This window comes from Lynx rufus, unplaced genomic scaffold, assembly GCF_022079265.1.
Source record: "Lynx rufus isolate CCGP_SWC_20201006 ecotype Redwood Valley unplaced genomic scaffold, mLynRuf1.p SCAF_16, whole genome shotgun sequence".
NCBI lineage: Eukaryota > Metazoa > Chordata > Mammalia > Carnivora > Felidae > Lynx > Lynx rufus.
The window spans coordinates 55724139-56006954 of NW_025814830.1; the positions used below are offsets into that span (position 1 = coordinate 55724139).

At 54.9% G+C, this 282816-nt stretch overlaps 5 protein-coding genes, 1 long non-coding RNA gene and 1 other non-coding gene across 9 annotated transcripts in view; 4 read left to right on the forward strand and 3 right to left on the reverse strand.

Annotated features, from left to right (window-relative positions):
* CUNH16orf95 (chromosome unknown C16orf95 homolog) overlaps positions 1 to 10800 on the reverse strand; it is a 15395-nt gene extending 4595 nt beyond the window's left edge. The window contains exons 1-5 of the mRNA XM_047077420.1: positions 10756 to 10800; positions 10110 to 10247; positions 4190 to 4336; positions 3136 to 3172; positions 1 to 46 (exon numbers count right to left, since the gene is read on the reverse strand). The exon at positions 1 to 46 is cut by the window's left edge and continues 165 nt beyond it. Of these exons, the coding sequence (XP_046933376.1) occupies positions 1 to 46; positions 3136 to 3172; positions 4190 to 4336; positions 10110 to 10247 (368 nt within the window). The 5' untranslated portion in view covers positions 10756 to 10800. The remainder of the gene's footprint in view (positions 47 to 3135; positions 3173 to 4189; positions 4337 to 10109; positions 10248 to 10755) is intronic.
* An 8864-nt stretch (positions 10801 to 19664) lies between these two features.
* Positions 19665 to 65445, reverse strand: FBXO31 (F-box protein 31). 2 transcript variants are annotated; one of them, XM_047078885.1, is made up of 10 exons: positions 65089 to 65445; positions 52804 to 52875; positions 49627 to 49713; positions 42758 to 42834; positions 37460 to 37627; positions 36722 to 36796; positions 29864 to 29973; positions 28576 to 28729; positions 26882 to 27285; positions 19665 to 24063 (listed from the first exon to the last, which is right to left on the reverse strand). In XM_047078885.1, the coding sequence occupies exons 1-10, from the start codon at positions 65435 to 65437 to the stop codon at positions 23841 to 23843; spliced, it is 1719 nt and encodes a 572-aa protein (XP_046934841.1). In that variant the 5' UTR covers positions 65438 to 65445; the 3' UTR covers positions 19665 to 23840. The 2 variants fall into 2 exon arrangements, with proteins under 2 accessions (XP_046934841.1, XP_046934842.1); XM_047078886.1 differs by lacking the exon at positions 49627 to 49713.
* Positions 65446 to 71370: 5925 nt separating this feature from the next.
* On the forward strand, positions 71371 to 83925 carry MAP1LC3B (microtubule associated protein 1 light chain 3 beta). Its single transcript, XM_047078887.1, has 4 exons — positions 71371 to 71500; positions 77708 to 77763; positions 81361 to 81467; positions 82110 to 83925. Exons 1-4 carry the CDS (start codon positions 71461 to 71463, stop codon positions 82282 to 82284), a joined length of 378 nt encoding a protein of 125 aa, XP_046934843.1. The 5' UTR covers positions 71371 to 71460; the 3' UTR covers positions 82285 to 83925.
* A 1649-nt stretch (positions 83926 to 85574) lies between these two features.
* Positions 85575 to 144076, reverse strand: ZCCHC14 (zinc finger CCHC-type containing 14). Of its 2 annotated transcripts, XR_006961931.1 has the most exons (14): positions 143504 to 144076; positions 120254 to 120377; positions 108818 to 108891; positions 100359 to 100430; positions 97557 to 97666; positions 96814 to 96908; positions 96680 to 96734; positions 95391 to 95670; positions 93619 to 93710; positions 92790 to 92917; positions 91820 to 91960; positions 90260 to 91735; positions 89198 to 89643; positions 85575 to 89107 (listed from the first exon to the last, which is right to left on the reverse strand). XR_006961931.1 is itself a non-coding variant. In XM_047078888.1 (13 exons), the coding sequence occupies exons 1-13, from the start codon at positions 144074 to 144076 to the stop codon at positions 89588 to 89590; spliced, it is 3276 nt and encodes a 1091-aa protein (XP_046934844.1). In that variant the 3' UTR covers positions 85575 to 89587. The 2 variants fall into 2 exon arrangements, 1 of the variants encoding a protein (XP_046934844.1); XM_047078888.1 differs by having other exon boundaries at positions 85575 to 89643.
* A 1067-nt stretch (positions 144077 to 145143) lies between these two features.
* Positions 145144 to 156354, forward strand: LOC124511885 (uncharacterized). Its single transcript, XR_006961982.1, has 3 exons — positions 145144 to 145319; positions 148252 to 148361; positions 155663 to 156354. It is a non-coding gene; the product is annotated as an uncharacterized LOC124511885 (long non-coding RNA).
* A 51423-nt stretch (positions 156355 to 207777) lies between these two features.
* Positions 207778 to 207862, forward strand: TRNAW-CCA (transfer RNA tryptophan (anticodon CCA)). Its single transcript has one exon. It is a non-coding gene; the product is annotated as a tRNA-Trp (tRNA).
* Positions 207863 to 227204: 19342 nt separating this feature from the next.
* JPH3 (junctophilin 3) overlaps positions 227205 to 282816 on the forward strand; it is a 75791-nt gene continuing 20179 nt past the window's right edge. The window contains exons 1-2 of the mRNA XM_047078889.1: positions 227205 to 227586; positions 260341 to 261118. Coding sequence (XP_046934845.1) covers positions 227205 to 227586; positions 260341 to 261118 — 1160 coding nt within the window. The remainder of the gene's footprint in view (positions 227587 to 260340; positions 261119 to 282816) is intronic.

Below are 282816 nucleotides of genomic sequence, written 5' to 3' on the forward strand. Positions count from 1 at the left end.
CAGACCCGCCAGCGGTGGTACCGGGAGCGCAAGTCCAGCGGGGATTCTAGGAGAGAAAGTGAGTCAGGCCCAGGGCAGCGTGAAGATGGCCCGCCGCGTCTGCACACCGCTTGTAGGAGAACCCTCTGGAACCGAGGGCGGGGACTCCAGGTGTCCCAGCAAGGCTGGTCCCAGCCCCATGAGTGTGGACGCCGACCGACGCTCATGGAGGTGAAGGGGACCGTGCCGTTCACTTCTTTCGGGGCTGACCGTGGGGCTCCTGTCGGCGTTTCTGGAGTCTTTACCCCTCACGGCCACGTGAGGGCACGGTTATGGTTATGAACGAAAGGAGACAGAATCCAGGTGGCATGTGCTTCACGTTAATCTTTGTTTTCAGAGGAAAACAAGTGGTGAGGCCCAGACGAAACCAGACTGGCAAGAGGCTGATAATGACTGCAACTTAGCAATGGAAACATGGGCTGTGTCTGAGTGTCTGAATCCATGACCCCAGGTAGGGCTCCTGGGCTGCTGTTGCTCCAACGTGAGCTTCTCTGAGACCTGCTTTGGTCATCCTGTGACCCTTCTGATGTCACATCTTGTTTACGGTTTATCACACTACTGACATGCTACTACAAATTACACTTTATTTATATGCTATACTGTACTATATACACTACATTACTACTGTAACTATACTAAAACGTAAAAGCATGATTAATATAAAATACAATAAATGTGTTTTCTTTGTTAAAAAATCCTACCGCAAAAGCATGGAGAAGAACACCAGAGGAGCCCCCTCTTTACAAGGAAAACACAAGAAGAGAAAGGCAGACTTTCTCTTTAAAATGGAAATAATCCGGATTTGACGCCAAGGGAAATACTTTTAAATCACTGTATATGAAGCTCAAGGGGCAACAGATCCCGCCTGTCCCGGCACCGGTGGGACCCAGGCCCTCAATCCTGTCCTGGGACCGGTGGGACCCGGGCTCTCAATCCTGTCCTGGGAACACCCTCTGGCCTGAATGGGTTTAAGGCTTGGCACAAGATCCCTATAAACTGCCTGAACTGTCAACAATGACTGGACTAAAATACTGGTTTTTGAAAACATATCAAATTGATGCATGATTCAACAATAAACAGCTTTTAGCTACTCTTGAAGATGCCAAGTATTCACAGCCAAAAACAACCAATAAGAATAAACCCATAAACATGTGATTATACAGTTAAAAGAGCACTTTCTCAAACTGTTCTTGTCCTGCTACTGTGGGTTTTCTTTCATAAAGTGATTTCTGGCTCTTCTCCCTGAAACTTGAGCCAATGTATCGCTTGCTCTTGGTTCTTTACCTGTATTCCTGCCCCCCACCCCCCACCCCCGCCGTGTGTTACACGCAACTCAGCCTAGACACACACCACCTAACCCTTGTCCTCACCCAAACAGGGCTTTAGCTTTTCAAATGCACACACTTGGGGTCCTACAGCGTGGACTGCAGCAACTTAGTTTCTCCACACAGCCACGTGCCCGGGGGCCCCTCCCATCATGCCACAGGCTCTCCGTGACAGGTGCCACATTTCAAATATACCCCCTGCTTTTATGTCCATCCTCCTACTGAGAGACACTTCAGCTGCTTTGGATACCTTGCCGAGGACAGACATGCAGTGGGGGTGTCTACGAGACATCACCCAGACGTGGGCTAGCTGGACTAGAGAACATGTGCATCACAAAGCTGACGGATGGGAGGAATGGGGAGTCAAAAAGTATGAACTTCTAGTAATAACATAAGTAAGTCCTGGGGATCCAATCTACAGCATCATGAGTACAGTTGGTAATACTTCACTGCATATTTGTAAGTTGCTAAGAAAATAGATCTTAAAAGTTCTCATCACAAGGAAAGAAATCTGTAACTGTGTGAGGTGACAGATGTTAACTAGACTTCTTGTGTTGGCTATTTCACAATATATTTAAATACCAAATTGTTACGCTGCGCTCCTGAAGTGAATATAATGTTATGTGTCAATTATACCTCAGTAAAAAATAATTTGATAGAGGCCCACACAAAGGCTGTGTAGATTTGTGCCGCTCCTAATCGTGTTACTTTTATTACCAGGGAAGACATGTATTTCTGTAGCATTAAGAGGTGGGTGTGCTGGCTGGTGGCCACTCATCCTGGCACTCTCCCGGCCAGACCTGTGCCCCTGGGCTCTGGCAGGCTGCTCAGATCGCCTGCCCATCCCAAGAACCCAGCCCCAGCCCAGCATCCATCCATTCCCTCCTGCACAGATTGTGGCCAGGGTGCTCCCACGCAGAGCAAAGCAGGGGCACATCTGGGCACGGGGAGGACTTGATACAAGCCACAAAGCGTGCCTGCTGCTTCGGTCCCGGGCAACACGGAGGAGGCATACATGTTAGCCGTCAGCACCGGAAAACGCCTTCCAGAACAATACAGCCCACTTGTTTGAGGGACAAAGAATGTACCGGTGGGGATGGAGATGCCGTCTCCTCGTGTGCTGAAGGGAATGAATGACACAGCGGGTCACAAACACACAAATATATGCACACGCCCCGTTGCGAGTATCTACTGCATCATGAACAGATGAGTACGTGGCACGTACTACAGCCTCCATAAATGTGTGACGATACACGCACTAGGTCTCAAATATGCAAATGTATAAACACACCGCAAGAGGAATACGTGTCTAAATATCACGTCATGAGCATATGGTGTGTCCTGCACATGGAAATGGAGGTACAGGCGCCACGTCGTTAATAAATACGTATAGTAGTCGTGCGTACACATATGTATGTGTGTATATACCCACCCGCCCCCCACACACTATGTCATGAACACAGAAGGTTAGAGCTTAAAAGAAAATACGCTTCAGATACCATCTAACTCCAGGCCGCAAACTGGCTGCATCTTGAGAGCCACTGCAGATGGACTGATAAGAGTCTAAGGCTCTCTGGGTTCAGTGGGAAATGGGGGGTGACTAGCGATGTCTGGCAAGAGAAGGGGGGAAGGGGGCGAAAAGGCGGAGTGTATGCCACACAGCCATGTCTGTTTTACAGACGTGGGGAGGAGAAAGTCTCCCCATCCCCACCATAAGACCCCGCCTCCCTTGGGGAGCGGGAGGGGATGAGACGCACGTACGCGCTGTTACCTTGCATGCCTTTAAAACTCTGCTGCCTTTTCACCACCTAAAAGAAAAGAATGTGGGCAAATGTATCAGCCCTGGCCTGGTGATCTACCAGAAGGGTGGGCCCAGTGATGTGGCCTAGAAACCAGGAAAGGGCTGTGAGCAGCTCAGGACGCAAGCCAGCTCAGGACACAGCTTCAGGACCAAGCTCAGGTCCCCTTTTAAAAGGCCTTTGAGGGGCGCCTGGGTGGCGCAGTCGGTTAAGCGTCCGACTTCAGCCAGGTCACGATCTCGCGGTCCGTGAGTTCGAGCCCCGCGTCGGGCTCTGGGCTGATGGCTCAGAGCCTGGAGCCTGTTTCAGATTCTGTGTCTCCCTCTCTCTCTGCCCCTCCCCCGTTCATGCTCTGTCTCTCTCTGTCCCAAAAATAAATAAACGTTGAAAAAAAAAAAAATCTTTAAAAAAAAAAAAAAAAAAGGCCTTTGAGTCTGAATTCTAGGGACAGTGTGTTATTTGATGACAGCAAACCAGCAACTGGAAAGTGGGTGGAGGCAGAAAGGAAGCTTCTACTGACCACCCAGGGCACCTGAAATGCCGTGGGGCTGAGGAAGACTGGGCCTGGCCAACCACCCCAGCGGGGGCTGGCCTGGAACCCAGAGCCCCGGAGAGGGCCAGATAGAGCTGAAGAGTGAGGACAGCAACTCAGAACAATGGTCCTTCCCCGCTCCTCCATCCGCCTGCTGGGATGCCCACAGAGCTGGAGCAGGAGGTGAGGCCAGGTGAGGGAGGGGGAGGAGGGGCAAGAGAGGAGGAGGGCAGGAGAGGTGGCAGGAAAGATGGCAGCAGCAATGCTGTCCCCTTCAGAGGGCAGCGTGACCCGCCCTCCGGGCACCCCCCGAGGACACGGAGCCTGCCCCTCCCCTGCACACACACCCCCTCCCCCGCCTGCACTCTGCTGCCTTTGTGGTGCCTTCCAGGAGACCCTGGATGAATGGAGGCCACTGTGGGGAGAGAACCCGGTACCCTCCACCCCATCTCCGGGTCCCTCTCGGGCCTCGCTGCCATGAGCCTCCCTCTTACCTTCGTGTGAGGCCTCAGGACCTGGGGCACCCAGTAGGGCATCACAGCCTGATCCCTAGGCATCGGGAGGCGGCCCCCAAAACGGTGGCATGGGCAGGGGCATGCCTTGGTGGTTTTGGGGGTATAAAACTGGACCATCTTTGGGATCTAACAGAGAGGAAGGGAAGACAAGGTCCAAAGGGATAGTGCCCCAGAAAGCTTCACGCTGGAACAGGGCCCTGGGAAGTTCTTCTTCTGTACCCCCACACAAGCACACCCCAACCACCCAGCCGAGGGAGCACAGTCCCAGGGGACCGCCTGCATCTCTGCAGTGCCACGACGCAGGGTGCCACGGCGGGACATGTGGGCTGCAGTCAGGAGGCATGGCTCTGCCCTGAGCTCGGAGGCCACCAGGAGTGGCCCCTGGGCACAACATTTAGCCCCTCGGAGCGTCAGTGGTCTTGGCTCTAAAGGGGGCTCTGCCAGATTTCTTAAAACAGAGGTCAGAGTCCAAAACGGGACAGTGTCTGATTCAGCAATTCCACTCTCGGACACACGTGCGTCTGCAAAACGACGCTCTTAAAGGCGGCCGGCATCAGCCATGGCTGTTGGGGCCCAACAGCACGAATGCCATCTGTAAGGGACGATAAAGGTGGGACACGGGGACAGCAGGGAATGGGGCAGCCTTTGGAAAGAGCGAGGCGGACCTTCCCGTCCTGACGTGAACGAGTGCAGAGAGGGGACGGTGAGTGAGAAATGCAGCGTGCAGGCACAGCAGCTGCCGTGCGTGGTTTCCACGGAGAACCTACGTGCCCTGCTGCCTGTGCCTGAGTTGTGGGGGGCCATGCCCTCACTGCGTTCTGCACCCTCCCACAGCCCTGCCCTTTGCCCTGCGACCCCAGTTCCTTGCAGCAGGGGGACAGCGTGGAGACCAGCCCTGGACCTCGGTCAGGCCCAGAGAACAAGAAGTGACAGCAGCCAGGGCCCGCACGCCAGCCCCAAGATCAGGGACAGGTGGGGCTGTGGTTCCCAGCAGAGCCCCTCGGACTCCTGTGCAATGACAATGACTGCTGTTTCAAACCAGGCATTTGGGCATCGGTGACATGTCGCCTGTGAAGGAGCACACTCACAGCTCATCTGCAGGCCACGTGGGGAAGCCTCGGAGAGGCACGGGCAGGGGGGATGATCTTCACTGTACCCCTTTGTACCTCTGGAAGTCCCCACCATGTGCTCATGTCGCACATTATAAAAGACACTAAAACCTACCTCTGAGTGGACCCTGCCAACTTCCTGAGGCCACGGAGGGCCCCACAGAGCACGTGTGCGACGTGAGGCAAAGCACAGAGGACCCCGCAGGGGAGGGCTGAGGGGTCGCAGGCTCATCCAAAGGAGGAGATGGAACAGGTTCTGGAGAACCCCTCCCGCTTGCCACCAGGGTGCTGCCCAGCAGGACGAGCACACTCGGGACACTTGTGTCCACCCACCCCCCAGCATGCACCTGAGAGCCCTCCAGATGTGGACAGCACAAACTCCCTGGGCAGACCCTGTGGGTGGCCCCTGCCACGGTTATTCCGCACCACCCACCCCTTGTTAAAAGAACCCAACTTTGCTCAAGGGACCAAGTGCCCAGTCCCAAGGGACCAGCCTCAGCCAGGCAGGGCTTTGCCAGCAATGTGTCTGGGGGTGAGAACAAAGAGATCAAAGACAAGTTGGCTGGGGCTTCTGGGAATTTTTTACCCTGGATAAGAAAAGGGAACAAGAGAGTAAGCCTTCCATGCACCCTCCCCACCCCCTCCCCCCCCCCGAGAAAAGGAGGACATCATAAAGGCTTCCTTTGTGCCACATGTATCATGGTGTAAGGAGGAGACCCATGGCCGCCATCTCAAAACACGCAAGCTGGAAGTACCAACACTAGGAGTAAAGGGTAAAAAGAATCTGGATCTTTAAACACATTATCCAGCCATAAAACCAATCCTAGAAGAATCCTCTCTCTACCAAAGACCCTGGTTGAACCCACTGTGCGTCAGCTCTCTGTTACTTGCACCTAACACCTCCCCCTGCCGGAACAGGAGCCTGCTGGGTGCATGGAAAGGAGGCTGGAGCCTAGGGGGGTGGGGGGTGGGCAGCAAGGTCAGGAAGGACCCCAGGAACTCCATCAGGGACTTTGGTCCATACTCAGAAATGAGGGGCTATGGGGGAGCGACAGGACCAGATGTACAGTTTTCAAAGCTCTTAGGGGGTGGGGGTGCCAGGGTGCCTCAGTCCGCTGAGCATCTAACTCTTGATTTCAATGGGGTCATGATCTCACAGTTTGTGGGATCAACTCTTGTGTCTGGCTCCACACTGACAGCACGGAGTCTGCTTAGGATTCTCTCTCTCTCTCTCTCTCTCTCTCTCTCTCTCTCTGTCTCCACCCCTCCATTTTCTCTCTCTCTCAAAATAAATTTAAAAACTTAGGAAAGTTTTTAATAATTTATATAATTTAATAATTTAATAATTTATATAATATATAATTTATATAATATATATATTATATAATAAATAATAAATAATTTATATAATATATAATTTATATAATATATATATTATATAATAAATAATAAATATATAATATATAATTTATATAATAAAATAATTTAATAATTTAATAATTTATAATAAATTATAAAAGCTCATGGGGCTTCAGATCAGAAAATGGACAGCCAGAGCTAGAACGGATGGAGGCAGGGAGACGAGCTGGAAGACAGGAGACAGGCTGGGCACCTTGGCCTCTGCACTCCTTCCACCCTGCTTAGGGCCACCTCCTCCCCGACGCCCAGCAGCATAACTCAGTGGAGAGAGTCATGGACTCTAATCCCTCATCGGCTGTGGACTGGCCCTGTGACCTTAGAAAAACCCCTGTCCCTCTCTGGACCTCAGTTTTCCCATCCTTTAAAGGAGTACAATCATACCTACCCTGCCCAACTTTCAAATGATACAATGGCCAGCAGGAGGGACTGAGGCCATCATCACTGCCTAGAACAATGTGACTCAGTGACCTTGAGGCCACTGACCTGTTTAAGAATCTACTAAAAAACAAGAAATGAGAGATGGCCTCACTACAGATTCTACTGATATTACAAGGGTAATTAGAGAATATTATGAATAACATTATGCCAGTAAATTTGACAAGGATATAATGGACAGAATCCTTGAAGCTCACTAAGCAAGAGACAAATAACATAAATAACTCTATATCCATGAAAGAAATTGTTTGCAGTTAAAAACCCTCCCACAAAGAAACTTCTAGCCCCATGTGGCTTCACTGGTAAATCCCACCAAACCCTAAAGGAAGAAATAATACCAATTCCACACAGAGTCTTCCAGAAATTTGAAATGAGAGACTACGTCTCAACTTATTCTACATGGCCAGCATTACCGTAGTACAAAGGCAAACAAGGAAAAGGCAGATCAATATTCTAATCAAATTCTAACCAAATACATCAGGAGAACAATACATCATGATTACATGGGGTTTCTCCTAGGAAACAGTTTAACTTTTGAAAGTCCATCAATGTAACAATATTAACAACCCCCCCCCAAAATTATCATTTCGATAGACATAGATAATACCCAACATTCATTCTGGATACAAACTCTGAGCAAATTAGGAATAGACAGGAACTTCCTCAGCCTGACACAGGACATCTAAACCAACAGCTAACATCACACTTAATGGTGAAAACCCGAATGCTGTTCCCCTAAGATGAGGAAGAAAACAAGGGTGTCTTGTCTCCCCACTGCGTTCATCAATGTACTAGAAGTTCTTTCTAGTCAGGGGATAAGGCAACAAAAAGAAATAAAAGACATCCAAACTGGACAGGAAGGAAGGAAATCCTCTCTCTCTGCAGATGGCATGATCTTCTACGTAGAAAATCTGAATCTACAAAAAGATCCACTAGAATAAAGGAGGTAATGCAATATTGTGGGATACAAGATCAAAACACAAAAGTCAGTAGTATCCTTAAAAAGTAGCAATGAGGCGGGGTGCCTGGGTGGCTCAGTCAGTTAAGCATCCGACTTCAGCTCAGGTCATGATCTCATGGACTGTGAGTTCGAGCCCCACGTCGGGCTCTGTGCTGACAGCTTAGAGCCTGGAGCCTGCTTTGGACTCTGTGTATCCCTCTCTCTCTGCTCCTCCCCTGCTCATTCTCTCTCTCTCTTTCTCTCTCTCTCAAAAATAAACATTAAAAAAAAATTTTGTAATAAATAAGTAAAAAATGACCTTCAAGCCATAGGAAAAAAAATCAACTTAAAATGGATCACAAACCTAAACACAAACTATAAACTATAAAACTTCTAGAAAAAAAACACAGGAGAAACCTTTCCAATCTTGGCTTAGGCAAAGATTTCTTAGAAATGCTTAGAATGCATGTGCCACTGCTGTGCTGGCAGGGATGGAGGGGGAGAGGGCGCTGGGGTAGAGGGGGGAGGGGTAGAGGGGGGAGGGTGCACCTAAACAAGATCCAGAAAAGATCAAACTGACAAACTGCACTTCGTCAAAATTTAAAACTTATGCTCTGTGAAAGATACTGAGAAGAGAATAAAAGGACAAGTCAAGAAGACGGAGCAAATATTTGCAAATTAACTATTTCATAAAGAAAGTATATATCCAGAATACATAAAGAATTCTCACAACTCAATAGTAAAAAAAAAAAAAAAAAAAAAAAAAAAAAAAAAAAGCAAACAACCCAATTTTTGTAAACGGGCAAAATATCTGGAGAGACATCTACGTATCAAGTAAGATGCGCAGATGGCAGGGGCGCCTGGGTGGCTCCATCAGTTAAGCGTCCGACTTCGGCTCAGGCCATGATCTCACAGGTCGTGGATTCGAGCCCCATGTCGGACTCTGTGCTGACAGCTCGGAGCTCAGAGCCTGGAGCCTGCTTTGGATTCTATGTCTCCCTCTCTCTCTGCCCCACCCCTGCTTATGCTCTCTCTCTGTCTCTCAAAAACGAATAAACATTAAAAAAAAAAAAAAGTTTTTTTTAAAGTAAGATGTGCAGATGACGAAAGCATATGGAGGAGACCCTTGGCATCACTAGTTACTATGGAATTAAGTAGTGGAATTTAGCCACCTATTAAGATGGCTAAAATTTAAAAGACTGACCAAACCGCATGTCAGTGAAAACGTGGAGGGACTGGAACTTTATACAATGCTGGTGGGAATGTCAAATGACACAACCATTTTCGGAAAACAGTTGCCGGTTTCTTAAAAAGTTACACGTACCCCTACGGCATGATCCAACAACTCGCCCAAGAGAAATGAAGGCACGTTCACACAAAGACTTGTACACAAACGTTCACAGCAGCCTTACTGCTAAGAGACAAAACTGCTGGAAATGATGCCAATGTCCTTAAGGGGGCGAGAGGCTACACTGTGGCTGATTCAGATGACAGAGCACTCTCCAGTACTCCTCAGCGACCACGTGGATGAAACTCAAAAATAATTACGCTAAGGGAAGGAAGCCAGAGTACCCACCACACGACTCCATTTATATAAAATCCAAGGAAACACAGACTGGCCGCCAGCAACAGAAACAGACCAGCAGTTGCCAGGGATGGTGGGGCGGGGAAGGCTGGGTGCAGTTGCAAAGGGCACAAGGAAACCCTTCAGGGTTGTGTGTATATGTACATTAACTCAACGACGGGGGTGGTTCCACAGTGTGTATCTATGTAGAGATTTAGCAAACTGCCCACTTCACACATGTGTGGTTATCGCATGTCAATCTTAACTCCATAAATCTGGTTTAAAATAAAAATCCCGATTTAAAGAAAAACACCAACTGTCTCCCAGAAATTGTAAAACATCACTCATGTAATATCTATGATGCCGAGATGTGACTGGTCCCCTTAAGTTCACCCTGGACTCCGGTGAAGAAACCTGGCTCAAGTCACCTACCTGCTTTCGGGGTCTCAGGGACAACGGGACCCAGTAAGGCAGGGCAGCCTTGACCCTGGGCACGGGCAGGCAGCCCCCGAACCTGGCCTGGCACTCACAGCAGATGGGCTCTCGAAAAGCGCTGGGGACGGGATACATCTGAGCATGAGCCAGAAAAGACAGAATTAAACACGCTGTTACATTTAGCGATGTGAGCCGAGGAACTCTCTGGAATAGTCCATCAACGCTCAGAGAGAGCCAGGGTTGAGGCAGGGTGTCCAAGGGCAGGGAACAGGGGCCTCAGCTCCTCCTGCAGCTCAAAAAGAGGCAGGCTACCACGGCTCACCCTCCAGAGTCATCTAGACAGAGACCAGCAGAGCTTGCAGACCAGGTCATGAGGATCCCCGGCCATTTACGGTCACATTGCCGTGTGCATGGCTGGGGAAGTACAATCAACTACACTGGGGGCTGCTCTTTTTGTGGTATGTCAGGGGTGGGGGAGGCAGTGGGTGACCCTACATGGAGATACTAGGGGCCGGGTGATGGGCCCCATGTCTGACACAGCCTCATGAGGTGTGGCTTTTGGATGCACCCACATTCTCCACTCTCCCCAACCCACGGGCATGTCGGAGTTGGGGCAAAGACCCTGAGTGTTTGCTTTCCTTACCGAATAATCTATGAGGCACACTTCTTTCCCAAAGATTTGAAATGTGCTCTTCCTAGAAAACAAGAACAGGAAGGCTTAGAAAGTTCTGGGCTTTGGTACATTGGGAGACAGGGCTGTTGGGCGACGACCTGGGCCAGATTTCTTGAAACTGACTCGTGTCACTAAACCCCAGGGAGGGAGGGGTCATCCTTCTGAGACTCAGAGGGTGTAGGGGCTGACAACAGAGTCAGGTGTATGCACGCTCACATGCTGACATCTAGGGGGTCCCTGAATGCCGGGCTCGTGTAAAATCCCGTGTTCCCAAACCTAGTTGCTTCACGCACGCTCCAGCTAAACTTGTGCTAAGCCCTTCAGGAAAGAAAGCAAGCTCCAACCTGCTGAGAACTTCCCAAGCCCTGGAGCTGCCAACCACCACACCCAGGACATCCCCAAGCTTCTACTTGGGGAAAAGACAGTCAAACCTGTCCATTAAATGAAAGTCCTTCCAGCATAACCTGAATGCTCTGTCTCTGGGATGACAAAAGCATTTGGGGCTACACAGACCGTGTTACCCTTCCCCATTGTCCCCCCTACCCCTGCAACAAACTGCTAGAATGCCATATGGGGTCTCCAGTGGGCATGAATGGAACACACAGCAAAGCAACTTTTCCCTGACAGTGATGGGCCCGCCGGGGGGGGGGGGGCGGTTCTGTAGCATGGAAACCGTAGGAGTGACACGGTGTTTTGGGGTTTCATTTTTACCGTGATCACCACCACTACTGCTATCTTATTACAACAGCTTCGGGTCATTGAGCTCTCTCAGCACACCCAGCTGCCGCCAGAAAACACGGGATGCGGCCCCTGCGCGCATCCTCCCCCTGCTGGTAATGACTGCATCGCTAGTTCCTTAAGGGGCCACCCCTGTCTCCGCCCCCACCGCTCAGCCCCCCAGCCCAGAGGCTGAGGCCCAGTTCTCTGAGGACGTTGGCTCAGAAGGGGGACATTACCCAAGTCAGCCCAGAGAAACTCATTTGGGGACTGGGGGCCAAAATTTAGGGGAAAAAGAATGTCCTTTTGTGTGGAGGTTGGAAGCCTCAGGTCTCGGCTCCAGGAGGGAAGCCGGCCCGCAAGCAAGCGGAGCTGACAGATGGACAAAGCAGTGTCCGACCACAGTCCCTGAGCATCTGGATACACCCGTGTCTGAAGAGCTGCCCTCCGTTCTCAGCCGGTGGAACAGTAACCCGCCCCCCGGAGCTCCCGTCAGCGCAGACGTGCCCTCTGCCCTGCCTACGGGACACAAGCTACCGCTGGGCCGGGGTGACGTGGGGCCCGGGCGCCTGGCGGCGGGGCTGGGTCTGCCCCGGGTGCGGTGTCCGCGGCCCGGCGTGAGGGACTCAGGCACGCACCTGCCTGCCGCGACGCGCTCCGGGGAGTGCGTGCTGACAGACCCAACGGACACCCGGGGCGCCCGGAAGTGCCCGCCGCGGCTGTGACAGGGTGACGGGGTGGGAGGGAGCGGTGACCATCGTGAGGCGGCTGACGACACCACGGCCGGCTCCCACGCGTGCGGCTCCTCCCTGCAGCCAACGAGCACACGCACGCCGCGCACGGGCCCGCCCACCCCCAGGTCCCGCCCCTTCCGCCCGCCGCCCCCTCCAGGTCCCGCTCTTCCGGCCCGACGGCGCCGCTGACTGGCCGAAGCTCAGCCAATCACACGCCGTCTTCTAGGTATGTGCCCTCATCTGACGGCTGATTGGTCCCTGGCGGCACGGGCTCGAGGACGTAGGGTCGGCAGGTCGGACCGAGGCGGAGCGTAGCTGGATTCCCGGGCTGGAGCGGGGCTCAGAATCTCTGCCCGGGTCTCGGGCGCTGGGTGGTGAAAAGGCAGAGGCCGCCGGCCGGGCGTAACTCGTGGCGCCCTCAGGCCGCCGGTTGCCTCTCTCAAGTTCCGACGGAGCGGTGCGCACTGCATCTCACGTGGTGGCCGCCTAGCCGGCCCAGGCCTGGACGCTGCGGTCCCGACGGTGCCGGCCTGCGTGGCCCCGAGTCCCCGCGCTATGCGCGGTCGCTGGACGCGAGACTGGCCGCGCGTCTTTACAGACCGGATGAGGTCTGCCTCTCCGTGTTGTTCTGCTTTATCCCAGACTCCAGTTTCCAACTCTTGGCAAACGAGTTTACCCCCACCTTTTAGTATTTTCATGCCGACTATAATATTCTCCGTTAATCCAGTGTTTGCCCAAACCAACATGAGTAACTAACCCTGATGGGCGGCACCCCGATGGGCTGCCTCCTAGCCGTGGAGCGAACAGGATGCGCCCGGGCACTGCACAGGTTTCTTGGCTCCGCTGCTGAAGTGTTAGGGTCAGAACCTATGAACAGAGCTGAACTTCCAGCCAGGGCTCACATGTATGCTGTTTGGCCGGCATCCAAGCTCACTGGGCAGTGCCCCTGCCATATTAGCTGCCACATAGTTCAAACATCACCCCTGCGTGTTGTGTAAGTAATGTCACTAGTCTCTTTATTAATAGCTCATGACAAAATTGTCCAGGAATCTCACTACTAAACCAGCACTTTATTTACAGCTCTCTTGTCTCTGCCCGCCTGCCTTGGAGTCTCCATTCTGAGCCGACAGGAATATCACTGCAGCATAGAAGGCAGGCTCATGCCTTCTGGAAGCTCTGGCACACTGTCTTGCTGTTTCATGTCAAGAATAGCTCATCCCTGCCCCCATCACCTCCCCCTCCCCAGGAGTGGCTAGAAGGTCTAACAAACGCCAGCTTTATTGAGGATGTGGCAGGTGGAACCCTCATACATTGCTCACAAAATTGAAATAACTATTGGCAAACCGTTTGGCAATATTTACAAAACCTAAACATCTGAATGAATAGCCTGTAACCAAACAGTGCCTTGCCCAGGTATACACTCCAAAGAAATAAGAACTTAGTCCACCAGAAGGCACACACAAACCCAGCCAAAGCAACTTTTAACAGCTTCAAACCAGAAATGCACAGATGTCCACTCGCAGGAGAAAAGATGAAAGAAACCAGAACACTACACAATGACGAATACTACACAACCACAACCCACAACAGTGTAGAAGAAGCCAGACCCCACAGCATGCAGTGGGTGCACTGCATGTGTCACTGTAGTGACTGCACACGGACGACTGCAATCCAGGAAAGCAAATCCATCACCACACAGCGATCCAAAGCAGTCCTTGCCCACTCTGCCCTGAGTGCTCAGTCACAGGAGCTTGTTCCCAACTCTGGCCCTGCCTGTGTGTTATCAGGCGGCTCGCCTCACTTCTCCAAGCCTGGGTGTCATCTGTAAAATAGTGAGAGCCATAGAACCAATCCACAGGACGTTGGAGAAGATGAGATTTAAGACCAGACACGGTGTAAGCCTCCCGGGCAGGTCAGCCTGTCCTTACACAAGTATGGCAGCTCCCTGTATTTTCCCTTTCCCCACCCACTTAAGGCAGAGCTTGACTCATTGCCACTGCCTCAGAGGAGAGAAGTCAGACCAGAGAAGCCTGCGGCCATTAAACATTTCTCGGTTTGGCTTTTGTTTCCAAAACCCCCAGGTAGGAGGAGGAGGAGGAACAGAGAGAGACCTCTATGTCCCAGAATCATGGGGTAGTTGTGCAGTGCGGTCACCAACCGAGAATCCCTGGCTGAGAGCATGATGAGTGGGCCTGTGTTCCACCTGCACTGTCCCCTGGGCCCGTCCCCACTCCCGACCTTATATGACCTGCATAGGAGCACACCGTAGAGCTAGCAGGAGCCACCAGACCAGAGGGAACAGTCTAGCCTGGCTTGAAGGGGATGGAGAAGTGCTGGGCCACTGAGGCAGCCATGGCCAGCATCTGTGTGTCTCTTCCTCCCCATCCCCATAGCACCCACGTGTCCATGGCTGTCAGCTCCTGTAACTGCCCGGAAATGACACCCAGCCACCAGAGAGTCTCCAGACCCCCGTCTGGAGGCAGGCCAGGAGTGTCAGGATTAATGCCCCTGGGAGCAGCCCTCAGCAATGACAGGGAACGTGGATAAGTATCTGAGCTTTCGTGCCCGCAGGTGGCATGTTGCATACTGCCCCCCAGCTTCCCTGCAGGACCGAACCCCAGCTGCCCACATTGCTGCCCCCCTCCCTTGATGATGCCCTTTGCAATGCCCCTTGCTTCTCACCTCCCCATACCCTATCCCAGGTCATCTCCCCAATAATATACCTGCAGGTCTTAGCTCAGGACTGGCTTTTAGGGAAATCAGCCAGGACAGGCCCCTCCTGCCACCCCTGTGACCATCCCTTGCAGCCTGGAGGGGCTCTTTCAGATGGTCACGAAGCCTCGTGCCGCCTGCATCTGGCACAGAGCCTCGGTCCAGGGCCAGCTGTGCCCTCAGAGAGCTGGTGGCAGAGGGGACTCTCCCCAGCCACTCCTGCATGTGTGGAGGTGGGGGGGGGGGGGCAGGCTGCAACAGCACGGGGCTAAGTGAGCACCAACAAAGCTTTTCAAACCGACAAGCCCTGGGCAGGTGTAGAACAAGTGAAGGAGGGCGACCACAGCCTTGCCGGGGCTCAGGCAAGAGGAGTGACGCATCTCCAAACACCAGCAGGCACGGTCCACGTTCTTGCACGGTCCCTTGTTCCAAACCGGGTTTCCCAAAGATATGGACCTCCTCTAGTAGTCAGAGAAAAGGGCCTGTCCTCTACTCCAGACGAGGACCTGACCCACAGTTACAAGCAGGGGTGGGGCCAAGTGGGGATGCCCGTGTGACATGACAGAGCTGGCTGCCAAGACAGAGGGCCCAAAGGGGCAGGTCACACGCCCACCCCTGTGGGCAGACAGAACAAGGGAGAGGCCACCAGCAGGAAGGACACTGTCCTCAGGACCACCAGAGCGCTGCCACCAGGGCTGTGGCTGGGGTACTGCCACCTCCCACTCCTCTTGGCTTGTCCACGTCCGTATCTTTGAGAACCTTGTGACTACAAAAGCCTGTATTGTTGCTAACCCAGAAGTTGTGATTTTGTTTTGAAGTTTGCTATCACAGGATAACCTTGCCTGACTGACCCATGACAGGCTCAGGAAAGGGGTTCTACAAAGCTAAGCCCGTGGGTTGGGTAAAAACAAGATTTAAAAATATTTTTTTCAAACTTTTTAAGTAGGCTTCGCGTCCAGCGCAGAACCCAACACAGGGCTTGCACTCAGGACCCTGAGATCAAGATTCGGACGCTTAACCGACTGAGCTACCCAGCTACCCCTAAACTTTTTTTTTCTTTTTTAAGTAATCTCTACACCCAAAGTGGGGCTCAAATTCACAACTCCAAGATCAAGAGTCACACGCTCACGTCCCTCATTAGGAACACTTTGGGGTCTCTTGAAGTAACCCTTCTCAGCCTAGTCTGGGTCAAGGTCATGCCAGGTGCCACAGACTCTTGCAGTATGTTGTGTTAATGGCTCCCTGGAGGCAGAACTCACTTTTTCGCTCAGATTGGGGCCCTGCATTTGACCGGCCCCACTGGTGGGCATCATTCTGTACAAGTCTGCTGCCCCACATCCTTACCCTTCCTTGTGGGGTCGCAGGCTCCATTGTCACCCCTTACTGTCCCTGCCTCTCCAACCACACCATTCTGGAGCTCTCTCTTCAGTGAGCTGTGTACCCTCAGCACCTTGGTCTCCCTTTCCTTCTCCCTCACCGTGTCCTGCACTCTGCTGAGATGCCACCACCACCACCCTTACCATCATCAGAGTGCCATAGGAGGGACGCAGCCCAAGCCAGACAACCAGGCTCACAGAGAGTTTGTTCATTTCCAGATGCTTGTCACTGTCTCAGGCCAGCACCAAGGACCCATGTCCTAGTGCTTTCCATGAGATCAGAGCGTCCTCTGGGATGGGCTCCACACCAGGTCTCCCCATGCCCATGGCGCTCTGGAAGCCTGCGTCCCAACAGAACTATGGGATGTTGGCAGCAGGGCAGAGAAGCTCCATGGTGATAAGGGCCATCTACCTGGGCTCCGTAGCCTCTGTCCCCATCCCAGGTCTTGGAAGGAGCCTGAGGAGACAACAGGAATTGGGTCTAGGTACTCACTGGCCTCTGGTCCACAGGGGTGCCCAGCAGCAGCTCTCTGAATGACAATCTGCAGAGGGGCTGACCTGCCCATCCCCTGCAGGCTTAGGGCTCCCTGGCGGAGATGACAGCATCCCTGAGCCAGTGTCTGGGCACCTGCTGTCCACAGAGTGGTCTCAGCGCTCTGCTGAAGTGGGCCCCAGGGCTGAGTCACTAACAGCTGGGACTCCCGAGACCGCATTCGGCCCAGCAGCACACCCAGATGACAAATCAGATCTACTTCCCAGGCCAGGCCTGTTCTAACCCAAATCCCCACGGCAGCCTCCTGCGCAATGCCTCCCACCTCCACCAGCGGTCCCTTCTCAGCTTGGCAGCCAGGGCTCCTGGGGGCTCTGAGTGCAAGACCCAGGCCTCCCTCTGTCCCTGGGACACCACGTGACCTGTGCCTGTGTGAATGCAAGCACACGCACGTGCATAGAGACACAGACCCACACATAATGCACACGGTGTTATCTATGGTATTCAAAGGTCACGGGGAGTATTAGAAAAGAGTCTAAGAAGGCTCCTTGGAGGGAGATGGTGACTGGCACGCTGCGTGCTGTGGCTCTATTCTGGAAACTTGACGTTCTGAGAAAGGCAGAGCCACGGGATGCAGGCCAACCAGCGACCGCGGCTCGGAAAGGGGAGTAGGACTCTATCCCGATCGTGGTGCTTGTTCACAGCTGCGTGCACACGCTAAACATTCACATAAATCACAACGAACCTAACCAAGAAAAGGAAAAAGGACAGCTCAACCATCTGTCACCAAAGAGCGAGGGACAGCTGTTTGTTAAAAACACGTTCCTCTGAGCCCTCTTCCCAAAAGATACTGGGAAAGGAGATAGTTGTTACACAGCATGGAGGACAGCCACGGAAGAGGTGTGCTGCACGCAGCACCAGAACCCTTAGCGGGGTTGGGAAGCTATGGATGCTCAAACCCTCTCCCCAGAGGCCGTGGTTCAGCATCCCGGGGCTGGGCAGGCATCTCCCTCCCTAAACTCCTGGTGATGCTGAGCTGCACACCCGGCCACCCCACGGGCCCAACGGCAGGCAGCACTAGTGCCGACAATGGCCCTCGCCTTCTCCTGACCACCAGGGGCCAGGACAAGGGTGCCAGGGACGGTAGCACCGGTACCGGGAGAAGCCAAAACTACGGAGCACCAGAGACCCAGCTCCCGAGCCCCTACCGAAGGTCCGGGAGTGACGTCCCTCCTGGGTCGAGGGAGACGGGTGAGGACACAGCACTTCACCCACAGACTACGCCCTATAGGTACTGGGCCAGGCACCACCCAAGCCAGGCACCACAGTCCATATGCCTGCTTCCGTGTTGGCCTTGACACTCCACCGCACAGGGGATAGACCACACTCTGATAGGGTACCCCCGAGTGTCCAAGGGAGGCCCCTGGGCCCATTTGGGGGACCATCTTGTGCTGTGACCTGTGCAGGCCTGAGACCCCGCCTCTTGTTCACTGCTGTGTCTACAACGTTCAGCACCACGTGTGGAGCATGGAGGTGCAGGTACTAACCCCATGGTTCCCCACAAGGTGACCACCCACAGGAGACACCGGCCATGTCTGCAGGCATTTGGGGTTGCCATGATGGGGAGATCAGGGAGGATGTTCAATGCCCTACAGCATCGGATGGCTCCAGCACAGAACCCCATGCCCCCACACATGGAAGACTGAGCACCCAGCCAGCTCCAAACAAGCAGCTAGGGCTTGGGGACAGAGCAGCCCTAGGAGTCAGGAGGTGCTGAGCCAGAAGTGGGACTGGTCCCCATAAAGATCTTGGGTCTGTGGCTGGGTCACTGCAGGACAGCAAGACAGTCTGGGAAGGGAAGGCTGGGTCTGCTTCTGAGACCTCCCTCTAGGGCCCCCCAACACATGAGGGCAGTCCACTACCTCCTTCCCTCTGATTCTGCTCCCCAAGAAACACCTGTTCCTCCCAGAGCTGGACATCCACACAAGGGCCTATGGGTGGAGGAAGGGGCTGCAGGCGCTGCCCTCCACGTGTGCAGAGCATCTGGCCCCTGCAGCCCTGTTTCCAAAAACCAGGTGCTGGCAGACAGCCTTCCAGCACTCATGGATTTTCAAGTCATGCTGGCTGGTGTCACACGTGCATGCAGCCACCCTAAATCCCCCAGCAGAGGCCAGGCTACAGAGGGCCCCAGGAGGGAGCACAGGGAGATACAGGACGCACACACGGTGCTTGGCCAGGGCCCTGCCAGCCACAGCCTCCTGCGGGGGAAGGACCAGCCAGCCCTCCTCCAGGGGACCAGTGGGCCTAAGCCAGTGCCCAGATAGAGGAGGGGAGTGCTCCTGCCCGAGTGGGAACAGAAAGTTCTTGTACTCCTGTATTAAATTCTTGCACTGTTCACAAGATAACTTTCACAAACAGAAAAAAACAAACCCGAAAATGAGCTGTGTGCCCTCAGCTGTGTGCCCACCACAGAGCACAGCCCCAGCCCTCTTCTATTCAGCCAATCTTATCCTGTTCTCAGAAAAACCAAACTCTTTTTGAATTTAGTCTAAGAAAATGCCACAGTGGCCCCCACTCCTTCTGGGCCACCGCTCGGGGATGGGGCCATATATCAAGCCAAGGTCAAGAGCGATCCAGAGACCTACCGTGGTCTGGGTTCCAAGGGATCACTTACCGCTTCATTCCACGACAGAGAAACCAAAACTCAGTCAAGTCCTCATGTGAGAGGCTCCCAGAGGGCCCCCCAACCCCGCCAGGATCCAGCCCCCTCCTTTGGCTGTCAGCCCCCCACCTCGTATTGTTTATGGCTCTGGATCACATCCCAAAAGAAACAATTACAAAGCACACAACGAGGTTTCAAAAACTGGTTTATGGAGAAACAGCCCCACAAGGTCCCATCCGGTGACAACGCTGGGCACAGGCTCACAGCAGTGGCTCCTCGGGGCGTGGCCCTGCATGGCCCCTGCTCCAGCCCACCCTACACCAGAGCAGATGCCTGGGGGCGGACAGCGACTCCCCACGCCTCACCTGTGGCTGTCAGGGCGTGGGACTTCAAGATCAAGCAGCATAAATGTGCTTCTTCTCCAAGTAGGCTATGTGATCTCAAATAACAACCAAAAGTAAAATCAGACTAAAAAAGCACGGGTTCGGAGCCCTTCCTGGGTTTGGTTGGTCTCCCTGTGAGCACACAAAGGACCAAGCCTCGGTGCTGCCGCTGGTCGCCCACGCCACCGAGCACTCGGTACTTTGGCACTGTTTCGTCCCTGTGCACAGCTTCGGGCAAACCAACAGCGTCATGGCTTTCTCTACTCACTCAATGCTTCTGAGAACGTGTAGCCAGGTGACATTCCAGATCTCCCAAACATAAAGACAGGGACGTCAGCGTATGTGAGCACTGGGATTGGCCACGGACTGGGGCACGCTAGCCTCAAGCCAGGGAGGGCTGCACGAGAACATTCCCATAAGCATTCCTAGCACTTGGAGCACGAAGGCAGAAGACGGGGTGAAAGGTTCTCACACTGCAGGACAGCCTCCTCAAAGCACTGAGTCTACACGGGGCGCTCGTCCTCAACACAGCAGACACCGTGGGCACGAGGGGCTCAGAAATCCCAGGAATCCCGTGACTGAGTTGCCAAGTAAAGGGACTGGACAGGGTCTTCTGCATCACCGCTCACGAGCACTACAAGGTGACCACACCTCAGCAGGGCGAGACACCCGGACACCCCACAGATAGAAATCCAGCCCCGAACATGGCAACCGTCGAGCACAGAGGATCAGCTGGCTGACGGAGGGGCCTTGCCCGACTGGGACCCAGCAGTAAACCACGCCAGGTTCTCAGGGAAAGAGGAAGTCTGCCATGGCGGCTCCGGCTCGAAGTCTGTTCCACATGAAGTGGGAAAGCAGGCCCGGCCTGCTCCTAACCGTAGGCCACCGTGGCAGCCCTCCCGCCCTCTGCCTTGGCCAGAAGGAAGGCCGGGGGTACAGGCACCCACCCAAGCCGCCTGGATCAGGACAAGAGGGGAGGGAGGGAAGGAGGGAGCGGCGGGTGGCTGTGACCCTGAGCAACAGCCACAGGGAGCCAGCTGCCCAGACAGAGGGCCTGAGGGGTGAGGCCAGGAAGCGAGGCCCCGTCTGGAGCGTGGGAGGGAGGATTCTGGAACTCCCGCCTCACAAGGCCTCCAAACCTGCTCCCCAGCAGCAGACACTGCAGGTCTAAGCTGGGCGGGCCAGCATAACCAGAGAGACCGCCAGGCCCGATTCGCACAGGGAAGAAATCAAGGCCATTTGCAGCAGCCTTATGCAGGGAACCTTCAGCCCCAACACAGAGGAACCCAAAGACTCACATCTGAAACCTCTAATCACGTGCTTCCGGGTCAAGTCCAGAACAGCACATGCCCAGGTGTGCACAGACACAACTGAGGCTCCTGCCACCATAAAGCACAACAGACGTCCCCGGTGTCACGGCAGCTCGGTGGCGAGTAAAGGTGACATCAACCGGCGGAAAACATCCAAAGACCAACCTGGATCCACCTGCCACCTTCCCCCAGTCAAGCTCCACAAGGGCGCAGACAGCCCCTGAACTGGGCCATTCAGGTTCCTTTTTGGGACCTGCTTTATCAAAACCCCAGCTGCCTTTAGGCTTCCAACCACAACTTCAGCCTTGTTGAATCCTCACCTGCAACAAATTAACGGGCTGGAAGCCGCCCTGACGAGTGGGGTGCGCACTCTGCCGGAAGGGGCGCCTGCTGGGACTGGTTTGCACGGACCCTGCACACTCACCTACAAACTGGAAACCAGAACCGGCCACGGATAGGCCAAGTGGGAAACAACACGTACTCTGGGCCCCCGGCTGCGCAGGTGACACACTCTCACCATCCACCGCCACGGACCCCACCTGGCATTACCCAGGCCGCTGCCCACCCTTCGGCCCCACAGGCCCCCGTCTGACACCAGAGACGGGATGGTGCGAATGCAGCCAACAGCCACTGCCAGTGGAAACCACGTAAAAAGGCCCACGCTCCAGAGGCAGGTCCCACAGTCTGGGTTTGAGACTGGTTTTTCATCAGAAAGGTTCATTTTCGATCCAAATGGGTTTCAAGGATGAGGGGAGGCCCAGGTGGAAAAGCCTCAGAATGAGCCTCCGAGCGAGCCCCAGGCTCGGGCAAAGTGGGACACACAGCGGCCACACACCCAGCCGGCCCTGCCCCGTCCTGCCCGAGGCTTCGCGGACGTGGTTACTGCCATGCGGGAGCAGCCACAAGGGGCAGGGATGGGAACGCTTGGAGGCTTGCTTGGTCCTGCGAAGACACGAACACAGACCACGCCTCAGCCTGACTCCAGGTCCTACCAGAAGCAAGTGAGGGGCGAGCTCGGCATCTCCGACAGCCGGCCAGGAGGGACCTCCCCCCCGCCTTCTCCACTTGCCTCCTTCCCGCGTCAGAGTCTGGACAGAACCTCCTAGAAAGTCTGCCTTTTAGGGGCCGTGCCCCAGAGCTTATCAATTCTATGATTCTGGGAAGCAAAGGAAGTTCAAAGTTGCCAAATGTACTGAAGCTACAGCAATAGGGATTTTTATTTAAAAAAAAAAAAACAAAAAAAAACAAAAAAAACAAGGCCAGTCAGGGAGAAATTCGTCAGGAAAACAGGACATGTTTCATGGGACATCTCAGGTTGGTCTCTACATGAAGGCACCACAAAGCTGCCCCCTTCCCTGGGGTCCCTTGCCCCCAGCACAAGGGCTCAGCACAGTCCACCCAGCAGGGGCGAGCCACAGACAGGGGGACGAAGTCTGCCCCCTGCCCCGGTGGAGCGCCTGCCATGGAAGGGGAGCATGGTGACAGCTCTCTGCAGGCTGGAAGCGGAGCAGGAGCTAATTCTTGGGGGGTCTACGTGCATTCAGGGCTCTGTTCTTCAGGAGACACTAAGATCAGCAGAGACCTTACAACAGCGGGTCCCCAAACGCAGGTGTCCATGGGACACGGGCACACCACCGGCAGAAGCGTCCGTGCTCAGGGTCTCCACACTGGAGGAGCCCGAGATGCCCTGGTCTCCAAAGTGCATTCCACATGTATGGGGTGACTTTTCTAGAAAGCTGCCCTGTTACCCACAAAGGGGCTCCAAAGTCATCTTGTGCAACCACTCTGCTGCTTTAACACTTCCGAGAACAGCACCTGTGTATACTAAGCAAATGGGAAAAGGCAGGGCTGGTTCAGATGTGGCCCTGCAGAATTCTGAAGAAGGTTCTGGGATAAGTGGCTCAGCTCAGGGTTCTGACACCAGAGCATGTGCAGGAGGTGGATGGGGGGGTGTGCAAACAAATGCCCTGCCTCGAATTGGCTGCAGCAAAGGTCTTGATTCTAAAGCTGGAGAGAGGCCAGGGCCTCCAAGCTGCCCAAAGGCCCACCATGACGTTTCCTACTGACCCGTATCACTAACCCCACTGCGCTGATTCACAAGCCCATCAGAGGTGAAATGCTTCTGTCCAAAATCCAAGCAGGTTAGTAAAGACACAGGAATTCAGTCCAGGGTCCTGGCCTGATACACCCGACCCCCTGGAGCTCCCTCACTGCACACACTGTGCCCCACCCAGGCTGTAGAACGCTCACCTCACAGAGGCCCTCGCCCCAGACCCTTGCCAGACCGCAGCCACGGTCACTCGCCTCACACATGATCCCGATCGTTAGCCCCCAGGGTCGCTCTGCCTGACCCAAAAAACGTTCAGCAGGCCAAGGACAAACCCAGTTTCTCCAGCTGAGTTGTTCACAAAACTGTGCAGCCAGCCCTCTCCATCAGTTCTGTCCTGGGTCATTCTTTCTGTGAGACAAGCTCAGTCAGCCTTCCCATGAGCTACTGACGAGGACACGGGCATACGTCGCACACTCTGTACAGAGTTTTGGGGTGGCTGGGCCGAGACTCCTACGAGATGGGTGTTCTGGTCAGAAGGCCGAATCTCCAAAGTGCATGCTGCTTCCTGTCCCGGGCGGCAGGGTCCGGGGCCCCGGGAGCCGCCCCACAGGAAGTGGCCCGTCAGGAGGTCAGGGACTGGATGTTCTTCAGCATCTCCTCGAAAGCCTGTGGGGACGGCGCCTCTGCGTTCCGGAAGGTGGCCCGCACCCTGCTGTACAGGCTGAAGGATTTCAGCTCGAGCCAGATGAACCCGAAGCGGTCCTCGTCGAACAGGATAAAGACTCCAGGAGTGCGCTCAGGGCTGGTGAAGCCATGGCCGGCGATGAGGCCCGTGCCGTAAAAACTGAACAAAGACAAGAGGAAAAGTGCATGGGGAGGGAATGAGAGGGACCCAGAAGGAGTGCACCGGGCCCCAGTCCGGCCCTGTCCGCCTGGGCTGTTGCAACGCCCGCCCCCCGCGCCCCTGCCAGCCCCTCCTCCCGCCAGCAGGAAGCCGCAGGCCTCAAGGCCCACGAGAGCCCGTCTTGCCCGGATCACCTAGCAACCCTAACTGCCCAATGCACCAAACCACGGGCCGACGGTTGGGCTCACCCGGCTAAAGGAAGAGGGTCTCCAGCAGCCCCAACCACGTACCGCTGTCCCAAAGGACACCTTCACAAAGCTGGCCTAGGTAACCAGCCTTAATTCCAGGGATGCTTATGTTAGCACGTCAACGACTCAAATACAATCAATAAAGACTTACTGTCACGAACCCAGCAGGCAGAACTTCCAGATTTCCATAAGGCCAAGTTTCAAGTTTCAAGACCAGGGTCAGACTAAGCTACGTTTATGTCTTTCTTGCCAAGAATTTGGGGCTCCTACAAATAGGTAATAGGGATGGGGGCTGGGCCCATCTCCTGGGACCCCCACCTCCAGCCACCACACCAAGGCTCCCCTGGGCGGGAGAGGAGAGCAGGCCTGTGCCTGAGGGTGTGCACAGGAGGGTGTTTGGGGAAAACCTAACGTGGGAAAGCAGCACCAGAGGCCACAGGGAGGCCAGGTCCTGAATTGGTGTGGTGGCAAGGCCTCGCAGACACAAGAACCGAACAGGAGGGACCGCAGCACGCCCCTCCCAGGTCACAGAGCCCAATATTCAGCAGGTCCTGCGTGTCCACCGCAGGGCTGGCCTCAGAGCGCCCTGGGGAGCCACGGCTGAGCCACAAAACACTACGAGTTTTCCATTTCCTAAGGACAGCAGAGCCCTATTTCATGACCTCTGATAAATTCACATCAGTCTAAATCCTACCGGAACGCGATTTGCATGTCTCCTCCAGGAAAACCCAAATTCAGCCACTTTGGTGACAACTGAGCAGCATGAAGAAATGGAACTGATTTTCCCAGTGGGAGACAACAGAACACACGCTGATCTCTGCTCAGGTTCCTGGAGCTGGGCTCCTGAAACCCACATAAATTCCGAGGGGATGGGGCGCCTGGGTGGCGCAGTCGGTTGAGCGTCCGACTTCAGCCAGGTCACGCTCTGTCTCTCTCTGTCTCAAAAATAAATAAACGTTGAAAAAAAAAAAAAAAATTCCGAGGGGATAAGAACACCAGGAGGTGACTCAGGTGGCCCCCGGATGGCAGGTGGATCAGAAGCCTGGAATCCTCGGCTGCTCCGCGATCCCCCAGAGAGGGGAGAGGGCTACAAACGGAGCTAATGACCGACCAGGCCTACGCGAGGAAACCTCCAGAACAACCCACAGTATGGGGTTCAGGGAGCTCCCAGGTGGGGGAACACGTCCACCCCAGTCCCAGGGCGGGTCAGGGTCCCACGCATCTCGTCGTGTGGCTGTCCATCTATGTCCTTTGTCACCGCCTTCAGCAAGATGGTGAATGTAGTGTTTCTCTGACTTCCGTGAGCCGCCCCAGCACATTCATTGAACATGAGGAGGGGGTCGCGGAATCCCCGACCTACAGCTGGCTGGTCGGAAGCACGGAGACAAACTGGACTGGTAACAGGCGGCTGAGGGGGCAGGGCAGTCTTGCAGGGTCTGACATCATCCTGGGTGCACAGTGTCAGGACCCAGTCGAGTGGCAGACACCGGTTGGCATCATGGAGAATTGCTTGCAGGTGTGGGGCACTGGGCGCTCAGAGCCAATTTAGCCGCCCAGCCCATGCAGACACTTCAGTCCTCCTCGGGGAGCTCAGTGCCCTGCCCACACTCTAGTGGGCATGTGAAGTGCCAGTCACAGGGCCCAGGGGTCAAGGCAACAGACAGACCTCTGCACATAACTGGACACACGTGGAAGCCAAGCGGCTATGATGCCACGAGACGGGTCATTCCCTCAACACGTCCCCTAGGGCGACGGTCCAGGAGAACTTCCTGCAATGATGGAACATTCTAGACCTGCAGAGCCCAACACACCCGAGGCTGCCGGCTGGGGATGCGGCCAATGTGACTGAGGACCCGAGTCTGTCCTTTTAGGTCATCTCAGCTCCAGCAGCCCTGGAGGTTAGGGCTGGGGCGAGGGTCTCCTCATGGGTCCTCCAGGGCTGGGTCCGGGGCAGATGAAGGGAGAGGCCTGAGACAAAACCCTAAGAACATGAGTCAAGAAGCAGGAAGCTGGCCCTGCGTCAGGGAACCTCCCAGCCTCTGTGGGGAGGACAGTGCACCACCAGCCCTTTACACATGCTTTCTGAGTTGGGAGGGAATCCACAGGAAGAAATGAAGGACTGACGCTGGAGTATGTCCAGCAGGAGATGGAGGGAGACCCCCAACAGGCCTCACCGGCAAGGACACCAGATGAACTCAAGCCGGCTTCTAGGGACACAGGTTGGGAGGGCCCCCTCCTCACCGGCTACCTTCGCCACCGCCGGTAGACTCAGCTGTCTACCCTTCCCCTGACTGTGCAATGGCAGGCATCTGAGAGGAGGCCTCACGCCCGGCGGTTCTAATAAGCCCCCTTTGAGGCTCCCCAGGGGTGAGAGCTCAGGAGCCCCCGAAGTCTGAGATGTGGCCGTGCAGCCCAGGGAAGGACGCTGCCCACTCGGGCCCGAGCTGGAACCCAGAGAGAGTTCCCCGCCCAATGCAGCGAGCCCTGCGCTGGCCCCACAGCCCGCGTCCACGCTGGCTGGGCAGGGGGGCTCTCCGGAAGGCCTGTCGCGGCCGCCCTGGCATCCTTACCACATCCTGCAGGTGCGGGGGTAGTCCTCGTTCCGCGAGCTCACGCCCACAGGCAACACGAACGGCTGCCCCTGCCCGGACTGGGCCGGCTGCTCGGGTGCAGGCGCCGCTGCGGCCGCGGCCTCTCCGTCCGCAGGCCCCCCGCCCTTCTCGGCAGGCAGCTCCACGCTGGGCTGGGCAGGGCCCCGCTGGGGCTCGCGGGGGCTCTGCGGGGCGCGGCCCTCGCCGTCCTCGGCCCCGTCCTCCTGCTGCTGCTGCTGCTCCTGGCGCACCTGCTCCCGAACCTCCAGGACGATGCGGGACAGCTCGTTGAAGCTGCGGAGGCTCTCCACATCAGGCAGCTGGATGCGGTGCATGAGGTCAATCTCCACCGTCTGCTGCCCAGCAGGGATGTTGGGGTCACCCTGAGGAGCGAGCGGGCGGCCGTCAGCGGGGCTCGGAGACCGGCACAGACACGCTGCACGGTTTCCAGCTCAGAGCACGGCACACCTCTGGCCAAAGGAGCTCACTCCAGCATTCCCACTGACTTAGCAGCAACTCCTTACGAAGTAAGAACGTCTTAGATGCCCGTAAAAACTAAGTGCCTACGGCAGGCAACCCATCTGTGAAGGGGTCTTTGAAAACACGGACCTGACAGCATCCGAGTGACCTTGTGAGGTGCACAGGCCCCTGGCACAGTGGCTCATGTGTGCTTGAGACCTCCAGGTGTAAAAACCTTCCCAGTCTGGAGGGGCTAAGACTGGGGCTTAGATGGGGCACCTGGGTGGCTCAGTTGGTTAAGCGTCTCTTGATTTCTGCTCGAGTCATAATCTCACGGTCGTGAGATCAAGCCCCACATTGGGCACCATGCTCAGAGTGGAGCCTGCTTAAGAGTCTCCTTTCTCTGCCTCTGACCATCTCCCTCTCTAAATAGAAGAAAATAAGATAAGATAAAAAAAAAACTGGGGCTTAGAGAAGTGCACAGACCCTCCTGGCCTGAGCGCCAGCCCAGATCTGTCTGTCCGGGACGCAAACGCTCCTGAGCCTGAACCCAGGAGCTCCTCCAGGCCCTGCAGCTCCGCACGGGACCCCAGGGCTGCGCTCTGCTCACAAGGAGCCTTCCCAGAGCACGGGGGCCCTGGCCGACCAGGATTCAAGAAGAAGGCTTTGTGAGAACTAGGAAGAGGCATTCCTCCCCGGGACGCTTCAGTGCACCTGCCAGAAAGGCGCCCTGGCTATGCAAATGACAGGTGAGCACGGTGTGACCGGTGTCGATGAGGCAGGGACAGAGGGCTGATTTGTTTAAGACCCGCCCCCCGCCACCTTCAGCTCAACAATCCTCCGACTGTGTGCACCAGCTGCTGAGGTCAGGACGGGCAGTGGGAGCCCGTGTAATAACGCAGGGGGCTCCGATGTGGCAGCGCCCTACCGTCACCTGGGGAACTCCTGGAGCCACGCACCCAGGTCGCCCTCCATGGATCAGAGTCTCTAGGGCCCGACATCAGTGTTTTCTCAACATCTCCAGGGACTCTGGCGTGTGGCCAGGACCAGGTGCCATGGGGTTAGGCCACCTGAGAAACGCTCCCGATCCCCTAGAGGTCTTGTGAAATGCAAATCCTGCTTCAGTGGGTCTGGCTAGGCCTGACAATCTGCATCCCCGGCAAAGCCACGGCTCCAGGGCCCACTGTGAGTAGCCAGGGTGGCGCCAGACTCACCGTGATCTTCGTGCCCCTGGCCCGCTTCCCGTGGAAGCTGAGCATGACGATCTCTAGGCCGTGGCTGCCATAGGTGCCTTTGAAGAGGCCGGGTCTGATGAGGTCGTCCGGGTGGCTGGGCGGGAGGTAGATGCGGCGGTACGTCAGGCAGTTGCTGTGGGGGGAACAGGTGGCTTGAAAGCAGCTCGGGTGGGGGGACGGGGAGGCAGAGTACAGAGCTCACGCACCTCCCTGCCGGGTGACGGAGGGCCGGCAGGGCAGGGCGGCCCGGTACAGCCCGGTTGGGGTCCTCCCAGGCCAGTGGGGGGCAGGAGGCACGCCGCGTTACTGAGCCTCAGTCGTCGCCCCCTCAAAACACACGCAGGGCACACGTCACACCTCATCGGATTCTACCAGGGCTTATGCTCTACCGGGCACCGCGGGGCAGCTGTGGCGGGTAGAGCTCTCTGCAGAGGGGGAGGGGATGCCACTCCTGCTCTGTCATCCCGGCACAGGGACCCGAGACTGCGGAGGGGGCGTTCGCTGCACCAGGGGTTGTTTACGTGGGACCCGGGGACAGGGCCCAGGGGCAGAGGCCAAGGCAGGGAGAGCAGCTAAGAGAGGCGGAGGCCTCCCCCAGCAGACGTGGGGAAACGCCCTGAGGCTTTGGCACACGGGCCAGGCTTGTCAGAGCACACCGCTGCTGGATGCTGGCGACAAAGCAGGCAGAAAACAGACACCAAGGTAAGGCACGGTGGGGAGGATAGAAACTGTACTCACAGTACTCCGGGAGAGACTATGCTCACAGTACCTACCAAGAGAGGGTCTGTATTCACACCACCCACAGAGGGAGCTGCGCTCAGTAACCGTGAAGGGGGACTAGGCTCACAGTACCCACAAAGGGAGCTGCACTCAGTGTGCACAGGGACGGAGTGTGCTCAGTACCCACGGAGAGGGACTGTGCTTAGTACCCACAGAGGGGGACTGCATTCAGTACCCACAGAGGGACTGTGCTCAGTACCCACAGAGCAGGGCTGTACTCACAGTACCCACAGAGAGGGACTGAGCTCAGTACCCACAGAAGGGGACTGCACTCTGTACCCACAGAGAGGGACTGTAACCAGTACCCACAGAAGGGGACTGCACTCAGTACCCAGAGAGAGGGACTGTACCCAGTACCCACAGAGCAAGGATGCGCTCACAGTGCCCACGGAGAGGGACCGCGCTCAGTACCCACAGAGAGGGACTGTACCCAGTACCCACACAGCAGGGCTGCGCTCACAATGCCCACGGAGGAGGATGCACTTACTCGTACTGACTAGTGTAGATAAACTTCATCAGGATGAGCTCCTGCATGTGCTCGTGGAAAATGTCCTCCAGTGTCCGCCCCCATTCTTCCCTCAGCCACGTGCGGAATTCCTTCCAAGAGAACACGGTCATGAAAACCACCATGACTCACACGTAAGGCCATTCCCTGTGGCATTGAGCGGACACATGCAGCATCTTACAGCTTGGGCACGCCTGCACCACAGTCCCCCTGGGGTGGACGGGATGGAGATTCGGCTGGCCAGAGACAGGGGCTGCCATACTGTGGTCTCCCGGGACCTGGCCTCCCTCCTGGGGGGTGAGTCACCAATGAAAAGTAAGGGGCTCTGGCCCCCACTTTCCCAAACTTCAGGAAACAAGAGGGACCGTGGGGTCCCTTCAGGCAAGGCTGGGGCCACAGCCCACTTCCGGAGCTCCCAGGCAGCAGCCACATAAGCCTCGCTTCCGTGGCCGCCATGGGATATGGTGTCTAACCCAAGCCTAGTCCTCAGGCTTCTGGGCTGCAGGACTCTTGTCGATAAACCCCGTGCTGGTCACACTGGCTCGAGCTGCTTTCACCAGCTGCCGATGAAGAATGAGATAGGTGTGGCCGGAGGAGAATGGAGGTGCCTTCATAGCTACGTTATATGTTCAAAAAGTTTATTTGCAAGAAGGGAGGTTCTATAAACATGTGTCCTCAAAACTCAGTAATTCATTGTGGAATCAAACCATGTGAAGGATATTTAGTGCTTAATAACTTCATGGTGTGTATTTAACCTAATCCCCAGCTCTGAGTTCTGAACTCAATGTAGCATTTTTAATGACCGTCTAAAATTAGCTTTACAAACAGAAGCAAGAGAGATTTAACAACAACAACAACAACAAAGTACAGAAGAGCTATAATCCGTCAGTTGCTTTAACACATCACTGCCTAACCTCGAGCCACAGTGACTGAAGCACATGGCTACTAAACCACAAGCTCGGGGCGCCTGGGTGGCTCAGTCGGTTAAGCGGCCGACTTCGGCCCAGGTCACGATCTCGCAGTCAGTGAGTTTGAGCCCCGCGTCGGGCTCTGTGCTGACAGCTCAGAGCCTGGAGCCTGTTTCAGATTCTGTGTCTCCCTCTCTCTGACCCTCCCCCTTCATGCTTTGTCTCTCTCTGTCTCAAAAATAAATAAACGTTAAAAAAAAAAAATTAAAATTTGTTTAAAAATAAATAAATAAATAAATAAACCACAAGCTCAGTATATACAAATCAACTGGAAGTATCTATATCAGGAGCACAAAACTGGAAAACGAACTTTTACATCCTATTTGCAGCAGCCTCAAACAACACAACACCTGGGATCACATGTTAGGAAACACGTGTGTGGCCCCTGCTCCGACAACCACAGCACCGAGAGGGTGCAAATGAGCCTCCGTGACAGGGGTGCCTGCAGCTGGGAGGACTCAGACCAAGCCAGCAATTATCTCCGAATCCATCTGTAGACTCAGCGCCATGACAGTCACAGTCCCACCAGGATTTCTGTAGAAAATGACAAGCCAATTCTGAAATTCATATGGAAATGAAAAGAACCTACAACATCCAAAGCCATCTTTCAAAACAACAAAGTTGGAGGACCTCCACCAGCTCACATTATGACTTAAAGAGAAAACCACAGTGACCAAAATGGTGGTAGGAGCATCGGGACTGACAAAAACATCGATGAAATGAAATGGAGAGCCCAGAAACAGACCCATTTAGCTGGTCAGCTGATTTTTGACATATATGTCCAAGCCACACAATAGGAAAAAAAAAGTCTCTTTCACAAATGATGCTCAAACAACTGGACAGCCATGTGGAGAAAAGGAACCATGATCCCGGCCTCACACCACACACAAGAAATAATTGTGGATGGGCCACAGACCCAAACATAGCATGAAGCTACCATGCTTCTGAAAAGAGCGAGAATCTTTGTAACTTAGGGATAGGCAATGTTTTTTGTTTTTTGTTTTTTTTTAAGTTTGTTTTTGAGTAAAAGAGAGCATGCGCACACATGCACACAAGCGGGGGAGGGGCAGAGAGAGAGAGAAGGAGATACAGAATCTGAAGCAGGCTCCAGACTCTGAGCCTTCAATGCAGAGTCCGAAGCAGGGCTTGAACACACGAACCTCAAGATCATGACCTGAGCCGAAGTTGGACACATAACCGGCTGAGCCACCCAGGTGCCCCTAATTTGTGAAGGTTTTCTTTTACGGTTATTTTTCTGTATCTTAATAAACACTGCCTGTCCCAGGGTGCCTGGTTGGCTCAGTCACTTAAGAGTCCAACTCCGGCTCATGATCCCACAGTTTGTGAGTTCAAGCCCCACACCAGGATCACTGGTGTCAGTGCTGAGACTGCTTCGAACCCTCTGTCCCCCTCTCTTTCTGCCCCTCCCCCACTCATTTTCTCTTCTCTCAAAATAAACAAACATTAAAAAAAAAGAAAACTGGGGCACCTGGGTGGCTCAGTCGGTTGGGCATCCAACTTTTTGGCTCAGGTCAAGATCTCACAGCTTGTGGGTTTGAGCCCCACATCGGGCTCTGTGCTGACAGTTCAGAGTCTTGAGTCTGCTTGGGAATCTGTGTCCCCCTCTTTCTGCCCCTCCCCGTACTCACACACTGTCTTGCTCTCTCTCTTACTCTCAAATATAAATAAATATGGGGGGAAGAAAAAACCCTTGACAAATTATACTTTACCAAAGTCAAAAGCTTCCACTCAAATGGCTGAACTCATGGAGGAAAGGCCCTCAAAAACTCAAACCGATAAGCAACAGATAAAAATGGAATTGAAGTATAAATGAGCAAGGACTTTGATGTTACCATGGTGAATAATCGGACTTGAACTAAATACCACGGAAGATGGCTTGTGAGGAGTCGTCGTAATCTTATTTACTTTGCACGAAAAGGTCAGAGTCATTAGAAATAGCAACCAGGCCCAATTACTCAGAACAAAGGCCTTTGAAATATGTTTATTATGCAATTATCTCATGAGAGGTGCATGCACAAGGAAAACATAGGAGCCCGGAACACAGAAGACAAGAACAATATTTCCCAGAGCTTGCTCACCACGTGCTGGCGCCATATAACCATCGTGTTAATCTTCACAGCAGCCCGGGAGACAGGTGCTAGCGTCTTCCCCATCCTACAGAGGTGTGGGCCTTCGGAAACCCTTCCTATGTCACCAGGAGTAGGTGGCAGAATCAGACCTCATCCAAAGTCCACGTGCTCCCTGGCCTTGCTTCCACCAGGGCCACCGTCAAGGCCGGGAGGAGCACAGGAAGCAGGGGGCTCACCCGCCCTGGTGGGTTGTGAATATGAACCAGCAAACTTACGACACATAACAAGAATCTGGAACATCTTCAGGGCCTTTTACCTGGCAATCCCACAACTGTATGGTCCAAAAACCAGGTAAGGTTTTTGCACAGAGTTCAGGCAGTTCAGTTCCAGGAAGAAGCCTGGCGTCTCTCCCAGGCGGCCGTGGCCAGGCCTGGTGCTAAGACTTTCACATGCTGTGCCCTACTCAGCCCTCCAACTCATGTGGGTTCTGCGGGTAACTGCATGTCCCTGTTAAACAGGTAAGGACTGAGGCTCTCAGAGAGCAAGTCACTTGAGCACATGGTCAGGAGGGCAGTGGGGAAACACAAACACCTGAGCACAGACCCCACGCCCGACTGCAAGAGAGAGGATCACACTCATAGAGTCAAAGACCTCAGGTGACAGATGGGATGTTGCGGTCAAACTGAAGTTTGTAAACAATTCTAATGAGACTGGGAAGTATTTCTGGAACAGCTAAACAGCTTTAAAAAAAAAAAAAAAAGACCCAAATTAGATAGAGTTAGATTGTAATTACATAAAAAAACAATTTGGAAAACATGAAGGGATAACACAGGACAAGCACAGGGGCTGACCCTGCGTGGGGCTCCAATGAATTCGTGTTTGATGATCAGAAGGTGACATTTCAATGCTCAGGTGAAAAAGTACAAAAGACAAAAAAAAAAAAAAAAAAAAAAAAAAAGCAAAACAAAAGCATCTTGCGTCCCGTTCAGGAATGTAGGGCGAGAACCTCTCCACACGACAGAGCGCCAGGAGCGAGGCCTGGTCGGGAAGGATGACGGACACCCACAGCATCTCAGGGGTGGGGCCTGCCCATCCTGCCTCCCTCCTCTCTTCCCCATCTCTGCTCCTCCTCGCAGCCCCGATTTCCAGAAACCTCAGGCTGGGGGCTGGACAGGCAGAGGGTGGGCAGGGAAGACGGCAGCTGGGCCTGGCTGTCATCTAGTGACGGAGGCCAGAGGAGGCAAGTCTGCGTGGGCCCAGGAGCCTGCCCTGCTCACAGAACCCAGGAGAGGGGCTGCGGTTTGTGGAGCACGCACAGGTCCCCCGGGGCATGCCATGAGGAGCAGGCTGAGGGCATCGCGGCCTGACTCGCGTCTGAACTTGGCATTCAGAGGTGCACACGGCGGGCAGAAACCCCGGGCCCGGAGCTGGGTGGGAGAAGCGGAAGGGCTGGTGAGCAAGACTCGGTGTATGAGCCAGAGACCCACGGGGCACCTGGAGTCAGCACTTCTCAGACAGCCCAGCCGCCCGGCATCCCTCACGGGCTCTTGTGGTGCCACAGAGAACGAAGGAGAGCAGGGTGCCAGGCCGGCCCCTGGGGGCGTGAGGACTCCCCCGTCCCCGGGGAAGACTGCACTTGCTGCCATGGTCCCCTGCTAGCCCTCTTGGCTGCCAGGAGCTCTCAATCCCCTGGGAAGTGCCCTCTGGGCCCAGAATTTTATTTTATTTTTCATATGTTTATTTAATATTTTTTAGAGAGAGAGAGAGAGAGAGAGAGAGACACAGCACAAGCAGGGGAGGGGCAGAGAGAGAGGAAGACACAGAATCTGAAGCAGGCTCCAGGCTCCAAGCTGTCAGCACAGAGCCTGATGCGGGGCTCGAACCCACGAACTGTGAGATCATAACCTGAGCCGAAGCCGACACTCAACTGACAGAGCTACCCAAGCGCCCCAGGGCCCAGATTTTTAAATGACCGTCAGCCATTAGAGCACAGGGCAGCCAGAGTCCGGGGCTCAGCCCTTCGCCTCTGTGCTCAGAGCTATCAGGACACATGGCGATGTCCCCCCCACGGCCTGTCCTCTCTCCCTGGAGCCTGGAGCCATCCTCTGGGTCCAAAAGACTGAACGAGAAAGGGAAGACATCACCGGCTGACACACAGATCCACAGGAGAACCCCATCCCCACACAGCTGAGGGGAGACAGAGACAAGCAGTAGACAGCACAGCACCTAAGATGGACAAAGTGACCACAGGGCCAGACGGCAAGCTCTCCCACCACAGCAACTCCAGGCTGGCTCACTGGGGACCTTGAGGTCCCGCCGCTCTGCCCGGGGACGGTCTGCCTGGGGACAGGGCGCGGCCCTCTGCTCTGCACGGGGGACGGTCTGCCCATCCTCTCGGATGGGCCAGGCAGGGGAAAGAGAGATGCCTCTGACTACATAAAAGTTAAAAACACATAAACATTAAAAAAACTCCTGGAGAAAAACACACTATAAATCAAACCAAAAGACAAAATAACGAATAAGAAATGACTCGCAACTCACACCTTGAAGGATTCATTTCCCCAGACGATAAGCTGCTACGAGTCAATTAGAAACATCAAGCAGAAAAAGAAGCAAGGATGTTTCCTAACGTTCAGAGAAGGAGCCACGGGGAGCCCTTGCTCATGCCCCTCACCTCAGCCTCGGCTGAGGTCGCGGTAAGGGAAACGCAAAAGGACCCCAGGGCCAGGAGACCAGCAAGGCCGTGCTCCTGCCTCACACGCACTCGTTCCTAGTTTCCATCCACAAAGGACTGGTGTCACTGCTTTTACAATCGAAGTTATACCATTCCACTTCCCAATCGGCGAGCCCACACACAGAAGGCGGCAGCCAAGAACTTTTCCTGATCCCAGCATATGTCCTTCCAGAAACACACAGCACGGTCCCTTTACAGTCTCGACAACTGAGGAGTGTCTACTCTCGGGAAAAAAGCGGACGTCTTCTGCTGAAACGTGAACTACAGCAACACCTGAGTGTTGTGCGTGCGATGTACGTGCAATCGTCGCTGACACTGTTGTGAAAGAATAGAGCATTTCCATCACGTGCCACATATTTGAGGAAACAGGGACCTCCTCCGCCTTCAAGGGATTCCAGTGAGCGTGTGCATGCACTCTTTACACGAAGACGCGCGTACGTGTGCGCTTACGTTCAATCTCCCTGCACCTCTCTGGCTGACAGGGAAGCGACCGGACTCAGAACCTGACCGAGAAATGCAGGCCCAACCAATAACCATCAGTTCAGGGAGCATCCGACACTTTCAAAATTCAAGTTTTCCTTAGGATGTTTTGAAATGGCAGTGTGACCTAGGTCCTCAGAACACAGAAACTCAAAGGCAATATGAAATTACTTGTGCAAATAAAAGGAAGTCCAAAGAAACTCACGAGTGAAGCTCGGAGACAGGCCTCCCCTCTGTGTGGCCATGACGTGGAAATGTCAGCCACGAGGCCCGTCTGCCGGGAGAACACAGAGGCTCCAGAAAAGCCGTCTGGTCTCCCCACGCACGCACACACGAGAAGAATCTGCAACGGCACCTGGACTCTCTCGCCAAAGGGGCAAAGGGGAGCCGCTCAGAGAAAACTACTTCTCTTCGCTCCGCCTGTTCTCAGGGGTGGCGGGTAACGAAAGCCCATGGCCGTGCACCCGCACACACGGTGCCCTTTCCGACGGACGGGGCAGGGGAGACGACCCTCTCAGAGGGGGCACGCTGGCGACGTCAAACCGCGAACGGAGGGGTTCAGGCTCACCTCCTGCCTCCCGCCAGACATCCTGTGGTGGTCCGTCTGGTTGCACTTGGTGGAGAACTCGTCCTTCTTCACAATCTTGAGGGTTCACGACAAAGGAGAGGGGAACAGGTCAGTCACGGCACGCCGGGCAGGCAGCCGGGGCAGCACGATCAGCCTCTCCGGCACGGACACCCCCCGCACGCGTACAGAAGCCCAAGAGCCGCCGAATCGTGGCCAGTCCCAAGAAGGGAGCTCAGGGCTGCCTGGACGCGTACCTCCTCCTCAGAGGACAGTGCATCTGGGAGGCTTTTCCAAGGCGACACGTCACAGCACAGCTAAGGGGCTGCTGTTTCACACGGGCTCACTGGGGTGGCGGTTCGCCAAACCATTATCAGAGAGCAGAGTGTTTTATTCCAAGTTGATACTCTTTCAAAGAGGAAACCTGGGGAGCAGTGAGGAATCATGGCAAAAAGGACGGTTCCGACCGAACACAGAATCCCTGGCAGGTCCCAGCGAGTGAGTCTCTGAGGGGCTACATCACAGCACCATCACGTCGGGAACACACCCCAGGGGCGGGGCTGAGCCCTCCCCTTCCTCCCCTGTCTGCTGCTCTGTGTGCACACGGGCCTGCAGGTGGGAACCCCACGGCCAGCTCAGCCAACACTGCACCCCTGCTGCCACTGGGACCGGGGGCGACAGAGGAGCCCAGCCCCTTGCCTGCACTCGGCGACCGTATGTAAGGGAGCCCCGGGCGCTCACCTGGATGTGGCCATTGTGGGGCCCTCTGTGGCCATACATGCACTCCACCGTGGCAGACTTTCTCTCCATCAGGTGGACCCTGAACAAGGGCTTGAATCGCATGGGGTCGTCCACATGAGGGTCATGGGGAGGCAGGTACATCCAGCCAATGATGAACAAGCCGTCCACCTGTGGTGAGGAGGAAGGGCACAAGTCCACACGAGATTTAGGCTGAGGGGCTGAGGCAGGAGGTCTCCACCCCACATTGCCCTCGAGGACCACCCTCGTCCCCACACCGCAGCCCCGCCCAGAATCTTGGGGCCAGGGAACATACAGTCTAGCGCACCGGGACCCAGCGCATCAGGATAAGCATGGCCCACCTACCAAGTGCTTGTTGTTTCAAAAGTAGTTACTTTTCATAAACATGGTGACTGAAATCTTCTAAAAGAGTAGAACTTAAGTGTTCTCACTCAGAAAAGAACGGATAGAAATGGGAAGTGGAGGACGTACTCGTCACTAGATGGCAGGAATCCTTGCACAAAGAACACAAATATCACCAAGATGTATTCCTCACGTAGCCCACAACTTTGTCAATTACACCTCAACGAGGCTGAAAATAAACACATACCTGCACCATTATCTACAGTAGCCAAGATATGGAAACAGCCTAACTGTCCGTCAACAGATGAATGGATAAAGACGTAGTGGGTACACAGTGGAATACTACTCAGCTGTAAAAAAGAATGAAATCTTGGGGCGCCCAGGTGGCTCAGTCGGTTAAGCGTCCGACTCTTGGTTTCGGCTCAGGTCACGATCTCACGGTTCATGGGTTCGAGCTCCCCATCAGGCTCTGCACTGACAGCACAGAACCTGCTTGGAATTCTCTCTCTCCCTCTCTCTGCCCCTCCCCCGTTCACGCACACGCACTCTTTCTCAAAATAAACTTTAAAAAGCTAAAAGTAAAAAAATAAAATGCCTGAAAATCAGAAACAAACTGAGAAGACAGATGCCGTGGCTGTACAACATGCATGATAACTGTGGGTGTGCACGCTGCCGTGGCTCTTTGGTGCGTGCAAAGCGGTGGCAGACAGACAGGGACTGGACTGGGGGCGGGGGAGGGGTGTCCCGGGCAAGGAGCTTGGGTGCGCTCCCATCATTCCTGTGGCAAACCGGTCTGACAAGGGCAAGCCAACACTCTTTTGTCATGGCTCCATTCTCCCCTAATTACCCCCTCCTTTCAGAAGCTGCAATTTCTTTTTTACTCTATTACTCACTGCCAGGAAGAAAAACAATTATCACCCTCCCCGCCTAAAGAAAGGAAAGCAGTCTGCCCACGCTGGGGAGCAGACTGGCTTGTCCTGGAAGGAACGTTCTAAATGCAAGGCTTTCCCCAGTGATGTTGAACATAAATATAAAGCATGTTTCTTAATGGATGTTTCCACTGCATCGTAAAGAATATGAAGCAATATTTATCCCTGTCCAACCCCCACCTGGTGAGCAAACCACAGAGTGACAGAGCTCTTGGGGCCCCCAGGTGACTCAGCTGAGCCAGGCTCTGAAGAGCCCACGCCGAGGCTACGCAGGGCCCCAATGTGCCGTCTGTTACTACCACGCGCTTGTGGCCGGGCCCGTGGACTCACCAAGAGCGTGTGCAAGCAGAGGGGGAAGCAAGATCAGAACACGGGCACTCCCCAAAGGGCACCAGACTCCATTCACACTGGAGCACCAGCGGCAGTGACACGGGGGTCAGGCACGTGCACACCCCCAGCCCTGGGGCTTCTGCTAAGAGCACATGGCGAGCCCGAGGAGGGAGGGGGTCTCCACGCTGGAGACCCAGCAAAGCGCCGCACCCCACGATACAGATGCCTGTAAAGCACTAGAACTGAGCAGCTACTATTCAAAACAGGACAGGCAAGCGACGGAGCAGCACGTAAAAATGAAGCTACAAGACTTTCCTCCTGGGGCGCCTGGGTGGCTCAGTCGGCTGAGCGTCCAACTTCGGCTCAGGTCATGATCTCACGGTTTGTGAGTTCGAACCCCGCGTTGGGCTCTGTGCTGACAGCTGGGAGCCTGGAGCCTGCTTCGGGTTCTGTGTCTCCCTCTCCCTCTGGCCTTTCCCCATTCATGTTCTGTCTCTCCCTCTCTCTCAAAAATAAATAAACATTTAGAGGCGCCTGGGTGGCCCCAGTTAAATTAAGTGTCTGACTTCAGCTCAGATCATGATTTCACGGTTCACGAGTTCGAGCCCTGCGTCGGACTCTGTGATGATAGCTCAGAGCCTGAGGCCTGCTTCAGATTCTGTGTCTCCCTCTTTCTCTGCCCCTCCCCCACTCACACTCTGTCTGTCTGGCTGTCTCTCTCACAAATAAACACTAAAAAAAATTTTTTTTAATAAATAAGTAAATAAACATTTTTTTTAAAAAAATAAAAAGACTTTCCTCCTGCTTAGGAACAGGGTGCTTACAACAAACAGCCCCTCCTGCAGACACCAGCTGGGAAGTCTGCACACACAGCAGTTCGAATGCTGCCTGAAGACACCAGGGGCCCCAAGACAAGGACCCAGGGCCTGAAAAGAAGGGACAGGTGAGCCAAAGGGGGCAGGGCCTCCCACCCCTGGGTCCCAGGCCCCTGACCACTCCTGGCAGAGGGTGGTGGGGTGGTGGAGCCCCCAAGGCTGCCTCGGAAGCCACGGCTCTAGGGCAGGATCCCAAAGTGTGCAGAGCTCTGCCCTTGAGGCACCTTCCAGATCCTAACCCGTGAGGCCGGGAGATGGAGAAGTCAAGCAGAAAGTGGCTGCTGAGAGGCCAACCAGCCAGGAGAGGCTTCAGCGGTATCTGTGCCCTGCTGGGAATACAGGCCCTGGAGAGGAGGTGCCTAGGCTCTCTCAGGTGACAACCTGGTCAGAGCCAAGTGCTCTGCTGGCTATGAACCCAGGCCAGAGGCCAGGGACCCTCCTGGGGAGAGCAGCAGCCACGGCCACGGGTGCGGGCAACGCCAGGCCATGCCTGAAAATCCAGAGGAAAAAGTCTGTAAAGTGAACTGGAGGTCACAGACTTTAAAGTAACTTTGCCTCCTCATGTATTCTACAAGACAAGGAAGAGGGAAAAACCTCACCAGAAGCACAAGAAACAAAGCCAGACTCTCGCATCCTGGCCACGGTGGAGTAACGGGGGCTGCTGTGAACACAAATGCGACCACAGCCAACACGCAGCGAGGGGCTGTAACCCCTGGCCACGCTCTGGATTCCTGCCAGAGGCACCTGCCAGACCCCAGAGCAGAGAGGGGCCCAGGCAAACAGAGAAAACAGAGACTGGACTTCGAGGTGGCTGGCGTGCTGGAGCACGGGGGTCAGAGTCCCAGAAAGGAGGGAGCTGTGTGGAGAAAGACCCCCGGGATCTGCCGAGGGGCCCGCGCTCCGGCTGAACACCGAGCCCGGGACAGGCTGGGCACACGCTGGACACCCCCCGGGTCGGCCAGGTCTCGAGACGTCCCAGCTGCAAGCAGCAGAGATGGGGGCCTCCAGGAACCCCCGGGGCACGGACAGGGGTGCCCCAGCACCGGGACTTAGACACAGAGCTAAAGCACGCCTCTACGAGACCCCCCGACCGCCTGACCTGCCTGACCACGTTTGAGGGAAGAGAACCACCCAGCTCCTCAGTATTGAGCGACAGTGTCTGCCTCCACAGGGAAAAGAACCGGCCTGCAGGAGACGGAAAAAAGGCGGACAGACAGAATCAGGAAGTCTAGGCGGCTGAAACAAGAAACACTATGGTCTGGCGGGGAGAAGCTCTCAGGAGACAGGATCAGGCTACTGGCACAACCAAGCACCTGCACACACCCCCACTGGGCAAGCTGTCCCCTTTGGTCCTCTTCTGCCGGCCCTGGTCCCCTTTGTCCCCAGGAGCACAGGCCTCAGCTCATCATCCCTTCCTGCCTACGGTGAGCCGGGCACTCAGCAGGCAGAAGGCAGTTCTTCTGGGGCATGGCCCCCAGGAGGGTCTGTGTGAAGGGGTGCCCACGATCACATTCAGGTTGTGTATTTTTGGCAAGGATCCACAGAAGGGAGGCTAAGTCCATCAAGTGAAACCAGGAGGGGCCTGAGGTCAGAGTCCCACTGCCAGTTAGCTAACGGGGATCACCGCGATGGGTGCTGTTGGCCACATCTCCCCCCCGTAAAGGCCTCTTCCTCCTTGTAATCATGACCGCTAAACAGTAGCTCCCAAAGAAGTCCTCGGAATCCATGAATGTCACCACCCTATACTGCAAAACGAGGATTTTACAAACATGAAGTTGAAGATCTTAAGAAGAGATGGCTGGGGCTCACCCGGGCCCTCAATGCAATCACTGCATTCCCGAGAGAGGGAGGCAGACTAGGTCTGAGACACACAGAGGGGAGAGGCCGTGTGGGGTCAGGGGCAGAGGCTGCAGGGGTGCAGCCACAGTCAAGGGACACCTGGGCCTCGCAGCTGGGAAGAGGCAGGGAGGACCCTCCCCCAGAGCCTTCAGAGGGAGAGCGGCGACCCCACGACACCCTGGTCTCAGCCTGGTTAATACTGAGGACGTCAGGCTTCCAGATGAGTGACAGAATCCACTGGGGGTAGTTTGGTAATTTGGCCCCCGGAAGCTAAGACAGCGAGTAATACAGGATTTGTGGGGAGAGGCTCGCATATTGTGGAAATACAGTTTCCCCCAAAGTGCCCACCGCTGGTTTTCCCATCCATCAAGGACCCTGGCCTGACCCCAGTGTTACTATGGTGGGTGAACCCCACTTTCCGACTCCGCTGAGGCTTCCGGTCAGCACCAGGCCCGCCTGGTCCCAGGGCCACCGTGCCTCCCAGGTGACTCACCAGGACACTGCACCCCAGCCCGCCGTCCTGGCCACTGAACTGCGTCTTATTCGTGGGACAGGCACTCGCGAGCATTAGTGGAACGATAAAAAGTCCGCATGACGGGTCACAGCTGGGGCACGCCTCGGGGCACAGAGACGGGGCCGCCAGGGTCAGAGGGTGACTGTTTACGGCTCCAAGGGGCCCCTGATTTAGGACAAGAAGTGAGTGCACAACCCAAAACTAGCGTGTCCTGCTGGCGTGAACACAATGGCCGAGATGTCCGCAGGCGGGGACCAGGATGAGGGAGGGAGGACACCCTGTGGCTCCTCACCACGAAGTCCAAGGTCGCAGTGAGAACCTTTGGTCATTTACAAAATCGCAAGTCACCTAAGGGGGCTCCCTGTGACCACCGGGCGGCGCCTGGGGGAGAAGACCACTAGGGCCTCAGTCCCACCCGCACCAGGGCCCAGTGCCGCGGGCTCGGACTCACCACCACGTTCAGCAGTCCTCCGTAGGGCCCGATGTCTGGCTGCCACAGCCCCAGGATGTGTCTGTAGCGGTGGAGCACTGCGGGAAGAGAGAGAGCTGTCACGCCAGAGCCGGCCAGGCTGTGCTTCACAGTCACCGGGGAGGAAGCGCCTGATGCTGGTAACTAACAGAGCCTCGTGCGCAAATGTGGACCCAAGCAGATCTTTGCAAAGGTTTCTAGAGAATTCTAAGAATGAAATGTCTTTCGAACCCTTAACAAAACAGACAACTGGACCATTCTGAAACCTAGCCTCTAAGTGATCAGTGCCGGTGACTGCTGCCTTGAAAGACACAGAGGGAGCACCCCTGTAAAGTGGGGAGCCTCCCATCAGCGGGGGAGTCAAAGACTGGGACACCTCCCTCCTGGGGACACGGCAGAGGGGACACTGGCATCTGTACGCGAGACGTGTCCATAAAGCAGTTAGGCTAAAATTCCCACCAGAGTCAACTGCACGCTGTCTTGTCTGGGCAACAGGTGACTACGTGTGACCCACGACAACACATTTACAGCAGGTGCATCTGAGAGGGTGTTTCCAGACAAGGTTAGCATTTGAATCCTCACACTGAGTAAAACCAACCGCCGTCCCCAACTGGGTGGGCCTCATCCAATCAGTGGACAGCCTGGAAAGAAAGGCTTTTCCCCAAGGAGGAGACACCTGCCTGACCCCGTGAACTGGGACATCAGTCTTTCTAACTTGGGACATGAAAGGAAACATGGGCTCCTCCAAGGTCTCGAGCCGGCCAGATTTCAGACTTCAACTACACCCTCAGCTCCTCTGGGAGCTGGTCCCAGGGCCACCATGCCTCCTAGGTGACTCACTGATGGCAGACCTTGGGACTTCTCAACCTACATTCACTGTGGGACCCAATTCCTTACAACAACTTTCTTCACATAAAGGAATGGCTCTGTTTGTCTGGAGAACCCAGGCTGATGCACAGCGGGAGGCAGGGATGGGCTGGACGGCACGATCACATCATTCTGCGGGAAGCAAGACCCAGCCAGCAGAGCCAGCGGGACCTGGAGACGGGCTGGCAGCTCTCAGGTCTCCACTGTGTCTGGAGTGCAGGGAGGAGGAGAGTGAGGCCAGAAGCAGCCCAGGCCTTTGAAGTATGCAGACAGCTGGCGGGCAGCTACCCGCTGTCACCCGAGGTTCCAGCCTGTTAACACAGGTTTCTAAATGAGCCTTTACTGTCTCCCAGACACCTGCCATTCATCCCGTGTGCAGTCTTCTGAGTCGGTTTACAAGACGCACAGTAAAGTTGGTCTGGCTAATTTACAGTCACACCCGGATAGGTTTTGTGTTTAACACACAAGCAATAATCAGCAGGACCAGGAACCATAAACAAATGAGCTGCAGACTGACGTACATACTCAAGGGTTCAGGGGTGAAATACGACAGCATCTGCCACTTACTCTGAAATGCATCAATCGAGCAGGATGATGGAGAGATGGGTGGATGGAAAGCTGTGAGATAATAAAGCATCACAGACGGTTGTAGAATCAGGTGATGGCAAGCGGGTGTTTGCTCTATGACCCTTTTTGTAGACTTTTTAATTTTCATGATAAAACACGGGAGAATAAAGTCAATGGGCCCATTCAGCATGACCCTCTCCTCTCGTGTCCCCCTCCCCTAGTCCCCAACTTGACTACAAGCAACAGTCTGTTCTTTCCAAATCAGTCTATGACCACACAGCTCCTGGACCACTCAAAGACCACACAAGACTCTTAGCAACTTTGAAAGGAGACCTCCCTCTTTTCCTTTAAAAGCCGCAGCTCTGGGGGCACCTGGGGGGCTCGGTCGGTTGAGTGTCGGATTCTTGTTTCGGCTCAGGTCGTGATCAGGGTGGTGAGATCGAGCTCTACATCAGGCTCCACACTGAGCACGGGGCCTGTTTGAGGTTCTCTCTCTCCCTCCCTCTGCCCCTTCCACACACACACTCTCTCTCTCTCTAAAAAAAATAAATAATAAAAAATGACAGCTACAGCTCTCTGAAATTAAAACACTGCCTCCCAGCTGTCTGCCTGGAGTGGCAGAACCCTCGTATAAGCTCTGCACGTGTGAGAAAAATCATTGTTCTCCTTGTGGCTTCTGCTGACACAACACTGGCTCACGGGCCTGGGATGGCCCCCAAGATGGTCCAAGAGAGAGACAAGACCAACACCCTCAGCCCAACTGCGAGCACGCTAACTTCTAAGCAGGCAAGCCATTTCACAACGTAAAGTCTGTGTTTTATGTTATGCGCTTAAAAAAGTGGAGCCACCAGAACAGAGTCTAGCAGAGGTGACCCGAAAGCCTCAATGAGCCCAGGGTGCCCCCAGGAGGGGAGCCACGTTCGGAGCTAGCCTCTAACTAACGCCCAGGGCCGCCATACAAGGAGCGGGCACTGGCTCGCCCACTTCCCCGCACGTTTCCACGCGGCCCTCACCCTGACCCTGTGTGGGCAGAAGGAGGGTCTGGGCCGAGACGTCCTGCCCCAGGGCACTGAGCAGACCTCGGGGCTTCTCACCCGGAAGACCCCCAGCTCACAGAGCCCTCCCCAGCGTTTCCAAACAGCCGGTGGCCACTGGTCAGGAGAGGTGGGCGGGATCAGGTTACAGAGACTGGCGTAGCCCCAGCAGCGGGCGTGAGACCCGAGAGTCCAGCGGACTGTTCTAGACACTTCGGGTGCTTTACTGTCACGAGCACCAGGCCACAGCCTCAGTTCGTGGGTAGAGAGCCTCGACACGAGAGAACTACACTATTCGGGATGACGGAGGAAACGCCGCTGCTCCAGCCCCACGAGGCAGGACTCAGGCCTGTCAGAACACTGGTATTCAGCCAAATGAGGCAGCTCAGAGGCTGTTCCAACCGCTGGTCCCCGAGGTCAGTGCGGCTGTGTTCAGAAAAACATTCCCGGCTCTGAGACACCCCACCCCCTGAAATGGAAATGAGTGAGATAATCTGAGGTGAAGGGACCTCTCGGCTAAGCACTAACGGGAAAATGCCCCGTGCTAGTCCGTGCCCGCTAACTCTCATCCTCCAACAGAAAGGCCACTTAACAGGCCCAGCAGGAAACTCTTGGCACACGAGGCCCAAAAGATCCGGCTCTCCTCAGCACAGCGTGAGCTGGGAGCTGGCTGTCCCGGGTGCAGCCGCGATGGCCCTCCACCAGCCAGGCCATAAAGCTGCTCTGGAACCATCACGTCTGCTGCTGCAGAACAGGGGTTTCAGGCAGTGGGTGGTCCTCAGACTCAGACTTGTGAAAAGATGAGCATAAATGCAACTGATGTAACCGCTGCCACTTGCTGGTAGCTTCTGGTTATTAAAACAAAATCAGAGGAGGGGACACGTCCAAACTCATTCCCCCCCCCAAGGCCAGCATGACCCTGATACCAAATCTAGACGAGGAGGCCACGAGAAAACTATAGGCCAACATCCGTGATGAACCGAGATGCAAAAACCCTCAACAAAATACTAGCAAATCACATTCAACAACACATTAAAAGGACCATTAACCATAATCAAGTGGGATTTATTTCAGGGATGCAGAGATGGTTCAACATCCACAAATCACTGTGGTAACAATCACATTAACTAAATGAAATCATATGTCATCTCAATAAACGCGGAAAGAGCATCTGTTAAAATTCAACATGTACCGATGATTAAAAAAAAACAAAAACCTCTCAACGAGATGGGTATAAAGTGAACACAGCTCGACATGATAAAGGCCACATACAAGAACACCCCAGCTGGGGCGCCTGGGTGGCGCAGTCGGTTAAGCGTCCGACTTCAGCCAGGTCACGATCTCGCGGTCCGGGAGTTCGAGCCCCGCGTCAGGCTCTGGGCTGATGGCTCAGAGCCTGGAGCCTGCTTCGGATTCTGTGTCTCCCTCTCTCTCTGCCCCTCCCCCGTTCATGCTCTGTCTCTCTCTGTCCCAAAAGTAAATAAACGTTGAAAAAAAAAATTAAAAAAAAAAAAAAAGAACACCCCAGCTGCATCATCTTCAGTGGGGAAAAGCTGAGAGCTTTTCCTCTGAGATCAGGAACAAGGCAGGGACGCTCACTCCCGCCACCCGTATTCGACACAGTCCTGGAAGTCCCGGCTGCAGCCGTCGGGCAAGAAAAAGAAAGAACAGGCGTCCAAATTGGAAAAGAAGAAGAACCGTCACTGTCTGCAGATGACACGGCAGAGCATATAGAAATCCCCAAAGGCTGCGTCAAAAACACGTCAGAATAAAGGAACCGAGCGAAGCTGCAGGATACGCACTCAGCATGCAGAACGAGACGAGGCTCTCAGAATCCGGCCGGGCGACGGGCAGGCTGCCTCCCTCCCTCAGACCCACTTCTCACCGGGGCCTCCCTGCCCTTTCTAGGAGCACCTTCCGTCTTTATACTGCCAGGGTCTCCCCCTCCTCGGGAACCCCACGTGTTCTTGGCTCCACCAGGCAGAGGGGACTCTGGAGGAACCTTCCCATCAGGTGCACCTGTGCGGCCAAACACCGTGTCATCTACGTCGAGGGTTAAAAGCGACTCGTGCACCTCGTCCCGGAGGAGTGCGTGACACTCCGCCAGAGCCCCTGTACCTACCAGAGCCGTGGAGCATCGCTGGGACTCCAGACGGACGCCTCACAACCCTGAGTCCTCTGGTCACTGGTCACCATCAATTCACACATAGAGACATGCGTCAGCTACGTCGTTAACGATGCGTCCCCCACGATGCCGCCAACGCCTCACGGACACAGACCACCAAGAGTCTCAGGCGATGACAATAACATGCGGCCTGACAGACAAACAAGCACAACCGACACGGCCCAAGCCGCTCGTGGGGGCCACAGAGGCCCTCGACGCCCAGCACCATGAGGTGGGCTGACGTGCGCCTCCCCAGGACAGCGTCTTACGCGGAGGCTGCTGACCGTTTCCGGCCCGGCAGAACCTGGCCCAGAGAACTTCAAGGGACCAGGGAACACCGGGTGCCAAGAGCTCCAGGAACAGGGCAAACTGGTGAGAGAGAAAGAAACAGTGCCGGGTCCCAAGGTCCTCACAAGCCAGTCGCCACGCAGACATTTCCAGAGGATCTGGCCAACGTCAAAAATGTTGCATCCTGAGTTGCCCTCTACAAGAACGCACCAGGAGCCCTGGAATACCGACGGCCTGGGCATACAGGCCTCAAATTCGGGTTGAAACTGGTTTCCTTTCTTCACGCACGTGAACTTCTTTCCTGATGTTCTAACAGACCGTGGAGACAAGAGTGCTCGCAGTGTAAGTATGTCCCCAGAAAAATGCAAAACCAATACTCACAAGTGGTTGTTGTCGTTGTATTTTCTGGGTCGTCCAAGGTTTCTATAATGCCCACTGTATTTTTAAACAATACCCAAACCTTAGAGAGGACAGCAGTGGGTGGTGTCTGATTAGAACAGGCCTGTTACAAAGCTGTCAGCTACGAGCTTGGGGGGGGGAGGGAGGAGGGAGGGGAGAGCACAGCTTGTGGGTGAAAAGCCTAGATGGACTGTGACACATCCCGACAGTCACAGAACACTCCTGCCCACCACGGGGGACAAAAGGACACACTCTAGGTACTGCCCACAGTGGGTCAGAATTCCATCCTAGCCCTACGGTATAAGCCCAGATGGACTGTGATTCCGGAAGGATCCGTGACAGACATATGACGTGATGAAGCTCTATGGTCCTGCGCACAGGCGGTTCCTGTCAGCACAGCTCAACGTTCTACCTTTGCTCACTGACCACTAAGCGGGAGGGTGGGTCACTCCACAGCACACTGTTCTAGAGGAACCTTCCAAGAGGGCAAGAGGGTTCAGAGAACACAATTCACGCCTTTGGACTTCAGACTTGACCCACTGGACCCCCCAGGTGGCCCACCCGGCTCCTCGTGCCTGCTCACACGCACTCCTGACAAGCCCCCTTGTCACAGGAGCTGAGCACGAGCTCACACGTACCCTGAGGCACACTAACTAGACCCAGGATGGTCCCTAAGCACCACAGGACCAGCGGGCACGTGTCAGCTGCGTGTCCAGTCTGACGGGATGAGGCGCAGTCCCAGAAGCAACACTTCTCCCTCTGCTCCCATAGGGTCTGTTAGACACGAGATTCCAGAGGGGGCCTGATCCAGGCACGAGACACAGACACGCGGAGGCTCAGAAGGGTGGGCGTAACAGGACGGAGCGGTGCCCTGTGCTTCTAGGAACGTGAAGACACCTTTTAGCGCAAGCAGGTACGTTTAATGTCTTCTCGACAACAGACACTCACCCTGCATCTCAGCTCAACCTTACGAAGAGCTGAGGTGGCATTAATCACCTGGAACAGGGCTTATGGAAATTTCCAGACTCGAGTGATGCTAATCAAGAGAGGAATCAGATTCTAATTAACCAACTGTTTCTACACACTTCTGTCCAGCATGGGTACGTCGTAGGATTTCTTTTTAATTCACGCAAGCTATTACAACGTGACTAATGAAGTCTCAGAGCAAACCATTTACATTTAATTTTGGAACAGAAGTGTTTCAAGGCTTCTACCCTGTCCTCTCTCTTCAGCCTCAATAAATAAAAAATATGAAAACGTGCATCAACAGAGTGGTCTTGCTGCTACAACCCAAAAACCCCAAAGCTGCTGCAGAATCCCAGCCCGTGTGTGCAGCTGACACGGGCCACGGCTCAGGTGTGGCCTCGGCTGTGGTCAAGCCACGGAGAACAGCAAGAAAACAGCAAAAGCCAAGGAGGGCAGCTCGCTGTTAAGACCCAAGCAGTCCTCGTGCCCAGAGTTAGAGGTCCCTCTCCATGCAGCTTTTCGGCCGTGCTTGCCCGCAAAAGCCAGAGGCAGCAGGAGGTACGTACGGCAGGTGTAAACATCTCTGTACTCCATGTGCTCGTAATCGGGAAGAATTTTCATGAAACGTCCCGACTTGACGCGAGGGTTTATACCTGAACAGACACAGCAGGGAAAGGGTAAAGATGGTTCTGCTCCCACGAGGGTATGAACACTTTTCATGACAACACCCTCTCCCGCAATGGCCACGGACATTTCCTGTTACACACTCGGCCCCCAGAACCTCAGGAGGCCAGCATCTGCCAGGGGTGACCTATCTTCCTTCAACCAAAGGAGTCACACCAGAAACTCCTGATGGTGGAAAAGCTCGGGACCCTCCTCTCTCGACCACCACAGATCAAGGGAGCACGGAGGTGGGAGAGCCAGGGCCGGGGCTGGGGGACCTTAGGGAGACCGTTTAGGGAACCCCTGTGCTCAAGTCAGATCTCTCCCTTGCCTGGTGCACACCTGGTGTTTCCCTTGACCTTTGCCGCGTGTGTTTTGTTTCTGACTAAGGGCAATGTCTGCCAGCCTCCTAACTCAGACCTCCTCCCTTCTGAATCACGGCTGCAGACTCTACCATCTACACCAGGAACCAGCATCCATTTTCTTCCAGCACCCATTCCAGAAGCTAAGCGATTCCCTCCTGGGTAAGGCTCTCAGAGCAAGTTCACAAAGACAGTTCCCGCACCATGTATATGAAGACCGAAGCTGGCTTTGACAGGAGCAGATTCAACACTTCGGGACCCTGAATAAGGGACTATGAATCATTCCCCGGATTTTGCAACCATTTACGGGTCAAGACTCAGCAGTGAAAAGAAATCTCCAGATGTCCGCGTGTGCCTGTCCACACCCCCAGCACTCCAGACGTGCACAGGAGCACGTTCCCCTTACCCTGTCCCCTCTCAGTCTCCCACCCCTGGCTTACCCCAGCCGTACCACCCACTGCTCAGTCACTGCCCACCTGTGCTCCACAGGACAGCAGGGCCGAGTCGAGCTCTAAGGAGGCCTTAATTCCCACATCTGCAGCCACCCCCGGTGGGCAGAGGAACCTGCCTTCCTCCAGATGCTATTTTGAATGCCTACACTCCCGAGGACAAGTTTGAGTGCTTACTTGAAGGCAAACTTCTCCCTTCAAGCTGCTTTCAGATAACACTGTCAAACGACCTAACAAACTCGAGCAGTCAGATGATAAAAACTTGACGTAGTGGACACTCCTAGAAACCAGCTGATGGTCCAGAAAAGCCAGGACATCTCTGTCCTCTGTGCACGCACATGGAGACCATTGTGGGGCATGTGCCCCTGCTTCAACGACAATCTGACATCCACGCTCTGGCTAGATTTAAGACACGAGCTCTGGGAAACCACGGAGGAACCAGAGTGAAGCCAGGGCCACGTGCACACCCACCGAACGGAGCGGGGGCAGGGAGGGGGGCAGAAGTGGCTTTCTGCCTCTGGAGTCTGGGCTTTGCAGGATGCAAAGCAGCACTGTTCTGGCCGCTGAGAGGAGAGGACAGGAAGGAATCCAGCATTCAGGACGCTTGACCACTTGGGTCCCCCAGACCCACGTCCCCCGGAGAGATGGCAGAACGTGGAGCAGAGGCATGAGCAGAAAGCAGAGTCTGAGCGCACAAGGAGAAGCCCAGGGAAGGGGGAGCTGGCGGGTCCCAAGCAGCCGGCCTTGCACGGGGTCTAGGGGCAAAGACGGGGAGCAGGGGCAGCTGCCGACCTGGGTGCAGCAGCAGAGGGTGAAGGGGAAGCCCAAGGCCCTGAGGAAGGCGGCGGGGGGGGGGGGGGCAGGAAGCGGGGTGCTGGGCGCGGCAGGGCAGAGGCCCCCAGAGGTGCGCGGCAGGTGGGAGGGCACGCTGAGCCCCCACAAGCTGCGTGTGTCGTGAGCACGCTGGCTCCTCAGGGGAAGGTCCGTGAAGAACCCCAGCCTCCGACAGGAGGGCTCCCCGGTGTGAGCAAGCCCGCATCAGAACACGCGCCACGTGTGGGGACAGAGCCTCTGATGGGCGAGGCACCCGCCGGACGACGAAATCAGCCTGCAGGGACAGAGCCCCACCAGGGTCTCCCTCAGAGCCCGTCCTACGTGGCGACCCCACACTCCCCGTGAGGAGGGGCATCCCAGAGAGAGACCCCGAGTGACAGACCTGCTAACAGGAAGGACAGGGAAAGAGGCAGGAGCCTGCGCGGCCCGGAGCCTGGAGGGGCTGCCAGGGCTTCGGTGGCTCTCCGCGACCGGCCTCCTTCTCTGACCAGAGTCGGAGGTGTCCCCGCACAGAGTGCGGCCCCAGCTGGCAGGCAAGGCATTAAGGGAGGAGAGCACCTGCCGTGCTTTCAATGGAGAACATTTCAAAAGAAGGAAAACCCAAATCTACCAAGATGGTTAGAGATGAAAACTTAAGGTCCTTTTCACAGCAGTGAACAAGTCAACTTTAGGCCAAAGAGAACTGGGTCACCATCGTCCCTGCGCTCTCCGATCCCCAGCTCCAGGCGGCGGCCGGGCAGTGGACCTGCGGGCTGCCCTCTGCGGGTCGGCGCTGACCCGCGGCTCCCAGGCCGTGACGGTGTGAACACAGGCCTTCGCACACCAAGAGGCCCGAGGAAAGGTATTGGGGCTGGGGGGACTGTGAACACACAGATGGGGAGTGTCACTGATGACTCTGGAAAGCAAGGGAGCAGACAACAAGAAATGGGGGGGCCCGGGGGGTTCATCATGGCGACAGGAGACTGCAAGGCAGAAGGAGCCCGAGAAGGGGGAGCCTGGGTGGGGCTGGAGGACGGTGCGCTCCAAGGCAGCCCAGCCCCACCGGCCGAGGGAGCCTGCGGGAGCGGCCACACCTCACCACGGAGCTGCTGTCCACCTGTTCCCTCAGGCTGCGGGCCCAGGATCCAGAGGAAGGGACACTTCTGGAAACACCCAGAGTTTCCAGGGCAGCCACGTTTCTCAGCGCTAACGGCCCTTGACACCTAATAAAAGACACCATTCTCCTTGACGGGCTGAAAAGTAAGGGTGAGACGCCCAGAAACAGAGAAAAGAGCCCCTTGGTTTTAGCGCTACCACGCCAGCTACAACCCTGAGGAGGTGTCTGAGAAGGGCCCCGTGGGCTGTGGGTCAAATTCTTCGTGTTCCTATCATGGGTGCTCACTCTGCGTCTGGCTCTGGAACTAAGGTGACAGTGGGTGGCAACAGGTTAACTTACGCTTGGCATAGACGTCTCTACAAGACACGCCCGTGATGTCCAGCTTCCGCAGGTTCTCGCAAACGCCATACTCTGCAACAAGAAATATTTGTGGAGATCATGGTCAAGAAATCATGAAACGACAGAAACAGATTGATGGAGGGCGGGGGACGGAGTATGGGGAGGTGCGCTGAAACCTTGGCCCCGTCTTCCAAGTGTGTGTCTGTCCCCTGCTGGGGAGGTTTTGTGGGACTTCTGCACACAGCGCCCGCACTCACCAGTGAAGCCTTTATCCTGGGTTCAGACCACACCTGACGAAAGGACAACCCGCACCGTCCACTCCGATGAGCTCCAGAAGCCTCACGGCACAAACCCAAAATCGGACAACGCCCAGCTCGTGACGGGGTGCGGCACAAGCTCAGTGGTCAGGAAACAACACGTTCCCAGGAAATGAGATGGTCCTTGGTGTCAGGGTTCCACCAAGGCCCCCTGAACCCCTGCTGTGGCTCGCCACACTGCTGGTTCTATTAAACAAAGCCACAGGCCTGTGATCAGAGTCCTGGGCGAGATCCTGGAAGGAAGAGCTGCACACGCATGTCCCTTTGGCACCAGGCCACCTAGACCCCAGCCAGCGACAGGGATCCTTGGAACCCTCCTGCTTCCTTCTCCCTTTCCTTGCCCTGCCCCGCCACAGCCCGGCTTTTCCAAGTCACGCCCCAGCACTTCCCAGCTGAAACCTCAGGTGACCGCGTCCCAGCAGGGCTTTGAAAGGAAAGCACGGTCCTGAGCCAGTCACCACGGATCCAGACCTGCCCACTGGCCAAGCTAACAATAACCACACCTGCCCGGTACCAACCGTTGCTCGGGCCAGGCGTCAGTGTGGCCGACCCTGCCGGCAGGCCCGAGACTGCTGCTGCTACTACCCCGTCCACATCAGTGCGGAGGAAACACACGCAGAGAGGCCTAGGCTGCCACAGCGGAGCAGAGCTCGCGCTGCGGGACCTGGAACTGCAGCCTGGATGGGGCGCCTCAGGGTGGCAAGCACGGCCCCCCGCCCAGGCCCTCACGCATCACCACAGCACTCTCCCCGTGCTCACACTCGGTGCAAGCGCCCAGCTGGGGCTTCACGGCACGGCCGCCTCTGGGACTGTGCCCCTGGCACAGGAAGGCAAGTCAAGGCTGGGCAAGGCTGGCGTCTCAGCAGGCCGTCTGGAACGTGGATCGACACAGTGGGACCGGCAGTGGCAACGTGCTGCCCCCCACCCCCGGCCCCGATCCTCCAGAGGTCCGGTCTGGTCTTTTCAACAGAATGGATGATACTGGACCAAATGCCTCTATGAGCTGGTAGCGCTTCAACAGTACCCAAAGTAAAGCTCGAGATGCACGCAGCACGGAGAAGCTACCTGGGGGCTGGCGGCTCAGGCCTGCCCGGGACCCTGCTTCTTCCTACCTCCTCTGCTGACGAACAGACGCGATGTTGAAGACTAAGACAAAAATCACAGACTTGCTCGTTATCAAGCAAAAAAAGCACAAAGCATGCAGGGTACCCTGCTGGCTGGAGAGCAAGGACTGGAGGCCTGCAGCTGGAGGCTGACGCAGGCTGAGGGCCTGGGAGCCCTCCGTGAGCCTGGGGCAGGGACTCAGCCACACCTGCATGGAACCTGAGACAGCACAGCTCGTCCACACCCGCACAGGCCACCCGGGCGGCAGAACAAACTGAAGCAACCAGTCTACCCCACAGTCACTGAGAAGGGCTCTGCTCCACGTACGCGGCCTTCACCACTTCCTGTCCGCTCTGTGATGCCCATCGCAGCCAAGCGGCTCCTCCCGAGAGCCACCGGTCAGCGGTCACTACTGTGTCTGGCTCTCCAGACACACTGGCTTTCTCTTGTGCAAACCATGCACTTCAAAGTTGCCACCGCACAAGATTGCTGCTTCAGTTTGTTTGCTGTGTGGTTTTGAAAGGACAGCTCCTTCCCGGCTTCAGCAGGCCACCAGTGCGTGCGGTGACGGACAATGAGGAGTCTCTTACCGCCTCCTTGGCCAAATGGTGTGACTGCAGGGGGCGGGGGTGGCGGTGGTCCTCCGTGAACCGCACGCTTCTATAATACGCGCACTGGCACCCTCGGTGCCAAGGGTCAGATACAGGGCACAGATGTGAGAGCGGGAAGTCAACGGCCAGGACTCCGTGAGGCACTGATGCTGCTCCCTGGGCCCAGGTCGCCGAAGGCTAGTGACTTGACATGGCTTTTGCGTCAGAGTCCAACCCACACTCCGTCGCGACAGGAACCAACCTCCCAGATGGCTCCAAGGACTGCAGCCACAACGGCCACATCACCAGCTTTCTGTGCGCTGCGTGAGGGCACAGCACTGCTGGCTGGCATCGCACGGGCTATGAAGCTACACAAGCAGTTAGTGTCCACAAAAACCCCACCAGCAATCAGAAGAAAAGCAAAATTAGGGTGCAGTGCTAATAAACACAGCAATCCTTAGCGGGGTTTTCTTAATGTTCCCTAAAGGCCCTAACAAATCCACCAAGGCAGAATAATGCCATTCTGACCTAACCGTGCCTCGGAGAAATGTTTGATTATTTTCCACCTGATGGAAAATCTTTCTCTTGAATAGGGAATAAGAACAACGCCACATCCTCTGATTGTTCCAGAAACCTTCCAAAAGTCATGAGGGGAAACTGCCCTTAAAATAGCTTTAGGGGGGCGCCTGGGTGGCTCAGTCGGTTGGGCATCTGACTTTGGCTCAGGTCGTGATCTCACGGTTCGAGTGGGTTCGAGCCCCGCGTCGGGCTCTGTGCTGACAGCTCAGAGCCTGGAGTCTGCGGCTGATTCTGTGCCTCTTTCTGTCTCTGCCCCTCCCCCACTTGTGCTCTGTCTCTCAAAAATAAATTTAAAATAAAATAAAATAAAATAAAATAAAATAAAATAAAATAAAATAAAATAATACCTTTAGGGCCTGCAGACTGGCCAGCACCATGTACCCTTGCTTCTAGAAAAACTACCAAGTGTGACCTCTATCCTTTGGCACAGACCCTGTCCCAGATGACTGAAAGCTAGCACACCAAACCAGGATGCCTCCGGCTGCTTTTCAAGTACTGGATTTGGGGTGGAAGGCTGGCGATTCAAGTCTCCTTGCTGGGGCATCCGGCCGGCTCAGTTGGTGAAGCATGCAACTCTTGATCTCGGGGTCGTGAGTTCAAGCCCCACGTTAGGTATAGAGATGACTTAAACAAAAAACTTTTTTACAAAAAAGGTTTCCTTGCTTATCTATTATATAAAATAGCTTAAGAGACTTTTTTTGAGAGTGTCTACTCCAATGATGGCCACAAAATAAAAAATAAAAATTAAATTAAAAAAAAAAAGAGGTTGGGAGGGGGAGAAAAACGGGTGAGCTGGGCTTGAGGAAATTTATAAAACGTGGAAAAGTACGGGCACACAGAATTACCATATGACCTGCTCTCATTCTCCATCTGGGATACATCCCCAAAAGAGCTGAAGGAGGGGCCCCTGCACCCACGCTCCCAGCAGCACTACTCACAATATCCAGAAGGCAGGTAAGTGGGCCATCCACACAACGGGATATTATTCGGCCTTAGAAAGGAAGTAAACTCTGTCACCTGCTGTAACATGGATAAACCTTGGGGACCTTATGCTCAGTGAAAGAAGCTGGTCCCCAGAAAACAAATAGTGCAGGATTCCCTGGGGCATTTGATTCAGAGAGACAGACAGAAGAACGCTGGCTGCAGGGGCTGGGGGAGGAAATGGGGAGGTAGTGATGGGGACAGAGGCACAGCTGAGCAAGAAGGGAAAGTCCTGGAGACGGGCAGGGGCGATGGCTGCACAACGATGTGAAAGTGCTCAGTGCCACAGACCTGTGCATTTACAAACAGCCCAAGTGGAAGTTTTTGTTGCATGTGTACGTTCACCACAGTAAAAAAAGTAAACTGCCACTTCAAATATTCCAACAAGAAAATTTCCACAGCGCCTGGGGGGCTCCATCGGTTGAGCGTCCGACTTCGGCTCAGGCCGTCATCTCACAGTTCGTGGGTTCGAGCCCCGCGTCAGACTCTGTGCTGACAGCTCGGAGCCTGGAGCCTGCTTCGGATTCTGTGTCTCCCCCTCTCTCTGCCCTTCCCACACTCTCTCTCTCTCTCTCAAAAATAAAATAAACATGAAAAATTTTTTTTACCAAAAAGCTATTTGAAAAATGTTTTGCCCGAGAGAAAAAACAGGCCAGTGATTTGGCCCAAGTCAAGCCAACACAAGCGGCAGCCTCTTGTGACCTAACTGCCAGGGGCTGCCAAGTGCTCACCACGCATTCCCTCTTCAACGAGCTCCAGGCTGTATGATGGGGTTTCCCAAAAACTCCCCATCCACACGGCACTCTGGTCAGTCTCTCTGGGTGGGAGAGAGTGGGCTAGAAGCGTTCTCCCTCTCCCTCACCCCTGCAGAAACCAGCAGACACACTTCTGCTTCTTGAGAGGCCCGTTCCCTGGAAGGGAAGGTGGAGATTAACAGACACAGTCCCTGTGCCAGCCATGACAGATAAGCACACACATCAGAGCAGAAGGGGACCAAGAACGGGAGCGCCATTCTTCCGTGTGCCACATCAGTGCCAGAGGCGGCCACGGAGGGACCCAGCCTCCTCCTCCCCGTTCACGCTGTGACAGCACCGCACTCAGACGCTACCACAGCGAGCCGATGGGCACACAAGACAAACCTGGAAAGGGAAGTTGTCCCCCAGCCCTGGAGGGAGTTGGACGGCAGCAGTGATGGGAGGCCACAGGCAGCACCAAAAACAAACAAACAAACAAAAAGGCATGGAAGATTCTAGGTGGAAAAGCAGCAAGGACAGAGCCTCCACAGAGGACCATTAACCCGTGGGGGCGCCAGCAGAGATGTGCCTGGAAATGCAGGCGGGGCTCCAGGGAGGCCACTGTACCACCAGGTGAGGCAGAGGCAGGAGGAAAGGACCGTGTGACCAGACGCGTCACTGGACAAGCAGGGAGAAGGGCCGGAAGGTGGACCAGAGGCTGCTGATTTCCTTCCTACCTGCCGCACGCTGCAGGGTTCTCTAAATAAAACTCTAAGATGGCTTGATTGGTAAGACTGATTTTTGTGTGCACTAAATTAGGAGTGAAACACCCTCCTTAATAAAGTATGGCTCCGCTCTGTCTCTCTCTGTCCCAAAAATAAATAAACGTTGAAAAAAAAAATTAAAAAAAAAAAAAATAAAGTATGGCTCCAAGTTTGACTTGAGGCTAAAAACAAAGTTGGGGGCTGGGGCTGGTGGGAGGGGGATCTCCCCCAGGCAGGACAGGGGAGTTGGGCACCCAGTCCCCGGGTTTCCCAGCACCGCTGCTCTGTGCCAGTATCCAGGACCACCTCTCCAACGACAGACCACTGGCCTGAAACCCATGTGTTCTCCAGTGCCCCGCTTTGCTTAGCTATTACTGTAACTGCATGAAATGCCTTTCTCTCTCTCTCTCTCTCTCTCTCTCTCTCTCTCTCTCATAATGTAGCAGATCTGGAAAAACTCTGCAGCCAGCTCATCTTAGGATGGAAAGACTGTAAAACCCAAAACATGGACACAGCCCACAGGTGTCTCTTATTAAACACCTGGACTATTCGGGACACTTAAACAAACACTTCCCCAGGACGGCTGACACCGCCTATGACTCATGTGACTTGTTCTCAACCAGTTCAGTCCATGTAAAGATAAGCAATCTCAGTGCCAACGGGCTAAGGACTCTGACCCCAGTCCGCCTCCCACGACAGGCACCCACCTGCTGGCCAAGTGACACCCACTCCTGGGAAGGCCCATCTGTCACCCTCAGACACCCACACTCCCTGCCCCACCGCCCACGGATGAGACCAGGAGAGAAGCCCGTGAGCCTGACGGGGCAGTCACTGCCACCCCTCCCCGGACCTTGTCTAGTGTTTCTGACACGTCCCTGCTCCTCCACTAATACTCCACACGCAGGCCTGGCCAGCTCAGGTTCCCGAGCCTCTCCATCGCCACCGGGCGGACAGTGATGGTGTCGCTGGCAGAGGACGCTGACTCATGAGTTCCAAACCCCGCCAGCCTTGGGGAAAGGGCCTTCTTTGCAGAGGACGCTTGTTCCTCTGCAAAGTCCCAAAGACACCCTTGTGTTTGCAAGCCCTTTCCAGCCAGAAAGACAAAGTCAGAGCCTCACACGTGTTACACACTCATTTTATAAACACAGGGCAACAGTAAAAATGGCAGTGCCTGGACTTCTAACAACCAATCGATCCTTTTTGGCAAGGTACCAGTGTCTATCCAATTAAATATGGTCGGGGGACATCTTTATTCGATGCTTTCTGGGTACCAGGTTCACTTTCTAGCTTACTTTTTTAAGGTCAAAAAGACGAAGTCTAAAAAATGTTCCCCTATGATGCACCACTGTCCTATACCCTTTTCTGCTTTGCTAACCAGAAGGCAAAGGTTTCTCTGTAAAGCACCATATGAGATTCAACTTGCAAAAACACAGAGGACTATAGTCCTTTCAGTTGGTAAAGCAGGAAAAAAAGATAAAGGTTTTCCCCTCAAATTTTGAAATCCTGCTGCATGTACCGGAGCGGGGCTGGCCTCCCCTTCTCGCGGGTAAGACACGTGCGTTTCTATTACAGGAACAGTTCACTGACCTGCCCATCCCACCACCAAAACCAGTGGGCTAGGATCTGCTTTACAAGTAATCATAAAATATCCCTGAAGCCAGCCTTATAACGTACAGCTTGCCCATTTCACCTCTTCCTCAGATGACCTTCCAATTTTAACCATATTTAACAAAAGCCTCGTTGCTCGTATTTTACATCAGCATATCAGATAGGACAGAAACAGCATTTTCTTCTGATTGCAAAACCAGAATTAAATATTGGTTTTTAATTTCCCATTTCTGTCAAAAAGATCATACGTTATTGGAAACAGATTATTTCTAATCATGACGGAATCTAAACCCACTTTAGACTTACCACAGATCAAAATATTACCCAAATATCATTCTATGTGTCAAAAAAACTTACCATCAAGGGAAGAAATGGGCAAATTATACATACGTATATAATATATATGTCTTAACTATATATATTATATATCTTATTATACGTATATATATAATATACATACCTTAAATTCAAAACCTGACACCAGCAGGTACTGAGCTGAATGATATGAAATCCTTATGTCTGAAGATTTACAGCTCAGTGTGGGAGGGGAAAAACACACGCATTCTAAATTTTTCCTTTGTTATTATTTGATTATTCTGATTAAGAACTAGGGTGTGAATGTGGACCTCTAAATTCACCAACTAAATGGTGAAGTATTAACCAAGAAAAGCCTCGTCAGGGTCAAAGGCAAAATAACGCACTTGGCTTCGCCCTCAGAACTCCGAGAAGTGATGACTTATTTATAGCCCCACACGTAAGTTACTGCAGGAGGCCTGCAGCCTAAGGAGTGATGATGCATCAAAAAGTGTTTACCCTGGCCCTGGCCTGCACCCGCCCTGGAGGCCGGGCTTGGTTTGATCCCATTCCTGTAAGCCAGCCAGTTGTTATGTGCGAACCCCAAAATTAGGAGCTCAGACTTGGCTTCTCCCTACCAACCTTCTTTCACCTGCCCAGAGAAATACCACTAGAAAATATTTGATCCAACGGCTCCAATAAGCAGCAGACTAGAAAAGCCAAAGTTCTATACAAATAACTGATTTATTGCTAGGACACTGGAAATTGTGAACGTCTCACCAAACATTATAGAGAGCTACCTCGTTTTCAGTTCCCAGTGCTACCCCCCGACCCTCCCCCCTTGCAAAATCATCCTATCATTTTAAACATGCAGACATTGTCTGCACCCTGAAAGTCAATCATGGCCCTAAATCCTATAAAGCAAGAAAACACAGGTGTATGGTATCCTCTTTCCCACTCCCATTTTTGTGGGTTGTTTTCTGTTCTGGAAAATCCAATCAAAAGATAGAAAGCAAACATGTAAACATGCAAATTCACTAATTAGTCTCACCCACCCAAGACACTAAAAAACGGAGGCACCATTAAACTCCCGTCAGGGCTGGACCAGACCTGGAGGTTCCATTCACGAACCTGAGGGGGCAAGGACAACTCACCTTCTCAGCCAGCCTGAGATCCTGATCACCAAGGCTGGGAGTACTTTGGTTTTTACCTAAATAGACCTGGCACTTTGGCCTTATGAACACTCACCTTAACCAAATGTCTAGTTCAGGAAAGAACTTGGGGAATTAAGAGAAGGGAAATCAGGCCTGTCTCATACATGACTATTCTTATACGTGTATATGTATTTCAATCACAATTAGACTAACGCTATGACACATCTAGGTATACCATATAGGATTGCCAACAGTCCAATGTTTGACATAAATGAGCTTGCAATTCAAGCTACCAGAATGAACTACTGAAATCAAAGACCCAGCTGCCAACCATCTTCATAACCTTGAGATGAAAATCATTACTTAAACCCAAAATTCATGAATTTGATTAACATGTAACTTTCACAAAAGTCATTATAAATGAAGTTAAACTGCAAATGACTATAGACTACATGAAAATGTTTTACAATATAGTAAACAGAAATCGATCCAGGTGAAATAAATTAAACCCACAAAATAGTTAAGAAAAATAATAGGGGAGAAAATGGGCAAAAAGGATAGGCAAACAAGAGAAATCCAAACTGCCAATAATTATTTTTTTAAATGTGCATCCTTACTAGTTATCAGGCACATGCAAATTAAAATAAGTAAAAATGCATTGTTCAGGGGTGCCTGGGTGGCTCAGTTAGTTACGCACCCAACTTCTGATCTTGGCTCAGGTCATGATCTTACAGTCGTGAGACTGAGCCCCAGAGGGGCTCTGCACTGACCGTGCAGAGCCTGTTTGGGATTCTCTCCTCTCTCTCTCTCTCTCTCTCTCTCTCTCTCTCTCTCTCTCTCTCTCTCTTACTCTTTGCCCCTCACCAGCTCACACGCTCTCTCTCAAAATAAATAAATAAACTTTTAAAAAATGGATCTTTCAGATTAGAAAGAATTTGGCAGATACTGGATTAAATGGGATAACTTAAAATAGCTGGACCAGAAATGACTGCAACTTTGTAATGATGCATAATGAACATTTGTATTTCATCTTTTGTGACTTAACCTGTCCATGCTCTAGTGACAGGTGTGAAAGCAGCTAAAATCAAGCTCAGAAATAACTGGGCAGTACCTAGCAAAAGTGCAAATCGCACAGCCCACTGCCCCAGCAACACTACTTCTGCGTGTATGTTATCTGCATTCAAGGAAACGTGTTGTTCACTGTATGCTGTATATAGTAAAAGAAAGAAATAAAAATAAGAGAAGCGACAAAGTGTGGTCTCTCCAAATGATGAACCACCACACAGCATTTGAAAACAGTGAACCAAAATTAAATGTATTCACATGGACAGAACTTAAAAACAGAAGTTCACAAGGGGAAGAAAAGCAGATGTACGATACTCACAGAGGATATATTTCTAAAAACTAAACCACCACAAATGTTACATTTGGGGACAATGTCCTAGCATATGCTATATACAGATGTATATGTCCTATGTACACTAGTAAATTAAGCCTATGACAGTGGCTGCTTCTTGGAGTAGAAAGGGCAGTGCTGACCAGAAGGGACGACTTTGAGTATCAGCTGAGATGTTTTCTGCTAAAAAAGGTCAAGAGGTGCCTGGGTAGTTCAATCCCATGGGTTGATCATCTGACTCGTGGTTTTGGCTCAGGTCATGATCTCACAGTTCCTGAGATCAAGCCCCGCGTCTGGCTCTGTGCTGAGGGTACGGAGGCTGCTTGGGATTCTGTCTCCCTCTCTATCTGCCCCTCCTCTGCTCTCTCTCAAAATAACTAAATGAATAAACATTTAAACAATCAAAAAAAAAAATTACAAAGGTAGAGGAATCAAAAGCAAATATAACAAAAGAATTAACATTTATTGGGGGGTGACTAGGAATATGCCTGTTTTTCCATTTTATTTATTTATTTATTTATTTTTTGAGACAGAGAGAGACAGAGCGTGAGCCGGGGAAGGGCAGAGGGAGAGGGAGACACAGAATCCGAAGCAGGCTCCAGGCTCTGAGCTGTCAGCACAGAGCCCAATGCGAGGCTCGAACCCACAGACTGTGAGATCATGACCTGAGCCGAAGTCGGACGCTCAACCGACGGAGCCACCCGGGCACCCCGTTTTACCATTTTTATCTTTTTTTTTTTTTAATTTCTCAAAATGAGAACTTTCCCAGTTAGCCTTCCTTCTACCACATGGTCTGCTGTCCCAGGAAAGCTGAACTGAGAAGCGCCCCAGCAGGAAGGGACTGCATAGTCCTCTCTCTGTCCCAACTACCTTCTACAACCGCATCAGGACTTCCTATATTTCCATTAGCGACTCTAGTAATTCACCCTGAACTCTATCCTCAGTGAGTTTTACTCTGTGGCATACCTTTGAGTTTTTGATTACACAAAAGTCTTCGCTACTCTCTGTTTCTAGAGTTGAGCTAGCCACATTACAATTCCCCAGAGACAAACCCATCGGAAAGCACCACACTGGTTTGGCTGACGGATGGACAAACTTCTCAAAGCACAATGGAACACCTGTGACCAATCTGGGTCTTACAGGTGTACAAAAAGCAAAACAAATGAAAAGACAGAGTTCAGAGAGAAAGAGAAAGGGGAACTTTCTTTGCCTCTACTTTAAATTCTCAAAAGAAATGCACTTGCCACATATAAGACAAAAGGTGAATACTGCTAATACTTGGAGAGTTCTTACAAATTTGTCCTTACAAAAATAGACTGTCTTAAGAGACAAAAACAAAAACACACAAATAAGGAATCACAAGACATGAAATACAATGGCCAAGAGGCCCCGTAATAGAACATTACCATTTAGGGGGTGAGAGTTTCACATGCATCATCTCATTTAACCCTCAACGTGACCCTAAGGGAGCAGCATTTCCCAAATACCTGGGAAGGCGAAGCAGCATGTCCAAGATCTCACAGCATATAAATAGAGCCTGAACCGCTGAGTAAAAATCCAGAGCCCTGACCACTGAACATTACCACAGAGATATGACTGACTGACCCCCTTGTTGGGGGGAGGGGTGGGGGTGGAATCTGGGGAAAGAGGTCTTCTCAGACACCCTCTGGGGTGGGAGGGGGTGCAAATTCCAACGGCTGGGCAGTGGGTGTCTATGTGCCATCAGTGTGTTACACTCCACTACCCACAAACGTGCTGCGAGGACGCGCACCCTAACAAGACAATCCCAGAGGTCCTAAAAGACACATGGACGTATAAATTGCTACAGTATCTGCTTAAAAGCAGCCCTGACAAGCACTGTTTATGACCAGGAAAAACTGCAAACTCAGAAGTCGACCGGTAAGGGACTAACTAGTCTGTGGCACGTGCACGCAGAGACATACCACGAAGCTTTTTCTATACTAAACTGTCTCTAAAAGAATATACATGATACGATCCCATCTAAGTAAAAATGTGTACAGGACTCTACATGTGCATACGGACAGACGTTTTCCAAAATTGTAAGAATGGGTTATCTTTGATGACAGGGATCTCTGATAGATTTTTAATTTCTTCCTTCTGCCATTCTGCATTGTCTGGATTTTTTTCTCACCTATCCTTTTTACCAAAACATGACACCTCACTGAACACCTGGCATCTGTCAACGTTCAAACGTTGTCCAGAGACTGTGGAACTCTGGATTAAGTAAACCCTTCCTCCTGGGATTTGTTACAAAACTATTCGCCACCGTCATTACAGCCACCAGCATCCAAGAAAGGGAATTCAACCCTCGCTCCACCTGCCCCTCCACAGACCCGCCCCTAAGGAGACCCTCCACACTCCCCGGCTCGGGCTGCTTCCCCAAACCGTTCGACTTCACCCCCTTCGCTCTGCTCAGCTCCGCCCCCCGAGGCCTGGGGACCGAGGCCGATGCCCACATGCGTCAGCTTACTCCCTGGCCTGAACCCAGCCCCAACCCCAGCACAGTCAACCGTCCTGTCCCTGAGGCCGGCGGACCCGTCCACCCCCGCTCAGGGCCCCCAGGGCGGGTAGAGCGCGGCTCCGCGGCCCTGCGGGGACTCCACCTCTCCCAGGCTCCGCGCCCCGGCAGTGTGGGAGACAGCCCCGGAGTCACCGCCCCCCGCCCGGCCGGGACCCTCCCTCGGGGGGACCCCCGCCCGCCAGGACCCCCGCCCGCCAGGACCCCCGCCCCCGGCGCGCTCACCCTCCCGGCAGCGCCTTCTCCAGATGGTGTCGGTGTGCAGGATGCGCCGGAACTTGGTGCAGACCTGGGCCAGGCTGGGCAGGTCGGTGCCGGGCAGCGAGGCGAAGATCTCCACCAGCAGCTCCGGCGGCAGCTCCAGCAGGGAGCAGCGCGGGGGCGGCGAGGGGCCCGCGCCCCGACCGCCCCCCGCCCCGGCCAGCGCCGCCGCGCCCGCCTCGATGCGCTCCTCTTCGGGGTCCGTGTCCGGCTCGCTGTCGGCCGCCGCGGTCTCAGCCGGGCCCCGGCGCTGCTGGCGTCGCCGGCATCCCCGCGACGGGCCCACGCCGCAGAGGCGAGCGCACACCGCCATGCCGGCGCGAGGGACGGCCGCGGCGCCGCCGCCGCCCGTGCGCACGCGCCGCCGGTCGGCCGGGCCCCGCCCCCGGGAGCACGACGGGCCCCGCCCCCGCGCCGCCCGACCCCGCCCACCGAGCGGTGAGCGATTCAGGCCCCCGCGGCCCAGCCGGGACCTGACGCCCAGGTCCCGCGCCCGGACCGGGCACGGGAAAACAATGCCACTTAACATCGGGCGATGGTAGCCGCGTCCCGACTGAGGACGTGCTCGAGGACCCAACTCGCCACCTCCAGAGTATGGGCTCACGCCCTCCCCTCTGCGCTAACAGGGGTGGCGACGCCGTGGAATGCCGGCTGGCTTGACCGCAGCTGCGAGGAAGGCCGGAGGACCCCCCCCAAGATGTTCGAGGACTCCCCCGGAGGTCCCCATCCAGAACCCCCCAAGACAGCCTGAGGACCCCCCCGGAGGTTACCCTCAGAACCCAAGACGGCCCGAGGTCCCCGGGAGGTTCCCCAGACCCATGAGAACCCCCCAAGACGGCCCTGAGGACCCCACCCCCACCGCCGTGGACGGCCGCAGGGACCCTCCAGAATCCCCACAACACACACCACCATGACTCCAAGAATTACCCCAGGACAGGGCCCAGGACGACCTGAGGCCTGATTAGGTGGCCAGGGGGATCGGCGCAAACTTGTCTAGCGCCCGAAACCGCCCACGTAAACCAAATAGAACCCCGATTGTGCCAATCAGCCTCCTTTCTTTTATCTAAAAATTGACATTCACTCATTTCTTCTTTATCGCAATGAAAGGGGAAATCCTGCTAGCTGCTGAATCAAACACCGACTCCTGCATTGTCCTAACTGGTCTTGTGGTTCCGCCCTTAGTTACCTTGTTTACTGTGCTCCAGGGCACGTGTGTTCTAGAAGGCGGGGCCCAACTGGAGAGAATATGCAAAGCCTTCCCGTGACAGTGGCTTACCTTAAATAGCTCACAACAACAAGAAACTGTAGTTATTAGTTGTTTCCAGAGTCAGGCCCCGGGGGTGTGGGTGTGGTTACAGGAACCGCTCTACAACAAAGCTGCGAACCCTGCTGGGACTGCCCAGGGTCTTAAGGGACGCCAAGAATCCCCTGGCCACCCCCTGTTTCTGGGAGAGCTTGAGGTCTTGCTAGTCAGATAGAAAACTAATGACCCTGCTAGTTTCCACCATTCCTGACTGTTCACTATCACCTCTATAGAGCAGTCTCAAGGCCAGAAAGAGGGCTGCCTCCCCTGGTCCCTGGAATCTGATAATAGAGGAAGTGCATCTTCTAACAAAAATAACTAAACAGTAAGTCATGGTTCAAACCTTGGGTACCTGCAACTGAAAAACAACACCCAACTGGCCTTTCCATCTAGACTGCTTTTCAGACCAGTCTCCACACTGGCATCACAACTCTATTCTTTCAAATAGTAACACATGAGCCAAAGCAGACTCACTGTGGCACTCACCTATGTAAAGGTATTTAATGGCCCCAATGATTCCTTACCACACCATGCGTAAATCCCGGTCTGGCCTTGCAGCCTGTGCCCACACCCAGCTCTTAGGGGAGCCCTCTGATAATTCAAAGCTCACCAGCCTAGTTAACATCTCTGACTTTGCTCAAGCTGTCTCCTCTGCCAGGAAGACCCATCTCTTCTGTCTGTGCCATTAAAGAGCCAACCCCCCACCCCTCAAACTTGTCCCCAAATGGCATCTCCTAGGAAGGAGCACCATCACGTTGTTTTATCATAAACACTTGCTTCCTTTTGTACCAATCTCCCTAGATGTATCCCTTGTCATGTGATATATACACCAACACACATCATCATGCAACGAATGTTTACTAAATGTTTCTTGAATGAAAAAATAAAAAAAAACTGGCTACAAGACTAAAAAGAAACAGGAACCACACAGATTTAGAGAAACCTGGTGGGTCACCATTATGATCCAAGGTAGGAAGTATTTCAGCAACCAGAAATACGTGATAAACTTTTGCAGAATGCCTGACTAGCCTATGTGCTATGTTTGGCATGGCTCCATAGCTTCTAAGGCATAATCTTTGCCACTGTTACATTTAGTGTTGTTGGTTTTGTTTTTTTTTTTCTAAATCTATCTACCCCTTCCCATAGGCAATTTTCTCCTAGAGGAGCTTAGAGTTGTACTAACGTACAAAATAATTTTGTTAAATTCCCATCTTTAGAAGAATGGTGAAACTATTCTGTTTAGAGTGTGGATTCGGTAACTGGACAGTTAGGAAGGCCTAGCTATATCCGTGTATTCTTGAGGGCAGGACTAACAGAAGGTTGTATACGATAAGCCACCCCAACATGTGCAAGGACTGAATTAGTGCTAACCAGAATAGAAAGAAACATTTGGCTGTGGGAGCTTGGGTAACCCCTGTTGGCAGAAAGGAACCCAAGAGGAAAGGCTGTGGATAGCAGATAACTATTACACATTGAACAGGAAAAGTTTTGTATGTCCTGAACACTTTCATCATCCCTTATACAGAAATGTATCCCATACAAAGAACACTAACGAGGACATGTTCATATCAAAATGAGAAAAAAAACAGATAAAATAGATCATTTGTTTTAACACTGGGATGAGACTATAGTAATGAGTTCTTTGTTATAGAGAACTGATAACATCTAAGGAGATAAGTAGATTACAGAACAGGATTATTGTTTTCATTGGTTGCCCCAGGGGGAGCCTGGGTGTCTCAGTCAGTTAAGCTTCAGACTTTGGCTCAGGTCATGGTATCACTGCTTATAAGTTCGAGCCCTGCATTTGGCTCTGTGCTGACAGCTCAGAGCCTGGAGCCTGCTTCGGATTCTGTGTCTCCCTCTCTCTCTCCTCCCCTCCCCCGCTCACACTCTGTGTGTGTGTCTCTCTCTCTCAAAAATAAATAAACATTAAAAAAAATGGTTGGCCCAGAAGTCCTAGAAAGTAGTATTTCTTGGACCTAAATAAACTGTTAGCTTTACCCACGCTGGTTCTCACAATCCAGATTTGAAAATGGAATCTTACTCCCCTGCTCAGAAGAAACAAAGTGATAGAAAGGGGAAATATTCAAAGGCCAAACAGAAGGTTCACAGTTTAAAATAAGAGGGCGCATAGACTCTCAACAGATGCCTCCCTTAAGAGTCCCATATATGGGCAAAAGCTGGAAAAACAGCAATCCTTCAGAATTTACGAATAATCAAACAAAAAACCCGTGGAGCGCCGAATCAGCTGTCCATGGCCCTTTCAGAAACAATGTTAGATCATGAGAGTGATTTATGATGGCTTTCCTGCATGCACTCGCTTGCTGATTTCTGAAGTTGTCTGTCACAGACAGCTTCCCGGGAAGAGGAAGCACGCTGCACGCGGTGCCTCTGGCGGCTGCTGACAGCAGCTCCCGGGAGCCAGCGAAGACACTCCTAAACACTGCGATCCATTGAGGGTCAACTCCAAAATCCTCCTGACTAAATCCTTTCTGAGAATAGCTCCTGGGCTTCTCTTGAGCAATACTTGTTTGTTTACTTGTTCTAAAGAGCAAAGAGATGACCCGGGAATGATAGGACAACTGGCCAATGAGTGCCCAGACATCCTCCAGGCCGGAGTATCTCTTCCAATCAGAAAGAGGAGAGGTGGGACGGGCCGGGCAGGCCTGAGGTGCTGAACAACTTCTTGGTGTGACTCGTCCTCCATGTTGTGTGTGGCAAAAACAAGGTCTCCTACCCTGCGGTTAATGTTTCAGGCCTCATTTAACAGATTCTTAGAAATAGCCGGACGGCATGACTTACAGCCACGTTATATCACGAATGCTGGGGGCATCATGTTCAATTTTTTAGGGGTGACCTTACTTCCTCCACAATTATGGTCATTTCATGTCATAGAAAAAGGAATAGGGTCGGAGATATTTAAAACTGACACCATCTGGCTTGCTAGAATAATTCTATAATAATTTAAAAGCACCATGAGATTCCTGGAGAAAGCATTGAATAAATTTAAATGAAACATGTGTTCTAGTTTTTACACTTTATTTGGATTATTTTAAGAAACGGTAATATTTATATTATTCTTTTAAAAATAAATCATACTATGATTATATTAACTAGCATAATATAATTCATGAATATTAACTTACCACTCGGAAAATTGGTCACTACATCAAACTTTTAAACTGCAATCTGAGGGCACATGAAATTTTTCACATATACTCAAGCACACTTGTTTTCTAAAGTTACACTAGGTTACATTATCAGTATGTTAAAATAAATCAGTAAATTTTAGATATGATTTAATATTAATTATATGAATATGGTATTCTTACATGGAGACGATGCTTATGAGACACCTTTCCGTGCCCACTACCATGGATGATTTTCTGAGGCACACGTAGCGAGATGGGGTTTTAGCTGCCAGTAGGAATTCAAGGTTAGGGAGGACTTAAGCAGTCACTGTAAATGTGGACTTCAGTACTTGAAAATCACAGAGTGATCCTGAAGCATCAGTAGCTGGGCCCTTGAAGTCTATCCCTGTGGCTGCAAACTCAAGGCCTGGGGTAATTTGGTAAAGCTTTATGGATGCCTAAGGGACTAGGGAAATATGAAACTCTCCTTCCCTTCCCCCACCTCCATATGCCAGATATTGATTTTTTTTTTTCCCTCTTGCATTTGGGAACAGTTGTCCAGCAAGAGAACAAAAAGTCCATTTCTTACAAAATAGCAATTAAGCCAAGAAAGCAACTCACCAGTCAATATTAAAAAAAAAAAAAAAGAAAAAACATTCAAGAAAAGCAGCATACAGTCCACACACTCTTTTAAGACTTCAACCCCGATCACTACGCCTTTGGCAGTAGGTAGGTACATAAACGCTTACTGGATTTCTTTCTCCATTTTTCACAGAATAAATACAAAGCAGCCAAGATAGTACACTTGGAGCTTGAAGCCTTCCTTTGGAACTTTGGAAACCAGATAGAATGTTTAAGTGGTGTTTATTCAGAGGTTTTTCAAGGTAAAGGACTGTGACAAAGGAGAAAAAACCTGGGGCAGAAAGCGACGCATGCACAAATGCCCTGTTGTCTAGTAAACAGCAGCGGGAATGAAGAGCTACAACTAACATCGTTGTCCTGGGCTTGGGAAAGAACTATACAAGGATCTGCGCCATGTTTGGCTTTTCTGAAAGGAAAGCAATCCCAGCTATATTAAGACCACATCGAGGAATAGATTTTAGTATGTTTTATGCGTTTGCATAGTAACGCATGTAGCACAGTCCATTCCACCAAACGCGCACTTAGGAAAGGCTTCCCCAAACTCAAACAGGAGAGAAGCCCGGAGATGCGAGAAGCGTTCAAAGTACGAGATGCCGACTGCAGCGCTGTGCGCACCCGTGCACGTCCCGCAGGCGTGGGCACGCGCGGGCAACCCGCGCCCCGCAGGCCCTCACCCCGCGCCCGGCGCCCTCAGCAGTCACTGCGCGTTCACACAGGGCTCCCGGGCTCGCGGGGGCGCGCAGCGGCGCGGAGGGCCCTTCCTCCCCGGGGCCAGTTCCCTAAGCGCTCGACACCGACAGGTGCCTGATCTGGACCCCAGACCCGTGGCGCAGCGGCGGGTGCACGGAGCGACTGCATTTTCGGGTCAGAACTTTGTCAGAGACGCAGCACCAAGCGAGGCGGGCTCAGTCGGAGAAGCTGGGCCCCGCGGGCCTTCGGCGCAGGAGACGCTCTGACGCGGGGTCTACGGGGCCAAGACGCGCGCCTCCTCCCGCGAGCGCGCCCGGACCTCCACACCCCGCCCGGCACGCGCGCCTGCGCACGGAGGGCTTTCCGCTGCGCGCGCGGCCCCGCTTCCGCCACGCCCGCCATGGCGGCTACGGCGGCCGGCCCTGGCCCCGCCCCCTGGGACGCCGCACCGGTCACCTGACGCGGCTGCGGCCTGAAGAGACACAAGGGAAGTCGCTGTCGCCACAGTCGGAGTCTCCGCCGCCGCCGCCGTCTGGAACAGCCGGGACCCTCCGCCTCGCCTCCCGCGCCATGCCGTCGGAGAAGACCTTCAAGCAGCGCCGCACCTTCGGTGGGTGCCGCGGCGGGGGGCCGGGCCCGCGGCGGGGCTGAGACGGGGAGCGTGGGGACCCAGGGCGGCCAGAGTCGGCGGCGGGGGCTGACGGAGGGCTGGGGGGTGAGGGGGGTCCGGGCCGGTGCCCGGGGGCTGACAGCGGGGACGGGGCTCGGGGGCTGAGGGGGTCGGACCCCGGAGGGCCGACGGAGGGTCGGGGGCTGATGCAGGTCTGAGGGAGGCCGAGGAGGGCCGGGGCCTGAGAGGCGTCGGGACCTGGGGAGCTGAGGGGGACGGGGCCTGGAGGGCCGACGGAGGGCCGGGGCCCGGGGGCTGACGTCGGGCCGAGGGGGCCCGGGCCCACCAAGGGGCTGAGGCGGGGACCCCGGGCGGCCAGAGTCGGCGGCGGCCGAGGCGGGAGCTGGCGGAGGGGCCGAGGGAAGGCCGAGGAGGGCCGGGGGCCGGGGGGCGTCGGGGCTGGCCGGGGGCCGGGGGGAGGGACACCGGGCGGGACGCGCCGGCGCGGAGCTGCTGAATCACCTCTTGGCCCTTCGCGGCGGCGGCGGCGGCCCGGCCGCGGGCACCGCTGTGCAGCAGCCCTCCGGTGCGGGGCGGGGCGGGGGGGGGTGGTGGTGGAGGGGAGGGGTCGCCGCCCCGAGTGTGAACTGTCATGCCTGCGGGGGCGGCCGGCCCGGAGGCCCGTCTGCGACAGGTCCTTTGAAAGGGTGGCATTAGCGTGCGAGTGAATCTCGTCCAGGTGAGGCCGGATCACACGTGGTCGCTCACAAACGTCGGGTCCCCCTCGACGGAGGGGCTGTGGGCCGCGGAGGGCCCCGGAGGCGGGCGGCGGAGACCGGGCGTGGCGGCGCGTCCTGACCCCGTTCGCGGCGGGAGAGGGGGCCAGCGGCTCGCGCCCCCGCGGCAATGGGGACGCGGAACCGACGGGTGCTCCCCGAGGCCAGCACGTCCCGCGCGGACGACGTGGCCCCCCGGCCGTGTGTTCGTGGGGCTGTTGGCAGCGGCCGCGGCCGTGCGGGCAGAGGGGGCCGCCGCGGGGCTCGTGCGTGTGCCCCGCGGGCCTCCTCCGCAGGGTCTGCCCTCCGTAGAGGGCCCGCAGCTCTCCGGGAGGCGAGCGGCGCGCCTGGATCTGTGGCTGTCGTTACGGACAGTCGTGAGCTCCTGCCCCTGCGAAGCCGCGCTCCGCGCTCGGGGAAGCGCCCGCCAGGCCGTGGCTCCGTCTACAGAGGCGGCGTGTCCGTTAGCAGGACTTAGACGTGCCTTTCCCGGCGGGGATTTTCTCGCTCACGACCTTCGCGAGCTCTTCTGCAGCCCCGAGAGCAGCGTTGGAAGCAGATTCCCTCTGGTATCGGGCTTCCGTCCACACCGAGTCTTGCATTTATTTTGAAGCTAACGGGGGGGGGGTGTCTGGCCGGCGCAGTGGATAGAGCGGTGTGGGTCTTGATCTTGGGGTCGTAGGTTCAACCCCCCCCCCCCCCACGTTGGGCATAGAGCTGGCTTCAAAAAGAAAAAAAGTTAACTGGGGACATTGGTGTGGGAAAGATGCTTATTTTCCCATAGCTGAAACTATAGTTACTTTCCTTTTGCTTCGAGTATTTTTAGGTTACTCTAGAAAAATCTGAACAAGAGTAGGTGGTAAGAGTAAGGAAAGTGAGATTAATGTGTTCTGATGAATTAGAGGGAATTCACCTGGAATCTGGTCCCTTTTTAAAAGATCCCTTTAATAGTCATTTTCGCAGAAAAATATCGAGTGCCATTTAGCGGCTACTGCCTTTCCTGGCTCCGGGGCTGACAATTTTCACTTGATTCGTAGCCCAGTAAACGAGAGACGTTAATTCTTCGGTGAGAACCTCTTCACGCACTCAGACCAGCCCCAGCGAGCTCGAGCAGTTCTCTCTCTTTCCATGGGAGTGAGTTCAGGCTAATTCAGAACTGAATAGAGCGCTGCTGATACCTCCTACCAGGATGCAGAGGGTTGAAGTGGACCCTCAGGTTCATCCAGAACAACCCCTTCCTTTTGTAGCTGAAGAAACTGGGTGGGGCCCACAGAGGTGACGATCGTGATCCACCTAGTGGCAGCGTCTGGACTTGCACTCTGCCTTCCGCCCTGTGTTTTCCGTGCTCCCGGAGGCCGCCGTCGTTTCCAGTACAGGAGATGGGCCAACACGGAGTCGAAAGGCATAGGGTGCCTTTGCACAGAGGTGGAAACGTGAGCTTCCAGAATTGTACTTGAGCAAAAAATTCTGGATTTGGTCTTCTCAGATGTAAAAGTTTTGCTTTAGCCCCTGGGGTTGCCCCAGTTTATTTAATGACACTGTTCTGCGATTTAGCGGTGAGCAGGCTTAAGCTTCCCCGTTAATAGTGGAAAAGTTTGCATGTCTCAGGGGACGTGTATGTGTTGGTCTAGAATAACTACTGTAAAAGGCAGACCTGTAGAGCAAGGTATGTGGCAAAACGCAGGTAGCACTCCATGAACTGAAGCTGTACCAGTCGTTGAGGGATTGAATATCTATCACACTTAACGATTTATAGACAGATTGGGGGCAATATTTATTATGCTTCCATTTCACTCAATGAAATAGTTTTATTTCAAATGCCTTCAGTAGTCTCAAAGCAACTTTGCAAATACATTGGTAAACTAAGACACTTTAGACTCCTATTCTCCGTTTTTGTTTGTTTGCAAGGCTTATAAGGGTCTTAGAAACAGGAGGAAAGGAATCTGGGGAAGCATATCTGGATATGCTTTTGGAGTAGTATTTATTTCCATTTTACAACTTTAATTTGTTTATTAAATTTGTTTATTAAATTTGTTTATCATTTTCTGTGTACAAGCCTGAGCCCTGGGGGAATACAAAGATGACTAGAGGCAGGTCCCTGACTGCCGGGGGCACTCTGTTGAAGACAAATGATAAACAGATCACTACAACATTAAAAAAATACTTGAGTAAAAGAATTGCTCATATGTGCCTTTATCTGTGGTGTTGGTAATCTGTTGTTAAATCTACTGTTAGTCTCTGAAAATAGCTGTCCACTTAAAAGAGTGAGGGACAGGCATGTACCATATTTGCTGTGTTACTCCAGCTCACCCCTGCGTTTTCACTGCAACTGCTCAAGACACTTAAGACATTTCTAGGAGACTTTAACACTATGTGTTTTCTTTTTCTTTTTTTAAGTTTGTTTTTGAGAGAGAATCTCAAGCAGGCTTCACACTGTTAGTGTGGAGCCCGATGTGGAGCTCAAGCTCACAAACCGTGAGATCATGACCTGAGCCAACACCAAGAGTTGGGAGCTTAACCACCTGAGCCCCCCAGTTCCCCAGTACTAAGTGTTTTCACCTTAAGGAAGTCACTCACCTTCATACTTTGATTCTCCCACCTTTAGTAAAAAGAATCATTTTTGTCGTTTGGGCCATATTTGGGGGCTAAATCAAGATAAAGAAACTTTTGATACTACAGTATAAAAATTCTGATTTCTGACTTTAAAGTCTCATATTTAGAGCCTATTTTTATTGTATTTTTTTCCTTTTCCACTTGCCAAAACAAACCTGTTTCCTTATATTAAAAAAAAAATCTCCCCCTTCTGTCTGAATGTTTCCAATTAAACTTTTACATGTATTAGGATAAGTCTTTAAATGTGAAACATATTCCAGGGTAAATTAAAGAATTATCATTCATTTGCTAGAGTGAATTAATTGTGATTTCCTCTAACCTCTGGAAGAATCTTCTCTGACAGAATGGAGGTTTTTGTCGTGAAGACGGTTGATGGCTAAAGTCTATATGGTAGAGCACCTTTTCCTGGGGTAAGACAGACAGGGACAGGGCTCGAAGCTGAGAGGGGCATTGAAGGGGAATCAGAAATAGAGAAGGATTTAAAAGATGATGCCAGGGAGAAAATCCTCCTCCTGTGTCTCCTCTACTCTCACTATTCTAATCACTGCTTCACTTTGGACCCTGGAGGTGTGGCTTTTCCACACATCGAACTGAATTCAGCTGGCTGTCCTAAAATTAAAAAAAAAAAAATGTTTTACAGTCATCTCCATACATAAAGTGGGTTTCTTTCTTTTTTTAGGTTTATTTATTTTGAGAGAGAGAGAACATGAGCAGGGGAGGAGGGGCAAGGAGAAGGGGGAGGGAGAGAATCCCAAGCAGGCTCCACGCCGTCAGCACAGGGCTCAGTCAGGGCTCGATTTCACAAACCACGAGATCATGACCTGAGCAGAGATCAAGAATAGTGCTCAACCAACTGAGCCACCCAAGCAGCCCTATACCCAGTGTGGGGTTTGAACTCAAGATCAGGAGTCGGATGCTCAACTGATTGGTGGCTGTCCTACAGTTTAACTCAGTACTAACTCTTTACCTGGTGATAGCTTCAGATCCAACAAGTTGATAAGAGTTAAGTCCCAAAATATTGCCCCTCCCCACCACGCCCAAACACTAATTCCAAGTTCAGCTTGTTAATCTGTGCTTCTGACCACTGGCTGGAAATCAGAGGTTCCCATACCCCCCCCCCCCACCAACCATGTTTAATTAAATTGCTGGAGTGGCTTGCAGGAAAGCTGTTTATTTACTAGATTACTGGATTATTACAAAGGATATTAAAGTACACAAAAGAACAGCCTCATGAAAAGTACTGGGGTGAGTTCTGGAAGAGTCCTGAGTGCAGGAGCTTTTTTCCCCGGGGAGTTTGGTATTCTCCCAGCACCCAGAAGTTCTGAGCCCCATCCTTTTGGGTATTTACGGAGATTTAATTACATGGGCCTGATTGGTTAAATCATTGGCCATTAATGATTAGTTCATCCTCCGAATACCTTTCCCATCCCTGGTTGTTGGGGTAGGTCTGAAAGTTTCAAACCTCAAGTCACTGTTCTTTCCCCTGGCAGCCAGTCTCCCATCCTTAGGAGCTTTCCAAAAATCACCACATTAACACAAACCTCAGAAATGGTTGTTTGGAGTTTGTTATGGAGAAACAAAAGATGCCCTTATCAATATCACTATTCTTGTTTAGAAAATTCCAAGGGTTTTGGACCAGATATGTCAGTCAGAATATTATAGATGGGAACCACTAGGTTAAGCTTACTATTAACAGTACCTAAGAAACAAAACAGGTTAACATAGAGGAAGGGATGGATGAATAAGATAAACAGGCAAATCATAAGAGATTTAAATACAGAAAACAAAATGAGGGTTGCTAGAGGGGTGTCAGGTCGGAGTTGGGCTAAATGGGCGATGGGCATTAAGGAGGGTACTTGGGGTGAGCACTGGGTGTTATATGTAAGTGACAAAGCACTAAATTTGCAGTCTTTATAGTAGATGTGTTTGTATTTAGTGATTTATCTTAGAAGCTGTTTTAGAAATTTTGGGTGGGAAAATAGAAATAGAACCTAAACGTTCATAATTTGAACATGAGAATTATTTCAGTCATTTTAGTAAATTTTTTTGAAATTCAAAAAAAGTTGGTAACAGTAGTATATACATTTATATAGGTCATAGCATCTTTTTTTCAAAGTCACCAGGATTTCTCAGGAAGCCCATGATATTGATCATTTACATAAGTGATTATATTAAGGAGGAGAATAGAGATTGTCAAAAAACTAGTATTCAACAGTAGACTTTGTGCTTTAAACTTTTAGGTAAAGAGAGGGGTGGGCACTGAGTGAAACTGTTTAAAAGTCAAATAGGAAATTCTTTTACCCATATCTATTTTGGGCATTTTCTTTCCTTTTAAGGACTATATCATTGAAAAGCAGGAAGTGAAAGGGAAAATTGTACTGGAGAGCCTATGGTTGATCATGGATTTCTGTACCAACTTAAACTATGGAAAATGCACAAAAATTGACAGGTGGTGGGAGTCCTTGGAGGAAAGATTGGTAATACCGTGCAGTCTGCTGATTGTATTTGACTGAGCCTGGGGTCCCAAACCCTTGAAACTAGGAATTCTGTACTCTTGGTCTTAGGCTATTCCACCTGCTATAGCCATGTAATTACATGTTGGTTTACATGGAAGTTGCATTTGGCCTTACATGTCAGTTTACCAGATATGAAATGCCAGTGCTTGGTTCTTCTGAGTTCCAGGAAAGATACCCTTACTGCTCTACTCTGCCACAGCTAGGGATAGGTGAATTCACATATGGAAACCACCAGTGAAAATGCAGGAAAGAAGCTGCATTGTCACCCTTAATAATGCCTGTGTCTTTTCCTTTCATTGCAGAACAAAGAGTAGAAGATGTCCGACTTATCCGAGAGCAGCATCCTACGAAAATCCCAGTAGGTAGTCTCCAGCATCTGTGTTTCAGTCATTAATAATGTATGCAGACGGGAGCACTGCTTAAGTACTTTGGTACAACACTGCTGTGTGCAACCATGTGACAGGGGTTTCTACAAAAATCCTGACCAATAGCCCCCAGTGTCAGCTTCATGACCTAGAATTGAGATCACTTAATACACAGTTGTTTCATCTAACCCCATTGTTTCCTCCTGAGTCTGAGTTTGCTACCTTAATGTTACACACGTCACAAGTCAAATATATTTATTTGGGGGAAATGAATAGAGGGGCTAGAACTGGTAGTCTTTTATGAGTGGAAGGAAGTATCCACTGTCTGCTAAAGGAAGCTGAGTACTGCGGTTGGAAAATCAGTAGTCCTCAGGATTTAAACGTGACTGCACATTCCAGGATGTCTTTTGACGCCCCAGAGAAGTCTCTTGTATTTGGCTTCTTCGCAGGAAATGGAGGAAAAACACTGCTCTTTCTTGTCACGTGTAGGTGCCTCAGATGCTTTTTGGTGTGCCCAGGAACCCACATCCTCTGCCCCAAATCCTTTGCTGGCAGACCCTAGAAAAGGTTTCTGCCTGAGGCACAAGGTCTAGTGGGTAAGAGCAACTCCTGGTTTCAGACAGAGGCTGAGTTCAGGCCTTAGGTTCAAGGTTACTAAGTGATTTTGAGCTAGTTACTAAAATTCTGAAAGGTGCTGCTACATCTTTATGTGTAAAACGGGAAGAGAATCCCATCCCATGTAGTTGTTGGAAAGATTTGCGTAATTCTGTGTACGTGGTTGTCACCTCCTACAAATTCTATAGACCCCTGAGAAACTCCACTGTTAAAAGCTCTGTGGCAGCTTTCGTGTTTGGCTTTGTGACATGTGATCTCACGCCAAACTGAGGGGAGAGAAAAGATCCAGGGAGGTGGGGCTGTAAGGTACACAGAAAAGAGAAGACGGGTCTTCCCAGCAGCTTCCCAACTGTGGGGTCCTACATTAAAAAACAGTCTGTTTTCCTTGGCCTGCTTAGAAACTTCAGTCTGTCCTGGTACTTGGTCAACATGTGGCCTGTGGGATTTCTTTAACTGTAAGGTTATCTTCACTTTGAATACCTGCTGTTTTATCTGCTCGCAGGTGCTAGCTGTTGGAAACAAACAGCCCAGTAGTCTGCCAGGGTTTGTTCCACAGCCTCCTTTTGAAACGCAGATATCTGCATATGTTAGCAGTCCTTTCTGGGTTTTTGCAGAAATCACGTACTTATATTTCCCCGTTCGTGCTTGTGATCCCCTGAACAAGTCTGAGAACCACTGTCACAGGCACTGCTTGTTGAGAATCGGATGGAAGGACCGAAGGCAGAAGCAGCTCCACCGGCAGTCTGGTCTCCACTCCTTGAGGGCGGCTGTGTCCTCCACGCTTCTGCCCACAGTGGCCGCCTAAGTGCAGCACTCAGGAGGGCACTCCTCAGATGCAGCCAGACGCCTTACCCCATGACTCACACACCTTCTCTCCCAGATTAGAAGGGTACAGGAAAAAGGAAAAAGAAGGGACAAGGAAACCAGTCATTTGTAGGTGATGGTTCTCGTGGGGATGGCCAGTGCGGGCGAGTCAGGAGCAGCTCGAACAGCTCCTCTCCCCGCAGAGCAGCCTGAGCACCTGAGAGAGAGCAGGAGGTGCCCAAGGCCATCCTGTCCTGTGTCCCCAGGCTGCTGCTGTGTCCTCCTTTAAGGGAAGGGTTCTAAGGTCTTGAGTTTTTCCTCCGGTGCTTCTGCCTCTTCTTGGACCAGGAATTTAAGATTTCTGCCTTGCTTCTGATCTCTGCTACTAGTCAAACCCAGGCAAGTGTACTCTATCTACTGATTCTTTCCTGTGGATAATGTTGTGAACACACCCTGTGGATAAAAGTTCTAGATCTTATCAAGGAAGGTGATAACAGTTTGATTTGGCCTTACACAGACCCTCACGTGGGCTCCCTTACAGCAGAGCCATATACAGACAAGTCTCTTCCCCTTTTCTGAAGAAACGTTATGTGAAGATTCCCATTCCTGTCTCTCAGCTTCTCGTTGTGGCAGGGTATGGCTGTTTTGCTTCTTTAGTGGCGTAGAACTAGGGGAAAAACTGTTTTTCCTCTATGGAAAGGAAGTATGGCAAGGAGCTGATGGATTTATTTCAGTTCATGATGTAAAACTATTGACTTTTTACATTTTTTTTTTAACATTTTTAATTTATTTTTGAGACAGATGGAGCACTAGCCGGAGAGGGGCAGAGAGAGAGGGAGACAGAATCCAAAGCAGGCTCCAGACTGTGAGCTGTCGGCACAGAGCCTGACGCGGGGCTCAAGCCTACAAAGATTCTTGACTTTTAAAACTCATTAAAGAGGGGCACCCGGGTGGCTCCGTCAGTTAAGTGTCCAACTTTACCTCAGGTCATGACCTCACAGTTTATGGGTTCAAACCCCGTGTCGGGCTCTGTGCTGACAGCTTGGAGCCTGTTTCAGAGTCTGTGTCTCCCTCTCTCTTTGCCTCTCCCCTGCTCGCGCTCTTTCAAAAACAAACGTTAAAAAAAATTTTTTTAACTCTTTAAAGAAATATAGGGAATATTTTGTCAATATGAAAGAATCTTCAAGTCTTTCTGCACAAAATGTGTTTCCAGAACCAGTGAATCATTGTCTCTACTTGTCAGGTATTTACTTAAGACTTTTTCCATGTCAAGTAGAGAAACAGGTCTAGTATGAAAAAAACATGAGTGTATTACCGTAACAAAAAACTTCCACACTTCAGGGGTGCCTGGGTGGCTCAGTCGGTTAAGTGTCTGACTCCTATTTCAGTTTGTGTCATGATCTCATGGTTCCTGGGATTGAGCCCTGTGTTGTGCGTGTGGACCCCCAATGTGGGGCCTGCTTAGGATTCTCTCTCTCTGCCCCTCCCCTGCTCATGAGAGCTCTCTCAAAATAAAAAGAAAAAAAAAGAAGGTACGGGGCCCTTGAGTGGCTCAGTTGGTTAAATGTCCGACTTTGGTTAAGGTCATGATCTCACAGTTCATGAGTTTGTGCCCCGAGTCAGGCTCTGTGCAGATGGCTTGGAATCTGGAGCCTGCTTCAGATTCTGTTTCTCTCTCTGTCCCTCCCCTGCTTGTGTTCATTCTCTTTCTCTGTCTCTCTGTCTCTCTCTCTCAAAAATAAATAAAAACATTAAAAAAGTTGTTGTAGAAGTACATCTAATTAAAAAAGATCTTACATATTTCAGAGGAAATGGTGGTGGTGTCATTGACAGATTCAGAGCTTTACACTTTAAGGTGGCACCTAGCCTCTGTTCTTAGTATTTTTTTTTTCTGACTAGTTAGTATATTCTCATGGTTCCAAGTAAAAAGAATACATAGCTCACCTCCTGGAGGCATCCACTGTGTATTTTGTGTGCCATATTCTGTAAGGGACAGAGTGTAAGCTGATAAATGATCACTCTTCACAAGAGCGCTATGAGGAAACTAACAAATGTGCCGTTTCTATTTCAGACCCCGTTTAGGTATGTGCCAGTTACAACATAGGAGGTATTCTGTCTGTTCTTCATAGTTAATGCTGATCTCAAAATCTCTTTTCTGGCTATTTTTTTAGGTGATCATAGAACGATACAAGGGTGAGAAGCAACTTCCTGTACTGGACAAAACCAAGTTCCTTGTACCTGATCACGTCAACATGAGTGAGCTCATCAAGATCATTAGGTATATAATCACTTTTTTCTATTTCTTTGGGTAGCTGCTCATTCTTTATCAGACTTAGATAAATCTTTAGTTTTGTTGTTGTTGTTGTTGTTGTGTTTTGTTTCAAACTTTTATCTTTAGTTTTGATTAAGATCTCCACAAGCTCAATAAAACCTAAAGACATTTCCTTTCTGAGTTCTTCTCTCTTCCCTGTTGGATCAGCTGTCCTTCTGATTCTTTCACCATAACATCTAGTACAGATGTTGTCTCTTGATCAGAAAAATTACAAGTTTTGTACAGCAAAATTAGTAAAAGAATGGAGACTTGGTACTATGGTAATATAAACTATATTTTGAAGTATTTCTCATACTAGACACTAATGGCTCTTCAGAGAGCATGCTAGTTTAAGACTGGCCTCAGGAATATAGTAAGAATAATCTATCAAGTATTACCACTAATATATCCTTTGTCAGTGTAATTCTAGGAAATGTCCTGTACTTTATGAGAAGCTTTGAGAGTAATCATCAGTAGGCATACGTTTTATTTTGCCAGAAGCAGCATGTACAAAATCTTTGTACTTGTGTGTCAGTGGGGGGTGGGTGAGATTTTGACACATCCCGGGTATTGGTTCAGTATCTCTTCACATTATTTTTCTTTCAATAGGAGGCGCTTACAGCTCAACGCTAATCAGGCGTTCTTCCTGTTAGTCAATGGACACAGCATGGTGAGTGTGTCCACGCCGATTTCTGAAGTGTATGAACGTGAGAAGGACGAAGACGGGTTCCTGTATATGGTATATGCCTCTCAGGAGACATTTGGAATCAAAGTGTCTGTGTAAGACTAGAAAAATGCATCTGTTCTAGAATTTTTTTAAGCCCTTACCAAGGAAAAAAAAGGGATATTACCAACTGAGATTGATCCATTCATCCAATCACAGACCATCAAAAACAGTAGTGTTCCTGCCTAGGAGTTGTAGGAAGTTGTTTTGTGCTACAAGCAGAAAAATGGAGCTCCACATGAGCACATTCAGCTTTGGAAAAACCATTATTTAACCTAGGCTGTTTTGTTTTCAAATTTAGAAGTTTAAAAATAAAATACTTTGCATTCTAAGTTGCCGATAAAATAGACCTTCACATTATTCTAATGCTCTTTCCCTATGAGGAACTTGCAACATAAGCATTCAGAGAGAAATTCTTTTCTAGGTTCACAGAACCAGCCAACTTTTTGTAGAAGAGTTTCCACTCAACTAGAGAACTCTCTTTAAGAGGATCTTGGAAAGCATAAGTTGTCAAGCATAGCCCCCTTCCCGCCCGCCCACACTGGCCATAATAGTGGGCAAAAAGCAGGAAAAATTGAGGTGGATAAGAAAGCTCTGAACTGCTGCTCAAGGTTCTCGACTCCTAGTGTAGTGTGCCCCAAGTCCATGCCTGTGCAGTGCCATTGGGGGGGGGGGAGGAGGGGGTTTCGTTTGCTTCTCTAGACAGTAAAGCACCGCTGCTCAATAAGAACCTTGAATAATTTAAAATTTTGGTCTAGTTTCTCAAAGGGCCCAGGGAAGAAAAATGGGACATTTCTCCTGGTTTGCATATTCTCTGAGAGGTCAAACTGCCATCTGCTTTGGTAGAGAAACAAGCTGTTCAAGCAGTTTTGTTCCTTAGGTCAGTGGTAGAAACTACAGAACATGGAGACTAAAGCATTAAAATTCAGATGCACTCCCTCTACCTTTCAGCCTAAAGCTGTAGATGATCCATGTTTTATGTTGTGTGTGGCTCTGTTATGAAAAAGTTCCCACATTTTTAAGAGTATTTCAGTTGTCACTGTAGGTCAGAACCGTCCTGGTTCCTCTGCTCAAAGTGCATGTCAGTTGTGAAAAAAACAGTAACAAATGAGACATACACTCTTCATGGATATTAATGTCAAAAATTAAACATTTTCCAAATTCAACTAGAACCACCAACGCTTCCTACTACCTGCATGGGCTCACTATTTACTATTTTTGTGGGAGTAACAGAAAGATCACAGTCGACTTTAGACTGTACATGTAACAAGCAGGTTACGTTTCACCTTTGTGTATTTAGACGTGTGTGGAATACCCGGACCTGTTAGTGGAAGTTACTTATTAATGGGGGCGGGGGGGGGGGGGGGAGAGGAATATTGCTGCATATGGGCGCTTGACTCCCCAGCCTTCCGACCATTCCCACTGCATGCATCTGTCCACGTGGCTAACTTTTAATATGTGTATTTTTACATTATGTAAATTCTTAATCAGCCTGTCTTGTTTAGATTGTACACATCATTATACCTGACATTCTTGTAACTCCTGTGTGATAAGATTCCTAGAAGAAATTCAGCTTTTTAAAAAATACCATGTGGGAAGGGCGTGACTTCTACCCCACATTAGTGGGTGGTCACTATAGGATCTCTAAGCCAAGTACATTTTTAATGAACTAAGGTGAATAAAGGCACAACTAAAACCCGTCACCGAGTTCAGTTTAATGGATCGGTATCCGATACTTGTAGTGGTATAGCGTCCGCGCTATCCCGTGCCAGGCGGGGAATTTCCTTCCTAACGGCACCAAGGCTGGTTTCGCTGCGGGGGGGGTGGGGGGGGGTGGGGGGCCGGGAGTGGGCAGAGGGGTGCCCGCCTCTGAAGGGCTCTGCCTTGTCCGAGGCACCTTTCTCACCTCAGTCCAGGTTCTGCCAGCTCGTCTTGTCTTTACCAAACAGGAGTCTCCTGAGAACTAAAAGACCGGCCACAAAGTGTACGGATGGATGTGGGACCCGGGTGTTTTGTGGGAATAAACACTTGGAACCCTACCACTCTAAATGAAAAAGTACCCCACAGAAGGTGTTGAGTATGCGCTGCCTGGTCGAGAAGACATTTCGTGGTTTACGGGCACCTCGTGCTTCATCAGGGAAAGGTGGTACAGACTGCAGCCAAGCAGTGGCCAGCACTACGCCCTGGAAAACCTCCACCCATTCCCAGTGGGAAGCAGGCACCTCAGGTTTGTGGAAGAACCCGGGGAGCGAGCTGAGGAAATGCTCTGCTTCCGCGATTGTACTGCTCAGGCGCGCACATCCCCCTTCAGAGGCCCCTCTCTCTTCCGAACGGCGAGTCGGGGAGGCTGCCGCCAGCTACAAGGATGGGCCAGTGGTCTCTCCTGACGGAGGCCCTGATGCCCCGAGCCACGTGCGCACCTTTCTCTGGGCAGCCTCAGGCCCGACGAGACCAAGAGGCCCTGGGGACCTCTGCTGGGGAGTGTGGCACTGCTCGGGGCAGTGCAGTCCCGGGCCAGCTTGTGCTCACTAGACCGCCACTGTCCCAAATCCAGAGAGGACAGAGCTTTAAATGCCAGGACACGTTCGTGCCGTGTGTAAATCACACGTTTACAAAAGTCTCAAGTATCCTCGACATCTATCTGTTCCTGCCAATCTTGATTTCTCATGGAACCTCTTTAAACCCCAAATCAAGAGTAACTTTTCTGTTCAAGGCAAGGATGTTTTTAAAAAGTGGGAAATGACAGACAATGGACTTAAGGGGCACCCGGGTAGCTTAGTCAGTTGAGCGTCTGACTCTCGATTTCAGCTCGGGTCATGATCCCAGGGTCGGATTGAGCCCCACGATGGGGTCCAGGCTGAGCATGGAACCTCCTTGGGATTCTTTTGCCCTTGACCCTCTCCCCTGTTCACAAGTTCTCTCTCAAAAAGAAAATCAGTTTTTAGAAAATGGATTTGGGCAGCTGGGTGGCTCGGTTGGGCGTCTGACTCCAGCTCAGGTCACGATCTCACGGTTTGGGAGTTCAAGCCCCACCTGGGAGCCTGGAGCCTGCTTCGGATTCTGTGTCTCCCTCTTTCTCTCTGCCCCTCGCCCACTCACGGTCTGTCTCTGTCTCAGAAATGAATAAACGTTACAAAACTTACAGAAAAACTTTAAAAAAATTTTTTAAATGGATTTAAGACCACGTATCTCTTGTCAAATTGAGAAGGCAAGGTTTGACTCCCTAGTTTGGAGATCAAGAATTTCGATTTATTCAAAAAGATGTGTGCTCCATTTTCTATGAAACAAAGGCCTAATAAAATGAAACATTTTTTTTAATTTTTATTTTCAGTACATTAAATTTACTCATAAAAACATTCTAAAAATGTACAATTTTTCCTTTTTAACAAAGTATAATAAAACATAAAAACTTCAAAAACAGAATACTTAACATTTACAATTCAAAATCAAATTAGCAGAATATTAAATATTTACAAAACTATATCTTTTAAAAATATTTATAAAGTTACATGCAATTTGTAGAATTGACATAAAAGAATGGCTCAAAAATGGGAGAATTTTCCTTCATTCCTAAAAAGAAAATCTGTCCAATATAAGCTGTGAAGATTCTTGAGTACACGAAGTCTTCGGTTTCAGTACCAAAGCCTTCATCCTTGTGCATGTGAGAACTTAATGCATGTGAGGGGCTTGTTACGATACCCAGGACTGACTGAGGACACTGATGACGCACTGAGCTCCCCTCCACCTGGAACAGCGTAGCAAAGTCGACCTTGGGCCTCAACCAGCAAGTGTGTGGTTTCGAGAGTACTGATTAAAGACTTTTTCATTCAGAACCTCAGGACTTTGCAAATTGAGCCTCTTCAGAACCCATGGTTTTAAACGTCACCTGACTCATTCTTTGGGGAGTCGTCTGCACTGTGGAAAGGAGGTCCGCCTGCTCAGGTTCCACAGGCCCATCCTCTGGGAAAGACACGGCTTCCCTTACCATCCTTAAGATTCAATTCGTACGCCATCAGTAACTAGTATGTAAAACTAGCAAGGCATCAAATAACCCACCACAGAAGCAGGAAGAGTACAAAATGACAAGGAGTGAGGTGGGTGCAACCTGATTCCACTGGGCGAGCGCTCTCCAGGGACACTGGAGTGGGCCCAGAGCAAGCCTCTCGGTCAGATCCCGATTGATCAGATCTGCCGGTGCTCCCACCGGGCCGCGTGTGTGACGCTGGGCTGAGCTGCCGCCCCGCACCTCCACACACAGCGTAGTGCAAACTAGCTACAGTGACTTCTAAATAGTGAATTAAAACACCGAACCTACTAGCTACCATATTCACAAGCTGACTCCTGTGATCTTCTGGAGATTATAGATGATGCTGGTTGGTTGCTTTTTTCAAAATACCCAATCATGTACCTGCTTTGAAGAAAATAATTTTGTCTTTATTGTAAGTGCTAGCTCCCATTTCCTCAGTGCTCTTTAGCAATTACGAGTTTTAACATTTAAACACTTTCCAATTTTCAGTACTTTTGAAATAAAAATTAGAAAAGAAGGTAGAAAATTGGATGTTTGGCTAAAAAAAAAATTTAAATAGTTGTTTTACCTCGACATTGTATTCTACTTCAATCTGTACATTCCACTTCCCCCATTCTTGAAGACAAAAAAATGGGGTGAGAAACTTTGATATACGATAGACCACACACAGCCAAGTGGCCATGCCACACCTACCTGGTTGCTACAGCATTTGGAAACTGAGCCCATGGTTTCACGAAAATGACTACGTAGTTGAAAGGGTCAGTCGGATCTGTGTTTCTAAGAAGATGAGGACATCTGAGGAAATGCAAAACGCTCTTTAGGCTTAACGACTTTGGTTGCTTTTGGAGAGAAATTCATCGGAGATAATACTGCCAGCAAATATTCCCAAGTCCAAGTATGGAAATTCACTTGGGGAGAGATCGCACAGATCGGCAGCTGAATGCTTTATGTCCCGTGTATGTCACATTTACGTTTCACAATTCTCACCTTGGAATGGCCTCACTGGAGACATCACACCGCACATGCACTTCCAAAGACAACTGGGGATTTTTCTAAGACCTTTGATGACTGGAACACAGCCGCACAATGTCTGGACTCATTTACCTCAATTTGAATGTCATACTTCAAATCAAAGATCTTGTTTCAACTTCTTGTTATATGGAACGCTAACTTCTAATATTTATCAAAATAGTCCTAAGGGTAACAACAGACACTTTCATTCCCCAATACTGACCACTAAAACAAAAACCCTAAATATGATTTTTTTTCCTCTTGTTATGAGACAGTTTTCAACAATTTCACCGTGTTGAAATAGGATTTATTTAAAATATTTCTTTTTTTTTTTTTTTTTAAAAAACCAAAAAATTTAAAAGTTTGGCTTTCAGCACATGTCCAGGCCACCATAACGGCCTTCAGAAATATTAAAATCGTAAACATCAGTGGACACTCCCAAGTCTTCCTCTAACATCATATGACAAGTTCCAGGCTCGTACTCTTTAAGGCAAAGTTGTGTCAGTTCTCGTTATTTTGACATTTTGTAGTGTTTACAATTAAGAGATCAATGTCACATTCCCCCAAAAAAGTTGCCATAAGCATCACCATTGCTTCAAAACCGTATGTAATACTGTGCACTGGGAAGAGAGACGCGTACAGAGGTCTGTCCATTCTGCATTGCATAGAAATGAAACTCTACTAAAATAAAACGCTAAAAAACTACTAAAAGCCTTTCATTAAAAAATGTAACAACTCTGCTTTAGTTTCTCTGCAGCCAGGAAACGGATCATAAAATTTGAAGCCTCACATCACAGTGCCTCAAATTCTAGGGTATTCTTTTGATTTACACCAATTCGGCATGAGGCTGATTGTCCCATTTTAAGAACGGTCTGAGTATTATGATTTTTTTTTTTTTAATACATACTCCACTGCAAAATCCCTGGGCAAGGCCTAACCAATCAGTATTTTAATATGGAAGGCTTTAGTGTTTAAAGTAATATTGTTATTTGAGCAGAAAACTCCCTTTAGCTTTGAAGATTTAAGTCCCTACATTTCAGACCAAGCAACTTTCATTGCAATGGGGTGACACCGAGAGCTGTGTGGGATTTCTTTCCCACGTTGGATAAAACCACACTTGTGCAGATCTTGTGGCTCTGTCCTGTTGGTGCGGCCTCTTTCAGAGTCTTACCACTTTCTATTGTAGTTTTCCAGGTAACTTCTCACGGAACTAACCATTAATACACAGCCTAATACAAAAGAAGTGGACAGGAGAACGTTTCAAATCTTTTGCTCCTAAGTTACAGGACTGTATCATTGTTGAAATGTCTGTCTCCAGTGTGAATCCGTTAGCAGTCAGCCTTGGGGGCCTCGGGAGATCCGTGTGACATAAAAGAACTTGCCAACTTTGCTAAGGGTGTCGTAGCGTCCCTCGGAGCCAGCCCACGAAGGCCGGGCGGTTACCATGTCCCTGCGAGAGCTCCGTCGCGGTGGGAGACGACCAAGACTCCACGCTACTGACGGGCTGGGGAGGAAGGATTCTCAAAGCTCTGACAACTAGGGATTCTCTGGGACTTGGACCCTTAAGATATTAAGTTGTTGCGAGTAACTATTTCTATTTAATAATGTAGTTTAAATGTATTCGCAGAAAAAAAAAAAAGGAAAAGAAAAACCTGAAACTGCTGCAAGTGTTTTAAGGAGGGAAGGAGACGCTGACATCTTTGTCGTGTACCAAGTCACGCGGCCTGCTGGTGCCAACTCCTTAAACGCAGATTCTCCGAGTGTCTTGCACTGACTGGTCTCAGGGAGTCTGTCTCCCAAAACCGCAGAGACTGGCATCAGTTTACATTCTTCTGTAGTGCAATCCTTAAAAAGCCCAGAGAGATTAGTGTCTAACCACTCAAGGAACAGAACAAAACAAAAACAGAACAAAACAGAGGCGACATTTTCCCTCACCCAGGGGTGACCAGAGTCCGACTGGTGGAACGCCACGCAGGGGACTCCAACCCTCAGTACTCGAGTCCGATCTTGCGTAGCTGCCCTGGAATTACATGTGAGCCTGGAAGGACCGAGGATGGCGATGCTCCTCGGGAGACGGAGGTCTCTGCATCGCGACCACGGTGGAGGCGCCGACCAGGCGAGTCCTGACGTCAAGCTCCAATCTAGGATTTTGGCAATAAAACTGAGTTTGATGCACTCCTACACTAGGTTTTCTATCCAGTCTAGTAAAGTAAAGCACCTTTGGATTAAAAATATTAAGCTCAACAGCAACTAGACTTCTCGGTCTTGTATTTAATTTCCTTATGTCTCCATGGCTTAATAGTGTTCTGTTGCCAGAGGAAAATATCAGTCTGTGGAGTCCAGACTTTCTGCTGGAGGGGCATATTTCAACCTAAAAGTACCTAGAAGTGGGGGGGGGGAGGGGGGGGGAAAGAGATCAAATTTGAATCACTGCACAGTTAGCACAAACAACCAAGCTGTCCAAAGTTCTTTCTGGAGATACTGCTCAAGATGCGGTGCTGGATACCTGGACTACCTCTTCTCCCCACCCCCGAAACTAGACTCTACGAGTGCATCAGTGCAGACCAGGGGTCCCCTGGCTGGTCACCAGCCCAGTCCTCTGTTGACCAGGAGCCGGGACGGGGGCAGGGGTGGCCTGACCGGCACCACAGGCCTAGGACCTGCAGCATCTAGACTCACACGCCACACCCTTGGTTATCAGCTCAACCCTGAATCCCCCCCTCCGTGCTCCCCTCCGCTGCATGGCAGGAAATCCCACCGGGCCAGACGACCCGTCCCTGGCCAGCTAGGCCCTTCTAGAAGAAGGAGCAGGCTGAAATCAACAGTCTCAAAGACCAAGTAACCCTTCCAGGGGCTTCACGGCCTATGGAGAATCCCATGCTTCTCCAAAGAGCATTTGAAACATTAGTGTTCGCTTCCAAAAACAAGCCTGCGAGATTCCCTAAGGAGTAAGCCCTCGGGGGCGGCTCAGTCCGCCCCGTGGCCGCCCGCCTTTACCTTGCCGATTGAAGTCCATGGACGGCTGCTTGCAGTCCTGAGCGCGGTGCCCCGTGGCCCCGCAGTTGTAACACGACAAGTTGCCACTCTTCTTATGGCCCGGGCCGCCGCCGCCGCCGCCGCCGCCGCCGCCCACCAGCCCCGGCGCCTGGTACACGCCCGCCGCGCCCGCCATGAAGCTCTGCACGGGCGGCACGGCGAAGGCCGACTGGCCACCCAGCACGGGCTCGGGGGGCACGCCGCCGCCATAGGGCGAGTGCACCACGGGGAAGGCGCCGCCGCCGTACTGCTGGGCGCCCACGTAGCCGCTGCCGCACACGGGGCTGAAGGGCAGGAAGGGGAAGGGGAAGACGGACGGCCCCGAGAACGGGTGCTGGAAGTAGTTGGCGTAGCTGACGGTCAGGCCGCTGGAGCCACAGCTGCCGCTGCACCCGCACGACGTGCACACGACGCAGCCCGGGGGCGGCGCGGGCGCGGGCTGCTGGGGCGCCGACTGCTGCTGATGGTGGTGGTGGTGGTGGTGGTTCTGGGCGGAGGCGGGAATGTTCCCGGGGGAGCCGGAGCCGCCGCCGCCACTGTAGAAACTGCTTTCGGGGGCCGAGGAGAGCGCGGGGCTGGAGCTGGGGGCCGGGCAGCTGGGCACGGTGGCCATGCTGGCGAAGGACGTGGAGGGGTGGCTGCTGGAGGAGGCAGTGTTGCTGTTCGCACAGAAGCCGCCCTGCAGGGGCCCCACGGGCACACTGCTCATCGCAGAGAAGGCAGCTTTGGTGTTGGCGGTGTACAGGGCAGTCCGGGGGTTTATTATTGCAGGGGGCACGCTTATTTGCACATTATTAGAACAGGGAGTTTGCCCGGAAATGGCAGAATCCGCAGGGACGGATGAAGACACCAGGAGTTTGATGGGGGGCCGAGCCACGTGGAAGACGGTGCTGGACGTGCCCGCAGCAGCGGTGCTGGTCTCCCCGCCCGGGGCGGGCTGCGGGGCCGGCTTCAGGACTCTGTCCAGCGCGGACGTGTGCACGACTTTGGCGCGGGGACCAAAGGAGACGGTGGGTGACACGGCGCTGCTCTCGGCAAGCGCGGAGAGGACCTGCAGGGGCTGCTGGGGGCCGGGCGTGGGGGCCGCGTCGATCACAGCGTGGCCGAAGTTCTTGTCCACTTTGATGCCGCCTCTTGGTCCCGAGAGCTTACTCCGCTCTTCGAGAGACAGCAGCGAGTGCACGGAAGGCGGGAGGAGCTTCATGTCCGCGCCCCCCCTCTCCGACTTGTGCACGGAATTCAGCATCCGGATGGGCGCCAGGTGGGAGGCCGCAGCCATCATCTGGGGGGGCAGGGCGTGGTGGCCCGATGGACTGGAGCCCGCCTCGTTCTGCACGGGGAGAACCTGGGCCGTGGGCCTGGCAGAGCCGGAAGCGAAGTGGTTCAGGAGCATGACGGGCTTCTCCTTGTCCGAGCCCTCCAAGTGAATCTCCACACCTAGAGACGGGGACAGAGCGGTCAGCGCGCCGCCCCGGGCCAGCGCAGGGCCAGCAGAGCGCTCGGCACGCCGGGCGTCCTTACGTCTGTCGTTCTCCTCGGCGCTGTCCGAGCTCTCTTCCCGGGCCTGCACCCCCATCGGGCTGGGCGAGGAGCTGGAGCACTCGGAGGAGCTGCCTTCCCGGGCCGTCTGGTGAGGGGGCTGCTCCACTTCCACCCGCAGCGCTGCGGAAAAGGGGGGCCCACACGGGTCGCGCCGGCCGGCGGCTATCACACCCTCCCCGCCCCGCCTGAGGCACCCCCGTCGCGCTGCCCCCGTGAGGCGGGTGCCGTCACCCCACTTCAGACAGGACCCTGACGTTCGGAGAACACAGACTGCCGAGGGCCCACAGCGAGTTACTCACAGATGTGTGCGTGGGGCCGGGGGCCGCTGTGCCTCCCTACTCAAACGCCTGAGAAGGGAGAAGCGTCCCCCGGCCACCACGGAGCTACGTTAAGTGAGATCCACAACACCGAGGGACACCCGACACCCTGTTTTACAAGACCAAGGGACGTGACAACTTTGTAGTCAAATAACCACTTAAAAGCCACACAGGCATGTTTCTCTTCTTGGCCGTTACTGTCCATACGAGGGGCGGCCATCACAGGCGTCCTCCACCCCGTCTGAAGAGGTCCCCCGAGAGGGAGGCTGCGGTCAGGCAGGCTGGGCAGTTCGGGCCAAGGACCTAAACGTGACCCCTCTGCACCCGCCTGGGGAAGAAGAGTATCTTCATCTACTTTGGGGATTTCCTTCTCTTTCCCTCTCGCCAGGAAGCTTCTGGCTCTGCTTCTTTTGCCCCAACACCTTCAGGCGAGCCTCCAGCTTCTAACCCAAACGTCCCTTCTACCTTCTAGCGGTGGAGACGGTAAAAGCCAAAATAATGAGAAGTAACTGTATAGACTAAAATTATGCAAATGGCAACAGGGTGCGGTCTGTGATCTAACGATTCTCAAAAGGAAGGGCCCGAGATCCTGCATCACGGCCACCCGTGCCCATCCGTCCGTCCACACCTACCTGCAGCGTGGGCGCCTCGCACGGTCTGCACGGGACCCACGTGGCTGGTCGGGGGGACGCGAGCCACTCCGCTGCCGGTGACCGGGGGTGGAGCTGCAGGGTTCAGGCACCGTTTCTCTGACTTCTCCCTGTGTGGCAAGAAAGGGTGCGAGCAAGTGAGCGCTCAGGTCCTCTGCGGAGGAACTGCTTTCGTGCAGATTCCTTACAGGGGTGACTGCCCCGCACAGGTCCCCAGGTGTGGAAAACGAGGCACTGTGGCTGGTCAGATTCACTGCCAAGGGCCTTGCCTGGCACACCAAAACCACATCTGTAGAATTTTAAAAGCATTAATGAAGCTTTGAGAAGCAATCAAAATAATCCAATCAATGGCATTTAACTGTAAGTGCTGGTACCTGTTCAGCGTAGAGGCCGCTTTTAGGAAAACAGGCTTGGGCGATGTAATGTGGATCGAAGACAGCCAGGCCTGGACCCACCCCGAAATATCCACTGGCCCTAACTGACCAGCGTGCTCCTTACAACCAGGCACAGTTAGCAAAAATGGGAGAATTCCAGGCGTCGCCGTCCTTCCTCATCTTCCGCCTTTAGGAAGAGCCCCCTCCCCTACCGCCTCTTGGCAGACAGTCTCTCCTCTGCTGTCCTGCCCCTGCTCCCTGGTGCATTCAGTAGACTTCTATCTCCTTTGTTCTGCCTCAGGTGAATTCTTTCAACGCCTAGGTTTCCACCTGATCGTCATCCCACATTTGGGGGCCCCCATCTGATCAGGAGACACCCCCCACCCCGTATGTTAGAAATGAAATTAAACACACACATTCTGCAGCTGCACACTTACTTCTCCAGCTCTAGCTGAGTCTTGAGTTTTTTCTTTGCTCCCATGGTGAGGGATTCAAATTTATTTAGATCTTCCTCAGTAAGGCTCAGAAACTTCCATAGAAGAAAGAAATTACAAAGTTATTGAGAATCAACTTTGAAAACAAAGAACCTGAGACATAACTTAATAAATGCATTCTACCAGTAGGAGAGGTAAATGGATCAAACCTAACTGGACAATGAAAGCCTTGGGAACATGAGGTCACTTGCTAAACGATATGGTGTCCCTTGTTCAAAATACGAAACGGTCACTCTACACATGAGGCTCACAGGCCGTGTCCCCCAGGCCCTCCACTCACCGCCTGCAGAAGCCGGGGCACCTGGAAGGTCCACGACAGGCAAGTAAAGAAAATGCCCTCAGTTTCCACTTCTACAGAGACTGGACCGGTGGAAGTGTCCCCCTCCTGTCCTGGGATCTACCCCCTCAAATGCAAGCCATTTATTCTCCTGCGGACAGGGACTATTCTTTTAACAGCGCTTTTGTCTCAAACACCACCACTTTAGGGACAAAGCCACTTTGTCCTGAAGCAAGTGATCCAGGAGAGCAGAGCAGATGTCATCTGAATCGAATGGCTAGCTAACCGGAGGTCTGACACCAAGAAAACACAACACTCTGGTTCCGTAATGTCACTGGTGATGTTTATGGCTAAAATTCAACTCCTACATTGTAACATTTTAAATTGACCATGAGGCAAGGCTGGCAAAATGTGGTTTTCAAGAGTTATGAATCGTAAGCCAAGGGTATTACAAATACAGTAAAATCTTGGTTTGTGAGCATAATTCATTCCAGAAACATGCTTGTAATCAAAGTACTCATACCGAAGCGAATTTCAAGAACCAGTGGCTCAGTTGTGATCATGTGATGTTCAGCATCATGTACGACTCATAGTGCAAGACACTGCTCGTTTATCAAGTTAAAATTTATTAGAAATGTTTGCTCGTCTTGCAAAACACTTGCAAACAGGAACAAGTTACTCGCAATCCCAGGTTTTACTGTATACTTAAGAGCCGTCTTTTATTAGGTACTAAAAGCTTGATTTCTAGGTTCATTGCAGATTTTTGGACACATGAAATTTTTACATAGCTAAAAGCACCGAGTGACTGCACCCAGCAGGGGGAGTGAGTTCAAACACTGCTACAGGCCTCATTTAGTTTTATCGCCAAGACACCAAGACTTAAGAAACTTCAGAATCTTCTAGAACGAAAAAATGCTCACCAAAATTCTCTATTGTAAAAAACTATCCCTATGTAGAACTGCTCGAAAGACACAAAACTGATCTATTCCTTTTGGTTCTATGACCCTCAATCGAGCCAGATCATCAGTGGGTTGTTCCCTTGGGTCCAAGCATTCGGGACCCCTGTAAAATGGGCCCTTCCTGCACTGGAAGGGAGCGTGCGCACCAGAAATTCCCCATTCCTGCCGATGGCAGGGACGCTGGGGGATACGATGTCCTTCAAATTGCACGGAGTATCTAACCTGCGGAGACCACAGTTAGCTTTAAAAAAACATGTTTACAACCAGTCCTGTTCCAGTTTTTGCTTTGGCCGCAGGGAGACTTCAAATCCAAACCCACCACCCCCCTCCAGTGAGCGTGCAGGACTTGGGGCACACACCCGTAGGTGTCAAATACCAGGCCGTGTGACTTCCACAGCATGGATGGCAAGACACCCAACTCAAGCCCGCTAGGAACGAGCTCAGAGGAAGACTACGTTGCCTGCAGGTCACCCACGTACCTTCTCCATCGTGAGCTGTTTGAAGACGGGGTAATACTTGTGCAAGCGCAGTTTCCTAAGCCAGTCTAAGATCCCATTCTGCTCCTGGGTCTGAGGGGTCTGCAGACTGGAGGGCATCAGGATGGCGGGCGACGTGTCCATCTGGGCCCGGTAGGCCAGGGCTGAGCCGGCACCCCCCGCGTGGGAGCAGTGGGGCAAGGCGGCCGCGCTGGCCGAGTGCTGCATGTGGTGCTGGGCGCCGCTCTGAGAGGAGGGGATGCCGGCCACGCCACACACGGGCCTGTGGGGACAGCAGACAGGTGGTTGCTGCCGCGGACGAGAGAGAGGGGCACGGGGGCCAGCTCCGACAGGCTGGACTGCACGGGAGGCCCAGCCCCTGCCGACATCAGAGCCCTTTTTTGCCGCCGCCCCTCCCCGACACCACCACCCTGAAGGTGTCCGTAGCTGTGCACACGTACACATAAGTGCACACGCTTCTGTATCTGTAGGGTGTGCGTGAGTACACGCATCTGTGCGTAGACAGGTGCATTCGTATGCTCACGCTGGAGCGTATGCACACGTATGTGTGTTCGTGTGTGTCACCGCCAGACTTTTGGTTTCACTGTCTCATTTGTTACTTCTGTCATACATGACAGAACGGACTCCTACATCTTTAACAACTGAATGCGTGTTTTCTGACCGAGTCCCAGCAGCGGGCTGAGAGGAGCGCTCCGCATTCGGCTTTCTGCCCTGGCCCCATTCACACCAGACCGCAAATCCACACGTGTATCGCGTGCTCCCTCTGTGCCACGCGGAGGGGAAGAGGGCAGCACTTCCACGGGCCTCGTTACCTGACGGCATCGTCACACCATCTGTGCACCTGTGTGACTGTGACACGGGCCCATTTTAATGGCCCGTTTGTCCCCTGAGCACTGCGACAGTTGCTGTCGGGCCTCATGCTGACAGAGGATCCTTGGAGCACTGGCTGTGCCACCTCACGGCCACAATCGCTCCCTGGTTGCTTATAAAAAGGAAGATTCCCTGAAATTCTGGTTTCCTAGCATGTGCGGGGCCCGGAGACTGGCATTTGCGATAAAGGGTCCTTGTGAATTCCGGCTCCAGTAGCTCAGAAAACCACTTGTTTCTCTATGTGGAGAAGTCATAAACCAGAGCATCTGAATCCAATCCTCTCACAGCATTATTCGAGACCAACTCCAAAAATGACTTCACTCTGGGAACAAGTCTTTACACATCATCAGCAGAAGCTCCACCCTGACCTGAAACGTGCTGGTTACCCAGGAACGTCTCACCTTCCAGACACGCCCATCACGGTGCCCACTTTGGAAAGGGAAGGGGTGCCAGGACCTGTAAGTTACAATAAATGTCAGAAAGTGTACACACAATAAAACGGTTTTGTGTATTTCATCACATTTCACAAACTCACTTGGACTTTGAAGCTGTTGGGTGGGAGATGAAGTGCTGAAAAATTTCTTAATGTGGTCATTTTTCAATACATGAGAAGGTAACGAAGTCAAATACCTAAAAATTAAACAAAGTGGTTTTATCAGCATTAAGGTGGTATTCCCAAAAACTCACTGGGAGACAAATTTTAATTTCCAATGAAGAGAAACACACACTAGAGTGAGGTGAACAAAAGCACCACAACCCGTACTCTTTCTGCTTCAATTCAGCTGGACCCCTTTTACGACTCTTACCACCCCCCGGAGCCACCTCCGTCGCAGGGGCTGGGTCTCCGGGCCCGGACCCAGGCAACATGCCTGCCCGCTCCGCACACTGACCAAGCCAGGGCACACTCTGCGGCTGGGGGACGCTGGCCGGGGGACTTCATCGGGCCCTGTTTTGCCCTGCAACAGTCTCAACTTTCCACTATGGGACCTCATTTCATCAAACTGTCAAAATCACACTAAACAGTGACATATACTATGAAATTCCTTTACTCGTATCTTCAAAAGCATGCCTTTCAATTCTCCATAAGGGAGGAAAATCCATGGAGGCGAAACAGAGACCCAGACTGCTGAACACAACATGTCCCCTCAAGAGCTGCTGGGGTGACCACGAGGCTCAGGTGTGCACTCGCCCAGCCCTGGCCACGCCACAAGGCCCACGGGCAGGCACCACGGGGCAGCACCCCTGGCCCGCGGGTGCAGGGGCACAGTGGCGCATTACCTCAGGTCCGCTTCCAGATCCATGTGGCTTCGCTCTACGTAAAAGGAATCTGGGCCAGCCAAGCAAGGAATGAATTTCTCCAGATTTTCTTCAGGGTACAGCTGAGGTAACTGAAAGAGACAGAAAAGCATCGGAGGTCTGTCAAAATTCACTTGACACGGGAACCCCTGCGGTTGAGAACCGGGTAGGTCCTGGGTGCTGACATCTGTGGGACACTATAGCCCACCCTTGTCTCAGATCTCTGGGATTTTACTTCCACTCGGGATGGGAAAGCCACAAGAGAACATCACTCCCACCACAGCTTCAGGAAAAAGCTTGGTCATCTACACAATCTCCTTCCCGTGAGCCCATCAGAGAACTAAGTTGCGAGGTCACTATGTGAACTGAATTTCAAGAGGGACCTGCCCCTCCAAGGAGAGACAAAACACATGACCCATCTCTGTGGCAGAGCACAAGGAAGAGGGGGCCACCACGCCAGCAGGCAGAAGAGGTCAGAAGACGGGACACTTCCCGCAGGCTGAGCGTGGGCCAAACGTCAGTCAGGCGAGAGCCCCAGACGCCAGGGGAGCGTGCCCTCCTTCCCAAGCTTGCTTCCACAGGAGACTGGAGAGAGTCCCCAGGGTGGCAGAGGTGGGGGCTGGCTACCCCTGGGGGCCTGGCAGGAACCCCCAATGCCTCTCCCTGGAGCCTTCTCTAAATCCGAGACAAAAGCCCTTAAGCCTTAGGGATGAGGCGGAAGCAATACCCTCCTGCCTCTACAGGAGGGGAGGGAGTCTGCTTGGCATGAGGCCACAGGCAGAGACGCCCTGCTTCTGGGGGGAAGGTAGTACGCGCACGACCCTCCGGCCCTGACGAAAAAGCAAAAACCCTCTTGGGCAGAGGATGCTACGCCAGGACAAAGCCAGGATCAGCCACTGTTGGGGAAGAAAGGGGCAGGGATGCCGAGAAAGCCCCCCAGGGCCCCGTGCCTGGGACTGAGGCCGGACCAAGGGGATGGAGAACACCTCACCCCTACGTCTGTTACCAAGCAACAAGTGACCGCAGTCTCCCCTCCGGTTCAGGGAGAGCCCCTCCGGGCCATGGACACAGAGGACTACTGAGGGCTAAGAATGAAGTCGGACCACTGACAGGAACCTCTGACACTGCAGGCCCCTCCCCCGGCTCCAGGTGCAGTGAGGGACCAGAAGCCCGCAGGGTACACAAGCCCACAGCAGCAACAAAACCCAAACCCAGCTCAACTCCTGACTGGACCAATGCGAGGACCCCCCCCCAAGGGCCTGAGAGCAGCGGCAGGGCGCCCATTCCCAAGCAGATACATGGCTTCCCTCGGTTTCTACATTTTCTAAGCACGATGCCTATCATTCAGTCAAAAATTGCAAGATACAGGGGGAAAAAATAAGAGGGAAAAAAAACTATGGTCAAGCTAATCATCAGAGCCAGACTCAGAGATAACCCAGATGCTGGAACTATCAGACAGGATTACAAAATAACCATGATTAACATACTGAAGGATTTAGTGAGAACACAGACAACACACATGAACAAACGGGAAATCACAGCAGAGAGATGGAAACTTGAGTAGAACACATGTCAAACAGAAAAGCTAGAAGAAACAAAAAAAACCCAGGGAAACAGAAAACCACGGTCCCAGAGATGAAGAACTCGGCACGTTAACTAGCCTCAGGAGCAGCCTGGGCAGAGGTGAGGAGAAGCCCCAGGGGACTTGAAAACAGGGCAACAGAAACTGTCCAACCGAAACACACAGCGGAAAGAGCAAGAAAAACAAACAGAGCACCCAAGGGCTGTGGACAAGGTCCAGGTGCATGGAGCGGACATCCCAGGGCCAGAGAAAGGATGGGGCAGAAGAAACATGTGAAGAGATCATGGGTGAGAATCCTCCAGAATTAACAAAAGGCAATAAACCAGATCCCCAAGGAGGCCAGGGAGCCCAAAGTCCAGCAGACAAGCAGCACTGCGCCCACCCAGCGGGTCCAAGTTCCCGCCTGCATCACCACAGGCCAGAGCGATGGATCGAGAGGCCAATCGAGAGGCCAGGCACACAGGAGAGGCCAATCGAGAGGCCAGGCACACAAGAGAGTAGCGTTCTCAGTGTGACAGAGGAAAGTGCATCCAGGGGGAGGGGCAGTGATCCCAGAAAGCATGGCTCACAGGCCAGGAGGAAAGGCGCCAGCAAACAACTTCTGTCTGAGCTTTTAAAACAGGACCCATCACCTGGATTTTCTCCTGCAGGATTACGTCCTTGACTTCATAGTGAAAAACATAACACTCGCTTCGGAGACACCTTACATACGTCACTCCGTGAAATAAGGGGACTCATTAAGATGCACCTGCTTTGGCTAAAGACAGAGGTTCACCACTCTGACCCGGGTCAGTGGACTCCGAACACGTATTAGCCATAAAGGCACACACGTGCCTGCGTATGTACACATGTCAAGTGGCATTTAGTTAGTACTAGAACCTTTTGTTCGGGTGACAGCTGTTGAAACAACTGGAAAATCCAGTATGTACGACAGACCCAGGTGGAACCAGGTGGAGTCTCTCTGAGCCTCCGCTGCAGAGTAACCACACCAAACACCCCTCAGCTGCCTGTGCAGGCCACAGCGTCCTGCGTCTTCGTGCTCTCCACAACTGCAGGGAGATCAGATCGCGGCACCGGGGACCAGGCTTTTATGGCCACGCACCAATTACTTGCTCTGCCGGCTGAAGGAAGCCATCCACTGAAATCACTCCGCAGTGTTATCAAGAGCCTTTTAATTTTTGAAGAGCCCTTAATCACCTTACCTTTGACATAAATTCAGTCACTTCAGAGGAAGATTTGGTTACTGATGTTACTGAAGAATCAGACCACAAGACCTTGAAAACAAACAAACAAACAAACCTTAAAAACAGACGCCACATGTGTGACTCACAACGCACCTGTCCGGGGAATCTTCGTGGGCACAGGTGCAGTGAGCGCGATGAGCCCTAAGCGTGGTGGACCTTGTGAATGGGGCAGTTACACATCCCCTGACTCGTGAGAGGAAAGCTCACCTGGCTCAAGTCCCTTAAGGCTTAACTTCCTGTTGTGTGCAATTATTCAAATATCGCCAATTACTCACAAGCATGGAGTCTGAGGCTGGCTCCACAAACTCGTACGCAGTCGCTGACCCTTACGACCGGCCGTGTATGCCAGCGCCCACCGTCCTCAAGTGCACCTCCTCTTAGGTCAGAAGGAGACGAGGCCCCTGCCCTCGGGGACCTGACAGAACAGGCCCGGGCCAGTCAGAACTAGCAGAGCGCTGGGGCCACGGGCTGGGTAAAAAGCACCAGAAAGGGCTTTCTGGAAGAAGCTCTACAGTGCCGCGTGTGCCCAAGACTGTCCATACTGCACTTACTCACCCGCACACGAGGGGTGGGAGGTTGTATTTCATCCCGGGGTCAAAGCGGGTCTCCCGAGACGGACTGCATGCGCCCTGGGGGGAGGGCTGTGTCACCTCCCTCCCATTTTTCCAGTGTTTCCTGACCACCTGTGGGCACCACCAACAAGTGGTGGGGGGATGAGAAGGGGCGGGGGTGAATGGAGGTGGGGGTGAGTGGGGGTGGGAGGAGGCGGGCGGGGGTGGGGAGCAGCACTCAGGTGCCTGAACTGGGAAGTAGCATGTCCACCACAGGAAGAGGCGCGCGGGTGTGAGGGGTGAGGCGGGCAGGGCCACGACAAGAGGGGTTAGACCATGAAGCAGGGATTTTGCCCTCAGATCCAGAAGAAGCCACTGGAGGGTTTCAAGCCCAGAAGTAAAGTGACGAAAAAGAACGCATTATGTTTCCAGCGATGGAGTAGACAGAGCGTGGCGGTTTGGGTGGCCCCCCTCTGCTCCCCCCTCCTGCCAGCACCTTCTAAGAAACAGCCCACCGTGGCCCCCCACGTCCCCTTTCCTCCGCCAAAACCCACACGAGTCCCTTCCATCCCCACAGGTGCCGTGACAAATATGAAGGTGGCCGTCTCACCAACCTCCCACGAGACACAAGCCAACTGAGGAAAGGGCTCCTCCCCTGACCTCGGAGCTCCGGTGCGCAGCGGCCTCTCCGCGTCACACGCTGGCGCTCTCCGAACGAATGTGCCTCGCCGCCCAGATGGACCCCACAAGGTGCACTTAACTAACCTGCTACTGCGTGAGACAAACAACTCTCAAGACACCGGCCACACGTTTGGAGCAAGCTGCTTCCCACGAAATACCAGTACCATCCACGACCAGAGGCAGGAACGCTCTGGTCCTTAGACGCTGGGCCCAAAGCACTGCTGACGTCCCGCGTCTGTCAAAGTGCAACACGGGGTGGAGGATCTCTCTTCTCCTCGTGCCTCTCAGACCAGGGAGGACTGAGTCCAGTCGGAGTCTGCCTCTTTCTGTTCACGTTCACATCCGTGAATGCATCTTAGACCCCATGAAACACGAAATCCAACGCCCAAGCAACAAGCGCAGCAAGGACAGATCACGTTATGTTGAAACAGACAATCTGCTGCCCCAGAAGTCATGTGCTTTCAACAGGCAAAATCACGGCAGGTGTCAGCTCCTGATACATTTCCATTTACTTCCCAACGGAGCTGATAATTCAGCCTAAGGCAGACAGAAAGCAAGGGCTCACTTCCAGGCCGGCCTCGGCACCACCATGCTCTACAGCTGACACAGCTTCCTTCACGCTCACCCTCAGCCTTCCCTGCGGGCCCACACCCCTGCACGAGAGGAGGGCACAGGCCCCGGGAGGGGCATGGACACAGAACAGCCTCATGGCACGCCACGTGCTAGACACATGTCCCGTCAAATTCAAGGTGGCACCAACTGTAAGCTACCCCATTATCTTACGTACCGCCAAGGAAAAAACTTGCCAGACAAATTATGGCACAATATTTTCCTGTCGCTTGTACCTATTCAAAGAGCTACTAAGACAGACTGTAAAATACCCCAAGAATAAACAAAACGCAAAACGTGCACAAAACAGATAGACTACGTCACATTATGTCTCAGTCCCCTGACTTACTTCTCAGCTCCATCCCCGACGTCCCTGTGTCGCCCACAGCACCTCAGCCAGAGGCCCTGCCACAGCCCGGACATGAGCAGGCGGGCCCAGCACTAGAATATCTAGCACCAGGCCTTGGAGAGCCCAAGTAGGCCTGGTATAAACAAAGGCCTTGTGCGAAGAAGAAAACAGTTTTAAAAAACTAAAAACAATCATTACTATTCTCATTGAACTACAGAAGAAAGCATAGCCAAGAACAGGATGCTATGAAAAAAGAACGGCCAGAGAAAAAGCGTGCCTTGAAATGGAAACAGGACAGGAGTGAGAGGGGAGATGATGCAGTCTTCCATAAAGTGGACCGAAATACCAAAGGGAAAGAAAACAGAGAAAAATATAAAAGAAAGAACCAGTCTTGAGATCCAAAATGCAGACAGCAGGAGTTCCAAAGCAAGAAAACAGAAAAGCAGAGTAGAGGAAATCAAAAGGGAGGATTCAGGACGAGGCCCCCAAATGATGGATGTGAGTTTTCAGGTTAAAAGGGTCCATGCAGTCCCAGCACAATGATGAGAACAGACCCACAGCCAAGCATGGGTGAGGAGTGGGCAAACACCCAGGACTGAGGAAACCCTGAAAAGCACCAGTGAGACAGGAGTGCTCCCCATTTCCTAAGGAAGAGTGATGTCCAGCCGCCAACTGAGTGTTCTCAGCACCACGCCAGGAGCATACAGACCTCACACACTGTACCTCCGGAGAGCCCTAAGAAGCCACCAGACGAAGGATGACATAAGACCCGAGAACAGGCAATGGTGCCTGCATGGAGGGAGGCAAGTGGTGGTGAGGGGAGAGCCGCGTGCCCACCAAGGACCGCCGCTCCACACGGTAGCAGAGTCGCAGCTCAGAGATGGAAGCAACGGGGTGCTGGGACTGAGTGCGATGAGGGGTTTCGGACGACTGGGGGACTCCTAGGGTGAAGCCACTTCTAGGCACCGCTCCTTAAGCAGGAACCAAACCGGCACACAAACAGAGACAATTCCAGGGAAAGCCCTGAGCACGTACCACGTGGCTCCAGGATCAGCAACCCTCACACAGTCACACTACTACCACGCAGCCACCGTGGTACACATCAAGACACGCTGTTCCCTGCTCCTCCTGGCCGTGGACGCAGAATTACTGGACTCTCCACACTCTGCATACAGAGCTGATAGAAACAGAAACTTAATTCAAAAAATAGTGGTCAAGACTCATCTTTGCCAACGCTGAGATGATACTCAGAGAAGTCAAGATTATTTTGAAATGAAAAAATAAAACTTCCAAAGAAAAGATCTAGCACTAAAATAAACGTAATGCCTGGATTCCTGGGAAAGAATGGCACAAAAAGAATGTTTTTTTCATTAATATTGTTCCACAGTTCTCTTTAAGTCAATTAAAATCCTACAGTCCAGTAAGTATTTCAAGGGGTTGGGTCATCTTTTGGTCTTTTTTCCCCCCTCTATCCTCACATCTAACAAGAAAGTCTTTTCATTAAAAAAAGGTTCAGTTATTCGAGTGTCTTAACAGTGAGAGGGAGAAAGCTGGTAAATGCGGACATTTCCCACGTACGTGGTTACGTACGAACTTGGGATTTCCAGTCGCTTGCTTCCTGCCTCCTGATCTGCTCTCCTCAGTAACCAGTGACTAGCAATGGCAACTTCCGCAAAAGACACAACCAACTCCATGGAAAAGAACAGGAAGCGCAAAGTGCAACCTGTAGTACAGGTTTACATACTGACGGCATCTCAATCCGGCTACACGGGCCCTCCTATAAAAGGCCCTCCTATAAAAGACACCTTTCATCTGTCTCCTGGAGAACAGGGATATGTACAAATTAAAGCTGGAGATAAACAGGACTGCGAAGACGGTGGGCAGGGGCCACGGACCCCTCCCGGACCCGGGAAGGCTGGCAGGAGGAAGGCTTCCCCGCGTCCCCTCTGCTGCCAGCACACAGGCCCGCCGCCACGCGCGGAGGACGCCCCTAGAAGTGTTCTCCCTGCTCTAGTCCCAGAACAGGAGCTGTTTATTTCCGTACAAGAGATGCCACACTTAACGGACAACTTAATTTTCAACAGTTAGGGTTCTGTGGGCAAAAGGAAAGGCTTAATCCTCAGGTAGCTTTTTAAAAAAAGTTTTACTGAGTTACAACAGACGATGAACTGCACCTATCTAAAGGGTGTAAAACTCGGTAATTTTGGGCACGCATCTATGCCCAGGAAACCATCACTCCTGTGGATACAATGAACACACCCGTCACCTCTAGAAGCTTCCTCCTCCTTTCCTGAGGAGGCTGCTCCTGCGTCACTGTAGTTAGTGTCCACCTCCTACAACCTTCTGCAAGTGGGCTCGGACAGAATACACTCTTTTCTGGCGAGGGCTCTGGCTTTTCGTACACAGTGTCATTATTTGCACATTCTCCACATTGCTGGTGTAGCAACAGCTCAGTCCTTTCCACTCCGGGTAGGCCCACACCCTCCTGTGGACGGATATTCGGACTGGTACACATAAAGCTGTCGTGAACGTTCTTGTACAAACCTCTGTGGGAACAAATGCTTTCATTTCCTGCAGATCAACACCTTGGAGAAGAACTGAGGGGTCAGACTTCAGGGAAATATTTAACTTTGTAGACAACTACCAGATACCCTGTAAAGACACTGCAGCCCTGTGCACACGCCCCACCAGTGTGGGGACGGTCCCCAGCTGCGGCCACCACGTGGGCACGCAGAGCCTCACTAGGGGTCTACCTGACGTTCTCCTAACGACTAGTGAGACAGACGGAGTATGTGCTCACTTGGGACATCCGTCCTCCAAACACGTCCTCTGCTCACGTGTCCGTTCACATCTTTGGCTCATTTTTTATTGGGTTGTTTTCTTATCACTGAGTCTGGAGAGTTCTTTACAAACTCTAAATAAAAACTCTACCAAATATGTAACTTGCAACCACCTTCTCCTGGTGTGTGGTCTGTCTTTGCACCTCCTCAAGGCGCCGTTTTTTTTTTTTTTAATTTTTAAATGTTTATTTTTGAGAGAGAGAGAGAGAGAGAGAGCGCACACGCACAGGGGAGGGGCAGAGAGAGAGGGAGACACAGAATCTGAAGCAGGCTCCAGGCCCTGAGCTGTCAGCACAGAGCCTGATGTGGGGCTCGAACTCATGGAACTGTGAGATCATAACCTGAGCCGAAACGAAGAGTCGGATGCTTAACTGACTGAGCCACCCAGGCGGCCCTCAAGGTGCCTTCTGGGGACGAAGTTTGACATCCTGAGCAAGTCCAATGTATTTATTTTGTCTTTTATGGATCATGTTCTTGGTGCTGTTGTGAAGAAATCCGCCTCGCCATACAGTCTTGTATGCTTTCTTCCACACTCATAATTTTAGGCTGTGCGTTTAGGACTATGACCAGTTCTGAAGTAATCTTGTATAAGGTGTGAGGTTTGGTCAAGGTTCCTATTTTTGCATATAGGTGCTTGCTCGGGAACTGTTGTTGAAAAGACCATCCTTGGTGCACCTGGTGGCTCAGTTGATTTAAGCATCCAACTTTGGCTTAGGTCATGATCACACAGTTCATGGGTTCAAGCCCCATGGTGGGCTCTGTGCTGACAGCTTGGAGCCTGGAGCCGGCTTCAGATTCTGTGGCCTCCCTCTCTCTCTGCCCCTTCCCCGCTCACACTCACTTGCTCTCTCTCTCTCTCAAAAATAAACATCGAGAAGAGAAGAGAAAGAGAGAAAAACAGAGAGGGAGGGAGGGAGGGAGGGAGAGAGAGAGGGAGGGAGGGAGGGAGGGAGGGAGGGAGAGAGAGAAAGAAAGAAAGAAAGAAAGAAAGAAAGAAAGAAAGAAAGAAAGATCATCCTTTCTTCACTGAACAGCCTGCCTGCCAATTGGCCGTTTGCCTGTGAGTCTAACCATGGACTCAGAGCTGAGGACGCCCCTCCACCTTGTGGTGACCCCCCAAACCGGCGCCCCTGGGGTCTAGTAGCAAGTCCTAAAGTCAGGAGTGTGTGGCTTCCAACCGTCTTCTTTTCAAAATTGCCTGGACTACGCTACTGTTCTTTCGATACACACTTGAGGGCTGGCTTGTTGATTTCTAAAACGGAAAAATCCACTGGGGCTTATATTGGCGGGGGGGGGGGGGGGGGGTCGTTCCAGATGATAGAAGGGTAAGCCAAGGCAGGTTCACTGCTGGCCCCAGGCCACCCACACGCTGTTAGCAGAGTTCCCAGTTATATGCCCAACTGTACGCAGCCCCCAGGTGGCCTCACTTCCTTGCGGGACAGGAGTCCCCAAGCTGCCGCATAAACGGCAGCCATCAGCGGCACCCGTCTAAGCCCAGCACAGAACAAGCACACAGTTTAAGCTGCGCAAAGTGTTTTGTAAATAATATTTTTTTCATGGTGACTACGTCCTTCCTTTGTGCCTTCAAAGACAGTTTGGGCTGTGAAGTCCTTAAGGATATCAAGTCAGCACCCCAAAAGAAAAACCAGTTTGGACTTCCGGGTTACTGGAGGATTATCACTTTCCCGAACACAAGAATACTTTCACCAGTTCTCACATCAGGAGGAGGGAGCTCTTCAGAAACCGAAGCTTCTGCGTTAAGTGCTAAAACACTTCAGCTTACCCACTGGGATAGAAACGTCTTCAACTACACACCTCACCCGTGTGACGGCATCCACACCGGGCGACGCTCCCAGGTCCGGTGCCGCCAGCTCGGAGCTGCCCGTGGCCACAAGGCCGGGGCTCCAGGCTCCTCTCGGAGTCGTGCAGCTCACCTGCAGGGGACTCAGGGCACTGCGTCCCCATTCTTGCCAGCCCGCTGCCTCCCTACCCCTGACCATCACTCCCTCCTCCAAGGGGCCACAAGAGGCTAAGTGTGTATTTCACCAAAGCTCGTGTCTTCAGAGAGAAGGTGTGGGCATCGTGTCGGACACAGTCACCACACCTCCCACAAGCCCAGGTCGTGGGCCCAAGGACGGGGGCAGATCGAAGCCTAGCATGACTAGATGGGCTGAGTGGGGCCCCCTAGCCCAGAACGGCTCCACCCCACGGAGGCGGGGGACCCCTAGGGGAGAGATGGCAGAGAGGCGCAGAGCACGAGGGACAGGAAACGTGCTCAGGGTCCCAGGGACCTGCTAAGTCCCGCCCCTTTGAGGCCTTAAAGATTTCAGGATTCCAAGGTTCTCCCGTTGCTGAGACGTGGATGCCAGTCCCAAGTTTTGACAACCTCCAAAACCTTAGGCAAGTCTTTCCCGTATATTCGAAGACACATGCATAGAACAGGAACAACGGACCCCCATAATGCAGTGTATCTCCCAAATCAAAAGAAGATTTTATTCTTTAGTGGTAAAAGTATTTCAAGTATTTCAATGTAGCTGCTGAAAAATTAGTGAACCACACACAGCATGCGTACTAGATACTAACCAGAAGCTTTGATTCCTGAGAACACTCCCCACAAGGATGCAGGAAGCAGGTTTCCTTGTCAATCAGTATTCAGGCACATGGTCAAAGGAGAACCTCACACAACATGGCGGGTAAGAAACAGAACCGTGGGGACACGGCCACCAGAATACATTTCCCAGCCTTTTCTGCAGCTAAGTGGGACCAAGAAACTCAGTTTGGGTCAACAAAACAGAAACAGAAGTACCTGTGGCTGCTTTAGGAATGTTCCTTAAAAGAAAGAGAAAAGTAAACTTTCCCTTCCTCTTCTTGCTACCTGGAATGAAAATGTGACGACTGGAGCCCTGGCTGCCACACTGGACCGTGAGGCTCGGGGTTGCACCCCAGGGGATCAAAGCAGTCGGCTGGGAGAGCCCAGGCCCCGAAGGACCTCCCCAGCTTGCCTCCTGGCACACTCTGAGGCCACCGAACCACCGTTACTGTGTGCCTCCAATCCTAATACACAGCGTGTCTCAGTTTTCACACGGAGTCTCTGCTTCGGCCAACTCTGGTGAGCAGCCAGCAGCAGCTGAGCACAGCAGTCTAGACGACGCTTAGCACTCGGGCTGCCGAGGCCCGGCTGGGGGGGGAACAGCCGCACAGGCTGGAGACGGCCCGCCCGCGGCCCACGCCTGGCTTTCTGCCCCCCACGACACTGGCACGGTGCTTGGCTACAAGGCCCATCTTCCCTTTAGATAAATCAAAGTATCTGACCGCGGCAAAGGTTTTCATCCTTTCCCTCAGAGGAGAAGAGGGGGAAAAAAAACAAAACGAAACATGACATCTTACCTCAAAGGAACATTCAACATTTCTTTCATTTTTTGTGTGTGACAATCCCTTCAGGTCTATCTTTTCAACACTCACTGTAAAAGCAAAAAACAACAACAACAACAACAGACAAGATTATAAAAATGAAATAACACTTGAAGTACATATTAGTTAGCATTTGGTATTTCAGTAATTTCCAAAATGAGGCTTTTGAGGCCAGCGCAGTCCACTCTCCTCTGCGACGCGCTCGCCTGGGAAGAGGAACTGAGGAGGGGGGCAGAGCAGTCACACGCAAGAATAGTGGTGAGTTGAAAAGCAGAACAGAAAAAAACAGGCAAAAATTCAAATCCTAGAAAAGGAAGAGAACGGTACTTGCAAAGAGAACGTAAGTTGACTTGAATGCACAAGAGCACAGCCTCTAATTATGACTAAGGACCAGTTCTGATCTGTTCTGATTTCTGGAAAACTAACACGCCTTGTCTTCGGCTGTGATTGTCTCAGACACCAGTGCCCAGACAGTCCCATCTGGGTCTCTTCATCAACAGATACGGATATCCTTCCAGGACAGGGCCAGGCCGGAGGGGTTCAAGGCAGCGGTTACGGAGGAAGTGACGAAGGTTCCTAGCCTCGGAAGACCAGAGAGGGCCTGTCAGAGGCCGCAGCCACACAGACGGACAGTGGCAGAGGAGAGACAGAAGCACCGTGAGAACTTCCTGCAGACATCAGTCCTGCCCCTCCCTGCCACTTACAGGGGTGCCTTCTCCTTCTCCTCAAAACTAAGTGGTACAGGGGCACCTGGGTGGCTCAGTTGGTTAAGTGTCTGACTTCGGCTCAGGTCATGATCTCGCCATTCCCGAGTTTAATCCCCGCATCGGGCTCTGTGCTGACAGCTCGGAGCCTGGAGCCTGCTTCGGATTCTGTGTGTCCCTCTCTGCCCCTCTCCTCCACTCACGCTCAATCTCTCTCCCTCCCTCAAAAATGAATAAACATTAAGAAAGAAAAACTTGGGGCGCCTGGGTGGCGCAGTCGGTTGAGCGTCCGACTTCAGCCAGGTCACGATCTCGCGGTCCGTGAGTTCGAGCCCCGCGTCGGGCTCTGGGCTGATGGCTCGGAGCCTGGAGCCTGTTTCCGACTCTGTGTCTCCCTCTCTCTCTGCCCCTCCCCCGTTCATGCTCTGTCTCTCTCTGTCCCAAAAATAAATAAACGTTGAAAAAAAAAATTAAAAAAAAAAAAAGAAAGAAAGAAAGAAAAACTTAAAAACATTTTAAAATGGTACAATCAGGTTCCCAGCACTTAAGCTTAAGTTTGAAGATGCAAATTAAGTTTATAAAATGCAAATATCTGAGCACAAATACGTGTTGAAGATAAAACAGGCATTTACAAACACGATGCAGTTTGCAAACTCCCAAACCACACGAAGGGCCGTAAGTCCTATTTCCGATTCAAATAGCAAAGTTCCTCAAAGGCTCCTGTAACTGCTTCCTCCAGTGTATGTTTCTTGCAGATGGGGACAGTCTAGTCATCCACCCTGTGGCTAGTCAGGCAAGACCGTGACGGATACAGAGCTTCAACAGGTGCGGGTCGTACGCCCCTTCCCCCATTTCACTGCTCGCTATTCCTAGACACGCCTTGGCAGTGGACTATGGGGATCTCTACAGAGCTTTAAAACCTCGTTGTGCAACATAAAACACCTGACGTCAACTTCTGAAACGATTACGCTCCACGTCCTGCGGACGCCCAATGTCCCGGACTGCCACACGAACAGTCTTCCAAGGTCTTCTCCAAGAACACCAGTGCCCGAAGGTGTTCACGGGCACGCCCAGAAAGCTTCACAGTCAAAGAGCCTGGAGGAAGGGGCGCCGCGGCGGCTCAGTAAAGGGTCCGACTCTTGCTTTCGGCTCAGGTCATGATCTCTGCGCTGAGTGCAGAGTCTACTTGGGATTCTCCCTCCCTCTCTCTCTCTCTCTTTCTCTCTCTCTCTCCCCCTCCCTCCCTCTGCCATCCTCTTTCTCTCAAAATAAATAAATACACATTAAAAAAAAAAAAAGCTTGGAGGAGAAAAATTCGAGAAACTGTCCGTGTACGTAAGCACATCAAAGGCTCTGAGCAGTCCCGCAATGAATAAATCAGTTCTTATTAACAATTCCCCAGTTTTTTGGGCCACAGAACTCTTTCTTCCCTTACTGTGAACAGACCTCCCAGAGAACAACAAACTGCTCTGTGCAACTTGTTCTGGGGAGGGTTCTAACCCCTGCGGTGCCCGACGCTGTTGCCACTAACCACATGTGACCACTTAAATTTGTATTAATTACAACGGAATAAAATTAAAAATCCAATTCTTCGGTCGCACTAATCACATTCTAAGTGCTCAACAGCCAGATGTGGCCAGTGGCTGCCATACCGTACGGCAGAGACACAGAACATTCGGTCACCGTTGAGGGTTCTAGTGGGCAACGCTGCTCTGAGCAGGGCTGGCGGACTAGAGGCTGCCCCCGGCCTGTCTATGTAAATGGCTCTGCCGGCACACAGCCATGCCATTTGTTTACACATCGTCGGTGGCTGCTTTCCACCCCACGACAGCAGAGCCCAGTAGTTGCGCCAGAAACCCTATGCTTCCTAAAGCCAAAAATATTTACTATCTGGATCTGAGCAGAAAAAATGTGCGATCCTTGCTCTAAAACCAACAACTGTTCATTCACCAACATGTCCCGTCAGGTTCCTGCTGTGCACAAGGTCAAACTCCAGGGGCTGGGCACAGAGCAGAAAACACAAGAGGCGGGTCCCTGCACTCCAAGGTTATGGGCTGCTGCTGGAAAGACCTTTCACTTGCTGAAGTGTTCTCTCCTAGGCCTCCCTCACTTTGTAAAGTTGCATCAGGGTCGATATGCACCTTGGGAGATTCTAGAACCTATTCGGTTTGGAGTATTTTAAGCTTAAAATAGCACCTTACAGGAAGGAATTACTCTAAAAAAAAAAAACCCAAAAAACAAAAAAGCGTTTATTTCCTTTCTGGCAAAACAAAGAAAACACATTTTGAGGTTGCACACCTCCTTATTTTCACTCAGTGAAATCGCATGCTGTTCCTGTCTGGCTTCCTCAGTCAGAACGTCAGCAAATAAACAGCTTTTCTGTTTCCCCGATCAGTATTTTTTAAAACTTACCCACATGACATCACTCTTACCCAGAACTTCCCCCTTTTCAAACAAGAGAACATACGAAGTCAATGAACACAGAAAAATGCAGTCAGCATTCTCCCTGGCCACAGGACAGCAACGTGCACCTAAATGTTCCAGGATTTAATATTTGGATTGATGCAAAAAAATAAAAAAGAGAAAACCCCATCTGGCCTGAAAGCGGAAGTGACTCATATCTGGACAGGACAATGTGAAAAGCAGATGGACGTTATTCAGCTGTTCGCAAATAACAGAGGCTTCTGGAACTCCGGGGCTGCAGGCTGGGAGGCGGGAGCAAGCGCCCCGGGCCGGCGCCACCACCCCACCTGCGGGCAGCCGAGCTCTGCTCCCGGAATCCGCCTGCGGTGGGATTCTCCCTGAGAAGGCACCCGCGGCCACGCGGGGCCTTGCGGCAGGCGTGGGGGCTAAGGTGGCTGATGTGGGGCGGGGGTAAGGGACGCTTAATTAGGCTTCAAAGATGGCTAAACATGCTGTCAATTTTGGAGCTCAGATTAAAGACCATGATCACGAAAATGAAAACACGAACAGACACTTGTCAAATTAACTAAGAGTTCACAAACTGCACGTGTAACGTGGCTTTAGCTGTTTAAAATGTAGAAGAAAGACTAAGTTACCGAAACTGACAGGGACTGTTGTGCTTGGTGGTGGAATGAGGAGTAGTTTTTCCTAAATCTCATGATTTTAGAAGGTACTCACTCCCACATACACACAAACATCTAGTCATGATCCGCTGCTCGACTGGTAAAGTGACCCTGTCCCTCGCGCCTCCCCGGTCAGTCCCGCAGACGGTCATCTGCCAGGCAGATGGGAAGTCTCACGACCTTCTGAAGAGTGCAAGCAAACGCGGCTAAATCTCAGGGGCTAGAGGTCAACCCGCCACGAGGGGGTGGGATCTGCACTGCCCACAAAGACGCCGAGACTGCAAGGCCGAGGCCACAGGAGCACTCGAGAGGTGGACGGGGCTGCGGAGAAACGGGCTGGGGTCCGGACGGGACACAGGGGCGCCCGCAGAGGACCCGTGGGGCCAGGGCAAGGGCACCCGAGTCTAGACCAGCCTCCTCGCTCACACTGAGCTGAGAAAGCACAGACAGATGTGCGTGCTCCTAAAATTCTGTTTGTTCTAACTTTCCTTCTTTTCTCACTCAAGACATACACGAGGAATCCTCTGTCAGTCCCGCGAGTCAGACCACAAGGCGGCCTTCGGCCTTCGATAAAACATCTACTTGCACTGAACTACCTACCACTTTTGTAACTGGATCGATACCTAATTTCAAAAACCGATACACTCAAGTAACTGGAAAAGGAGGGAGGGAGCTCGTGTGGAAGAGAACAAGGGCACCGCCGGCTCCCCCAGGCACGGGCTCCAGCGTCCCGAGGCGGGACTGGGCATCTGGATGAGGGCGGGGCTGGCAAAAAGTCACAGACGGCCCAGACTGAGCCAGACCCAAAGGCCTCGCAGCCGGCAGCCACGAAGCCAGGACCAGGAACACACTGTCTCGATGGCAGCCCTGGGGGCTCCTGGTTAAAGCTGCCACGCTCGAAGGGTCACCTTTGCTGCCAAGCATCTTCAGGTGATTTTCGAGCATTGTCACATCACACTTATAAATCAGACAACTAGAGATAACGGCTTTAGTGTGTTCCAAGAATGAGTCGCTCTTTTGAAACTTTCCCTCTTTCGACCCTAAACTTTCCTGGAAAAAAGTGGGTAGTTGGAACTTTTCGGCCATAGATCTTTTACTTGATTTCAAGGTATCTTTGGTCAAACAGTTTAATTTCTTTCATTTTTTTTTTAAATGTTTATTTTCTAGAGAAAGAGAGCAGGGGGGGGGGGTGGGCAAAGGTGGGGAGGGCAGAGGATCCAAAGCGGACTCTGCACTGAAAGCAGATAGTCCGATGAGGAGCTCGGAGCTCGAACTCGTGGACCGTGAGATCATGACCCGAGGCAAAGTCGGATGCTCCACTGACTGAGCCACCCCGGCCCCCTAACAGTTTAATTTCTACATGTCCCACACGGGAAACCCCTTCCCAACTTACCAAAACTATGCCACGAGCAACTACAGTCAGGAAAGCATCATTTATGACTGTGGGAAAAGATGAAAAATCACCCTCCCCCCCCACCCCTCACAAACATCCCCTTTTGAGTCCTATACAACGGACCCCACGGCTTCCCACTTAAAGAAAACAGAACCAGAATAACATTTAAGATGCATCCCGCTGAAATTTTTATCACTGGAATTTACTTTTTCACTTGAAAACTGACAAACCGTATTCTTCAAAGCCTCAGCTGAATAACAATGTTCCTCAAGTATCGACTTTCTCCCTTCCGTTTGGTTGTCTGTGTTAATGGGGATCATTTTTAGAAGCACTTCTCTGGCTGTTGTTAAAATCTTAGCATTCACTACTATGTTGATTAAACTGAGCCTCCTTTCTGACACCTTTTCTAGGGACATATCATGTTATAGTTAAAAACTCCGTAATTTGTTTTTCCTTCTTTTTTTTTTTTTTATCATCTTAGCTACCTTGTATTAAATTTGTTAGGTCTCCAGAAACTGAAATAAAAACAAGAGTGATGCATGGCATGATCTAAAAAATGTAAAGCTGATAAAAGAGATTTCTCAAGTAGCAAAAATAGGAAATAAACATGCACATATTCCATTTCAATGGTTAGCGATATGGCACTTGATCTAAGGGCCCGAGGAATTTCACTTATTTGTATATTAAGGCAAACATTCTATTCAGCCTTAGTATGTACCAGGCACAGCACTAACCACGAGTGACATAAACATTACAAAGTTCAAAGCAGTAACGTCTGAGCTGGACTTCAAAGGGAGGAGCCCATCTGGGCAGAGGGACAGAATGACCAAGGTCCAGGAAGGACAGAGAATGGCGTCTGCACAAGTTTGCTCGTGGCTGGAGCCAGGAACTCGGAGGAGTGACGAGACCAGAGCAGGGACATGAGTAAACGTCACAGGGAGACACAGGCACAGACAAGGCAAGCCCACAAGCCCTAAGATAGGCCTCCTCCAGGCAGGTCAAGGTAAGCCCATGGGATCTGCTGCCACATGGGCTCAGTCTGAAACGTCTCTTTCCAGCTCAGAGACCTTGGGCAGATACTCAATCCCTGAACGAAAGGAACACCTATTCCCATTTCACGGGACTGTGATATCAACTAGGTGCACACATTTTGAGGATGGCGCCTGGCGGTCAATGCTGTGACAGCAGCTGCCACCGTGCATGCCATGACATGCTTCCTAAACGGGAGGACTGTGGCCCAGCCACAGAGCAGGTCCCTGCTCAGGGATGGACTAGGCAGGAGAACCCACAGGCGGCAGAGGGGATGGTGGCCACAGCGACAGGAAGAAGACTCCATGACGGCCCCCTGGGGCCACGCCAGGGCTGTGAGGCCGAGCCCCTCGTGCGGAACAGGGACGCCTGAAGGTCAGCACCAATCACGTCTGTGGGAAACTCATCGCAGGGGTGGCAACGGAAGTGACGGGTCCGTCTGGGCACATGGGTAGAGGCACCAGCAGGCCACCTTGGGGAAAATATTCACAGGGATCTGGGGTCCCGAGCAAGGGTCTCAGCTGAACTCTCAGATCTCAAAGTCATCAACGGATCAACAGAAGAGGCTCAGACAGAGCGGGAATGGGCGACAGAGGGGCCCGGGCCGCGTCGGCCTCTCAGGAGTGGATGAGGAGGAATTTGAAAGGAAACAAACACAGATAAGAGGAAGAGTGGGAAGCGTGTTACCGGGAGACCCGTGGAGCACGCACACCAACACTTTTGTGTGCATGATGGTCCACCGCTTAAAAATGGAAAGAAACCAGGGGAGGACAGAGCCGGGGGGTCAGATACCAAGAGAAGAGCTGACCTGTCGTCACCTCTCACGAGCGCAGCTTCAGAGAGGGGGTTGCTCAGAAGGTCGCAGAGAATCCCCTGCTCTTCCTGAAGCAGGGCTGGGGGCATGCGGTGGGCGTGCGTGCACGGGACACACACAACCACAGCCCGCGGGACATGTCGGGGGGCTAAGTGGCGTCCTGGAAAATGTCTCACAGCTGGCTGGGGGACTGCCCCTCACTCGTAGCAAGTTTTGACGTCACCACGGCTGACTTCATGCCATCAACAGGACATCGAGAGACTAAACAACGCCCTACACTTTGAACAACTGATACAGGCCAGCACGAGTGGCTTCGGTACTGAGCACGCTGCAAACACCGCTGAGCACACCGCAAGGTTTGCACGCCCCCCCCGTGAAGTGGGTCAACAGTAACTCAAGGTAAGGGCTGAAAAGGTAAAGATGTCCACTGTCATCCCTGTAGCTTCTCTCCTTGGGGACTCAGAGAGCTGAGCCCACCGCAAGGTTTGCACGCCCCCCCCGTGAAGTGGGTCAACAGTAACTCAAGGTAAGGGCTGAAAAGGTAAAGATGTCCACTGTCATCCCTGTAGCTTCTCTCCTTGGGGACTCAGACAGCTGAGCCCTGTTGTCTTAAGGAAGCCACTTGGGACGGATCAGCTTGACTCCTACGTCTCCGAGTCAGACTTTCTTTAGGGGATGAGAAACAGCCACCTGGATAACTCTGTTCTGTGGTTCAAGTGAGAATCATTGGCTGAGGAATGTAAGCAACCAGTTTTCTGAAAATAATTAACAACGCGAGAAAGCACAGCGAAAGAGTCAAAAGAACAGCTTGCTTGGAAATGCACCAAACAATGCCATGTCTTAAAAAGAAATGCAATGTCCTCGTGGGTGGGGAGATGGGCAGATAAGGGAAGCAGCAGGTAAAATGAAATCGTAGAATCTGGATGGTAAGTACTTGCTGTAAAATTCTCAACTTCACTGGATGTTTCAAAGTCTTAATAAAATGTTGAAAAGAGTCAACAGAGAAATTAAAATGATCAAAACGCCTCAGCTCCAAAAGCACCTTTGAGTCCCCAGTGCAGCCCCAAAACAGTAACCTATTACTGGTGTTTTAGAATTTGGGTTTTATTATCACGCTGCTTATTAGAATTCCTGCTCTAATTCTCTGCGGCGGGTTTTGTGTCGCCAAAAGGATGAGACTTTTGGAGTTCAAATTTTACGTTTGCTTCCGTCATAATGTTGCTACAGGACAAACACAAAATCCTCAGGGGCGCCCAACACAAAGCATCTATTTAAGTAAAAAAAACAAACAATAATTTAAAAAACCCCAGTTTTAACTTATAAGATGATAAATACCTATATGTATACACTACATAAACAAAAACTCTTTGGAATCCTTAAGTTTAAGAATGCAAAGGGGTCTTGAGACCAGATTTTAGAACCTCTGGCAAATGACCTGCAGTGTAATTAAGTTTACTGTGATGTTCAGCCTCATACAAGGATAATTTTTTAAAATAATTATTCCAACCAAGAGAACCAAGTTACAGGACTTCTTTCACCGAGAGTATCATTAAAAGTAATTCCAATCTCACCTTGTACTTTAGAACTGTTTCCCTAAGTCTCGGTAACAATGAACCGCGATGTGTGGGTTTGGGGGAAACGCATGGCAGCCCCGAGCAATTCAAGGCCCCATCAGGAACACGTGGCCCACTACCCACTGCTGAAGCCACATGTGCAAACTGCTGTCCTGTGCTCCCTACCCCGGTACTTGAAGGTCTTCACGATACAGGGCACGGGGAAAAAGGACACGATCACTCTCAACACCAACTTTGCAGACCACCACCCTGAACACAATCTGGGGACCGCAGTCAGTTTCCAGCTGCCTCTGAACTTTCATACAAAACAGACGTGAAAGTCTGACCTCTTTTATCGCTAGGGACTTCCAAGGAAGTAGAGAAAAGTCAAAACACAAGTAGAATGCAGAAAAGACAGCGAGAAAACCCTACAGTAATAACACACTGACTTCGGGTTTTGCCAGGAGCGTCACAAGAAGTGTGACTGTGAAAACCAACCTCACTGTCCCCCAATTTCTGGGCAGAAGAAACATATTACGTAGGACCCCCCGAATGGAGAATGCAGTGGACAGCCAAGGAGGCCTGGCTTACATGCTTCACTCCACCAATGCTAACACCAGCTCATCCGTGGGCTCTCGGTGCGCCACAGCACGCGGACAAGGGAAGGCCAGGGAGCATAGATCTTCCAATTACATTTAAAAAACAGGAATGAGGGGTCTTGATAATTATGCCTCAAGGAAAAAGCACAATGGGAAGGAAGAAGCCATCCCTCTGTATTGGGACGGTGCAGGGCACAGGTCCACGCTGGACAAAGGAAACACCACCTCATCGGAAGGCACTTCTCCCAGGACGACACGCACAAGGAAAAAGGATGAGAGCAGTTCTGGAGGGAAAAGTCCTTACAACTGAGTGACAACTATCCACCCTGGAGGCAAGGCCCTGCTGCGTCTTCAGAACAACAGCCTCATCCAGGAGCGGACCGTGCTCCCAGGGCTGCCATGAGGACGCGCTGCTTTAACGCCTGAACCTATCTACACACATAAACGCGGCAGAGCAGTTAGGACGTGGCTATTCCTGGCACGTATGACCTAAGTTAGGGATGGGTGGCTCTTGTGATTTGGTCAGAATGGGGCTTTATTTTATTTTTTTGTTAAAAAATTTTTTTAATGTTTATTTATTTCGCGAGAGAGAACGCATGAGCAGGGTAGGGTCAGAGAGAGAGGGAGACAGAGAATCCCAAGCAGGCTCCGTGCTGTCAGCGCAAAGCCTGACGCGGGACTTGAACTCAAGAACCGTTAAATCGTAACCTCAGATAAAGTCGCAGCGTCAACCAACTGGGCCACCCAGGCGCCCTTGAGGGTCTTATTTTAAAAACAAAGTATTTATTGGGGTACCTGGGTGGCCCAGTTGGCTGAATGTCCAACTCGTGATTTCGGCTCCAGTCACGATATCCCAATTCGTGGGTTCAAGCCCCACATGGGGCTCTGTGCTGATAGTGCAGAGCCTGCTTGGGATTCTCTGTCCCCCTCTCTCTGTCCCTCCCCCTTCTGAAAATAAATAAACATTTAAAAAAAACAAAACAAAAAAACCCGATTTATTAAACATCCGTGAGGAACACTGTGCCTGAGATACAAACAAAAGGGGAAAAAGGCGAGTGAGGGAAGCAGCGGGTGGCCTTAAGTGTCCTGGGCCTCTTCATCACAAGTCCCCGTCCTACACATCACCTCACTCGCCTCCTGTAAGTCCCCACACCGCCACTCAGCCTGCCAAATGTATAGTAAGCGCAACTCTGGGACTGTCCAGCTGGTGCAGGAACCAAGGACACTCAGCTTCGTCTGAGACGTGCCCTCTGTCCTCTCCAGAATGGCGCTGTCCAATATAGCGGCCGCTCTCCACACTGAGCCATCGCGGTTGCAATGGAAATGAAATAAAGATAAACTTTCAGGGGGCGCCTGGCTCAGTTGGTTAAGCATCTGACTTTGGCTCAGGTCACGATCTCACGGTTCGTGGGTTGAGCCCCACGTCGGGCTCTGTGCCGACGGCGCGGAGCCTGGAGCCTGCTTTGGATTCTGGGTCTCCCAGTCTCTCTGACCCTCCCCCACTCACGTTGTCTCTCTCTCTCTCTCTCTCTCTCTCTCTCTCTCTCTCTCTCTCTAGCGCTCAAAAATGAGTAAACATCAAAAATAATAATAATAGGGGCGCCTGGATGGCTCAGTCGGTTGAATGTCTGACTTCGGCTCAGGTCATGATTTCACAGTCCGTGAGTTCGAGCCCCGCGTCGGGCTCTGTGCTGACAGCTCAGAGCCTGGAGCCTGTTTCAGATTCTGTGTCTCCCTCTCTCTCTGAACCTCCCCCATTCATGCTCTCTCTGTCTCAAAAATCAATAAAGGTTAAAAATTTTAAAAAAATAGTAATAATAATAAATGAATGATGAACTTTCAGGTCCTCGGTTGCATGAGGCACATTTCAAGTGCTCAAAAGGCACATGTGGCTGGTGGTCACTGAGTGAGTGCGGATGGAGAATGGTACATGATCTCTGTAGAAAGTTCTATAGGGTAGTGCTGCTCTACGATTTAGGACTTGTTTTGGTGTGGGGGCAGGGAGGAGGGTGCAGCAACTTTCATTTTTCCCCTTAATAAACATCAATATTTGAGATTTTTACAGCCAAGACATATATGTTCGTATGTTGCTTAGAGAATTTAGAAAAACAATGCACCTTAACTAAGATGTTTACAAAAGAGGAGAAAGTATTTAACCAGACACCATCACACAGATCTGTTTTGCACACTCCAGTGCGCCTTCTTCCTTGGGCCCCTCGCAGACATAGACTCACCTTTGGAGTGTTTCCCCACAGTCCTCTTGGGCAGCGACTCCTCCGTGGAATGTGCTGATGTGTGTAGTGCGTTCTCCAAACTATTACTCACGCTGCTGACGGGAGCCTCGGTTCTTGGAGTTACCTGGGAGGACAAAGAAGTCATATTTTCTCCCATTTGGTTCACGCGGAATGACTGTTCACTGTTACCTGAAAGTCATTTATGTTCATTGTAGTTTCAAAAGTGTATACAAAGCATATATATAAAAGCACACATACGTACACCTTCTAGAGGAGACGGATATAAAGCTTCTTGAAAACACCACTCCTACAGTAGCGTACTAACAAGCACTTCCCGCGAAAGAAGATGCTGCCCGTGTCCCACGCACCGCTGCGATGCAGTGGCAGCCTGGGCACCTGCAAGTACACGTGGGAGCTTGGGCCTGTGCCAGCGGTTCAGTCGCCTGCCCGGGAACCACGTCAGCCATGCTTCATGAATTACACACCTCTACCTGAGTAGAACCTTGTATTTTATTTCTTCAAGTCATACAGCTCCCTGTAAAATTAATTACACAGCAGGACTCAACTCCGTCCCGTAAAATCTTGAGTAAATGATAAAATACTCTGAACAGAACAGTAAAGAAGGAAATACGACTGGATCTCTGTGGGGCACGTATTCTAGCATCACATTACGATCCTACTTCTAGGAATTACTTGCACAAAGCACCTACTCCTGAGAAGAGTACGGGGGGCTGGGGGCGGGGGGCGGCACTCACAGCCGCGGCGCCTGTAGGAATGAAAACAGAAAGCCTCTGAAGCAGCTGTGGATAGAGACCCGACCAGACGAAGGACGGCAGGCGCACAGGCGGCCGTGGCACCGTGGGCACCGTGACGGCAGCTCCGCAGGGAACTGAGCTCGGGCTTCCCCTCCCCTCCAGCCCCTGCCCACGGGGAGGGGGGTTCTGTGCGAATGTGCCGGAGGCAGGAGGGGACCCTGGGCACCTGGGGTGGGGACAAGAACCAACCCCCCACCCCCACCCCGTAACGAGTGTCAGTACCTGAAAATTTACAGCCAAAACACACGTAGTACTTGTAGGATTCGGAAGAGGAGGTGACTAGTACTTGACTTGTTCAGAGTCACAATTTAGGACGTGTCAAAATCTCAAAGGATAATAAAGTTGAGATTTTCAAGTTTATCAAGAGAGATGTGAGTTTTAAAGGGTGAGAAACACTATGCTCCACACACAGGGCAGGGGGAGGTTTGGGGGAGAAGAGGAGCAGGACCCCTGGTCCCCATCCTCCCCTGGAGTCACCGGCCCCTCGTTTCATTAGTTGGCTTCACCAGCGGGAGGCCAGGGGGCGCCCACCGGAGGACACCGTGAGCCCACCGCAGGCAGAGAGCCACCAGGACAGGACGGAGATGCCACCACGCCCGCAGGACAGTGGACGCCACATGGCCGTGTGCCCGGCGGGCTGCCGAAGCCCCTGCAGGAGGCCTCCCCACGCATACGGGAGACGCCACGCAAGAAAAGCAACCCTGCACAGTCTAGTTCATTTGGAAGTTCACGGAACTCACGGAAATAAATCCTGACTACCCAGTACTCCTCCAAAGAGCCAAGTCTTTTGGTAACCCTTACCAAGATGTTATCAAGACCGTTAAAATTTTTAATTGCTTTTCTTTGTAATTTAACTACATTGGATTATTTCCCTTAGATTTGGCAAAGTTTCATCCATTGGTCTGAATATTCTAGAAAGGAACTTCTTTCATACTGAATAAGATAACAGAACCAACAGTTAAAAAATTATTTGCGGAGCAAGATTTTTAGTTCCAAACAGCAAATATTACTTTGGGAAGCAACTCAGGAGGTTAACCTTTTAACTCTTACAATAAACCCAATGCACAACAGCTTGTGTGCTATCTGGCCTGATGCGAGTGCGCCTCCACGTCCCCTGGGCTACCCTGCAAAGTGCATCAAGTCCTCGTCCTGATGACAGGGAGGCTCAGCCGTCCGAACGACCAACCAGAGGCGCCAACCTTGCCGGCTGGTTGGTGACGAACCTCTCCCGCACAGGCGGACACAGACACACACCGAGACCCCGCACGCACACCACCACCCACCCTGAAGCATCCTCAACAGCCACAAAGAGAAAAGTGGCCTCCAGACTCAGCCTCTGTGGGGAAGGGGCAGGGGCAGGGACGGGACAACAGCACCACAGCCAGGACGCCTCTGCGAGCACAGCTTCGGGCACCTGGGCCCGGGGGTCTCAACCCCGGTGTGCGCTAACCTCTGGGCCTGGCAAGGACACGTGCGCCCACCCCCTGTCCCATCAGCATGTCGAGAGGGGGGCCAGGACCCTGGTCATGCCAGGCACCGCAGCCAGAGTCCGAAGCATGGTAGGCCGGTTGTCTGGTCAGCCCTTGCGAGGAGGAGGAGGAGGAGGAGGAGGAGGAGGAGGAGGAACAGAAGCAGGAGGAGGAAGAGGAGGAGGGGGAGGAGGAGCAGGAAGAAGCAGGAGGAGGACACCCAGGCAGAAGACAAAGCTCCTTCCGTGGGCGGGTGGCTGGGCGAGCTGATGGGGTGGGTCTGTGCACCACGGCCCCAGGGGGAGGGGGACGGGAGGGGGAGAGCCCAGGAGTTACCCCGGAATGCCAACCACCAACATAAGCAACCACGCCCGCCAACAATATAAACACAAGAAAGAAAACTGTAAAATCATAACCAGCGGAAAAGAAATCTTTGTTCGCCTCCCTGTGCTTTCAGAACGTTTCTTCCTAGTTTTCCAAATGTTCACTTTTTCCAACCAGGCCTTTATCTTGAATTTGCTCTTTTGTTTACATTGAAAGCTCTCTTCGCCTGCATTTCCCAGAAATGCTGTGTTTGGGTTATTTTTGGTGAAGTTAATTTGCCCCATGTGACCTCCGCAGCTCAACTCAGATGCTCTCTGACTCACGCTCACAAGTGGAGCCCCAGTCATGAGCCTGATGGACACGAGAATAAAGACCTGATCGGTTCCAAATGTTGCCTCCTGCTGCGGCCACAGGAGCCACGAGAAGCACTCTCCAAGCACAAGCCTCGGCCCTTTCCACGAGGCCCCTCACTCGCTGAGCCCCTGGACCGGCTCCTCTCGTCCCACCCAGACAGCCCCCCGCCACAACCTACAGGGGACCGTGGCATCACCCGCTCCTCCCCTCCGCTCAGCCCGCTGTGGCTACCGGGGAGGGGCCTAGGGTGCCCCCGCCCCCTCGCTGCTGTCACATCTACACCTCTCGGTGAGGACCTGTCACAGCTCAGCGAAGGAGGGACTTCCCGTGTGTCCCATTCACTGCCATGTCCTCTGCGTTTCACACAGCACCCGACGCAGCCCAGACACTTGACGAGGAACCCTGAAACAGGGCCGCCTCCTCCAGTCTTAAAAAAAGCAGGATGAACCGAGCCAAAAAAGCACCTCTAGTTCAAAGGGCAGGTCCGCATGCTAAGCTCTGTACCACACAGTCGCCCGGGTATTTTGCCAGGTCTAATCAAGGGCCGCCAGGGCCGTACGTGTGAATGAAACCGGACTCCGGGGCCTGTTAGCGGCCTGAGGCACACGGTCCGCCCGGGGGCTCCTCCGGGCAAGATGTGGCCCCGGTAATGGGCCAAGACCCCGGCTCTGGGCGCCAGCCTCCCACCGGCACCGCCGCCTAAACAGAGACGAGGCCCCTGTCCCCAAACTTCCACGTGCAAAATGCTTCTGGCGTCTGAAACTCAAGCTGTGACTCAGAAGGTCAGGTGGGGCCCGAGCCTCTGCACTTCTCTCATGCGATGCTGATGCCACCAGAGTATTTCAGGATGGTCAGAACACCCAAAGGCCCGACAACCTCCCCGGGTGGGCTGTAAAGAGGAACCCCAGCACCGCACAGACTACATCACGTGAACCCCGCGTCCCCTTCCGAGAGGGAGGGACGGAGATGCCCAAGGGCGCGCACGGGCTGGTGGCACGGCTCCTGCCGGTGCACATGCTCCCTGCTCTCAAGGGTTTCCTCGGCGCCAGCCTCCAACGAGACCGACCCTGCAGAACACAGGTGGCCTGAAACGTGGTGTTGAAAACTCACTTTAATATTCATGGACCGGAGCCACAACTTTCAGAAGAGAGTTTTAATTTTTAAAAAATCGATTTCATTAAAGATCATTCAAAGTCATCGGACAAGACAAAGCCGGGCAGAGGGCAGGGCCTGCAGCAAGCACTCGAACGTTCGACATGGCAGGGAGGGAGGGAGCTTCTCGGAAAAACCCGGTAAAGCGGTCGTTAATATGTGGAGAAACTGAAGGCTCGGTGTCCTAGCTGTGCTGTAATGTAAACGAATCTTCAGTCACCAGGGTAAGACACTGAAGGGGCTGCAGCAGGCGACAGAGAGCCCCCTTTCTCCAGAAGGCAGTGGTCTTCGACAGTGAGACCCCCTGGAGACCCTCCTGGGGAACTCCTACAAAAGACGATGGCCTTCCCTCACCATGAAGTTGGAAGTTCCCAACTTGGCCCTCAGTTGCACGCGAGCACACTCAAAACTGCTTCTCTACAAGGTCCTCCACGGCAGTGACACTCGCAGTAGCAAGACACAGCGATTCGGTGCTCGTACCGTGGGGCTGGAAAGTAGGTGATGATGACGCGTGTGTACAGAGCCATAAACGAGAGGCCGGTGAGCCAGGCTGTGCTGTGAAGGGGTGGTGAAGACGGGACTCCAGCTTAAAACGCAGGTGTGCGTGGAATGCCTGAGATGTGACACACGGCAAGAGGCCACGGAGAATAAAGGAATGGAAACGACTAGAATTATGATCACCCTTTACACCGTTCTTACCGTGGATGCAATCTGCTTGTATCCACCCCAATCTGTTCCACCCTTCTCTTGAACAGCAGAAGCGACTGGTGCCCATCACGACTCTCCCCAAGGTCAGTGGACCAGTAGGGGGCAGTCCCAGTGCGGGTCACACCCGGGGACAGCAGAGCCCGCTCGCGGAGGCCACAGCACTGGTTCCAGCAGCCCCTGCTGGCTGTGACGGCGGCCAAGATCCAACTCCCTCAGGTCCAGTCTCCCCAGGCGCCAAGTGGGGATTAACGGTGCCTACCTCACTGGGGTTTTGTGAGAATTTCAAGTAGCGGCTGGGCAAACAGTCAATATGCAACATGATGTCCGCTGCTACCGTCACTGAGGCGGCCGGTCCGGTCGGGAAGCAGGAAGCCAGCGGCACAAGTGCCCTGGCAGAGACCAGCTCTGTGAGAACACCCGGAAGAGACACCTCGGAGGTCCTGGCGGAAAGAAAACCTCTTCCGTGAGGCTGATTCTCCCCAAGGGCAAATCGACTCCACCGTCTGTGCCCGCGGTGCCCGGGGACGGGCTCCAGACGGCCACCGGTCCCCGGTCCCTGTGCCCCTGCGTTGGAATCGGGGGCCTCCCTTCTGCAAACACGCGTGCCGCTTTTCAAAACCGGACTTCTCCATGACAAGTGACCACTTGCTCTACAACTAGCACGTGACAGCTAACACGATTATGTGTCGCCTGAACCACAGCTCCGTGACACGCTCTCCAGGGCCAATGCTCCCACTGTTATGATGGGAGAAAACTCAGCCCCCAGTAGCAGTGGATGTAGCCACCATGCATCACACCGGGACAGGACCTCCAGATCTACCAATCCCTCTGGGAGTTCCCTCTCCTAAGAACATAGTCGGTGACACAGTCATAGGTCTGTGTGCGAGGAAGTCTGTCTTAGCTTTAGAAGAGCAGAAAAGGGGTGCCTTGCACAGCGGGTGGTGTGACTCTTGACCTCAGGATTCTGAGTTCAAGCCACACACGGGGTGTAGAGATCACATAAAAATAAAATCTTTTTTTTTTTTTTTTTTTTTTGAGAGTGTGAGTGAGCAGGGAGGGGCACAGGGAGAGAGAATCTTAAGCAAGTTCCATGCTAAGCAAGGGGCCCAATGCGGGGGGGCTTGATCCCATGACCCTGGGATCGTGACCTCAGCAGAAACAGATGGATGCTCAACGGATGGAGCCACCCAGGCGTCCCATAAAAATAAAACCTCTCCGGGGGGCTCCGTTGGTTGAGCGTCCGACTCTTGATTTCGGCCCAGGTCATGATCTCGTAGTTCACTCGGTTCACGGGATGGAGCCCCACGTCGGGCTCTGCACTGACGGCACAGAGCCTGCTTGGGCTCCTCTCTCTCACGCTCTCTCTACCCCTCTCACACTTGCATGTGCTCTCAAAATAAAGAAATAAACTTAAAATAAACAAATACCCAAATAAAATCCTCAAAAATAAATAAATAACGAGCAAAAAATACATATATAAATAACAAATACCCAGCAAGGTTAATATCTACACGTGTAAATACAGATCTACATGGTTAAATATTATGCAGTCTTTAAAAAATAACTTCAGAAAACAAAAGGCACAGGAATGCATAACTTGTCAAGGGTGCACGCACACAGACACGCATTAAAGAAAGAAGAAAAATGTACCATAATGCTATAGTGTTTATCATCTTTGGGCGATTTTTAAAAAACATTTTTCTGTTTCCCAGTTTTTCTGCAAAGAACGGTTACTCTCAGAACCAGAAACGAGTTAGAAGCCACGAAGTCTCAGCGTAAGTTAACCTCCTACAGGACGGGAACATAACAGTAAAACAGAAGCAGCTTCTGAAAACCAAACCCCGCAGCTCACCCCCGAAAGGCTGTCTCCTACTCTCAGAGGCGCTGAGGGGCCATGACAGGCGGGCAGACGCTGCCAGGGGACCGGGCACGGGGGACAGACCAGGCAACACCTAAGCCAATTCCAAGGGAGGACGCGAACCCCGCGGCTGAGGCCGAACTGGAGAAGGAGCCACAGCAAGCGGAGGAAGGGCCTTCCAGGCACAGGAACCGAAGTGTGGAGCCCCGAGGCAGAAAGGCCTTCAGGCCGGAAGCTTCCTAACGCCAAGGGGCGGCAGGGCCGGGCCCTCGGGGACAGGCGTGAGTTAGTTCCACAGGCTCTACACACCGAGTCATTGATTTCCAGTCTATCTTCCAAGCAGCTCACCTCCACACCGGAAAGAATACCATCTGCTAAATACTCCTAACTCAATGGGAAAAAATACATAAAATCAAAAAGCAAAGTGATTTGTAAGCATTTTACTAAAATAGTAATTATGCGTCTCTCAAAACCAGAAAAAGAAAGTAGATAGTTTAATAGTGAAAGCTATTTGCTGACTTAGGCCAAGTGAAAGCCAATGCTAACCAGAAACTGTTTTCCACATAAAAACGTTCCTTTTTAAAATGTCTTACCCTGCAGCTGTACTCATTAAAAATGAGAGACAAAAAAAAGATGACTGCTCAAAATCTCAGTGAAAGGTACCAAACCAAGCCCTCGGCTAGAGGGGTCTCGGCAAAGTGACCGTAAGGCCAAGTCCCGCCAGCAGCCTGCAGAGCAGGCCAGACTCTAACAGCCTGCCCAGCCCTCGCCCTGCACACCCGAGCAGCTCTTACAAATTCGGATCCCAGGGCTCCCACCGCAGGCCAATGAACTAGAACCTGAGGGGGCGGGTCAGGTACAAACGGCTCCTGGCGTCCGAAACCCCCGCCAGGGAGGCTCTGCAGTGCAGACTCAGCCTGGGTCCCAAGTCAAGAGCCCCAGCTGCTAAAGATGGGATCTCCAGCCACACACACCTGCACAGCAGGTTAAAGTAGTGCCCGGTCCGCACCCTCGGCGGCAGCGAGGACCTAGACAGTGGCTCTAATGGAGCCTGTCACACTGCAGGTGCTCAACAAACAGCACAATTTTGTGCAGGCGTGGCACCAGGGCTTCCGTCTGAACGGCCACACCCCCAGCCTCCTAGTCTGACTGCACCTGAAACGCAGTGCCAGCAGGCTTGGTGTCTTCTCCAGGGAACAGGTGGCAAACCCAAGGTGCGGGAGGGGAGTGAAAGAACTCAGCGGTCGCTGGAGAAAGGCGCGAAGCTAGAAGGAGCAACAGGCGACCGACCTCGAGGGAGCACACAGACGCGCTTTTACAAGCGGGAGTTTAAAGGGCACGGCCGCCCGGGAACACCCAATCTTCGTAAACTCCAAGGCAACACTGCGTGGGAATCTAAAACAATGCATTCAGGAAGACAGCACCCCCCCACACACTTCTGGAAAAACTTAAGTCGTGTGACCTGGGTGGGATCGAAAACGGGGAGCAGCGGTCGTCGTCCCCCCTCGTGTGCACTCAGCCGCCTCCGGAAGGGCGACAGGTGAGGCACCCACCGCAGGCTGTCTGTGCCTTCAGACTTCTGACATCAGGTGCATCCTATACACGCTACGGTCACTGTGCATGTGTGTTTGGGCCAGAACGATGTTTAAATATCGGGGTTTTCTCTGAGAAACCGTCTCAGTGTCTGGCAGTAACAGGTAAGCTGTGCCACAAGGACCATTTTGGTTCCCAATATAACATTCACCTGCTGAAACGAACCGTTCAGAGCGGTCAGCACGTTAAAACGGTTGCTTGATGACCCCCGGGAGATACCGGCCACGGCAGGAGTTAGGTTACAGAGCATGCAGGCGCCCAGGACGGGAAAGGACAAGCACTGAAACAAGCTGGAAATGAGCAAGAAGCATCTGGATGAGAAGAAGAGTGTATCAAAGGTCCAGAAGGTGTCGGTAAAACACGCCCTTGGGTTTTATTTCTATAGAAGCCACAAATTCCATTTAATGAGTCTTGACTGGATGCCTATTAACAGCAAAACAGAGGTGCTCAGAGAGTCAGAGACCAGACCCCTATGGTTAGCCATGCAGGGAAAGGTCAGGCCAGAAGCGGCTCAACTGGATTGAACAGAAAAGACACAGAGGCCAAGAAATTCCAGACTGACCTCCTACAACAGATACAGCAGATCCTCCATCAACAGGTAAATGGTATCTGTCCCTAGGAGCCGCTTGACGACGGGGGGGGGGGGGGGCGAGCTCCAGATGCCCAGGGCGCCTGGCTCTGTTCCTCAGCACCCACTCGGGGCCAGGATGCCTCATGATCACCCCACTTAACGTTCTCAAACGACCCTCTTATCTCATCATCTCATCGGTTTCTCCTCCACACAGAACCTCATTCTTTGTAAGGACAAATGTCACCATTACTGTAAAACCCTCCTTCCCAGCCACACCTCCTTAGAGAGAATCAATCCTCCCTGCACTACGTGGCCCATATTTACCACAACATTTGGTTCTACGTTCAGTAAGGACAGAGTATTTGGACCAACCTTCTTGCCGAGAACCGTAACTCCGAACAAAGTATAAAAACCAATAAACTGGGGGCGCCTGGGTGGCGCAGTCGGTTAAGCGTCCGACTTCAGCCGGGTCACGATCTCGCGGTCCGTGAGTTCGAGCCCCGCGTCGGGCTCTGGGCTGATGGCTCGGAGCCTGGAGCCTGTTTCTGATTCTGTGTCTCCCTCTCTCTCTGCCCCTCCCCCGTTCATGCTCTGTCCTTCTCTGTCCCAAAAATAAATAAAAACGTTGAAAAAAAAATTAAAAAACAAAAATTAAAAAAAAACCAATAAACTGAACACAACCAAAAGAAACTAAAGAAAGGTCTACATTTACAAAAAGGGATTGGTACCAGGTGTGCTTCATGTCCCCTGGGCCCAGTCCTCATCAGAAAAAGCAGCAGCCACAGCTCAGACAGCACTCCTCAGTCCTACCGCCCTGACGAGCCTGAGATCTGGTAAAATATGATAGTGCTGAGTGAGGGAGAAGACTGTGACAGAAGAGTGTCCGAGAAGGGGACACGTCTAGTCCTGCATATAAATTCTGCCCGCACCTCTGCGTGAGCCCTGAATTAGGCATGCAAGCCCCAAGGAGACAAGCTAAGACCAGACAACCAGAGGCTGGGGCTGCTGGCCAGCAAAGGAAGAGAGTTCTGGGGTTTGGGTCCGGCCAAATGTAGTGCCTGCTAAAACAAACACAACAACAACACGATACTCTGCAGGAGGACCAAGCAAAACCCAGAGCTTGTACAGGGTCTCACTTGCAAAACCCAAGGGGCAATCTGTAAGCACGAGATACGTAAAGAAACAAGAACAAGATCCAATACAAAGAGAAAAAGGAGGCCAAGCCCAAGAGGAATCACACGCTGGAATCAGAGCCAAGAAGCATTAAGTGGCTGTTGTTACAAGGCTCAGAACATAAAAGAAAATGTATGTGACATAAGAACCAAAGAATATCTCAGGAGAGAAATGGAAACTCTTAAAATATGAAAATTCAGGCAGCAACTAAGGTGTCCCACAGGAGGTGAATGCATAAACTGTGTGCACCACACAATGGAATATTACTCAGCAATAAAAAGAGCTGTCAAGTCATGAAAAGGCATGAAGGAAAATGAAATGTTATCTGAAAAGTCTACATACGGTGTGACTCCAGCCAGATGACATTCTGAAAAAGGCAAAGCTATGGACGCAGGGAAAGACGAGGGGCTGGAGGCAGGGAGGTGCGCAGGCAGAGCCCGGAGGGCTGTTAAGGACAGCGAGACCGCTGTGTGTGATGTCATGGTGGATACCCGTCCTTATGTGCTTGTCCAAACCACAACCTGTACAACACCAAGAAGGAGCCTTGATGTAAACCGCTGACTTCAGGTGATTACAATATTCAAGTTTTCTGTGAACCTAAAACTGCTCTAAAAAAATTAAGACTTAAAATCATAAAAAAGAATCCAAGTAGAAATTCTAAAATAAAAAAAATGCTATTTCTGAATTTAAAAATCCATTAGATGAGCTTGGGGCACTTTGTGGCTCTGACCCTTGATTTCAGCTCAGGTCACAATCTCACAGTTCGTAGGTTCAAGCCCCACATTGGGCTCTGTGTTGGCAGCATGGAGCCTGCTTGGGATTCTCTCTTTCCCTCTCTCTCTCAAATAAATAAACTTTAAAAAATCTATTGGATGAGCTTTACAGCAGTTTGGAATTAACAGAAGACTTGCAGAATTTCAAGACAGATCAACTGAAAGTGTCCAGCCCGAAACACAGAGAGAGAAAAAGACTGGAAAAGAAAAGACAAAAGTTTCTAGCACCTGTGGAATAGGAGACTTAACATACCTACAGTTGGAGTCCCAAAAGGGATACTGAGATACCGAGACACAAAAAACTATGGAGAAATTATGACTGACGATTTCCCAAATTTAGTAAAAGACACGAATTTACAGCTCCAAGAAGTTCAGAGAGCACCGAACAAGATAAACTGAGGAGAGCAACGCTGGGCTGCCCCCATACTGCACAGGCCTCCCCTTCCTTAAATGCTGGAGTGAGACGGTCAGCAGGGACTCCTACATCTGGTGACGGGTCCCTGCAGCAACACAGGCAGAAGCAAGACACTCTTGCAGGCACGAAAACTAAGGAAATTTCAAACGTGCAGACCCAGACTCCAGAAAATGCTGAAGGAATTTTCCAGACTGAAGGGACATGATAACAAGCAGGCTTTTTTTTTTTTTAATGTTAATTTACTTTTGCGAGAGAGAGAGAGAGAGAGAGAGAGAGAGAGAGAGAGAGAGAGAGAGAATGAGTGGGGGAGGGGCAGAGAGAGAGGGAGACAGAATCCGAAACAGGCTCCAGACTCTAAGCTGTCAGCACAGAGTCCGACGCGGGGCTCAAAGTCGGGATGGGAAGATCACGACCTGAGCCGCAGTCGGACGCTTCGCCGACAGACACGCAGGCGCCCCCAAGCCGGCTCTTTAGTGAGTAATGAAAAGCAGTGGAAAGAGCAAGTATGTGGGCAAACATAAAATAACATTTTCTTCTTAATTTTTAAAAATACATCGTATTAAAGCAAAAAGTGGTCTCACGCTGCGGGGCTTACAGCTAGTGCAGAGGTAATACACAGGATAACCACAGCACGAAGGGCGGAGAAGGTACCTGGCTGCCATGCGAGAGCGCGACCCCAACATCTGGGCAAGCGGGCGGCACCCACTCCAGTGCAGCACCCTGCACAGGGTGTTCCCTGGACCCACCACCGCAGATAATGCCACAAGGCTCGCCGGGGGCTCAAATGGAACTCTATGGTCCCGCTCTGATGAAGGTTTAGCACAGGCGACACCAACCAGGACCGGGGGAAACAGATTTAAAGGTGGGAGGCGGGGAGGAGGAGGGGGAGGCTGGGGGGTGCCGAAGGGGACAAGTGACCACAAGAAGCGGTGACGGGAACTTCTATACCTCGACAGGTATGCGCTACAGAGCTTCCCACATTTACCGAAACCCTGACAGGGTGCCTTCCGCGCCTTTCTCCAGATGAAGTTCTCCCGTGAGCAGGTGGACGCAGGGCCCTTCGTGCACAGCGGTGAACTGGTGGCGCCACCAAGGCCCCGGAGAGCCGCGGCCGACACCCGCAGGGGCCGGGACAGCCCCCCCCTCCCCCCCGCCAATACCACACAATCTTCCGCTTTCCCCCCTGACTTTTAATAATAAAGTAAAGCCGTTTTAAGATATAATTTTGGCTTCACATAATAAAAATAGCCCCTTATGTCCTCTTTGGCAAATTACTTACACTTAACCTGTTTGCGTCTGTTTTGTCACCGCTGAAACGGGGACAGTGGCGGAGCAGTCACGAGGGCTAAGTGAATAGGTTCGGGGCGCTTGGAGCAGTGCCTGCACACGGCAAGTGGCATTCCCTCCCACCACCTGCTCCGTCCGCCGTCTCTGTATTGAGAATTCAGCAAGAAGGTCATTTGACTGGTAAACCAGCCTCCTCGCCACCAACACGAATGCGTACCAGGTCACGGGCCTCACGCCTTCGTGAGCTCGAACAACCGCCCCCACGGGTGCCCTCCGGCGAGCAAAGGTGCCCTGCAGGGACGAGCCCGCTGGGGGGGGGGGGGGCTGCGGGGCCAAGAGACCCCAGACCACACCCCAGATCTCACACCGCACCAGGGCGCGCGACTCCAGGCCGGTGCCTATGACGGGGCTCGTGGACTCTGTTAGCGCGGCACAGCCGGGCTGTCAACAGTGCCCCCAAGCCTCCACATCCTGTTGAAATGCCCAAAAGACATGGGAGAAGGGATCCCCTGCCCCGTAAATTAATTCTCCTCCTTTTACAAAGTTATTTTTTTCTCATCTAGACTAAGTTTCCAGAAGTTCCTACATATACATGCTTTAATTAGATTCACTGTGAATCAGTATGAAACCTGAGGATACATTTCTTTCCAGTAATTCTACTGAAGCTTTTATATAAAAGTCCCAAATAATTAAGACAACGACTGTATAACGCTCCCTCCTAATGAACCTGATGTCAATGTTTAAAGTATAGAAAATGCAAACGAAACTTTAATTGGCAAGACGAATGGTTATTAGTTTATCGCCATTCTACACCAAACAAAAACAGCGGGGCTCTCCGCGATTTACACTTTTGTAAACAGCAGCCTTGCAAAGCTCCCACCACCACTCTGACACGAGACTCACAGGAGGCAGGTCTACACAGCACCAACAAGCGCTCAGCAGACTGGTCCATACACCTGGCTCTGTCCTGGGGTAGTATCACCCAAACTACCATGTGCAGAGAGGTGCTCCCATTGGAAGCATTCGCGTGCCAGCTTTTGTTTTTTGTTTGTTTTTTTTTTAATTTTTTTTTTTCAACGTTTATTTATTTTTGGGACAGAGAGAGACAGAGCATGAACGGGGGAGGGGCAGAGAGAGAGGGAGACACAGAGTCGGAAACAGGCTCCAGGCTCTGAGCCATCAGCCCAGAGCCCGACGCGGGGCTCGAACTCACGGACCGGGAGATCGTGACCTGGCTGAAGTCGGACGCCTAACCGACTGCGCCACCCAGGCGCCCCTCGCGTGCCAGCTTTTGAAGAATAAAGTAGAACGCTGACGTTAAAATCCACTAGAAACCTACAGCTACGTGATGTATGAGAGAAACAACCAATGAACAAAAGCAACCAAGGAAGAGTACGATTTGGTAACAGGTGTCACTGACAGGACCACAGAAAAGCACTAAGGAAAAAACGTTTTCACTAGGGTGGCTTTTTTTTTTTTTAATGTTTATTTATTTTTGAGAGAGAGAGATCAAGAAGCACAAGTGGGAGAGGAGCAGAGTGGGGGAGAGAGGGCGGGGGAGGAGAATTCAAAGCACGCTCCATCCAGGCTATGAGCTGTCAGCACAGAGCCTGAAGCGGGGCTCAAACCCACGAACTGCGAGATCATGACCTGAGCTGAAGTCAGACGCTTGACTGACTGCGCCAGGCACCCCATCTTTTTCGGTTTAATGTTTATTTTTGAAAGGGAGAGCACAGAGAGAGGGAGACAGAGAATCCAAAGCAGGCTTTGCGCTGTCGGTGCAGAACTTGATGTGTGGCTCGAACCCATGAACCACAAGATCATGACCTGAGCTGAAGTCAGACGCTTAACTGAATGAGCCACCTGGCGGCCCCTAGGGTGAGCTTTCATCAACATCCAACACCTCCCTCCCACTCAGATTTCACAGATGCTCAGGACACAGCCCCTGTGGGGTGGCAGGGACCACAAGGTTCTGGACTGAAAGAGACGGTCTCTGCCCTCCAATAAGTCAAAGTCTGGTGATGAAAATTTAAAGAAACACACTTTAATATAGTAAAAGATACAGGACAGAAGGAAGCCATAGAAGGCTTGTAAGTGTAAGCCAAGAACTGGGGGCTGGGGAGTCCCAGGTACCAGGTGTCCTATCTGAGAGGTCAGTACCTACGAAGGTTCAGGGAAAAGAGGGACTGCAGTAAACATAAGGAACCTCGAGTGTAGACAGAGGTGAGTACAGACAGGCAGTAGGCAGATCACAAACGCTGACGCACGCCATGCTAAGACCTGCACGCCAGAGAAGAACAATCCTATCGGCATCTCACCATGGCACCTGTTGTTAGAGGCTAAGAGTGGGGTCAGGGGGACAGGTTGTCACAGTAGATGAGACCCAGTCAGTGGGATGGGTTGTCACAGCAGAGTAGACCCTGGTCATGAAGATGGGTTGTCACAATAGACTAGACCTAGGTCACGGAGATGGGTTGCCATAGTAGATTAGACCCCGGCCAAGGTGAGAAGTTAGACATGTCACTGTGATTTCTAGGAAAAGTTAAGGTACCAAAGTGTCAGGATAATTTAATTAAAAAACACAGCTACGAGTTATTTCTTGCAGACTTTAAACAGTGACATCAGCTTAATTCTAAAGGGAGATAATCACTCACTTGCGTGCCAGCATGCCATCTTGACTCAGGGGAAGGAGTGGAGCTACACGAGGCTAGGGGTTGTGCTTGATCCCTGAAGACTATTTTAATCTATGCCCGGGCTCCCTGGCAAATGGCCCCAAATCTAAGTGCGCCTGCACAGAAGTGTGCCATAGATGGGACCATCGTGTCAAGTGTGGCGGGAAGAAAGAGAGGGAGAGGGACAGACAGGCAGGGCAAACACTGACTTGGACTGCAGTGTCAACAGAGCAGAAACCCCCGAGGATGCTGAGGACTTGGTCACTGACTGAGGGAGACCAGAGAAGGCCAACGACAGGAGAGGCGTGGACTTCTGGCTGGGGGTATCGGAGCCGGGGTGAGGCAGTCAAGGACAGTTAGAGGGAGCTTACCTTTGGGCACACTGACTACCTGGGACCTCCAGCTGGAGCTCAGAGCTAGCTGGGCATGCAGATTTTGAATTCATCAGTGAGAATACCATCATCAAAAGGGCAGGAAAGCCGAGAGACTGAAAACACTGAGAGAAGCAGGAAGAAGGGAGTGCGCTGCGAGAATGAATGGAGGCGGAGATTCTCAGGAGGACGCTCAGCCAGCCCAGGAGCCTTTAAGCCAGCATCCAAGGGAAGCACCTCCACAACCATATTTGCCTTAAAAAAAAAAAAAAAAAAAAGGAAGCACCCTCCCCTGGAAGATAAGAAAGATAAGGACTGAAAAGCATGCAGCGAATCCTTCAAATAAGAGGCCATCCAGATAAAGACATCAATGAAACCGAATACACAGAGTTCAGAAGCCACCCCACATATACATGGGGAGGGCAGCACGATGGCATCATTCAACACATGGCACTGGGGCAACTGGGTTTTCATCTGGAAAATATAAAACTAGCTCCGTACCTTACCCCAAATAAATTCCAGATGGCTCTGTTAAACGTAAGAGGAGAAACCGCGCGAGTTCTGTACCAGAAGGCACCACAGGGAAGGTACACGGCATCACAGGCGCACGGCCGTAATCCATCGCGGGCGTGATGATGTGTACAATGCAGAAAGTATAAAGCATTTCCACTGATGACACAAAGCCCAGTCGCCACACAAGATTGATAAAAAGAGCGCTAAAAAGAAACTGCATGGCAAAGTCAACAGGCAAGAAAAAAACCCCAGGAAAACAAATACTTGCCACTTCTACTAAAGACAAAAGGACAACTTCCTTGAAACTTAAAGAGCTCCTAACAATAAAGATCAACAACTCGGCAGAAAAGGGCAAAGGATATGGAAAGCTTGCCAAAAATAAAATGCTCATTTTTTTAAAAGTTTATTTATTTTAAGAGAGACAAAGAGTGAGCGGAGGAGGAGTGGGGGCAGGGGTGGGGGAGAGACAGGCTCTGAGCTGTCCCTGCAGAGCCTGAAGCCTGCTTCAGAGTCTGTCTCCCTCTCTCTCTGCCCCTCCCCTGCTCACGCTCTGCCCAGCTCTGTCTCTCTCAAAAATAAACATTAAAAAGAAGATGTTTTTTAATGTTCAACCTCACCCACGAGGGGGCTCACCCATGAGAACAAACCCACCCCACCCTCAGAGATGCTGCCCCCCAGCCACGACCCCCGCCCCCTCTGCCGCTGGGAGGTGTGCAAACAGACGCTCACACATGCCACCCCGGGTTCCAGAAGACGGACTGGGGCAGTTGCCTGCACTCACACAGAGGCACACACCCCGTGGCCTACCAGCAGTCCCATTTCCAGGTTTCTAGTCCCCGGGTACACACGCATCCAAACACGAAAGGCCACACACGTGTCATGTGTAATATGTAAATGACTGGATTGTTTATAATAGTGGCATGGGAACCAAATGCCCTCCCTGGAGACCCACGAAACCAGAACAAAGACGCTCCATGGCCTGATGTGGACTGCATGTCCAGAACAGCTGCCAGGGGGAAGAAAGCAAGGCACAGACCTGTGTGCGGAGCAAGGCACCAAGTTACCTACTCGTAAATACACGGCAAGTTCCTCTGGAAGTTTCTACAAGGAACAAAGAGAGAGACAGAACTGGATACTAGGAAAAAGGTAAGAAATCTCGTTTTTTTTACGTGCGAAATAACAAGTATCAATACGCAGGTAAAGGAGAGAACGCGGCCCACACCTCAAACTGTCCTGTGTGTCCTTCTCCCATGTGTGGAGGAGGAGGGAGATGTTTCACTTTTGTCTTTTCAGTTTGCACCCCTGGTTTTGTGCTCTATTTAAATTTTTTTAACAGTTTACGGAGTTCCCTTTAATAAACATAGATTTCGCCAAAAAGGATGGAGGCAAAAGCCAGGTTCCAGGAGGCCGAGGTGGCAGCGGAAGGTGAGCTGGCTCCAGTCTGTATCGTCTGGGGGGCCGGGCAAGGTGCAGCACCTGTGGGAAGATCCTGTCTGTAGATGTGTGCATAGAAGGTTTTAGAAAAATGTGCGTGTGCTTACAAGCGTGTTAAAACGTCAGAAGGATACACAGCAAGTTGTTAAAAACGGACACTCCTGGCAAGTAGGAACGAGGTTGGCTGGGGGAGGACTTGCTAACGAAGGGACAGACAGTGGACAACGTGGAAGGAAGGGGTTCTGCTGTTTCCAAGACAGGTAAGAGGCCCATGACAACACTAATGTGCCGAGTGGAGAAACAGAGGAGGTCAAAGACCGAGGCGGGGGACTTGGGGGGAAGTGGGAAGGGCAGGAAAGGACAAAGTGCAGACACCTGAGCTAACACCCTCCCGGAGGAAACAGAAAGATGTGACCACAACAGAGACTGAGGGACGAGCCCGTGAGAGGGCCCGTGACGGAGAGAGGCGCTCTGCCTCAGGACCTCAAGGAAAAGTAAGGAACGGTAAGGACGCACACAAGACATTTTGGGGGCTCGTGATTTTTCTACGCACCCGAGAAACACCCACCTGAAATCCCAAAGTCCAAAGGGTCTCTGACACCGAGTGCCCACCCCCACCCCCAGTTTAGAGTCAGGGCCACAGGCCTGCGCTTCTCCTGGGGGCCGCACTGGCAGGCCGAGGCCCGCCCCGTACGGCCTGATCCCAGATCGGAGTGGCTGCCAGACCATCAATCCCAGGAAAGATATTCGGTCGGCCTCTGTCTTCCCTCGAGACCCCCTCAGGCCTTGTAACTCAGAACAAAACAAACGGCTTAAGAATGAGCCTATTTTAGACCATCCATTCAAGAGAGTGACTGAATCAACTCCAGCCGTAATAACAAAAAGAACTAACCTATTTTATTAAGCTCTTGATTATGCTTTTTCACGGTGACAGGAAGTAGCTCTGCGACACAACGGGTCTCTCCACACACAAGACCTCGCGGGGACTGGGGGGGAGTCGCCCTTGCCGTCTGCACTGCCTGCAGCAGGCTGGCGTCGGGAATCAGAAACCCTCGACCTGTAAACTTGTCAGGCGGCTCGTAAACTAATGAGAGAACTGGTGTCCTGAAAGGTGGTTTCTCAAAAAAAGAGAAACGTCCCAAGGATCTTTTTTCTGAAATGTAATCCATCCAAGGCAGAAAAACAATACTCAAATAAACTATTTTCCCGAGACATCATAGAAATTTTGAGTCACAGTCTCTGGGAGGTCGGCAGCCACCAATTTAACAACAAACAAAAACGTACCTTCTACTAGCTTGCCTTTAAAAATGTAAGACTCATACAACCTGGTTGGTAGGAAAAAAAAAGATTAATCCAAAACGTCCTCAGTCCAAAAGGAGGGGGGATGAAATACGCACGACTGAAGAGAAAATCAGAAATGGGTAAAATGAGGCCCAAGTAACTAGTGAACTTCCAAAACCGCAGAAATAAGGCAGATGTTGACGAGTGCCTGTAACCGTGCTGTAGCGCATGTAAGTACCTCCACATTACTCATTACGAACGCAAATCAAACTCCACACCAACTACAGCGGCAGCACTAAGGTTTGTGGAGCTGGACGCAGGGAACATGAACTTGTGCACATGACAGCTGACAGTCAACAGCCCCAACGTGGGGTGGGGGGGGAGGGCGGTCGAAGGACAGTAACCAAAGTCCCCGCGGTTCGGGTCACCCTACCGCACAACGGCGGGACCACGGCAGCTCCAAGCAGATGTGGTCGGATGCGCATTTTCAATGAGTAACTACACCACTGCCACAAAGTAAAACTGCCTCCCAGGATGTCTCAATGACCGTCGCGTGCGCTCACTGGAAAAAGAAGGCAGTCCTCGGGCCTCTGAGAGCTGGCCAAACACGAAGTAACAGACGAAGCGGTGCAGGCGGCCAGACTGAGCTCAGATGCGGGGCTCAGACCCCCATCAGCGCCCGGAGCCAAGTGCAGAACTGGAGCCACCACTGTGCCTTCAGGTCACGGCTCCTCCTTAACATCAGGGATAAGAGCAGCTGCTCTGGACAGACTCACTCCCTTCCCGTGGAATGCCAGATCCTCTACAGCGGGCAGAGCGTCAGGTTAGAGAGACCGGAGGCGGCCACTCACACCTCACAAGGTAACCAGGGCACCAACTACCAATGCTCCACCTCCGAACTACAACGATTTTCAGCAGCTTAGGGAAGCGATGAAACACAGCCAGCTGGTGCCTGCCTGAGGCGAGACGTTATGAGCAGTATTTGCGTGCAGCCGGTGTCCACCGTGCCTTCCCTAGCACTCTTGGGTGCAAACCCCAGGACACACGCCCGAAGGAAGACCACCACCGCACTCCCGCACCGAGCACGCCGACAAGGCTCGGCACCCGCTGGAAATCTCAACGTCACGCAAGTCGTCCGGCTGTGATCTTCGCCAGGAGGATTCCGAAACACCAGGGCGGGGAGGCAGCTTTCCCCCGCCCGGTCCGGCTAGAGGGGAGGCTTCCACTGGCTCTGGACCACCACACTGGCCCGACAGCACTGGGCCCGGGGCTCAGGGCAGCGTGTTCTCAGCGACCTTCAACAGCAGCTCCCAAGAGGGGTGCCATGCAAGGTGCCTAAGCACCCACCGGGCGGGCTCGGATGGAGACAGTGAGGTCCCTCGGGACAGCCACACGTGGACAGTGCTTCAGAGACGACTTGTAAAGCATTAGGTGTAAGGGATTAAAACAAGAGCCTATTAGCCCCGAGGAAACAAAATCTAAGAATGAGCACGTGCAACCATCCAAGTGCCCATCAACCGATGAGCAGATAAACAAAATGGGTCTATCCACACAACGGATAGTATTCAACCCTGAAAAAGCAGTGAGGCACGGACACATGCTTCAACAGGAATAAACTCTGAGAAGTGGTGCTAAGTGAAGGAGGCCCACCACAGAAGGCCACACATTGGAGGACTGTGTTCATACGACACGGCCGGGACAAGCACAGGCCGCCCAAGCAGAGGAGCAGGTAGGGCGTGGGGGGGGGGGGGGGGTGGGCAGGGACTGCCGACAAAGGCGCGGGGCTCCTTCGGGAGGTGACGAAACCGTTCTGGAAGCAGAGAGCGGCAATGGGTGCACGACTGCGTAAGTGTATTAGAAACTATTTTTAAGCGTACACTTCGAAGCAGTGAAATTGTATGATTTTTAAATTAAATCTCAAAAAGCCGTTACTTGAAAAAATAAGCATATACCATAACACATCATCATCTTATGTAAAGGAAAGACTGCGAAGGGTAAAATTAAACTTTTCCCACAACCATGGCTTCACACTTAAACAGGAAGAGAGTGTGAGTCCTGCCGACCCCCAGCACCAGCTCAGGAGGAACCGCAGGCCAGCACACCCATGGCACCTGTCGGCCACTGGGCACGCAAAGCTACCGCAGTCTGCCGCCGGCTTTGCCCTTCCTTCCCGAATGTGAAAATGTCGATTTTACCTCACTCACACTCTTAAGCGCCTTCTGCTTGTCCTCCGAGCAATGAGGACTGTTAAACAACACGGTGACCGTATCAGAAGACATACTTATGAGAACTGCTACTTTACAGAAGGTAAAGAAAAAACCAAACCCACGTCTTTCTTTCGAAAGGGTTCAGAGCAAAATACAACCACTGACAAAAGAAAGGCAGGTGGAGCCTTACCAGGGCTGCTTTCCCGGGACGACAGAAAATGTTAGATTCAGAGACCCCAAGAAGGCAAAACGCTCAAATGTTCCATTTCACCACAGAGGCCGACTCCAAGCAGCAAAGGGTGCATCAGGCCTTAACTTTAACAGAAAGTTAGATGAATGTGCTTGAAATTAGTTTACCAGTAACGTAGGGGAGGTGGGGAAAACGAGGCACCGTGGTTGTTCAGAAATGTGAAAGCAACAGCCCTAAGGTTACTCACCATAACCTCATTATTGATCAATTTCCCATGGATCAAAGCTCCAAGCAACTACTTAAAAATTAATTTAGAAAACATGAACTCAAACTCAAACTTGGGGCGCCTGGGTGGCTCAGTGGGTTAAGGGTCTGACTCTTGATTTTGGCTCAGGCCACGATCTCATGGTTCATGAGTTCAAGCCATGCACTGAGCCCTGCGCTGACAGTGCAGAGCCTGCTTGGATTCTCTCTCTCTCAAAATAAATAAACATTAAAAACAAAACAAAACAAAACACAAGACAGGAGTATTTCACTCCATAACAGCGTGCCTGGCTTAAGTCTGCACTCCCTGCACATGCTGTGGGCACGTCAAGTGTGACCTCACGTAGCCCCCCGACAAGCCCAGGAGGCAGGTAAGCTACCTCTACTCCAGCAGGGAAACACCAGGAGGAGGGAGGGTTCTGGCCAAGGTCACACAGCTGGCCAGCTGGCTGTGTGTGGGCAGGGATGGGGGCGGACTAGCCCTTCATGTCATCAGAGGAGTTTCTCACCAGACAGAAAGGCTCTCTTCGAGAGCGTATTTTCATTCCAGGGCTAGCGCCTGCCCCACCAAAATCATCATCGCCATCTTCCGCTTCTGACAAGTGATGAGTCTGCACACACAAAAGAATCCCCTTCAAGAGCTGATTATGCCTGGACAAACGGCCCCAGACGCTGGTGTACCGCACCCAAAGAGAAGGCAACAGCATGTGGAACTGACCACAAGGGACTAAGATCCCACAAACAGGTGACATGCCACTGGCACCCCAAGAGCCTACCGAGCCCCCTACGGACGACCACAGCGCTTTCCCTTTGTTGTAGCTGAAACACCGTTTTCCTGCCCAGTGCACATCATGCGATTCAGAGTCACTTGAACACACATTTAGGAAAAAAACCACAGTCTCAGATCAACGCCACCAAAAACAGATAAGACTTAGATTAAAGCCAACAGAGGCACCACAACCACATCTTAGAGAAAAACACGGAAGAAAAATAAGCCACAATCCGGGGTTGAGAGACAGCTGAACACCACCACCGGCAGAACAGAGAGCACAGGAGTGTTAGGTGAAAACAGCTCAGACCCCGTGCAGAAGGCACCGGGCAGCACTCGAGCCGACAGCAACCTCTCCAGGGAGAGTCCCAGGGTGATATCCACACACGCCACCCTGGGTCACAGAGAAACCCTTCCTCTCTCTGCACCGCTTTGGCACTGGGTCCCAGGGGGCTGGGAAAAAGGAGCTGGAGCCCCGAACGCTTGGTGTTTACATAGTTTTGAAACATGTAGAGGAAAGTTCACGTTTCTGAGGGAATGACCACGATGCCCTTCCTGCTTAGCTTGGAGACGGAGACGTTAACCTCACATTCCTTAGGAGACCAACACCCTGGGGACTCGGGCAGATCTGCCCCGACAAAGGCAGGAGGACCTCCAGGAAACAGCCGTCTCGCAGGCGTCCAAGGCCCCGCGGGACAGCCACCACCCCACCGGGGAAAGGACACCTAGGCCGCGGGGACTCCCCGCAGCGTGCCCATCTCCCCCTCGACCGCGGCCTCCTTTCCTGCTAATAAACACCAGATTTTGGAGAAACCAAGGCGACACAAGGTATAACTCCTGTCGCCCAAGGGGACGATGAAGGGGACAAAAGCGTTCTCGCGTGTCCAGCCGCAGGCGTGAGAGAAAGGCACAGAGGGGCCGCGAACTCTGACCGCACACGCCGGCCCGCAGCCCAGGGGGCTCCCCGGCGACCTCTGCGCGCCAGGCGGGTGCGACCGCCCACGAGGGGCCCTGGGGGAGGGGGGTAGTGGGGTGGGGAGAGGCTGAGGGCGCGCACCTTGTGGCAGGCCGGGCAGGTGGGCAGCGCGCTCTTGCCGCCGTGGCCCCCGCCGCCGCCGCCGCCGCCACCGCCGCTGCTCAGGCTGCTCTGGATCTGCGTGAGCTCCTGGCGCAGCACCTGCTTCTGGTGGAAGCTGAAGGCCGGGTGGTTGGAGGCCATGGTGAAGAGCAGCAGGAACTCATCGCCCGTGCGGCCCTCGTTGAGCTGCAGCCCGTAGTTGTGGATGATGGAGTCGATGTGCGTGAGCGTGCGGTACAGCACGCCCGCCGCCTCGCGCTGCTCCGAGCCCAGCAGCGCCAGCGACACCAGGAGCTTGCTGCGCACCACCTCGTCCGTCAGGTTGGTGAGGCTGCCCAGGTCGGCCGGGTTGTTGGCCTTGATCTCCGAGTCGCGCAGCGAGTGGTAGTCCTTGCGGGCCAGGTCCTCGAGGCACGAGCCGAGGAAGCGCAGCTCGAGCGGGATGCACAGGTCCAGCAGGCCGCACAGGAACTCCACGCGCTGCGGCGACGGCAGCTCCGAGAACCAGCGGTACACGCCGTCCCTCTGCAGCGGGCAGCGCTTCTCCACCATGCTGCCGCCCGCGCCGCGCCGCGCCCCGGGGCCGGGGGCCGCCGGCCGGGGCCGGGGGCGCGGGCGGGCGCGGGCGGGGGGCGCGGGGACCCGGGGCGCGCCGGGGCCGGGGGCGCGCGGACCGGGGCCGGGCGAGGGCGGGCGGGCGCCGCGGGCCGCGCCGGGGCCGGGGGCGCGCGGCGCGGGCGGGACCCCCGCCAGGGGCCGGCGGGAGGGCGCGCGCGAGGCGCCGGGGGGGCCCGGGGCGGCCGGGGCGGCCGGGGGCGGCGAGCGGCCGCGGGCCCCCCGCTCACGGGCGGGCTCCTGGCCCGCGCCCGTCCCCAGCGGCGGCCGGTGCGCGGCGGCGGCGGCGGCCGCTCCTCGTCGTCGTCGTCGTCGTCGTCGCCCGGGAGGCGGCCGCCCCCATCTCCCCCCGCGCCGCAGGGTCTGTCACTGCGGGCCGCCCCCCGCCGGAGCCGCCCGGGCCATGCCTCCTCCTTCTTCTCCTCCTCCGCCTCCTCCTTCGCCGCCGCCGCCGCCGCCGCCGCCGCCGCCGCGCCTGGGCCGGCCGGCCGTTGCCGGGTCGGAGGCCGCGGGCGGCGGGCGGGAGGGCGGGCGCGTCGGGAGCGGCGGGCGGGCGCGGGGCGCGCAGGGACTCGCGGGCGCAGCGGCAGCGGCGGCGGAGGGATCTGCGCCGGCACTCGCTCGGCCTCGCGCTTCGGCCTCCCCGGTCCGCGGACGGATCCGGGCCGAGCGCGGCCGCGTTCGCTGCTGACGGGCGCCGGGACGAGGCGCAAGTGGGCGGGGTGGCCGCCTCTCGCGACAGCCGCGCCGGCCAGGCCCGCCCCTCCCGCTGATTGGCTCGGGCTGCCCCTTCTCGGCCCGTGATTGTTCCGGGTCCCCAATCCGATTAGCCCCCGCCCCGTCCACGCCTCCCCGGGGCTGTCGATCACGCTGGAGCCGCCCCGTCCCGCCCCGCGGCGACCGGAGGGGCGGCGCGGCGGAAAACCCGGGGCGGATTCCCGGTCGCTTTTGTTCCCGCAGATCAGCGCGCAGTATTGTTTGAGGTGAAAGCCGGGCGTCCGACCTTCCCGCTTGACTCCCGGGCGTCGCCGTAGGGAGGAAGAGAGTATCTCCGAAAAGCTGCTGGAGCGGGGGCTCCGGAGACCTGAGCCGTGACGCGGTTTTCCCTCAGCGAGGCTGTGTGACCTTGGCCTAGTCGCTTGGCCTCTCTGAGCCCCGGGCGCCTCCTTGGAAACCGAGGGTAACCCTCACCGCCCCGGGGAGCGGGAGGGGGCTCGCGAGGAGGTCGCGAGCTCGCAGACGGCCTGCGCCCGCCCTTGCGAGCCGGCCGGCCCGCCTTGGGGTGAGAAGGGAGCAGCTCTCTCCGCAGACCTCGCCAGATGCGGCCATTGTTAAGTCAGCCGGCTGTCAGCGCGCGAGGACCCCGGGGCACGAGCAACGCCCCCTCCTCCCCTCCTGGCCTGTGCGCGACCCCCACCGCAGGTGGAGGGGAGGCCTGGGCCCCCGACCCCCGTGAGTCCTACAGCGGCAGGCCCGGCCCCGCAGCAGTGGTCCATTCTCCCTGCCCTTCCCCCTGGGTGCCGTCTTTTGACTTCTGGCGACCTACGACTCATCTGTGCGTGCCAGGCTCTGAGGCCCTGCCCTGCCCGCCCCGTGGAGCCTACACCCTGGTTCTGGGCAGCACACAAGAGCAAGGCACTGAATAAATGCGTGCATTTCTGCAGGACGTGGTCCAAGGTGCTGGAAACTTCCTAGCAAGACATTCGCCAGCCTTGGGACCTCAAGGCTGAACAGACTTTGCAGAGCCACTCTAGGGAGAGAAGGAAAATGTGCTTCCCACTCCCTGACCCCTCTCCACGCCTTGGGCAAAATTTCCCAGAGCCACCACGGTGTTCTTGGTCAGTGAAGGGAGGAGCAGGCAGTTGAAAATCCACATAGGCAGGAGGGGTGAGGCTGGTCCCCGTTGGGTCTCCCTGCCTCACTTCCCCGGTACAGTCTGCTGTCTACAACCACATCAATCCTTGTTCACTCTGACCTCACCTTTTCAAGTCATTCCAGGGAAGTAGCCACATTCCAAAAGCTACGATAGGAGAAAGTAAAATAATATGGAAATCGGGGCAAGTCAACACGTTTGCCTCCTATTGGTTAATTAGGTTCCTTGGAGCAGAAAGATCTTGGGACCTTATGGCGCTGAGGTTCCTCCAGGGCAGCCCCACCAGGGTGTGAAACCTCCAAGCTGTGGTGTCAAGCTGACCTTCGTTCCAGTCCCAGCTCTGGCCAGCTCTGTGACCTTGGCCCTTCACCCAACCATTCCAAGCCTCAGTTTCCTCATCTATAAAAGGAAACCAGGAATCCTACTCCCGGCAGCTAGCAGAGATGCTAACCGGCCCTGGACAGCTGGGGAAATTGAACCACAAGTAACGATCGAGGTCCCCCAGCTCCTGACCGCCTTCTTGTCCCTTTTTTGCTCTGCCGTTTGCTATTTAATGTGTGTACTGGACAGCTTATGGATTAGGGTGTCCTTGTAATAGACAGAAAAGAACAAGCAGAGACTCCCGGTGGAGAAGGCCATGTGAAGACAGAAGCAGAGATTTGGAGCCAGGGGTCGCCTGGAGTCACCAGGAGCTAGAAGAGGCAGGAAAGATCTTCCCCTGCAGTCTCTGGAGGGAGTGTAGCCGTGGGACACCTTGACTTTGGACTTCTGACTGCGGGAGAACACTTCCGTCGTGTTAAGCCCGCAGTTGTTTGCTGTGGCCACTCCAGGACAGTCTTACAAGTCTCATTTCCCCTCATCCGTACTCCAGCTCAGTTTAATCCAGATCAGTGGATAATAAACCACTACCCTGCGGGAGCACACCCCACAAAGGGTTTGGGGGCCTCCAAGAAGAATGACACCCAGCTCCTCGACTTTAAGGAACAGACGCCTGGACTCTTGTTCTGGAAGCCGATGGCCGCCCATCTGTGGGAGCTTTCTATCAGCACACAGTTCCCTTCCCAGGAAACAGCCAGGAGCCTCCGGAGGCTAAAGTGGACGGTGACCTGCCAGTCCCTCTGAATGCTAGAAATGCTGTCTCCTGGGGCTGGCCATGCGGCTGTGGTTTCCTCAGCCAGCTGCTGCCCAGGGCTCCTTCCCTAAAACAGCCTCCAGCCCCAAGCTGTTTGGAGCTGGTCCCTTTCCCTGACTTCAGGTGGGACTTGAACGTTTCTCCACCTTCTACAGAGTGGAGGGCCTGAGGATCTGTGGGAGGAGGCCGGGGAGGAGACCTCAGTGTAAGTCAGAGGGTAGGGCGTTCCTCCACGTGATCAAAGGGGCTGTAGGTAAAAGGGAAGCAGGCCGTGTGTTCAGATGAGAAGAGATTCCTGGTACAACGCTGTGTGGACAGCAAAACTCACTCCCAGGAGTGAACATACCTGCCACGTGCCTAACTCGGGCCAGGGACCGACAGTACAGTGGGCCCTGCCCTCGGCAGCTTGTGGTCTAGGGCCGAACGATATGTCTGTCTATGTTTTCCAAAGGACTAGAGTGGAGTATAAATTAATACTATTGTTGAGAAAGAGAGAGAGAGACTTGGGATTCACCCCAAATGCCCCAGAGAAGCGATTTTGCAATGAGGATGGGCTGTGCCTGGGATGACTTCCTGTGTCTGAAGGGATACGGAGTTGCCGCGGTCCTGGAATGCGGCTGAGGCGAGAGCTCGGCCACCTGGACCCCAAGTCCAGCGCCCGGCCCCCATCGCCCCGCTTCTCCGTTCTCGCGTAGAACCCAAGCCTAGGGGAGGAGCCTGGAGCCCATGTTGTGGCAGGAAAATGAAAACAGAGTGCAGGTCGCGAGTCCCATCAGCAGGAGAAGTCCTTGAACAGTGGGGCAGAAGTACACCCAGGCTCCCTCCTGGATCCGCCACTTTACCTTCCCATCAGGGTCTGTCGAGGGGTGTGCCTGGTCTCCAGTTGGAGACACGTGCTGACGTGCGTTTTTCCTTTATCCAAGGCCCTGTGTTTCTGACACAGAAAACAAAGGGACCCCAAACCCCTTCCGTGCAGGCCTTACGAAGTAGGTCCCTGATCTCACTGATGGCATCATTGCTCGGTGCCTCAGCCCCTGATAGCCTCTCGTGATGGCCACAGCTCTGTGAGCCTGCTTCTGAACTGCTGTCACTGTTCACGTTTTACAGATGGAAAGGTCATCGTGGGCCCAGGGCCATGCAAGTTTGTACGCGTTGGAACCAGATTCTGACCTGAGTCAGTTGCCCAGGATCTGCCCCTCCCGGAGGAAAGCATAAAGGTAACTTGTTTATTCGTTATTTCTGCAAACCAGAGGCTCCAGCCATTATCTGTTATCTGCCGCATGCCAGTTTTCCTTAGCCGTGGCCTCCCACAAAGTCCACCTGGAGTCGTAAACGGGCAGTTGTCCCAAACAATGCCTGGCGCTGATTCTGCACAGACACACATTTTCCTCCAGGGCAGACTTGCTTTCTTAGGTGTCTGTGGCCTTGGGCTAGGTGCCGTTGCCACGCCGGGAATTACCTGGGCTCTTACTTGAGATGGTGGTTCCTCAGCCTGACCCCGGGTACGGATCCAGACCCCCTGGGGGTGGGGTCTTGGACGCCACATTTCACCGGCTCCCGTGTGACCCTTGTGTGCACCTCGTGGAGACGTTTTGCTGTCAGGCTTCCCGTGTGCTGCTTTGGACCGAACGATAGCAACCACCAAAATAATCAGTTAAGTCCATATCACAGGCCTACACCTTGACCGGGATCCTCCCTGTTACAGATGGGGAAGCTGAGGCACCATCCGGGGCTCGTGGGTTCTTGACAAGTCCTGAGCCTTATTTGTGTCGTATGTCTGTTCAGTTTTCACATTTGTTCGTTTCCCACACCGCAATTAATTCACTGCTGCTTTTGGTTTTGTGCGTTTTCTCTTTCCACCATGGAAATTTCCAAGCATACCCAAGAGTCAGTCGACTAGTGTAGTGATTCCCTGCGTCCCTACTGCCCAGCTTCCTCAACGGTGACATTTTGCCATTCCTGGTTCATCTGTTTCCCCCACCCTGCTCCAGCATATGTACATAATTCTTCCGGACTATTTTAAAGCAAGTAAGTTATGGATTTTATGTATATAAGTAATCAATAATATACATATATATTGTTTTGCCTGGTCATGAGGTAATGCATGCTCCTTGTACAGAGATTATATCTCACTAGAAAATGATATAGAACTCACAAAGAATCTCACTTCTCAGTCATAACCAACGTCAACATTTGAAAGTACATCTTCCTAGACACTGTTGTATTCATATGTATTTATGCACACCTATTTTTACAGGAGCAGTCTACTCTCCACAAAAATAGGGCTGTTCTCCACATTTTGCGATCTCTTCTTTCCACTTAACAACATATCCCAGATGTCTTCGCCTGTCACGGACTCTCTTCCAAGTCCTGGTTTTCAAGGGCAGCCCAGAATCCCTTTGTTTGGGCGTACCGCAAAATTTTCTACTAATCCCCTATTGCTGGACATTCAGATTATTTCTGTTCTGCTGGCTGAGTTTCAGAAGGCAGTTCTGCTTATCCTGGACCTTGCACCAGGCTGAAACCCGACCTGCCTCCTCCAGATCCCCCATGTGTTTCCGAGAAGTACGAGCAGGGCTAAAGCGGAGGAACTGGATTGCTTCCCAGTGCCATCCCAATCAAGGCTTCACCGCCTGGCTTGAAGTCTCAAGATACAGAACACACCCAGACTCAAGTCGGGGTGAAAAACACATTTCAAAGGCAGGTAACGTATTGTTTGGGTGACAAGGTGTAACTCTGAAATATGGGAGGATTCTTTTTAAACAAACCCACCAGAGCTCACCCAGCCCAGTAAAGCTTCCTCCTTCAAGGTGCTCACCCCAGAAGGCCAGCTCCTGTTGTGATAAAACTATGATTGCTTGAAAATATACATGTGAACTCCTCTTTTAAAGCTGCCTCCACAGTCTGTGTAAATAGTTTTTGGAGACACTGTAGGCCAGGAAGTCTTTGTGCTTCAAGGTGGATTGACATCTGGAAACAGTCCGTACTGCAGACCGAAGAGTCTACTATGTCTGGTTTGAGCAGAAACAGATTTATTAAGTTACAGCAGGGGCCTCAGAGTGTCTGGCAGGATTGGAGAACAGATGTGGACACCATTTTTGTATCTTCCTCTTTTTTTTTAATGAATTGCCTGTTCATGTTTTCTGCACATTTTTCTATCAGGTTTTGGGTCTTTGTTTCTGTCAATTCCTAAGAGTTCTTTATATATTAGAGCTATAAAAGCCCTTTATCTGTGATTTATGTTGAAAATATTCTGTCCCAGTTTGTCAGTTGCCTTTGACTTCATTTATTGTGTTTTTACCTTGAAAAAAAGTGTATTTTTGTGATCATTTTTTGCATCTGGATTTTAAGTGGTGGTTAGAAGACCCCTCCCTACACCCAGGTTATAAACAAATTAATCTGTGTTCTCTTGTATTATGTATATGGTTTCATTTTTTTTTCATGTTCAGGTCCCTGAACCATTTGGAGTTTATTCTTATGCACAGTATGAGGTATTTGCTTTTGAAACCCAGTTTTATTAAACGTATCAATTACACCAGGGGTTGCAAATTAAAATGCTTTAAGGCCAGGCAGAAAGTAAATGAGTGAAGGGAGGTGGTATAATAAAATAGGGTGAGGTTTGTAGGTGGTTAGGGATTAGATTTAAAGCACACACACACACACACACACACACACAGTGGGTGTGTTAGTTTCCTATTGCTGCCGTAGATAAATTATCATAAACTTCGTGGCTTATAACTACAGCATCTATCCTCTCATGGCCCCGGAGATTAGAAGTTTGGAATCCAGGGGGCAGGGGGGCAAGGTAGGTTCCTTCTTAAGGCTCTGGTTAAGAATATATCCCAGGCCTCTCTCCCAGCTTCTGGTCGCTGCTGGCAATCCTTGGTGCTCCTCGGCTGTAGCCACATCACTCCAGCCTCTGCCTCCATCTTCAGGTGGTTGCCTTCCTATCTCTGTGTCCAATTCTGTGTCCACCTCTTCTGACAAAGACCCCAGGCATTGGGTTCGAGGCCCACCCGATCCAGTGTGACCTCATTTGATTACATCTGCAAAGACCCTATTTCCAAATAACGTCACATTCATAGGTGCCAGGTAGACATGAATTTTGGGGGGACATCACTCAACCCAGAACAGTGAGGGAAAAGCAGAGCTGTCTGGAGCCCCCCGCAGCCTGCGTGCTCAGAGCTTGGGCCCCTTATGCTGCTGTTGGGGTCATCTACACCTAGCAGTAACGAGTCGCTGTATTTGGAAACTCATCACACTTCATTCTGAGAATCAGTCTTGAAAAGCATTGACAGATTGTCACTTGAAAATGCCCTGAAAAAAAGGAAAAAGAAATCTGATGGCCAATTCTTCCAAATGTGAATAGATGGCCTGCCCCACAGCCAGTAGAAAACAAGTTTGTTCAGTATGAATATTAGGGCTTCCCTTTGGAGGCCAGGTCTCTTGTTACGTTTTTTCCTTCAGAGTAAGAGGTGAATTTCTACAGATTCCCCTGTGCTGAAAGAGGGCCCATTTCATACCAGAGAAGGAGGAAGGTGGTGTCTCCCCTGCCTAGAGATGGGGGAGGGGGCTCTCTTGCAGCTAATGTCCCTGTCAGACCTCCCAGGGTCTAAGTGAACAACACTGTATAACACTAATCTAAGTGAAGAGATTTTGCAGATGTAAAGTCCCAAGTCAGGTGACCTTGACACACAGAGATTATCTGGGTGGGCCTGGCATAATCAGGTGAGCCTTAAAAGTAGAGAGCTTCCTCTGGCTGCTGGCAGAAGGGGTGTCAGCAGCGTTAGAAGCGTCAGGAAGACATATGGTATCATTGCTGCTTATAAAACAGACAGGGCCGCATGGGAAGGAAGAAAAAGGTGGTCCTGACCTATAGCCACTAGGACACAGAGACCTCAGACCTGTAGCCTCAAGGAGGTAGATTCTGCCACAGGCAAGAACCCAGCCACCAAAACCTTGACTTCTGCCCATTAGACTCTGAGCAGAGATTCCGATGGGTCTGTTCAGATTTCTGGCCCACAGAACTTCCAGATGATACATGGGTATTGTTTTAAGCCTCTTAAGTTTGTGGTGACTGGTTATACAGCAGTACAAATTAATCTACCTCTGCTTTTGTTGAAGGTCTGGGGGCAGGGACACTAAGAATGGGGAGGGAAAATGGAGACGTGGGATTGGATAATCCCTCCTGCACCCTGCTGCACCCTCCCACCCACCCATGAGAATTTCAGGCCCTTGCGTGAGACATAGAGACACCAAATGAATGGGGTTTGGGGTGTCCTCGGTGGCTTCAGAGGTTGATGGAAATCAGACATATGTCCCCTCTTCTTGTGCTTAAGCAGTTACTGAAGACGAGGGAGATTGGTGGGTCTAACCACATTTTATCCTGGTGTTTTATAGGTTCGTAGGACCAGGAGGAATCCTGGTATTTAACATAATTAACATAATCAATTCCCCCTTTGGGGTAACATCCCGGAAAAGTGCATCCTGCCTGCCCCCCCCCAAAAAAAGCAAGCGGCAAAGTTTTTTCTCTAGGTGCACCTAGCTTTGGGCAAGTCACTTCCCCCTCCCAGGAGCTCCTACTCATAGACTTGGAGGCAGCGGGCATGAAACATGTGGCTTGTAGCAGGTGCTCAATAAACGTTAGCAGTTGGATTGTTATGACCGTCAAGTGTAACACCTGTTGCACTTGACCCCACCCCCATGTCTCTAAGCTGCATGACCCAGGGCAGCTCTTCCAAGTGCCCTTTCCTCATCCTGTCACAAAAGTGAGGACTAGAGAAGGAGCTCGCACAGCTCCGGCCACACAGGCACTTCACCCGGGCACAGGTGCCCGCTGCCAGAGCGGAGCCTTGCCTGGAAAGGTAACCCCAGGAGCCCTGAGCGTTGAGAGGCCACGTGGATGGCAAGTGCTAGGTTTCGGGTGGGGGTTAAGGTCCGTGCTGAGCAGGACAGTTCAGGGGCTTGAAAACCATTTTGTCTCTGGCAGGCTCTGGGACTCCTGTGTCCCAGAAAACCCTCCGGCGGGAGGAGGAGAGGTCAGTGCCTGCAGCAGAGGACTCTAGAGGGCCTCTGATGGAGAGGGGGTGTGAGGAAGGAGCAGGGGGGTCAGAAAGGCCCTACTCAGGCAAGGCTGGCCCGAGGCCGTGGGAGCAGAGGTGTGGGGGGAGGGTCTAATCTTGGAAGAAGGCATCTTTGTCCCTCTAAAGGGAACAGGTGTGGTCCTTTACCTTCCCTCGCAAAGAAGACAAAAGGCAGACACGGGTCTCTGTTAATGGTTAAACCGTGTCCCCCTAAAACATGTCTTGGAGCCCTAACACCCAGTACCTGTGAATGTGACTTTATTTGGAAGTAGTGTCTTTGCAGATGTAATCAGGTTGAGTGAGGGCATTTGGGTGGGTCCTAACCCAAGGACTGGTGTCCTTCTAAGAAGAGGAGACACACGGGAGAGGCCATGTGAAGCTAGGGGCAAAGACTTGGGGACGCCTGGAGCCCCCGGGAGCTGGGATAGGCAAGAAGGACCCTCCCACAGAGCCTTCGGAGGGAGCAGGGCCCTGCAACACCTTGACTTTGAGCTTCTGGCCTCCAGAGCTGTGAGAGAACACATTTCTGCTGTTTGAAGCTCTACCTCCGTGTCCTGGCTCCCCGTCTGTGGTGCTCTGTTACGACAGCTACACAATACGGACCTGGTCTCCAAGGCAGGGGTGGGGACAGCCTCTTGGTAGATGTGCAGCATGGCTGGTGAACTACCAGAAGGCCCTTCCCAGTTGTTCTCCCACTGGCTACAAAGGTTGGAAAACAACACTTTCCCATGCCTGGCTTCCCTTGTATCCAGGAATAACCTTGTGATCCAGTTCTGGCCAGTAAGACTCGAGTCAAAGCCTGACGAGGGGTTTCTGGAAAGTGACTTCTCTCGCAGAGGGGAAATGTGTCAGGCAATCCTCTTTGCCCTCCCCATCAGAGCATTCTGGAACACAGCACAGCCACGGTGGTGGAGGCCTTGTTCCCTTGTGATGACACACACGAGGGAGACTCACCCAGACCTTGTGCCTGGCGCCACCCAGGGACAAGCTTCTTGTTTGAAAAATAAACCCACGTTTGTTCAAGTGAGTTGGGCCCTCTGCCACCTGCTGCTGAATGCCTTCTTAGCCGATATGGTGGTTTGCCCTCAGGGGCCTTCCCAGACCCGTCTCCCCTCCGGTGGACCAGAGAGGTTGAGGGCAGACACTCCAGAAGTCAGAGTGAGCAGATTCCAATCCTGGCTCTCACCCCCAGCTTGCCCCGTGTCCCACTTCCTCTGCAAGATGGAGGTAAAAGGTACCTACTTGAAGAGGCGGCTGGAGAATTAGGTGAGAGCCTGCTCAGCAGGTGCTCAAGACGTGGTGGCTGCCAACATCTGTAGGAGCATCTCCATCCTGTGGTCTGCTGAAGACAGGAGCCCCGCAACACATGCGTTGCTGTAAACGTCGGAAACGGCCGGGGTGAGTGGTATCCACGTCATCTGGACTCTGAACAAGCTCTTGCTGCCGAATGAGTGCCCTTGAGCTGACTGTGTGCATGTGTGTTTGCGGCACAGACAACCCCCAGGTTGGCCCAAGCCATTTCCACGACGGAGAACAAAAATGGCAGCATATCATCCCAGCTGCGGTCAATCATCACAGCTGCGGTGGGCTCCGCGCGCAGGACACAGAGTGGCAAGTCACTTTTAAAGGACAGACAGCTAGCAAGTGACAGAGCTCGGCCTTGCGTTTGGGAGCTCACTGTGCCTCCTGCCAAGCCCAGCCAAGCTGAAGGTTTTGGCAGCAAAGGAGGGAAGGCCGAAAGAAATGCCAGGGGACAAAGCACTTTCACGCCTCATTTCACCCTTGTGACATGCCTTTGAGATCAATAGATCGTTATCCTCACCTGGCAGAGGAGGCGACTGAGCCTTGAGGAAGGAGAGCTGAGCGGATGCGGGCGGAGCAGGGCTAGAACCAAGGTTTCCTGACCCCCAGTCCTGCCGCCCTGTCCCCCCTGGAATGGCTGCAAATGGAGGCTGAATAGAGATGACAACCCTGTGGGTGAGGAGGGTCATCATAGGGCATCTCTTCAACACGGCTCAGGTGACCTTGGAGTCACGGAGCTCACGCTCGTGGAGACCTGCCGGAGGCTGTGTGCTTTGCATTATTTCCTTCGATTCTCCTTTCGCAGATGAAGAGACTGTGGTTCAGAGAGGCCACCTGCCCTCTGCACGCCACCTGCAAGGACAGATCCCACGTCCGGTCCACTGTGTGACCCTAGTCGCATTGGATGTCTCCTGACCAAGTGGAGGCCTTGCCCTCACGTTAACCACGGCAGCTCTGGTGCGCGGTTGTGTTTGCTCGTATGTGTAATGTGTATTTGACTTCAGCTTCAGATTCTGTCTGAAGAGCGGTTGCTGAAGCTGACCGTTTTTTGAAGCCACTGGTCCAGAGGTCACACGTGTGATTCTTTTCATGCATTGGCTCCTTGGCACTGAGACTTCCTCTTTCTTACGCAGGGACAGCGTTCCACGTGGACATCTGTACGGAACTCTCAGAACCATCCCTGGCTGTGAAATACGGTAAGGCCATGCCAGCGTGTCCCAAGGGAAGTTCGGTCCTGTTGGCACACGTCTGTTGGCACCTTAATTAAACTATAAGCTCCCTGAGAATAGGGACCGACCGGTCTGATACGTTTTTGTCATTTTGAGTTTCCAGCTCTAGATGGATGCCTTGTATGCAGAAGGCACTCGCTAAGTGTTTGCTGATGGTCGTTGCGACTTCCCAAATAAGTTTTTGCAATGCTTCTTCTAGAGCTCTGCCTTTTCCTCTGTAGAGATTGTGGTACCGTGCTGATTTCTCCAGTGAGTACAGAATCTTGTCTGTCAGGGATGATTTTTTATGTGTAATTATGTTTCTGACCTACTGCTTGCAGGGTGGAATTTTTTCCCAAAATATCGGTAATATTTCCTTATAACATAGCCTGAATCCCAGGACAGGAAAGACTTGATCTGAAGAGAATGTGGTGGTCATGTGAGGTTAACTTCTTCATCAGCAGATGAAAAAGGAGATAAAGGGACCATCAGGGGTCATCCAGCCAGTTCACTCATCAACCTGCCTTTGGAGGCTGATTCCTAACACAGAAAATAGTCGGTATGATTCACAACTTCTTCAGATGTTTTTAATGTTTTTTATTTTTGAGAGAAAGAGACAGAGGGTGAGTGGGGGAGGGGTAGAGAGAGAGGGAGACACAGAATCCGAAACGGGCTCCAGGCTCCAAGCTGACAGCACAGAGCCCGACGTGAGGCTCGAACCCGCTGACCGTAAGATCGTGACCTGAGCTGAAGTCGGACGCTTAACCGACTGAGCCACCTGGGTGCCCAACAGAGTCTTCAGATTTTTGATCAACTGTGTTTGGCCAAGTTTTTCTGTATTAAATGTATGATAACGTTTTACGGTAACGTGTTCTGTTCACATCCACTCATGCTTCTGACATTACATGTGATGTTATCCACGTAACCTGCTAACTAGCAGGTCAGGAAGTCCTGAGACATGAAGGATCCAGAATTGGTTCATGCACTGTCTCATGGACACCACTGAGGACCCAGCCTCTTGCTGTCTATACATTGCGCCCTCCTCAGGGTGTTAGCCTTGACCTTAGGCTGGTTCTCCTCAGGCTAACAAGTGGCTGCAGCTGTTCCAGGCATCACATCCAGCTTCCAACAGAAGGAGAAAAATTATCTTTCTTTGTGTATCAAGTTTAAGGGGGAAAAAAGTCTTTCACCGAAGCCCCTCTGCTCATTGGCTAGGTTGTGTCATATATCCACTGAAACTAACCACAGACAAGAGGGCTGGAGTCATCGTAATGGCCCTTGATCAATCAAGATATGCCTTCTGGGACTGGAGCCTGCCTCTCCTGAAGCCCATACATGTACAGAGTGTGTAGAAACTGGAACAAAATCAGGGGTCTCTTTGCAGATGAGGATGGTGAGGCTCAGGTCACCTGTGGTACACTCTGAGATCTGTCCGACCCCAATTATGTCTCCAACGGACCACGCTGCCACGTTACGTGAGGTGTGGGTGGGGTTGTTGTCACCCTTTATCATAAACGCACTGGGCATCACCTTCCACTAGAGCCAGCTTTTGATCAGGTACGTGCTCCGTAATCAGTCATTTCACAGCTGGGCAGATACAACCAGGCCAGGTTCCCGCGTTGTCCGGAGGCCAGGTCTGCCGGGTTAATCTCCTCGTCGCCGGGAAGGACTCTGCAGCCCCTGGGTGCACTTTCTCCCTTCCCGGCCACCCCGCGGCTAGTTCTCCGGGAGCGAGGGAGGGGACGTGTTGCTTCCCAGTCCCGTCAGCCTCTCTGGAAAGTTGGCTGAGAGGCGAGGTTGGAGGGGCCGTCTGTAGTGGGCGGGGGCACCCCTGGACTGATTCACCCATCGCTGGCCCGTCGCCACGGATAACTGAGGGGTCACACCTCCACGACAACCTTCTCACCCTCTGGCTCACGTGCGTGCACACAGCACTGTGCGTCACCAGCACGGACACGGGCCCGTGTGCTGCCCCAGTCCTGCGGCGACCGTGCCGGCACCCCCTTCATCGTGTCTGGGCTCATTAACAGTCGGCTGTGTCGGAAACGAGAGCAGGCTGGAAGAGCCCGGAGACACGGGAGCCGTGGTTCTTGGCTGTGTGGCCCCAGGCGCACCACTCAGTCTCCCCGCACCTCACTTTTCCAATCTGCATGGTGGGCTGCCGTGTGGCTCGGGGACCGTGGGTACGGCGGTGTGCGTGTGGCCGGCACCCGTGAGCAGTGGCCGTTTCTCACAGCCGTCGGGGTGTAGCCGTGGCAGGTTCGGATGGAGCGAAGTAACCTCCTGGTGGCCGCCTGACCTCTTGACATTCTCTGAAAGGAGAGCCTACGTTTTCCTGTGGGGGTGGCCTTCCAAGTCTGTGGGCTCGCTCTTGCTTTGTGTGGGGAAACAGGGAAAGCAGCCTCAAATGTGTGCTTCCGGGCGGGTGCCTTAGCTTCCCGTGGCTGCCACAGCAGATGCCCCCAAACTCGGTGGCTTGAGACGACACACGTTTTTATCTCACTGTCCTGGAGGCCCAAAGTCGGACACGAGTCTTACAAGTTTAAAAATGGGGTGGGACTGGAGCTCCCAATAGCCAGAACTGCTAGGGGGGGACAGGTCTGGCTCCCCCACCGTGCACAGAGTCCCGGTCCTGCGTGCACAGGGCCGCTACAGGGAAAACGCAGCCCCGGGTTCTTCTCCCCTTGGAGGCGGCGATAGGAGGTGGAGACCAGCACCCTTCCCTCGCCTTCCCCTAAAGACTGCACTGACGCAGGGGTGCAGGGTGGAAGTGAATGTGTTTGGACAGTCGACAAAGGCTCTTATCAAAGGCCTTCAAGGAGAGCTTGACCCCCCTGAATGTATCCACCACATTTTGCGTGAAAAGCCGACGTGCACTTTTTAAGGCGGAGTTTCTGGCTTCCACGGCATTCCTGCGGGGGTCTGATCCAGGGGAACGTTGAAGAGTTGGGAGAGCAGCGTTCGGAGCCCAGGCTGCGTTCTGGCTGTGAGGCTGTCCCTTCACGTGTCTGAGCCTCAGCTTTGCCAGCCTGGACAATGGGACAGCCCTGCTCACTGGCGTTGTCGCCGTGGAGACACAGCCTGGCGCCTCGAGGAGCTCCGCGGCTGGCGGCGAGGCCCAGTACCAGCGACACTGGGATTTTCTGTCCGCATCCTTCTCCCCGGGGCTGCACCGGCCGCCCTGCGTTCCCGGCCACCAGCTTCCCCAGCAGCCTTTCTGTTTGTTTGGAACAGTTTCTCGGGGTCTCCTAGAGAGAAGATTCTCAGCTGAGTTCCGGCAAACGGACACGCTACCCCACCCCCTGCTTGGAGGGATCCCAGCAGCTCCCTTGGCTGCCCAGCGAAGAAGAAGAAATGATGTCAGGAGTGTTTCTGTCTTGAGGAAGCTGGAGACTCCTTTCAGCAGGACGAGAAGACACTATCAAGGGGATGTAGGGGGGCTTTGCCAAAGCATCCTTGCACGGTGCTGTGGAAACATCCGTTTCCTCTGTCTGCCCGGAGAGGGGCTGGGTCAGCTGGGCTGGTGGTCTCAGTCTTGGTTCTCTCAGCCTGATTGTGCTCATTTATGTCACAAAACACACACGTGGCTCAGGACCAAGGGGGCTGGGAGCCCCAGCTCTAGACTTTGGGTAGACACGAGGGGCCCTTTCTGGGCTCCACATCAAGGCTTCCCCTCCTGGCGAGCACAGAGGTGGCGCTGTCCTTCGATGCCCTGTGGCACTGACAAGGAGGGCCCATGGTGAGCTTAGCGTCCACAGAAGACGCTGAAGGGCCTCCGCTCTGGAATCGTGTGACCGGAGCTTGAATCCGGGCTCCATCGCGTAGAGGCTGTGAGGCCTCAGGAAAGCTGCCCAGTCGGAGTCTCGGTTTCCCAACCAGCAGAATGGTGGTGGCAAGGTTCCTGCCTCCACAGGTGGTGGTGAGAGCAGAAAGGGTCCCCGTTGGAGGGCGTTCAGCACAGGTGACTCCGGACACACGGAGGGGAGGTCGGAAGCAGGAGCCACTGCTATTTCAGTCACCTGACTATGAAATCGAAAGATCGGAAAGTACAGAAAACGTCAAGGGAGAAGAAACCCCAAAGTGTTCATAGCCCCAGTCCCCGGAGACGCGCGCTGCTAGCTTGCGTTGGGTGTCCTTCCAGCCTGTTTCTACGTGTGCGTGTGTGTTTCGTGGGCTCAGATCACTGCTGAATGAGCACAGCCTGTGTCTGTATACGCGTGCTAGTTTTTCTTAAGACCCGGCATGATGTTGCTTAACCCGCTTCTTTTCAACTTAAAAATGTATCAAGACCATTTCCTGGAAATCATTACATTTTACCATGTTGCATATTTTCCCACACTTTGATGTTTCTGAAATAGGGATGTGTTTTAGAATCGTTGTCAAAAGAAACATCCCAGCTACTTCTCTCTTGTTCTCCCCTGAAGGGGGTTATGAAATAGGCGATCCGTGTGACAAATGACAGCGTCTCAGCCTCCAAAAAGCATGTCGTTCTGAAAGATGCCTTCTTACGGGCCACGTGGTTCTCTTTGGTGCCTTTGCCATAATTAACTTAATTGACCTCCAGTTTTGGGCATTTTAGCTCCTTCTGGTTTCCTGCTATTATCAACAATGCTGCAAAAGAAAACGTATGGCAGGAAATCCATTCAAGTGGGTCACTGACCCTACAGGGCAGAAGCTGGATGGAGAGGTCAAGGTCACAGCCAGTCTCCAGTGACCTTCTAGGGAGGAAGGTCGGAGACGAGTGGCTCCTTTGTGGCCGGGGTGCGGAGAGGCCCCGGGTCGGAGGGGTGATGTCCCGCGCAGCAGTCCCGTTGACTCGCTGTGCTGGCTTTGGGCTGGGGCTTTCCCTTCCCCACGCGGAACAGAAGGCTCGGAGAGAGACCCCTTGTCAGCGCCAGGCACAGCTCGCTCAGAGTCCACGTGCTCCGAGGCAAGAGAGGAGAGGCTTTCTCCTTTTCTGGAGTTCCGTCTCATGCCTACGTTTTGGGTAGGATGCTATTTTTAAGTGCCTGGCACAGTGGATTTGTACACCCCAGGGGAGGAGGGGGACTCGACGCAGGGCAGGGCTGGGCGGGCAGCAGGCATGGGCGCGGGCAGGGGGGCTGCATTTGCTCTGCTCTAACAATGAGCCGCGGCGGCTGTCACACCCACAGCCGGCATTAATCACTTCCTGCCTTGCCTTCCCCAGCAGCTCTGACACAGGAGGCCACGCCCCGCTTCTGGAAAGTGCCCCACTCAGACTGTGAGGGTGCTTCCAGGCCACACTTCCTCCGTCGGGTCCGTGCCCCCCCCCCCCCCCCCGCACGTGTGCCTTTTGCCTGGCTCTGGAGACTGCATGGGCTCCGGCCACCACCACAAGCGGGTAAAGCGTTTTGCAGGCTTTGAGGCGAGGCTGCACCCGTTCGGAACGTTGGCAGTTGTGTGGGGCAGGCCACGCGGGGCTGGGCGTGATGCCCAGCCGGGTCAGTCTGTCACCCAGGGTTTTGGGGTTGCAAGCAACAGAAATCGACTCTTGCTGGCTGGGGTTCAGGGGAGGGGGTTACTGGGTGGAGATGGGCTAGTTTACAGAACAGAAAGGGAAGGTGGATAACGGATTAAGGCTCAGACAGGAGCCGCACGGCGCCCAGGATCCAGGAGTGGGATCAACAACCGCCTGGGGGGAGAGGAGGGTCAGGGTGCTGTGCGGGCCCGTTTGCTCCATTTTGCACATGAGCGACTGAGAGCTGGAAAGGAAGGGACTTGCACAGGGCCAGGTGGCTCGCTGGAGGCACAGCCAGTCCTGTGTAGCGGGACCAGGTCCACGAAGACGAGGGCTCCCGCCAGGGCCCACCCTGGAAAGCTCGCGGGTGTCACAGCAGGAGCTCCTATCCTGGGGCTCCTTCACCTCCCAGATCTTGACCCCTCAGGCCACACATTGCTTACTTTGGATTGGCAGGCAGCCCACGCCCGAGGCGGAAGGAGGGGGGTGGTGCTCAGGCAGGACCGGGGTGTGACTCACTTCTGTCTGCCCAGCCAAGTACCAAACAGAGAGGCTGGCAAGCAGGAGCCAGTCCACAGCCACTAACCAGCAACCGAAACCCTGCTCAGAGTGGCCAGGCCTCGACTTACACAGAGGTCACCAAAGGATGGCCTTGGCAGGACGCCAGTCCTTGCCTCTCTGCTGACCACCCGCGAGCCCAGTCGCCAGCATCTGCTGCCGTGATGGGCCCCTCCCCTCCTTGTTCTGGCCACGGGACAGGCTCGCTGGCCTTCCCTCCCCACACAGAGTCAAGCATGCGGTCCACCTCGCCTAGAAGGCCCTGCCCCGGTTTCCTCCCAGCCCCACCAGCTTGGCATGAAAGAATTCGGGCTCTGCAGTCAGAAAACCACATGTCTGTCTTCACAGCTTCCTGGTGTGGATCTTGGGCAAGTTGTGTGGCTTCTCTCTGCCTCAGTTTCCTCCTTTGTAACACGAGCCCTCCCTTGCAGGATTCCTGTAAAGATTGGGAGTAAGGTGGGCGAACACCAGTGCTTGGCACAGGATAGACGCCGGCTACAGTGCTGTCACTCTCCGCCCGAGGCCTGGCATCTCCCTGCAGGACCGACCAGCCTGGAGGAATGTTCCAGGCCCCAGGGTTGCTCTCTCTTGTGCTGACAGTCACCTTGATCTGGGTCATTTGGATAGCACTTTCCAGATGCTAGCATGCATTGCACTCGTGGCAAAAGGGAACATTTTGGCTGCTTAAACCCAAGCCAAACAAAAAAACTGACTGTCATCATTCTTGCCCTCTAAAGGGAGTGGCAAATTCGTACTGGGGATGCTGGCCTGGGGACTTTGGTTAGCCAAGAGCAGAGGAAAACATGTCATTTCAAAGCACCAGCTAGTCCTTCATGCTGCTGACGGCTGGAGTCCTGCCTTAGCCAAGCATTTTAGTGCTTCCTGTCTGTATGTTACTTGGTACTCTCTTGGCTGCAAATGATGGAGATTCAGTGTGAATCTCTAAAGCAAAAATAATGTTCATTGGCTCACTGACTGGAAAAGACAATCTCCCCGTGAGTCAAGCTTCAGGTACAGCTGGATCCAGGGGCTCTCCTTCTCTCTGCTCTGCTTTGCTCCGTGTCGGCCTCGTTTTGTAGATACCCAGGCACTCATCCCATCCCGCATGCCCTGATAAAATGTGACATTAAGGGCCCCCAGGTGGCTCAGTGGGTTAAGCAGTTAAGCGTCCAACTTCAGCTCAGGTCATGATCTCACAGTTTGTGAGTACAAGCCTCGCGTCGGGCTCTCTGCTGTCAGCATGGAGCCTGCTTGGGATTCTCTGTCTCCCTCTCTCTCTGCCCCTCCCCTGCTCACTCTCTGTCTCATTCTCTCTCTCAAAAATAAATAAACATTTACAAAATAAGTAAAATAAAAGGTGACGTTAACACACTTCCAGCAGGAGGTAGGGTTTATGGTCCCTCCTCTTGACCTTGAACTTCCCTTTGAACTTCCACAACCAGTACAAAGTGGTGGAAGTTACATGTGATTCCGGAGACTAGGTCTTAAGAGGCATGCAGCTTCCAGCTGGCTTGCTCTCTTTGGGGACACTCGCCCTTGGCAAGCAGCAACCATGCTGTACGGAAGCCTGTACCAGGCTGGCTTTCGAGGGGAGACCACAGAAAGAGGCCCGTGTGGAAAGGACCTGAGGGCCCCGCCGACAGGAGCTAGGCTGGGCCCGCAGTTAACTCCGGACTCCAGCTTTTGAGACTTGCAGTCGAGGCCCCGGACGTTGTGGAGAAGCAAGGTCCACACCGTGTTTAGTCTTGACCCTCCAAATGCATAAGTGTAGTAAACGGTTGACTTCTGTCAGTAGGTTTGGGGTATTTTGTTGCATCGCCGTAGCAGCTGCAGTAGTTTTCATGATCCCTACAGCTCAGACTCTCAGCTGAGGAGTGCCAGATCTGCCCTCCGCCAACACCCAGCATCCGTTCGTAGTCAAGATGCAGGTTAATTCCGCTCGGGCATGAGTCTTCTCTCTATGTGGTTGTTGTGGCCGGAGGGGTGAGGAGTCCTGGCTGCTTAGGCTCAGTCGCGAGCCACGCTCCGGCCTGGCGGAGGATGGGTACAAAGACGGCCTGGTCAGGACCACCGGGAGTGGGCCAGCGGTGGCTCAGGAAGGAAAATTGGGATGCGGCCATTGGATGAAACAGGGAACCGTTCTGGAATATACAGGCAGGTCCGCAGCTCCCTTGTGAATTGCTCTCCCTACCAAGAAAGCCATTTCTTTGTTAAGGTGTATGTGGCGGGTCGCTGGGGCGAGGAACCCAGAAAAAGCGGAGTTTTTCCTACCACACTTTGGTAGGATTTGGAGAAAGCAGAACGCCAAGATATGCGAACTGATACCTGAGGTACCTGTGTCTCACCTGTGTGAGGACCTGACTTTTCTCCAGCTCTGTGCTTAGCATTGTGTTTGGTGTTTTGTCTACACGCTCGCTTAGTGAGCACGAAACTCCTGGAGGGCCAGGACTGAGCCTCCAGGACAGCAGCTGGCATGTGATGGCCTGTGGTAATTAGGATTGCCTCTTGGCTGCTAGAATGGGGGCCAAGATAGCGGCGGTTCAAACAAGGGAGAAGTTTTTTCCTTTCACAACTGCCCAAGACGAAACACTTCAGGCTAGTGTGACCACTCCAGGTTCTCTCTTATGTTTTTATCTTGTTGCTCTGTCGGGGCGACTGGCTGGCTCAGTCTGTAGAGCGTGCGACGCTTGATCTCAGGGTTGTGACTTCGAGCCCCGCTTTGGGTGCGGAGATCACTTAAAAATAAAATCTCAGGGGCGTCCGGGTGGCTCAGTCGGTTGGGCGTCCGACCTCAGCTCAGGTCATGATCTCGCGGTCCGTGAGTTCAGGCCCCGCGTCAGACTCTGTGCTGATGGCTCAGAGCCTGGAGCTGCTTCGGATTCTGCATCTCCCTGTCTCTCTGCCCCTCCCCCGCTCGCACTCTGTCTCTCTCTCTCTCAAAACTAAATGAACATTAAAAAAAATTTTTTTTAATAAAATCTTAAAAAATAAAAGTCATTATGTTGTTTCTCTGCTAACCCCAATATGTAGTTTCTATGCTGAGATCTAAGACAGCTGCTCCAGCTCCTGCCAGTGCGCCTGCATTCCAGCCAGGGCAAAGAGGGAAGAAACGGGAGGTAAAGGGCACCCCCTCTTCCTTGTAAGGACAAGGTCCAGAAGGTTTACTCATGTCTTCTGCTTATATCCCATTGGCCAGAACTTAGTCACCTGGCCCCAGCTAGCTGCTAGGGAGGCTGGGAAATGTAGTTCTTAGCCAGTGACCATGAGCCCACTGAAACGCAAGGTTTGTAGTGCTAAAGAAGAGAGAGAATGGATATTGAGTGATGGCCAGGAGACTCAGCCTAAGACACTCAGAGCTGTAGAGTTGGTAGTATTCCCTGTGGGAGATGCAGTGTGGCCGGAGAGCCAACCTTCCAACGGCTTTCATCTTGGCTCTGCTCTTTACTAGTGGTGTGACCTTAGTCGCGATTGTCTCAGCCATAAAGTAGGGGCGGCAATAATACCACGTTTCATTGATTCGAGGATTCGCGTATTAACGTCTCTAAAATGGGGATGTGTTTGCAACTGAGGACGTGTTGAACTGGCCGTGTCTTTCATTCGAAAGAGTATAGAACAGAACAGTGTGTCTTACAACTTACAGGTGTCTTGTTTTGAGGATAAAATATAGAATATACATATCTACTTATTAATAGAATTATCAATCAAATACAGATGTCAGTATTCATAGTTTTCACCGATCAGTGCCAGGATCATGGTAAGAATGCAGTAAATGCCAGCCTCTGTTGCTGTCAAGGATCCCCCGTGGGGAGACGGAAGGGGCTCAACCAGCCGGGGCTGACGTAACACCCAGGGCTCAGGGAATCAGCTTTAGCACCCATCTTCCAGCAAGGCACGAAGCCGGCAGGTCCTTCCTCCACCCCACACGCCCCTCGTGTTCTCAAATTCAACTTTGCAGTTGATGGCTAGGTGGAGGGGACAGGGACCAGCCTACTTATTATCTTAGTCTCTCGGGCTGCCACCATAAAATACCACGAACTGGGGCGGGGAGTGCTTATAAACACCACATGTGTTTCCCCTAGTTATGGAGGCAGAGTGCGGCATGGTGGGGCCCTGGTGACCTCAGCGGGGGGGGGGGGGGGGGCAGAGCTGGGGCAGCGGGCCCCCTGCTGACTCCCTCCTGAGGGCCCCGCCTCCTCACACCGTCACATGGGGGGTGGGGTTTTGACGTAAGAGTTGGGAGAGACACAGACATGCAGTCCGTGATACTTACCTTCCTGGTTTTCCAGCCTGAGCCCTGGATGGGTTTCCTGTGGCTGCCGCACAAGTTGCCACCAGCTGGAGGGCTTCAGACAATAGAAATGTATTTTCCTGGTCCTGGAGGCTGGGGTCTGAAATCACGGTGTGGACAGGGCCGGGCTCCCACAGGAGGCATCAGGGGTGTGTCCCTCCTGCTTCTTCCAGCTCCTGGGGCTCCAGGCGTCCCTGGGCTGGTGGCCGCAGCTCCCCAATTTCTGCCTCTGTTGCCACCTGGCCTCCACTCTGTGTCTGTGTCCTGTCCTCTTTTTACAAGACGAGGGCCCGCGTTAGGGCACACCCCGATCCAGCCTAACTGTACACCTGCAAATACCCTGTTTCCAAAGAAGGCTACATTCTGAGGTCTCAGGGAGAGGCGGATGTTGGGGGGCGCTATTCAACACAGGGTATCCCCTCACTGCAGTCTGTCCCCCGCCTGGCTTCGGTCGATTCCGCTCTTCACCTCCTCATTTTTGCTTTTTTCCCCGCTCCCTGCCACATCTGCCGGTTCTGCGTGGCGTCCCTGACACCGGCCGTTGAGAACATTCTGTTCCACGCAGATGGGAAAGGCGGTACCCAAGCCGTTGTGCTAGCTGCCGCTAAAACATAATAAGCTCGAGAAGAGATGAGGGGAGATAAGCCTGAGAGAAATAATTAATAGGAAGGAATGTCACGTGGCATGAACTCACTCAAGCACAGCAAAATTTGTCACCAAAGATTGCCGTGGAGCTCTATTTATTATTTTATTTTGCTCTTTCAGTAAACATTCCAGTAAAACACCGACTTGTCCAAGCACAAAGAAATGGCACCAGAAAGATTTTGAGTTTGGGGTGTTGGCCTTTTTCTTTCTTGGGGCGAAAAGCCAATAGACGAGTCAAATGGGCTGTGAGCACAGGTTGCAGATGGGGTGGGTGGTTTTCAGCCACAGGGGACGGAAGACAGCCAGCCTCTCAGAGTCCACGAGGGCAGTTAATTGAAGTCAGCTTCTGGGTGCACTTGGGCCACTGTGATGCGGTGATGCTTTTGGAGATGTTTAAAAAGCACCAGGCACTTGGTTTTATTAGAATTCTGGAAAAAGTGTTCTGAGGTCAGGTTTAATTATTTAAAAGCTGGAAGGGATCTGAAGAAATCAGACATAGGTCAGTGGCCCCCAGACCTATTTTTTTTTCATGCTCCCTTTCTTATTCTGAAATGAAATTCATAGAAAAGGTAATCTATCTACACACCAGTTGCAAAAAAAAAAAAATCAATATGAGGCCTTAACTGTAACATAAAGGAAAAGTCATCTAAAATAAAACAACATGGACCTCGAAGGTAAATGTTTGGGTCTGACCACACTAGACAACGTAATGGCCAGAGGCTTGCACCACAGAGAGAATGTCGGTCACACAGGTGTGTCCCACAGAAGCTCAAACACCACGAAGGCATTGCTGCTGGCAATGTGATTTTCCGAAACGGTGAGCAACTCTCGGCAAAGTCCAAATGGAGGTGACAGTTTCCCCTTGACCACGTGGTAGTTGCAGTCCCAGATGACCCAGCGTCTTGACAGCTCCGTGAAAGACAGACAGACAGAAAATGGAGGCAGGTTCTAGACCCACAAACTACAGGAGGATTGTTCATCTACATGACGGTCTGGTGGGGCACTGGGAAGTGGAGGAGGTTCTTGGGGGACTGTCCCACTCATGGATCCCCTGCAAGTTTCCAGAATGCTCCATAGGGGGCAGCAGTGCCCCTATTGAGGGCCACTGATGTTTGGGGTCCCTCATGTTTTAAGGTAAGCAAAATGAGGCTGAGAGATGGGATGAGGCTTACCGGGGTCACACGGCCACTGAACTGAGTGTCGGAGCAGGTAACTGGTCACCTTAGCACAGGCTTTCTGGCAACAGAGGGCCCTTCCTTCCAACACTCGGTCCTTCCTGCTGAGAAGGCGGGGGCGGGGGGGGGGCTGCTTCTAGGCTAAGCAGCCTCGTGAGCTGTGGAGTCACCGGAAGTAACATCCTGGAAGGAGGAAAGAAGGATCCCCCGGCAACCCTGACCTCACTTTAAGGCAGTGAAGTGTTGGGAACACAAACTTTGAAGCCAGAGAGACCCGGATCGGAGTCCTGGCCTTGCTGTCAACTGCCTGTGTGCTATCAAGCCAGTTGCTTAATTTCTCTCTGAGCCTCGGTTTTCCCACCCGTGAAATGGGGTTAAGAATGTCACCCACCTGTAAGGTGGTTGAGAGTACTTCGTGGGAAAGATGCGTGTGAAGTGCTTCCTTAGCCCAGAACCTGGGCGACTAGGCAAGTCCGGCTCAGTGATCACGACAGCTTTGTAGCGGGCCTCAGCCTGGGGGGCGGTGGGGGGTGGGGGAGGGGGTTGGAGAATTTCTTTTCAGTTAATCCTGCCCTTCGTTCGTTTACAATTCAGTGCTTTTTAGGATAGTCAGACAGTCGTGCAGCCATCGTCACTACCTACTTCCCGAACATTTTCGTCACCCCCGAAAGAAGCCCCATTTCCGGCAGCAGTCACTGCCCACCCCCTGCCCTCAGCCCCTGGCAACAGCAGATCTACTTTCTCTCTCTGTAGATGCACCCCTTCTGGACACTGCACGTAAGTGGAATCCTGGCCGCTTTCACTCGGCATCGTGTCTCAGGGGCTCGTCCCCACCGTAGCCTGTCAGGACCTCCTTCCTTGTTGTGGCTGAATGATACTCCGCTGCTCTGACAGACCACACTTGGTTTATCCATTTGTCTCTTGGTGGTTCCCCCACGTCCTGGGCTATTCCAAACGGTGCTCCCCTGTAAGAGCACTACCCCCAGCACGTGGTAGGTGCTGGATGAGAACTAGCTGGCTCGATTCCGAATCTGGCCCTTGTCTGGGGTGGAAGGACGCGGATGGGACAAGCCCGGCTTCGGATCCAATTCCATGAGTCCCCATGTACCTTAACCTCTCTGCATCTGTGTCCTCATCGAGCAGATGGGCAGTTTCAAGGAATCAAGAGAGTGTTTTGTATGGGACTAGCCCATAGTAGGTATTCAACGTGTGGTCTCTCATTTGTCTGAGGGCAGCCCCTTCGAAGCCTTAATCGTTACTCTCTGGCCAGGGCAGAAGCCAGCTCAGAATCGTAGGATCCAGCTAGGTTTTGGGGAGGGGCGCTCTGGCACTGGCTTGTGCACATCTCTTCCCAGCTCTGCAGTCAGTGACACTGATTGGTAGCTTGAAATCAACCCAGTGGGAGTATTTACACCCTGGGAATCAGCAACCCTTCATAGGAGGGCTTCCCTCCGCGCCGAGAGCCTGTTGTTAACCTTTAACCAGCACATCACAGGTTCTAGTACTTTCTGGCAGACTGGCCTGGGTGGCGACAGGCCAGAGGGGTCAGGAGGGGTCAGGTGGGACAGTCCGTCTCAGAGATGCTGTGTCAGACACGGTTTTCTGCCCCGCAGCCCCTCCCGCTCCTGGCCTCGGGTCTGGGCACCCATGGTGGAGGTGGAAGGGAGGGGCCTGGCCGTGGCCCACAGGGCCTGGGGTGGGGGTGCTTTCCTCCCCTGTAAAAAGTCTCACCAAGCACGAGATGCCCTGATGCCTACAACTATATAGCACCCGTCATGTTGTGTGTGTAGACCAACGTGCCAGGCATGGGGTGCAGGGGCAGAAAGAAAGGGGCGGGCTCCTCAGTGGCAGTATTGTCCCCCGAAGCTGCCTGACTCTGGCCTAAATAGTAGGCCACTAAATATAAAAACACTCTGTTGTTCAAGCCGTATTTAGTCAAATATTCTGCTACCTGCAGCCCGAATCCTCCCGATACAGATGCCAACATAGGCAGAGAGGAGACTGGGGTTCCGAGGAGGGTTGGGGGCAACTCAGAGACACCATCTTCAGATTCAGGAGGCAGAACTGTGCCCTAGAGCTGGCCAGTCAAGGAGTCTCCTCCCAATTCAGGCAGCAATCGGGAAACGGAAAAATTGTTGGAAAAACATATCAGCCAAAAACATATCAGCCAAAAACATATCTCACAAAGAAGCAGAAAGTCTGAACAGTCCTATAACCAATGATGGTATTGATCAGTCAACTCAAATCCTCCCGCAAAGAAAACAGCAGCTTTAGTGGTTCAGTTGGTGGAGCACATGACTCTTAATCTCAGGGTCATGAGTTCAAGCCCCACCTTGGGCATGGTGCCTACTTAAAAAAAAACAAAACAAAAAAACCTTTCTTGTATGATAAAGCACACCTACCAAAATGCTATAGTAAATATAATTCTTCACGGTGCACATTCGAGGCATGTCTTTAAAAGCAGGGACGAGGCAAGGACGACTCTTGTTTCTGTTCGATGTTGTATGGTGGGAGTGACCAGCATAGGGGAGTGAGAAAAGTAGTAAAAACTATCAAGGTTGGAAAGCAAGAAACAAAGCCATCATTACTCTCAGATGACACGATTATTAAAAACTTGAATCTACAGAAAAGACATAATCAGAAATGATAAAAGAGTTTAACAAGGCAATGCCCAGTAATTAAACCCAAATCTAGAGCCAAGGGAATGGAAAGTGAGCAGCGTGACTTAGACAAGAGGCGGAAGAGCAGAGCCCATCACAGAGTCACCTGTCCCCAGACTGGGTTCTGCCGAAGGCCAAAGCAGGAGCAAGAATGGGGGTGGGTCTGGTTCCACCTGGCTGGAGAGGAGGCACGACCGGGTGGGGAGCAATCTTTTCCTGGTGCTGGCCTCACGGATCCCTTGCTTCACCCTCTACTGCTCCCAGAACTACCGTCTCTGGGTTTCTTCCGGTACAGCTAGCTTGCCACCAAATGGTCCGCTTAGATTCCTTCGTGTTTGCGAGGAACAGGCACACCCAGACCCGATGACCTTGCTCAGCTGCCAGCAAGCGTCTCTGTACCTTTCTGCTGCCGTTTCCGTCTACCTGTTGCCCTCTCGCCCTCACCTCCCCAGAAGGGAGGATCTGGTTGAACACGCACATCCTTCACGTCTTGTTCTACTTATGCTGCCGCCTAACAAACTATCCCAAACCCGGTGACCAGAAGAAAGACAAAAGCATGCGTTATGGTGACAGATCTGTGACCCGAGCAGGACTGGGCAGGGACAGCACATCTGTGCTCCATGTGAATTCACGTGAGGCAGCTCAGCACCTGAGGGTGATTCAGCGACTGGGAGCCAGGATCGGCTGAAGGTTCTCTCACTCACAGGGCTGATGGGACCTCACTCAGGCACTTACATGTGACTTCTCCACGGTGGCTGGCTTCCAAGAGCAGGCATCCCAAGAGAACCAGGTGGAAGGTACATCACCTTTATGACCCTGCACCAAATATGGGATAGAGTCACTCCCGCCACTGTCACAAGTCCACTCCAACTCAAGGGAAAGAGATCTAGTCCACACTTCTTTTGGGATGAGTGGAAAAATCCTACTATAAGAAGAGCATGTGGTTGGGAGATATTGTTGGGAAACACAACCTGTAACTCCCCTGCCCCGCTCCTGGCTTCCCCCCTTGTCTGGAAAACCCATCCTCTGTCCGTAAAGGAAGCCCGTGTTCTACTTGTAATGCACTGTCTCTCCAGCCACGGGGATCAGGCCAGGAGTGGGCACGTGACCTCAACGAGCTTGGCAGAAGCCAAGCCCGTGGCTGTCAACCCCACGACGGGAATGGACAGCATAGCAGAAGGACACAGATGATGCCACGCTGTTGCTGTGTTGACCCAGGACTCTTGTCTTCAGGGTCTTCTGAGAAAAATTAGACCTTAGCTGGACAAGCCATGGGGGTAGGTTTTCTGTTACGGCTGAGCACAATCCTAGTTTATACTCGGAACAAACGGCCACTGTCACATTCACCCCACGGTCATCACTGAAGGGAACACAAGGCCCAGGATCACTATGGACGGCGGCTCTTTATTTGAATAGCTATTCACAGAGGGACCGCGTCTCTTTTGTTCATCTTTCCAAGCACTGGACATAGAAGACTCTCGATAAACTTGTCTTGGATGAGCGAGTGAGCAACTAGCAAGAAGCCGCGGTGACAGTGGGTCCTGTGTTAGGTAAGTCTGGGTTCAAAGCCCACTCCCTCCTCTCACTGGCCTTTGGATCTCGGGCAGTACCGTTAACCTCTCTCCGCCTCAATTTCTTGACTGTAAAATGGTGATACTGCGATTAACTACCTTCGAGAGTTGTGGTCAAGATGGACGGGTTGGAAGGGGGTTCACTCTGGCGTTGTTATTGAACCTAGTAGGAGCGAGGGCGGCTATGGGGGCGGGAGAGGCAGAGTGGGATCTGGTTCCACCATTTGTGTGTTCCTTATCCTCAGGTAGGGCAGTTTGGGCTGGGCGCAGTGGGTAATTCTTCTGTGGGACAGTGTGGGACCCCTCACGTGGCTGTAGTGATCTGCGTGGTCAGAGACGGGTGCGGCCACGGTGGGTGATGTTGCTTGCGTGGCCTCGCTTCATCCTCCATGGGCAGGTTGGGTCTCCTCGCGGCCATCGGAGAGGGCGGGAACAGGGACCACAGGGGCCCTTGAGACTGAGGTCAAAGGTCGCACATCACGTCCGCCGCAATGTGTGGGCCAAAGTCCTTTGCAGATTTGCAGTCACATTGCCAAAGAGCAGGTACGCAGGCCAGCATACTGAGAGGCCACAGCTCCATGCTGAGAATCACCTTCTCCAACCGTGTGCTCCCCTTGATAACCTCCCCCAAAATCTGCAGACTTTACTCTAAAGAGTTTCCCACTGCCATCGTCACGAGTTACCAGCCAACTAGTGACTGGAAACTGCACACTTGTTGTAGAGTTCCAGAGGTCACAAGTCTAGAATGGTCTGCAGGCCCTTGGTTCTCCCGGAGGCTCTAGAGAAAAATTCCTTCTCTTGCTTTCCCCACTTTCTGGAGGTGCCACGCTCCCTGGCCTGTGCACTGCCCCCATCTTCCTGGCCAGCGGCCCCATCTCACCCCCCTGCCTGCCTCTCATATGGACAATCGGGGTTGCATTTAGGGCTTGCCTGAATCATCCAGAACAGTCTCCTCGCCTTGACATCCTTCGTCACATCTACAGGGTTTGTCTTGCCAAGTGAGGTAAATATTCACAGGTTCCGGAGCCTGGGATGTGGGCGTCACTGGAGGAGGGTATTCTGCGTAGTACAGATTCTCACATGCTTTCTTTCTAATCTGGTAGTTTCTAGACTTTTTCTAACATATTCCAATATGAGGTTAAAAAAAAAAAAAAAGGAACGTCAACCTGGGTGGCTCAGTCTGTTAGGCATCTGACTCTTCGTTTCGGCTCAGGTCGTGGTCTCCTGGTTCGTGGGTTCGAGCCCCACGTCAGGCTCTGTGCTAACAGCGAGGAGCCTGCTTGGGATTCTCTCTCTCTCTCCCTCCCTCTCTCTCACTCTCTCTCTCTCCCCCCCACCCCTGCCTCTCTCTCTCTCTCTCTCAAAATAAGTAAATAAATATTAGAAAGGAGAGAGAGCATACTCCACTATATATAATTAAAAGCCTGGGCTCCTCACCCACACTCCCTGGATGCAAGTCCCAACCCCCCCCCACCCCCAGCCTGCTGTCCTGGCCACGCTCCTTGACCTCCTCATACCCCCGTTTCCCCACCTGCACAATGGGGGGTGCTCGCGTCCATGGCTGCCTTAACAAAGTACCACACCCTGGGTGATTTAAATAGCGGACTTTGTCTCACCGTTCTAGAGGCCAGAAGTCCAAGATCAAGGTTTCTGGGGAGGACTCTGGCTTACAGACCTCCGCCCTCTCATCATGTCCCCACACGATGGAGGGAGCAAGCGTGCTCTGTGACGTCTCTTCTGACGAGGACACTGATCCTCTCGGGTCAGGGCTCCCCGTAGGACCTCATCTCATCTTTGTCATTACCTTGCTGCCAATTCAACCATTTTGGGGTTTAGGGCTTTGACATGTGGGTGGGGCCACGGTTCTGTCCACAGCAGGGGTAGTAACGTCTCGCCGAGTTGTGTGGGGTAAGGGAGTGTGTGTCTGGGAGAGGTTTGGCGCAGGGCAGGCAGCGTGAGGGCAGCGTAAGGGCTGGCCACTGTCGCTTCATCATTTAGAAGGCAAGGGTCTCTGCTACGCTGCTGGCGTATGCACGTTATCAAACATGAGTGAGAAGCCTCAAAGAGATGAGATGAATCAGAGTGGAAAGGATGATGGTTTCTTCGTGGGCCAGCAGATTATCCTGCGAACGCCTTGGGGTGCATGAGCCCTGCTGTGCTAGCCTGAGGGTTCAGTCACTCGTGGCCCTTCAAACACAGCTTCCTGAGCCCCACCTGAGAATCTGCCTCTCAGATGGTGGGGCCCAATATTTGCATTTTTTTTAAGTTTATTTTTGAGAGAGAGACACACACAGAGTGCGAGCGGGGGAGGGCCAGAGAGAGAGAGACCCAGAATCCGAAGCAGGCTCCAGGCTCCGAGCTGTCAGCGCAGAGCCCGATGTGGGGCTCGAACCCACAGACCGCGAGATCATGACCTGAGCCGAAGTTGGATGCATAACCGACTGAGCCACCCGGGCGCCCCCAATATCTGCATTTTAAAAACATCTTCCTGATGTTTGGGAAACTGCTCTTGCCTCCTGGGAAATCACCTGAGACCCCAGGACATCCCTCGTAGCACGAGGACCCTGAGTCACGGTCATTCCCGCCTGTCCCGGCACCGCTGCGGCTGAGGAGCATGGAGATCTTATATCCACGAGGTCCACGCCCCCGAGCCCACGTCCCAACCAACCCCACCCCTCTTCCCGTCTTTTTTTCCTGGAGACGCAAAAGCATTTTGGAAGTTTGCCCTTCCATGTAAAGAGGGTTCCTTCCCATGTTTTCCGTGTCCGGCGACTCTGGCCCTCGGGCCTTCACCGCTGACGTGAGTTCTCCCTCGCCGTGAGCCCAGTGGGTCAGAGAGACACTAGTTCTTGAGGCCCGACTACCTGGGACCTGCATTCACTTTGGAAGTGTGAGGGACACGCTTCCTCATTCCCTTCATTCGTTCGCCGGCACTAGGTCAGCGTGCAGGCCCGTGGGCCGCGGCTGCGCTGGGGCAGGGGGGTGCCTGGTGCGGCCGTGTGGAGAGCTCTTGCTTCCCTTCACTCAGCTTCTCCGGAATCTGAAGCCCCAGCCCCCACTCCACTCAGTCAGGGGGGAAAACAATTCACAGTTTGCTCTTTGCCCTCCAGGAAGCTTTTACTAACAGCCCAGGGGCTGACACAGGCCGAGAAAAACACTCTCAGACCTGATTTGCAGTTTCATTGCCCGTGCTGGGTCCCAGATTGAAACCCAGATGGAAACTGTGCTGGGGCCCCTGTCGTCTGCCCTCCCAGCCACACACCCCTGAAAGCCAGAATGAAGATTCCTGCCTCCCCTACTACTCTCTTTCTTTTTCTTCCATTCATCTTTTTTTTTTTTAATTGGAAAGTTAATGTATGCAAATGACAAAACAAAACCCAAACACTGCAGAGAGGTATGCAAGGAAAAGACCTTCTTCTACCACAAACCTTCAGGGTACCAGACCCACCTTTCCCGAGCTAAGCCAAGTCATGTTTCTTGTGTCTGTTTTCAGAAGTAGCCTCTATGCACACGCATGTGTGTACGTGCACAGGTAGGATGTGTGTCTGCACCTGTGTGTGCCCATACACAGGTGTGTGTTGACAATACACTATGCATTTCTTCTTAGAGGAACAGAAGCATCCACGTGTCTTGTTCTTAATTTTTTTTTTTTTACATTTATTTATTTTTGAGAAACAGACAAAGTGTGAGCAAGGGAGGGGCAGAGAGAGAGGGAGACACGGAATCCTTAGCGGGCTCCAGGCTCTGAGCTGTCAGCACAGAGCCCGACTCCGGGCTCGAACTCACAACCTGCGAGATCATGACCTGAGCTAAAGTCGGAGGCCCCACCGACTGAGCCCCCCAGGTGCCCTCCATGTGTCTTAGACAGACACCCCCCCCCCGCCGCCTTCCTTTCCTCTAACTGTGTGCTGCTTGTTGGTATATGGGCACCAAGCTGGGTTTATCCGCTCCTAGCTCCAGAGAGACATGAGCCCCTTCCCGGTCTTCACTGTAGTAAACAGAGCTGCGCGGAACGGCACTCCTGCACGCCCATGGAACGTGCCTTGGCACACGCATGCCGGCGCATCAGACAGCAGGGGCCTCAGACGCAGAACCGCACCCGGGAGCACGCCGTCGTGCACCTGCCCAGGGTGTGTCAGTGCAGCGCCCTGCCGCTACACCACGCAGCAGGCCACGTGCCCGGGACCTGTAAGTGTCACGCTGCGGAGCTCACTCTCATCACAGAGCAAAGGTCTTGAATCGGCTTGATTTTCAAACGACTTAACCAAAAACCCACCTCCTCAGCCCTGGTTTGTGAATGTGAGTCCTTCCCTGGCAACACTGTTATAAAAAAATAAAAAATAAATAAAAAAAAAAGAGGGCTTGTGGGGAAGAGCATCCTCAAAACACGGACAGCGTTGCTTCCGGCACAGAGGGAGCCAGACAGACTAGAACCCACACCCGCAGACCCCAGGCCCCTTGTTCCGCCAGAGCTCCCCCGGCACGAGGCAGACATGAAAGACATATCGTCCTTGCCAGCTCAGAGACACTGAGATCCATGCGGGTGCTCCCCTGAGCCTTCCTCAGTCCCCGAATCACCGGAACGGATTTTTAACACACACACCGCCACCCTGCCGTGGTGCAGCCCGTTGGGGTCTGAACATCCCTGGGGTTCACGGCTGGGACGGAACAGCCCCAGGTCTGTTCTCGGAAGCAGACAGCCTGCGGGATGGGGCGAGGCTGTCCTTGCCCAGCTGGAGAGAACAGGGCTTCAGACAGACTGGCAGGCTGCGACCCGGCTTCCCGAGCATGGCCGTGTCCCGCAAATGACGACCCGGCTGCCACCACCACGAACCGCCCTGCCGAGCCCACCCCGTTCACGCCACAACGACTGATGTAGGAATTATTTATAGACCCGAACTCCGCAGAAACCATTGTGTCTGCCGTTGCCACGGCAACAGGGATGTGGCGCAAGCCCTGGGCCTGAAGGGGCCACGGGGGCCAGCGAAGGCGTTGATTTCCAGCCGGGAGCCCCCAGCTCACATGCGCCATCGGGGGGTCACCGGGAATGAAAGGAGGCTTTCAGTCGCGTTTCCAGCGCGGGCTGGCGTGTGTCCCGGAAAACAGCACCACCTGGGTGTTCAGCTGCCGGCTGGTGGTTGGGTTTTGTTCGAACCTCTTGACGAAACCATCCAGAACAGCATCCCCTTGGCTGGCGGAGCATTGGCCAGCTCTGGAGCCTTTCAGGAGGCTGGCTCCTCACCCGGGCTCCTTGGTCAGTGGGGCCCAGGGATCTGTACGTTACCTTCTGGGCTGGTGGAAACGCACGTGACGCAGTGACCTAACCCTGTAGACAGTCGCACACGCACCCTTGTGCCCCTCGCCGACCTAGGCACTTTTGTTAGCATCTTCATTTCCGCTGGTTTTCTGGATGGAGATGCAAACACATACCGTAGAAGTCCTGCCTTCCCCTTTCAAGAAATAGGGATCCTGTATCCGCGCTAAGCGCCTTCCTTTTTTCGCTCAACGATGTACTGTCAAGGTGTCCCCAAATCAGTAGCTGCTGCTGCTGCTGGGATTTTTTATAACTGCACAGAGCTGCCCCCTCTTGTGTGGACATCCTGGATGCTTACCTGGATCTTTTCTCTTGGTACAAGTTGCCCAGAAGCAGAACCTAACCTCAAGGTCTGTTTGCAGGTGATTGCCAGGAGTGCCCGTCCCCTGGAGAAACAGGCACGGGTGTGGGGGAGGCAGGACAGGAGGGAAGGAGGCCACACAGGATGCCCACATCTTGGTGAAGGGCTGCCTGGGGTGATATTAACTCCCAGGCTTTTCCGCTGCTGAGGGCAGCGTGGCTGCAGGAGCCAAAGGCATCCTTCCGAACGATAGCCACAGCACTGACCTTTGGAGCTACGAACACGCCCGAGCTTCAGGTTCACAGAAATGGCAAGAACGGACGCCCAAGACCAGGGAGGAGCCCGAGACCGCTGTCCACGGAACCGGAGCCAGTTCTGGTCTATTCGGTTCAGACAGGCAGCTTCTCAGAGGCGCCCCCTAGCTCAGGGACCATCCCCGTTCACGGAGTACCTCTGCGAACACGGGAGCCCGAGGGGCCCGCCAGGTACAGAACAATGCTTCTTCCCGCCCGAGGCCTGGTGCCCAGCAAGCAGGTGGCGATCAGACACGCTGGCCCCGTTCGCTTCGCCCTGTTGCAGGTGCTCAAGATCAGGCACCCTCTGCACCTGCTGGCCGTGGTGCGCGCTTAGCAGTGTTGCAGAAATCGCTCCAGCGTCGCCACATTTTATGTATCTGTTTGTGTAACCATGTAAAATACATTTATTGGTAATAACTTGGTGCCTGCTCCCTAACATCAAGGTCTTTCAGATGAGCAGAATCCTGAACACGCTGGCGTGCGTCGCATTGTCCAGGGCCTCTTAACGGCCGCCGGGTTCATCCGTGCCGAGACCCACTCAGACCCGCTGCGTGCTCTCTGTAAACCCCCTGCCGCTGCAGGCCCGCAGTGGTCCTGCGTGAGCCGCCTGCTTCCCGGTCGAGATGCGTTTCTGTAGCAAGTTCCACATAAGGACTTCCTACTCTCCTGGCCACCTGTTCGTGCTGTGACCAGCTTCACCTGCCTTCCCAACCCCGTGCTGATCGTGCCCTTGGCAGGCGGGGGCCCTCCTCGTCTTCTCCCTCGAGCGTTCAAGGCCATGCGGCGTGTGGGGCACGAGCCTTTCCGTGAGATGTCTTAGTGCAAATGTGAGAAAAGCACGGCCCTCTGGGTGCAGGAACCTCGAAGGTGCACGTGGTGACGGGGACTCAGTGCGCCGGCTGCCTGTGCGTGTGTGCGGCCTGGTGTATTAACTCCAACAGAGAAAACCAGAGCAGCAGATGTGAGGTTTCTTTCTGCCTCTGTCACATCAAAGGCAAGCTGGTGCGGTTCAGGTACCTCCTCATGATCACTCTCCGAGTCTCCCAGTGTTGTTCTTATTCCCCAGAAGGGGTCCCCAGGCACTGCCAGGCAGAGGGGACATCTGCGCCCTCATTCAGCCTCATTCACGGGTCTCAGCCGACCCTGCAGGGAGCTCGGAGGCTGTAACGGCCCTGTGGGGGTGTCTGGAGCAAGGGCGAGGGCCGGGCCTGGTCTCCACGCAGGGACCCCAGGGGCCGTGACTGTGGACAAGGACCCTGTCCTCAGCTGATGGTGTCTCCGGACAGGTGGGGAGCAGAGGGCTGGCTCCCAGCCGTAGGCAGGATGAAGTGGGGCCTGGCCCTCACTAGGGCACAAAACCGAGCGGGCTGGCCTCTGGCTGCGCCCCAGTGTGAGGGAGGGCACTGCCCAGGCTTGAAGGGGCCACTCAGGAGCCGCACCATCACCTCTGCTCCAACTCCTGGCCCGAACTCAGTCACGTGGCTGCAAAGAGCCCCGAGGTGCAGTGTTTACGGTGAGCACCGTGAGCCTGTTGCAAGCCAGGGGTCTCTACTGTGACAGCGGCTGGGAGGCCATGACACCTGCACTGACCCAGGCCAGCCCAGAGCCAAGGGCTCCGAACATAAATGATGGCAAAGGAGAGATTAAGGGCTCACTGCCTGCTGCAAGTAGGAAAGGTGAGATTTTTCTTTTTTAAGTTCATTGATTTATTTTGAAAGAGGAAAGGAGAGAACGAGTGGGGGAGGGGCAGAGAGTGGGGGAGAGAGAGAAGCCCAAGCAGTCTCTATGCTGTCACAAGGAGCCCAATGTGGGGCTCAAACTCACGAACGATGAGACCATGACCTGAGCCAAAATCAAGAGCCGGACACGTAACTGACTGAGCCCCCCAGGCGCCCCGGGAAGGTGGGATGCTTAAGAGGACTCAGAAGGAAACGGGTCCGTTTTCTCTGCTGCATAATAAATTACCACCAGTTGAGTGGTTTCAAACACCCAGTTATCGAGGGTCAGGAATCCAGGCTTGGCTGTGCTGGGTCTCCCTCCAGACTTCCCAGGCTGCCGTCACCGTGTCGCTGGGCTGTGCTCTCATCTGGAGGGTCAGCCGGGAAGACTGATTCCAAGCTCACTCACTTTGTTGGCGGTATTTTAATCCTTGTGGCTGAAGCCCCGAGGACCTCACTTCGTCTCTGGATCTCACCTGGAGGCCACGCTCAGGTCCTGCCTCACGGCCCTCCCCGTGGGCATTCCCTGGCATGGCTGTTTACTGCTGCAAGGTCCACAGGAGAGTGTCTCCCTCCGTCTGCTGAGACAGAGCCTTATGTAACGAAATGAGATCCTGGGAGTGGCATCCCACAGTCTGTTGGTTAGAAGCGCGTCACAGATCTTGCCCACACTTGAGGGGAGGGGATCACGCAGGGCGTGGTTCATTGCCAGTCACCCTAGGATCCGTCTGCCACAGCACAAGACTGAAAACAGTTCAGAAGGCCTGTGCTCCAGACCATTTCTGCTACTGCTGTGTGACCTCGGGCAAGCTACTCACCTTCTCTGGGCCTCGGTGTCCTCATCCATCAAGCAAGTGGTAGAGGTCAATGGTCAGTAGTTTCAACATTGAAACGGATGCACGTTTTTCTTATGTTCAGAGAGCATCTTTAGCAATGCTGTCTTTTGTGTCAATCAGGAGTGTTGCCAACTGCGGCTGGGGGGCTAACAGTCACTAAGGACTTGCCATGGTTGAATGGCTCACACACACATCTGTATGATTCTACAAGGGCAGGATTGCTGCCCTTGCTTCCCGGGCCAGGAAACCTGGCTCAGAGAGGCCAAGGGACCTACCCAAACCACCCAACTAAAAAACAGCCGGGCTGGGCACTCGGCCGAGGCAGGCCCGACTTCAAAGCGTGTGCCCTTCCCGCTGTCCCCTCTATCTCTAATTGGCAGCTGTCACTGCTCTCTGATGGAGTTTAACTTTCCAGCGGGCAGGTTGGGGGGGGCGGGCAGAGGCTGCCTCCCCTGACCTTGATAAAGTGCTGGAGAAAAGCCTGGGCCTGTGGCCACGCCCTCCCACTGACCCCTCCCCTTCCCCCACCTTGCTGCTTTCATCAGAGCTCAGGGCCCAGCCGCTGCAAGGAAGAGACAGTTTGACCTTCTGGTGGCAGGTTGCCCATCACCATACATCTTTATGACGTCCTGTCTCCACCGTCATCGCCTGCGAAATTGTCCTTGGAACCTGCTGGTGCCTTTCTGACTCTTCCCGGGGTTTCTGAAGGAGGGAGGCGGCCTTCGCACACCCAGAGCAGGACAGCTCGAGGAGACGTTTACAGGGTGTGATTTACAGCGACGCGGGCAGAAGGGGGCCCACGAGGGTAACGTGGTTATTCTGCGTGGACAGGGGCACAGCTGCTTCCACACTGAGCACCTGGAGGTGAGTGGTGCTGGCCCTTGGGGGAGCGCGTGGAGCCACAGCCTTGAGGCGCGTGAGCTTCAGGTGAGGGACAGCCGGCTAGAGGCGACCCTGGGGGAAGGGATCTGGAAGGGGAAACACTCAGACCTCCTTCCGCACCTTCAGGCTCCTGTCGCACCAGGGCACCCTGTGGGCAACCAGAAGCCAGACAGCAAGGATGGCTGTTTTTGCAGAAAGTACAGGTCAGCTCCTGGGGCGGAGAGCAGGGTGGACAAGGAGGGAGTGTGGACAGGCAGGGTGGTTTGGGTTACACTGTGCGGTGGCGGCCATCCGAGCGGGTGTTTGTGCAGCGTCTGCATCACGTTTTGTGGCGCGTGTTTGTGGCAGGCCGAGAACGCGGCCCAAATGGTACAGTGAGCAAGTACCCAAGCCGCTGTGTTGGTCCGTCTCTGCGACAGCGGCCTGGGGAGAGCTGTTCTGCTCTGTAGATGGAGAATTGGGGGGGGGGGCAGGCTCGAGGGAGGACGTGAGGAGGGATGGGGCAGGGAGGGCAGAAGGGAGCCAGGGGGAGGCTGGGCTGGGAAGCAGGGTAAAGAGCTGACCCTGATGGCAGCCTGCCTTGAACGGTAGTGGCCTATGACCGCCAAGTGCAAACTGTGCACAACTTCGGGGCAAAAGCCATATCCTCATGCCTTTATGGTCGAGAAGGAATTTATTTTTTCATTTGAGAGAGAAAGAGAGAGAGAGAGAGCTGGGGAGGGGGGCAGAGGGAGAGAGAATCCCAAGCACGCTCCACACTCAGCACAGAGCCTGATGCAGGGCTTGATCCCACGACCCCGGGATCACGACCTGAGCTGAAATCAAGAGTCAGATGCTCAACAGACTGAGCCAGCCACCCAGGCGCCCGCAGAGGAATTCTTTAACAAGATTCCCAAACTGTGGAAGAAAATATTGATGGCTTTGGCATTAAAAATGCAAAATTTCCTGTTAGAAAGAAAGGCCGTAAAAAACAGTGAAAACACAAGTCACAGACTAGAAGGTGCTTGCGGTATAAATAACCAGTGAAAGAGGAACATCCACGTCTGAAGAGCTTCTGAAAATCTGTGAGGAGAGGACAAGGAACGCGATGGAAAGACGAGCAAAGGGCACAAGCCAGCAAGGCGAGTCGAAGAGAGAACGTGCGTGGTCCACGTGCGCGTGCACACCGCGGGGCTCGCCGGTCCACGGAAATACACAAGTCACGTCACAGCGTGATGCCTTTCCGTGCCCGGCAGCTTAGCAAGCGGAAAGCCCCTGACCACACCAGGCGCGGTGAGGACGGGGGAAGTGGGCGTCTGACGCCCTGCTGCAGGGGGAGTCCCTGGGCGCACGCAGCACCCGGCAGAGGGGAAGCCACGCCCCTGTGATGACCCAGCAGCCCTCTTTTGAGGCCAGGCCGCAGAAAAATGCTCCCAAATGCGCAAAGACACACCCACGAGCGTTCACTTGTTTCTAATAGCCAGCGGCCTGGAAGGTCAGTCGGCGGGGGGACGAATCACTCGCTAAGTTATGGTAAATTCGTACAACGTGATACTGGAGCCGTTACCCTGAATGCACTAAAGCTGTTAGGCCTCCGAACACAGTGAGTCAAAACGGCTGAATGGCAGATGTGACGCCCCTGGCATGAAGTTTGAAAGGATGCCCAGAAAAGGTGGTCCAGGGTCTCCCGGGAGCTGTTTGCAGTGCGATTCCCCCCTCCCCCCCTCGGGGAGCGCCCTCTGCACGGGCCAGGGCGGGAGCGTGGGGGACAGGGAGGTGTGTGTGAGCAGAGGCGACGGGATGTACGTGTCAGTGCGAGTGAACGTGCAGGGACAGAGGTGCACAGGTGACGGGAGGTACACGTGAGCGCGGGTGAGTGTTGGTGTGGAGCAGTGTGTGAGTGAACGCATGGGCACATATATGGGTGAGTGTGAGTGGGTGTGTTTATATGAGTATGTGGGTGTGTAGGAATGTATGTGTGTGACTGTGTGAGGTTGAGTGTGCATGTATGAGCGTGTGAATGTATGTGAAAGGAAGTGCGAGTAGGAATATGTGTGCCTTGTGATGAGTGTGAGCAGTGTGTCACTGTGGGTGTATGAGTAGCTACTAAGGTGGGCTGAGTCTCGGGGTCGCAGGTGTGAAACCCTAAGTGGCCCCCCAATGCCGGTGAGTCCTGGGCCATCACCGAGGTCCCCATTACTGGGCACGGGCCACTGTGCCAGCTGGGGCCAGGAGGGGGCCACCTGCGGAACAGGGTCGCTGGCCTCTGTAGGAGTCGCCTTTGACAGAGGAACACAGTGACGGGACCCAGGCAGGAGGACCTTGCGTCCCCCAGGTTTATAGGAAGGTTCCTACCACGTGCGCTGCCTGGGCCGTCCAGCAGGTGGCGATGCCTAGGCAGGTTGCAGCAGGATGTCAGGGTCCCCGGCCAACCCCCTGCGTTCAAGCTGGAGAAACTGAGGCAGGAGGTCTCCTGCCCCTGAAGCTTTTCCTTCCACAGCAGGGAATTCATCCCTGTAGGTGCCACGTGTTCATGGGGACTTGCCTTGTGCTGGGGGCCGTGAACAGCCGTGAGCAGGGCAGGTCAGGGCTCCCTCTGGAGCTCATGTCCCTGAGACAGGACAGGTGCATGCCCAGTGGGAAGCACCTGACTCTGAATCAGTGCCCACATCCCACACCCTGCACGGTCTGCCTGTAAGCTCCCCTTCCCCCCACCCGGGGTCGGCTGACCCTGAGCCCCCTCTGGGATTCACACTTACCACTCTGTACCTTCATCTGTCATTAGCCCCTATTCTCTTCGTGCCTGTGTGTTTCAGGGACAGGCAGCGCATTCCAGTGCACAACAATGCACATCCTTTGCCCTGCAAAGGCACTGGGACCCCTCTGCTTTATTGGAAGGTGTGACGGGTTGAATTGTGTCCCCCCAAAGGAAGTCCTAACCGTTACCTGTGGATGTGGCCTTATTTGGAAATACGGTCTTTGGAGAGGTCATCAGGTTAAGCTGAGGTCATGTTGGACGGAGTAGCATGAGCTTTAAGTCCTCAGTGTCAGGTGTCCTTATAGGAAAGGACAGAGACCGACACACACGCCAGAGAGGCCACGTGACAACAGAGGCACAGAATGGAGGGACGTCCTGGGCTGCTGGTGAGAAACGAGAAGAGACGGGAAGGATCCTCCTCCAGAGGGACTGTGGCTCTGCTCACCCTTGATCTCGGACTTGTGGCCTTCGGAATGGGAGAGAACGGACTTCTGTTGTTCTAAGGCCTGCGGCCTGCGCTGCTTTGCTCTGGCGGCCCCGGGGCGCTGGTGCGGAGGGCATGCCCAGGACTGGGAAGGAGCCTCCTGGCTCACCGCAGCCCTGACACGCAGGCTGGCTCCCTGGCCCGGCGGCCGCCGATCGTGGGCCAGGGGGGCACCTCTGGGGCAGGGGGAGCAGGCGGTTCCCACCCAGACTCAGCCCAGGCCTCTGCTCAGAAGCCGCATGCAGATCCCTCAGCCAGCACGTTCGTGCGCACGTGTCCCTGTGTGTCCCCCGTCCCTGGCCCATGCGTGCTCTGAGCACACACCTGAGTGCTGCTCCAGACTGAGCACGGTGGGGAGTCCTGGGTCTGCCACTGGCCGAGCAGGGACTTCAGCCCTGAGCCTCAGCTTTCTCATCTATAGAAGGGGCTAGTGAGAGCAGGCTCACAGGGCCGTGCTAGGGACGAAACTGGACACCGGTGTCCCGCACGCTGGGCAGGTGCTCAGTAAACGCTGAATCACTTCTGTGGGTACTGGGCACTGCTTCGAGCAGAGCAGGGGTGGGCACGGCAGCTCCTTGATCCCCCTCCCCCCCGGGAGGTGGCCCCCCTCAGCAGGGGTGCTGGCGGCTGGCGGGGCAGGCAGAAAGGGCAGACCTGGGGGAGCAAGCACTCGGGCGGGGAGGGCGTCACCAGAGGTTCGAGAGAAGAAAGTCCACCCGAGTATGGGATTCACACATAAAGCGCCCACGTGGTTTGTGGGTTAAAACCCGAGGATTTAAGAGAACACAGAGGTTCCAATAGAGGAGCTTTGGAAATGGACGAACAGATGCCGTGAGGTTCCCGAGTGGGACATGAGCACTCCGGAGGCACTCAATCCAACCAGAAGGCTCGGGAAGTTGGGGTAGAGCGAATGGCACATAGTGGGGGGGCGGGGAGGGGTGGTGTCATGTGATTTTCTGACAACACGTGTCAGAGATCCAGTTTCAGAGACCTTAAAATCCATTCATGCGAGGATGGGGACTCACCATGGCCCCTCGGGCAGCAGCAAGTGCAGGCAGGAGTGGACAGGGGGCTGGGAGTCCGGCCGGCGGGGCAGGGGTGGGGGGGACACCGACAGCGGCCCTGGGGGCCAGGTCTCGGGGCTGCACGGTCCAGCCCGCTGAACCACCCTTTGCGGCCGGAAGTGTTCGCTTCCACTCGTAGCAGGAATAGGAGCCCCGGGGGAGAGACGTTCAGGTTTGCCTTTTGTTGCCTTTTTTAACGTTAGATATTTGTGTAAGGCCCCCTGCTGGGCGCCTGGTGGGGTGCCATACCGTCCATGTCGGGACACACAGACCACAAAATGACGTGGTTATTCATATCAGATCCGTCACTCCAGTTTAAACTTTGGTGGGGTGGCTGTTTGAAACCACCGGTCAAACGCGGGCCTCAGGGTCCCTGGGCATCTTCTCTGTAGCCACCTGGGTAAAGCCAGGCCGGCCAGAGAGCAGTCCCAGACACAAAAGCCACTTCCCACGAGCAGGTGTTCTTGTCGGCGTTCTTCACCCTGGAAAATATCGGAGGCGGTGGACACGTCCAACAACAGGGGACAGCGACGTGAACAGTGCTGCCTGCTCCAGACAGAACATCCGGGGACCGTCCACAGAGGCGGCTAGAGATGTTAGCACACGCCCTCGGAGACCCAGCGATTTGACCTCCCAGAATCCATCTCAAAGACACCCCCAAGGGAGAGCACACGTGTTTCACGATCATTGTGAAAAGCGGGAATCCGCCTCCCTGTCACCCAGCAGAGACGTGCTTGAACGCAGTTGCACACTTGGAGAGCAAATGGAAACGGATGGGCACGTTCAGAGAACGTAGCGGAGGGTCGGTTTGTGAAGGTGCGTGTGGGGCTCACGGTGGGTGACAAAGGCTGCGGAAGCCAGCGGCCCCAGCCTTCCGGGAACGCAGCCCCTGCCCGCCTTGGGGGAGGAGGGAGGGGCCCCCCTCGCGGTGCAGGGCCAGCAGAGCAGGCGGTCCGGGTCCCCAGACATGCAGCTACAGCATTTAAAAATGTATATGAGGGGGGCACCTGGGTGGCTCAGTCGGTTGGGCATCCAACTTGGGCTCGGGTCATGATTTCGCGGTTCTTGGGTTCGAGCCCTGTGCTGACAGCTCAGAGCCCGGAGCCTGCTTCGGATGCTGTGTCTCCCTCTCTCCCTCCTCCCTCTTCCTCCCCCTCCCCTCTCTCTCTCAAAAATAAATAAACATTTAAAAAACCTATATGAGGGGCGCCTGGGAGGCTGAGTTGGTTGAGCATCAGACTCTTAATCTCGACTCAGGTCATGATCTCACAGTTTGTGGGTTTGGGCCCCATTTCGGGCTCTGCACTGACAGCATAGAACCTGCTTGCGATTCCCTCTCTCTGCCCCTCCCCTGCTCTCTCTCTCTCTCTTTCTCTCTAAATAAATAAATGAACTTAAAAAAAAAGTGTATATGAGTATATCCAGAACTGCTAAATGTGATGTATTTTCGTGTCTTTGCTCTCCTCTCTCGGTGGGGGTGGGGGTGAGACTATACAACCCAATGACGTTGTATGAATATAGGCATATATACATATGTACGTATATTTTATGTATTTATACATACATACCTACATATGTTTAAAGTGAAAAATATAACAGCAACACATATGTAGGTATGATCTTAGGTTTGTAAATAAGCAAACAAATTTATACAGAGACGGTTTTTGAAATTCACAGTCTGGGGGCGCCTGGGTGGCTCAGTAGGTTGAGCGTCTGACTTCGGCTCAGGTCATGATCTCACAGCTTGTGAATTCGAGCCCTGCGTCGGGCTCTGTGCTGACAGCTCAGAGCCTGGAGCCTGCTTCGGATTCTGTATTTCCCTCTCTCTCTGCTCCTAACCCACTCGCGTTCTGTCTCTGTCTCTCTCAAAAATAAATAGACATTAAAAATAAATAAATAATATAAAATAAAATTCACAGCCTGGCCTAGTGAGTAGCAAAAGGTTATCAGTGACAACCCCTAGATATTAGGGTTAAGGGTGATCTTTTCTTCGTCTCTCTCTTCATTACAGCTTTTCACTTCTGAATATTTTGCAATGGCTACGTACCGCTCTTACCACGAGAAAACTAGCTATTTGGCAATAAATACATAAATAAACGTTGCAAGGAAAGGCAGTGTTTACCAGGATTACGAAATAGCGTGGACAGACTCTTACCGACATTTGGTGGATGGGACTAGAAGGCAGGCTGCCTGCGTGTGCTCAGTGTGTGACAGACGCAGACTTAAGCCACCCTGCCTGGGAAAGGAGACGCAGGGTGGCCCTCTGCTGGGAAGGGGCCGCTTCCGCCCTCTGTCTGCACTCAGCTTTTCTTTAAGATTCCTGCACAAAAATGAAGCAAACAGGCTTTAAAAAGAGGGTAGGACGGCTCAGCAGCAAGGAAGGGAGCTGAACTCCGTTTCTGGATAAGAGGAAGGCGTCACGTCGGATGTAGACAGTCCTGTAAGGCAGAGCAGAGTCCTCTGTCCCTGTTCCAGAAGGGTAGACCGAGGCCCAGAGGGGCTAACGCTCCTTCCTCGCTCACTGTGTTGCATTGTCTCCCCGCAAGAGCTCTTACGACAAGATGCTCTTATGATCCCCATAGCATTGAAAAAGAGCGGTTATGCAGCTCGCCCAAGGCCGCACAGCCAGAGGCAGGCTTTGAATCCCAGAGCCAGACTCCACCAGCTCCGTGCTTGCCGCCTCCAGGAAGGGCTCGCCCTCGCGGGTCCACGGTTCAGACCTTACTGCTGACCGCCGCCGTCCTGCCTGCGCCCAGGCCGTTCCCCTGGCCTGAAATGCCCTCACGTCTCCACTCTTCCCCGGGGGGTGGTGGCTGGGCTAAGTGGGCCATGTCCCTTCCCACACACGCTGACTTGCCAACCAGCTTTGGGCCATGCCCCTCACACCCAGCCTCCCAGGCCAGCGGCCGCTTACTCACAGCTGGGTACCATCTCCGCCTGCCGGCCGGCCAGTATTTCCCCATCCTGCCTCCACTTCCTGGAAAATGAGTGTAATGAATGGTTGGTGACTGGAGGGGCCTGGCCCGGAGTGGCCTTCCTGGCCGGCTGGGCCCCGGGGACATGGTGGGCACAGAGACAGCCTAGCTCCTCCCCAGCTGCAGCCTCAGGGTCCAAGTGCCTGCCAGTCCTGTCCTCTGCTCTGGCCTGGTCCTGTTTCCCCTCCAGGCAGAACTGAGAGCACGGAGTCGGCCTGTGGCCCCGAGGGTTTCCAGGCTGGGACTGGGGTGGGATGGGGTGCGGGGCAGAGGCCATTGCTTCCAACAGCCTGGACATCCCCACCGCCACCTGGGCTCTCAGTGTTTCGTAATTCCCACTGTTCGGGAGGGCCAAGAGTCCCCGGCAGCCCAGCAGTGAGGCCTAATTCCCACTGGAACAGGGATTCCTATGGGGTTCCCGGAGAGACTCAGGGGTCTGTAAACTCAGATGGGAAGAAGAAATTACACCTTTCTCCCACCAATCTTTAACTGATACGTGCAGCCCCCAGCCTCAGCAGGGTTAGCCGGGAGGCAACTTTGCTGTCCATGGAGACCTCAGAGGGAGTCACGTCAGCCAGAGTCAGGGCATCTCAGAGTAACGCTGTCCTCACCTCCAACCTTCCAGGCAGGTGCTGTGATCATCCCCACTTTACAGATGAGAAAACCAAGGGTCGGCAGGGAGACATCACTACTCAAGCTCGTGAACTTGAACGCAGGTCCGTCTGACCACTCCTACCCATGCATTCTCTTATTTTTTGACACGTTCCAGAGTATGTACATTTCTCCCTAAATACTTCAACATGCATATCACACAAGGCGTCAGTGTTTCAGACACTTAATTTTACTTCTGCAAATGCAGATGTCCTGCCTCCTTCTTGCCTATCCCCATTTTCACCCTCCAGCCACAGGCTGAGAGACCTGGGCCGGGAACCTGCAGGACCCTCTGAATTCCTCCTAGACCCCCGGTTGCTGGAGGACCCTCTTCCTTGGGGAATCTGAGGACAGAAGCAGGGGTCTTAGCTTGCTGGGGGCTCGTTCCTCTTGAAGCCTTCAGTGCGAGCCCAGGGCCGCCTTTCCGCCGCGGAGAACGATGTGCAACTTGTTTCTTTGGATGTCCTGCCAGCTTTGGCGCTGATGTTGAGCCCCTCACCGTGGACCGGGTGCTCCCATAGGTAGTGAGCCGTCCGTCACTGGAAGCAGTTAAGCAAAGACTGAAACAAGCTCTGGACAGGGTGGGAAGATGTCACAGAGTAGATGGAAGCCTGGGAACAGGGCTTAAAGTGCATCAGGGGTTCTCAGCCTCCGCACAGTTGAGGTTCTGGGCTGGATAACGCTGCCGCGGGGCCTCCCTGCACCCCGAAGGCTGTTTCACGGTATCCCAGTCTCTGTCCACTAGATCCCAGTAGCACCTCCCACCCAACCCAAGTGATGGCCCCGCGTGCCTGCAGGGATCTCACACCCTGTGGAGAAGCCCTGGGGTAGAGGGGATTCAAGGTCCCTTCTGTCCTGAAATCTCAGGATTTATTCTGTTCCTGGGACAACCCCCTCGGTCCTCTCTGTTCACAGTGCTGCCGCCTGTCCGTTGCTATGGAAACTGGGAATTTTCTAGCCTCTCTATCTCCTTGCCCACCTCATGTACACACTTTCAAAGCCTGTGTGCAGAGCCCAGGGGACAGCCCTCAGTCTCCTCTTCTGTCAGATGGGAGCAGCAGTCTTCTGACCTCCCGAGATGGAGTCAGGGAGGATAAGGGAGTGGTGCCGGTAAAGTGTGCACAGGGCAGTCGACTCCTAGAATCAGGACGAGAGTCTGCGCTGGTGGGAGGGGTGGCGGACCAGAGGAGGGGAGGGGTGTTGACATCCCACCGGAAGTGAGGGGAGGGGGTGAATGTGCAGAGGTGGCAGGCTTGACAGCGTGCTGTAAGACCTGCCCTCGGGTAGTCCTTGCCCCTGGGGGCAACAAGCCCCTAGGCGGCTTTAAGCAGGGGTGAGTGACATACTGGGAGGGAGAAGGGGGTGGGAGAGGGGCTAGGAGACAGGCTGGAGGCGGTTACAGCGGTCCTGGAATTAGACAATGAGGGCTGGGCCCAGTGTGATGACCAGAGGAGGGGCTGGGCAGGAGGAACGCTAACAGAGGGAGAAGCAGGTTCTAAAGGAGCGTGAAGAGCCAGGGGTGGAGTCAGGCCTCCTGGGGGTGGAGCCAGGCCTCCTGAGGGTGGAGCTAGGCCTCCTGGGGGTGGGACTGGGCCTCCTGGGGGTGGAGCCAGGCCTCCTGAGGGTGGAGCTAGGCCTCCTGGGGGTGGGGCCGGGCCTCCTGGGGTGGAGCCAGGCCTCCTGGGGGTGGGACTGGGCCTCCTGAGGGTGGGGCTAGGCCTCCTGGGGGTGGGGCCAGGCCTCCTGAGGATGGGACTGGCCCTCCTGGGGGTGGAGCTAGGCCTCCTGGGGGTGGGGCTGGGCCTCCTGGGGTGGAGCCAGGCCTCCTGGGGGTGGGACTGGGCCTCCTGGGGGTGGAGCCAGGCCTCCTGGGTGGGGGGCCAGGCCTCCTGGGTGGGGGGCCAGGCCTCCCGGGGATGGGGCCAGGCCTCCTGGGGGTGGAGCCATATATTCTGGGAGCCAGGCCTTTGGTTGGAGGAGGGAAACAGAAAGGTGCTTTCCTTGCCAGCCTTCTGGCTGCCTCCCAGCCTGTTTGTCACAGGCTACCTCTGTGTTTCCATCAGAGTTTTAGCCATCTGGCCGCATAGTACCTTTAGAAGTCATTGCCAAAGTGCGTGCCTGGAATGCTTGGAGACAGCCTGGTTGTCCATCGGTGGGGGTTCTGGTTACATCACCTCAGATGATGTCACACATGAAGCACGCACATCTCCCGTAGCGTGGTCTGGGAGGGTCTAGGCGCCCCTGTGGAGTGCAGATCCGTGTGCCATGTGCCACACTCGGGGGAGAACAGCAACCTGTAATGACATGGACTTGTGTGTGCATCTAGATTTCTGGGATGACCCCAAGAGACTGGTCATACCGTTTGCCTCTGGGGAGGCTGGGTCCTGTGACAGGGCGGAAAAGACCCCCCCCCCCCCCCCCCGCTTATTGCTGAGCTGGTTGGGAACCGCATGTGCGCACCGCAGGGAACAGAACCAGGCTCAGGCACAGTGGATAAGCACGTTCTAGCACGGGACCCAGAGCTGAGCAGATGTGGGTGACCTGGCTGCAGCCGCAGCTCCACGTTCAACAGCGACCTCATCCAGCTCCCGCCTTCGTGGCTGCAACAGTGGCCACACCACCGGCCGCTGTGGCCTCCACACAGGAAGGAGGGTGGTGCAAAGTGCAGAAGCCACTGAGTGGGAAGGGCTTTTCCAGAAGCCTCTTCCTGACATGCATGTGCAGTCAGCAGTGCTGGGTCCCACAGCCCAACCCCGCTGCAGGGAGGGCTGGGACGTGGGGGTTTTCAGCAGGGACCTTGGTGCCCTGGATGGACCTGGGGCCCTGGTGGGAAAGACGAAGGAAGGAAGGCATGGAGACAGGATGGGCGCCCTGTGTGCCTCTTGAATTTTGTGCTAGGAAACTCTGTCGCCTGTGTAAAACAAACTCCAGCACTGTGTGAGGACGTGCCAGCTGCCCCCACGGCCCCCAGCTCACGTCTGTCCCGCAGCCTTGGCCTCAGCACAAAGCCCCCCATGGGAGCAGGACGCAGGCATGGTTTGGAGAGAGGAGGCCCGAGGCAGTATGGGCTCCCCCTTCCTGCAGCGGGAGGATGGGGCTATGCCAGGGACAGGTGAGATGGCAGATGGTGGCCGAGGGGGGTGGCAGTCTGCAAGGTAATGAGGTAGCTCATTATCAGGCAATTTTTCTTGGTGGCTGAGAGCCCAGCTCCAGGGTAACTCACCCAGCCCAGGGAGGTGAGGTCTGGACCTGGCCCTCCCTGTCTAGAGAAGGCACAGCGCTGTCTGCCTGCACAGGGTCCTGCGATGCCCCTCCGTGATGGGCCAGCGCTCCCGCATCTGCTACCTAGAGACAGGTGTGCTTCAAAGGCAGATGCTGGGTTCCTCCGCCCAGAGAGGAAGATCCGGTGAATCAGAGTGGCCCAGCCACCTGCCTTTTTAGACAAGCTCCCGGGTGATTGTGATGCAGTCCAGTCCCTGGCTCGACCTGAGAACCATATCCAGAGGTTTACTGAGCGCCCATGGGGGGGCCGAGCACAACTCCCTTTATATGCATTAAGTTTTGTCCAGTCGTCGGGATCACCACCCAGGGGGTAACACTGTCATTAGTCCATTTCACAGACAAGGAACTAGAACCCGAGGACATGAAGTCCTCTGGTCAGGGTCCTGCAGCTGTCCAAGAGGAGCGTCTGTTCTGCTGGACCGGCTTGCTCTCAGGAGCAGGCAAAGCCTTGCAAAACCCCGTACCTGTGTTGCCCCGTGAAGTCCCAGCGTTCTGGAGGGCAAGTCACGGCTGCTGCTCTGTAACAGAACGGCAGACCGAGGCCTTGGGCTGTGTCCCCGCTGGGAGCTCCAGACCTGCCACACAGTAGGCGCCTGTATTTGTCAGAGACACAGAATTAACATTACGTAACCAATGTAGGTTTATGTGTATACACATTGTACCCACGTGTACACATATATATACTTATAAATCTTTCCAATATATACTTATATTTTGTGTATTTATATATCTGTGTATATGCACACACACACGCATGTATATTTTAAAAAAAAATTTTTAACGTTAATTTGTTTTTGAGAGGAGAGAGCATGAGCAGGGGAGAGGCAGAGAGAGAGGGAGACACAGAATCCAAAACAGGCTCCAGGCTCCACACTGTCAGCGCAGAGCCTGATGCAGGGCTCCAACTCACGAACTGCGAGATCATGACCTGAGCTGAAGTCGGATGCTCAACCGACTGAGCCCCCAGGTGCCCTCACACACGTATAAACATTTAAGAAGGACTTGGCTCTCACGATTATGGAGGCTGGCATTCCGGGATCTGCAGGGTGGCCTGGCCCAGTCCGGGGGCCCAGAGACAGCTGGTGCTGCAGTTCTGGTGTGTTGTGTCCTGGCACAACTCCGTCTTACTTGGAGGAGGTCAATCTTTTGTTCTAGCTAGGCCTTCAACTGATCGGATGAGGCCCACCCTCATTATGGAGGGCAACCTTCTTTCCTCAGTCCACCGGTTTAAATGCTAGTCTCATCTAAAAATATCCAGAATAAGGTTTGACTGAATAAATATCTGGGCGCCATGGCCCAGGCACCTTGACACATAAAATCAAACATCACAGTGCCCAGTACATATTTGTCGAATGAATAAATGAAGCCCGTGGGGGCCAGGAAGGCCCAATTGTGTTAGGGCAGATTCCTCTTTAATGGGCATCAGCCTGGACATGGGGAAGCCTGCTGTGTCCGAGGCCAGCCCTTGCCCTGCTGGCCACCTCTTGCTGTGGCCTCAGCCCTGGGCTCCATTTTGCTCCCCTGCTGAGGGAGCCAAGTGTAGACCGGGGCCAGCTGGGCACCTGCTCTGCTCTGCACCGGCAACTGTGTCCAGCCCGGCAGGGCGGGGTGGTGGCCTCCCCGGGGCAGTCGCCAGCTTTGCCCGCGGTGGGAAGCGTCCGCGCCTGGGCACTTACCACCCCTCTGGGAGACCGTGGGGCCTTGTGTTCCACGCGTGGACGGTGAGCCTGCCAGCTCGACCTCTCTCTCCCGTTATGCAACCTGCCACCCGGGAGAGGGTTCCCAGCCGACTCTGCCATCCGCAGGGGGCACGTTCAGTGCCCAGGCTACCTGTGGGGAGGCAGTCTCGGGCAGGCGGCTCTGGAGCCTGGCTTCCTGGGTTCAAATCCACGCTCTGACACTGGTCGCTGTGTCCTCAGCTGTCAAGGGAGAGCGCACTGTGTGGCTGTGAGAACCCAGTGGGTGAAGCTGCGGGCCCTGGGAGGCCTGACGTGTGGAAAGGCGCCCGGGAGCCAGCACCGTCACCGTCATTGCTGCTGTGCCATCTACAGGGGCCAGCCTTCCCTCGGTCCTGCCACGGGCATCGCTGAAGTGAGGCCGTCCCCTCCCACCGTGCTCTCCCCCACAGACACCTCACCTAAGGGCCACATCAGGCCAGCCGTGAGTACGAGTTCTGCCCCCCTGCCTGCAGGTGTGGCCTCGGACAGACTGCGCGAGCCCCATTCTGCTGCTCGTCCGGCTGGACGGGAAGCACGGCCTCTCGGAGCGTCTGGTTCCTTATCTGTGACATGGGCGCGATGACAGTCGTTACTCCCTAGGATGGTTTTGAAAACGAAGTAGGACACGGGCTCGCCCTGGAACTTGCACGTAGCAAGGACGTGAAGCACACGCTCAGGGACCATCGACGGGGCGTGCTGACTGGAAGTCCCAGCTCCTGCTTGATGGTCCCACTTACTTTCTTACACACCCGCTTAAAGTGTGCCTTCGGGGGTGCCTGGGTGGCTCATAGGTTGAGCGTCTGGCTCTTGGTTTCAGCTCAGGTCACGACTCAGCTCTTGGGTTCGAGCCCCACATCCGGCTCTGCGCTGACAGCCAGGAGCCTGCTTGGGAATGTGTCTCTCTCTCTCTCCCTCTTCCTCTGCTCCTCCCCTGCTCGTGTGCTCTCTCTCTTTGTCTCTCTGAAAATAAATAAACATTAAAAATAAAGTGTGCATTCAGTGGCGATTAGCACATTCTTGGGAGTTGTGACAACTGTCACCACTACGTACTTGCGGAACTTTTCATCACCCCAGAAAGAAACCCCGTCCCCATCAGCAGGCACTCCCCATTCCCCTCCCCAGCCCCCGGCCACCACGACCCTGCTCTGTGTCTCTGGAGGTGCCCCACCCCCCGGCACAGCTCATGTGGATGGACTCATACAGGATGTGGCCAGCATATCCGCGTTAAGTTTTCCAGGCCCCTCCCTGTTGTGGCAGAAGGGTCAGCACATTGTTCCTTTTTACTGACAAATAACATCCCGTCGTTCCCAGACCTTGTCTATCCATTCTTCGGTTGATGGACACTTGGCTTGTCTCCTTGCGTTAACTCTGAAACATATTTTTATCAGCAGACCTTTTATTGAGATACACTGTACTGGCAAAAAGCGTGCATATCCTCCATGTGATGTGCGTTGGCTTCTCAGAACAAACACACTCATGGGACAGCACCCAGATCAAGGAATAGCACATCACCGGCCCCCTGAGCCCCCTTTCCTGTCCCCCTTGACACCGTCCCCCGACCCCCCACGCGTAAGCATCGGTGTGCCCTCCAACACGGACGACTGGTTTCTGAGGTTTGCACAAATGAAAGCAGACCGCACGCAGATGCTGTGATATGAGATGCAGCCCTGCCGTGTGCAGTTCTGGTTTGTTCCTGTTCACTGCTGCGTAGTGTTCCGTCGTACGGCTAGACCGCATTTACTAATCACCCTGCTGTCGATGCACAGCCAGCGGCTCCAGGTTAAGGCTGTCCCCGTCTGTGTTGCTGTGGATGTCCACCGTCGGGTGCACATGTTCAGCCTCCACAGAGATGGCTGGTCCCACAGAGCTGTGTAACTAAAGATTCCAGAAGTGTCTGACAGGTCCAGCAGCCCCAGGTCCTTGCCCTCTGTTAACGTCTGCTGTGTTTACAGCTTTACTGAGATACAAGTCACAGACCGCGCAATTCACCTGTGTCGAATGTCAGTCTGGCGGCGGTAGTGTTCTCACAGGGCTGTGCGACCATCACCACGGTCAGTTTTAGGGCATCTTCATCACCCTGAAAAGAAACCCTGTGTGGCCTCAGTAACATCCACAAGCCCCCATTCCGCCTGGCCCGGGCAGCCCCTGATTTACCCTCTGTTCCTGCATAAATGCAATCACCCCCGATTGTGTTGTCTTCACTGGACAGAATGTTTCCCCCACGCATGGCCCGTGTCAGGACTTCATTCCTGTTTTTGGCCGATTAATATTCCAGTGTGTGGACTGAGGTGTGGCTCACGCTTGGTTCATCCACTCAGCAGTCAGTGGTCACTTGGGTTGGTTCCACCTTTTGGCCGCTGTGAGTAATGTTGCTGTGGACATTCTGGTACAAGGCTTTGCGTGGACGCAGGTTTTTCATTTCTAGCCAGGTGGACGCTGGTGGGGAGGGGTGCCGGCCGCAGGGGTGTGGGCAGCCCGGGAAGACTGGCGTCTGGGGGGGTCAGCAGTGTCTCGAGGCGGCATCTGGCCTAGAGTCAACGGTGGGATTTGTTGCCCGTGGCCACAGCTCTGCCCCCTGAGCTGTTCTGCTTCTCTGGTGTCAGGAGTCTCCCACAAAGGACTGTCGGTGCAAATTCCCCACGCAGGTCCAGAGGCGGGGGGCAGCCTTGACTAGGTTTGTTGTTTCTAGGGAACTCCACAGAGGCCCGGCCGGAATGTTGTCCAGCCCTGAGTGGCAGTCCCATATGCTCACGTCTCGCCAAAGCCCAGCTTTTGCTTGTCGGGGAAGGTGGGACTGACACAGCTCCTTGGTATTCAGCCACTCACAGAAAGTTCTAGAAGTTGCCTTTGCTGTGGAGAAATGCCTTGGAACAGAGGAAGGGGCTCTGGCTGCTGTGACTGCAAAGAACACCGAGGCTGCCCGCGGGCAGGTGCCACTTGGACAGAAGCATGGAGGGGTCCAAATGGGCTCTGGTCAGCGGGGGCCGCGGCTTCAGCGTGAAGGCAGTGGGTGACGGGCAGTGATCACCGCTGTGCCCGCAGAGGAGGCCCTCGTCCTCGCCTAAGCTCTGTGCCTCTTGTTCAAACAGGGCACAGAGTCTGGTGGAAACCAGGCTCTGCTCAGTGGCAGGGGCTCGGACTCTGCCCCCAATTCCCTAGTGGCCTTGGGCAGGTCACTGGCCGTCCTGGTCTCAGTTTACCCATCAGCAGGAGCACGGGGTCACCCCGGTGATGTTCTGGGCTCTCCCAGCTCTCGGGAAGCGGGCCCAGGTACACAGTGTCTTTGGACAGCAACCCTCCCGGTCGGCTCACGGGGCCTGTGGCCTTCCCGGAGGCCGCATGGAATGTGTTTATACTCTGGAGCCGAGGAATGCCTGGTCCCTGGAAGCTGGCCGCCCTGGCCAGTGCACATGTCCGCTGGGGACCTCCTGGCTTCCGTGGAGCCCTTGGGCCTCCCAGTGGCAGGAGGGAGAAGGGACAGCTCCCAGGAAGCCCCAGACATTTCCATCTCAACCAAGTCAGGAACTTGCCCAAAGCAGTGAGATTCTGTTTCCTCGGTTTCGTCTAAGTAGCTTTTTGTTCAACAACCTACACTCGGTGTGCATTTGGTCAATTCACTCGCTCATTGACGCCGTGAAAATGTTGGAGTCTAATCTCAGAAACTGTGGCTGCAGAGGCAGCGGGGACTAGTTTGTCACCTGCCCGCTGGGGTGGCCGAGTTGGGCCAGGCCTGCACCTCACCCTTGTGTGGCCTCCACGGAGTCCTCGAGAGGCCGGTATCCTTCTCTCCCCTACGAAGGAGGAAATGCCAGGGGCAGAGTGGCCAGGCTGTGGACCCAGGACTGCCTGCCCCCCAGGACCTCTCTTTGCTCCACACTGCCCGTCCCCCAGACCCAACCAGGATGTGATCCTCACCTGCCTGTGCTCTGACCCCGGCCCAAGCCAGGGCAGTGTTATGGGGACCCCTGTGCGCTCTGGAAAAGCTGGGAGGGGTCCGTTCTGCCCGGAGGAGAGTGGCCACCTTGTGGACCATCCTGCAGATGGCCAGATGTGGCCTGGTGACCTGGAGAGGCCATCTGCACCGCGGCCGTGATGCTGGGCATTTAGCTCCATTTAAAGAGGTCACGTTGGGCCGCTAACTTTGTAGATGGGAGGGGGCCGGGGGACTCGGGTCTTGGGGCTGGTGATACTGAGATAGTTTAGCGGTGAGGACAACAGCACCACTCACCATTGGCGGGACCCGCATGTCCCGACAGCACCAGGGCTCTGACCCAAGTAGCTCCTGGGTAGGGACTTGAGGAGAAGAACCCCAGCATTTGGAGCCCAAACCCACCAAAACCTCCGCTGCCTTGTGAGAGTGGCGGGTAGGTGGCTGTGTGGGCGTCCGTGGCTGCTACGGTGTGCGCCCACGGACTTGGTGGCTCAGAACCACACAGCTCATTCTCCGGCAGGCTGGAAGTCGGAAGTCAGGGGTGGCCTCGCCGGTCCAAGTGCCTGCAGGACTGGCTTCTCCTGGCGGCTCCAGGGGGACTGTTTCCTTGTATCTTCCAGCTGCCGAGGTGTCCGCACTGCTCGCCTCGTGGCCCCGGACCACATGGCCTCTGCTCTCCCTGCGTCCCCACCATGCTGCCGTCTGCCTCTCCTGCAGTCAGACCCCCTTTGGCCTCCCTTTTATAAGGCTCACCTCCCACATCCGGATCCTCAGTCCCTTGGGCACACGCCCTTTGCCCTTCGAGGTCACATATCCACAGTGCAGGGATTGGGACGTGGGCGTGGTGCCAGGCTATTATCCAGCCAACCACGGTGACATAATGAACCCCAGGAGGAAATGCGGCTCTATACTGTTCCTTTCCACTGACAAAGACTGCAGGTGGCCAGAGAAGGGTCTGGAAACACAAGAGTCATGGCCTGTTCTTCCTGTCGTGTAGGGTGAGCCCCAGAGCAGGCGCCCCTCTCTCAGGGCACAGATGAGCCAGAAGTGACCCCAAGGTGAGGCCCCAGGGAGGCTGGAGATCCCAACGGCAGGAGCCCTTGCTCGCATCCAGTTTATAACCACCCCCTTCCTCGACCTCACTTGTCCCCGATGGGCCTCCTGGGCTGCCGGAGCCTTCGTCCCAGTCCCAGGGCTGGCTGCGGGCGAGTTCCTGACACTGAAAGGCATCTGTGAAATGGGTGCAGCTGTGCACTTCTTGGCGGGCTGGAGGGCGTGGGACACAAAGTCAGAGAGAACCGGGCGTCCTCTGGAAGGACCCCACAGCCTCTGTGACCCCTGTTAGCCTCCCCTCCTTCACAAAGGCACCTTTCCTGACAAGGGACAATAACGTGCTTCTTGCTCTCAGCCTGGACTTGCTCAGGGGACTTCACAGCCAAGGCCACCAAAGGAAAACCCCCTGCTGGTTCTCCTCGGACTCGAGTCCTCGCGTCGGGCTACGGGGGGCAGCTCGTCCCTCAGGGAGAGGCCTTGGCACAGAAGCTGTCCGGTGACAGAGACAGACCCACTGGGGACACAGAGCCCCCGGGGTGGTGGCTGTGGCTTGCAGGCATCTGAACACCGTCCATGCTGCCGCCAGTGTGGCTGTGTCTCTCTGGGGCCGCGTCCCCAGCCGGGACGGGATCTTTTCTTACGAGGCGGACGCGCTGCCTTGTGAGTGGGGCAGGCCCGCTCAGCTCCGGGGGCGGGATTACTGGCGACCAGAAGGACCGCGGTTCAGAGGAGGATGGGTGAAGTGGGGTCAGAGGATGGCACGGGAAGTTGGGCGCAGATCATTTCTTGGGGCGAGACCCACAGTGGGGACCGGGAGGGTCCCACTGGGCCCGGGACGCAAACTCAGGCCCCCTTGAGGCCACATTAATTGCCAAGTTCAAGGTTTCTATGATTTGCACTCTGAAATCTCTGTCTCCAGTATTTCCCTACCGACCCCTGAGCATCCTTGTCGTGGCCTCTAACCTCTGACCTCTTCGGTTTCCCATCAGTACTGGTAACAACCACCACACTGAGTGGTTGAGGGACTGCCTCGTCCCACAGCCATCTGCTGCCTCGTGCCGGAAGCAGGCCTTGGTGTGGCCCTGCCCCCCCGCCCCAGCCTGTGGCCTGCGCCCCGGTTCCCGTCTGCCTCCTCTCCCGGGAAGAAGCCAGGTCCACGGCTTCTCGGGGGCACCGATGGCCCGGGAGACCCCGGTTTGGGTGACCACTGTGGTCTCTACCCACTCAGGCTTGGACGCTGGTGCCATCACGGGGGAGAGGCACTGAGTGGGCCATTTGGCTGACCTGCCCTAGCTAGCGCCCCTAAGGCCTGGTAGATTGCCCGATGCAGTGGGTGCTGCTTCCCCTGGGGGCCGAATCGGAAGTCTCTGGAAGGAGCTGTTTGTCACAGTGATCAGCCCACCTGCACTTGGGGGGCTATAGTTAAAGTCACCTCGTCCCTGCCAGTGTGGACAGCACATCGAGTGGAGAGATGTCCTCGGAAAGAAGAGCTGCTCACACAGAGAAGGACCAGCAGCCCTCCTTTCCTCCGTCCGCTTCCTCCTACCTGCTCTCAACTCAATTCCCTGCTGCCCCCAGCGGGCCTGACTTATTAATTACCTCTGCCTCCCTCCCGAGCTGCCGCCTCCAGTGCTCAGAAGCACTCCGCTACCTGCCATCATCCCCTGCTGCTTTAATGCCAGTGGCCCCCGGGTATTCACACGTCAGCCACTGGGCTGTGCCCCCTGACCCCTGGTCAGGTTGGCACGCTGCAACTCTCCCCAGAGGCAGGGACGGTTCACCAACCAGGCTTGGAGAACTTAGCAACGGGCCCAGGCGCATGCCACTGTTTAAGCTCCGAGGCAGGATTCAAACCACAGCAGGGTCTAATGCTCACGCCCGTGGCTGTGGGGTCTTTTTTTCACTGATGGTTGGAGCAGCTGGATGGAGGTGGACACTTCTGTTTCTCTAAGTTTACAGTTGTTTTTTTTTTAAACAGTGTACTTATTTTTGAGAGACAGAGCATGAGCAGGAGGAGGGCAGAGAGAGAGGGAGACACAGAATCCGAAGCAGGCTCCGGGCGCCAAGCTGTCAGCACAGAGCCCGACGTGGAGGCTCGAACCCACGAACCGTGAGATCGTGACCTGAGCCGAAGTCGGAGGCTTGACCGACTGAGCCACCCGGGTGCCCCTGTTTCTCTAAGTTTAGATGAGCTATATCGGGGTTGGCAAACTACGGCCCAGAGGTCAAATCACGCTACTGCCAGGTTTGTGAATAAAGTTTTATTGGAACACAGCCACGCCTGTTCATTTACTTCCGGCTGCTTTGGTTCTGCGACCCTGGAGCCCAGCAGGTGCAGCAGAGACCGTGTCTGCAAAACCGAAAATATTTACTGCCTGGCCCTTCGTAGGAAAAGTTGGCTAAGCCCCGAGCTGCACATTTTGCAGGACAAAGAAAGAGGGAAAGGAGCTTTTCCCTCCTGAACCTGAGTTACTTAGTGGCTTCTCCTTGAACTGGCTCGGAGAAGGATTCCCTCTTTTTCTGGAAGGCAGACGGTATTTGATTGCCCCAAGTGTGGGGGGCACATGAGTGGCCATTGTGCACTTCACTCCACTTTTTATATGAAAATTTCTGAACTAAAAAAATAAATAATACATATAAAACATATCAGGCTAAAAATAGTCACCTAACAATCATGTCATTGTAGGTCAGTCTTACAATAATTTTACTTTGAACCACCCAGTTTATTTGGAAAACACACCTTCTTCTGAAACGACCTCCAATGAGGCTAGACACGGGCCCTCATGGGGGTAACAGGAGGGAAGCGATGAAAAAGGACACGAGCAATTCACAGGGATTTAGCAAATCTTCCTGTAGGGAGGACCTCCCAAGGGTAGGTGTCACAGTGAATAAGCCTTCCAGAGATCTCTTTCAAGAGGAATATGTAAGCGCTTAGGTTGTGAAGACGGAGCAGCGAAACCCACAAGTCAACTTGGGAGAGCCCGACCCCGGTACATTGTCGGGGGAGACGTGTGTCCTGGCGAAGCGATTATCAACAGCATCTGGGATGGATATCAACCTCACACCTCGAGGTGAGAACGAGATGGCATCTTGGGAAACCGAGGATGACGGCTCAGGAAGCGGCTCTTGACGAGGACGCCGATGTCGACCACACATGCAATGAATCTGAATAAAATTGACTCACAAACTGTGAGTGGAACAAGCGTTACCTCTAAGTTGACGTGTTGAGTCAGAGCCGGTCAAGGACCGCATGGAGCCCTTGAGACGTTCACGTGGGTTCGTCCTTTTCTCAGATTAGTCGTAGTCGGGTGTTTGGTGGGTGGCCTTCAGAGGCCCAGGGCCCTTCGTGCAGTGGGCCCACTGTCCCCTGGGGTGTCCAGACAGCAGATGGTCTACAGGCTGGGGAAAGCTGGACGTGGGAGGTTTCTGAGGCCAGGCCTGGAGCCACGCACGACCTGACTGCCCGATTTCCACCGGGCAAACTGTTGAGTGCCCGTGCTACCTGCCAGGGAGGCTGGGAAATGGGGTCAGCCTGTGTCCCCAGGAGTAAGAGGGAACCGTGCCCTGGACAATTCGCCAGCCTCCAACACATGTTCTATGCGATCTCACTAAGGATTCTAAAACTGCCTTCCTAAGGGGCGCCTGCGTGGCTGGGTCGGTTGAGCATCCGACTTCGGCTCAGGTCATGATCTCTTGGTTGGTGAATCTCAGCCCCGCGTCAGGCTCTGAGCTGTCAGCTTGGAACCTGGAGCCTGATTCGGATCCTCTGTCCCCCCCTCCTCTCAAATAGAAACATTAAAAAATGTTTTAAAATAAAAAAATAAAAATGCACTTCTAATTTAATTAAAATTTTATAAGCATTCCTGTGACTACTTCATGGACATCCAAAACACTTGTATATTCATGTTGGCCCAAACCATTTTGGAGGGTCCCATACTAGGCGTTTCCCCGGATTTGAGGCTCCCTCATATCTAGGCACAGGTGTGATTTCTTTTTTTTTTTATTTTTTTTTTAAATTTTTTTTTTCAACGTTTATTTATTTTTGGGACAGAGAGAGACAGAGCATGAACGGGGGAGGGGCAGAGAGAGAGGGAGACACAGAATCGGAAACAGGCTCCAGGCTCCAAGCCATCAGCCCAGAGCCCGACGCGGGGCTCGAACTCATGGACCGCGAGATCGTGACCTGGCTGAAGTCGGACGCTTAACCGACTGCGCCACCCAGGCGCCCCACAGGTGTGATTTCTTGATTGGGAAAGAGGTCTGCCCTAGGTGAGGTGGAAAGGGCAAGCTGACGAACGAGAGGTTCCTGTGGCTGCCCGCTGGCTCTTGCCCTCCCTCGACGTCCCAGGGGACCTGCTCAGGGGGCTCGTGGCGGGACTGCACGCGTGCGCACTCGCAGTCTGACCAGCGAAGACACGGGAGGCAGGCAGATGGCATGTTTCCACGAGAAAAACACACGCCGATATGCACGCGAGAAGGTCTGTAAGGAGACACCGCAGAGGGGAATAGTGGCGATCCCTGGGAACAGAAACGGTAAGTCTCTATTTGGTCAAGGTGTGATTGAGCGTGCACGTGGAAAAGCCCACAAGTTGTAAGTCAGACAAGCACAGACGCGCAGCCTCCCTGCTGGGCCACCACCCCAGCTTCTGGTGCCGCGGGGTAGTTTCACCTGTTTGAGCTTGGGTGCGGATCATGGAGCCTTAGCGCGTCTGGCTTCCTGCTCGGGTCGGCCACCGCCGTGTGCATGATCAGGGCGGCTCATTTCCTCCCTGGGCAGTGCAGTCGGGACGTTTTACGTTCTTCATCATGCTTATCTGTATTTTCCCATTTTTCTACAATGCATATACATTACATAATGAAACACATTTTTAAAAATCAAAGCAGGGGGGAAAGGCAAATTGGCTTCAAGGAGAATTCAAACGACAACAAAAACGGCACTGTCCTGGGGCTTCTGGTTCAGGAACAGCTTCAAAACATATAATTTCTGGCCAAGGCCAGCCTGTCTGGCGGCCAAATGGGGGGAGCGCGGGCAGCTGTCACCACAGGCGACGTCCTCCTCCGGTCCCATGACCCGACCCTGGCAGGCAGAGGAGGCCTGAAGCCAGGAAGGAGGCTGCCTCGCTCCTCCGCCCGGCTAAATATACGCGCCAGAGGCCCCGCTCCCAGCCTTCAGGTCTCTCCTGGCCTTTTTCTTTCCCACCCAAGCATGCGGCGAGGAGAGAAGGGGACCCACCCTCCAGAAGAATGAGCGGCCAGGCAGGAGCCGCCGCGGGGAATGGGCGAGCTCGTCCTGACGGCCGTCGTCAGAGAAAGGACGAAGCTTGTGCGGGCAGGGCCAGAGGTGGCCCTGCAGTCTGGCGGACACGTGGGGTCCGCCTCTCCTCTGGGGCCGCCGGGCTCCGGGAGGGTCTGGACCCATACCTGTCTCTTAGGGCTGTGTGAACTGTCTCCCTGGAGTCCTTCCTCTCGGTTGTCGAGTGAGCATACGCACCGGATACACTCTGGGATTTCTTACTCGTCTGGGCTGCAAAGGAACCACGAAAAAGGAAAGATCATCACTGACGTACAGCTCAGAAAGGAAAAGTAGATTTATGTCTTCAAATACGCGCCCCAGGGGTTCAGAATGTGGGTTCCAGAGTCAGGCTGTTTGCTCTTGTGTCCTGGTCCCACATCTACCAGCTGTGTGGCTTGAGGAAAACCACTTTGCCTCTCCGGGCCTCAGTTTCCCCGTCTGCAAAATGGGGATAATGGTAAGACTTACCTTAAAGAGTTGTGCAGATCAAATGGGCTAATAAATGTAAGGCCCTGAGGATGATGTTGGGCCTGTGATAGATGCTCAATAGTATTGTGAGGTGTGCAAGCACATACACACATGCACAGTTCACTTATGCACACACATACAAGTACACACACAGTTCACTCATGCACATGCACACACATGCACACTTCACTCATGCACACACATACACACACTTCACTCATGCACACACATATACACACAGTTCACTCTTTTTGCACACACACATACACACACAGTTCACTCGTGCACACACATACACACTTCACTCATGCACACACACATATACACACAGTTCACTCATGCACATACACACACACATGCACACTTCACTCATGCACACACACTTATACACACAGTTCACTCATGTACACACATACACACAGTTCACTCATGCACATGAACACACACATGCACACTTCACTCATGCACACACACTTATACACACACTTCACTCATGCACACACACATATACACACAGTTCACTCTTTTTGCACACACACATACACACACAGTTCACTTGTGCATACACACACAGTTCACTCATGCACATGCACACACACATACACACACGCACAGTTCACTCATACACACACACACATGCACAGTTCACTCATGCACACACGTGTACACATACATTCACACTTCACTCATGCACATGCACACACACGCACAGTTCATTCATGCACACGCACACACATGCACGTGCACACACCAACATAATATACTCACCTACACACCCATGTATACACATGTATACACACATGCACACAACACACACCAACACACATATACTCACATACCCATGTATACACACACGTATGTACAGATGCATGTGCACGCACCCACACAAACAAAAACATGCAGACACACAGTCTACAATACACATACACGTGTCTGCATATACACGTACGAGCACACACAGGTACATCCTCACACATGCGTGTGCACATGTGTACACAGGAGAGTTCTCTACAATCAGGACCAGGGCCACCAGGACGAGGGGTGATCCCCTCTAGGTGTAAGCTTGCCCTGTGGGACCCTGAGTGCGGGCGCCTCTTGACCTGTGCCCCCTTGGTGCCTTGCTCGCCTCCCCTGGTCCCAGCCTGACCTGCGTCTTCCAGAGGTGATGCAGCAGCTTGCAGCCCCACGGGACCAGAACGTGGCTGTGCCTAGAGCAGCAGCCTTGGGAAGGCCTCTTGATTCTGGTTAGTTAATCCTGGGTGAGTCTAGGTGATTAGTCATTGCTCATAATGGCGAGGCTAGTCCTCAGCTGGACCAGAGGGCACAGCTTCCCGTCTTAGACTGGGTTCCGGAAGCAGACCCTGAGTTCGTTCTAACCACAGTGGTGGGAGGACGTGGTGGAGGCCCTCCACCCTGTCGCCTGCTCTCTGAGGGCCGCCCCCGTGCGGGCACCCCCAGCGTTTCAGCCTCCCCGGTGCCGCACCAAGCGTGCACCACACCTGCCGGGTGGCCCTGCTCCCGGATTCTCGCCCGGCAGCAGCTTTGGTGGCCCGGCGGCTCACACCCGCGCTCCATTCTCACACTTGCAGCTGCTCGCTGGGTGTCTTCGTGCACCAGGCCTGGGCGCGGGGTGAGCAAGCCCCTCCCTGCTCACCTGGGGCTCGCAGACCTCTGTCCAGACCTTGCCCCAAAGGCACGTGGAAAGTGACTCCTGGACAACGTGCAGGCATGAAAGCACTGCGCTCTGAGGGCACGGAGGGGGCCGGTGGGCGGGGGTGGGTGTCCCCGAAAGCAAACAGACCCAGTGAGTCCACACCCAGGCGCTCCCCGGGAGAACTGAAGCCACAGGTCCACACGGAAATCTGTGCGTCGCGGTCACAGCGGCGTTATTCCTAACAGTCGCAACGTGCAAACAACCAGATGTCCGTCCGCCGAGGAACGGGTAAACAAAGGTGGCCTACCCGAATGGCGCCATGTCCCTCTGACACAGGCCGCAACGCGGATGCACTGGGAAACGTTTTCCGGAGGGAAGAAGCCAGCCATAGAAGGTCACACAGAGCAGGATTCCTCTTAAACGAAACGTCCAAAGAGGCAAATGTGTAGACAGAAAGTAGAGTCATGGTTGCCAGGGGCTAGAGAGGGGGCGGGTTTCCTTTGGGTGATGGGATGTTCTGGAACTGCATTGTGGTGACAGTTACAACGGCTCTGTGCATGTGCTAAATGCCACTGGATTGTTCACTTTAAACAGTTAATTTGATGTTATGTGAACTTTATCTCGATAAAAAAGGAAAGAAAAAACAGCATTAGCAGCGGGTAGGAGGCAGCACGGTTCCATATGGAGCCCAGAGAAGGCCCAGGTGGGACATAGCAGGGACCGTCCCTGCTCCGGAGCACCTCCCTGCCCCACCCTACCACCTTCCAGCCACGGTAGCCACAGGCCAGCCCTCCTCAGGGGCTGGCCCCAAGCGCCTCCTGTCATCTTATTAATACAGTGACGATACCCGCACAGCACGCTCTCTGCTAAGCGCTGGCCCTGCTCTTGGACCTCAATTCTCTCACCGTCCTGGAGACAGGATTGATTATTGAGCCCACTCTCCAGATGAGGGGAGTGAGCCCAGAGGCAGTGTGGTGGGAGGAGATTGGAAACCCAGGTCTGGGGGCGCCTGGGTGGCTCAGTCGGTTGAGCATCTGACTCCAGCTCAGGTCGTGATCTCACGGTCCGTGGGTTCGAGCCCCGCGTCGGGCTCTGTGCTGACAGCTCAGGGCCTGGAGCCTGCTTTGGATTCTGTGTCTCCCTCTCTCTCTGCCCCTCCCCGACTCGCGCTCTGTCTCTCTCAGCCTCTCAAAAATAAAGAAAACGAATTAAAAAAAATTAAAACAAACAAAAAAGAAACCCAGGTCTGCCTGATTCCAAAATCTCTTGCTATGGGGAAAAATTCTAAAACGCTTTTTGTGCCAAGGATTGCTGGATTCTGTGATACGGTCTGAGTTTATTCCGTGGCGATATAGTCCCTGGAGGGCAGACGGTGGGCTGGAGGGCAGTGGCTGAACAAACAGGACCGGGAGGGGGCGTTTGCCGTGGGTGCTCACACAGACGTGCTCCTGGGGTCGGTTGTCCCGGGTACGGCTCAGTATGCTGGGTCAGGGGGCCGCACTGGTGACTCCTGGGTCATCACACTCTGACACCAGGACAGTATGAGGAAGACACACCTGGAGACTGCTGGTGGTGGAGCCAGGGGGATTCCAGAATCCGCCCGTGTCCTACACCCCGCCCCCAAGTGTGCGAGTCAGCCGTTGCCTCGTAACAAACACTCCCAAGCTCAAGGACTTAAAACAACACACATGCATTAGCTCATGGTTTTGGTGGGTCAGGAATCCGGGAGCTGCCTGGTGTTTCTGGCTCCCGGCGTCTCCCTTGGCGGTGGTCAGGAGGTCACGTGGGGCTCTAACTCGGGCACAAGGGTCCACTTCCCAGCTAACCGTGGTTGTTGGCAGGCCTCGGGTCCTTGCTGGCTGTTCACTGAGGCCTTTACTCCTTGCTATGTGTCTCCATAGGGCAGCTCCCAACATGACAGCTGGCTTCCCAGAGTGAGTGATGGTGGGGGGGGGGAGAGGGGGAGAGGGAGGGAGAGGTAGGGAGGGAGCAAGAGAGGGAGGGAGAGAGAGGGGGGGAGATAAAGAGAGGAGAGAGAGTGCTTCGACTCTAACTTCGATCCCCTCAAAAAACACTCAAAGCAAATAAGAACAAAATTAGCATTTGCTCGATCTGGGTACACAGACGTCTGGTACGTTCTGAGCTCTTTGTAATTTGGATCTGGGGTGCGTGTTGACAATGGAGCCGCTCTGGGGGTGCTCTGGAGAGGTGGGTTGAATTCACCCCCACAGTTGCTGATGCGCCGAGACTCCCAGGGGTCATCACGCTCCCCGTGCGTCATATGTGCACGTGGGTGTGCATGTGACCGAGCGTCTCGCAACCGGAGGCAGGCGTGCCCACGTGCGGTGGCATCTGATTCCATCTTAGACTCTGCGCCGCTGGTGGCCGTCGAGCCCTACCCCCTCTCCCTGTGCCCCACGTCCCGCCCCAGCTGCTCCTCTCCTGGGGGAAGAGCCCCCACCCTCCAGCCGCAGTAAGGCCCCAGGCCCGTCTCCTTCCCTTGCTCTTTCCAGCCCTTTTGCAGCAACTCAGGGGCTGCCTGGCTCTCCCCAGAAAGGCCCATCACAGGAGTGACAACCTGTTCCCGCCCTCTGAGCGTGTGTGCGCCTCATCACTCTTGACATCCGAACCCAACTTTGGCGGGGGTCCCCCCTGTCCCTCCAGCGTGGCCACAGCACAGCGACCCCTGGAAAGTTCTCACCTCCAGATTCTGGAAGGCTGGGGCCAGGTGAGTCGGGAATCTGGCCACGCGTTAGCATATTGGTGCTTTTGTCTCCTGGAGCAGGAGGGCTCCACCCCACCCTGGGTTAGCATTCTCTGGGGGTGAGGAGCCCTCCGTCTGGCCTCCCTCCCCACCCCACCCTGCTGGTCTTTCCCGGAGCTGACCCTCAGCATCTCGGTGGGAGAGAAAAGCGGAAGAGGAGGGGCCCCCGCCAACACGGACAGACGCCAGCGCCCCCCACCCCGGGGCCTCTCCCCCATGTTAGCCCCTCACCGGCGTGTGGCTCTGAGAAGCATACCATGAGGCACAGCAGCGCTCTTATGCTGGAAAGAAGAAACAGGAGCCCTGGCTTCCTAAGTCCCCAGAGCTTCGTCCAGAATTTCTCAGCTGTCAGAGGGACAGAGGGACACAGAGCACCCAGCACCTGTTGGTAGCAATATGTGCGAAATATGTGATTGCATACAAATATACCAGCTTTGCGTGTTCCGAGGAAGGGGGTGGGGGGGACTGTAAAAACAACCCTGAATCTGTTCTTGGGATTAACACCGAACTGCGTGAAACGGCCCTTCGGGAGCACAAAAATGGCCCAAATCGGCAATTTCGTGTGGCTGTATGCAAAGCAAAACACTCTTTTTGTGCCCTCCGCCCAACTTGTACCAGGATTCAAGTTATCTGCTTGTTTGTCCGTTTGCCTCTGGCCTCCCCCGACCCCAGTGCAAGGAACGGGCGCTTGCAGCCTGGTGGGGTAGAAGGGAAACGGCATCTACTCTTGTGTCTCCGGTTGGTTCCCCGTTGCCGGGGTTTGCGGCGGAGAGAGCCGGCTTCCGCGCTGCACGGCCGCTCCCGTCCAGACGGGGTCTCCCTCGGCCCGCCATCCTCTCCGGACCTGCTAGCTGCTGCAGGAAGCCTGTAGGCCCCGCCGCGTGCGGGGCTGGACGCCCGCCGCCTGGCCTTGGTGCAGAGAGCTGGTCTCTCCCATCCTCTCGGGGTGGATTAGATTCGCCGAAATTGGCTGCATAAACAGCCCGGCTGGACCGGCGACTAATGGCAGAGGTTCAGGCTCCTTGGGGCTGGCGGGAGCTGTGCCAAGAACCAGCCTTCTCTAGCCCCCTACGGCGACATTAACACCCTGCCTGGGGCTGTGGTCTGTGGGGCCCCAGGGGCACCAGGCTTCCCGCAGGAGGACGGTGGCAGAGAGCCCATGTGCGCCCGGGCGACCCCTACAGCTGACAGGGTGCCCCTGGACCAGCGCATCAGAAATGCAGAGTGCCAGGCCCCGCCCAGTCCTGCTGAACCAGTGCCGCCGTTTAACAAGAGTCCAGGTGACTCTGGTGCTGTGGAGGGTTGAGCAGCGCCGTGACAAAGGGGACCGTCCGACGACAGCAGCAGGTTTGCAAAATGCCCTTGACCTGGCCCTTGTACGTTTCCGAATCTATTCAACAGAAGCGAGCGGAGGGCACACATGGACACGTTTGATCTGGTGGCACAGCTCTTACTGTGGGCGTGTCCCGTTCACAGCAACCTGGGCAGTGGCTCTCCGGGGCCCATGAATGTTGAGGAGGCCAGAGTCGTCCACCTAGGACAGGGCAGGGTTAGCAATTCGGGTCAGACAGTCGGCAGACCATTCTCCACCCCCAAGCCCCCCAGCAGCCCCACTGTGTGAGCCGTGTTATCTATGCCCGAGGGCAGGACGGTGCGTCTCCAGTGCTGGGGGCTGGCCAGGGGGGATGCACTCTGTCTATAGAACTGGGGGTCCTACTGTCCAGTTTGGGGGACCCGCAAGGACACGCGAACACCCTTCCATACCGGCCTGCAGCCTATGCCTTCTTCCCTTCTTCCCTTACAAAGTCCCAGAACCTCGGGGGCTTATGTGGCTTCCCAAGGGAAGGAGGGCCTGTTCTGCCAGTCGAGGCCCTTGCTGATGTGGCTGCCCCTGGAGTTGCTGGTTTCCACGACCAGCGAAGCCCCTGTCTGAGGCAACACAGGCCAGCATCACGATCGGCAGCCTAGGGCATTCTGGAACGTGATGCTTGAGACCAGAGGGGTCGGGAATCATTACTGCAGCTCATGCTGCTGAAGCTAACAGCAGCTCCGTGGTAAAGGGGTTTCCAGCACTTCTCACAGGTGCCAGAGGGCGCACGTGGCCGCGCAGACAGGTGCAACCACCTTCCCCACCGCAGGCTCCCGGGAACCGTGGGCACAGACGGCCTAGCATCGGTGATACGCTGGGCGCGCGGTCAGCCGGCCCTCCTGCCCCCCGTCAGGATGCCTTCCGGAGCTCCAAAGGGGAGACAGCCCGCCCCTCCTCCCCGGGGCCATCCCTGCCCCGTTCGTGCCCAGTGTAGACTCTGGAACCAGACGCCTGGGCTCAGATCCTGGCCCCCGCCGCTTAGCGGCTGTGTGATCCTGGGCAAACGGCTTTACCTCTCTGCGCCTCAACCTCCTCCTCTGTAAAATGGGTCCTAATAGAATACCTAGCTCACGCAGGTGCTGTGTGGGTTAAATGAGCTGGTATATGAGAAGCACTGAGAACATATGAGCACGAGGTAAGCCAAGGCCTCAAAAGCACAATAGAGACACCACACACGTGTAAACATTTGCTATTATTAAGGGCCACAGACGGACACCAGCAGCTATTAAGCTGGGCTGTAGAAGACAATGTAACGAAACAGGGAAATGTCCGGGACTTACTGATACCTGAAGAAAAAGCGAAGTTCAAAGCAGCCCTTTCCACGTGACGCTGAGTTTGTAGAGTAGATGCGTGTTCGCTGCGCACCGAAGAAAACAACCTGAAGGAAATAAATCGTTATTCCTAATATGTGTGACTGCTGGGCCCTGGGGGAGTGGTTCTCATTTCTTGTGTGTGGTTTTCCACATTCCCTAGAACGTGGGTAGTGAGTGTGACGGCTAACACAGGGACCGAGCACACTGTTAACATCTGCTCTGCAGAGAAGATGCTATAGTTCAAGGGTCCCCAACCCTTTCCACGAGGGAGCCTTGTCTCGTGCCCCCAAAGCCGAGGCCCCGCTGCAGGGCGAAGTGAGGTTGTGACAGCCAGCTCAGCGAGCACGGAGGCTCTGCGCCTCCCACGCTGGGGTGTCTGCTTCCTTTTCTGGGGGCCCTCCCACGTGGGGTTGTGCACAGTTCCGGAGTAATGCCTCTTCATAGACGGAGGGATTGTCTCCACCTCCCGCCAGGTCAACGTCAAGGCTCCCTTACAGTTGTTGTGTGCCCTTGACTCCTTACTACCCAAGTCGGGGGGCTCCTTGATGGACACGACTCCTTACTACCCAGACCTAACTGCCATTTGTCGTCAGAGCGTGTGGAGCCTCGAGTGTGATCGCTTTCTGGCCACGTGGACCCAGACCATGCCTGCTCTGCTCTCTGTATCCCTGACCCTAGCCTTCGGCTTCTCGAATGCATGTTGAGTGGTCGGGGTGACAGGTCTGTGTTTTGGAGGCAGGAAGGTGGGTGGGGAGGGAGCGGGGCACAGGAAGTATCCGATCTGCTCCACTCTTCAGGTGGCAGAGGGCAGACACTGGCTCCTGCTAGCGCTAGCTTGAGGCCGCGTGTTCTCTGGGGTGGATGGAGCTCACAGGAGCGATAATGGGCCGGGAGAGCCCGTGAGTCAGCAAGCTCCAGGCCCGTCAGCCCCCAGAGGGGTAGAGTGTGACTGGCGCCCATGCTCTGTGGTTGTCCAGCTTCCTGCCACTGCTCCCTTCCTGCCCTTCCTTCGGGAAGCCCTGGAATGTCCATCAGCTGCAGCCACCGTGGGGGGTGTGGCTCAGAATCTGGTCATTCCGGGTGCCTGAGATGCTTCCTCTGAGAACACACTGTTTGCGGGAGCAGGTGACCCCGATGTGGTGGGCTCAGACACACCCCCTCCTCAGGTTGTCACTGGGAGGCCAGGCTGCCTCGCTGAGAGGACAGAGGGCAGGGGTGAGCAGTCCTCTCACAGAAGGTGGGTGTGTTCAGACTCTTTAGCAACGACCCCAGCAGCACAAGTGACACTGGGCATGACCAAAATCAAAGTCCCAGAAAGGAAGACATTTTTTTGCAAATCATCCATCTGAGAAGGGATTTGTATCCGGAATATACAAAGAGCTCCTACAACTCATAATAAAAGCAGGAGCTGCAAAAAGGAAAGGGGTTTGAATGAATATCTCTCCGGAAGACATGCGAATGTCCAACAGACACCTGCAAAGAGCCTCTGTGTCACTAGGCCTGGGTGGTGGGGCAGCTGGTCCAGAACGTGGTCTGGGGGCCCCTCGGAAGGTGATACAGTCACCACATGACCCGGCAATTTCATTCCAAGGTTTGCACCCACGAGAAATAAGAACGCACATGAAGACTTGAACACACGCGTTCAAGGCAGCTTTTTCCACCGGAACCCAGGGTGGAAGCAACCCAAATGCCCAGCAGCTGAGGAACAGACGGACAAAATGTGCCCCATCTGCACTGGGGGGCATCGCTCAGAAGTGAAAAGACGGGGAGTTCTGACACCTGCCACAACATGGGTGAACCTCGAGGACATTGTGCCGGGTGAGAGACGTCCGACATCCTCTTGGATGATCCTGTTTTGATGAAATGTCCAGAGCCCGCACATGCATAGAGACTGAAAGCCAATCCGTGCTTTCCCAGGGCTGGGGGGTGGGCGACGGGGAGTGACCGCCAGGAACTTGAGGTTTCTCTTTGGGGTGACGAGACGGTAACATCACCCTGTGGTGGTAGTTCCCAACTTTATGATTATACTAAAAACACTGATTTATACACTTTAAATGTGTGTATTACATGGCATGTGAATCACATCTCAATAAAACTATTTAAAAAAAAAACACACACACACACCCCCTTTGCAAGGAAAGGAAACCCAGCTCCAAGTGATGTAACCAGAAAGGGGATTGTTAGCTTCTGTGCATCAGTAAGTGGCCAGGTTCAAACATAGGCTGGCTTCCGGTTCTGTGTGGTCCAGGGGGTAAAAGAGGTCATCAGCACCTGGGTGGAGACCTACTAAGAGTGGGGCTGAGAACTGGGGGGAGGCGTGAACGCTTTCGCCGGAGTGGGGGGTAATGGATGCCGAGCAACCTTCTATCCGTTGAGGCTTTCTGTTCAGAAAGTAGCCACTCAAGAGGCGGAGAAGGAGGCCCTCCTGGCTCGCCTCTCAGGAAGGCAAAGTTGGGGGACAAGGCTGGAAGAGGGCAGAATCTGTCCCCACACCTGGTTACCTCTGAGTCATTCTCTGATGCTCTGCAAATACTCGATCACCGTATTCATTCAGTCACCCAGAACGTATTTACTGAGCACCTGTTATATACAGACAGAGCTGGGATAGGGTGTGAATGCCGTGGCCACGGTGCCTCTTGTAAGTCATTCACAGAGAATGGTGCTAGGGAAACAAGCCTGGGCCATGCACTGTGCCCGGTGCTATGACTCAGAAGGTCTGGGAGCGCCTGTCCTGGGCTTGGACAGGGCGGGAGTCAGGCAGGCTTCCTGGAAGAAGCAGTTATTAGCTGTGGCATGCAGGGGAGCAGAAACAGGGCAGAGCCAGCCGAGGCAGGGTGAAGTAGAGGAGGGAGAGCGGGGAGGCAGAGGGGTTGGCAGGCGCCGGTCAGGGAGGCCTTGTAAACCGTGTGAAGGAGGCTGGACGTCATCTGCAGGCCAGCAGTCTCTGTCATTAACAGGACAGTCGTGAACGCCCCTGGCCAGGCCTGTGTGTGGTCTACACTGGCCGGGCTCCAATCCACTACTGTGACTTCTGGGTGCATATCCCCAGCCTCTGAGCCTCTCCATGCTGCCTTGGACCCTCAGAGACACCCCTAACCCATGGGAGCTCAGCCCCCTGCCCACACCCCTCGCTCAGACTCTACAACTTCCGTCTTCCTTTTCGGTGAAGACGCCTGCCGCCACCCAGCTCACTCATTTTCTGGGGATGGGCGGGTCGGATACGCGGTGGGTAAGGAAGGGGCATGGGGAACCACTAGCCGCCTCATTCCGAGGGGTCTAATCCCACTTATTAGCCCTGGGAAGTAGAGGAGGAGCAGAGGAGAGCACTCCGGCCGGGAAGCGCTTTTCTGGATGTCTTTATGTCCGACACATCATCTGCTGAGCAGGGAGAGAGTGAGGCCTCTGTCACCTCCCCGCTCCTCCACTGTGGACTACGTCCCCCAGTGCCATGTCGGTGATATCAGCGGGTGTCCAACAAGGTCAAGATGCAGACCGGAAACAGCCACGGCCTTGCGTCTTAACAGCGCCTCCGGGCTCTACCGTTCACTTCTGTGACCTGCTCCGATTCAACAAATGTTAGGGGAACGCTGACTGCTCATTCATTTATTGGTTTTTTTCGTTCACCATTTACTCGAAATTCTATGATCAGATTCCTAGTGCCGGACGTTGTGCTGGGCGCTGGGTGGGGAGGAGAGGAACCCAACAGGGTCCCACTGGGCCGCACGCCTCCCCGCCCCACGTGAGTGGATGAGGCCTTGAATCAAAAGATAGCTACGTGGCAGAGTGACATATGCTGTAATGGGGGAGCACAGGTCCTACTGCAGCTCAGAGAGGAGGCACCTGCTGGGCGGGGATCCCTGGAGAGGGGGGTTTATGGTGAGTCCTGAGAGCAGTGAGTGTTCCTGTGCACACAGAACACACGGACTATGGCCCCGAACTGGAAACAACCCAAGTGTCCAATAACAGTGGAATGGACATCCAGACCATGGAATATTGTACAGCCAAGGGGACAAAGGACCCCAGAGACACACAACCACGCGGATGAGCCTCGAGCATAATTTCGGGCAAAAAAGTATGAGTCTAGTCCAATTCCAGTCGCATAAAATTCAACAAGAGGCAAAATGAAACTACAGTGTTTCAGGATACAGAGTCACAGGTGGTAACAACAGAAGGGAAAAAAGGATGATCGTGTAAATTCGGATGGATGGTTCCGTCCCACAGGAGGAGAGGGTTATGACTGGGGAGGGGCACAAAATGGGTTTTGGGGTGGGAATAATGTTCAGTTCGTGGGCCTGGGTGGTTGATTGCTCATGGACATTTGCTGTCTAACCATTTATTAAATTATACAAATATGTGGCTCAACCACAGACAACAGGTCATCTTCCCCAGTGAGGGGACGTCGATGCACTTGAGACAGAGGAACATGGTTGTTACTTGCCGTACTCTGCTGGCAGCTGCTTGGGTTCGTTTCTACTTGGGCAAGTGACTTGACCTGTCTAAGCCTCAGGTTTCCCCATCTGTAAAATGGGGATAATAACAGTAGCAGCCTCATAAAGTTGTTTTAGGATGAAATGTGATAGTGAACGTAAAGTGCTCAATACAGAGCCAGGCACAAAAATGTGAAAATTAGTCATCATCATCACCATCATCACTACCATCCTCCTCCTCATCACCACTATTATCACCATCATCATCACCATCACCATCATCATCATCACCATCACCATCATCACCACCATCATCACCATCACTATCACCATCACCACCATCATCACCATCACCACCACCATCATCACCACCATCACCACCATCACCACCACCATCACCATCACCACCACCATCACCACCATCACCACCATCACCACCACCATCACCACCATCACCACCATCACCATCACCATCACCACCATCATCACCATCACCACCACCATCATCACCATCATCACCACCATCACCACCATCACCACCATCATCACCATCACCACCATCACTATCACCATCACCACCATCACCACCACCATCATCACCACCATCACCACCATCACCACCATCATCACCATCACCACCACCATCATCACCATCACCATCACTATCACCATCACCACCATCATCACCATCACCACCACCATCATCATCACCATCACCATCATCATCATCACCATCACCATCATCACCACCATCATCACCATCACTATCACCATCACCACCATCATCACCATCACCACCACCATCATCACCACCATCACCACCATCACCACCATCATCACCATCACCACCATCATCACCATCACCATCACCATCACCATCACCACCATCATCACCATCACCACCACCATCATCACCATCACCACCACCATCACCACCATCATCACCATCACTATCACCATCACCACCATCATCACCATCATCACCACCATCATCACCATCATCCCCACCATCACCACCATCACCACCATCACCACCATCACCACCATCACCACCACCATCGTCAACATCATCACCACCATCACCACTATCACCACCATCATCATCATCATTACTGTCACCATCCTCCTCATCATCACCACCTTCCTCATCACAGCCTCCCTTTTCTTCTTGCTAATCCATCCATATCACTTCTGTATTATCCTCATTTTCCTCTTCCTTCTTCCTCCCCCACCTCTCTCTTTTTCATTAGAAATTGAATGGCCAGGACAGTGCTCCCTGGCATCGTAGACAGTTGTAGATCTTGGTAAATAAAGAAGTATAATTACGCCTACCATTTTTCAAAGCTCTTCCATTCTTAATTCCAAATCATCTGTCCCATCAATGGAACATCCCAATTTTTGCCTCAGAATGTGCTTCCTCCACTTGTGCTAGAAAGGCCAACCATGTCCTTTGCTTGCCATCGCAAGGGAAGCCCCCACTCCCTGACCACGGCTTATGGCCAGAAACGGTGCCTGACTCAAGCTGACCCTAGCTGAGTCTCACCAGGAATCTGGATCTATAGAGTCCAGTTTATTGACTGTCAGGGACTGGGAGCAAAGGAAAGAGCAGAGTGTGCAGACTGTGGAGAGCAGACACAGAGAGCAGTCAGGCGAGAGCAGAGACGGGGGGCCCAGGACGAGGGAGACACTTGCTTTCTGACTTTTCAGCCCCTGGCTTCTGTCTAGAGCCTGCTTTCACCTCTACCCCCAAGGCTGGAGAGATCTCTACTCTACCCCCAAGGCTGGAGAGGTCTCTACTCTACCCCCAAGGTTGAAGAGGTCTCTACTCTACCCCCAAGGCTGGAGAGGTCTCTACTCTACCCCCAAGGCTGGAGAGGTCTCTACTCTACCTCCAAGGCTGGAGAGGTCTCTACTCTACCCCCAAGGCTGGAGAGGTCTCTACTCTACCCCCAAGTTTGGAGAGGTCTCTACCCCCAAGGTTGGAGAGGTCTCTACTCTGCCCCCAAGGTTGGAGAGGTCTCTACTCTGCCCCCAAGGTTGGAGAGGTCTCTACTCTGCCCCCAAGGTTGGAGAGGTCTCTACTCTACCCCCAAGGCTGGAGAGATCTCTACTCTACCCCCAAGGCTGGAGAGGTCTCTACTCTACCCCCAAGGTTGAAGAGGTCTCTACTCTACCCCCAAGGTTGGAGAGGTCTCTACTCTACCCCCAAGGCTGGAGAGGTCTCTACTCTACCCCCAGGGTTGGAGAGGTCTCTATGTCTTCAACAACTGCCATGTTCCCATCCGTGCTGGCCTATTCGTTGCATACTATTTCTCTCTAAGTGGATCTCCCCTCACCTCCTTTCTTTTTTTAAAAACTTGGATGGATTCATCTTCAAAGAAAACTTTACATTAGTAATCTAAATAGAAAATCAGTGGCATGTGATACTCTCAGAAGGAGACTGTAAAAATTAATACAGCAAATAAGAAATAAGAAAAGATACGTTTATATCTATTAAGTTGAAATTAAGTAGTGAGCTATACGTAAAAAAAACAAGCCTAATTAATTTACAAAGTGTTTCAGAAACTCAAATTAGAATCACAATGATATACCACTAAGGCACACTACATTGGCTAAACTTTTGAAGGCTGATATCACCAAGTGTTGATGCGGACAGGAAGCAGCTGGAATCCTCACCCTCTGTTGGGGGTGGGGGAGGGGGCTGCAAACTGACCTGACCACTTTGGAGAACAGAATTCTAAAAATGAAATATATGCCTAGGCTAGGCCCCGGGAAATTCACTCCTAGGCATATGCCCAGGGGAGATGGGTGTCTGACAGAAGACACACATACAACAGTGCTCAGACCAGCTCCGCTCAAGACAACCCCCAGGCTGGAAGCTCGGATTCTATCCACAGGAGAAGAGGGAAAGGACCTGTAGTATATTCGTGCAATGGAATCCTATACAGCACTGCAAAGAACAAAGTGCTGTTACCCAGAGCCCATCAGATGAATCCGAGATATAATGTTGAATGAGAGAAGCAAGACACAAATGTATGAGTCCACGGATATGAGGTCCAAGGACAAGAACTAATCTATGGTGATATAAGTCAGCATAGCTGTTCCCTGGCAGGGGCGGGGGTGGGGGGGGGGAGGGGGCGGATACTGTAGGAGCTACCTGAGGGAAACGCTCTGTATCTTGAAGTGGGCGGTGATATTATCGCCCCTGTGCTTGTCACCTGCATGGGGGGGGGGCAGGCAGAGAGAGCAGCGGCTGCAGTGACAGAGCACTACTGCTGCTGCTCCTGCTACCATCATTCCAGTGGCTGTGTCGGGGGTCGGGGGGGACATCACAGGTCAGCAGGTGGCCACATGTCTGCTGGGAACCCGGACCGCTGCTTGCTGCAGGTTCGCTCGTTGGCCCTAACCTCTGGCTCCTCACCTGTAAAGTGGCGCCCACCCTACAGCGGACGTGTCTTAGAGGAGGTCGGGTTTTGGGGGCACTGAGCCCAGTTGGGAGAATGGCCGGGGATCCGGGTTCCTGGCACTCCAGCTGGGAGGACCGTTAGTTTGGATGAGTCTGGAAACAGCTGGAATTGGAATGCCTAGCTTGGAGAACCGATTCCTGGAGAATTGACTTGCGGATCTCGGGCAAGGCATTTACCTGCCCTCTGCCTCAGTGTCTTCGTCTGAAACGTGGGGGTAACAACATCGCCTTGGAGTTGTCATGAGGAATAAATGAACTAACCACTGGCACTCTGTTAGCACCCCTGTTAGCCACTGCAGCACCCACTGCATTGCCGGGGACTAAGATGCGGGGCGGGCAGCATAAGGGAAAAAAAAGAAAAAAGAAAGAAAGACTCTCCCAGCAGGGGGTCTGAGACTACAATTGCAAAGCTCAGACTAGGTTTCTCAACTTTTCTCCTTAGCAGACTTTCGACTCTGGAGGTGGTCATCAACTAATCAAGAACAAAGGATTCTTCTGTATCATGTCCACGTCGATCCATCCCTGGGGATGGGATGCCTGCCCAGAGGGCCAGGCGCTGGCAGCGGGCAGCACCCCAGGAGGACATTCCCCTCAAAGTTCACCTGGCTCTTGTGGGGTCAAGCCCCGACGCTGGCACTTGCTAGCTATATGTCACCGGGGGCCAACTCGCTTTACCTGCCTGACCCTCAGTTTCCCCATCTTTAAGAAGAAAGAGATGGTCAGAGTCTGGGTCCCAAAGGACTGGATCCCATGCCAGGACTCAGATGAAATAAGGCATTCAAGGTCCCCCTCCCACCCAGGACTGGCATCATTTTCTGCCTCTGGTCTGGGGAGAATCGGGAGCCCCAGCACAATCTCATGGGTGCCTCCAAGTGACCGCCATCTTGTATGGTAGGGCACACTTGGCCATACAAGTGTGGGCAGGTGAAGTCCTACAATCAGGTGGTTTGGGAGGAGGACAGGGGGCACAGCACCCTCGGGGTCGTCTCCGTTCCTGGGAATGACCACCCCTGAGGGGGCAAGGAATAACAGCTGTGAGTTATCGGGGACCAGTGAGGCAGTAGGGACCCCAAACCACCTTACTTACGTGGGCTGAGCCGTGTCCTCTTTGCCCCAGCCCTCCCTGCACAGTAGGAACAGGCGTTGGTGCCATGTTACAGATGAGGAGGGAGGGGCACAGAGCCATGTGCCAGAAGCACTGGTCGGGGCGCCACTGCTCCGTAACAAACCACCCCAAAACTTAGTGGCTTAAAACAGGGTGTTACGGACTGGATGCCCGTGCCTCCAATTCATGTATCGAAGCCCTAACCTCTAGCGAGGCTGTATTTGGGGTACGGAAGTACCAGAGGTTCAATGAGGTCATAAGGGTGGGACCCTGATCCCATTGGATTAGTGTCCTTATAAGAAGAGTCACCAGAGAGTTTTCTCACTCTCCCCCTTCCCACCCCAGTGCCATGTGAGGACACAGTGAGCGGGCAGCCAGTCACCTGCAAGCCGGGAGGAGGGCTCCTCCCCGAACCTGAGCTCGGTTTCCAGCCTCCAGAGCTTCGAGAAATACATTCCCATTACTGAAGCCGCTCAGTCTGTGGCAGTCTGTTACGGCAGCCTGAGCAGACGAGGACACAGGGCTCCGCGCGTTTCTCCTCTAAAGGAAAAGGTGGGGAGTATTTTAGGCTTTACGGGCCATGTGGTTTCAGTCGAAACTATTCAACTTTGCCGCTGCAGTGTGAAAGCAGCTGTCGCCGTGTGTTTGCGGATGGTCATGGCTGGGCTCCAATCACACCTGGTCTCTGAAGACCAGCCTTTGGTCCCTGAGCTGTAGTTTGCATGCCCTCTGCCTGGCTTAACATAATAGCAATCGCTTATTCTGTTCAGAAATTGAAATTATGATGGAGACGAGTGTCCACTGAGGGGTGAGTGGCTAAAGAAAATGTGGTTCATGTCTATAATGGAATATTACTAAGCCATAAAGAGGACATCTTGCCATTTGTGACAACATAGATGGACCTTGAGGGCATCTTGCTCCGTGAGATAAGCCAGACAGAGAAGGACAAGTACCATATGATCTCACCTCTATGTGGAATCCAAAAACAAAACAAAACAAAACAAACTCATCTCATAGATACAGAGAACCGATTGGTGGTTGCCTGAGGTGTGGGTGGGGGGTGGGCTGAATGGGTGAATGGACTCGAGAGGCACAGACTTCCAGCTCCAAGAGAAATAGGTCACAGAGATCTAATGAACAGCATCATGGCCATAGTTAATAATACTGTCATATTTCAAAGTTGCCAAGAGAATAGATCTGAAAAGCTCTCATCCTAAGAAAGCGAAATGCCATTAACTATGTGTGGCAATGAGCGTTAACTAGACTTACTGGCCGTCCTATGGGTACATATGTCAAATCGTTACGTCGTACCCCCGAGACTAATACCGTGTTGCATGGCATTGTACCTCAAGTTTTAAACACTGCAGTTATGGGGCGCCCAGGTGGCTCCGTCGGTGGAGCATCTGAGTCGATTTCAGCTCAGGTCATGATCTCATGGCTCGAGAGTTGGAGCCCTCAGGTTCTGTGCTTGGGATTCTCTCTCTCCCTCTCTCTCTCTCTGCCCCTCCCATGCTTGATCTCTGTCTTTCTCAAAATAAATAATCTTAAACAACAATTTTTAAAAATTGCAATTACGACCAGGCATGACGAGGAAAGCCCCATGGGTGAGGTCCCTGCTCGGCGTGGCCACAGCTGGGGTGACCGGCCTGGAGCTGGCGGATGCCGGCTGTGGGCCGGGGTCCAGCTGCGGACATGGGCCGGAAGCCCCGTTTCTCTCCCTGGGTGCCCCTCCGTGGGCTGCACGGGCTTCCACGGTTTCAAGCACCAGCCCCTCAAGCACAGGGCAGAGGCCGTGTTGCCATGTACCTGACCTTCCAAGTGACTCTGTGTCACTTGGGCTGAACTCAGCAGCGGGAGGAGAGTCGAGGGCACACAGAACGGGGCATCCCAGGGTCCTGGCGAACATGGGCACAGCCAAAAAGACAAACAAAGGTCTGTCGCAGCTCAGTTCGTTGAGGGAACGAAACAGGCTTCTGTGGACGGAAGGGGGGGGCCTTTAAGATGGGGAGCCCAGGAGCCTTTCCGGATCTGAAATCGGAAAACTTGTGGCCGCGGGGAGAGGGAGCAGGCAGGGGAAAGGCAGGGCATGTGCCTGAAGGCCAGGAAGCTTCCAGGCTGGAAGACTAGTCAGCTTGGGTAGCAATCCTGCTCGGTCGCTCTGTTCCCTTCAGCCAGGCAGTTCACAGAGGCAGTCCCCAAGTCGGTCTTTCTGAAAGGTGAGTACAGAAGCCCAGGTCACCTGAGGAGTGCCCGCGAGGTCACTAAGGCAAGGTCCTCATCCCAGAGCCTGGTGCACAGAGCTGTGAAATTCTGCATGGTGCTATGGCTTTTGTTTTTATTTCTGGATTTTGTTTTGAAATTGCTGGGTGGTACTGTGTTTATAGCCTTAGAGAGTTTCCTCCAAAATGAAATCAATACCACCGGCCGTACTTTATGGGGGAATGATTTCCAAATTGCACAAAAGGAATGCCTCTAGGATCTGCATTTCAGAGAATATAAAGTCCGTCACTGCTGGAGCTAAACGTGACCACGCCTGGGAGAGGAGGGAGGGGTGGTTAGGGGAGGTCAGAAACAGGGTCTGTTGGAATTGCTGGGGGGAAGGGTATGCATGAGCCAGAGGCATAAGATGCCGACCAGTAATTGCTTGAAACCAGTCACCATTTCCAACAAGATCTCAGTTGCAATTCACTGCTTATGCGAGGAAGGGCTGCTGAATCAGCAAAAACCGGTTTGGAAATAAAATGGAAGAAAGCAAGTGCAGAGTGTACAAAGGGACAGCAATTTGATGTCAACGAGGTTTGGAGGGAGCAGGCACAAGGTTGGGCCCCCAGGTGGGAATCCACAACCTTCAAGGAGGGGCTGGACTCCTTAATAGCACCACCGTTTCCTTCTTCACTGCTTACTACGTGCTGGGGGTCAGGTCCTTGAATCCTCATGGCAACCGTATGGGAACTAGTATCTGCCCATTTTACAGATGAGAAAACTGAGCTCAGCAGTATTAAGTGACTGCCCAAACCACACAGCTGGCCAGCCCTGGCGGCAGGATTTGAGCCTGAATCTTTTTCTTTTTTTTCTTAAGTTATTTATTTAAGTTAAGTTATTAAGTTATTTAAGTTATTTATTTATTTATTTATTTATTTATTTATTTATTTATTTATTGAGAGAGAGAGAGAGAGAGACAGAGAGAGACAGAGACAGAGCGAGCACACGCCTGGGGCTTGATCTCATGAACTGTGAGATCATGACCTGAGCCAAAATCAAGAGTCAGATGCTTAACCAACTGAGCCACCCAGGCATCCTTTGAACCTGAACGTCTGCAGCCTGTTTGTCTACACGTTCACAATTTGTAATTTTTCATTTACACCAAACAGCCCCGAGACACTGCCTCTTTCCATTTAGATTAACAAAAGAAAATAAATGGAAACATAGTAGGAAGTCTGGTAACAACCAACGGGTGGCCAGGGCTGGGAGAGCCAGAAGGGGAAGGCACAGCAGGGCGAGAAGGGACCAGCTCCAACCCCTTTAAGCCCAAGATGTGCTCTACCCAACAATTCCACCCCTAGGCATCTAGAGAAACCTTCCAGGTAGCCAGGGAGGCAGACAGCAACCGGAGGCGCATTGAATCATTGTAATTGCAAATCACAAAGCAACACTGGAAACTCCCTAAATGCCCTTCTGCTTGTGGGGTGGTTGAGGAGGTGACTGCTCTGAAGGCCAGGCCCTTAGAGCTTTAGGTGGGGTGTGGGGCTTTGGTGCCCAGGGCAAGACAGAAACTTGAGCTTGAACGCTGGGCGTCTTGGGGGCGGTGGGGGGGGGGGGGGCGGCGAGTTTTCCAGCAGGAGCCTGTTTGGCCAAAGATGGGACCAATGCAGGCACGAGAAGGTGTGAGCTGGGCCCCTGGCTGATTGGAAGGCTTCAAATCACGCCTCTTCCGTGGGCTACATCTCCGGCTGCACCGCCTGGCTGGCAGTTTCTGTCTCCCCGCCGGCGGAGTCTCGGGCGCACTGCAATTAGCCCAGACCCCGTGCAATCTCCCCCCTCCCCCCGCAGCACTCGGGCAGCGGCGGCGCTGCCGTTTGCCGCACACGTTCCGGGGGAGCTGGGAACCCGGCTCCTGCCTGCAGATCTATGGTCCAGGAAATGCATTTTAAATTGGTCCCAGGATACTCGGATCCAGGAATCAGACACCATCGCTTGGGGGTGGAGGTGGGGGGAGTATCTGTGGAGAAAGTAACGCCCTAGTGACAATCCTACTTTGCTCCCCCAAAGCGCAACCGCTCCCGGAGTTGGGGGCTACCTGTTGGCCAGGGAGCTGGGAAGGGACGGTATTTGGGTGTCTTTACTCCCAGACATGCGTGTGGCTCGACTTTCTGTTAATTTATGGGGAGGGGACGTTCATCAACTACATGTTTTCTGGGGCAGCTGCCTCCCTTCCTCCCACATGTGGCCCCCAAACTGTCTGTAAGGAAGAAGGATGGATTATTTGTCCTAGGGGAAACCAACCACCTGTGGTCTGCCAAGAGCCTCTCCAGTGAAGCCAGGGACAGGTGTCGCAGATAGAAGCCAGGCGCCAGGGGCGAGGTGCAGGGTGGGAGAGAGGAAACGCGAAGGGCACCCCAGAACGCCCCAGGCCTGCTCTGCCAGGCTTCACCTCCCGACTCCCGGGAGGGGATAGAGAGCGCCCTGGGTGCTGGGCGCCTTCCCGTTACGCAGTTCCTGTCCCTTTAAATCTAAGTCCCGGGAAAGGGGGGGTGCTGGGGCGACCTGTCTGGACCCCAATTTCCAGGCCGGCCCGGCAAGGGGGAAGCGGGGCGGGCGGGAGCGCCGCGTAGGGGGTGCGGGAGGGCGGGCGCCGGGGGTCCCCGCCCGCGCCCTGCGCTCTCCGCCCCGGCGCCGCAGCGCCCCTCTCCAGATCGCCCGCGCGCCCGGGGCAGGGGGCCGGTTCGGGCGCGCGCGGGTCGGGGTTGGGTGGGGCGGGCGCGCCGGCGGGAAGCTGGTGCGGGGGCGCGCGGGTGGGAGCCGCTCGGGCAGCGGGCTGGGTCGGGGGCGGGTGGGGAGGTGCGCGGGCGGAGGGCCCGGTCGGGGGCGCGCAAGGGCGACTCGCGAGCCGGGGAGCCGGGGAGCCGGGACGCGGGCGCGCGGGCGCAGGAGGGGAGCGGATCGGGGGTGGGGGTGAGGGAGCGCCGGTGGGGTGCGGGGCGCGCGGGCAGGGTGTGGGCCGGGGGCGCGCGGGTCGGGGGCGCGGGTGTGGTGCGGGCGCGCGCGCCGCGCCGGCCCGAGCGCGCGAGCCGGGCCCGGAGCGCACGCCGCCGCCGCCGCCGCCCGCCCGCCCGCCAGCCCGCCCCGCCGCATTGCTGCTGCTGCCGCCGTCGCCGCCGCCGCCGCCGCCGCCGCCGCCGCCGCCCGGCCCGGCCCGCGGCCCCCAATATGGTGCAGCCGCCCGCGCCGCCGCCCGTGCCGCCGCCGCCCGCGGGCCCCGCCGCCGCCCTCGGGCGCCCGCAGCGCGGCAGCCGCAGGTGGGGGGCTGCGCCCCGGGCCTGAGCCGCCCGCCGTCTCCGCCCCGGCCTGCGCGGCCAGCCCGGCGGGCTCGCCTCCGAGGGGCACTTGCCGCTGAGGTGGAGCCGTTTGCACCAGACGCTCCTGCTCCTGCCCCCTCCCTCCCCCTCCCCTCCCCTCCCCCTCCCTCCTCCCCTCCGGTCCTGTCTCCAGCGGGAGCGCGAGACGCTGGTCAGGCTCCGCGGCGCAGCTCGAAAAGGAATAATCGCCCCCAATTGACTTAAATTCCGCCGAAGCCGGCGCCGCGGCCTCCCGCCGCCCGGGATCTGCTCGCTGTGTTTTTTCGCTTTCTCTATTCTTCCTTAAAAAAAAAAAAAAAAAAAAAAGCAAAACAAAACCAGCCAGCCAGCCAACCAAGAATCCGGTTTGTTGATCGCCTTGGTTTTTTTTTTTTTTTTTCACCGTTTGCGGGATTTGCAAACCGAGTTACATGCATGTCCAGTGGGGGTAGGTTTAATTTTGACGATGGAGGGTCCTACTGTGGAGGCTGGGAGGACGGCAAGGCGCACGGCCATGGCGTCTGCACCGGCCCCAAGGGCCAAGGCGAATACACCGGCTCGTGGAGCCACGGCTTCGAGGTGCTGGGCGTCTACACCTGGCCCAGCGGCAACACGTACCAGGGCACTTGGGCGCAGGGCAAGCGCCACGGCATCGGCCTGGAGAGCAAGGGGAAGTGGGTGTACAAGGGCGAGTGGACGCACGGATTTAAGGGGCGCTACGGGGTGCGGGAGTGCACGGGCAACGGGGCCAAGTACGAAGGGACCTGGAGCAACGGCCTGCAGGACGGCTATGGCACGGAGACCTACTCAGATGGAGGTAGGTGCTGCCCGGGGGGAGGGGGGTGGGGGGGGGCCGGGCCAGGGGCTGAGGGGAGGAGGAGGAGGGACCTTCTTCTCTTGCCTCTTCTGTTTACCTCTGGGGAAGTTGAGCTTCTCCCTCCAGCGGGGTGGCCGTGAGCACCCCGGGCATTTCCTGGGGCTTCCTGGAGGCCACAGTTGCCCTGGCTACAGGTTGCCCCATGGCCTGGTGGGGGGACAGCGCCCCTGTGCCAGGGGAAGGGTATTGGGGGCTTTCCAGGAGCAGAGCCAGCCCCGGAGCCGTGGAGCTGAGTGGAGGGTCAGTGCATCATCCAAGCGCAGGCCAGAGACCTGCTGGAAAGGCCAGACTCGCCCTGGGCCCTGGGCTCACGGCCTCCTCTGGGACCCACCAAGGGCAGAGGGGAGCTGGGAGAGGGCCCCTCCCCCTTGCTGGCAGAGCTCCCTCAGTGCTGGCCTCCGGGAGTCGGGCCCCAGCTCTGCCTCTTGTTTTCCTGCGGTGCCGAGAGGCCTCCCTGAGTCCTCATGAACCCAAGCCAATGGAAAGGGAGCGATTGGGAGAGGAGCACAAACCCAAAGCAACACAACACGGCAATAAACTTCTAGGTGGTTGGACGCGGGCTAGCGCAGCCAGAGAGGCTGCTGGAGGGAGGGAGGAGGAGGCCCAGGAATCTCGCCTTCCAGTGGCTGAATCATTTTCGCCGTTAGTTTAGGGAATGCTCTGTGCCTTCGTTCTAACATGCCACCACATTCAGGGCTGAGCCCGCCTGCCTGTCCTGGCTGTAAGATGGTTTCCGTGCAGGGAGCCTCGGCCGGGGCTCCTTTGCAGCTGTGCCCCTGTCCCGGACACCCCGGTGTCCACTCCTCCTTGCATCCGACAGGCATGGAGCATTTTCTGTTCCTGGAAGCCAGACCCCGAACAAGCCTGCTCTCCAGATGCCCCCTTCCCCCACCTGGGAGCTTATCCTCAGAAGTGGCTCTGTGCCTCCCTCTTGGCGGCTTGCTAATTTTCCAGGCATGGATGCCTGGGAAAGGCGTGGGGCGCAGCAGTGACTTGTGTGCTTCTGCTGGGCATGGAAATCATGAACGGACGTGTGGTCTTCTCCCTGCCTGCTTGCTGCCTCCACATCTTAGGAAGCAGGCACTAGACACCTGCTCCCTGGCCACATCCAGGAGTGATGGAGGGCTGGAGAGTAATTATTATTTTGGCTTATGCAACTGAGAGGCAGGGTTCATCATTACTCAAAGGGGAGGAGGCGTGGGGGGCAGTTAATTATATAATGCTCCTGCCTGTCAAAGCCGTGCCCAGCCCCGTCCCAGGCGGCCTCTTTGCTGTTGTTGTTTTCACGGAGCAGGTTGGAGAGCCTTCTGGACCCTGGAGTGCAGGGGCTGGACCGAGCAGACAGCCCTCTCCGGGTTCTAGGCCGTGTGTGTGCGCGCGCGCGTGTGTGTGCGCGCGCGCGTGCACACGGCGAGGCTTGGGCAGCAGATGTGGGTGGCTGAGGTGGGCGGCTCAGCAGCCTGGCACTCCCAGCTGGGCTCTTTGGGAGCCCAAGGGTAGTTGTCACCCTGGGGGCTCTGCCCATGCTGCTCTGCGGATCAGTCCCTCCAGAGGTGTTCCCAGCTGTGCCTGAGCCGGGAAAGCGGTTTCTAGGCCTCACATGGGAGCCTGGGGAGGAGAGGAGCCAAGCCCCTGTCTCTGTGGAACTCCCTGGAATATCTAAGAGTGAGGTCCAGCTCTCTAGGCTGCCCAGCTTCCCCAGACATCTTGGGTGGCCCACAGAAATCCGTTCTCCGTTCAACAGATATCTACTGAGCACTTGCTATGAGCGGGTGCTCTGGGCTCTGGGAAACCAGCCGCGAGTGAAGCAGACAAAAATTGTTGCCCTCAGAGAGCTTCCACTTTAGAGGGAAAGGTGATGATTCCATTGTGTTTACCGGGTGGGGGGGGGGTGCGGGAAGGGGGAGAGGATCTGATGCTGTGGCTGGCCATGAGTTTAGGGTTCAATATGTTGATGTGAGAAATGCTTCCTTCCATTGGTCAGTGTTCTCGGATCTCTATCTCCTATCCAGTCAGCGACACAGGATTCTGCTCCCTAAAGTACTTCCCTCCCTCCACATTGCCCCGCTGGAGTCTCCCACGGTGGAGAGGGGGGGACCATGTCCATTTTACAGATGACGCCAGAGAGACCCAGGGGCCCATGGGACAGGCCAGAGCCCCCCAGCCTGTGGCAGCAGAGTCACGGTTGGAACCTTGATGTGTCCCCACATTACACCACCTGTAGGCCAACCGAGGCAGGCTTACAGGCACAGGACGCCAGGGCCGACTGCTCCCTTCTGGTTGGTGATATGGCATGATGGAAAATCGAATTGACCCTTTTGGCCTGGGATAATCAGGCCAGACATCTGGGGCCACCTTTCTGCAACACGGTCTGTGCTTCTCATCAGGAAGGAAGTGACTGTGGAGAATGTGTGCCCTCTAGCAGTCCGTCAGGCCAGCAGAACCAAAGTGGGGGTGTCGCAGCTCTGGGTCTGGATGCCGGTGGGCGTGGCGGCTCATGCTTCCAGGGAGGGCAGGCGGAGGCTTGATGAGTTCACGGTCCCGACTCCAGTCTGACGTTTCCTTTGCACAAGGGGTGGGAATATGGGGCAGGTATCAGCACAGCTCCTGAACCTCAGCACAGGTTCCAGTGCTGACTTGGGGAAACGGCGATTTTCATGAATGATGCACTCATGGCAAACATATTCTACATTTGGCTGGAATTGGTATGGACTCCATTTCAACTGGGGCCGCTTCTGCCAACTCCTCCCCTTCCAGGTTTATCCTCCCCCAAGTGCAAGGCAGGCGTTTTCTGTGGACGTGGGCTGAGTGACTTCTGCGGTCTGTGGGGTGACCCTGTGGAGAGGGTGAGGCCCTGGGGGCACGGGGCGGCACGAGCACATGCTGTATAGAGTTGCAGCCATTTGGGCTTTGTGAGCCCAGACAAGCTACTTGACTTCTCTGAGCCTCTGTTTCTTCATCTGTATGAAGGGCTGGTAATAATGTCTGTGAAGTAGGTGGGGATTAATTGAGGTGGCGTGTGTGGCTGTGCCAGGGATGTAGTGAGCATTGACTTTTACTTATCACTATTCTTTTAACACAGCACACGTGCAACGAGCGTCGCTTACAGTGACCGTTACAGGGACCGATAGCCAGGTGTGATCATGATAATAACGAAAATGATGATAAGTGGCGACACTAAACACTTACCGTGTGCCAGCCGTGTGGCCAGTGTTTGCAGGATGATAGAGCTTCATTCCCGTACCTGGGTTGACGCAGGGTTGATTTTCTTGTCCTTCCCATTTCCCACACTGGGAAGCAGAGGCGTGGAGAGATGAGCTGATTTGGCTGGTGGGTGCAGGGCGGCATCAGGATTCGCACTCAGGACAGCGATTCCAGAGCCTGTGGTTTTGTGGGGAACACGTTCTCTAAACTCCCTTGTGCAAAACTACCTCCTCGTTCCTTCCTCTTCCTCCGCACCCTGCTTCTCCTCTGGGCGCGGCAGCCAGGAGCTGTAGGCAAAGGCACAGGCGCCCACCCGGGTGTTCCCCCCGCTGCCCCGCCTGCACGCACCGCCCCTTCTCCACTTCTCTACACCCCTGCGCTTGGCCACACAGGTAAACATTTCCTCCTGGTGCCATGTACACAGGACCCCTCGGACCAAAGCTACCCCCACAAATAAACCCTCCCACAGCCCGAAAGATGTGAGTCATCTCACGTACCAGGCCTCCCCCCTCAAATGCAGATTCCGTTCACTGGCCCAGATCCCTCGGCCCACACAAATCACACACGCCCACAGTCAAAATCCCAGGCCCTCTGCGCCTGTGCGCACACACACGCACAATACACCTGTCACCCGGAGATGTTTCCACCCCGTCCCCCAAAACACAGCCACGTGTGCCCTCCAAACCCCTCCCGACTCCAGCTCCGGGAGCCCCTGTGCCTGTGCGGGGAGAGTGCCAGCCTTACACGACGAGGCTCAGGTTACAGACGGAGCGGGAGGCTTAGTTTCCACTTTAAACACACGTTTGTGCAGTTCATGCCCCCTTTTAAGGGGGAAGAAGCCCATATCCAATCAAAATAAATGACCATTGGGCATATTTTTGATGCTAGGCCGTGACTATGTGAAGGCAACCTTTTTAAAAAAGAAAATCCCAGTGCCAGGTCCCAGGTTAGGGAGGAAGCAGGTCGGGGACACCAGACATAGGCCAATGGGAGTTCGTTTCAGAAACAAAAGAAGCACTCAGCTATTGGAGATAAAAGCATCTCCTCAGAGATTCTGGTTCAGCCACTTTGGCAAGGGAAAAGGCTCCAGGAGGTGAAAGCAGGAAGAAAAAGCAAATAACTAGTTCTTTGTTGCCAATAATAGCTGAGGAAGAAGTGTTACTGAGCACCCCTCACCCAACATAGCCCTGGAGCCAGAGTTGGGCGCTTTATATCAGGAGCTCTACCCAAGCTGGCAAGGAGGCCAGGGTCAGCACCCTCTGGAAGTAGCTGCCCCACCGGGTAGTTAGTGAACAGCCCTGGCTGATGGAAACAGTTAACACAGCTGTCGGGCAGGGCCAGGAGCCTCTGCTGCGTCTCTTCGGGGCTCTTTTCCCTCCCCGGTTTCCCCCCGGGCCTGCACAACCGTAAGGACAGCTGGCTATCGATTATGGGCTGATGGCTGTGGATGTAACACTCACAGTGTCCTTTGATGACCACATATCACAGGATAAGTGGATTCGTGGGATCCACAGGGGGCGATGTGTGTTTGGAATTTCCACAGTGGTCACCCTCTCTTAGACCAGCCACTTCGCCAATTTGTAGTCTCCTGGCTTGTGTGAGGCACGTGGTGGGTGAAGGCAAGGGCCGCCTGGGGTCCTGGCTGTGCTTCAAACAGGCTCTAGGCATCAGACCAGGGGTTTTTCTGGGTCCACCGAGTCTTTGCATAGGATAGGGGAGCGGCCGGTCTCTTCAGCACCTTGGAGAGCGCCACACACATGCCGCCATGGCTTTGCTCTCCTTCCTCCCCCACACCACCTCTAACAACCACGGTGCCCAACTGAGCCTCCCGGCCAGTGACTGCCTGGCCCTGACCCGTCCAGCACATTTGGCCAGGAGAAGTTTGCCCGTTCCCACCCTCTTGGTGTCTGGCGGCCACACTCCAAGGAATGCCACCACCGGGGCATTGGCTGTTTGCATCTCAATACTGTCCTGTTTTCCAAAAAAGTTGGGTGCCTCCAGGTGTCTGCTGGTGACCTGAGAGAGCATCTCCTGGCTAGCGGGGTGGGTCCAGGTGAGGTCTTTGGTAAGACTTGTACAAGGTGCTCTGAGTCTGAGGTTCATCTCTACCTCAGGTTGTGTGTGTCTCAGTTCTCACGGACTGTGCATGGTTATAGGTGCACCAGAGGCAGGCAGAGGAATGGTCTTGTCTGTACCAACCCGCGAAAGACTGCTGGGCCACCTTCCTCCTTAAATCAGCACCACTGGAGTACTCATCTAGAACAACCCTGCCCAGCACAGTGGCTGCTGGCCACATATGGCTATTTCAATTAATTATGATGAAATGAAAGTTAGATATTCAGTGCCTCAATCTCAGCAGCCACATTCCAAGTGTTTGATAACAACACGGATCTGGCGGCTGTCATGGACCACGTGGAATGTGTCCACCGCCACAGAAGGTTCTGTTAGAGTGTGAGCTTCACGCAGGGAGGGGTGGGTCCATGCTGGTCACCACTGTGTGTCCAGTGACTACAGTGGTGCCAGCATGCTGTTTGTGGAGTGAATGAAGTGTGCCAAGGCCGTATACAGGGTAATTTCACTCACCATCCTGCCACACGTCCATCTCATTACAAGAACTTACACCCGGGCATTGATAGTTAAAGGGAAAATGTTCCCTGAGACCCTCCTGCCTCACTGAAAGGTCAGCCTCACTGAAAATTCTCTGAAGGCATCACTGTTACAAGTCCCTGATGGGGTTTGTTTTGCTCTTGGTGCTGTCATTGCTGGTAAGAGGCCCTGCCAGTGTTTCCCATGAGTGAGGCGGATGGCATAGAATGAAGTGAATCCGTCCCAAGGGTGTTCTCATGATGTGAGGCTGCGATGCAGCCATGGCTAGAGGACACGGCTGGAGCACTGTGTAGTGAGCAGCGTCCCAAAGTGCTGGAAAAGATGCAGAAAAACAAGCAGCCCTTTATCTAGCCGTGTCGTAACTCTCTTTACCGCTACGGTTGCCTTGGCTCGATTTGTTGGGTTGTTGAGAAGCATTTACTGAGCCCCTACTACGTTCGAGGTGCAAAGACAGAACAGTTCAGGTCGACCTTCAGTGAATCAACCTGGAAATAGTTGCTGAGTCTGACTGTGTCTTCGTCTGTTCGAGCTGTTGCAAATTACCACAGGTCGGGGGGTGGGGGGGTGGGCGGTGCTTCTAAATGACAGTGTGTGTTTCTCCCAGCTCTGGAGGCTGGGAAGTTTGAGATCAAGATGTTGGCCGATTGGGGGCTCCTTTATCAGGACACTGATCCCATTCATGAGGGCCCCACCCCCATAACCTCACCACCCCTGAAGGTCCCACCTTCTAACACCATCTCATTTATGACCTCTGAATTTAGGGGACACAGACATTCAGTCAGTAGCAGCCAGTGTGCCGAACATAGCTTGCAGGAATGTACAAGAAACAGGGGGATGTGACTTGTATCAAAAAGTCTGGATGTGAGACAAAAATGTGTACAATAATCAGGGGTTTCTCATTCCAGAGTTTGGGGACTGATGGAAACACTGCAGGTGAGGGTTCTGAGAAGCGAAGGGGGACGTCTGTGTCCTTGAGCAGCAGAGGCATCCCAGGGGAGGGGTCCGCTGAGCTCCGATGGTGGGAAGGGGATTTTTGCCCCAAGTCTGTTGACCCTGCAGGAGGCATGTTCTCTGTGATGGAATCATGACACTCCTTGTCAACACGTGCCGGCTCCCACCTTCCCGGGGGTGACCCAGGGGAGCTCCCTGGTGCTCCTGGAGGCCTCTGGAAACACCCAGGGTCATCTGCGCTGCTGGCTGGGCGGGCTGCTGGTCCCCCACTGTTGCTACTCGAGGCCAGTGCTTTGCAAACTTGACTCTGCGTCAGAATCACCCAGAAGGTGCAGAAAGCAGATTGTTGCCTCACCCCTGCATTTCTGGCCGGAGATGCTGTCTGATAATGTCCATTTCTAACAAGTTTCATTGGGTGCTGCTGCTGCTGGTCTGGGGACTGCACCTTTAGAAGCACGGCTGGAGGCTGGTGCTTCTTTATTTAATGTCCATTTATTTTTGAGAGAGAGAGTGTGAGTGGGGGAGGGACAGAGAGAAAGAGGGAGACACAGGATCCTAAGTGGGGGAGGGGCAGAGAGGAAGGTGAGACACAGAATCCAAAACAGGCTCCAGGCTCTGAGCTGTCAGCACAGAGCCCAACGCGGGGCTCAAACTCATGAGCCGTGAGATCGTGACCTGAGCTGAAGTCGGACGCTCAACCCACTGAGCCCCCCAGGCGCCCCAAGGCTGGTGCTTCTTGACCCCAGGTGCACAGCAGAATCCCTGGGATGGTCCCCTTGAGATCATCCCCTTAGAAATGCAGAATCTTGGCCCCTCTCTCCCACCCCTGGAATCTTGGTCCCTCTTCCCCACCCCTGCACGGGGGTCTCCAGGGCCAGAAGCTGCATGTGTGCAAGACGCCCAGGTGGTTCGCATGCGGGAGCTCCTAATCTGGCTCCTAATCTCTGCTGCACACGGAATCTGGCTGCTTGGGAAAATGCTGATGCCTGGGCCCCACCCAGAGATGCCGACTGAGGGGGTCTGGGATTGGGATTCTTTTAAAACTGTCCCGGAGATCCTAATGTGTAGCTGAGGTGGGGGGGTGGGGGCACTCGTCCAGGGCATCACTGAGAGGGTGGCCGTGAAGAGCCTTGCTGGGGTTCTGCCTGGCACCACAGCAGCCTGGCTCTGGGAGGGTGGCCTCCTGGCCCAGGAACGTGATGGGAGCCGTCAGGGCCGAGAGCCGCTGCTCTGGACAGTTCTTCAAACTCCGGGTCAAGTGGCTCATGAAGTACATGTTGTACTTCATTAAAAAAAAAAAACAAAAACAAATAGACTTGCAGATTTTTAAGCATTGTGCCCATGTTACAGCAAGGAGGAGAGCTGCCGTGTGCCGGCCTGTCGCCACGCAGCCCCTCCTGTCTCTGCCCTCTCCTCCTCCTTCCTTACGGCCACGCCAGTCCCTGGATTTAGGGTCCAGCCCAAATCCAGGACGGTCTCTCGAGATCCTTAACTTCATTGCACCTACAGGGACCCTTTACCCGTGTGAGCACACATTCACAGGCACTGAGGTTAGGGTGTGGACGTGTCTGTCTGGGGGACACTGGCCAACCCGCTACAGGGTCTCACGGACTTCAGTTTGAAAGTGCTCCGAAGCACAAGCATGCTCACGTCGAACCCCAGAGCCGTGGAGATTCCTCTGCAAGAAGGACACTCTCAGTTTTTGAACGTCCGCTCTGTTCCGGGTACTGGCCTATGTGCCTTCCCAGAGTCCTTGCTCCTTTTGTTTATTTTATCTTTTTAAGCTTATTTATTCTGAGAAAGAGAGCCTGAGAGAGCATGGGGAGGCAGAGAGGGAGGGAGAGAGGGAATCCCAAGCAAGCTCCGCCCTGTCCACGCAGAACCCAACGTGGGCCTTGATCCTGCGAACCTGAGCCGAAACCAAGAGTCGGATGCTTAGCCGACTGAGCCACCCAGGCGCCCCAACGTTGCTCCTTCTAGTTTTTAAAGTAGCGCCGTGAAGCAGGGCGTGCGCTCCCACGTAAGACAGGAGAAGGGATGCTCCTAGGATGGCCGGGCTTGGCGAGGTCACAGGGCCGGTGAGGGGAGGGGGCACACTAGAGCAGTCTGCAGCACCCGCTGAGGGCGCCTCCTGACGGGACAGTCATCTCGGCCACCCCCTGGCTCTCCAGTTGAGGACGCTGAGGCCCAGGGAGGCGCCCGCAGTCTCACAGTCATGCAGAGGTAGGGAAGGATGGCCCGGTCTCCTGAACCCCGGCCTTTGGTGACCCTTTGCTCAGCATTTCATAAACTTGTGGGTTCTCCCGGGTTCCTCCGAGAGCATGGCGAGGCCGAGGGTCCTCTCCCAGGACACACGCAGGGCCCTGCACACATGTGGCATTTTGTCGGTACTTGTGGGGGTTCATGGACTCCCTGAGACTTCTCTGTGGACCCCAGGATAGGAACCCTCCCATTCTCCACAGGTGCCCAGACACATGGACGTGACCACCACCGCACACGGCAGGTGGGACACAGGAGGAAGGCCGGAGCCAGCAGGCTCTGACCTGTGGGTACAGAGAAAAGGCTGGAGGGGGCAGAGCTGGCCTCCCCACCTCCCCTCCCCTGAACACACCCCTTCTCTCTCCAAGGCCTCAGAGTCCTGAGTTTGTCCTGCCGGGACTCGGCCGTCTGCCCCACCAGGCAGCACGTGATCCTTAGAACTTCATCCCGCGCCCTCCCCACCAGGTCCACAGGCCTGGTGTCAGCAGTCTGGCCATGAGCTGGGAGCCACCTGTGCCTTCTTTCACTCGGTCCCTCTGGGAGGAAGGCATGACTCCTCCATTCTGCAGGGGAAACTGAGGCCCAGCGAGTTGTAGGAAGTTGGGGTGCTGACACGGTCTCAACATCTTGTGGTCCGCTTCAAACCTCCCACCCAGGGCCCTTGGATAGACTCCCCAGGAGGGAATCTAGCCCAGGGCACACATCTGGGGCCATCCAGGGCAAGGGTCCTGAGGACCAGACCTGAGAATCACCCACCGCTCCCCGTCCGCCTCTGTGGGTTGGGGACAAACAAGGGCAGGAAAGGAGCCTCTGAAGGTGGCTGAGGGGAGGTCTCACCGTAAGGAGCCCAGGAGGGATTTTCAGTGGGGTGTTCCCAGGAGCACCAGGTGGGGGCCTCCCTGGGAGGCCTGTATGATAAGCCAGTGCAGGCTTTCTTGGTCCTCGAGGGGCCGCGAGCTGGCGCCCCACTGTCCACCTGGGGACCGTGCGTGACCTTTCTGGGGCCCCGCCCCCGGCCAGCTGGTTGCTCGCTGGTGAGTTCAAAGGCCTGGCTCCCTGTGGGTGGATCTGGGGAGCTGTGGTTGAAACGCACTTTGGGGAGGATGGTGCGGGGCGCCCCTCCTCAGACCCCCAGAGTGCCTCTGGGCCTCTGTGCGTGCGTGCTCCCGGGCACTGTAATTACTGGCCTCTGTGGCTGTCCTGTCCCCCTCCCCATGCACTGGAGTCTCTGAGGGGGCAGAGACTGGCTCTTGCGGGTTCCTCCCTGTGGCCTTGTAGCAGGGAAAGCTGCAGCAATTCTGGTTGGCTGATGCATGGATGACAGTCCCTCCAAAAGCAGTGGGGGCGGGGGGCGGGGGGGGGCGGTGTGTGAAGGGAGAACAGCAGGGCAAGGGCCCTGAGGCTGGAACAGGTGTGGTTCTGAACTGGAGGAAGAGGGTGAGAGGAGGGAGGGTGTGAGCACATATTCCAGGCCACGGCAGGAAGGGCAGGAAGGGCGCTGAAGGGTTTAGGCAGGTCAGCAGCACCCCGTGGTGTTCGTGCTTTTGAATAATTAAGTTTTAATTTCAAGATGCCCCTAGACTCCCACGGTTGTGCCCTCCACCCTGTCTCCCCAAAGTAACACCTGACGGAAGGACCACGCAGCGTTGAGGCCGGGATATCAACATGGACACTGGGTTTCAGCAGCCGGGACCCCTCCACCCCCCGGCCTGCCACCCTTTCAGAGCCGCACCCTCCCCCCTCTCATCCCTGGCACCCACTCCTCTGCTCCCCATCTTGTCATTTTCTCATTTCCGGAATGTTCTATACATGGCATCGTGGGGTATGCAACCTACGGGGACTGGCTTTTTTCACTCACTGCGGTTCTCGGGAGACCCATCCAGCTCGCTGTGTGCGGCCAGACTTCGTTCCTCTTCACTGCTGACCGGTGTCCGGGGTGAGCGTGTGCTTGGACCATGGCTTCCGTACCCATCACGGTTCAGGGGCATCCGGGGCGTTTCCCGTTCGGGGCTATGATGGACACAGCGCCTGCAGACTCTCACGGAGAGGTTCTTACGTGAACGTGAGCCTTGGTCTCTCTGTGATACAACTGCTGGGCCCTTGCCGTTTGTGCCGGTGTCTTTGGGTAATGAGTCTGGCTGCTGGGTGGGGAAGGAAATGGGGACCAGAGTGGAAGCTGGGGACCCCCAGAGGGTGCTCGTGTCCAGGGGAGGGGAGATGATGCCCTGGGTCTGGGTGGGGGCAGTGGCTGGGCAGGTGCGCAGTGCCCGGGTTGGTGTCTGGGGGCAGGAATTGGTGTGGAAGGTGTGTGGTGTGAGAGGCTGCGTGCTGGGTGAGGGTGGAGGGAGCAGGGGGTTGTGCATCTGATCTGAATGGGGGCACCGTCCGCTGGGAAGTGGCACAAAGTCAGGAGAGAGTGGCACTGGAGGCGAGAAGCGCCAGGATCAGAATCGGGCCTGAGAAGGAGGACGGTGTGGAGGATGTAGACGGGCCGAGAGGCAGGTGGCCCTGAGGGGTGGGGGTGCGGAGGACAGCAGGAACAGAGACAGGACGTGGACTGTTGTCCCAGCCCTGTGTTTACCCCTTGCATCCAGTAGGTCACCTTATGGCCCCACCACCCCACGAGGCCATTTCACAGACAAGGAAATGAAAGCTGGGGGATGGAGTGACTTTCCCGAGTCACTTGGAAGGTTTGGATTCCAGAAGCAACGGAATCACACGAGGTGGGACTGACCCCAGCCGTCAGGTCCTTGGTCACGAGCCCCGCCTTGGGGGCTCCCGGAGGCTGGATGGGAGACCAGGTGAAGGTTTGTGCGCGCCTGCCTGCTGCACGCAGATGCTCCGTGAGCGAGCTGCCGTCACGTCACGTGGTTGTTTACACCTGTGGAAGTCCCCAGCGGTGGATCGTGGCCCTGCTCTGTCGTCACCTTTTCCCCGCTTGTCATTATGCCCCCGAGGTTGTTCCGTATCAAGCCTGCACCCCGAGAGCGGATGAATGATGCCGTCGTGACATGGTTTTGCGTAAAATTTACCTTTTGAAGCGTATAGTTTGGTGGGTTGTGGTGCGTTCACGGGGCTGCGCAGCTCCGCACCACCTGTTCTAGAACGTTTTTGTCACCCAAGAAAGAAACCCCTGGTGCGTTAAGCCATCCCGCCCTCCACAACCGCCGGTCTGCTCTCTGTCCCTGAATTTGCTGGGTCTGGACCCTTGGGGTGGACGGCGTCACCAAGGGGCCCCTGTGGCTGGCCTGTCCCTCAGCACGGTGTTTCCGGGCGCGGCCAGGGGCCCACGCCAGAGCCCGCGCCAGGTTCCGTTCCTTTCCAAGACCCAGTGATGTTCCCTGGCGTGGCCACATTTGCTTGTCTGTTCATCGGTCGGTGGACATTTGGGCCGTTGTGAACGGTGCGGCCGCCAACACTCTCGTGTAAGCTTTCGTGTGGACACCGCTTTCTGTGCCCGGGGGTGGGGTTGCCGGGTCCTCTGGGTCCTACGGTGGCCCCGTGATGAACCTCACAAGCAGCTGCTGCCCCATTCTGCGTTCCCGCCAGCCGTGTTGCGGGTTCCGGCCACGCCACATCTCTGTCGCACGTGTCACTGTCACCCCGTGATCGCAGCCTCCTAGCAGGTGTGAAGGGACGTCTCCCTGCGGTCTGGACCTGCATTTCCTTAAGGATTAGTGACGTTGGACATCTTTTCACGTGCTCACTGGCCGCTGGGATGTCTTTGGAGACACGTCTGTTCGGGCCCTTGCTCGCTTCGGGTTGTCTTTTTATTGTTGAGTTGTAAACGTTTTAATGTACTGTAGACACCACAGTGACGTAAGCCCCAGCGTCTACTCCTGACCCCCCGGGACTCCCCGCTTGCCGGCTGCCTCTCCCATCGGATGGTGGATTCCTTGAAATAAACTGCGGATGCCTTTCTCTTGCCTGTTGAGTACCTAGCACGGTGCCGGGCACACAGTAGGTGTTGAGTAAATGTTGACTCGGGCCACTGCCCGCCGGCTAGGAGGTCAGGGGATCCTGTCCAGTTCCCGCAGCTCAGGCTTTGATGGGCTGCAGTTAGGCAGCCGTGGTGTCTGCAGGGTAGCTGGGACCCACACAGGTATTTATTGAGCACTTACTGTGTGCCTGGCAATGAGCCGGCCCCGGGGATAGCAGCAAATAGCCCCAGGGCAGCGTGGGACCGTTGGACTGGCTGAGGGGGCCGTGTCCATGCACCTGTCCCATAGGTCCCCCTTTACTGCTGACGGGATGGAGGGAGCTGAACCGGGGCTGACGGTGAGACCTGGCGGGTGTGGGAAAGCCTTTGGGGGAGGGACTTCCCCACACGCCCAGAGGATGGCAGGGCGAGGTCACAGAGGCTCCATGGGTTTTAAGTGCAGGGAGGGGGAGCAGGGCCGCCCTGGGAAGTGCGGGAGCCACTCGAGGGGCCGCGTCAGGCGGGTGGTCGGGCCTTCCCTAGCTGTGGAGGCCACAGCCTGACCCTTTGGGTCTGCACGGAACCAACCTGTCAGGACAAACAGGAGATAAACATCCTGGGGATGAAGGGCCCAGCCCGCAGCCTTGCCTGGAGGCTCCCTGGGGATCCCACATCACCCAGACAGCGTGGGGGCTGAGTGGCTGTGTCTGCGGTGTGGGGCCCGATCTGGAGGAAATTAATTGTGGATCCCCAAGAGAATGCGGCAGAAATATAGCAGAGGTCAGGGTTTTCTCGGGGCTGGAGGCGGCCCTGGTGACAGTGGCCATGAAGTGTTCACAAGCACAGAGTGTCCTGTTAGCTGGAGGCCTGAGCAGGACCGGCGGGGGGTGGGGGGGTGGGGGGGTGCAGGAATGTGCCAGACAGTGGAGAGACAGACAGGGAGGGAAAGACAGAAACAGAGAGGGAGAGACGGAGACAGAGGAGAGGCAGAGGGGGAGAGGGAGAGGGGGAGAGGGAGAGGGACAGAGGGAGAGACAGAGACAGAAGGAGGAAGACAGGGAGAGGGAGAGACAGACAGAGGGAGACAGAAGGAGGGAGAGAGACGGAGAGGGAGAGACAGACAGGGAGGGAGAGACAGGGAGAGGGAAGAGCAGGGAGGCCACAGGCAGGGCAGAGGGAGGAGGGACGCGTCCCTTCCTGCGGTCAGGTGCACCTGCTACTTCTCCCTGGCTCTTTGTTTTCAAGCAGCCGCCTCGCGCTCACTGGCGCCCAGCACCCTGCGCCTTACGCACCTTTCTGTTGAGTCTGAGCATCAACCCCCTGGAGCTTGCTGTCCTGCTGCCCAGAGGGAGGGGGCCACACGCGGCCCCCAGCGCCCCGGGCAGGCACCCTGCCTCGGTCTCCAGCCCTGCGCCTGCCTGTCAGGACTGTGGGGAGCCAGAGCCTTAAATGGGATCGAGCTCCCCGGACGTGGGGGGCTTGGAGGTGGCGCCCGTGAACGCGGATCTCCAGCCCCGGCTGCCGGGGCTCAGCCCCCTCCAGCTAGTTCCCGTTTGGCCCCGAGTGGAGGGGGGACAATGCGGACCCTGCCTCCACCAGCCGATGGAACAGAGCCCTGGGCTGGGGACACCCCACATGTGTGGGGGTGCAGAACCCCAGGCTGGGGCCCCCAGCCAGGCAAGCTGGAGCCAGGGTGTCTGAGCTTGAGAGGCCTCGGGGCTTGGCACTGGGGGCTTCTGAGTCCCCCTCAGGGAGGCCAGCAGACCCTTGCCTCCAGGCCTTCCCTTCCACTCACAGCGGCCAGAGGGGAGGGGCTCCTGCAGAAGCATCCGGAACTCCTTCGGGGTGTCGAGCCCTCCAGCCCTGAGGCGGTCCAGTTTACTCCTCGTTGCAGGGAGGGCAGACCCTCCGGTGGGAACTGCGGTGTGAGCAGGCGTTAGAGCCTTGGGTGGGCAGTTTGGGGAGGGTCTCAGAGCGGCGTCCCCTCTGCTCTTCCTCTCCGAGCCTCAAGGACTCTGGCTGATGGCTGAGCCAAGTAGTTTCGGGAGAACCCCAGCTCAAGGGCCTGTCAGCCTGGGCTGTGACAGGCATCTGGGACTGGGGTGGGGTCTGGCCAGCTTTCCTGAGGAACTGGGCCCTGGGCCCTGACGGAAGAGCTAGGTGAGGGAGGGGACTCCCAGAGAGAGTAAGCCTGTATCAGGCCGCAGGCCAGTCCCTGCGGGGAGCCGGAGTCAGGTGGGGCTGGAAGAGGTTGAGCCAGGACCCGTCCCCTCCCCAGACATGCCCTGTGGGCTACCTCCCAGGGGTGTCAAGGCTTCTGGGGGCCAAGAGTCGTGTTGGGTGACTCACTGTTACCCCAGGTCCCCTAGGGCTTGAGGTCAGAGGAAGACCCTGGCAGGGGAGTGGCAGGGAGGGAGTGTGTGCCCCTCACAGGCCTAGCCCCGTGGACACTGAGTCATCAGGGAGGTGTAGGTGGAGGGTTCTGTGCCGGTCACCGCTCAGCCCCTCCTGCTTCCCCTCTGCCCTCCAGGTCTTTTCTCAGCATCGCTCTGTCTGGAGACACCTGCACAGCCCCAGCGTCCTTCCCAGCATGAGCCTGGAGCTGGCATCCATGGGGTCAATGGGGACTCGGGCCCCGTGTGTCCTTGGCACAGTGCTGGCACCAGCAGGGTGGGTGTGAGGGTCCTCCTGAGCACTCTGGCCCTGCTCCGGCGGGGGCAGGCCTGGGGTGTAACCATATCCCAGATGTTTGCAACCACTCTCCCGGGACGTGCCGTTTCTATTGGTGACAAGATCACGGGTTTGGCGACCGACTGCTGTGATTTGCTGCCTGTCTAAATCTCAAGTAGAGGCCAGTGAAAATAAGGATGTAATTTCTTTCCCCACGACTCTTGATTCTTTCTGTGGCCCCCCTGGGCGTCTGCACACCCCAAGTTGGGGGCCCCTGCTCCCACCCTGCCCCTTGGGAGCAGCTGTCACGTCTGAAATCGTACTGTCCCCCTCTGTCGCCTGGGGAGTCCTGACCGGAGCATTCTTCCCCCGCACGGTTCTGTGGAGGTTTGGACACCACTCGGAAACAGCCACAGGGCAGGAGCCCTCCAGGGAGCCCGGCAAACAGGGGGATCCAGGAGGGTGGTTACTGGCAATTATGGGAAGTGGAGGTGATGGCCGTCACCCCCCCTTCCCAGGGCAAAGGAAGGCTGGGCTGCCGCACGCCTCGGCCCCTTCCTTACTGGGGCTCTGCTAACCCAAGCGCAGGCTTAGTTCACATGCCACACAGCGCACCTGCTCCGGGTGCACAATTCAGTGGTTTCTAGTGTGTTCACAGGGCCGTGTGCCATCCCCCCAGAGGAACCTTGTACCCCACTGTCTTTTCCCTAGCCCCCCCCCCCACACTGTCCCGTTGGTGGCCTCCGAAACTCTTCTGTCTCTGGATTTGCATCTTCTGGACATTTCACATGCAGGCATCGTACATGATACATGCCCTTCAGGCTCTGGGATGCTTTCTGGGTCCATCCGCTAACATGTGCCCGAGCTCTGCTCCTCCTTAAGGCTCATGAGCTTTCCAGGGCGTGGACGGACCACATCCGGCTCAGCCAGCCCTCTGCTGATGGGTATCCTGTTTCCCTCCACCTTTGGCTGTTGGAACCTGCTGCTGCTGTGAACACTTGTGCGCAGGTGTGTGTGGGGCAGGTGTTTTCATTTCTCCTGGGTCCGTACCTAAGGGTGGAATTGCCAGGTCATATGGTCATTTGAGGAACTGCCAGATTGTTTTCCAAAGTGTCTGCACCAACGGACGTTCCCACTTATTTTTAAAAAGAATCTTCTGGAAGCTGAGAAGTCCTTACCAGCCTCCCCCCTGGGGGGTGGATCTATTCCTGGACTTGGCAGAGTTTGTGTTTGGAGAGAACCCTAACAGGGATGGAGATGGCCGTCATTCCAGGCACGGAAGCGCTCAGTGCCCACCCCCCACCCCCACCCCCCACCTCCACCCCCCACCGGAGGTCGTCCCGACCACGTTTCTGCCCCTCTGCCTCCATCCAAAGCCCTGCTCCAGTCCTCTGCGTACCGGTGGTGGCCACCTAATGTCTCTCCCTCTGAGTCTCAGATCCAAGGGGTTCTTTGTTTTTGGCATGGTTTCCATCTTGGCACGTGGTGGGTACTTAGTAGACTGGTTGGGTGAACGAGGGTAAGGGTCTTCTCTCTACGCTGCAGAACTGACGCCTAGGGGTGTGGAGAGGGGCCTGAAGGAAGCTTCATAGATAGCAGAGCGGTGCCCATGACACTGTGATTTAGGGAAGGGTCGTGGAAAAGGAAATGATGTTGCTGTAGGAGGTAGCCCCAACCACTGATCCATCTCTCTTTCTCTGGGAGGGCTGACTCTGGGGAACCCCGGCGAAAAGATGGCAGGCACTTGCAGGGACCCCCCAGGAGGAGATGGCAGGCACCTGGGGCCTCGGGGCCCTTCATAGTAGGAAGGTAAGGGCCTCCATGTGGTTGTCCCAGACACGTGGGGCCTCCATGGGGCTATAGCTGGCAGGTGGGGGCCTCTATGGGGCTGTAGCAGGCACGTGGGGCCTCCGTGGGGGTGTAACAGGCACATAGGGCCTCTGTAGGACTGTAACAGGCAGGTGGGGGCCTCCATGGGGTCTCCATGGGGCTGTAACAGGCACGTAGGGCCTCCATGGGGCTATAGCTGGCAGGTGGGGGCCTCTATGGGGCTGTAGCAGGCACGTGGGGCCTCCGTGGGGGTGTAACAGGCACATAGGGCCTCTGTAGGACTGTAACAGGCAGGTGGGGGCCTCCATGGGGTCTCCATGGGGCTGTAACAGGCACGTAGGGCCTCCATGGGGCTATAGCCGGCAGGTGGGGGCTCCCGTGGGGTCTCCATGGGACTGTAACGGGCACGTGGGACCTCTGTGGGGTTATAGCAGGCAGGTGGGGTCCTCCCTGGGGCTATAGCAGGCAGGTGGGGTCCTCCCTGGGGCTATAGCAGGCAGGTGAGGGGCCTCTGTGGGGCTGTGACAGGCACGTGGGACCTCCGTGGAGTTATAGCAGGCAGGTAGGGGCCTCCCTGGGGCTATGGCAGTCAGGTGGGGGCCTCCGTGGAGCTGTAGCAGGCAGGTGGGGGGCTCTGTGGGGCTGTAACAGCCACGTAAGGCCTCTGTAAGGCTATAGCAGGCAGATGGGACTTCTGTGGGGCTATAGCAGACACGTGAGGCCTCTGTGGGGCTATAGCTGGCAGGTGGGGGCCTCCGTGGGTTTATAACAGGCAGGTGGGGCCCTCCCTGGGGCTTTACCAGGCAGGCGGGGCTTCCACAGGATACAAACACCCCGGGCTCCTTCTTCACTCTTCTCTCGGATCGTCTTCGGTTTTCGTGTTCGGTCCCTGTTCTTGCTGAAGTCCCACTGGGTTAGGTACTCCTGTCGCCATCTTACAGACGTGCAAACGGAAGGTAAGTAATTTCCCCAGCCTCATGGTTGGTAGTGGAGCTAGACTTGTCCCCAGGGGGTTCGGTGGGAGTCCTGGCCCCACTTCTCCCTCACCTCTGTTCGGCCCTTGGAACGGGTAGCCCCACACAGAGGCTTTGGTCCTCCCCCTGCTTCAGGTTCTGTAGCCCAGAACTCTGGAAGCTAAGGCCTGTGGAAGTCTCCCTGGGGCTTAGAGGTGGTCTCTGGGGGTGACAGCTCTTGTTTCTGGCTGAGGGTGCGTGTCTGCCTGGGGTGAGGGTTCAAGCCCTGTCACTAAGCCTTGTCTTCACGTGGGCCCTTAGCAATGGCCCTGCTGTACTTCTGGCCTGTGTATGACGTCCTGATCCTGCGAAGTGATCCATGGGAGGGTGGAGATCTTCTGGGGAAGTGTGCCGTGGAGGCTGCTGTCTGAAGTTCGATGGAAGCTTAACTAGTAAGTGACTTTTCGGCACCGAGATCGTTGGTTCTCCAACAACATAACGTGAAAAAGGAGACGTTGAGAGCCCTAAAATAGTCGTTCAAGAGGTTTTTAAAATGCTTTCCTGCCCAGGCCTCCCCCACACCCACCGAGTCTGTGCCTCTGGGTAGGCTGGGTGTCTGTGAGAACTCCTCAGTTCTCCAGATGATTCTAATAGAAAAACGTGGCTTCTCGATTTTTAGCGGCATCAGTCACCTGGGGGCTGTGGCACGTTCCGGGGTCTCTGCCTCAGGGGCTTTAGGGGCCTGGGAATCTGGATCTCCGTGAGTTCCCAGGAGAACTGTGGATTGGCAAAACAGTAGCCACTCCTGATGTAGAGCTCTCCAGCGCTGCCTCTGTGCTTGGTCGCCTCTCAAACCACCAAGGCCTCCTGACGGATTTTACACGAACGGCGTGACTGCTCCGTGCCCTCCCCATCTTGAAGTACTGACCAGTATATTCCCCATGATGACCACGCAGGGTGCTGTTCTCGTCCCTGTTTCACATATGCGGACCAGTGAGGCTCAGAGGCCGGAGATCTCCCTGGACTCATGGGGCCACACTCAGACCTGCCGGGTTTCTGACCACTCTGGCGACGAGCCCTTTCCCGAGAGGGGCTCATCCCTCCCTTTTTGCCCACGCCCGCTGGCTCCCACCCAAGCGTTTCCGTGAACTCCTGACCTCGGGCTAACCTTGTGGGCCTCTGGGAGTATGGGTCCAGGCAAGGTGCTCGCCAGATGGTGGGATTCAGAGTAGTTCTTTCTTCCTGCTGCATCCGGTTCCGGCCAGCCTCCCTTGTTCGTGCCCAGAGGAGAATGAGCGGGGCAGCTGGGGGTGGAGGAATCAGGGTTGGGGAGCAGGGGCGTTCCTGCTCACTGAGGCCCGGCAGGATGTGGGGCTGGAGGCTGGTGGGTGAGATGCCCAGGTTTGTCAGCCTGTGTGTCTGAACCGTTCCCCAGGGAGGGGCCGTGCTGGACATCAGGGCGTCAGAGGAAACAGCCGGCCTCCTTTCGTGTGATGGGGGTACCGCTACCATGTTGGGGGGCTTCCCTCGGGGTGCATTCCCTTGCCACCTGCCTCTCCGCCATCCTGTAGGAGCGGCTGTGCACACTGTGGGCTTGAGAAGCACCCGGCCTTGGCGGGGAGCTGGTGGGTGGTTGGTGGCGGAGCCTGCATTCCTCGTTGCTGACCTCACCCTTCTCTCTCGGGGAGTAGGATAGACCGTTGCCCAGAACGTGGGCCCGGGTATCGGGCACACCTGGTCGGGGCCCTAGCTCAGCTCCTTAACGTCAGGAGTCTGGGCAAGTGACTCTGGGCACCCGGTGGAAGAAGCCCTGGGCGTGGGGTGGACCTGACGCACAGTGCACCTAAGGTGCCTCTGCCCTTTCCGCGAGGTCAGGATGGTGCGAGCGGAGTTGGTGTCCCCAGGGGGTGTGGCTCGGAAGGAACCACGTGGGGCCATCTGGCTGCGGTCTACAAACCAGCTAATACTTAACGTTTGCCCTGCTGACCTCTGGGAGCGTGGACGTCCCCCGTGACGGGGACCACGGGGGGATGGAGGTTCCTTCCGGCTCTGAGGACAGCCGAGTAGGGAGACTCGGATCTCTCCCTTCTTCCTGCTGTGTGGCCTTGGAAAAGCGTCCGTCTCTCTCAACCCCCATGGGCCCTTGTGAAGCCCAGAATCTACCGTGCGTGCTCCGCTGCCCTTCCGACGCCGTGGTCGAGGCTCTGGGCTGCCGGACTCCCCAGCGGGGTTATCCAGGTGCCCCTGAGCTGAGAAGGCAACGGATCCGGGGCAGTCTTCGTGAACGTGATAGACCCTGGACCTTCAAAGCATATCCCTTATTCGGAGATTAGGTTTGTTTCCTTCTGTGAGAAAGTGCTTTCCCGTTACTCGTAACTGCTGAAACTCGGAAGCAACGACACTGCCCTTCACCAGGGGGTGGGTGACGGCACCGCGGCCCGCAGCCACCGGACAGCCGGACGCCTCACGGGCCGGGCGCTGCATGCAAGAGGCAGGCCCGGAAGGGCTTCATCGTGCACGACCCCAGCTGGCCCCCTGGAAGGGTGATGCTCTGGCGACGGGGAGAGGGTCCGTGCTGCCCAGCGTTGGGGGGAGAGGGGACTAGGCGGAGCGCAGGATTCCGGGGCCGTGTGACGACTCTGTAGGGTGCCGTGATGGTGGATACACGTACATCTGGCCAGCAGCGAGAGGGACCCCCGCTGTGAGCTATGGATTCTACGTGCATCACTGTGGGCCCAGTGATCGGAACAAATGCGTTGTGAGGTGACAAAATGGTGTGAAGGGCGCCGTGAGGGGGACGTACGGGAAATCTGTATACTTCCTGCCTTTTCTATAAGTGGTTCTACAAACGGTTAAGTTTACAAGCCCTTCCCAGGATGAACGGGTGTGGGGAGCAGAGGGGCACCCCCAGGGCCGCGGAGGGGGCACGCCTGGATGGCTCCTCCTGTCCCCCTCTCCCCCCAACACGAGGCCAGAAGCACCGCCGGCGCCTGGGTCGGTCTCTCCGGGGCGGGAACTGCCTGCCGCTCTCCTCTGGGCGCTTCCTGCCTGGCGTCCTAAACGGGCTGCTGGGGCCTCCCGGCTCGGCTTCCGGCCTCCACTCTGCACGCTGTGTCTGACCCCTCGGGGAAGCGTCTCCCCTCCATCCCGAGGAGCCCGCTGGCCTGGGGCTTTGTGGCCTCTTCCCGGCTTTCCTTACCAGCCTTCTAAGTGCGGTCTGGGCGCTCACCAGGCTGGCATCTTCCGTGGGGAGCGGGGCTTCGCGTCGGCACCTCCACAGGCCCTGAAGCCTCCCTGAGCCTAGGCAGCCCGAGCAGGGTGGGTACCTGGACTGCTGAAGAATCTTCTTCCGGAAGTTCCTCCCCTCTCTTCCCCCTCCAAAATGTTTCACCTTTAGGGCGCCTCGGTGTCTCCATTCATTAAGCGTCTCTTGATTTCAGCTCAGGTCATGATCTCCCAGTTCATGAGATCCAGCCCCACGCCGGGCTCTGTGCTGCCAGCGTGGAGCCTGCTTGGGATCCTCTCGCTCTCTCCCTCTCTGCCCCTCCCCGGCTCATGACCTTTATCAAGATCATCTGTGCCCATAGTTGAAGGTATCCCTTCGTGCCCCAAACAAAATCCTGCTTCGAGCAGGGGGTGCCTGGGTGGCTCTGTCGGTTGAGTGTCTGACTTGGGCTCTTGTCGTGATCTCCCGGTTTGAGGGTTCCCACCCTGCGTCGGGCCCTGTGCTGACAGGTTGGAGCCTGGAGCCTGCTTCGGATTCTGTGCCCCTCTCTCTCTGCCCCTCCCCCCTCAAACAAATGAACATTAAAAAAACCTGCTTGGAACAAAAGTCCACAGAACCACCCCCCCTTTCCCACCTGCCCACAAATTTGAGCTAACTGTGCTTCCTGTTTTCTTCACACTCGCAGCCGTCCTGTGTGGACTTGTTGCTGTGGTTGACGAGGAATCTTCAGTCTTCGGGACCCCGTTCCCCTTCTTAAGCTTTCCGACGTCAGGTCCCATATTCGTTAACCCCATGTTCTGGGTTCTTTCTCATTACAAGACTGACGCTTGTGGAGCTAGTCGGTGAGTTCGGAGTCCCTGTGCTCCTCCCGCGTCTGTCCTCACAGGGCAACGGACTGTCTAATTGCCACCTCTCTGCGGCCGCGTAGTTCTTAGATCACTCGTTCTTTCCCTGCCTTCCAAGGGGTCCGGAGAATACCTCTCCGTGCAGCTGTTCACGTGAACGAAGCCTCCAGATTCCCTACCGGTCTACACCTATATGCAGCCACACGTTCTACATGACCTACGTTTTATAGCTTTTCCTCTGGTTTTTACAAGTCCTGTAGATGTTCCCTACTTCCCTCTGCTTCCTGGAAAGTCCCCTTTGCCCTTCTTGTTGGCTGGGTCTTGCTTTTTCCTGGTTTACTCCCTCGTTTTGGTGGCATACGTCCTGTAGTATCTTCCTAAGGAAGGCTGCCTGAAAGCTGGTTTTTGGGGCTATGCTGAGGAATTGGTCGTTTACAGGATTCTAGACTGAAGTCCAGGGTTTGGGGCGGGGGGGGGGGGTGACTTCCCCTGACTGCTGGGTTTCGCTGTTGCTGTTGTCTGATTCTCAGCCCTTCATGTGGGGTCGTGCCCCCCTCCAAGTGTTTGGGGTCTTCACTCTAGGGTGTATGTTGGGGGGGGGGTGGTCTGAAATTCCACAGTGCCGGGTCTTGGTAGGACCTTCTTCGTGCTGGTGTCCTGAGCCCCTTCAGCCCGGACCCTTCAGTCCCAGTCGCCTTCCTATCCTGTATCTTTGGTAATTTTCCTCCGTTGCTTTTCCGGAACTCCTAACATATAGACGCGGGGCCTCTGGCTTAGCCTACACAACTCACATTTTCTTCTATTTCCCAGTACTTTGCCTGCCTCTTCTTTTCCAGTTTCTGATTTTCTTGACTTTGTCTTCCAACTGTCTTCCAAAATTTTTATTTTGGTCATCGCACTTTTAATTTCCTGGAGCTTGCTTGTTTAATCTGACTTTTCTGTGTGTCTCTCTCTGTGTGTGTGTGTGTGTGTGTGTGTGTGTGTGTGTGTGTGTGTTGTGTTTGCACTTTATGGATACAGTGTTTTCTCTTCATGGCTTTACTTTCTGGCCTCCCTGATGCCTGCTGTACCCTGCATTTTCCATGATTGTCTCCAGTTTCCCCCTTCCCTGTCACTTATTTGTATGTTTGGGTCCCTTTTCCTCCTGGCAGCTTCTTCCAAATGTCTGATGACCCTTGGCTGTTCGTTTATTAAAGGTCCCAAGAAGCAGACTGGCCAGACTCGACCTCTTCAGAGGACTTCTCCCCTCCTGCCTGCATGTGTCCGTGTACCTGCCCGTGCCTGGATCGGCCGGGAACGGGGGCAGGGTCTCTGCTCAGAATGTGGTCTTCCTCCTAGATGTCCTGTGTCTGGTCCCACACTTAGCCCCCGGCTTGTCTCTGCCCGGTGTCCCCCGGCTGTGATTTTCTGGTTCTGTTTCTCCAGGAACTTTTGTGTCCTGCCCGACGAGCGTTTATATGTTCTCGGCAATCTGGTTTTTATCCTTTCTCTTGGTTTATCCTCCTAACTTCTACAGTTCTGTCACCTGGTTAGAGACTGAGAATGTTCTATTGGCTTGCGGGGCCACCGTAACCAAATGTCACACACTGGGAGGCTTAACCACTAGACTTTTATTCTGTCCCAGTTCTGAGGCTGGAGGTACAAGGTCAAAGTGCCAGGGCTGGGTTCTTCTGTGGCTGCTTTCCTGGGCTTGCAGGTGGCCCCCCTTCCTGCCTCTTCATCTGGGTGTTCTCCTCTGCACACGCCCCTGGTTTCACTTCCCTGGTTTTTTGTTGTTGTTGTTGTTGTTATTTTTGAGAGCGAGCAAGAGAGACAGCGTGAGCAGGGGAGGGGCAGAGAGAGAGAGACACACACACACAGAATCCCAAGCAGGCTCTAGGCTCCGAGCTGTCAGCATAGAGCCCGATGTGGGGCTCAAACTCACGAACTGGGAGATCGTGACCCTAGCTGAGGTTGGGCGCATAACTGCGCCCTCCACGAGCTCCCCACTTCTTATTGGAACATTGGTCCTATCGTATTAGAGCCCAGATGAACAGCTGTGTGTTTTTCATCGTGATAAACCCCCAAAATTTACCATCTCGACCATTTTTTTTTTCAACGTTTATTTTTTTTGGGGGGGGGGGGGACAGAGAGACAGAGCATGAACGGGGGAGGGGCAGACAGAGAGGGAGACACAGAATCGGAAACAGGCTCCAGGCTCTGAGCCATCAGCCCAGAGCCCGACGCAGGGCTCGAACTCACGGACCGCGAGATCGTGACCTGGCTGAAGGCAGACGCTTAACCGACTGCGCCACCCAGGCGCCCCCAATCTCGACCATTTTTAAGTGCACAGTTCACTCGTGTCAAACATCCTGAGTGCTGTGCACAGCTGTTCCCAGCACCCCCCTCCAGAAAGCGGGTCTTGTAAAAATGAGCCCCGGCACGCATTAACCACTCCCCTCCAGGCCCTGGCACCTGCCGTCCTACTTTCGGTCTTGAATTTTAACTACCCGAAGTATCTCCCGTAAGTGGAATCGTACGGTAATTATCTTTATCCGGCTATTAGCACAGTGTCCCGAGGGCTCATCTGTGCCCTAGCTGGTGTCGGGGTTCCCTCCTCTTAAGGCTGAAAAATGTTCCATTGTGTGGACAGACCACCTTTTCTTGATCTGTCCGTGGACCCTTGGGTTGCCTCCACGTCTTGGCCGCTGTGAGTAGCGCTGCCGTGAGCACGCTGCGTGAAGGTCCTGGAGACCCTGCCGTCCGTTCCAACGGGTCTGGAGGCGGGGCTGCGGTGCTTTTCTCCACGGCGGCCGCTCCGTTTCACGTTCCCACCGACGGTGCGCGGTCCCCACGCCGTTTCTTATGGTGTTGATCGTAGCCGTCCTAGTGGTGTGAGGCGAGGTCTCGCTGTGGGTTTGATCTGCGTTTCTCGGATGACCCGTGATGCTGAGGATCTTTTCGTGGGTCCGTCGCCTCACCCCGTTTTACCTTAATTCTCTCTGCGAACGCCAGGTCTCCCAGTACGGTAACCTTCTAAGGTCCTGGGGAGGGTGGGAGAGGGGTGGGTAGGACCTCACCATGTGGGATGAGTCGTTTCCCCGGAATCTAGAACACGTGCTAGTCAGTAGCTGTAGCTCGTCAGAGCCCAGCTAAAACTGATTTTTTAAAATACATCCTGGGGCGCCTAAGTGGCTCGGTCGGCTACGCATCCAACTTCAGCTCAGGTCATGATCTCACGTTCGTGAGTTCGAGCCCCACACTGTGCTCTACACTGATAGTGTGGAGCCTGCTTGGGCTTTCTCTCTCTCTCTCTTCCCCTCCCTGGCTTGCACGCACACACTCTTTCTCTAATATTTTTAAAAACTCAGCAATAAAACAACTTATTAAAAAAATACTTCCTCGTGTTGATGACGAAGGAGGGAAATGGTCACTCTTTTTTTTTTTTTAATTTTTTTTTTTTTATTTTTGGGACAGAGAGAGACAGAACATGAACAGGCAAGGGGCAGAGAGAGAGGGAGACACAGAATCGGAAACAGGCTCCAGGCTCTGAGCCACCAGCCCAGAGCCCGACGCGGGGCTCGAACTCACGGACCGCGAGATCGTGACCTGGCTGAAGTCAGACGCTTAACCGACTGCGCCACCCAGGCGCCCCTTATGTGGACTTCTCCATGGGCAATTTATCAAAAGCCCTAAGTAAAAAGAAACTTCCCTTTGAGCAAATTCATTCTAGGAATCTATCCTGAGGCTATAACTTGTGTTCAAAGATAAGCTATCAAAAATGAGGAATGACCTAAGTACCCACAGAAGCTTGGCTTGTAACTTCTATGTTGTGGAATGTTCGGGTTTTGGGCTGGCTGTCCTCACTAATGTAGAAAAGGTGGAAAGAGGGGCACCTGGTGGCTCAGTCGGTTAAGCATCCGACTTTTGATTTCAGCTCGGGTCACGATCTCCCGGTTTGTAAGATCAAGCCCTGTGTTGGGCTCTGTGCTGACAGCACGGAGCCTGCTTAGGTTTCTGTCTCCCCATCTCTCTCTCTGCCCCCTCCCCCACCCCTGGTCACATACACACTCTGTCTCGAAATATTTTTAAAATGGAAGGAGGTCCAGGGTATGTTGTGAAAGAAGGTTCCAGAGCCTAGTATGCCTGCCTGTGCTGTGATGCTGCTGCCCTGACCCGGTTGCTTATGAACTGGGTGTCCTTGGACGAGTTTCTTCACCCCTGGGTCCTCCTCTATCACAGGAGATGCCCCAACCACTGCACATCACGTGGTCTCCTCTGGCCAGCCTGATTCAGTAGGTCAGTTAGGGCCTGGGATTGTGGCTTTCTACACACACACACACACACACACACACACACACACACACACACACACACACAATATTCAGTAGGTCAGTTAGGGCCTGGGATTGTGGCTTTCTACACACACACACACACACACACACACACACACACACACACACAATACAAGCACAACAGGTGGCTTTCATCTAAAGCGACATGTGGGCGGCACTCATTTCCGAGTCCTGCCTGCCTTGGAGATTCTGGGTTGGGCTCAGACGTGGACGTGTGGACATGTGGAATTGCTGGGGTGGTGGTTTTCACTCAGGGTGCAGTGCATTCTGCTATTGTTTCCAGAAACTCTGGGAAACCCACTTTCTGGGTGAAGCAGGAAGCAAAAGTTCGGGGTACAACCTGACTCCCCAGTGTGTCCCCCTGCTGGTGAGATGGGGTTTGGGGATGGAGGGGCCTCCACGCATCCCCCCCCCACCCCCGGGCACGAATGTGGGGACACAGGGCATCCTGTGCACCTGAGGAAAAGGGGCCTGGAGCTCTGTGAATGCCTTCTGTTCCTCCCAGGGAGATGCCTGTTCAACACGGGGCTCTCATGCCAGGCCTGACACCCCAAGCCTATTGGTGCAGGGGTCCGGGGGCACACGGACCCCAAGGAGGGGGGTTCTGGGTGTTTCAGGGACCCCTGGGCTCACTGGGAGGAACGAGGGGCGTTCTGGTGGAGCCAGCATTGGAAAATCAACTGTGTCCCCCTCTCTGAGGGAGGAGACTCTAGCTGCTTCTCTGGCCCCTCTTTCCTCCTCTGGGCAGGAAGCGATCACTCGGCCTTTCTCCCCTCTCAGCCCAGTGTCCCAGAGGGAGTCAGCGGTTGGCCACATTCTGGGATCCAGTCACCTGCGATGGGGGAGGGGAAGGGCTGCACCCTGTGCGCACTGGGGGTAGCCGACCTCTGGGAAGGAGGCCCAGCGCAGGTGGAGTGGGAGGCTTCTGGACGGGAGAATAGGAGCTGGGCTGTGGCACCGGCCCCTGGGTAGGCATGTGTGGTGTGGGGCTGAGGAGAGGGGGGTTCAGCCACCTGCAGGCCTGAGGCCCTCCAGACAGGCAGGCTTTGAGATCAGCTCCAGCTGGGTTCAAATCCCCCACTTGTCAGCAATATCGGATGGCTCTTTTGCTCCCAAGGCTCAGTCTTCCGTCAAATGGGCACAATGAGTCCTGCCTTCACAGCAAATGTTGTTCCTTCCTCTCCTTCCATTGACCCTGGGGCTCCCAGCTGGTCTCCTGGGTGTGCCCCCAGGAAGATCTGTCCCTGCCCAGGGCATGCTCTCAGGGTGCGCTCAGGAGGGCATCTCCGCCGATGTCCAGCCCTAGAGGCCGGCCTGTGGCGGAGACTGCATTTTCCACCAGGGTGGTCCTCTGGGTTGTGTGACAAGTGCTTTGGAAGAGTGTCAGCTGATGGGCAGGGGCTTCAGATGGGAAAATAAAAGCCTGTGAGAGATGTGTGGAGCTCTAGGGAACCACACAGAACTCGGCAAGAGCTGACTGTCCGCCCGGCCCCAGGTGCCAGAAGCTAGGGGTTGGGGCTTGCCTGGGCTCTGGCTTTCGGAATTTGGATGGCATGCCAAGCCACGTATGGAGCCTCCATGGGGTTCCAGATGCAGCGGCAGGGTCACCTGGGAGCTTGTTAGGAATGCAGAAGCTCAGGCTGCACCGCCTGACTCATTCAGGGGGTTTTATCCTGCTCCTCGGGGGATGCTGATGCTGCTCAAGTGTAAGGCAGTCCCAGGTCCCACAGCCTTGTCCTGTTCACTCTTCCCTGCGAGTCTTGCCGGTTCTAGATGGCATTTCCCAGGCAAGGATCGGGGAGGTTTGCTTCCTCACCTGCAGTCCCCTCAGATCTCCTGATTCCAAGTTCCAGGTGATGGGGATGGAGCGGCCAGCCCATTATCTTCATCAGGATAGGCAGGTGAGGTGGGTGAAGGTGGAATCCACTCGAGGGTGCTCTGCCTTCCTGAGCTTGCCTGGAGAGAAGTAGGCATGCCCCCAGCTGTCCATCTGCGCCTGAGTCTTTCTGTGACCGGTGGCCCAGGGTCAGGGTGGAGGTGCACACAGGAAGTTTCCCCTGCTCTGGGGCCCTCACAGCATCCTGCAGGGACAATACCTGTCAGGGTCACTTGGTCTTCCCGTTGTACTGGGCATGTTGGCTCCTGCCTTCTCACAAACAGGCTGCTTGGGGTATAAAACAAAACACTGGATTTAGGGTTTTGCAAATAACTGATTGGATTCAAATGTTGGGAGGGGCTTGAACCCTTTGTCTCCCCTGTCCCCACCCTGCCAGCCCCGGCAAGGAGGGAGAGGGCTGAGGACTCTGGGCAGAGAGGCTGGGGAGGGCAGGGGGTGGGGGATGGGAGCCTTCCCACGGCCTCTCTGGTCGCTGAGCTGGCCTGGGTCTGTTCTCTTGATTCTGTCAGCCCTTTGTGGGGAAGGGAGGAGGCTGTGCTCCCAGGCCGGTCCTAGCAGAGCTGGGCTGTGGTGTTTCCTTGATGTTGAAATCCAGTTTCTTGCCGATGTCGACTGCAGCCTTGTAGAAGAGTTCCCACTGGGGGCAAACATGCAGATACAGGGGCACCTGGGTGGCTTAGTCAGCTGAGCATCCAACTTCAGCTCAGGTCATGATCTCGTGGTTCATGGATTTGAGTCCCGTGTCGAGCTCTGTGCTGACCGTGCAGAGCCTGCTTGGAATTCTCTCCCCCACCTCCCCCCTCCCCCCTCCCCCCCTCTCCCTACTTGTGCTGTCTCTGTCTCCCTCAAAATAAATAGTTAAAAAACGCAGGTCCATCAAAACTGCACACTCTGGCCAAGGAACCTTCCTTGGATGTGGGTGTGGACACTCGCAGCTTGGACTGGGCACAGGAGGCCTTCAAGGGCCTGCTTGCCCCACCCTCAGGGAAGGAGCCGCTGGGACCACTGAACCTGCTCCCGGTGTCCTCCTCATGGCCTTGGGTTAGTGGAAGCCATGGGCGCTGTCCCAGCGTGGGCCCTGGCGTGCTGGGTGGCACAGAGTCAGCCACCGCCTTTGTCCGTCCTGCCCCGTGCTTACAGCCAGGTTGACTTGACTCTGGGAGGGGTGCGGTGGATGCCATGGGGCGCGTGGATAAAACCCATATCCTACCCTCCGGAGGACAAGGTACCCACTGCCTGGCACAGGCAGCCAGCCGGAGGCAGGGAGAGCTCTTGGTTGGGGCAGGGGTGGGAGGAGGGGAGAGCCCTTACTGCACTATATTTCCCCGAGTTAAGGCCGTGGGCCCGGGGCTGCTTCCCCCAGCGGGGTGCACCCCCACCCGGCTTTGCGGTTACCAGATGACTGACCTGGGTGGGGGTACAGAAGCCCTCCCCGCCGGGTGGGATGAGTTCCATGGGATCGGGCTGAAGTGCATGTGCAGCTGAGGCCGCCCTCCCTCGGCCCGCCCCATAGGATAGGTTCCCAAGAACCGTGCCCTGCTTCTAGAAAGCACCTGTGTTGTGGGGCACTTTTTAAATGGACAGGCTGCTGTCTGCTGGAGCAAAAGGCTCCCTGGTCCTTTGTCCTGGCCCCGGCTACATCTCTTCCCCCCCGGGCATGAGTCATGAGAATAACGGGTCTAGAATACAAGGCCCTTACTCTCTGGGGAGCTGGCAGCCTGGTTCAGCAGGCGGATGTGTCCTGCAAACGTGGAAGGACCCAGGCACTCTCCAGAGTCCGCCTGTGGAATGCCGGACGTCCTGTGCGGTGGGCTCCGTGGACTGGGGTAGCCTAGGTGTTGGGAGGGGGCTCCAGCTGGGCTGGAGTGGGTGGGATCTGGACGGCGGGGCTGGGGATTAAGTAAGGGCAGGCTGCTCGGATAAGGTCTCAGACGAGCCCTTGGAGGGTCAGGACCTGTTCTGACTTGGGGGCTGTGGGTGACCGTGGTGGGTAGTGGCATATGGATGGCTGACGTCCTTTAGGGATGCCCTGTCTAGAGGACCAAGATCCAGGGTTGCCAGATCCTGTAATTTTTTTTTTTAGGAGAAACCAGAACTGAGTTTTCACGTGGCAATCCCTTGATTTTGAAATGTTGGCTCTTCCAGTTTTTTTATGAAAACACTATGGGGCAGATAAAACCTGTATGTTGCTTCTGTGACAGTGAGTTGGGAGAGGAAGGGGAACAGCCCCCCCCATTTTCACTGAGAAGCCCTTCCGGGGTGGGGAGCCCCTCAGTGGTGCCTAGCTGAGGCCTGGCAGTGAATCTAGGAACCCTAGGGTTTTCATCCCCCCCTCTATCGATGAGGAGACTGAGGGTCAGAGAGGTTCCCATCACACAAGTAGAGCAACACGAGCCTGGTTTTGCCGCTTTATTTTTCCTTTTTATCCTCTTCTGTTAGGATATTACATATATAATAAAATCTGCAATTTTGATCCCTCTTCAAGCGCGCAGGTCAGTCACGTTACATTGACGATGCTGTGCCACCGTCACCCCTGTCTACTTTCAAAACTTCTCTGTCACCCCGAATAGAAACTGACCCCATTCAAAAACTTCCTGTTCCTCCCTCCGCCCCCACCCCCACCCCTGGCACCTGCCGTTCTTCTGTCTGTGAACTTGACTACTGGAAGGGCGTCGTGTAAAGGTGATTGCGGTATTTGTCCTTCTGTGACTGGCTCATTTCACCGAGCATAAAGTCACGGTTCATCCCTGCTGTAGCGGGTGTCAGAGTTTAACGACTGGATAATATTCCACTGTATGGATAGACCCTACGTTATCTGTCCATCCACGGATGGACCCTCAGGTTGTTCCCACCTGCTGGCCATCTGAATTACACTGCTGTGAACGTGGGTGTGCAAATGCTTCTTGGGAGCTTCTGCTTTTGATTCTTTTGGGGACGTCTGGTCTGCGGATTGCAATACCTTAATGTTCCCAATTCTCTTCCAAACCCTTCCTCCCACCCCCCCGCCCCCACCTGCTCGTACTGGGTTTGTGGCCTGGACCTGTGTCCCTGTAGCTGGACTCCCGGACCCCACGACTGTTGGGGTCACTCGCTAACGTGCTTCCCTCTCCTTGGCTGCGTCCTCTCCCTGTCTTCTCAGGGCTGGGCCTTTGTCCCTGTGCGGGGAGAGCTCTGTAGTTCACAGCTGACTCTGTATGAGACTCGGCCACCCCCCTTCTCCCTCCTCAACTTGTAAGAGCTCGAGGTGCAGCTGTAGGAAGCAGGGCTCAAGGGTTCTCCGCCATCGGCGGTCCGTGTGCCTCGATGCAAACCGTGCCAAGATGTCTCAGGCAACCCACGGTGTCCCCCCCCCCACTCTCAGGCAACCCACGGTGTCCCCCCCCCGACTCTCAGGCAACCCACGGTGTCCCCCCCCCCGACTCTCAGGCAACCCACGGTGTCCCCCCCCCCCCGACTCTCAGGCAACCCACGGTGTCCCCCCCCCGACTCTCAGGCAACCCACGGTGTCCCCCCCCCCGACTCTCAGGCAACCCACGGTGTCCCCCCCCCCGACTCTCAGGCAACCCACGGTGTCCCCCCCCCCGACTCTCAGGCAACCCACGGTGTCCCCCCCCCGACTCTCAGGCAACCCACGGTGTCCCCCCCCCCCGACTCTCAGGCAACCCACGGTGTCCCCCCCCCGACTCTCAGGCAACCCACGGTGTCCCCCCCCGACTCTCAGGCAACCCACGGTGTCCCCCCCCCCCCGACTCTCAGGCAACCCACGGTGTCCCCCCCCCCCCCCGACTCTCAGGCAACCCACGGTGTCCCCCCCCCGACTCTCAGGCAACCCACGGTGTCCCCCCCCGACTCTCAGGCAACCCACGGTGTCCTCCCCCCCCCGACTCTCAGGCAACCCACGGTGTCCCCCCCCCCCGACTCTCAGGCAACCCACGGTGTCCCCCCCCCGACCCCCGTGCCCCTGCGGGGGGCTCACCCCTCTCTCCGCTGTCTCCGCAGGGACCTACCAGGGCCAGTGGGCCGGCGGCATGCGCCAGGGCTACGGTGTGCGGCAGAGCGTCCCCTACGGCATGGCGGCCGTCATCCGCTCGCCCCTGAGGACGTCCATCAACTCCCTGCGCAGCGAGCACACCAACGGCGCCGCGCTGCACCCCGACGCGTCCCCGGCGGCGGCCGGCAGCCCGGCCGTGTCCCGAGGGGGCTTCGTGCTCGTGGCGCACAGCGACTCCGACAGCCTCAAGAGCAAGAAGAAGGGGCTGTTCCGGCGCTCGCTGCTGAGCGGCCTGAAGCTGCGCAAGTCCGAGTCCAAGAGCAGCCTGGCCAGCCAGCGCAGCAAGCAGAGCTCGTTCCGCAGCGAGGCCGGCATGAGCACCGTCAGCTCCACCGCCAGCGACATCCACTCCACCATCAGCCTGGGCGAGGGCGAGGCCGAGCTGGCGGTCATCGAGGACGACATCGACGCCACCACCACCGAGACCTACGTGGGCGAGTGGAAGAGCGACAAGCGCTCGGGCTTCGGGGTGAGCCAGCGCTCGGACGGGCTCAAGTACGAGGGCGAGTGGGCCGGCAACCGGCGGCACGGCTACGGCTGCATGACGTTCCCCGACGGCACCAAGGAGGAGGGCAAGTACAAGCAGAACGTCCTCGTGAGCGGCAAGCGCAAGAACCTCATCCCGCTGCGCGCCAGCAAGATCCGCGAGAAGGTGGACCGGGCCGTGGAGGCCGCCGAGCGGGCCGCCACCATCGCCAAGCAGAAGGCGGAGATCGCGGCCTCCAGGTAGGAGGGGCGCGGGCGCGCAGGGCGGCGGGGCCCGGGCCGCTCGGGGCGCGGCGCTGGTGTTTCCGGAGTGTGCCCGCTGGCACTCGGGGCTCCTCGCAGGTTCTCGGGGAGGCTGTGCGCGGGAACTCGGGGCTCCTCGGAGGTTCTCGGGGCGGGCACAAGAACTCGGGGTTCCTCGGAGGTTCTCGGCACAGGAACTCGGGGCTCCTCGGAGGTTCTCGGGGAGGCGGTGCGCAGGAACTTGGGGTTCCTCGGTGGTTCTCAGGGAGGGCACAAGAACTCGGGGTTCCTCGGAGGTTCTCGGCACAGGAACTCGGGGCTCCTCGGAGGTTCTCGGGGAGGGCACAAGAACTCGGGGCTCCTCGGAGGTTCTCGCGGGGTGGGGAGGCTGTGCGCAAGAACTCGGGGCTCCTTGGAGGTTCTCGGGTGGGGGATGTGGGGGGACACAAGAACTTGGGGCTCCTCGGAGGTTCTCGGGTGGGGGATGTGGGGGGACACAAGAACTTGGGACTCCTCGGAGTACTCAGGGAGGTGGGGGGGCGCAAGAACCGGGGGCTCCTCGTAGGTTCTCTGGAGGTGGAGGGGGCATGCAAGAACTCGGGACTCCTTGGAGGTTCTGGTCGGGGTGGGGGGGACACGAGCTCGGGGCTCCTCAGAGGTTCTCAGGGAGGCAGTGCGCAGGAACTCGGGGTTCCTCGGTGGTTGTCGGGTGGGGGATATGGGGGGACACAAGAACTGGGGGCTCCTCGGAGGTTCTCGGGGAGGTGGGGGGGCCGCAAGGCAGTGGATGATCTGAGGAGGTTCTGGGCCCTGCGGCCTTCCATCCCACAGGACAGCGTCTCCTTTATCTGTTTTGAGTGCTGGTGTTCAAGGAGAGGTGTTGAGGGATAAAGGAGGTGGGCTGTTCTGGGAAGACAAAAGTGTGATGTCCCCAGGCTGCGGGCCTAGCCCCGCAAGGACATGGGAGAGGGAGGAAGCTGTCTTGGCTGTCCATGGGCCCCAGGACACAGTCCTAACTGCAGGGACTGGCCGGGGGTGCCTGGAAATGGGTCCGTGTAAGACTTGGTGCTGTGGGCAAAGGCTGTTGTGAGACGCGGCCCTTCCTGAGTTCGGGGTTCCGCAGGGCTGGCGGGCACTTAACATCGGTTTCGAGTTGGCTGTTGGCAGGTGCCATGTTGGAATTCAAGGTGGCTTTGGTGTTGGTGCAGGGTGGGGGCTTCAGAGCTGGAGAAGGGGCTCAGGGCCTGGCTCCCTGGGAGCTGCAGATGTAGGTGCGTGAGCGGCGAGGCTGTGGACGGCAGGGACCACTTGCAGCTGGGAGGAAGTGGCCCTGTTGAAAGCCAAGACCCCCCCGGAGGCCATGTGCCTGGGTTCTAAAGAAACCATTCCTGATTTGAGGTACCTGAGAGCTTCCTGTCCTGCGTGTGCTTTCCTGGGTCGGGGTGGGACCTGGGGGTCTTACCCTGAGGCGCTCAGGGATGGAGCCCCCCGCTGCCTGGGCAGGAGGCTTCTGGGAGGACGGACCCCAGCGTCTTTCTGGATGATTCTGTGTTCCTGGCCGGGGGCAGGAAAACTTCCCAACTTTGCTAATTAAGGTTTTAGTGTGTGTGGTTCTAGTTTTCAATGAGCTTTGAACAGTGCGAACAAAACTGGTAGGTGCCGTTTATTGCCAGAATGTGTACTGCTCCCAACATCCCAGGTTTTAGAGGGAAACGAAATCCTTTCTAAGAAGCCAAGAGAAAAGCGGAGTCCCTGCCTGAGCACCGAGGTCCAAGATGGCTGTTCGCCCCCTCTCGCCTCCCCCCAGGTACGTTCAGGCCTGGAAAGAAACAGAAGCAGCATTTATGACCACTCCCCTGGGGGGTTAAGATGAAATTAGGTTTCATAGTTATTTCTTCCGGTATAAATGTGACAGTCGCTCGTATAGAAAAATCGGAACACAGATCGTAAGAGGAAGGCGGCGTCACGAGCCCCGGTCTGCTGCGCCATCCGGACTCTGGCTGGCATCTGGCTGTATTTCCTGCCTTCCTGTCTGTCGTTCATTCCTTCACCTTTTGTATTTGGTTTATTTCGTTGACCTCCGTGGATGAGAGGTAGTTACAGGGCTGGGGGACAGCGTCGTCGAGGACCCGGGGTCCCCTCACGGCAGCTCGTCTCTGGCCTGTGGCTTAGTTCTCGGCCCAGGGTCCGTGAGGTAGCGTGAGGACGCGGGAGAGTCTGCAGAAATGACTTTAAAGTCTAGCGACCAGGAGAACTTCCTCGGGACTGAGGACATGGGACACGGGGTGGTTTTCTGACAAATCCCACAGAAATGGGGCTCTGGGTCCCACGAAGGAGTCGAGCCCGTGTTGTGGGCAGAGCTCAGAGTCCACACGCCTGAGGAGCTCCGCTTGGGGCTGGTTTCAACCTCTGAGCCTCGGTTTCCTCGTCTGTGAAGCGGGACTAATGGCCCCTGCCTGCAGTGAAGGTCTGCGAACCCGGGTGCCAGCTCAGGGAGCGTATGGACCCTGGTCTGGCTCAGGCCCATCACTGCTGAGCAGACTGGGGAAGATGCTTCCCCTCTCTGGGCTGGGTTCCCGTTGAGGGACGGGATGCAGTGATACACGGTGCCCTCAGCCTGCGTGGGGCTGGTGCACGGCGCTGTCACCGTCCCCCGGACCATGCCAGCCCCTCCCCTTCCCCTCCGACCCCAAGACCTCTCGGGGCGGGGGGGGGGGGAGTGGGTGTGTCTGCATGTTTGCACCGTGACTGAGCTGTGTGGGCCTCTTGGTGTCCAGGGCCACCCACTGGAGGCAGGGGTGACCACGTCCTCTGTCCCTGCAATAGGGTCCGCGATAAGAAGCCTCCCTTCGAGGCGCAGGAGGAAGCCCTGCTTCCTGCATTGTCTCAATGGGCTGACAGGCCAGTTCCCTCTTTTTTTCTAACTCTGCTTGGACAGCGTGGCCCACACGAAAGCTGGGTCAGCATCCCAGAGGCCCCAAGGCCCGCCCTCCACTGGAGCGTGAAAGTGGCCTCGGCGGCTGCGGCGTGGCTAAACCCGGGAGGACCCTGGTCATTGTCACAGCCAAGAGACGGCCAGGCCGAGACAGCAGGAACAGAGAGGGGCCACCGCTCCCTCCTTGGGCCCTGGCCGGGTCCTCATCGGGGTGCCCAGGACCCTCCCCGGGGGGCACGGGGGTCAGCTCTGGGGGGGGGGCAGCTGTGGAGGGAGGGGACAGGCACACAGGCTTTGCTGGGAAACGTGGTGGGGGTGGCATTCTGACCCGTGGTCCCGGTCTCTGGGTCATACAGCCAAGGGGGCTGTGGGGGTGGGGGCGTGTCTGAAGCCGGATCTCAGCCCCCACCTCTGTACAGGGGATTGCCCGGGACCCCCAGTCACCCTGAGGCCAGCCACCCAGAGATGCGGGGACCTTGTCAGGTGCCGCCTTGGCTCCGCTCTTCAAAGCTTTCCAGGCCACGCCCGGTGTCGCCAGCACCTGGTGGTGTATAAAACTCGCACGGCCGGGCCCCACCCCAGAGCTGCTGATTCGGGGGGTCCGGGTGGGGCCCGAGAACCTGCATTCATTCTTCTTGAGCCCCCGGGGGATGCTGGGAGCCTCCAGCGCTTCTGACAGGAGGCCCGCAGGGCAGAGGCGTTGGAGGGTCCCAGGTGGGTCTGTCTGGGCCGCCGAGGTCTGAGTGGAAGGCGCTGCTGTCCTTCGCCTGGGACTTCCTGTCAAGTTCTGTCTGCCTGGTTGTGCGTGCCGGTGACAGGGTCCGTGATGGATGGATGCCACCCTGTCGCCAACGGGACACCCCTGAGCGCCCCCTGGGAACTCTTTCCAGCGTGTGTGTTCTGACCGCCCATAGCATAGACGCCTCCCGTCCTCATACGCTCGGGCGCTCCCCTGGAGCGTCCTGAACGGGATGGCAGGTCTGTCTCTTCCGTGCCTGCCTCCCTCCTTCCACCCTCCCGGTGCCCGCAGCAGGCATAACCGGTCCATCCCGGTGCTCCTGGCAGCGCCCTGGCCCGGGGCCCGGGGCACGGGACCTGCCAGCTGTGATCTCACCAGAGGGGCTGGTCTTCCCAGGGACCAGCCTGTGGTGAAAACGCAAACCCGTCCCTGCTAGTCAGGAAGACGGTGTGCAGGACGCCTGGTCCGAAGGCCGCCACACGTGAGTGTCCAGCAGCTGCCCTGTGTCGTGCAGCGATCCCGGCCCCCCCACCCCCCCAGGAGGAAAGAGCTGGTAGAAACCGAGCTGGGGGTGGGCCGGTCCGCCTCCTGCCCTGTGGTGGCCCCGGGACACCTCCCAGCGGCCGGGGCTGGTGGATGGTGCTGGAGAAGGCGGCAGGGCGAGCGCTGTGAGCCCCCAGCTGTGACCACTAGGCGAGGGCGGGGAGGGGGCACCCCTCGCCCGGGGAGGGAGAGCCCGCACCGGGGTGGTGGTCGTGAGCCGGTGTCCCTGGCCGCCGCCTCTGGCGGTGGAGGAGAGCTGTCAAAGGGGGCACCAAGTCTTTGAAGTGTTATCTCGTTCTGTTGGAACATAACGTCGGGGCCAGGTGTGGTCTTGTCCCTGGATGCCTGGTGCCTGGAACCGTGTGTGTGGCTCGGTCACGTGGCATCTGTGTAACAGCCGTGCTTTGGATGAATGTGTGGCTGCTTGGGGCCCACCTGCTCTCATCGTCGGGGACAGCTTCCTCTGGCGCTGGGAGGTGGCAGCTTCCCGGGGGGTGTGGGGCAGCTGTGCCGTTTGAGGGGGACTCTCGCTCCCGCGGGAGCAGCCCCAGCTGGGCCTGGGCGTGTGGGCAGGACACGGGGCCGTGCTGGGATGCCCTGGGGGTGAGGTGGCTGGGTGGCTGAGGACGCCTGTCCCTGGGCACTGAGCTGGCTGGGTCATTGGGGCGGACCGGTGCGCGTGCTGGCCGTCAGCTGGGGTCCGAGTGGTGTGACGCTTGGCTGAGTGAGAATCGTGGGTGGGGGGAGATGGGAGGGACCCTGACCGGGCACTTAGGTGGCCGAGGCCATTCTTGACACGCAAACGGCTGTCCCCCTCCCACACTCAGGTAGACGGGGCTCCCTGCTCACCCCTGTCCGGATCCTTCCGTCGGGCAGACCGGCTGCTCTGGGCGGGAGCTGGGGAGGTGAGCCACGTGGACGGCATAGCCGAGAGCCGCCCCGATGCTGAGGGTGGGGTGCCCAGGTCTCCGAGCCGGGCAGCGGCACGGTCAGGACTAGATGCACCGCCAGGGTATTGCCCCTTCGGGCCTGGGCCGCATTCTGGGACCCCCCACTTGTGGATATGGGGGGGCTGGCTGGCTTCTGCAAAATGCTCTCTAAATAGACCGTGGTCGCTAGGACAGGGAGGACTTGGTGTACAAAACCTCAGGGAGGCCTGTTCTAGGAGGGGCTCCCAACTCCCCAGCCCCTGCTTGAGCGCCCGCTGTATGCCCAGCGAGCTGGTGTGTCTGCACCGGGGCCTTGGCGCCCTCCGCCGTGCGCCCTGGCTTCCCAGCCTCTGTGAGATCTGGACCTGCTCTAGGCCGTTCCTGAGGGGTCGGTACAGCATGCGGGCAGGGAGGCGGAGTCCTCCGCCAGGAGATTACCTGAGGCTTGTTTCCTTCTTGAAGGAGACAAAACTTTCCAGGATCTGAAGTTGGGGGCCGGGGCGGGGGGGTTCTTTTTTTAACGTTATTTTTTATGAAGGTGATACTCCACAAAAAAAATATTAAAACCATAAAACGGATTGGCATAATGTAACTGTCATGCCCAGACCGGTTCATCTCCTTAGAGGGAATTAGAGTGACCCCCCCACCCCCAACCGACCAGCCACAGGGGGTCCGTTCCCAAGACCCGCAGTGGATGCCTGAGACTGTGGATAGGAGCCAACCCAACCCAACCCTGTCCACGCCGCGTGTCTTCCTGGACGTCACACCTACGAGGAAGTTTAGTTTACGAGTCAGGCTAAGGCAGAGACGAACGATAAAACAGAACATCCACAGCAACACTGTAAAAGTTACGTGAACGTGGTCTCTCTCAGAACCTCTTGTCCCCTTCTCGTGACGCGGATGCTGAAATGCCCCCAGAGGAGGCCAAGTGCTCCGAACGACAGGGGTATGTGACAAAGCCTTAGGCCACCACGGACCCCGGACCACACGTCAGAAGGGGATCCTCTGCTTCCAGACCTCGGTCGACGGGCTCACTGAAACCGTGGACGAGGGGACCGTGCACATTTTTGTCAGGCTTCTCTCCGCCTGTATGCAGGTGCGGATATCACCCCCTCGTGGTTTCCCGTTACAGGCATGGGACCGCGCCGTCCGCGGCGTTCTCTGGTTTGTCTTTTCTACTCCTTCTGTCAAGGACGTCTTTCCGTTTCAGGGTGTCCAGACCTGTGTGTTTCGCTAACGGCTACACGATATCGGGGAACACGGATGCACCGTGCCGGTCCACCCCGGACTCTGAATGAGTGTTGGGGGTGCGTCTGATTGCTCAGTCTTGCGGACGCGGCTGCAGGAGCTGTGGTCACCCTCCCGCCCGCCCACCCGCCCGCTGGGCTGCCGGCTTGCACGTTCCTGCAGTGTAGCCTCCCAGAGCAGCCGCTGCCGGCTGGGAGCCGCGTGCGTTTCAAGTTGGTGGTGGTGCTGCCAGGTGGCCTGGCAGGAAGGCTGCCCTGATTTACCCTGGGGGGGCCCGCAGGGCAGCCCTGGCTGAGCGCCGTCATCCAGCGGTTTCCCTCTGCCGCAGGCTGACCGTGCCCCAGAGACCCCGTCCTCCCAGTCCCCTGGGCCCGGTGGGTACGCGACCTTCCGTGGCAGGTGTGGTGAAGGATTTTGAGAGGGAGGGGGTCATGCAAGGTGAGGTCCCCACAGGAGGAGTGCACGGGGTCACAGAGCTACCCCCCCATGTCCCCCCAGCCTCTGGAAGGAACCAGCCCTGCCCACGCTGTGACTTGTACCCACTGAGACTCTGGTTTCTGCCCTCTACAGTCAGACCGTGAGTGCGCGTTAAAGCCACCGTGTGTGTGGAGACCTCTGCCTGAGGGCGGGGTGCGTCACCTGCGGTCCCTCTCCAGAATGGTCACGCCTGTCCCCTTCCCACCCCACCGGGCGGCCAGCTCTCCCGGTCCCTGCGGAGCTGGGCTCTCTCTGCAGGGTACACGAGCTTCCTGCTGCGGGGGGAGGGCCGGCCACCTGCTAGGAGAGGCCTTCGGGTGGGCGAGAGCCATCTGTTCTGGCCCTGGCCTCCTGACGTGGAAACCAGAGAGACTGGGGAGTGGGGTGCCGGTTCCCGGGAAGGGGCCGGGTCAGGGCCGGCCGCGTGCACCTGCAAACCTTGGGTTCGATCCCAGAGGTGCGGGGGCTCGAGCTCGGGCCTGTGTCCAGTGCCTTCTGTCTGTGTGCCTGGAAGGTGCTGGGGACCTGGGGAGCCCGCACCTCCACCCTGCACCTCGCCCTGTGGTGCCCCACCCTTGCACGTGGGGTCGGGACATGGGCTGTCGGACGTGATTGGGCTCGTTGCCCGCTTTGCTCCACTTGTGCCGCTTGACCGAACGCACGGAGCCTGGGACTCTGCCACTGGCAGCTTGGGTGACGCGGGAGACAGGAAGCCAGCCCCATGCTGGCCGAGGCCAGGCGAGCCCGGGGCCGGGTGTCCTGGGGGCCGTTTAACCTGCCTTCCCCCGAGTTCACCTCCTCTCGAGAGAGCCCGGTGCCTTTGACGAGGCCCTGGGAAAGGGACGTCAGGTCGGTCTTGGTGATCTGTCCCCAGACTTGGTGAGGCCGGGTATTCCCCCTAAACTTGCCCCCCGGCCGTCCTATTGCAGCGGGAGCCCGGTTCTTCGGGAGAAACGGCGCGTGGCCCTGCTGTCTACAGCCTCAGGCCAGGCTCCCGGGGCCTGTGTTTCAGCTCTGTAAACCGGGTTGTAACGAGCAGGTGCCTGCCGGGTCCCAAGGAAAAACCAGGGACACCTGCTCTCCTTCCCCCGACATGCCGGAGGAGGCAGGGAGAGGGACAGAGAACTCCCCTGCCCTTGACCCTCGGCAGGCCCCGAGCCTCGGTTTCCCCACCTGAGTGGAGCACACACCCAGCGCTTGGACAGCCGTGTCTACACTAGTCAGACCTGGAGAGTTTTGTTTTATTGAAGCTTATTTCAGTCCAGCCTGGAACCCAGTAGGCACGTGGGGCAAACTGCACATTTGTTCCTGATTCCAAGCCCCGCCCCCCCTGCCTGCAACTGACCGTGCCCTTTGCCGTGTGACTCTGGGGGCCCTCCTGTTGGAGGCTCTGCCACGTGCTTTGGTCAGCAGCATGGGGTGGGAGGGGTATCTAGCGCCCCCACCTCACCCCTCTTGTGCCCCTGCCAGCACATGACCGTGTGACCTGGGGATGAGCAATGCCAGGAAGACCCAGATGCACGGGTGAGAACGATCCAGTCCCCTCCTTTTGGGAAAGGATCGTTACGCAGCACTGTAGCTGACTGATACGGCATCTGTGAGTGGTTCTTTTTTTTTTTTTAATCTTTACTTTTTGAGAGAGCACGAGCAGGGGAGGGACAGAGAGGGGGACACAGAATCTGAAGCAGGCTCCAGGCTCTGAGCTGCGAGATCATGACCAGAGCCAAAGTCGGATGCTTAACCAACTGAGCCACCCAGACGCTCCGAGAGTGGTTCTTGAAGGAAGAAAGGAGTGTTTCTGCTGAGCTCCAGCCACGTTGGACTGTTGGTTCTTTTTCGGGAACATTCCCGACCTTTCCTTGTGTGAGTGCCCTGGGGCTACCATGACCACGTGCCCCTCACTGGGAGGCTTGAACCAACAGGAGTCCGTCTATTCTCTCCCAGCTCTGGGGACAGAAGTCTGAAATCAAGGTGTGGGGTGGGGACATGCCCCCCTCTAGAGGCTCCAGGGAGGATCCTCCCTGCCTCTTCCAGCTGCTGGGGGCTCCAGGTGTTACTTGGCTGTGGCCACATCCCTCCAACCTCTGCTTGTGTCCTCACTTGCCCTCTCCCTGTGTCAGTGTTCCCTCTTACGAGGACAGGTTAGCAGGTTTAGGGGCACCCTAACTCAATCTGACCTCTCCCTAATCAGGTCTGCAGAGACCCTGTCCCGAGTGAGGTCATGCTGAAACTCTAGGGGGATGTGAATCTGTGGGTCCCCATCCAACCCACTGTACTCTGTGTGGCTACACCACAGCTAGGCTCTTCCCCGGCTCATGGACGCTGTTCCTTTTGCTCGGGGCGTCGGTAAATCACAGCTGCTGTCCGTGGAATCCACCTGCCTCCAGAGAGCTGGGGTCAGAACTTCCCCCTTGCCCCCCTCAAAAACTTTCCTTTCTTCTCTGGGTCTGTGTTCTCGTGGGCCCTGCTTCAGCTTTCCTGGAGTTTTCCATGAAAAACCACCTACCTGAGGCGTGTCGTGTGATGGGAGTTCACCAAAGGCTTGGCGAGACAGAAGGGGGTTGATCTCAGTTACAGACAGAACCTGCCATGGCTCACAGATGCCACTGTGCTCCAAAGCCTTCCCGCCCCCCCCCCCCCCCGCTGCTCCTTCTACTTGAACTTCAGCCTTTGTGCTCAGCGCCCCCACTGCCAACTCCCCCCGGGCTGTGACCTGGGCCTCCCCTGCCCCTCCCAGGTCCCACCAATGGGCTCTGCCAGGCACTGGGGCACCCAGCACGGCTGGTATCCAGGGAGGGCCCACCACTTGAACGTGCAAGCCCCCACCAGCTCGGGGGGAGGGGCGGTGGTGGATAGAAGGAACAGGATGGGAAATGGGAATTTCCCATGAGCACGTCGCTGCATGAGCATGTCGCTGACATTAGCCTCTGCTGTGGAAGGGTCTGCGTGACCAGAGCTCCGAAACATTTGCTTTGGGAGACTTTGAAGAGTGATTCTGGCCACGGTGGTTCCTGCAGACGTATGTCTGTAAGGCGGGACTTGGTGTCGGAACCAGGACTCCACTGCAAACGACAGAATCCCAACTCAAACTGGTTCAAGAGGAAAAGGGGCTGTGTGGCTCTTGTTCCGTGGCTTGCTGTCAGGCGCGGCTGGATCCAGGGGTTCAGATGATGTCCGGGCTCTTGTCTGTCCCTCTCTGTGTCCATCCCCTTGTCTAGCAGGTCCCCTGCAGGAGGTGGGAAAGACCGGCAGGTCCCTGTTCCCCTGACCCTGCAGCTCTCAATCCAGAGGGAAGGAGCACCCGTGTCAGAATGATCTGGAAAGGCTGTGAGTGACCATGCTGGGTCACAGGTGCACCTCCAGCGGGGGGGGGGGGGGGTGGTCGAGGATGGACACCCCACGGGACACGGAGCGGGGGAGAACTCGTCCCTGATGGGGGCACTGTGCTAACGAGCCCGGCCCAGACTTCGGAAGGGAGCAGTGCCGGGATCCGTTTCCTCGTGTGTGTGATGAAAGTCGGGAGTGCCTCGGTCCGTGTCTTCCTGTCGAGATGCGTTGGCATCGCGTCCTCAAGGCTCGTTCACGTTGTGGTGGGTGTCAGAGCTTCGTTACCCTCTGTGGCCGAGGGACATTCCGGCGTGTGGATCGCCGCGTGTGCTTAGCCACTCGTCCACGGCTGGTTTCCACCTTTGTGACGGATCCTGCTGCTGTGAACGTTCACGGCCAGGTGTTTGTGGGGACGGGCGTACCTAGGAGCGGAATTGCTGGGCCACGTGGCGGTCCTACGTTTAACTTTCTGGGGACTGGCCACACAGCCACGGCCCCGTTCCACGTCCTCACCGGCAGTGCAAGTGGGTTTCGGTTTCTTCCCGTCCCTGCCGGGAAGAGAGGGAGGAAGAGAGGATCCCAACCAGCTGAACCACCCAGGTACCCAAGCGTCGGACTCTTGATTTTGGCTCAGATCATGACCCCAGGGTCGTGTGATCAGGCCCCAGGTTGGGCTCTGGGCTGAGCAGGGAGCCTGCTTGGGATCCTCTGAATCTCTCTCAGCCCCTCCCCTGCTCACACTCTCCTGTTATTGTCTGTCTCAGTGCCCCCCCCCAAGCCCGCCTCGTGGTCCGTGGGATTTGGATTCATGTTTCCCCGATGGCAAGAGAACGATGTACTTGGCCATTTGTGCATCTTCCCTGGGGAACCGCCTGCGATCTGGGGCTTTAACGTTTGCTCACTCCTCCCTGTCAGCCACGTTTGTTTGTTGGAATCATTCCCTCCCCCACCCCCCCAGCTGAGCTGGAGGCCTGGCGAGTGCTGCCCGCGTTCCTTGTTGTCCATCCCCCCACGGTGTTCCTTGGGGAGCCTGGGGACAGTGTCTCTGCTGGTGTCGCCTGGGGGACTCGGTCCCTCCCTCCCCCCCGCCCTGTTGAGCTCATCCACTAGTGGTGTTATCACTTGGCCTCCCCAGCGTGGGTCCCTCGGGGCAGCAGACTGAAACTGCTCGGGACCCGGAACCCTTCCTGCACTCCGGTGCCACCCAAGCACCCCAGACGTCGTGAGCATGCCAGGGAGGCGAGAGGACCTCTGTTCCCATCTCCCCTTAGTGTCTCTGGCTCCCACACCCTCCTCCTTTGAGCCCCTAGCCCTGGGCCCCCAATGGGTGTAGATGTTAGAGCCCCCAATGGGTGTAGATGTTAGAGCCCCAGCTCTGCCCCCCGGGCCTCCCGTGGCGGGAGGACACCTCCCCCTTGTGGCCGGCGAGAGGCCGTGCCTACGGACGGGGCCCCCAGAGCCTCGGATGGGAGTTCCACATGCTGTGACCCCTTTACCCCATTGCTGGGGTGCTCGGCCCCTCATCTTCTCTGCTGTGGGGGAGGCCTCACCCTCAGGTCCCAGGGCACATGGGACCTGCCCTTGGCTTGGGCAGAGTCCTCCCTTCCTGTCAGCTTTGAAAGCTGCCTTGAATAGGAATTTTCCTAGGGTGACAAAGTTAAAAGGAAGCCATTTCCCTCCCTGCCCTATTGGCGCTGGGTCCAGCGTGGCCGTGCAGGGCTGGCTTGCAGCCCAGGGACCCGACCCCTTCTTCCCGAGGGCACGGCGGTCCCTGTGGCTGGGGTGGCACAAGCCACACGTTCCCGGAGCAGGAACCGGAATGAAACGACCCACCCCCAGATGCCCATGGCAACCCAGAGAGCCAGTGTTGAGGATCAAAGGCCCTGAGGTCCTTGTCCCCACCTGGAAGGGAGCCACCGCCAATTAGGAACCCTTCTTCATTTAAAAACTTCGCGGTAAAACACACGTGACATGCGCTTTTCCACCAGAACGACTTTCAGGTGGACGGTTCGGGGGCTGTGAGTACGTTCAGGGTGTTGTGTAACCCGCACCACCGTCTCCGGCCCGGCTCCTCTGCCCGGACTGCAGCTCTGTGTCCGTGAAACCGTGGCCCCCGGCCCCCCGTCTGCTTTTCTCCTCCAGGGGCCTCGTGTAAGTGGAGTCCTACGGGTGTGTCCCCTTGCGACGGCTAGTTTCACCGGGCATGGTGTCCTACATGTCTGTCGGTGTTACGGGGGGCGGGGGGCACTTCCCTTTCATGGCTGAGCGGCCCCCTTTGTGCTCGTGGACCCCGTTTTGTCCACCTGCCAGCGGGCACTCCGTTTGCTTCTACCTTCTGGCCGCTGTTGTGAACGTGGGCGTGTCTTTTGTGCGTCCTTCGTATCGTGGAAGATCTCAATTATGTGCAAAAGTGGAGGGAAGATTCTGTGACACCGTGGACCGCTCACCTGGCTTGAGCCACTGGGAGCTCCTGACTCCTCTTGTCCGCTTGAACCCTGACCCGCCCCCCCCTTCCCCGGGGTTACTTTTGGAGTAAATTCCAGGCCTCCTAAAACCTTGTCTGTAAAGATAAAAGTAATCAGGAGTGCCTGGGTGGCTCAGTCGGTTAGGCATCCGACTCTCTTTTTGGTTACTTATTTTGAGAGAGAGAGTGCGAGCAGGGGAGGGGCAGAGAGAATCCCAACCAGTTGAACTACCCAGGCACCCAAGCGTCCAGCTCTTGACTTTGGCTCAGGTCGTGATTCCCAGGGTCATGTGATCAAGCCCCAAGTTGGGCTCTGTGCTCACAGCGTGGAACCTGCTTGGGATTCTCTCTCTGCCCCTCCCCTGCTCACGCTCGCTCTCAATAAACATTTAAAAAGATAAAAATAATTAGAAATCTAAGCTTAATATCCTCCCATCTGAAAAAAATAGCACCAACATCTAATAGCCTTAAAAATCCAGCCAAGCCCTCATACTACCTCGCGTTTTCATTAGTTATTTTAATCCTGATTTAAGCACAGACACCGCTCCAGCTGTGGTCACCGGGTGATCTGCCTCCCGGGTCTCGTGTCAGCGACAGGCTCCCTCCTGGCAGCGTGTTTATTTGGGCAAACCAAGTTCTGGAGAATTTTCCAAAGTTGGGGTTTTGCTGAGCGCATCCAGGGCGGGCTTGACCTGTTCCTCTGTCCCGTGGATTTGCTAGAATGGGCAGACCAGGAGGCTTCACCGGATACCGATGCTGTTTGCTTGTTTCCGCGAGAATGCTCCCCAGGTGGACGTGCTTCGAGGACAGCGGGCACAGAAGGGCCGTCGTGTCTCGGTGAGGTCGGGGGTCGGTTGTGGCCGCCGTCTCCCCGTTTCAGGAGCGCCTGGTTAAGCTGAAGTCCATCCTGGTGCCAGCCCAGCCCTCGGGGAGGCTGCTGGGGGCTCTCGAGGCCGCTGGCCGGTCCCCCAGGGCACCGGAGGGAGGAGGCCCCTCCGTGCACCGGCTCATCTCCAGGTGGGCCGCGACCGCCGGTCCCTCTGGAGCCCTGCGTCGTCTGGATGGAGCCGGGCCCAGCCAGCCCCGTGTGGCGTCAGAGTCCGCGTGCCGTGACCCGGGCAGGCAGAGGAGGGGGCCGTGCTGGCGGGTGGGACCCTGTGCCCAGGGCTCTGGAGCAAGTCCCCCGGACAGCCCTGCTTTTCTTCACTCTATCTCAGGCCGGTCCGTGGGTCTCCAGCCTGTTCTGAGGCTACGGTGTCCTGGCTCCCAGGTTTGACACGGTGACCTACGGGGCCAGGCCCCACGGCAAGGTCTGTGGGGCCCGCTCCTCTCCAAGGGGCCGAGCGCCTGCTGCTGGCACTCTGGGAAGAGGAGGGTTTCGGGGACCAGAGAGCTCAGGCAGTCGGGGTCCAGCCCCACCGGGCATTTTCAGGTTGTCAGCCTGGCCGCCAAATGCCCACAGAGGTCCAGAATGACCAGGAGATTAGCTGGAAACCACGGTGGCGGCCTGTCTCGGGGGTCTGGGACCTGAGTGGGGGATGGGCCCAGCTGCGTGGAAGGTCTGTGCTGGTGCGGAGGGGGGATGACAGCCACCTCTGCTGGGGGAGCTCACCTGCACGTCGTCAGTGCCTCCCATCTGGTCATCTCTGCAGTCCGCAGATGGGCGCATCAGTTGTAAGAGGAGGAGTCTGCTCTCCGGGAAAAGGTCCAGATTCTTCATCCAAACGCAGGCCCCCTTGAATTTTGGCCTCGGATCCTACCACCCCCTGGGGGACGTCCTGCACTGGTGCCCCACCACCCTCTGGGCAGCCTTTCCCTCCGCACATTCTGTTCCTTCCTGGAATGCCCTTCCTTCAGCCCAGTGAGCTCCTCTACAACCCTCGAGACGCAGTTCAGATGCACCTCTCTGAACTCAACCCCGACCCTGAGGAGGGAGTCGGCCACTCCCTTTCTGTGAGCCCTCTGTGTTGGCATGTGTCTTGAGGCGCGAGAATTTTTAACTTGTTGGGACTGTGAGCCCCCTGAAGTCACGACTTTGCTTTTCCGCGCACCAGGGACAGTAAGGAAACAGTTCTTATGCCGTTGACCGCATGTGAGGAGCAAGCATGGTGGGCCGCAGGGCCAGAGCCTCAGTTTCCTCCTCTGTATGTCAGGCACCACTCCTGGGGCAGCAGAACGGGACAGGAGGATGTTGGTGGAATGCTCAGCACGTCCCTGCCACCGGGAAGCCCTCGGGGATCGCACTAGTCAGCATCACGGTTTTCACCGCGGGATCCTGCAGGCTGGTGTGAACCTGAATGAAACCCAACAATTCTCCAGCCAGCCAGGCTCTGGGTCCCATCTCTGCACACAGATGCTGTTCCCGTGGGTTCTGACCGCTGCTCCGCCCAGCCCCAGGGTGACCACGCATGATCGCTGCTCACCTGGCAAAGACTCGCAGTAGATTCCCACCGAGTCTGGAAAGCCTCGTCCCCGCAGACAAGCGGCTCTTTGTTGCAAGCACCTGGAGGGCGTGTCTCATGGGTTGCTGGCGGTCACCTCGGCCGGGGCCGGTGTCAGCCGTGAGCCTCGGGGCTCCAAGGGGTGGTGCTCTGGGCTAGATGGGACTCGGTCACTTGTGGTGGCCCTGCTCTGCCTTCTCCTGGAAGATCTTGTCCCACATGTGGCGGGAGGGGGACCTCGGTCGGCAGCTGTCCTGTCACACGGAGGCCACCAGACTGGCTCCTGCTCGGGCCCTCGCAGCTCCATCTCCCTGCAGGCCGGGCACCCTCCACTTCTGTTTGATTTTTCATTTCCTCTTTTGCCTGTGTCAGAACCTTCTGGGTGGCGGTGAAAGTATTTAACGGCCTAGCACTGGCCAGGGTCCTGGGTCCACACTCCGCTGGGCTCGCCTCCTAGGAGGCGAGATTAAGTGCAGGCACCGCCTTCCCTGAGCGCCTGGGGGCTGTGCTGGCCCCGTCCCCGCAAGGCAGTGTGGCCCGCTTGGTCTTGCCCACCCGCCCCTACGTCGCTCCTCCCTCGGACTCTGAGGCTGCCTGTGCGTGAGGCTGTGTCTCGGGGCCTGGCGCGGCCCTGGCACTGGGCAGGTGCTCAGCTAATACTTAGCACATGATGAGCAAGGGCCGGACAGCGAGCGTGACTTCCCGAGGTCACAGACCCCCCTGATGGGCCGGGCTGGGATTTGAACCCCACGCACAGAGCCCCCGGGGGGAGAATTCTGTGTTCTCTGCCTTCGGGAAGAGCCCAAGGTGTTTGGACAGGATCCTGTCTCTGTCTCCACCTGGGGAATTCTGACAGGGCCGAGGGGGCCGTTCTTCCCAACCTCATCCTACCTCATGCTGCCTGCTTGGGGGTCTGGGCCTGAACCCCAAACCGCCATCGCCAGGCGGGTCTGGAGCTTCGTGTCTGCTCCCTGCTGTGGCCCCGGGTTCCTGCCCTTCTGGCTGAGCCCCTGTTTGTTACCTGGTCAGCAGGCGGCTTGGCCGGGAGACAACAGGCTCTCTGTCGCCGTGACCTGTGTCAACACCGCGGCGCCTACGGCCAAGGCCTGAGGCGGTCCGCCCTGCGTCTGGAGTGGCTTCTCGGGGGGGCGCTGGCCGCCGTCCACAACCGGTGTGGCTGCCCAGGGCCCTGGGTTGAGAAAATTTGGAGGCCAGGCCGGGGCTCGGGGGAGGGGCCCCGATTGACAGGGGTCAGTATGCGGGGGTGGGGGGGAGTATACGTGTCTCCACTTGGCTGTCGTGGGGGGGGGATTCAGGGCAGATCTCTCTAGAGCGAGCTCCCCTCTCTGGCCCTCGGTGCCTGTGGTGGTGGTGTCCAAAGTCCAGTGTCGTGGCGTGAAGTTTACCCCCGTGCGGCTCTTCTCGAGGCCCCCCGATCCCGCGGGGATGCGCCCGAAGCGGGACGGCCGGGACCCGCCGTAGTTCTGGGCCCCCTTCCTTGAGGACACGGCAGCCGCGCCACGTCTGTTCCTGCCGACAGAGAGCCGGGCTCCTCGCTCTCGCCAACGCTAGTCTGTCGTCTCTGACGGCGGCCGTCCTCCTGGGTGAGCGCTGGTGGTTTGCGGCTCTCTGTTAGATCTCGGCTTCCGGTCTGGGTAGGAGCCCCACCGTGGGCCCGGCCTCCTCGCCTGCCCGGGCCCTGCTGGGGTCCCCATCCTGCCCCACGCGCTCCCCTCCTCCCCGGCCGCCGTCAGGTTCCCGAGAGGCGGACTCTGTGCTTCCCGCCTGCGAGAGGACGGGCCCCACAGCTCTGGCAGTCCTCCCACCACCCTGCCCGCTGGGCGCTCTGGCTGGGCGTCCCCTCTGAGGCCCCGTTTTCCCTACCTTCCCTGAAGTCCCAGCACCGCTCCGTCCGGACCCCTGGAGGTCTGTGGACACCCGTAAGGGTAGGTCAGGTCTCAGACAGTGCCGTGTTCCCGCCGTGGGGGTGCAGGGTAAGCGGGCCCCCTGCCCGTCCCCCTTCTAGGCCGCCCTCTCTGCTTAGGGGGAGAAGGCTTCCAGGTCTCCAGGAGGTAGGAGGGAGCTCAGGCCCTGGAGCTCCCCTCACCGCCCTGGGAAGGTGCCATCGCCTATCTGAGCCTCAGTTTCCCAGTCTGTAGAGGAGCTCATGACGGACCCATCCCCGGGCTGTGGTAGAGGCCGGAGACGGTGGCTGTCTGGTTAGCGTCACATCTCCCCGCCGCCCCGAGGCAGGGCTCCCGGAGCCTGTACAGGGCGGTGGGCCTTTCCCCGAGTACGTGCCGCAGTGTCCCCGCAGGTGGGCGGCTGGGTGTCTGCGGGGAGGGTGGACCCGTGCAGCCGGAGCAGAGGCAGAGCTAGGGGCGCCCGAGACTCCCTCCCAGACTCTGTGCCAGAGGTGGCCAGGCTGATCAGGCCTGCCCTCCCCTCGTGCCCAGGACCCACGAGGGTCTGTGATGTCAGCTTGTCCTCGGGCGGAACCGGGCACTGTGGCCCCCGCCACTGTCCCGTGGTGCCTGGTGGCCAGGCGGGTCGGGACCGGTCCACACTCGGGTCCTCACGACAGCCCTCCCCTCGGAGAGGAAGCCGCATCCTCCCGGCCAGTCTCCGGCCCGGGCACCTCTTCCCAGACACAAAGCTCTCACGCCTCCCGTCACCTCCCTGAACCATGCAGTCCTGGTCTTTTTCTTTAATGTTTACTTTGGACAGAATGAGCTGGGGGAGGGGCAGAGAGAGAGGGAGACACAGAATCCGAAGCGGGTTCCAGGCTCCGAGCTGTCAGCACAGAGCCTGACGCGGGGCTTGAACTCCCGAACTGCGAGATCATGACGTGAGCCGAAGTCGGACGCCCAACCAACTGAGCCACCCAGGCCCCCCCCCCCCCCCCCCCCCCCCCCCCGTGAGCTCAGTGTCCTAAAAGCACACTCTTGCCGTTCTGGAGGCCTGAAGCCTGGCTCAGGTGTGAGCAGGGCCGGTTCCTTCCGGAGACTCCGGGGAGCAACCGCTCCTTGCCCTGGGCTCGTGGCCCCTCGGCCATCACCGCAGCACAGCTGGTCGCCAGCGTGCCCTCCAACCTCTGTCCCGACTCCTGCTCTGACCTCCTGCCTCCGATGAGAACCTTGTGGAGTCACGGGGTCCCCCTGGAGAGTCCAGAACGTTCTCCCCACCTCAAGATCCCAGACTAAATCCCCTCGGCGGAGATCCTTGGGCTGAGGGGATGTTCACGGGTTCCAGGACTGAGGGCGTGGAAGTCTTGGGGCCGTTACTCTGCTGTCCACACCTCTTTCTGGGCCTGCCATCTGGACCCGTGGGTGACAGGATCCTCGCTGGAGGGAGTGAGGCCTCGGCCCCGAGTGTGGACTGGCTTTCTGGGAATCAGGCTGGGGGATGCCCCTGTTTGAGGGCAGCTGTGGTGAGGGCTGGGTGTCTGGGGGCCTGAAGGCCGAGGAGAGAGTGCCCCTCGCCCCCAGAATGCCCAGCCCACCAGGGGTCACGACCAGCTCGGCTGGGAGGAGGTCACTGGCCTCAGTGAAACGTGTTTTCCCGGCCGGGCGCTCTGGTCCCGCAGCTTCAGCAGTGGAAGCCTCCGCGTTCGTGCCGCCACGGGAGTCAGGCCGCGCGAAGAGGCCTTTACCCGGCACCTCGGAGTCGCACCCCCAGTCAGGCCGTGACCGGGCTGGGGTCACGTGTGCGAGCACAGTGCGGGCCTGGCTCTCTGGTATGATTTGTAAGTCGCGTTTCCAGATAACCGGAGCTGACTCCGTGTATCGAGAACCATCCCTCGGGGGGCCCACGGGCCCGTCTGCCACCCCCCACTAAGCTTCCCCGCGGCACTGGGACAGCACAGCCGTCGAGGCAGGGGCGCCTTGGGCAGCACCTGGCCCTGGAGGTGCCCCGTGGACCTTTGAGGACCCTGTGACCTGGCGGGCCCGTCATTTCTGTCAATGGCAGACTGGGTCCCCATGGAACAGGAGGATTTTATTCCCCGCCGCCTGGTTTTGCCAGGGTCGTGTCTGACTTCTTGAGACCATCAGCGAGCAGGCTTGGGTTATGGCTGTTTTTGGTGGAGTCAGACACTGGTCTCCCGTGTCTGACTCTTCTGTTTGGGGTGTTTTGGGTCAGGGTCCTGTGAGGTGCATGAATGGAGAGCAGTGGAAAGGGAGCCTCGACCCCTCCACGGCCAGCCCCGGGTCAGGGCTCTGAGTCCGCCGAGACTCGCTGAGGGTCTGGGGTCAGGGGCGGCTGGATGGCCTCCCCCACTTGTCCCTAAATAAAAAAGCTGCTCAGACCCTTATCACCTGCCACCCGAGGGACCCTCTGGGACCGCCCTCACGGCAGCCCCGGGACCCACGATGGCTCGGCCGCCGGCAGGGGTGAGGGCAGGCCTCTGCAGCCTCTGGGCCCCACCTCGGGCCCTGCCAGCCTCCCGGCCCGGCGGTCAGCAGCCTTGCTGTCACGCTGTGCCGCTGGGAACAAAGGGGACAATTAGGTGAGGCGTGATCCTGTCTGCGGACCAGGTGGTGGGACAGTTTCAAGGTGGCTCTTGTGGCACAGCTTTGTTAGAGATTAGGGGGCAGTTTGCATGTCAGTTGTGTGTTTTACGCACGATTTCATCTGCCAGGAGCACGGGGTGAACGGACAGGGTGCACCCCGAGCTGGAGAGCCTCCCTCCCCCCAGCACCCGCCACGGCCGCCCGCCCAGGGCCGCGTTCATCGTGATCCTTATGCGTGTGACCGCGGAACGTACTAGAAACCGACTAGTTTTATCAGGCTCCCGTCTGTACGTGTCCCTCACGGTGTTTGAGTTTTGTGCCCCAACTCTGTTTCCCCCACAAGCCCCACGGGTTTTGCCGTGGGAGCTCACACGGCACGGTGATCTTTAGGGACACGTGTGCTGTGTCCTAGCACTGACGGCACTGTGTTTACGCCAGGGGACCCCCTTGTTCTCAGGAAATGCTGCAGAATTTAAAGCCTGAAGATAATCTCTCCCCGGCCCTGGACCCCACCTCTCTCCCCAGCCTGAGGGTGGCCGGGGCGCAGCAGGGAGTGGGGGCAGGTGAAGGCGCAGGGGCCCAGGTCACTGCCGGGGTCCCCGGTGCCTGGGGAGGAGAGTGCCCCGAATGGGCTTTGGGCAATCTGGGCAGAGACCCCACACCTCCTGGCATCTCCCGGGGTCCCGTGTCTCCTGACTTCTCTTCTCCAGATCTGCTCTCTCACTTAAAATGTGTAGCAATTAAACATCTTTACCGGTATTGAAACTTCCTGAAAACAAGTCCTTGTGCTCCCGGGCGTGGTGGTGACGACAAGAGGGACGGCCCTGGCACGTGTGTGCCGGCAGGCCCCATGCCCGCCCCGCTTAGGCCCGCGACCACCCTCAGCACCTGCTCGTGGGGCCTTGTGCCCCCCCCCCCACCTCCGCCCCGTCCTGGCCGTGAGGCACCTGACAGTCCGCTGATGGTCGTCCTGGCCACGTGTAATGCTTGTCCTGTCGCAGCTGCTCACGTGTATGACCCTCTCATCCCATCACTGACCTCCTCAGACGAGGAGATAGCCACGTGGGTGCACAGCCAAGGCCAGGCTGGGTCCCCTCCCACTTCTGGGCCCAGGTGTCTGGCTTGGTGTTCCCCCCCCCCACCCCCCCGAAGGCACAGTGAAGAGCAAACCAGCACATTCTTGTGAAGGGAGGGGCGGAGACTGGTCCCCGCAGCCGTGGTCAGAGACGCCCCGGCCCCCGCCGCTGGACGGGCCTATGTCCCAAGGGCCACCTAGTGGGTGGATGGCTGTCCCTGAATGAGCAGGACAGAAGGGACTGCAGTCCTCAAGCCCAGGGCTGGCCACACGCCCTTACTCCTGTCAGGCCAGCGAGATGGGAGTTGTGGTCCGTTGCACATGGGGGGACACTGGTCCTTGTGACTCTTTCCTTCACACTGAAGTCGGATCGTGTTGTCGACTCCTGACCCCGGGCGGCCGCCTGCCATCCCGCGGTGTTGGTGTACAGCTGGCGAAGACAAACCAGGATGCCCGGGAGTGTGGGACTTGCACACAAACCATTTTTACTTATTTAAAAAAAATTTTTTTTAACGTTTATTGTTTCTTGGAAGACAGAGTGCAAGCAGGGGAGGGAAAGAGAGGGAGTTACAGAATCTGAAGCAGGCTCCCGGCTCCGAGCTGTTAGCACAGAGCCCGACGCGGGGCTCGAACCCACGAAGTGCGAGATCATGACCTGAGCCAAAGTCAGGCGCCCAACCGACTGAGCCCCCCAGGTGCCCCATAAACAATCATTTTTAAAGTGAGTGTGCCCTGTGGTGATCCTCACCCGACTGTCCCAGTGACCCTGGGAGGCAGGCGGCTCTGTGTTCCCATTCTACGGGTGGGGAAACTGAGGCGAGGAGGACCGTGGCCCTCAGAGGCTCGGCTGGGATTGGGCCCGGGTGGTCTGGCTGCAGCCCGCGTGTGCCCCTGACGGGCTGTGTGTCCCTGTCACCTCCGTCACGTCCAGTGCAGCCAAGCACCGTGGGCTCACACCGTCTCCGGCTGCCACACCCTCCTCTGTGCCTCCTTCCCCTTTGTCTCT

What these genes read in the sequence shown, in the direction of transcription:
- FBXO31 (XM_047078885.1), bottom strand. Translation starts at nt 65,437, where the DNA reads ATGGCGGTGTGCGCTCGCCTCTGCGGCGTGGGCCCGTCGCGGGGATGC. An exon ending in GAGAAGGCGCTGCCGGGAGG is followed by an intron (nt 52,876 to 65,088) that starts GTGAGCGCGCCG and finishes TTCTTGTTGCAG; the next exon opens with AGTATGGCGTTTGCGAGAAC. An exon ending in CCAGGGGCACGAAGATCACG is followed by an intron (nt 27,286 to 28,575) that starts GTGAGTCTGGCG and finishes CTCGCTCCTCAG; the next exon opens with GGTGACCCCAACATCCCTGC.
- MAP1LC3B (XM_047078887.1), top strand. Translation starts at nt 71,461, where the DNA reads ATGCCGTCGGAGAAGACCTTCAAGCAGCGCCGCACCTTCG. An exon ending in CAAGCAGCGCCGCACCTTCG is followed by an intron (nt 71,501 to 77,707) that starts GTGGGTGCCGCG and finishes CTTTCATTGCAG; the next exon opens with AACAAAGAGTAGAAGATGTC. An exon ending in AGCATCCTACGAAAATCCCA is followed by an intron (nt 77,764 to 81,360) that starts GTAGGTAGTCTC and finishes CTATTTTTTTAG; the next exon opens with GTGATCATAGAACGATACAA.
- ZCCHC14 (XM_047078888.1), bottom strand. Translation starts at nt 144,076, where the DNA reads ATGGTGGAGAAGCGCTGCCCGCTGCAGAGGGACGGCGTGTACCGCTGG. An exon ending in TGACTGAATTTATGTCAAAG is followed by an intron (nt 97,667 to 100,358) that starts GTAAGGTGATTA and finishes TGTCTCTTTCAG; the next exon opens with TTACCTCAGCTGTACCCTGA. An exon ending in CATGGACTTCAATCGGCAAG is followed by an intron (nt 89,644 to 90,259) that starts GTAAAGGCGGGC and finishes CCCCACTTCTAG; the next exon opens with GTACTTTTAGGTTGAAATAT.